Below are 265,322 nucleotides of genomic sequence, written 5' to 3' on the forward strand. Positions count from 1 at the left end.
TGCATGCTCCATCACACTCCAACGGCCAGGAGTGTTCTGCGCCTGCACAGTACTACCATGTAGGTGCAGAGCGCTTCTGGCCGTGGGAGCGTGATGGGGAGCACTCGCAACTGCACTGCGCCAGCCCTAACTGGCTGAAGTTACCATCCGGGAGCCATAGTGGAGGATCCAGGAGGCAGAGGACAGCTCCGAGGGAGCATCCCTAAGGGGCACGCATGTCATTTATTAGCCAACAGACTTGTATAGTAGAGACCTGAGGAAACAGTCAAGGCAACAGCGAAACTTGTTGTCAAGAATGCTTAATAAAATTCATGAATTCTATCGCTTGCAGTGTAGGATCATCTCTTGGGGGGATAGTCACTATCTACAGTGGGTTGCAAAAGTATTCGGCCCCCTTGAAGTTTTCTACATTTTGTCACATTACTGCCACAAACATGAATCAATTTTATTGGAATTCCACATGAAAGACCAACACAAAGTGGTGTACACATGAGAAGTGGAACGAAAATCATACATGATTCCAAACATTTTTTACAAATAAATAACTGCAAAGTGGTGTGTGCATAATTATTCGCCCCCCTTTGATCTGAGTGCAGTCAGTTGCCTATAGACATTGCCTGATGAGTGCTAATGACTAAATAGAGTGCGGCTGTGTGTAATCTAATGTCAGTACAAATACAGCTGCTCTGTGATGGCCTCTGGGGTTGTCTAAGAGAATATTGGGAGCAACAACACCTTGAAGTCCAAAGAACACACAAGACAGGTCAGGGATCAAGTTATTGAGAAATTTAAAGCAAGCTTAGGCTACAAAAAGATTTCCAAAGCCTTGAACATCCCACGGAGCAGTGTTCAAGCGATCATTCAGAAATGGAAGGAGTATGGCACAACTGGAAACCTACCAAGACGAGGCCATCCACCTAAACTCACAGGCCGAACAAGGAGAGCGCTGATCAGAAATGCAGTCAATAGGCCCATGGTGAGTCTGGACGAGCTGCAGAGATCTACAGCTCAGGTGGGAGACTCTGTCCATAGTACAACTATTAGTCATGCACTGTACAAAGTTGGCCTTTATGGAAGAGCGGCAAGAAGAAAGGCATTGTTAACAAAAAGCATAAGACGTCCCGTTTGCAGTTTGCCACAAGCTATGTGGGGGACACAGCAACCATGCGGAAGAAGGTGCTCTGGTCAGATGAGACCAAAATGGAACTTTTTTGCCAAAATGCAAAACGCTATGTGTGGCGGAAAACTAACACTGCACATCACTCTGAACACACCATCCCCACTATCAAATATGGTGGTGGCAGCATCATGCTCGGGGGGTGCATCTCTTCAGCAGGGACAGGGAAGCTGGTCAGAGTTGATGGGAAGATGTATGGAGCCAAATACAGGGCAAACTTGGAAGAAAACCTCTTGGAGACTGCAAAAGACTTGAGACTGGGGCGGAGGTTCACCTTCCAGCAGGACAATGACCCTAAACATAAAGCCAGGGCAACAATGGAATGGTTTAAAACAAAACATATCTATGTGTTAGAATGGCCCAGTCAAAGTCCAGATCTAAATCCAATCGAGAATCTGTGGCAAGATCTGAAAACTGCTGTTCACAAACACCGTCCATCTAATCTGACTGAGCTGGAGCTGTTTTGCAAAGAAGAATGGGCAAGGCTATCAGTCTCTAGATGTGCAAAGCTGGTAGAGACATACCCTAAAAGACTTTGTAAAAAATGTTTGGAATCATGTATGATTTTCGTTCCACTTCTCATGTGTACACCACTTTGTATTGGTCTTTCACGTGGAATTCCAATAAAATTGATGCATGTTTGTGGCAGTAATGTGACAAAATGCGGAAAACTTTAAGGGGGCCGAATACTTTTGCAACCCACTGTACATATCTATGTTTTTTTTATTTTATAATATAACCTATTCAGTAAAGTTGTATGTTTCACACCTCCTACAGGTTGGTACATCTGACGTTATGGGTGCCCCTACATGGTCCAATGTGTCCTTGCTCCTGCAGAATGGTCTTAAAGGGGAACTTCAGCCTAAACAAACATACTGTCATCAAGTCACATTAGTTATGTTAATTAGAATAGGTAGGCAATATAATCTCTTACCCACCCTGTTTTAAAAGAACAGGCAAATGTTTGTGATTCATGGGGGCTGCCATATTTGCCATGGGGGCAGCCATCTTTTTGGTTGAAAGGAGGTGACAAGGAGCAGGAGACACAGTTCCAACTGTCCTGTGTCCTGATTAACCCTCCCAGCTGCACACGCTAGGCTTCAAATGTCAAATTCAAAATGTCAAAAAAAAAAATTGCACCAAAACAGCAGAAAGAGAACAACAACATCAGAAATACCATCATGCTTTGCACAGCATCAGGGGAAAAAAGCCCGGGCAGATTTCTTCTGTGCAGCTAAAAATGAGGCTTGTATAAGAGAAACAAAGTTCTGATGCTGTGAAACTGTTAAAGAAACACCAGGCCTTTTCAGTGCTGCTGAGTCGATTTTTAGTCCGGAGGTTCACTTTAAGTGAACATGGAGCGAGGAACTCAAGCAAGATGTTCACCTATGTAGAGAGAAGGCTCTTGATAAAATAGAGCCTTTCTAGTCATGTTTATTTATTGTATTTATGAAGCACCAACATATTACACAGCGCTGGACATTAGTTAAGATTACAGACAATATTTAGGGGTGACATACGGCAATAAAACCAGGGTCGGTTTTACCATAAGGCACTGCAGGCACGTGCCTATAGGTGCCTGATGATGGAAAGACGGCTCAATCTCCTCCCCAAGCGCATCCCTCCCTCCTTCAAATGAGAAGTTACTCACCCAGCTCTCGGCATTCCACTAATAAGATCTCAATTCAGTTGGGGGCAATACTTAATACTTAGGGTACCTGTGGCTACCTAATACTAATGGGCACCTGTAGCTACCTATGACAGGCAAGGGAACTAAGGGAGAAGTGACAGCGGGGACAGCCAGCACACTTGCAGTGCGGTTTGGTGATTGTGTTTGTAGGTTCATGGAGGGCAACATAAGGTGCCAGGACATCTGTGCCTATAGGCTCCTGTGACGTAAATCTGGCCCTCAATAAAACAATACAGGAATACATGCAAACCAGAAGAAACACCACAGTATGAGCTTGGTCAGTCCCTGGATGGGAGCATGGAGATTTTGAAAGTTGAGTTCACTCAGATCCATAGGATGGGTGTACAGTAATAAAGGTGCATGAACAGGTAGGAGACACAAGTAGGAGGACCCTGTCGAAGGCTTATAATCTAGAGGGAGAGGTGTTTCTGTCACATCTTTCCACCGCTGTCCTCCATCAAGTTTGCATGTGATTTCTTAGCAGGCTTTAGAACACTCACATCCTCGAGTGCTTCTGGAGATAGTTGCATCCATACTGCACATGTGCAGTATGGATCCGCTTGTATTCAGAAGTACTTGGAGACATTAGTACTTATGAAGCCTGCAAGAGGAGTCCCAGAGAGTTAGTTGACCTGTAGGTTGAATGACTTAAATGGGGACAGTGGTGGAACAACGAGACAGAGAGAGGACCATGAAGGCTCTATGGGATCCAGAGCCTTCCCTCCACATAGGTGAGCATTTAACTTTTTTTCTGGTCGACTTCAGGATTACTTTCAGTCCATAATATTTCCAGAAGACCCAGTCTTACCTCTCTAGAAGATATAGACACCAGTTCAACTGGAAAAAAAAGTTTTTATTTAAATTTGAATAAAAAGCATTTTGCTTTTTGATAAAAAACGTTTTTCTCCAGTTGAAGTGGTGTCTATATCTTCTGGAGAGGTAAGCAATTATATTTTTTATATTTTAAATACTAAAATAGAACACACATTGGTCTCGATTCACAAAGCGGTGCTAACCCAGTTAGAGACTTTAGGCATGATAACCATTGCACCACTCTGGTGAAAAGCCAGTTTAGGTGTGATAAGTTTAGGCATGATAAGTTTAGGTGTGATAAGTTTAGGCATGCTAAGTTTAGATAAGTTTAGATCGCTTGCAAAGTCCTGCACGCAAAGCAGCGCCATTAAACTTTATATGAAGTGCACCATTCTTGCTAGCGTAAAACTTTTGATCAGCTGTGCACTGTGGTGCTAATGCAGTTGGTGCTTAAACTTATCACACCTAAACTTATCACACCTAAACTTATCATGCCTAAACTTATCACACCTAAACTTATCACACCTAAACTTATCATGCCTAAACTGAGTTTAGGCATGATAAAGGGCTTTTCACCAGGGTGCTAACTGTTAGCACCACTTTGTGAATCAGGCCCATTGGGCGTATAGGCAATCCAGCCTGGTTGGACCCTTTGAACTGTGTCACAAGCATTAAAGTGCTTATTAATCATATAGCCACAGGGTTGGTGAACTGAACACTTCTGAATAAAGCTTGTGTTGCAGAGTTAAAGGTGCTACAGGAAACTTTCAGCACTCAAAAGTACCAAAAAGTAGGTAAAAAGTGTACTGAAAATTATTCTGATTATTTTCTTGCTTGCTGGTGCTTTAACATGCATTGTTATTGTATTGATAAGTGGAAAAATATCACCTAGGAGAAAAAGTAAATTGGATCAGGCCCTATATCCTTTAGAGGTTATGTTTCTTCATACTTAGAAAGACAAATGCAAATAATATTGAAACAGAAGTGGAATAGTTGCTCAGAGCTGTCAGACAGTATGAAATCCATGTTTTGTTCACCAGCTGAAAATCAATTTGGATGAGTAACTGCTGTAAATTTGCTCTCATTATTTTTTGTGTATTATTATTATTTAGTATTTATATAGCACCAACATCTTCCACAGCGCTGTAAAGAGTATGTTGTCTTATCACTTAACTGTCCCTCAGTGGGGCTCGCAATCTAATCCCTTCCATAGTCAAATATCTATGTGTGTATCTATCATGTTGTGTATATATTGTAGTCTAGGGCCAATTTAGGGGGATGCCAATTAACTTAAAGTGAACTTGAGATGGGGAGATTTTAAAAATGTATACATACCTGGGGCTTCCTTCCGCCCCCTCCGGCCAGATTGCTTCCACGCCGCCCTCCTCCATTGCCTGTAGCCTCCGCAAATTGCCCCGAAAAGTCCTCCAGTCTGGGGCATACTGCGCAGGTGCAGGATAGCTGTGCGCATTCCTGTGGCCAGGATCCTTCTACATCTGTACAGAAGTAGAAGCCACGGGAGCAAGATAGGGGAGAGCGCATATCCCGACTGTGCCTGTGCTGACTGGCCCAGACTGGACAACTTACCAGTTGCGGAGTAGTAGGTAGAGGCAATCTGGCCAGAGGGGACTGGAAAAAGGTCCCAGGTATGTATACATTTTTATATCTCCTGTTTCAGGTATACCTTAACCATATGTTTGGGGATGCGTCAGGAGGAAACCAAAGTACCTGGAGGAAGCCCACACAGACTTGGGGAGAACATACCAACTCCATGCAGATAGTGGCCTAGCTGGGATTCAAACCGGGGACCCAGTGCTGCAGGGAGAGAGAGCTAACCACTACACCACCATACTGTTTACTGGCTGTTAGTACTCAAGCTGTCTGCCCAGCACTATCAGCCTAGTAAAATATTTGATAGATATACAATAAACTTTTACAAAAGTCTCTGGTTAGAAACATGTTTTTTGGATTAGTGATAAATAAAGACATGTTTACTTTATTCAAGTATTTGACATGATTTGTATTCCCAATAGTGCTAAACAGTATAAGCAAGCTTACAAAGGCAGCAGTGGCTGTCATTTTGTAACACAGAACTAGTGTTGGGCGAACACCTGGATGTTCGGGTTCGGGCCGAACAGGCTGAACATGGGCCAGATGTTCGGCATGTTCGGCCCGAACGCCGAACTCAATGGAAGTCAATGGGACCCCCGAACATGCCCATTTTGGGGGCCCTATGGGGTCGCAGGCATAAGGGGGGAGCATGCCCCGATCGCGGGGGGGGGGGTCGGAAATTCCCCCCACCCCCTCCGCTAGCGCTCCCCCCTCTGCCCGCTTCCCCATAAAAAAAGTTTAAGGCAAGTTAAATAGTACTTGGTGGCTGGCACTGGCAGTGGAGTGAGGAGGAGGAGGAGTCCGAGTAGCAGAGTGACGCGTTGAGGCCGGGCAGCGGGCGGTTCAGCGGTAGTACCCTTGTGGTACTTCCGCCCTTTCTCTGACCTCACGTCCTCTACGTGATGACGCATACGAGGGTACGCGTGACGCGTACCCTCGTATGCAGAGGACGTGAGGTCAGAGAAAGGGCGGAAGTACCACAAGGGTACTACCGCTGAACCGCCCGCTGCCCGGCCTCAACGCGTCACTCTGCTACTCGGACTCCTCCTCCTCCTCACTCCACTGCCAGTGCCAGCCACCAAGTACTATTTAACTTGCCTTAAACTTTTGTATGGGGAAGCGGGCAGAGGGGGGAGCGCTAGCGGAGGGGGTGAGGGGAATTTCCGACCCCCCCGCGATCGGGGCATGCTCCCCCCTTATGCCTGCGACCCCATAGGGGGGCCATATTGCGGCATGTTCGGGCGAACAGGGCCCTGTTCGGCCGAACAGGGGCCCTGTTCGGCCCTGTTCGGCGGCCATTCAGTAGTTCGGGGCGAACCCGAACTTAAAAGGCCGAACACCATCAGGTGTTCGGCCGAACTCGAACATCACCCGAACAGGGTGATGTTCTGCAGAACCCGAACAGTGGCGAACACTGTTCGCCCAACACTACACAGAACACAGACAGATTTTTTTATCTGTCCCACAGAAGATCTCACAATCCAATGCTAAAGATTCCATTTCTTTTTAGTTTCTTCTTCTTGAGTTGCCTCCTACACATTTTCACTCTTCTGTTTGTCTTTTCCAAGCTTCCCTTGGGCCTTGATTCTGATGGAGTTTCCACTCCTACCATCTGCTGTGCTGAGGCAAGCACAAAAAAAGACTGTTCAGCAAAATTCCAGATCTCCAATTTTTTATTGGTATGGAGTAGTCGTAACTTTGATCATATAGGGGTGATTATGAACTGTATTGATACAAGTCACTGCATACCTGTTCAGTGCACCTACGTGACTGCACGCAGTGTTATATTATGTACCAGTCACTGCATACCTGTTCACGGTGCCTGTGTGTGTCACAACTGCACATTTGTAATACCAGTCACTGCATACCTGTTCACTGCACCTGTGTGACTGCACGCTGTTTTATATACCAGTCCGTGCATACCTGTTCACTGCACCTGTGTAACCGCACATTGTATTACTCAAGTCAGTGCATACCTTTCACTTCACCCCCCCCCAATATGCACAGAAACAAGAGGCAGAGCCAGAGGCAGGCCACCTGGCAGGTCTGTTCGAGGTCACGCTGTCGTGATTTCATGCAGCCCTCAACCAAAGTGCAGTGTTCAGAAGAAAGCACGTGCCATCAACCCCTATTATTGTCAGGACGTAGTTGACTATTTAACACAGAACACCTCATCTTCCTCAGCTTCCGCACGAAAGCTTGACATATCTTCCTACTCCTGCTCTGATTCTGGTACCCCACTTAACACTCTGTCGGCAGCCATCACCAAAGTGCCATCATCCCAGGGCTCAGTGGTGTGGATATTTTTTTTGTGTGTCTGCCTCATATGAGAGCAAAGCCATTTGTACTCTCTGCCACCAAAAATTGAGCCGTGGAAAGACCAAGACCCGCATGTAACGATTGTGGAATTCTCTCTGGGATCAGCGCACAAGGCGTGCGCTGACACTGCGGAAATCCTCCACAAGCGTGTAATTTGAGGGAACCCAGCAAAAGGTGCAATGCACCTGTAGAGGGAAATTCCTGTCGGCAGGTGGGGCTGTGGAGTGCAGAGGAACAGCTCCTCTGCCCTGCCACACACGCCAGACAGGAATTGCACGAAGGGCAGAAACGCAGGGCAAGATAGCCCTGAAGGAGAGAGAGCAAAGCGACAGAAGGTATGTGTGTTCACCAAACTAGTCGCCACCCTGCGACGATGAACACACAACCAGGAAGACAAAGCGAGAAGGCAATCGGCGGAGATGGCGATTGCTAACAGCGACACAAGACCGAATAAGCACAGATGAGGAATGTATGTATGTCCATCTAGCTGCCAACCTGTGACGGCGGACACACCACAGAAGAAACCAAGTGAGAACGCAATCGCAAGAGAAGCGATTGCGTAAGAGAATGAGCACAGGGACAGATTGTATGTGTGTGCACCAAACTAGTCGCCAACCCGCGACGGTGCATACACAACAGCAGATATGAAGCAGGAACGCAATCGCAAGAGAGGTGATTGCCAGAGGTAACACAAGGCTACAGCAAGCAGAGCACGAGAGTAGCAAAGGCACAGTAAATCATACAATGAGGATAAGGAAAATAACAAACGCTAGCTAAACGCAAACACCGCACTCATTCGCAACAGTGCACGCGTTTATGCGCGGTCTCCGCGTGATAAGCACAACAGAGACAAGCATGCCTAACTAACCACTGACAGACAAACACGAAACAGAGGACGCGAGCGCTTGCTTAACGGTTACCTCACCAAACCTCCAGCAAGCATTCGTAGCAGACAAGACAGACACACGAAAACAGGAACAAGCGAGAGATAGGATCCACAGCACCAGCGAAAGAGGCTAGTGCGATCCAGGGAGACAGAACAGAAGGATCCACAGCACTAGCGCAAGAGGCTAGTGCGATCCAGGCAGACAGAACAGAAGGATCCACAGCACTAACGCAAGAAGCTAGTGCGATCCAAGAAGACAGATCAGAAGGGGCTACCAGTAACAACCGCTGTTCAGGTTAGCACCCAGACACATGGAACGATTTCCTGTCGACCACCGCTGGGACAGGACAATCGCAACAGACAAACAAAACAGATAAGCAATCCTAACTGCACTAGGGAAACCTGCCTAGTGCAGTCCCAGGAATTACTCTAAGCTAAACTTCAAACAATGAGCAAGGCTGATACTCCAGGCATGTTACACAGGACAAAATCCTTATGACCAGCAAAGGACTCTGGAAAACATAGCGCTTTATACTGCCAGTCATCAAAGGAGGCAGGTAGGGGATTTGCATAACGAGTGAACAGACCACAAACTTGTAATGGAAAGACAGATCTCTCTTGCAGAGACCTGCAGCCCACAGACTAGAGGAATGGTCAAACAGCTGTCTGCCAGTGCATCCAGCTGAGCGGAACATTACACTGCATAGGGACAACTACCTTCCGAAGGCACAAGATTACAAAGCACAAACTGCAATGGGATGACCACCTGAGGAAAAGCAGCACACAAAAGGAAAGCCACACACTGCAGTGTAAGATACCATCACGCAAGTTTGCGGTGCGTTACACAGTGAGTTTACTCTGTCATTGTGAAGCAGTGCACTAATTACACTACCTGATTGATGTATACACATGCAAGATGTTTTAAAGTACTTTAGGCCTCCAATTTAGCAATAAAATGTGATTTCTGCCCTTAAACGCTGCTGTGCGTAAAATCCAGATTTTCCCCCGGGACTTTTGGCGTCTCCCCCACTCCGCCATGCCCCCCTCCAGGTGTTAGACTCCTTGAAACATCTTTTCTATCACTTTTGTGGCCAGCATAAATGTTTGTAATTTTCAAAGTTCGCCTCCCCATTGAAGTCTGTTGCGGTTCGTGAAGTTCACGCGAAACCAAACTTTTGTGGAAATTCGCGTTCGAGGTTCGCAAACCTAAAATTGGAGGTTTGAGCCATCTCCAATAGATGATACATTTCTGATAAGCATAAATAGGTGTGTGCATCCATAAAATGTACATTTTTCCCAGAATAGTAAGCACCATAAACTTTTTATTTCCTATGACACTGTCAATTACAGCGGGTAATACAAATCTGACAAATCTGAAAAGTTTTGGACAAGACTGTCTCTGCCTGTAGCATTCTCAGAATTTCCTTTATTCAATACAAAAGCATGACCTGTAAAGGATCTATACAAAGTAGCCAGCACACTTTTTTGGCAGTTGGACTGATCCAAGGGAGAAAGAAAAGGAAATCTGAGAATCTCCCATGAATTCATGGACTAGTCTAAAATCCATCAGACCTATCAGATTTTTACTACCTTCTGTAAATGACTGTGGCATAGGAAAATAGTAATTTATAATTAACTAGTAAAAAAGCCTGCCCATTAAAAAATGGGAGGTAGGCTACAGGCGCCCCCCCCCCCCCCCCCGCCCGTCTCCAGCACAGATACGTCCCGCTCACCCATCCTCCACCGCTATCTGCAGTATATGTACATGGGGAGATGTTGTTTGCTTGGCAGTTGGAAAAAGCTGTTATTTCCCACAATGCAATGAGGTTCACAGACAGCAAAGTGTCAAGTCTGAAATCAGGGACACACACACAGGGACAGGGTGCAGAGACGCAGGGGTTTTATTATATAGGATTTACAGTAACTCTGGGACAAATGTACAGCTTATATGTATGCATACACATGGGTTTTACATTTTAGAATTTTTCATGATAGTGCTCCTTTAAAGAGAAACCATAACCAAGAATTGAACTTTATCCCAATCAGTAGCTAATACCCCCTTTTACATGAGAAATCTATACCTTTTCTCAAACGCATCATCAGGGGGCTCTGTATGGCTGATTTTGTGGTGAAACCCCTCCCACAGTGTGATGTCAGCGCCTCACAGCTCTGAGGTACTGACATCACACTGTGGGAGTCTTGCTGCATTGTGGGAAATAACAGCTGTTTCCAACTGACAAAAATGCAAGCAGCATCTCCTTTCACTGACATCACCTGCCAGCAGTAAAAATGTCACCATGTGATAAATGTCAGGACGTAAATTAGAGAGAAGAAAGCTTTTACAATGGGCAAACACTGACTAAATAATTTATACATACTTATTGTAAAAAAAAAATATTACATGATTTTCACTGGAGTTCCTCTTTAAGCTACAGTTCATCCACATGCTAGATGGAATTGGACCAAGGTGGTCATTCTGGGTCCATCTCGGTATCCCATAAGGTTGCATAAAGATCTTAAAGGGAACAACGAAGGAAAGAGGCGCCCTGGTATAATAAAAGCATCTGAAATCAGCTTAAGACCGATGGGTAATATGAGGTAGCTTACCTCAATGACAAAATCTCTGTAATTAATACAAAAGAAGGAGAACTGTAGTGAGAGGTATATGGAGGCTGCCATATTTATTTCCTTTTAAGCAATACCAGTTGCCTGGCAGCCCTGCTGATCTATTTGGCTGAAGTAGTGGCTGAATCACACCAGAAACTAGCATGCAGCTAATCTTGTCATATCTGTCAAAATTGTCAGAAAAACCTGATCTGCTGCATGCTTGTTCAGGGTCTATGGCTGAAAGTATTAGAGGCAGAGGATCAGCAGGATAACCAGGTAACTGGTATAGCTTAAATGGAAATAAATATGGCAGCCTCCATACACCACTCTCTACAGCTCTCCTTTAAAGGGAACCTAAGATAAAAAGGAAACAAAAAGTTGTGCATACCTGGGGCTTCCTCCAGTCCCCTCCGTCCTGATTGCTCCCTCAGCACTGTCCTACACCTTCTGTTTTCTCCATAAGGGCTCCCAGTAACTTGGCCAGTTGGGGCTTATTGCGCATGGGTGGCCTGGCTGCGCGCCCACCACGCCATGCTCCTGTCGCCAGGAGCTTTCTGTACCTGTGCAGTAGTACTCAGGCGCAGAACTCTCCTGGCCATGGGATCAAGATGGGGGAGCACGTGCAGCTGCACTGCACATGGAATGAGTGGCACTGACTGCCGAAGAGACCGGGAGCCCTTACAGAGAATACAGGAGGCGGAGGAGGGAGCCAAGAGAGCGATAAGGCCGATAGGGGCTGGATGAAGCCCCAGATATGTATGTTTTTCTTTTTCTTTTCATCTCTGGTATACTTTAAGATGTCAGTGATTTTAGATCCCATTGTTACCTACTTTACCTCACCCGCAGGAAGCTGATCCATTGCGTACGGCAATGTCGTCCCTCTTCTCCTTGCCTCCCGCAGTATCAAGCTCAATCCTGAGAAGTGACAATGATGGCATGTCCTTTTGACCTTTTACGCCATTGTTTGCTTGACACCCATCTGGTATATTGCAGCAATACTTTCTGGTATATTGCAGCAATAAATTCATTTTTTTTGTAAGTATACTATTTGTAAGGTCTTTTAATTTTGTACGCCCTTTAGTCATTCTGGAAGTAACTTGTTTATTTTTCAGTGTCTGCTAAAGTTTTTTTTTATCAGTAACTCATTACTTTTTTTTAAAAGTTTGCTCTTTGATTAACTTTATTGCTTCTTTGATTGCATCAGGTTCATTATTCAGCTGATCTAATCTGTTTCTTCCTCTTAATGAGTAATTTGAGTAATTCTAGCCCATATCTGTGAAGAAGTTTATCAAGTTTTTTATTGTTCTCTCTGTTACTTCTGCCCTAATTAGGTGTAAAATGCCCTCCTGAAGTGTTCGGGAATATTTGCGGCTTTAATATACTTATTGGGGCTAGTCAGGTCCCCCCACCTATTCATATTTAATCGTTATTATAAGTAGTGTAGAAAAAATGTACAAATAATTCCCAAGGACTTCCAAGGGGAAGGAAAAGCTAAATATATTCAAATGGTAAACATTTATTCATCCGGTAATAAAATGAAAACACGTGTCACATAGCCATAAAAACATTCTCTTTTACCTTTTCTACACAATAAAATATTCACAAAAAATGCTATATCACAACACCGATAGGCAATGGATGTCAGTATAAACAAGTGGGTATAACCCAGGTCCTTATAACGGTTTAGCCAATTGTATGTGGTCTGGTGTAAAGGCGTGTACACACGCACGATGAAAGTTGATTGAGGCAGTAAATAATGACCGCCTCAGCTGGTAATCTGGAGTGTGTACAGAGGCCTCAACCTACAGCATGGGTCCAGTGATTTTACCTGGGGGATCAAGTTCTGATCCCCAAAAGGCGCCATAAGTATACATTGTGTACACACCTTTAATCATGGAGAGAATTCATACACAGAACAACCATTTTATGACTAGCAGCACTAGGAAAAAATTGTGTTTTTATCATTAGACTAGCAGTAGGTCTTCCCCAAGAGGACCCGTCATCGCCGTGGGGAAGTCTAGTAGGGAATAATTTGTGCACATATTATTTATACTGAAGCTAACGTCCTTCTTTGCTGTACCTGTTTTGAATGCAAGTTGTGTATTTTAGTCCACATAGTGGAGCTCTGCACATCTATTGCAGGTAGTCAATTCGGGTGTAGCCTTTGTTTGGAAGTGCTGCACCACTACTGAATATGCAAATTATCTCTTTTTGCCCCTGTGAGCCAGGCTAGTATCCAGAACCACTGGTGTTTAGCAAGCCTATAGCTTTAAATGTTTCACAGCCACATCAACCCCACTTGTAGACAGCCTGTTTTGGACTTTTGGTCCTCATCAGTACATGGCAGGGGTTTATATGGTTGTATGAGATAGGGCTTGGACCAGTACAACAGAGTAAACCAAGCAGCTCGGGGTGACCCAAACCACTAGGAATGTATAGGGGGCTAAACGATACCAAAAAGCCATCCTACTACAAAGCAATGCTTGATACAGGCATGATACAGAATTTGATCTGATAATTCCTGAAGAAGAAACGTAAAGTCTTGAAAGCTTGCAAGGAAATCCTGTGCAGTTCATTAAAGGTGTTGCCTAAACACGTTTTGTCGTTGTGTCTGTAAGGGTCTAGTAGTAACTGTATCTACTCATTGGCCAACCAATCTGTTCCACTAAGAGTGAACAGTATACAATAAACCTGACGCTCGGAATTCATGTATCACAATTATTAGAGACTCAACTTGTTTTGTGAACAACATTCACTTCCTCAGAAATATACAGTTGTGACAACAAGAGAAAATTCACTCTGGACAAGTTTGGATTCATGACACCATTATTCCTCCATGGGCCTGTTTGTATTCCTTATATGGAGATTTTTTTTAAGCAGATTTAGTTTTTTTCCCCTAAGGAAGGAACCACTATTAACAAAAAAAGGTTGAGTATCTAACAATTATGATTCATGAATTTCAATTTTCAGAAAATCATAGTATATTCAGTTACTCTGAAGTGCTATCAGCAGCAGGACCAAATCTACATGGACTTTGAATTTGTGTAATCCATTTGTAATTTCATGTAATTAGGCACAATTTCATGTAATTTTATGCTGAGAAACCGTAACCAATCAGTAGCTGATACTCCTTTCCCATGAGAAATCTTTTCCTTTTCTCAAACGGATCTTCAGGGGGCTCTGTATGGCTGATTTTGTGGTCAAACTCCCCCCAAATTGATGTCAGCGCCTCACAGCACTGAGATACTGACATCACACTGTGGGAGCCTTGTTGCATTGTGGGAAAAAAAACAGCTGTTTACAACTGCCAAAAATGCAAGCAGCATCTCCTTCCACTGATATCACCTGCCAGCAGTAAAAATGTCACCATGTGATAAATGTCAGAATGTAAATCAGGGAGAGGAAAGATTTTACAATGGGCAAACACTGACTACATTATTTATACATAATTATTGTAAAAATTAAGCACTTTTTTATTACATTATTTTCACTGGTGTTCCTCTTTATGTGATTAACAGCAAAACTCCCATACATGCTATCATCACCAAAATTTTTATGTATGTTAAAAAAATAATTTTGAGAAAATCGGCTCTAAAAATTTAAAAGGAAAAATTTGTTTATAAACTGTTTTACCAAATTTAAAAATGAATTTTTAAAACTGCAAGGTCTTTTTTGAAAATAATATTTTTTTGACTAAATCCCACTATTTCACTTAACCTAGGAGCAATTTTCAGAAATATTGCATGTACATTATGTAAAAATGATGCACAATGACATGTAATTATGAGATTATGAATGAATTACGATTTTCACAACATTTTGCATTACAATTTCAAATCGCAATTGGAAATTACAATGAAAAATTATGATTATGCAAAATTCATTCTCATCACTAATTTTTACCCCTTTAGAACAAAAAAGCATCACTGCAAACCCAGACACTCAGGTAATAAAAAATGAAATGAATAATGAATTGTTTATGTGTAATACAGAAATCCTTGTGCATTCCTAATTATGCCACACTCCATATAACATGCATTAAAAAAGTAAAAACGTGAGAGCGTTAATTGATTTTTTACTGATGGCTGAGACCTATACTTGACATTCCGTGTCTAATTAAGATTTTTATTTGCAAGTTGTTTACATTGTGTATCTCTTTCTACATATTCCACTCCTGTTGGGTTCTGTTTGAAAATAATTTTCCCTGGAAAAAAAATCTATCTGTTCAGAATCATAAGCATGGCTGAGTTTGTAAGGTTGTTTATAGTGTTTATTATTACTGGGAATACAGACATTTGTATGCAAAGATCTGTGTATCTTTATCATTGAACAGAAAAGGGGATACAAGAGTTAAAGGGACTCCGAGCAGTGCAGAAACTATGGAAAGATGCATATCATTTTAAAGCTCTCCTTCTCCTCTTTCCAATGATATATAAACCGCCACCCTACGCCTTTTAGTTTTTGCTATTTTCGCGGCTGCAATTTCTATTGCGAAAATAGAGAAAACTAAAAGGCGTAGGGCGATGATTTAGGTGTCGCCAGAAAGAGGAGAAAGAGAGCTTTAAAATGATATCCATCTTTCCATAGTTACTTGTATTACACAGGCCGAAACTTTCCCCAGTGTCAGCAGCTCCATTCAGCAGAATAGAGCTGCTGACTTTAGGAAAAAGTCGCCCTGTGTAATACAATGTAACTCTATTTTCGCGATCGAAATTGCAGCCGCGGCAGATTCAATCGCGCAAATAGCAAAAACTAAAAGGCGTAGGGTGAAAATATATATATCATTGGAAAGAGGAGAAAGAGAGCTTTAAAATGATATGCATCTTTCCATAGTTTCTGCACTGCTCGGAGTCCCTTTAAACTCTGCTAAAATGATATTTAAAAGCATTTAACCTGGATGTTTCCACTGCTCACAATATATCTGATGAAGTAAAAATAGTAGAGTTGAGCTTAGAAGACATGTCTGTATACCTCCTATTAGGGACCTCCTCCTTTTGTTTCTTATTTTCTGTCATTTATGACATGAATGTGTACCAATTTTCGTGATATCTCAATCCACTTCTAGATGTCATGACTGTACAGTGTCTGGAACTTCTCAAGTAGTATACATGTTCCCCAATATTTGTTTTGTACCATGTACAACGCTACAGAAGATGTTGCCCCTATTAAATAAAAAAAGATAAAAATAATAAAATTCAAATTTCAAGCAAAAATGCCATTAAAAGTAATTTTCTAAAACGTTTTCGTGAATTTTTGCACTAAAATAAATTATTTTTGCATTTTTCGCAAATTCTTGTGCTAAAAATTACAGGGTTTTTTTTTGCATTTTTTGCATATTGCTTTGACCATATTGCTAAATTACAATGTATTTTTGTGAATATTTTCTCGAAATCAAAAATGACTTTGCTGAAAATTTGAAAACCACACTGATCACCTCTTTTATCCATTTTCTATGCACTACAATAATCCATCAAATGCCAAATGAAATATTGCATTATATATTTCCCTAAAATATCAAACAAAATGCAAAAAATAAAATAAAATTTTTGTGAATTGTTGTGCACTTTTTTGGTATATTACCAAACTATTTCCACTTCTCTGAAAATCTTAGTTAATTTTGAAAAAAAAAAAAAAAACGTTTAAAATACCAAGGCCCATATGCAATTAACTATTTCTTCTGAGTTCTCACCTAGGTGATATTTTCAAACGTGTCAATAAAATGCCTTTTATAGCACCAAGAAGCAAAAAAAAACACTCAAAATAAGTTTGATCGTACTTTTCAACCAGCTTTCTGGTGCGTTTTCCATTGCAAAGTGCTGAAAAGTTATTCTAAATCGAAGATGAAAAATTATCTCTTAGACGAAAGGGAAAAAAGTCAATTGCATATGGCTCCAAATGTGTTATTTGACTGACCCTTTACTTTTTACTGAACATTTCTTAGTGCATTGAAGCCATAGTGTATATGTCACTCAATGTCCCTCAGAGGAATTCACAGTCTAATCACTAGCATGTCAGTCATGGCCCATATGCAATTCACTTTTCTCTTGAGTTATCTCCTAGGTGATCATTTTCATCTTCTTTTTAAAATAACTGTTCAGCAGGAAAAAGTACCAAAAAGTGTTTTCTTACTTGCTGGGGGTTTAAAAGGTTTATGACAAGGTGCAAAAATATCACAAAGGAGAAAACCCAGGAGAAAAAGTGAATTGCATATGTGCCATAGTGCTAGGTTCCTATTGTAGTATAAGGCACATTTTATGGAGGGACCACTTGTTTTTGGGATATGGGAGGAAACCAGAGAATTCGGTAGAAATCCATACAGACATGGGAAGAGCATTCAAAAATGCAAATAGTGTCCTGGCCCAGATTAGAACTGGGGACCGTAGTGCGCATTTATGCGGAACCTCGCAATTGCGATCATTTTTCGTAATTATGATCATTTTCGTAGCAGAAATAGATCAGAATTTCGTATTTAATGTGGAAATTCAGCTGTTCTCGAAATTGTGTTCCAGTCCAGAGCCTCCTGATACATTTAAAGTGACAGCACATGCAGTTCCCAACAGGATTAATATCTTAGATCTCCTTATCACATACTGTATGCTTCATTTTAAACACACACAAAAAAAAACATCTTTAACCGAAGATTAAATAACTGACAGAGACAATAAAGAAAGGTAGAAAAAGAGTAAAGAAACAAAAACACTTGAGGATAGTTAAGCACCTTACCTGATGCCCTCACTCCAAGAGCTCCCTCGGAACCTTATATGTTGTTAATTAGGCTGGTAACTGTCACCACCTTTAATGAGGGATGAACATATTTGATCTATGGTCACGCATCTTCAGAAACTTCCCGTGGGTGTCTCCGAGTATACTTGTCAGCTTCTCTTTCACCATAAATCCATCCAAATGAGTTTTAACTCTCACAAAACTCACCTCTGGTTTTTTTTCCCCAGGTGCCTCTGTTACTGAGCTTCCAGTAGAAAAAATAAAAACGTCCTAATCTGATCAATGTCTAACTGTAACTTTGGCCAGTAAATGGCATGTATCTGCAACAAGGTCAATTAAAACAATGCCATTTACTGGCCAAAGTTACAGTTTGGACATTGATCAGATTAGGACATTTTTATTTTTTCTACTGGAAGCTCAGTAACAGAGGCACCTGGGGAAAAAAAACAGAGGTGAGTTTTGAGAGAGTTAAAACTCATTTGGATGGATTTATGGTGAAAGAGAAGCTGACAAGTGTGCTACGACTAGTGTTGACCATAATCGGTAATTTATTCATTCATTTTTGCTATCATGATTCTGATTGCAATTATAATTGTGACAGGCATCCAGTGGTAGGCCAAAATTTTGCATCGAAATTCACAATAATGCATCGTAATCGTACTGCAAAACTTCAGAGAAATTGATATTTCATAATTTCGCGTAGTTTTTTTGCATAATTTTCATGCAATTACACAAAATTTTGTACCAACTTTAGAGGTTAATAGCAAACCCCCCATACATGCTATTTCTACTAAATGTACTACATATGTTAAGGTGAATATTGGATACAAGTAAAAAAAAAATGAATTTTTCAAAAAGAAAAGGGATTTTAAATATGCAAAGAAAATGGTTTTTAAACATAATTTTTTTGTTTAAAAAAAATGTTTCTTTGCATTTTTAAAGTCTATTTTTTCAAAAACTACACAGTCTTTTTGAAAATTCTTTGTTTGACTTGTACCCAATATTTAACACATGTAGCAATTTTGGTGTCACTACCATGTATGGGGGCTTTGCTATTCACTGCCAAAGTTGGCAAAACGTTATGCAAAAATTATGCGAAATTTTAGGCTAAATTATGAATAACTACGAAATAAATTGAATTTACATATCGTAATTACGTATTAGCGTAAATGCGAACATTTCATGAAATTTTGCATAATCGTAATTAGCTGATTATGATCCTCACTGCAGGCATCTTGATTTTGCATCATTTTCACAAGTTACACAAAATTACATTCACAGAATATATGGAATCCACCCCAAGGGTTTCAGGGGCTAAAGTTATACCCTTGCTGCCTGTGAGTCTAGTAATGACAAACAGTCCCAGAAGTGTCTGGCTCTTCTACTGACCACATATGCTGTTGCTCCGTTGTTATTGCCTGATGAAGCGGGATCAAACCTGTGAAACGCGTTGCATATTTGGAGTTCATAAATAAAATATATTGACTGTCTTTACTACAGTCCTTGTGTGTCTACTTGGAGGAGGTAAGTCCACCACTACCTCCTCTATTTACCAAGAATTTGGTTTTTAAGCTCATTTAGCTTCCTTTTATCCTTTTGGCGCCTCTGTTCTCCTGCATAATATTGAGTCCACCCTGGGTGGAGGGTTGAACCCCCTTTTTTCTCATCTACAGAGAGCGACTTCTTATTCCTGAGTGGGGTCAGGAAAATCTCCCCACCTGCCTTTACAGTGGTTGCCTAATAGTAACCCTGGTTTGTGAGTATTAATATTTACTCTATCTAGTAACCATTTACCAGTACATATTACACTATTGGGGCTCTTGGTGTTTCTTGTTTTTATCTCGTTGCAAGCCCCAGTGGGTCATGTGGGAATATGATGCCCAGCAGGAAGAGGTATTGCTTGTGTCCATCACTGGATCCTAGGGAGGTGGCTTACATCACCCCCCCACTCCGCTACACTCTCTGCATGGACCCATTTCACCTCCAGTCTACTACTTCACTCTGATTCGTCCACCCTCGAAAACAGGCCTGGCCATAGTACTTGGTAGAGCTATGTGGGTCACAGAAAAGAATAGACAACATTTAAACAATACATATTTTTGGCAGGTGTGATCTTTTTACATAACCTGTATTTTTACTCCATATACCGTTGTGTACTAGGAGCCTTCTTGATTTTGCTTTAATTAATACCATGAAAATATAACACCCACCCATTTCAACCATATACATGTTTGTTTTTTTGTTTTTTTATATCAGTTACAGAGAAACAAATGTTACATTTGGATAGTAGGGAAATGAAAAATAACTTCTTTTGGGTTTGTATTCATGGCAAGAGAAATGCTCCACTCACTTTGTGCCCTGAGAGGAAGTGGGCAAGTGTCTCTCCAACAAAGACAAAGACAGCAACAAATGAATCCAGTGGTGTAGTAACAGGGCCATGGTCCCCAGGGCAAGTTCTACACTTCCCCTTTCCAGCACTATACGTATAATAATTACATGATAATGACTACCAAATCTCTCTTACCAAGGACAGTAGGAGGGGTAAGCATAGGAAAAGGAATGGTTTGTTAGCAATTACCAGTACAGTATTCAACACATGTGGAGTTGTTCAATACCACTAGAGCACTAGTAGACTGCTAATCCAGTAACTGGAGGAGGGCCCTGTTTAGGCCTCTCAGGCCCAAGGGCCATGGTGCGGTCACAACCTCTGAATCCACTTTGATGCTATGCCACTGATTTTGAAACCATTTGGTTGAGTGAGCAAGAGTTAAAGCCCCTGTCAAGTTTTCAATGCAGTATCCTATCATTAGGGACTATATTAAAGCCATATAGGCCATAGGGAGGGGCAGCAATAAAAAAAGAAGAATAAAAGTACATTTCTATGTCTTCTATATTGTTTCCATACTAATCGAAACTCAAATACTTTTTTTTCCCCTGAAGCTGAGTTTCATTTTTCTCCTCTTCTAACGTGTCCTTCTTTCTGTAGCCTCCAGAGTTTCCATAGTGACTTTGTATTGACTTCCGAAACATTGACACTTTTTGCAGGTGGCATCCAACTCCTTTGGATGGAAGCTGGAAATGGCCACAAGTGAGAAAGGCTTTTTCACACCTTTATTTACAATGTGAGTTTTCAAATGAGGTAACAAGTTTGCTGTGTATTACTTCATCATAACAGCAGTTTACAGAATCTAGCTGACAGTCCAGTGTAATATTTGGCAACATCTGTAGCTAAGTACCACATATATTACCTGCATTAAACAGAGTTGTAACTCCAAATATAAAAAATTGCTAACAATTATTTAGTGCCCCAAAATATATGCATGCAAATAATAGAAAGCTTCCTATTTTGGATAAGATAAGGACACTATCACGAGAAGGTAATTGAGCCCCCCTGGCTTTGAAGAGTTAACCTTCCTGGCGGTAACCCCGAACGTAGTTCGGGGTAAGCCGCGCAGGAGGTTTTCTCAGGCCCTGCTGGGTCGATTTGCATAATTTTTTTTTTTTGCTAGCTGCGTGAGCACACCGATCGCCGCCGCTCCGCGGATTCGCCGCTATCCGTCGCGCCGCCCCCCCCAGACCCCGTGCACTGCCTGGCCAATCAGTGCCAGGCAGCGCTGAGGGGTGGATCGGGACTCCCTTAGACGTCATCCCGCCCCGTCGCCATGGCGACGGGGGAAGTCTATTAAAATCCACTGCCTCCTTAATAGACCGCCAGGAGGGTTAACACAGTAATGTAAGCATGTTGTTTAAGTTATGTTTACCATGGGAGGGACAGCTGTAGGAAGAGTAAAATAACACCAAGCTGGGTTGAAAAATAAAAACAAGTGGGCAGAAGTGATGTAATTTTTTTGCATTGCAAAAAAAACAAAAAAAAACAAAAAACAGTAAAGATGGAAACCAGCAGAAATATTATTTTTTCACATTTCTCCTAAATCTGACAGTGAACACTAAAAACATAAGGACAGGTGAGCAAAATAAGTTTTTTCTTATTGGATGATTTTTTTCCCAGTTAATATGGAGATTCCTTTTACTTTAAGTTAATTCAGGTCAAAGTGTGTGTTCCCTGCAGATGTCTGATGCTTCACATGACCTTCAGAAGAAGGAAAATTGGTGGAAGACAATAAACATGCACAGAAAATGCACAGAACTGTTGCTAAACTCTTGTCAATCTGTTCCATCCAAGGCTGCCTAATCTAATCCTTCAGGTCTTCTGACCTGCCAGACTTCCAGTCAATCTGTTATTAACCAATTAGCCGCACAAATCACTCGGCAATATGGTAAGGTGTGTAATGTGCCCTGAAAACTTGGCAACTCCTGGTCAGTGAGGACCCCATTTGGACAGCTATGAATATGCGAGAGAAAATCGTCCAGGTCTCAATACGTCAGGATGAGCATTTCATTGCCACTCTATTTCCACACTTTGCAGATTTCTGAGAGTAAAAACAGGAACACTGTTTAGAATGTAATTTTTTTGGGCAACACATTCAGTCTTATCCATTCAGTGCTAAGGCAATGCTTTCGACAGCCTGGTGCTTTTTGAGACCACAAGAATTCAGGGATATATTAAACTATACAATTGAAAATCCTGTAAACAACTCAAAATCACATAGGGTCAATGTCACAAACTCATCGGCACCATCTAGAAAGAATATAATAGCTATCTTTTTTTATGTATCTTCCATTAAAATGTATTTTTGTAAAGAATCCCAATAGAATAGTATTTAATTTTTTTTAATTTTTTTTTAAAAAAAAGCAGTAGCTCAGTAATCCATTTCCAACAATAAAGTGTGATGTTTGAATTGAACCAGCATGCTTGAAGTAAAAAAAATAAAAGTATTTCCCGAATTGAATGTTGGGAATGGATCTCTTAACAGTTTTTGTCCCTTCTTTTAACTCAAAATTGTATTGATAGCAACACAACACATTTTTCGAAGGAAAATGGTAAAAAAAATGGCTATTTTTATTTTTGGTGCTGATCAATATGAAGAATTATCAGGTTGTGTGTTTTTAAGATAGCCTGTATTTGCTTATGGAGCCACAGGTGGGGTTGGTCCTACTCCGTGAAATATGTGCCAGTGCAGCTCAAGCACCAGTCCTCTATTCAAGAGAAACAGTCCACTGGTAAGGAGATCCCACCAACTTTGTTTGATTTACTGTGGGGTTGCTGTTTTATATTGCTGTTTATACTACATCTAAGTGTCATTTTTTAACACATATTTTTCCTTGTTTTTATTTCCCAACTTTAGTTCAGCAGATATTATTTGGGTGAGGTGGAATGGGGGGTGGTGGGATGATTTACTAGAACAGGTGGTATTTAGTCAGCAGCAAGACTAAGCTTGCTCAATAAGTGGCTTGAGACAAGTGGCATAAGCATTATAGTTAGGTGTTACACAGGCACAAAAGGGAGGAAGATAAGAGAAAAAGCAAAAAAGCAAAAGCTTTAGCGATATTGTAGTTGTGTGCATTGGTTATAATGTTCTGGCCATTCTGTGGTGTTGTGTCTCTCTATTTCTCTCTCTCTCTGTCTCTATCTATCTATCTATCTATCTATCTATCTATATATATATATATATATATATATATATATTACTCTTTGAATCCTGATAGATAATGGGTGCTGCAGTGGTGCACTCCCTCCTACATGTGCATGCCCACAAATTGCGCACCCACACACGCCAGTGACCCACACCTGATTCCGCCATGCAGCCCTGCGCCTCCACAATGTGGCGGTACACACACACACACGCGGCACCAGTAACCTGATACTTTCGCAAACGTATGAATGGACACAGGCACACTATTAATGATACCAAATCTAGACTCCCAGTTGCTACACACTTTCGGTCCAATGGACACAGCATGGATGATCTTCGTGTCACTGCCCTGAAGGGTGGCTTCAAAACGTCAAATGATCGATTAATAGCAGAAACAAAATTTATAAATTGGTTCAAAGCTGTGCAGAACGGTTTGAATAAGGACAACAACTTCTTATATTGGTATGAGACTGGTGATATTTGAACTTTCTCAGCTATTCTAGCTGAACTTGTGAACTAAGAATTTACGATACCTCTGGGTCAATCCTAATCCCAGGTCTGTGAGCAGGGAGTATACAAGGATCCTTATCTTAGCTAACAACTTGTAACCCCCATTTAGATGGTCTGTTTGAATGAAGGCATCTTAATGACATGTATTTATGCTTTGGAAAAAAATATCTGCTTTCCCTTTTGATGTTGCATGTATGAAGCTGTCTGTACCACCAGTTTGCAAACTAACAGGATATAAGCCTGATGAAGGCTGCAAGGCCGAAAGCTTGCTTATTTTTATTCATTTTTAGTTAGCCAATAAATGGTATCATCCTGATTTAAAACTTCTTACTTTTATTAAGTAGGATTCCCTTTCCTTCCTTCGGTCACACTCCCTGTCACTTCCTGTCACTTCCTCCTCCATCCACTCTATCTGTTCCCCCTCACTTCCATCCACTCCGGATTTCACTCTGTCTTATTCACGCCTTCTCTCTTCATCTCACTTCATTCCTCTTACTAATTTACCCCCTATAACATTTTACCACAATCATTAAATCCACAGAAGCTTTTATAAGTATATTAACTCCCCCTCCCCAAAAAAGAAGGTGGACTGCAGAGGATTAAGATAGTAACATATTGCAGAAGGATCTTGATAGGATGGTTATATGGGCAAGTACATGGCAGATGAAATTCGATGTTGAAAAATGTCCTAAGTCTTACTTTTACCAATGATCTAGCACCATAGAAGCTCAAGTTTTTTTACCCTCAGACATCTGGCACTTTTTGAGGGTTCTAGTATTGACCTGAGGAAGAGGGCAACATCCACGAAACAGGTGTTTATACAGGTGTATAATTCTACATTGAGATAATAGTTACATTACCTCTACAGGGAGAAAGCAAACTACAAAGTAGCAATCCAAAAGTGTATTCAGCACTAGCAAGCCAACGCATTTTGTGAGTACATCCACTAATCTGAGAAAGTGAGCCTCTGCCCATGAAATGCATTGACTAACTTGTGACTCACTTTTGGATGACTTCTTTGCAGTTTACATATAAATCTACGGAATCAACTTGTACATTCACAACCACTGCATGGCATTGGCTCCCATGGCTGTAGCAGAAGTGAGCTTTGGACAACCTTTTGGTTCCTTTACTCCCTTTTTACAAGAACTTGGTTGTTTATTGGATCCAAAACAACCAAGACTTCAGTATAGGAATTCAGTGTTTGAATGTATCACTCAAAAAAAAACCCTGAATAATAATAATAATAATAAAAACTGGATGAAATTGTAGCTGGAAGGATCAGAACTCAAGCCAAGGGTCAGTGATGCAAACATCCAAGTCAAACTGAAATCAAGACCGATATAAAACAGAAAAGAGGGCTCCATGGTGTATTACCAAACGATGATTTATTGACACATAGTAAGATCATACTTACAAGTTTAAAAGGAAAGCTTGCATTTCACAAAGCCAGGCATCGTCTCCCATCTATCTCGCAATCAAAAACCCCCAGGGTGTGGCCAGCAGCGTGGCATCCGGTTGTTGGGAAGGTTCGCTCACAAGGTGGGGGTTGTCCTAGTCAAATACGTGCCTCTAGCGTGATGGTGCGTTTCAGCAATCACTGCCTTTGTCAGATCACCCATCCTTTTTTGGATCCAAAACAGACAAGACTTTAGTGCAAGAATTCAGTGTTTGAATGTATCACACACAAAAAACTGAATAGAAATAGTAGCTGGAAGGATCAGAACTCAAGCCAAGGGTCAGCGAGGCAAACATCAAAGTCCAACTGTAATCAAGCCCGGGAGCTGAAACATTTCACATTCACGGGAGGCAGCAAAGCAGAAAGGTCAAGACAAGCTGAGTCAGAACAGAAGAATTCCAGTACATAGGACAGGAACAAGAGCAACAAAATCAAGGCAAGCCATGGCAACACATAGTATATTCAACATAAAGTGCATCCTTGAGTCAAAGGCTGAATTCAAACAATGGCCATATGAGTCCTAAGGGAGGGAATGACCATCAGGAGTGTCATTGTATGGCAGCACAATGACCTGTGCTCATGCACAATAATCTGTGCATTCCTTGGAGTCAGACTGGGGACTTATACATTTTCTTGATCTCCATCTAAGTATGATGAATAAAGAAAAGGTCCATGTCAGGAAAGGTATAATCTTACATTCTACATGTCGTGCTTGCACATAAAAGTTCAGAATAAAACATTGAATGCTTATGCCCCTCATTGATTATGGATGAGTCCACCAGTGTGCTCTAGGCAAGTGGGTTTTTCTTTTTTGTATTATGATATTAGCACAGTGGATTATTGACAATATGTGTATTAGGGGTTAATTTTTTGCTGACTGTTATTACTGTTACTAGGATTACTTCTAATTATCTAATTATTAGTAGTGGTATCATAATTATTAAGGGTATTTTACATTGTCTCATCATCTTCTATGGAGAGTAGAATACACACAGGCATTGGTAGAAAAATAATAGATAGATATATGATTTTCAAATAAAGTTGTAGCTCAGATAATAAAGAGAGAAATGTTAATTAGTAATGACAGTCTAAAAGAAATAGGAGATTTACGTTAAATTCACACGAAAACCTAAAAACAGTCCTTTCTACGGTGTGGAGATAAGTGGATGAGCAGACATAGACAAAGTCTAAAGTACCAATCAGTACAGTTGTGTTGCAGAGGTGGCACACCTTGCCCAAGATGTGGGTGCTATAACCTGTGGGTGCTGAGCCCAAGCATCCAAGGATTCAATGATCAAGCAAAGAGTCCAGGTTAGCACACCATTTCAAGATGCAAAATGCTTCAATTTATTGCTTTATAAGCATATGAACATGACAACTGTTTCGGGGCCACAGCGGATCCCCTTCTTCAGATAGTGCAAAAAAAAAAAAAAAAGTACTAATCAGTGATGAGCGAAAATGCTGATATTCATTTTGCATTCATTTTTGCGAAAAAAATGTTAAATCGACTTTTGAGCAAAAATGTCATTGAAAATCATTTTGCTATAAGTTTGTGATTTTTTCACAAATAAGCTTTACAATAAGCACCTTACACCCACAGTATACTGCAAAGGTAGAAGACTAGATCATACAGCATATGTCAAAGTTCCTCTTTTTCCTCAGAGAAAGACAGAAATAGACAGAGACCAAGATACTTTTTTTTTGTAGGCCGGAACACTCCAAGGGTCTTCTAAGCCTTTGCTATAATATTATTATTATTATTATTTTTGAGAAATATCAATAAAAATACCTCTTAAATCTAGTATACAGCCAAATATCAAAATACAATGCCAGATCGAAATAATAAATGTCTTGTTTTTCTTGGCTCACATCAATGTATGCCATTAACCAAAATAATATCAATTGAAGCTCATCCTACAAGAGAAGATCCTTAAAGGTACATACACACATCTGATTTTTCCAAACGACTGGTTCTTTTAGAACGGTCGTTTGGACGTCAAGTCAGATGTGTGTACAAATGATCGTTCAGCTGATAAGACTGGTTTTGACTGATCCGCCAAGCGGATCCATCAAAACTGGTCTTATCAGCGGAACGATCTTTTGTACACACGTCTGACTTGACGTCCAAACGACCGTTCTAAACGACCGGTCGTTTGGAAAAATCAGACATGTGCATGTACCTTTAAATTTTACTTCCATGCCCTTAAAGTGAACCCAAGGTGAAAATAAACTGATGAAATAAACAATTATATTTACTCTCCTTCTTCTAAAAATTATCTTTTTTATTTTATATTTAAACATTTAAAAGTAGATTTAATGTTTTACTGTGTCAGCTCAATGGCAATTTATTAATTATCCCCAAATACATGGACTATTGACCTTTTATCTCTCTCCTGCCCTCAGAAGTTGTATTCTGCCAGGACAACTTTACGACTGTAATTTGCTTATAAGTGAGGTTCACTATATTCCCGACAAGGTACCAACAAGACAGAAGCTGCCATTGAATGCCTGAAAATCAACGCTTACAGGCAGCAAAATGAAAAAAGAAAAACAGCCTAGTTAATATGTTTTTCACTGTACATACACATTTATCTCATTATTGCCCATATGCAAGCAAACTTTTCTCCTGACTAGATACATTTTCAACTTCTCTTTAAAATAACTTTTCGGCACTTTGGAATTGAGAATGTATCAAAAAAGTAGATAAAAAAAGTACTATCAAAATGATTTTGAGTATTTTCTTGCTCGCTGGTGGTTTAAAAGGCATTGTATTGACATAGGCATATCCCTTTTTCTCCTCAGTTTTCTTCTAGGTGGAATCTTTAAACTTGCCAATAAGATATCTTTTAAGCCACCAGCCAGCAAGAAAATACTCAAAATCATTTTGATAGTACTTTTCTGTTACCAATTTATGGTACTTTTTCAAGTGCAGAGTGCTGAAAAGTTATTTTAAACAGAGATGAAAAATTATCTCCTAGGAGAAAACTTGGGTGAAAAAGTTAATTGCATATGGGCCCATGTCACATGCAGCCTAGGGCACACTTTAATAGGGTTTTTGGGGGTAGGTGCAAAATCAGATATTTAAGAAAAAAAGTGAAGGGGTGGAGGTTTGTGCGGCTTACAGTGTTGCTGCCAGGATAGTCCCAAAATGACATGTAGTCATTCCTTGATAATGCTTCCTAGCCCCCCTCCCCCACTTTCCTCAACCAAAAATGTCTGTTTTTTACAAATGAATCCAAAATGTATCCTTTTTTGCAAGTAATATAGCATTGTCAATGCTAGAGTGATAAACTCACAAGCACACACATATGGGATTAGAATGCATTTAGTAAATCTTTATTATTTTATGTAAAGATGTCTTTGTTTTGTACAATACTTGTTTTTGTGTACCGGTACGTAAAATAGCATGGTAATAATGTACCGCACTCAGATTCAGATTAAGTGTTTATTGTTCTACCCAGAAATTCCTGTGTGTAACATGGGGGGAGGGGAGTTGGTTGGCAACTAACAGAGCAATGCGATTCTTGTGATTTTTAGGAGACATTGAAGTCTCTTTTTTGCCTTATTTTCCTATTCAGCTGTCCCTGTGCCAGAGCTAGTTTTTTATGGCCCAGAAATAGCCCTGCAATGTTCCAGTATCACATAATGTTTCTGCCTGGCAGAGGCAGAGCTGTGCGCAGTAGCTCTGCCTCATCTCCAGTTAATCTCCGCCTCTTCCCGACCCTCTCAATCTTCTTTCACTGACAGGGGCCGGGAGAGGCAGAGATTGGTGGAGATTGACTGGAGAAGAGGCAGAGCTACTGCGCACAGTTCTGCCTCTACAAGGCAGCAAAATATGCGACTTGCAAAGTTGTGGAACTTTGCTGGGCAAGTTCTGGTCCATAAATAACTTGTTCTGCCATGGGGATGCAGCGAATCAACTTATAATTTAATGCTGAAGATGGCTGAATAAGAAAATAAAGTAAAAATATAGACTGCAGTGTTTCTTCAAGCACCTACAGGATGAGCACAAAGCAATGCAAGCCTATTAAATTTGCTAAATGTTGCCCATGCCCTTGGAGTAAAACCTTTTAATTTGATTGAAATGTCTTAACAATAGTGATGCTCAAATACCACTTTTTAAAATTCGAGTTTGGTCGAATTCGAATAGTAAATTATTCGAGGTCAGTCGAATATTCGAGTCGAATAATTTTTACTATTCGATTCGACCTCGGACTTCGAGCTCACTATTCGAGTCGGTATTCGAGCTAACTATTCGAGCTGACTATTCGAATTGGCCTTAAATAGCCTTCCAACACTTTTTTTGAGGGTGAATGATGCAAGAAACCTCTTTTTTTCCAAGTAACAACAGCAAGTGATTATGTGGGGATGTTCCTTTAAAAAAAAATGTGGAAAGAGAAGTTGTGTCCTTAATTTTGTTCAGTAGTGTTACTGTATATACTTGTTCTTCTTCTTCTTTATCTTTCTTCTTCTTCTTCTCGATCTTCTTCTTCTATATCTTCTTCTTCTTCTTCTATATCTTCTTCTTCTTCTTCTATATCTTCTTCTTCTTCTTCTATATTGTCTTCTTCTTCTTCATCTTCATCTTCATCTTCATCTTCATCTTCATCTTCTTCTTCTTCTTCTTCTTCTTCTTCTTCTTCTTCTTCTTCTTCTTCTTCTTCTTCTTCTTCTTCTTCTTCTTCTTCTTCTTCTTCTTCTTCTTCTTCTTCTTCTTCTTCTTCTTCTTCTTCTTCTTCTTCTTCTTCTTCATCATCTTCTTCTTCTTCTTCTTCTTCTTCATCATCTTCTTCTTCTTCTTCTTCTTCATCATCATCTTCTTCTTCTTCTTCTTCTTCTTCATCTTCTTCATCTTCTTCATCATCTTCTTCATCTTCTTCTTCTTCTTCATCTTCTTCTATTTCATCTTCTTCATCTTCTTCTTCTTTTTCATCTTCTTCTTCATCATCTTCTTCATCTTCTTCTTCATCTTCTTCTTCTTCTTCATCTTCATCTTCTCCTTCCTTTTCAATATCGTCTTCTTCTTCTTCACGTATTTCTCTTTTCAATTTTTTTTTAAAGAAATGCAGCTATTTTTGAGCGTAACAAATAGCTGGTGGGCGCACGCATGTTGGAAGCACCATTGTATGTGCTCCCTGGCACTGGAAACACAAAGACAGCAGGAGGTAAATTCAGCAGCAGGAGGAGGAGGATGAGTGTGTGGCAGCAGGCAGTCAATGAGGCAGGCAGCTCGCCGTGACATAATAGCCCTGGTACCTAGCGGTGATACCAGGGCTGTAAATAAACACAACAGGAGGTCCCAGACAGCGGTCGTGCAGCCCACATTGTGTCCAATACACAACTGGGACAACACAGTTTTCAACCCGGGCACCTCAGAAAAATTAAACCTTTTTTTTTTTTTTAATGGTTTGTTTGGTTTTTGGTTTTGCAACCAATATAGCTATTGTTTGACGTAATAGCTGGTGGCAGAGTGGCAGCAGAAGGTAAATCATCTGTGTACCCTGGCAGTGGGAAACACAGACAGACAGCAGCAGCAGGAGGAGGAATGGAGGAGTAGGCGAGCAGCTACTGTTTGACGTAATAGCTGGTGGCAGAGTGGCAGCAGAAGGTAAATCATCTGTGTACCCTGGCAGTGGGAAACACAGACAGACAGCAGCAGCAGCAGCAGCAGGAGGAGGTATGGAGGAGCAGTGTGAGTGTGGCAGCAGGTAGGCAGCGTGACATAATAGCCCTGGTACCTAGCGGTGATACCAGGGCTGTAAATAAACACAACAGGAGGTCCCAGACAGCGGTCGTGCAGCCCACATTGTGTCCAATACACAACTGGGACAACACAGTTTTCAACCCGGGCACCTCAGAAAAATTAAACCTTTTTTTTTTTTTTTTAATGGTTTGTTTGGTTTTTGGTTTTGCAACCAATATAGCTATTGTTTGACGTAATAGCTGGTGGCAGAGTGGCAGCAGAAGGTAAATCATCTGTGTACCCTGGCAGTGGGAAACACAGACAGACAGCAGCAGCAGGAGGAGGAATGGAGGAGTAGGCGAGCAGCTACTGTTTGACGTAATAGCTGGTGGCAGAGTGGCAGCAGAAGGTAAATCATCTGTGTACCCTGGCAGTGGGAAACACAGACAGACAGCAGCAGCAGCAGCAGCAGGAGGAGGTATGGAGGAGCAGTGTGAGTGTGGCAGCAGGTAGGCAGCGTGACATAATAGCCCTGGTACCTAGCGGTGATACCAGGGCTGTAAATAAACACAACAGGAGGTCCCAGACAGCGGTCGTGCAGCCCACATTGTGTCCAATACACAACTGGGACAACACAGTTTTCAACCCGGGCACCTCAGAAAAATTAAACCTTTTTTTTTTTTTTTTAATGGTTTGTTTGGTTTTTGGTTTTGCAACCAATATAGCTATTGTTTGACGTAATAGCTGGTGGCAGAGTGGCAGCAGAAGGTAAATCATCTGTGTACCCTGGCAGTGGGAAACACAGACAGACAGCAGCAGCAGGAGGAGGAATGGAGGAGTAGGCGAGCAGCTACTGTTTGACGTAATAGCTGGTGGCAGAGTGGCAGCAGAAGGTAAATCATCTGTGTACCCTGGCAGTGGGAAACACAGACAGACAGCAGCAGCAGCAGCAGGAGGAGGTATGGAGGAGCAGTGTGAGTGTGGCAGCAGGTAGGCAGCGTGACATAATAGCCCTGGTACCTAGCGGTGATACCAGGGCTGTAAATAAACACAACAGGAGGTCCCAGACAGCGGTCGTGCAGCCCACATTGTGTCCAATACACAACTGGGACAACACAGTTTTCAACCCGGGCACCTCAGAATAATTAAACCTTTTTTTTTTTTTTTTTATGGTTTGTTTGGTTTTTGGTTTTGCAACCAATATAGCTATTGTTTGACGTAATAGCTGGTGGCAGAGTGGCAGCAGAAGGTAAATCATCTGTGTACCCTGGCAGTGGGAAACACAGACAGACAGCAGCAGCAGGAGGAGGAATGGAGGAGTAGGCGAGCAGCTACTGTTTGACGTAATAGCTGGTGGCAGAGTGGCAGCAGAAGGTAAATCATCTGTGTACCCTGGCAGTGGGAAACACAGACAGACAGCAGCAGCAGCAGCAGCAGGAGGAGGTATGGAGGAGCAGTGTGAGTGTGGCAGCAGGTAGGCAGCGTGACATAATAGCCCTGGTACCTAGCGGTGATACCAGGGCTGTAAATAAACACAACAGGAGGTCCCAGACAGCGGTCGTGCAGCCCACATTGTGTCCAATACACAACTGGGACAACACAGTTTTCAACCCGGGCACCTCAGAAAAATTAAACCTTTTTTTTTTTTTTTTAATGGTTTGTTTGGTTTTTGGTTTTGCAACCAATATAGCTATTGTTTGACGTAATAGCTGGTGGCAGAGTGGCAGCAGAAGAAGGTAATTCTGTGTACGCTGGCAGTGGGAAACACAGACAGACAGCAGAAGGGCAGTACACAGCAGCCCACTGTAGGTGTAAAATGTGTGGCTGCAGGCGACGTAATAGTCAAAGTGAACCAGGCTGGCTTAGTGAGCAGGAGCCAGGAGGTGGTAAAGGGTGGTAAGGCACATTAACGATGGTTCCGGCAGCCAGTTCATGTCCCCCTCTCGCCGACAACAGGGGCCAGGAACTCGCCTTCCACCCACGCCTGGTTCATCTTGAGAAACGTCAGTCTGTCAACAGACTTGTGAGACAGACGTGAGCGTTTCTCGGTGACCACGCCACCAGCTGCACTGAAGCAGCGCTCGGACAGCACGCTGGAAGGGGGGCAGGACAGCACTTCCAGGGCGTACTGCGCCAGCTCGCTCCAGATCTCCATGCGCTTGACCCAATACTCCATGGGATCAACAGGGGCATCGCTGTCAAGCCCGCTGTACGACCCCATGTAGTCAGCCACCATGCGGGTCAGGCGCTGGCTGTGACCGGAGGAGGATGCTGCTGCATGCATCTCCTCTCTAGTCACTGCTGCCGGAGCCTCTACAGTCCTGTAGAGCTCGTGGCTGAGAGACAGCAGGTCTGTGGGGCGCTTGCTGCTGCTGGATGCAGGCACCTGCTGCTGCCTCTGTGCTGGCTGCTGGACAGTGGGGATGGAAGGCTGGGGGAAGGCTTCCTCCAAGCGCTCAACAAGGGCCTGCTGCAAGCTCCTTATTTGTTGCGCTGGGTCTCCTCCTGCAGGCGGCAGGAACTGGCTCAACTTCCCCTTGAGGCGTGGGTCCAACATCATGCTGATCCAGATGTCCTCCCTCTGCTTCATCTGGATCACCCTGGGGTCCCTGCGCAGGCACGTCAGCATGTGCGCTGCCATTGGGAAGAGGCGGGCCACGTCTGCTGGCACATCGACGTCAGTGCTGTCCTCATCCTCCTCCTCTGCCGCCTCATCCTCTCTCCACCCCCGCACCAACTCAGCTGCGCTGTGCTGATCCCCCTCATCAGCAGCCAGGTCAGGGACCTCCACCAAGTCCTCCTCCTCCTCCCCCTCAGAGGTGGACTGCGCAGCTGGTTGCCGCTCCTGCTGGTCCAAGGCTGCCGCTCCCTGTTCCAGCAAAGCATCGAGGGCCCTGTTCAGCAGAGAAACCAGGGGCACCCACTCGCAGACCATAGCATGGTCCCTGCTCACCATGTTTGTGGCCTGCAGGAAGGGAGCCAGCACTAAGCACACCTGCTGCATGTGCCTCCAGTCATCATCGGGGACGATGGACGGGTAGTTGCTGGTCTTGTCCCTTCTCAGAGCTGCGGAAACAGTGGCCAGGGCAAGGTACTCTTTGACAGCGCGCCTCTGTTCAACCAGACGCTCCAACATCGCCAGGGTGGAGTTCCAGCGAGTCGGAACGTCAAGGATCAGCCGATGGCGTGGCAGATCCAGCTCCTTTTGCACGTCTTCCAGGCTCGCACAGGCTGCAGCCGAACGCCGGAAGTGACGCACAACATTCCTTGCCGTTTCCAGCAGTTCGCCCATCCCCTGGTAGGTGCGCAGGAACTTCTGCACCACCAGGTTCAGCACGTGGGCAAGACAGGGGATGTGGGTCAGGTTTCCCCTGTCTATTGCGGCAACCAGATTGGCCCCATTGTCGGCCACCACCTCTCCGACTCTGAGGCCTCTGGGGGTCAGCCAAATCCTCTCCTGCTCCTGGAGTTTGGCCAACACATGGGTTGCCGTCAGCTTGGTCTTCCCAAGGCTGACCAAGTGCAGCAGCGCTTGGCAGTGGCGGGCCTTCACGCTGCTGCTGAGGCGGGGGGTTTGGCCAGGTGTGCCGGAGGATGGCAGAGGATCGGAGGAACCTGCTGCAGTTCCCCTGAGCCTGCGGGGTGGCACCACCCACTGTGTTGCTGCTGCTGCTGTGCCCGCTGCTGCTCTCCCATCCTCACCCCCTTCCACCAAGCTGACCCAGTGGACAGTGAAGGACAGGTAGCGGCCTGTCCCGAAGCGGCTGCTCCAGGAGTCCATGGTGACGTGGACCCTTTCACCAACCGCGTGCTCCAGCCCTCGCTCCACATTGGCCATCACAAAGCGGTGCAGTGCAGGAATGGCCTTGCGGGAGAAAAAGTGTCTGCTGGGGAGCTGCCAATCTGGGGCTGCGCAAGCAAGCAGCGCACGAATGTCGCTCCCCTCCTGCACGAGCGTGTACGGCAGGAGTTGGGAGCACATGGCCCGTGCCAGCAAGCCGTTCAGCTGCCGCACGCGACGGCTGCTGGGAGGCAGAGCCCTAACCACCCCCTGGAAGGACTCGCTCAAAAGGCTCTGGCGTGGCCTTTTGCTGACACGGGAATCAGCAGACACAGCAGAGGAGGCCACTGAGGACTGGCTGCCAGAACAGGCCTCAGTGTCGGCGGCAGGAGTTGCAGAGGGGGGAGGAGCAGTGCGTTTCCGCACTCCTGCTGGTGCTGCTGGAGGAGCAGGAGGGCGGGTGGCTGCTGTTGCTGCTGCTGCTGCTGAAGGCTGTGCCGTGATGGGTGTGGTGCCACTGCCAGCAGCAGATGCCTTCAGCCTCTGGAACTCCTCATGCTGGTGGAAATGTTTAGCCGCAAGGTGGTTGATGAGCGAGCTGGTGCTGAACTTTAAGGGGTCTGCACCTCTGCTCAACTTCCGCTGACAGTGGTTGCAAGTGGCGTACTTGCTGTACACAGTGGGCATGGTGAAAAACCGCCAGATTGGTGACAGAAACTTCCCCCTACGGCATGGAAGCGCTGCTGCCTGTCTCCCTGTGGTGGTTGGGGGAGGGGCTTGGGTGCGGCTGGGGGTGGTACTGGCTGATGCTGCTGCTGCTGAGCCTGAGACACCAGCAGGCTGTGGGACGCTGCCAATGCTTGCAATGATGCGCCTCCTTGCAAGGCCCACAAGCGCATCCTCCTCCTCCTCCTCAGAGCTGCTGAGGACGACATCCCCTGGAGGTGGTGGCACCCAGTCTCTGTCTGTCACCGGGTCATCATCATCCTCCCCCTCCTGAAACATGTCCTGCTGGGATGAGGACCCCCCAAACTCCTCTCCTGATGCATGGATGGGCTGCTTGACTGTCGCCACAGTCTTGCTGTCCAATCCCTCATCCCCCAAAGTGCCCATCAGCATCTCCTCCTCAAGATCGCCAACAACAGCAGACAATTTACTCATGATGCCTGGGGTCAAAAGACTGCTGAATGACAGGTCGGCGAGTGACGGTGAACTGGCCTCCTCCCCAGACCCTGCTGGGCGGCTGCTGCGAACAGGGGTGGTGGTGGTGGTGAGGGTGGAGGCCTCGGATGCAGAGCTGATGGCGGGCTGCTCATCCTCCGTCATGAGTTGCACCACAGTGTCTGCATCCTTTTCCTCAATGGGACGTTTCCGACCCGGCTGGAGGAAAATGGGAGCAGGTGCTACACACTGCTGCTGCTGTGTCTCTGCAGCGTGAGTTGCAGATGCTCCTGCTGGGCGGCGCCCAAGGCGTCCACGGCCAGTGGCTATGGGAGGAATGTTAGCCACTGACGCTGCTGCTGCTGCTGCGGAACTGTGCATGGTGGCGCGCCCGCGGCCGCGGCTTGCCACAATGCTGCTCCCTCTCCTCCTGATTCCCTTGCTGCCCTTCCCCTTGCCCAAACCGCGCTGGCTGCCACTTCCAGACATCTTAAATGTTTTGGGCGTATAGACAAAAGTTTTGTAAAAGGGCGGGTGAAAAGTGGGGTACTTTAATGGAGTGGGTTGGTTGGTGAGGTGACTGAGTGAGTGTCCCCTAGTACAGTAAGTAAGTAGTAACAGTCAGGAAGTACAACTAGCAGTTACAATAATCAGTAGTAATCACAAGTAAATTTAGTGTGTGTACACTCAGACAGTGAGTGCACGCACGCAGGAGCTAGTAGCCTATGAACACAGTGACTGAGTGTCCTAGACTCCTAGTACAGTAAGAGTAAGTAGTAACAGTAAGTAGAACTAACTAATTACAATAATCAATCAGCGATCAGAAGGAAATGGAGTGTGGGTGTGTGTACACTCAGACAGTGAGTGCACGCACGCAGGAGCTAGTAGCCTATGAACACAGTGACTGAGTGTCCTAGACTCCTAGTACAGTAAGAGTAAGTAGTAACAGTAAGTAGAACTAACTAATTACAATAATCAATCAGCGATCAGAAGGAAATGGAGTGTGGGTGTGTGTACACTCAGACAGTGAGTGCACGCACGCAGGAGCTAGTAGCCTATGGACAGTGACTGAGTGTCCTAGACTCCTAGTACAGTAAGAGTAAGTAGTAACAGTAAGTACAACTAACTAATTACGATAATCAATCAGCGATCAGAAGGAAATGGAGTGTCGGTGTGTGTACACTCAGACAGTGAGTGCACGCACGCAGGAGCTAGTAGCCTATGAACACAGTGACTGAGTGTCCTAGACTCCTAGTACAGTAAGAGTAAGTAGTAACAGTAAGTAGAACTAACTAATTACAATAATCAATCAGCGATCAGAAGGAAATGGAGTGTGGGTGTGTGTACACTCAGACAGTGAGTGCACGCACGCAGGAGCTAGTAGCCTATGAACACAGTGACTGAGTGTCCTAGACTCCTAGTACAGTAAGAGTAAGTAGTAACAGTAAGTAGAACTAACTAATTACAATAATCAATCAGCGATCAGAAGGAAATAGAGTGTGGGTGGTGTGTGTACACTCAGACAGTGAGTGACCGCACGCAGGAGCTAGTAGCCTATGGACAGTGACTGAGTGTCCTAGACTCCTAGTACAGTAAGAGTAAGTAGTAACAGTAAGTACAACTAACTAATTACGATAATCAATCAGCGATCAGAAGGAAATGGAGTGTGGGTGTGTGTACACTCAGACAGTGAGTGCACGCACGCAGGAGCTAGTAGCCTATGAACACAGTGACTGAGTGTCCTAGACTCCTAGTACAGTAAGAGTAAGTAGTAACAGTAAGTAGAACTAACTAATTACAATAATCAATCAGCGATCAGAAGGAAATGGAGTGTGGGTGTGTGTACACTCAGACAGTGAGTGCACGCACGCAGGAGCTAGTAGCCTATGAACACAGTGACTGAGTGTCCTAGACTCCTAGTACAGTAAGAGTAAGTAGTAACAGTAAGTAGAACTAACTAATTACAATAATCAATCAGCGATCAGAAGGAAATGGAGTGTGGGTGTGTGTACACTCAGACAGTGAGTGCACGCACGCAGGAGCTAGTAGCCTATGAACACAGTGACTGAGTGTCCTAGACTCCTAGTACAGTAAGAGTAAGTAGTAACAGTAAGTAGAACTAACTAATTACAATAATCAATCAGCGATCAGAAGGAAATAGAGTGTGGGTGGTGTGTGTACACTCAGACAGTGAGTGCACGCACGCAGGAGCTAGTAGCCTATGGACAGTGACTGAGTGTCCTAGACTCCTAGTACAGTAAGAGTAAGTAGTAACAGTAAGTACAACTAACTAATTACGATAATCAATCAGCGATCAGAAGGAAATGGAGTGTGGGTGTGTGTACACTCAGACAGTGAGTGCACGCACGCAGGAGCTAGTAGCCTATGGACAGTGACTGAGTGTCCTAGACTCCTAGTACAGTAAGAGTAAGTAGTAACAGTAAGTACAACTAACTAATTACGATAATCAATCAGCGATCAGAAGGAAATAGAGTGTGTGTTGTGTGTGTACACTCAGACAGTGAGTGCAGTGCGCACACGCAGGAGCTAGTAGCCTATATGAACAGTGACAGTGAGTGTCCCTACGGGTACAGTAAGAGTAAGTAGTAAGTAAGTACAACTAACTAACAATAATCTATCAGTAATCAGAAGGAAATAGAGTGTGTGTACACACAGACAGTGAGTGAGTGCACACACGCAGGAGCTAGCTAGTAGCCTATAAACAGTGACAGTCAGTGAGTGTCCTACTCCTAGTACAGTATAACTACAATACTATTAGTAAAGGACAGCAGAAATACTGGTATAGATGAGAGAAATAAACAGAGGACAGCTGCCCACAGAGGCAAGGCCCCCCTGAGGCCTAAACCTGTAAGCTTGCAGCAGCTGCCTGTCTCTAATGTAACACACAAGCTACTAACTCAAATACAATGTCTATCTAACTAACAACAATATAGGTGTATATGGCAGGTGTAGGTGAGCAAAAACGCTAGGTAAATGATCACAATAGAGCACTTGCTAAGCCAAAGCACAAAGGAGCAACTCTCTCTCTGTACAAGTCTCAGGCAAGCATGGAGAAACGGAACATGGCGGCCGCTATTTATAGGGTAGGGGCTGGCCAGGGTCCCCCTCTGTGATTGGCTGCCGTCAGAGGGCCTGGGAGCCCTCTGATTGGCTCTAAGGACATCAATCTGGGCTATGACGCTATTCGAGCTCGGTACCGAGCTCGAATAGCGCCGGGTTGCTCGAATAGCTCGAATAGTGAATGGGCTATTCGAGTGTACTCGGATAGCCCATTCGAATAGCTCCAGCTATTCGGAGCTCGAATACCGAGCTCGAATAGCTGAAAAAGAGCTCGAATATTCGAGCTACTCGAATATTCGAGCTCTGCTGAGCACCACTGCTTAACAATGTTTTTAAGATATGTCCAGGTTCAGATACTTGAAAAATGGCAGAGGAGGGTAACATAGCAAAGTATAAGCTATCAATGCATAGTGTATCTGCCGGAACTGTCCAAAAATTAAGCCAAAGTGATTCCTTATTCCTTAACAGTAGCAGTATGGTTATTGGATCTGACTAAGCTGTAAAATGATGGCCTGGCATCTCTCCAATGTTGGCCTGAAATCCATATTAAATGCCAGTTTCAATGGATATAATGATTCCCCTCGCCCACTCTTTTTATCACAGTGTTGTGCGCATATGCAAATTCTTCCCATACCATTTGGTAGCATTTGGCCGCTGTACAAGCTTCTTGGAGACCAGAACACAATCCTATAGATTTCAGTGAGATTTGAATTTGGCTCGTAAATGAACCCGAGCAATGGGACCAATTTGGGTGAACTGTTGTTAAAGTAAACTGAGAGAGCTTCTGGCATCCAAAATGAATTCAAAACGATCCATACCTCCATGCTTATGAAGCAGGAAAAAGGGACACCTATAAACAAAAACTATTTAGCCAAAGAACCCACTCCTCACCACACCTCATATCATACAGTTCTACAAGAAATCATAAATAAAGAGGCCCTTTTTGCATCTTCTACTTAAATTCACCTAGAGGAGAATTTATTCTGAATCATGTGATCAATTTGATCATGTGATTGATTTAGAAATCTCTAATTAGCTGGTCACAATCTGGATCATATTCAGTTTTCTGTGTAGGCTAAGACAAGGAACAGAAGTGATACATCATCATGACCAGCCAGTAAAACACTTTGAAATTAGTTGCATAATCCAGATGATCACATGGTTCCCCAAAATTCATTTGGGAGAATCTGATCATCTCTGATCTTCAGATACTCACAGAAGTCACACCCTGAGTACAACTCTGAAAACACTGGATAATTCAATAGCATATACATTAATACAGGCTCATGTAAAAAACCTAAAAATTAGACCGCTAAAGAGTGAAAAAGGATGGCCACTGGCAGCACAAAAAGTATATGCCTCTATAGTGGTTTTAAGCCTTTACATGTGCCCCATGGACTTCTAGGAATTCAACTCACCTCGAAGAGTTTCAATAAAAGACATTGAGCCTTCTACAAGTTAGACGCCTTTATTGGTACCTCGTTTCTCACAGAGGAACACCAACTCTCTACAAAGAACTAGCATGGCTTTTTTTGCCTCCTACCAGCTACCAAAAAAATAATTACTTTGGTGCATCTGAAGTGGGACTAGTGTCTTACTGAGGCCAATAAATATTTAAAGAAGAAACCTTGAAATGGGAATAGTATTCCGGTAACGATGCGAGTAAATCGTGTCGAAAACCGGGAAAACACCTCCGTGTGGGTGGGTCACGTGATCAAACCGTAAATACAACTGGCAGCCTCGACGACCTTAAAGCGAGGTTCAGCCTGCTCTCTACAATGAATAATCTTTGTGATAAGAGCACTTCATTAATCATTTACTGCGGTATGGAATGTCTGCACTTACCGTAATTCTGCACAATTTAATTGTTCATGAAAATAAAACATGGTAAAGGCCCCCACGAGAACATGGATCCTGTCAGCTATTTATGACTTATGATAATTTCTCACTCTTAGAAGCCATTGGACTCATTTCCACATCTTAATCCTACTCCTCCTTTCAAATTAATTTTTCAGAAGGAGAAAAAGATTAATGTAACATATTATTGAATTTTCTTGATGGCGTGTAATGAAACTACACTCGTAAATATAATTATATGACACGATTCTTGTCTTGCTTGTAATTACAGTAAAAATTTGACTTTCTTCACTTTTTTCAATTTTTATTGTTTAAATATTTAAAGGATACATGAATAAAGAACGCAAATATAAGAACAAGATAACGGTAATTAAGGGTGAACTCTGTAAAGCTTAAATGGATTGGTTATGGTCACTAAATAATAATATTAATAATTTATTATTACAGTAATTTGAATATTATTGAATGTATATTTTAATATTATTCAGCTTCAAAAACGTACCAGCTGCAAAGATATTTATATTAAGGAGTTATAGTAAAAGTACATTTTTGCATTTTATTTACTATTCCTTTTTGTATTAAAGTTAACTTCAAGTATAAACCAGAATACCCCGAAAGGCAAAGGACTGCACTCCACAACACTTAAATTATGTAACACCAATGTCACCAGATAAAAATAGGGGATCCGCAGACTTCATCAGAACACATATATTCTCCAATAACGATCCAATTCAAATCAGAGGCCGTGATCACAATCCTTGCTTCCCAGTGAGGATATAGGATTTCCCTGTAAAAGATCTGTATATGGTGCAATATTGTTTCAATTGAACCACCCTGTGATTCACTCCACAAAGCTAGTGCAGAGAGAGACCTCTACCTGGAAACTTTAAGGAAGAGGAAGGTTTTTAGAGACCCCCTTAGTGAGTACACTCACCAGATCCTTTCTTGTATATTAAGCACATCAGCCCTCCATCCTGGGAAATGCCCCTGATGAGTCACATGACGAAACGCGTAGGTCGGAGCCTAGGAGTCACGCGATATGGAAGGAGGAAGTAATCCAAGCGGGGACTGTGGCGTGCAGCAGGATCCAACCGCAGCAGTGCTGGCACCAGCAGATAAGCGCTTGTGAACTGATATCTGGTACACAGATTATTTTATGCAGTTTTTGTAAAAGGTTTTTATGTTATGCGAGTCCCGCTCTTTGTATTTAAAGGTTGTTTTTAAGGGGCGTTGCCCAGGATGGAGGGTTAATGTACTTAATATACAAGAGAGGATCTGGTGAGTGTACTCACTAAGAGGTCTCTAACCCCCCCCCCCCCCCCCCCTCTTCCTTAAAGTTTTCAGGTAGAGGTCTCTCTCTGCACTAGCTTTGTGGAGTGAATCACAGGGTGGTTCAATTGAAACAATATTGCACCATATACATATCTTTTACAGGGAAATCCTATATCCTCATTGGGAAGCAAGGATTGTGATTGTGGCCTCTGATTTGAATTGGTAACTTCAAGTATAAGCCAACTTTCTAACATCTAACTTTCTTAAAGCGAACCTGAACTGAAAATAAGAAGTCAAAATAACCATACCCAGGTCGTAATTACCTCCTGTGTAGTCTACTCCTCAATCTCTTTCTCCTCTACTGCATCCTGTTTGTCCACTGTGATCAATGGAATTCTCCATCCTCCATTTTAAAAATGGCCATTTCCCTATAACAGCTTCCTGGTCAGCACATTGTTAAACTTTAATATCACCCACTTGATCCATAGGGAGACATGGACATTACCTCGCATATTCAGTTTTAACTGACAACTGCTGATATACAGTATAACTGACATCAACTGGTATATTTCAGTTGTGACAAAATATTGCTTCTGAGAGAAACTAACAGTGAGGTTAGTATGTCATATTTATTTGGAGCTATGTTATGTGTTTATTTTAAAGGGAACCTAAACTGAGAAGGATATGGATTTTTCATTTTAAAATAATACCAGTTGCCTGACTTTCCTGCAGATCCTGTGTCTGTAATACTGTCAGCCACGGCCCCTCAACAAGCATGCAGATCAGTTGCTCTGACTGAAGTCAGACTGGATTAGCTGCATGCTTGTTTCAGGTGTGTGATTCAGCCACTACTGCAGCTAAAGAGATCAGCAGGGCTGCCAGGCAACTGGTATTGTTTAAAAGGAAAATCCATATCACTCTCAGTTTAGGTTCCCTTTAAATAATTTTATTTTAAATAATTTTACTCACTTCAGGTTCCCTTTCAGATGGAAACTGAAAACCTGCCCTCCAAAAGAAGTATGGCCACACCCAACTCATTTTGACAGGTCCCCTTCATAACAACACACATAGGGACCCCTTGAAAACTAACTATTGTCTGGTGCTCCCTCCCCCCAAAACACATAAATATAAAAGTACTTCTAGGTTCTCCATTTGCAGCCCCACACTCTCCCCTGAGCCATATAATATCCGATAACAAGTTTTGACAGCTTTTTCCCATAGCTCATATTACCAGATACTCCCTTACAACAAGCCTCTCCAGGTCCCACCCCCCCACTACAAGTATTGTCCCCATTGCTAACCTTCATGCAGGTGTGGTAGCCAGAGACACCACAGCAGAGCTGGGACAAGGTCCTCCAGCACCCAAGGCTGAGACACCAAAGTGCGCCCCCCCCCCATCCCTGCCACCCCAGCTGTCACACACTGATTACTATTACACTAAGAGGTGCCACAGGGTCCACAACCTCCCCAACACCATAATATCTAGTTATGTGGCCTGCAGTCACTGCTATGTATCCCCTTTTCTTATTTCTTTCTGCTTCAAACACAATTAGGAATGGCAGCTGAATTAATTGTGTGCCCTCTCCTACACTGCGCCCTGAGGCTGGAGCCTCTCCAGCCTATGCCTCGGCCCGGCCCTGCACCACAGACCCGTACTCCCAGTTTTCATATCTGTCTACTAGGGATGGCTGGAAATGTCCATTTCCAATTCCCGTTTTCTCCAATTTCCAGATTTTTTCCTTTTTTTCTAATTTTTGACTTTCCGTTTTACTGATTTCCTATTTTCCGTTTTTTCAATTTCTGAGGAGTGATTTATTTGCCATTGGCACAATATAACATTTTGGACGATGGAAATCTTGTGATTTGTCTAAAATTACTGCAGTCATCCGATTTTTGCTGATTTTTTTTTATTAATCTTCCATTTTACTGATTATCAATTTTCCATTTTTCAGTTTCTGAGGAGTATTTTCTCATTGTTTGAATCAGACAATGCAAACAATTAAAAAAAAAAATCAGAAAATCAATAATTGGAAAAATGGAATCTTGTGATTGTGAAAAATTCTGCATTCTCTGATTGGTCCAATGCTTCCAAGTTCGATGATTGAGCTAAAATTACTAAGATGCTGTAAATCGGATTTCCATGGAATTCTTTTTTCTATTTTCTGAATTCTGATCGGAAAAGCAAATTTCTGATCGGATATGTGGAAATTTCAAATCTGCGGAATCCAAATGAGCATCCTTCCTGTCTACATTTCTTTCAGCTATCAGCTGATAGCACATGAGGTCCAATAGGAGATGGATCAGCTTACCTTAAAGGGTCACTTACGGCAAAAAGAGTTTTACTCACATGGGGCTTCTACCAGCCCCTTGCAGCTGTCCCGTGCCCACGCAGTCTCGCTTGGATCCTCCTGTCACCACCGGCAGCTACTTCCGGTTTCGGCGACAGGCCTAGGAAGGCAAGTGATTCTTCACGTTCCTGGCCGCAATAGCACCCTCTATACTGCTATTGCGGCCAGGAACGTGAAGAATCACTCGCCTTCTCGGGCCTGTTGGGCCTGTCGTCAAAAACCAGAAGTAACTGCCGCCTGCCAGCGGGGGACAGGAGGATCCAAGTGAGACTGCGTGGGCACAGGACAGCAGCAGGGGGCTCTTAGAAGCCCCAGGTGAGTAAAACTCTTTTTTTGCCTTAAGTGTCCCTTTAAAATAATCTAATGTTAAGAAAGAAGAAAGAAAGAAGAAAGAAAGAAAGAAAGAAAAAAAGAAAGAAAGAAAGAAAGAAAGAAAGAAAGAAAGATAGATAGATAGATAGATAGATAGATAGATAGATAGATAGATAGATAGATAGATATGTTTTACAATACTGACTCTTTCAAGAACAGGTGGTCTTTGCTGAATGGGAGAGATTGTGTTTACTACCTGACAAACTTGTGTGGGTGATGATGGGGTAGAGGGAGGGGACTGGACAGCTTTCTGACCAGTAAGAGCATACTGTTATCTAAAAAGGAAATGCAGCTACATAACACAGCCAGCTAGGGAACCTTAAACATATTGATTGTAAAAAGTGCATACCGTATGTGCAATATACCATGAGTGTAAGTATACAGGCAGGCACATGGATGACAATCTCATGTGGCAGCAAACACAAGTGACACAGGCTTCAGTAAGGCTAGGTCCACACTAGGCACGGTTGCAGGACGGACAATGCAGTCTGGGATCAGGGGAAGATCAGGGGAAGTACCACCAGACCGCAAACTGATCAAAGTGCATAAGTTTTGCATCAGTTTTGCATCAGTTTCCATTCAGTTTTTTACCCCAAAAAACGGACAGAAAACGTCTCTATCATTAGGAAGGTAGTGGGAGGATTTTTTTGGGCCAATAATAAAGTTCAAGCTATCCGTTTTCTCATCAGTTTTTGTTGCTATTTTGCCTGTGGAGATGGAGATGCGTTTTCTCATTGCTTTTCACTACCCATCCGTGTATCCGTGGTCCGTAAAAATGCAGCAATTCCGGACCTTCCGTTCAGGTTTTGAAAACGGGTCCCTGCAAACGCAGACTGATCAGTTTTTTTTCTTGGGTGAGGACGGTTGCTATTTTTAACATTAGTATCCGGGACTCAGTTTTTCATCAGGGGTGAAAAACGCAGCCACGGATACGTTTCCGGACCTAGTGTGGACTAGCTCTTAAGCCAGGGTGGACACTATGGATGGTCATAAATGCCGATTTCTGATTCTGGGGAAATTCCAATTCGCTGATGCCAGTTATCAAATCCGTGGATTTCCGTTTTCCAATTCCTATTTCTGATTGAGTCATCTTTTTGTCACTTTTCTTCATTCTTTGATTGGCCATATACTTACGAGTTGACTCTCCACTCTCTGATTGGGCCAATGCTTCTGAGTTCTGTGATTTGGCTAAAATTACAGAGTTGCAGTAATGTGGTAATTTTGCAGAAATTCGATTTCCGTATTCCGATCAGACAGAAATGTTGATTTCTGATCAGAAATGCACACATTTAATTTCCTTGAAATCTAAATGACAACCACTAGTGGACACACACTACAGGGATAGAGTAAGAGGTGTCCAAATACTGTCTGGCATCTGCCTGTAAGCTTGCACTCGTTGCAGGCAGTTTGGCCTCTTTTTCATGAGCCACTCTATATTTAAAGGATACCTTAGCGCAAAAAGAATATAAAAACAGGGAAAGCAGGCGTGTTTAATGGGCTCTCCTCATGTCTACCACTCCCCCCGTTCTCCTTTGCCCCTCCGAACGTACTTCCTGGTCAGGGTGGTCACAGATGACTACGCAAACACTGCCCGGCATGCGTCCTTTGATCACGTGACCGCGGCCGGGAGTGATCTGTGCATGCGCACTACGTCACAACTAATGCCTGTTCTTTCTGCGCTAAGGTATCCTTTAAAAAGCTAACAACATTTTATTAATAATATTTTCCCTTGTTGTACTATGCTGCACTTCACATATTTGTTTTAAATTTTCCCTAGTGAAAATGTTGGAGTCCTGCTTTTGTATTTCCACTGGCCAGAAAAATGTCAGTTGAAATGTATATAGGCCACAGTTTACAAAAGTATTTTCACCTCAGAACAGTCCCCTAGGCTTTAGATAAATGCTTCATATTTGTAAACAACAATGCAGCCCAAATATTGAAAAAAAATGTTCAACCAAAATACCAGTCTTATGAAACATGTTCAGTTTAAAAAGAGGTGCATGAACTGCTGTTAGGGAGTGTGACCTACTGTATGTTTAGACCCTTTGGTGCTGGTGTTATACATCCATAAGGGTGTCCATATATTACTCAATATTTTGGGCTGATCCATCTTCAAGGGATACTTAAGCCTTTAATAAAAAAAAATCAGTTTTACTCAACTGGGGCTTCTACCAGCCCCCTGCAGCCGTCACGTAGTGTTGGGCGAACACCTAGATGTTCGGGTTCGCGAACGTTCGCCGAACATCGCCGCGATGTTCGGGTGTTCGCGCCGAACTCCGAACATAATGGAAGTCAATGGGGACCTGAACTTTCGTGCTTTGTAAAGCTTCCTTACATGCTACATACCCCAAATTTGCAGGGTATGTGAACCTTGGGAGTGGGTACAAGAGGAAAAAAAATATTTGTAAAAGAGCTTATAGTTTTTGAGAAAATTGATTGTAAAGTTTCAAAGGAAAAACTGTCTTTTAAATGTGGAAAATGTCATGTTTCTTTGCACAGGTAACATGCTTTTTGTCGCCATGCAGTCATAAATGTAATACAGAGAAGAGGTTCCAGGAAAAGGGACCGGTAACGCTAACCCAGCACCAGCAGCAGCACACGTGATGGAACAGGAGGAGGCGCAGGAGGAGAAGGCCACGCTTTTTGAGACACAACAACCCAGGCCTTGCATGAGGACAAGAAGCGTGCGGATAGCATGCTTTGTACCTCCATGCAGTCATAAATGTAATAAAGATAAGAGGTTCCATAAATAGGGACCGGAAACGCTAACCCAGCAACAGCACATGTGATGGAACAGGAGGAGGCGCAGGAGGAGAAGGCCACGCTTTGAGACACAACAACCCAGGCCTTGCATGAGGACAAGAAGCGTGCGGATAGCATGCTTTTTACCGCCATGCAGTCATAAATGTAATAAAGATGAGAGGTTCCATAAACAGGGACCGGCAACGCTAACCCAGCAGCAGCAGACGTGATGGAACAGGAGGAGGCGCAGGAGGAGAAGGCCACGCTTTGAGACACAACAACCCAGGCCTTGCAGGAGGACAAGAAGCGTGCGGATAGCATGCTTTTTACCACCATGCAGTCATAAATGTAATAAAGATGAGAGGTTCCATAAACAGGGACCGGCAACGCTAACCCAGCAGCAGCAGCAGCACACGTGATGGAACAGGAGGAGGCGCAGGAGGAGAAGGCCACGCTTTGAGACACAACAACCCAGGCCTTGCATGAGGACAAGAAGCGTGCGGATAGCATGCTTTTTACCGCCATGCAGTCATAAATGTAATAAAGATGAGAGGTTCCATAAACAGGGACCGGCAACGCTAACCCAGCAGCAGCAGACGTGATGGAACAGGAGGAGGCGCAGGAGGAGAAGGCCACAGAATGCTATATAGTGTGGCTGAGCGAGGTACACAGAGTGGCAGTAAACAGAATGCTATATAGTGTGGCTGAGCGAGGTACACAGAGTGGCAGTAAACACAATGCTATATAATGTGGCTGAGCGAGCGGTGTACTACTATTCCCAGCAGCGACACAATGACTGGGGGGACCCTGGCTAGCGTGGCTGGAGCGCGAACTACCCTGCCTGCCTTCCCAAAGCTAAACCCACAGACAAATGGCGGAGATATGACGTGGTTCGGGTATTTATTTACCCGAACCACGTGACAGTTCGGCCAATCAGAGCGCGTTCGGGTCCGAACCACGTGACCCGTTCGGCCAATCACAGCGCTAGCCGAACGTTCGGGGAACGTTCGGCCATGCGCTCTTAGTTCGGCCATGTGGCCGAACGGTTTGGCCAAACACCATTAGGTGTTCGGCCGAACTCGAACATCACCCGAACAGGGTGATGTTCTGCAGAACCCGAACAGTGGCGAACACTGTTCGCCCAACACTACCGTCACGTGACCTCGCAGTCACCCACGGATCCTCCGGTCCCCCGCCGCCAGCTAGTTTCGCTTTCACCAACAGGCTTACTGTGCTGCGCAGGCCTGTCCACGCATCTCCTTCTTCGCTTTTTCGTCCGCAATAGTGTCCTGTGCAGGCACAAGACACTATTTCAGATGGGAAAGCGAAGAAGGCTACGCGTGGCCAGGCCTGGGGAATGACTGCGAGGGCATGGGACGGCTGCAGGGGGCTGGTAGAAGCCCCAGGTGAGTAAAACTGATTTTTTTATCGAAGGCTTAAGTATCCCTTTCAGATTTGATAATTACAATGTATCAAAGAGAAACGGTACCTCAACATGGCCATCCTTTTAATCTTCTCATCAATATCCACTCAAAATTGGTCAAATGGATTGATAGTGGATGGCAGAAAATGTAATTCGCAAGGGCTAGATAAGGGGTGCGCAGAAATGGTGTTTGATATCGGTGCTATAAATTAACCCATCTAGTCGGCATTTGTAATCAGATACACTACATAATATGTGTTTCTCTTACTTTTAGAAACATGCTTCTAGGTGCAACTAAGGTTTTCCCAGTAGCCAAAACTTCGCTGTAGTGCCCCTTTAAAGAGAAACTCCGACCAATAATTAAACTTTATCCCAATCAGTAGCTGATACCCCCTTTTACATGACAAATCTATTGCATTTCACAAACAGACCATCAGGGGGCGCTGTATGACTGATTTTGTGCTGAAACCCCTCCCACAAGAGGCTCTGGTACCGCGGTACTCTGGGCAAACTGCCACAATGTAACAATGTTCACAGACAGGAAATGGCTGTTTACAGCTGTCTAACAGCCAGAACAGCTAGAAACAGCTACATAAACTGTCCACAGTAAAAATGTCACCATGTAATACATGTCAGAATGTGAATCTGGGAGAGGAAAGATTTTACAATGAACAAACACTGACTAAATCATGTATACATAATTATTGTAAAAATGAAGCACTTTTTTTATTACATTATTAGTGGAGTTCCTCTTTAAGCAGCACAGGATTAAAATGTAAGCTGTGGTACTTACAGTGAGCAGTAGGCAGACCTGATCTATCGATGATCGATTATAGAGGTGTGAGTAATTTTGTTACTAGGTATAGAGAGAGGGGCAGGGGAAGCTGTGAAAACATCAAGCAGACCCCCAGCAGAGCTTTGATAAAGTGATCTACAGACAGGACAGAAATCAGGGTTAATCTAACTGCATTATTAATTAGGAGATAGTTTGGGGCTGCTACACTTATCCTTTGAGTTCCACATGTTCTTATTGGATGTTTCAGATAAGAACATGGACAGTTCTACGCTATTCTCTTACCGTATCTTCTTAAAAGAACGCCTTTTTAGATACACTTTAGTACTGTATACATCTGTGTGTATACTGTTTATATCATGACCGATATTTGTGAAGAATCCTCGCTAAACTCGCCAGCTCTTTCTGTGATGCATTTTATTGTCCACCTCTGACATAAAAAGACAAAAAGCACTTAAGCCAAAAAACACTTCATTTGAAAAAAAAAGAAAAAAAAATCTTTAAACGGTTCAATTTCCTTTGCTAACAAGCCAGGCATAAATCTAACCAGACCTCTGTCTAAATGGCCCCGTAATGGTCTACTTCCATCCGGACGGGAGGCTAGCAATCATTAACATTTATACTCCTTACTGGTAAAGAACAGATGACATAAATGCTGCAAAATGGTCTAGTAATTCAATTGCTGTCACATTAGGAATTTTAATATTAGAGCCCAGGCAATAAATTCCAATTTCATTTGCTGTCAGAAAGTAACAAATGCTAAGTTGTCTCTTTCTTTCGACGTAACACATCAAAACTAATTTTTGACATGTAACGATGTAGCCGTCCGCTGCTACCTCTCCCGCCTCCCCCTACCCACCACGGCTGGAACTGTAAAACCTGCTTGGTGGCGCCAGCACCAAAGTAGCCAGCAACAGGAGATTATGTTGCTTCTAAATAAATAAAGGTTAATCAGAGGTGCTGGGAAAACAGTACATAAAAAATCAGAGACGCGCCTGCTTTTGAAGTTTTTTTGTTAATGCATTAATCAGTATTTATGGTTAGAATATTGATCTCTTGCTAAAAAGTTTGTGTATGTAACTGTGTATAGATCAAATCATTAAATGTATGATTATTGGGCAGTCTGGGATCAGAATGCACTTAAAGGGTCACTGAAATGAAAATAAACTTATGAGATAATGATTGTATGTGTAGTACCAATAATTGATAGAGCATACTAGTAAAGAACAAGTACTAGAAGGTGCTGCTTGATAATAATTAAGATTCTACTTCCCACCTGCTGCTACCCAAATTGCGGTGGGTTAACCCTAGTGTTGGGCGAACATCTAGATGTTCGGGTTCGGGACGAACAGGCCGAACATGGCCGCGATGTTCGGGTGTGCGACCCGAACTTCGAACATAATGGAAGTCAATGGGGACCCGAACTTTCGTGCTTTGTAAAGCTTCCTTACATGCTACATACCCCAAATTAGCAGGGTATGTGCACCTTGGGAGTGGGTACAAGAGGAAAAAAAATATTTGAAAAAGAGCTTATAGTTTTTGAGAAAATTGATTGTAAAGTTTCAAAGGAAAAACTGTCTTTTAAATGTGGAAAATGTCATGTTTCTTTGCACAGGTAACATGCTTTTTGTCGCCATGCAGTCATAAATGTAATACAGAGAAGAGGTTCCAGGAAAAGGGACCGGTAACGGTAACCCAGCAGCAGCAGCACACGTGATGGAACAGGAGCAGGCGCAGGAGGAGAAGGCCATGCTTTTTGAGACACAACAACCCAGGCCTTGCATGAGGACAAGAAGCGTGCGGATAGCATGCTTTTTACCGCCATGCAGTCATAAATGTAATAAAGATAAGAGGTTCAATAAACAGGGACCGGGCGTCAACGCTAACCCAGCAGCAGCAGACGTGATGGAACAGGAGGAGGCGCAGGAGGAGAAGGCCACGCTTTCAGGTGCAACTCAGGCCTTGCATGAGGACAAAAAAATGTGTGCGCAAAGCAATGCAATGAGTAGTTTTCAGGACACAATGGGCTATTCGGAGGAGCTATTCCCACCCCCACAATCTTCTACCTGTGAAAGGCCAATGGAACAGCCACAAATGTTGTGCCCGGATTCACAACCTTTTTCTGTGGAAAATGCACCTCGCACTGAAATGCAAGGCGAGGCCGAGGATGAACATGACGTCAACAACTCAACATGACGCAAAATGGGGGCGGAACAGAAAGCTGCTTTCAATGTTTTGAAGGCCTTAATTGCCTCCGGTGGCCAGTTAGATGCATCATTCATCACACCCAAATCCCAGAGCAATGTGTGCAGGAATTTGAATCTCAGGAGGTGTACCGAGATCATCTGGACAAGTGACCAAGTGACAAAGTGACCAGTGACAAAGTGACAAAGTGACAAAATGACAAAGTGACAAAATGACAAAGTGACAAGTGACAAGTGACAAAATGACAAAGTGACAAGTGACAAAGTGAGAAGTGACAAGTGACAAAGTGACAAGTGACAAAATGACAAAGTGACAAGTGACAAAGTGAGAAGTGACAAGTGACAAAGTGACAAGTGACAAAATGACAAAGTGACAAGTGACAAAGTGAGAAGTGACAAGTGACAAAGTGACAAGTGACAAAATGACAAAGTGACAAGTGACAAAGTGACCAGTGACAAAGTGACAACTGACAAAGTGACAAAATGACAAAGTGACAAAGTGACAAAGTGACCAGTGACAAAGTGACAACTGAGAGGTTGTTCTGGGGAGCTCCACTGCACTCAGTCGCATATGAGGAGAGGTCTCGTCGGGACTGCTGATCCTCCTCAGCTTGCTCAAAGCCTTGAGGGTTCCTGAAGATCCTCTGCTTGGAGTTCGCCGGGGTTCAGCTTGGTGTCGGGGTCGGCGGCGTCCTCCTCACTCCAACGTGGCAGATCTTCTGTTGAAGAAAAAAAAAAAACATTGTTAAAAGTCCAGTACCGCTTCTGAAGGACTCACCAAGAGATGCAGGAGCGCTTCAATCTAGCGCACCATCGCTCGCTGGGTGATGTCCCTGCCTACGCGCTGGAATTCTACGCTGCACATGCTAGCACGCTTTTGCGCAGTGCCGAGGCGCATTCCAGCAGCTAGTAGCTACCAAGCTTCTGTGGATCTGATTGGGCCACCATGTTGGATCTCTGCCAAGTCCTCCAAAATTTTGAGCAATCCACGTTGCGTGACTGAGCAGTGACAACTCTACAGTCAGCATTACAATACCACTGCTGTGTTTACTGAAGAAATCAATGTTGAAGATGGAAACCGCTGGCATGATGCAAGTGGGGGATTCTGAAGATGAAAACGATCAGCGTGATGATACCAACATCAGGCAACCTGCCTCAGGAAACGCTGGTCCCAGCTATGACAAAGAACAGGACGAGGAACAGCTGGAGTTGGAGCAGGAATTGGATGCCCCCACTGCCGAGGGACAGAGCGGTGCACGTTGGACTTCCACAATTTAGCGGGAAAGGACAGCAGAAGAGGAAGAAAGTGATGCTGGTGACGAATATGGTGCATCACAACAATCACAACGCTTACAAGAACATGAAGATAGAGGAGTCTGGCAGGACTCTCTGGCACACATGGCTCAATTCATGCTAGACTGCATTGAACGCGGCCCGCGCATTATTCACTATTCATTATTATTCATTATTCTGGAATCTGGACAACACCAATTACTGGGTTTATACCCAGTTTATACAAACACAATGTTAAAAAACTGATTGAAGAAAGTGTCAGACAGGTCAAAAATGGAACAATTCCAGCAGGCCCTTGAGGATGGAGACTTTAGAGAGGAGATTGACATCTTCCTCCTTCTCTAGCCAGTTGTACGCCGACAGACTGACTTCAGCAAACCCAGGAGGACCAGGAGGGCAGCAAAGAACACAAGCTGCTGCTAGTGCCCAAAAGGGAATGGTATTGGCAGTGTCCTTGGAGTGGGAACATTTTCTGACACCCATGCAGCAGCCCACAGAACAGCAATCGGGCAGTGCCACGTCCTCCAACACCAATCGCCTAGAGAAGATGGTCAAGGTCCAGGACTACATGTCAGATGGCGTAGCTGTGTTGAACAATCCATCTGCAGACAGACGGTGAGTGTGACAGGCAGCACAGAAGGACCATGGCAACTCACTCATAGTACCACAGTTTGATAGTGCTGTCCAAAAAATTATATGGATCCGTGGACCCGGGCACTGCAGGCAGTACTGGGAAGTGGGAACGCAGATTTTAGTACCTAAACACACGATACAACATGTTTTCCGGGGTCGGACTCTGAGGCACATACAGATGGTCCCGATCATCATCCTCATCATACAACTCTTCTCCTGAGTCTGACCCACCAACCACCTCTGCCACCCCAACATCCCCAGACACAGACCCCTCATCGTCCTCAACATTAACTTGGGATGCTGGCCTGAGCCCGACCTCCTCCTCCACTTTAGGCCCCATCATCTCCTCAATGGCAGCCCTCATTAATCGTTCTGGCGACGGACCGATGGACACAACATTCTCCTCCGGAGAGGGCTGCTGCTGACCACTGGCTGCTGTAGTGGATGTTATAGCTTGCGTGGGGCGTTGGCTGTTGCTGTTGTTGGGAGTGCTGCTCACAGCGGAGGTCTCTGAGGAACTCATGGTGAGTTCATATAGTGGTTGGCGGTGAGTGGAGTATTAATGATCCCAGCAATATACACACTGACTGGCAGAGTACGCAATGCTATATAGTCTGGCTGAGCGGTGTACACAGAGTGGCAGTACACACAATGCTATATAGTCTGGCTGAGCCGTGTACACAGAGTGGCAGTACACACAATGCTATATATAGCGTGGCTGAGCGAGGTACACAGTGGCAGTACACACAATGCTATATAGTCAGGCTAAGCCGTGTACACAGAGTGTCAGAAAACACAATGCTATATATAGCGTGGCTGAGCGAGGTGCACAGTGGCAGTACACACAATGCTTTATAGTCAGGCTGAGCCGTGTACACAGAGTGTCAGTAAACAATGGTATATAGTCTGGCTGAGCGGTGTACACAGAGTGTCAGTAAACAACGGTATATAGTCTGGCTGAGCGGTGTACACAGAGTGGCAGTAAACACAATGCTATATATAGCGTGGCTGAGCGAGGTGCACAGTGGCAGTACACACAATGCTATAGAGCCAGGCTAAGCCGTGTACACAGAGTGTCAGAAAACACAATGCTATATATAGCGTGGCTGAGCGAGGTGCACAGTGGCAGTACACACAATGCTATATTAGTCAGGCTAAGCCGTGTACACAGAGTGTCAGAAAACAAAATGCTATATATAGCGTGGCTGAGTGAGGTGCACAGTGGCAGTACACACAATGCTATATATAGCGTGGCTGAGCGAGGTGCACAGTGGCAGTACACACAATGCTATATATAGCGTGGCTGAGCGAGGTGCACAGTGGCAGTACACACAATGCTATATTAGTCAGGCTAAGCCGTGTACACAGAGTGTCAGAAAACACAATGCTATATATAGCGTGGCTGAGCGAGGTGCACAGTGGCAGTACACACAATGCTATATATAGCGTGGCTGAGCGAGGTGCACAGTGGCAGTACACACAATGCTATATATAGCGTGGCTGAGCGAGGTGCACAGTGGCAGTAAACACAATGCTATATTAGTCAGGCTAAGCCGTGTACACAGAGTGTCAGAAAACACAATGCTATATATATAGCGTGGCTGAGCGAGGTACACAGTGGCAGTAAACAATGCTATATATAGTGTGGCTGAGCGAGCGGTGTACTACTGTTCCCAGCAGCGACACACAATGACTGGGGGGCACCCTGGCTAGCGTGGCTGGAGAGCGAACTACCCTGCCTGCCTACCCAAAGCTAAACCCACAGACAAATGGCGGAGATATGACGTGGTTCGGGTATTTATTTACCCGAACCACGTGACCGTTCGGCCAATCAGAGCGCGTTCGGGCCCGAACCACGTGACCCGTTCGGCCAATCACAGCGCTAGCCGAACGTTCGGGGAACGTTCGGCGATGCGCTCTTAGTTCGGCCATGTGGCCGAACGGTTTGGCCGAGCACCGTCAGGTGTTCGGCCGAACTCGAACATCACCCGAACAGGGTGATGTTCTGCAGAACCCGAACAGTGGCGAACACTGTTCGCCCAACACTAGTTAACCCCTACTACCCCCGACAGTATACTGTACACAAAATTAATATATGGGTGCGCAGGTGTATTTAATAAGATAAAATAAATATATTAACCACAGATGGGGTAAAATGAGATACATTTATTTTGATCAATTTTAATCAAAAATCATAAATAATCTCCATATGCTCTACCCACTCAGACACTCAATTCATGCATACATAGGAGTAATATGGTGTCCAATATATAAAAGATATGTGGATAAAATATATATATATATATATATATATATATATATATATATATATATATATATATATATATATATAATTCTTCAATTGATTAGTGCTACAAAATGCAATGAGTAGACCTTTCTATATAAAGGATAATGATTCCATCGTTTCCTGATACAGGCTATATTGGATATTATTACGTGTGGATACAGTCCCGTGATAGAAAGTCCGCAATTACCCTACGCTCACTGCAGTAAATGTAGATCAAAGAATGGATATCACCTATGGATGATCCTACTACGGTGTCCGGGCCCCAGGCGGGTTGTGACTATTCCGTCATGAACTTCAATCGGTGAAATCCTCTGTAACTCGGTGTGAGTCCTTACTGACGTCACCAGCGTGGTTCCCTTGAATTCTCGTGGGAACTTGCCGGCGTCTCTGATCACACCGCTCAGAGCGTACCTCCATATTGACGTCACATCTCTCTTGGAGGTTGCATCCTGCCCAACTATGCTCTGCGTTTCACCACATAACAGTGTCCGGATATGATGCATTCCATAGCACTTCCTGATTTATAAAAAGTGAGAAGGAACCGATAAGAACTATCCTTGAAAAATCCTTCCCGCTTTCACCCTAATCCAGGCAGGACATGAGGCAGCACAATGCTCTGGACTTCTTCTGTGCCACTGCTCAGGTGTTATGGAGGCCCAGGATGCTTCGATAGCGGCCTTAAGCTCATCCAGAGTGTTGGGTCTTGCGTCTCTCAACTTTCTCTTCACAATATCCCACAGATTCTCTGGGGTTCAGGTCAGGAGAGTTGGCAGGCCAATTGAGCACAGTAATAACATGGTCAATAAACCATTTACCAGTGGTTTTGGCACTGTGAGCAGGTGCCAGGTCGTGCTGAAAAATGAAATCTTCATCTCCATAAAGCTTTTCAGCAGATGGAAGCATGAAGTGCTCCAAAATCTCCTGATAGCTAGCTGCATTGACCCTGCCCTTGATAAAACACAGTGGACCAACACCAGCAGCTGACATAGCACCCCAGACCATCACTGACTGTGGGTACTTGACACTGGACTTCAGACATTTGGGCATTTCCCTCTCCCCAGTCTTCCTCCAGACTCTGGCACCTTGATTTCCGAATGACATGTAAAAGTTGCTTTCATCCGAAAAAAGTACTTTGGACCACTGAGCAACAGTCCAGTGCTGCTTCTCTGTAGCCCAGGTCAGGCGCTTCTGCAACTGTTTCTGGTTAAAAAGTGGGTTCATGCTTCCATCTGCTGAAAAGCTTTATGGAGATGAAGATTTCATTTTTCAGCACGGCCTGGCACCTGCTCACAGTGCCAAAACCACTGGTAAATGGTTTACTGACCATGGTATTACTGTGCTCAATTGGCCTGCCAACTCTCCTGACCTGAACCCCATAGAGAATCTGTGGGATATTGTGAAGAGAAAGTTGAGAGACGCAAGACCCAACACTCTGGATGAGCTTAAGGCCGCTATCAAAGCATCCTGGGCCTCCATAACACCTGAGCAGTGCCACAGGCTGATTGCCTCCATGCCACGCCGCATTGAAGCAGTCATTTCTGCAAAAGGATTCCCGACCAAGTATTGAGTGCATAACTGAACATAATTATTTGAAGGTTGACTTTTTTATTTTAAAAACACTTTTCTTTTATTGGTCGGATGAAATATGCTCATTTTTTTAGATAGGAAAATTGGGTTTTCATGAGCTGTATGCCAAAATCATCAATATTAAAACAAATAAAAGGCTTGAACTACTTCAGTTGTGTGTAATGAATCTGAAATATACGAACGTCTAATGTTTATCAGTACATTACAGAAAATAATGAACTTTATCACAATATGCTAAGTTTTTGAGAAGATCCTGTATATCTTTTTTATCCACATATCTTTTATATATTGGACACCATATTACTCCTATGTATGCATGAATTGAGTGTCTGAGTGGGTAGAGCATGTGGAGATTATTTATGATTTTTGATTAAAAATTAACAAAATAAATTTATCTCATTTTACCCCATCTGTGGTTAATATATTTATTTTATCTTATTAAATACACCCATACAAATTAATATATGGGTGCGCAGGTTACATATGTAACTATGTAACCTGCGCACCCATATATTAATTTTGTGCATAGAAGTAAAGAGTAGAGTCTAATATTTTTACTTTCAGTTATATAGATTTATTTATAACACTGCATCATTCTGTCATATTTGCAGTTTAGAAACCACACTCTGTATTTTAAGCTGTAAAACAGCGCAAAGCAAATGGCCCTTTTAACTTTCCTGCAGTAAAACTAAGGTGTCTCTCATTTAAGCTATTTTCTCATTTAAAGCGGAATATAACCCTGCATTTCAACTTTGCTCTAAAACATTATTTACAGCATATTATATGCAACCAGTATTTTTTTTTTACTAGACCAGCATTGGAAGGGTTTCACACAGAGGTTTAAAGCTCCATGGAGAGATATGCAGACGCATCTGAAGTTCAGATAGATACATTTAACTAAATAGAATGTAACAAGTGAGAAATGTTACACACTCTTTGGCTGTCCTCCAGCTCCTGCACAGTCAGAGAGAGTGAGTCACATTCCACACTTAGATACATTTAAGTAAACAAAATGTATCTATGTAAGCTTCGGATGCGTCTGCATTTCTCTCCAGGAACTTTAAAGCTCTGTGTGTAACCCTTCCAATGCTGGTCTAGTAAAAAAAAAAAATGCTGGTTGCATATAATATACTGTAAATAATGTTTTAGAGCAAAGTTGAAATGCAGGGTTATATTCCACTTTAAGCTATTTAGAAAACAGCACTGAGTTCGACCAAGTTGGATCGAAGAGCTCCGGAAAGCTATTTTGCATAGATAACAACTCAAGAATTTTAACTCTTCCTGTACTGGAAAACAACAGGAGACTTGTTTCTTTGACACCAATGTTCTATTTATTATCTGTACTACACATACAATTAATTTCCTTGTCGGCGGGAACCATTCGTTGGCGAACCCCTCACCCTGTACTACTTCCGGGTCGCTATGACCCGGAGTAGTACGGCTGCGCTGGGCCGGCTGTGCGCGTCCTTGATCGCGCGCCTGTTGCCGGGCACTTTCTGCGCATATGTGTGACATCACGGTCATGCGCAGAGAGTGCCCGACAACAGGCGCGTGATCAAAGACGCGCACCACCGGCACAGCGCAGCCGTACTACTCTGGGTCATAGCGACCCAGATGTAGTACTGGCCCAAAGGAATTTGCTGGCAAACGGTTCATCAACATCTCTACTCATAAGTTTATTTTGCCTTAAGATCTGCTTTAACCTCCCTGGCGGTATGATTCCTTCTGATTTTAGTGTCGAAAAGTGGTACAAATTTTATTCAAGTGCTTTTAGACCCTAAAAGCATGAAAAAAATCATACCAAGAGAGAGACTGCAGCAGCCCCAGCACTTACTCCCCTTTCCTGGGCTCCAGAGCTGCTGTTTTCCCTTCATCCTCATGGTGGCGATCTCACCAGGGGGCGATCTGGTGATCTCACCTGGTGGCGATCTCACCAGGGGGACGCAGAGCCTCAGAGGAGAGGGATCACCTTGGGTGAGTTGAAATGTACGCTGAGCGCATAGAACCTCCTGCAGCTACCCTGAGTGTGGGTCTGGGTTACCGCTTTGAGCTGTGGTTTTCCACCCCTACTGTAGCTTGGGGTTACTGCCAAGAAGCAAACTTGAAGTAACCTTAAAAAAAAGAGTTAGTTAGATTCTCACCTATAGAGAGGGAAGGGATGCCATAGAGCCTTCCTGGTCCTCTCTCCATGCCCTTGGTCAACTTCTTCATGAGTATTCTGGGACATGAGTACATCCAAAACCTTCAGAAGAACTTCCGCAGGCATATTCAACCAGCTAGTCCAATAATCTCACCGGGGCCAGTGGTGGAAACAGGGCATGGAGAGAGGACAGGGAAGGCCCTATGGGATCCAGACCCCTCCCTCTACATAAGTGATTATCTAACTTTTTTTAAGGTAGTTTAAGTTTTACTTTGGAGGAACTGTTCCTTTGTTAAAAAATGGGCTGAAGAGTTAAAGGACAACCGAGGTGACATGTGACATGATGATATATGTATGTATAGTGCCAAACACACAAATAACTAGGCCTTGTTCCTTTTTTTCATTCTCTGACTGAAAAAAGTTAAAAATCAGGTATGCAAGTGACAGTTTCTGTCCAGGTCAGGACCAGGTCAGACAGGGTCAAAATATAACATAACCCTAGTAATTACAGCCATAAAATACTTTCCTGTCAGTAGATGGCTTCTGAGAGCAGGAAAGAGATAAAGAAATAAAAACTACTGCGCCTGCGCAGTCCACTCCGGCCCACGTGGCGGTGATTGACAGCGCCGATCACGCAGGCGCAGTACAGAGCGACCTCCAGGTCGCTCAGACGTCATCGCCGGGGACCGGGTCGGAGCTCCGGCAAACGGCTGCGGGCAGAGCTGCGGCGAGGGAGGTCCTGGGAGCTTGGGGCTGGAGGAAGCCCCCGGTAAGTAGCGTTTATTTTATTATAATTTCCCTGACAACTCCTTTAACATAAGTAATGTAAATTAATGACAGTATGTTTGTTTAGGCTGAAGTTCCTCTTTAAAGGAATACTGTAGGGGGGTCGGGGGAAAATGAGTTGAACTTACCCGTGGCTTGTAATGGTCCCCCACAGACATCCTGTGCCCGCACAGCCACTCACCGATGCTCCGGCCCCGCCTCTGGCTCACTTCTAGAATTACCGACTTTAAAGTCAGAAAACCCCTGCGCCTGCGTCAGGGGTGCCTCTAGTCATTTTGTCACTCCAGGCGAGAAAACCAGTGGCGCCCCCCCAAGCCCCTCCCCCCCAGGAAAATAATCATAATGCAGCATCGTTTCACCAGAAAATAATCATAATGCGGCACTGTTTCATCAGAAAATAATAGTAATGATCGTAATTCACCAGAAAATAATCGTAATGTGGCAGTCTCTCACCAGAAAATACACTTATTGCAGCAGCAGTTCACCGGAAAATATTCGTAAGGTGGCAGCGTTTCACCAGAAAATACACTTATTGCAGCAGCATTTCACCAGAAATTAATCATAGGGCAGCAGCGTTTCACCAGGAAATAATCGTAATGGGGCAGCGTTGTCAGAAAATAATCGTAATGTGGAAGCGTTTCACCAGAAAATACACGTAAACAAACATAAAGCCGAGCATAAAATGGAAGAGAGTGCAGAGGAACAGAGAGAGGTAGAGACAGCATAAGATGGAAGAGAGTGCAGAGGAACAGAGAGAGGTAGAGACAGCATAAGATGGAAGAGGGGGCAGAGGAACAGAGAGGGGAGAGGGAGAGACAGCACAGCACTAAAGCACAGGTTTACAGCTTTACCAGCCTACAGCCTAACCAGCTTTCAAAGAAAACTCTAGTATCAAAAGAGCAGGGCACATTCTAGCAGTTATAACAGTACTGGGAGTCTGCACACAGGACAGGAAGTGTTCTTAGCAGCCTGCCTGCATACCTTCTCTTCTGCCTGTGCATGCAGCTTATCATCTCTGGAGTAGTGATGGGTCGTTCGCGAACGAGCCAGCTCTAAGAGCCGGCTGTTTGCTGCGAACGACAAGAGCCGGTTCTCAGTTTTGAAAGAGCCGATGCCTCAGCCGCCCCACAGAGCTCTGCTTTGCTCTGCAATAAAGGGCGCTGAGGCATGTTGGGAGATGTAGTCCTCCTCTTGCAGCTTGTGTATGGGGCGGAGCAGAGCAGTAGCAGGAGGGATTGCCGCAGTCAGAGAAGCAGTCTGGAATTGTCATGGAGACGGGGGCGGGGCTTTTACTCCGATTCTGAGCGGTGTTTAGTGATATTTAATGAAGAGCCGATTCAGAGCCGTAAGAGCCGGCTCTTTAATGGGAGCCGATTCAGAAGAGCCGATTCTCTGAAAAGAGCCGGAATTCCCATCACTACTCTGGAGCAGAAACTTCCCTTCTCCCGGGCTGTGTTGCTGTCTTGTGCAGGGGCGGGGCTCCAACACGGGCACATCACATTCTTCTCTCTGTGACTGCATCTGTCCCCTGGCTGTCTCGCTCCAGTGTCTGTGTGCAGCCAGTGACACAGGTGGGGGGTCAGACTGTCAGGGGCATAAGCTGGCTGGCCGCTGGCTCCTGGTTTGACTGGCGTGGGGCGGAGTTAAAGGCTGGGCCACACGAGGTAAACACACACCTGTGTGGCTACTGAGAAGAAGGGGCACGGCTTTAAAGAAGGAGCCTGGCAGAGAAGAGCAGTATTGATTGCTCTATTGGCTGGGGAGAAGTGGAGGTGGAGGCACTGCTGAGCACATGGTAGCGTGCCGAGCACCGGGGACTGAGTCGGGAGGTAATATAATATATATATATAAAAAAAAACAAAAAAAAAACATGGTCACGGTAGCAGTGGCGGGGGAATGCGCCTCACCACCTCATGGCGCCTCACCACCTCATGGCGCCCCAGGCAACCGCCTATACTTGCCTGGTGGGTGAGACGCCCCTGGCCTGCGTTGCCGTGTCCTCGTTCTCGCTGATGTCACCAGGAGTGTATAGCACAAGCCCAGTATGGTCTCTGCCTGCGCATTACGCTCCTGGTGACATCAGGGGAAGTGAGGACATGGCAACGCAGGCGCAGGGGTTTTCTGACTTTAAAGTCAGAAATTACAGAAGTGAACCGGAGGCGGGGCCGGAGCATCGGTGAGCGGCTGCGCGGGCACAGGATGCCTGCGGGGGACCATTAGAAGCCCCGGGTAAGTTCAACTCATTTTCCCCCGACCGCCCTACAGTATCCCTTTAAGTCTCAATTTACAACATATAGTAATATAAAATTCCCCAAGTATTATAATTAAATCATGTAAAACATATTTTTGGTGTATTGAAAATAGTAAAATCATACAGATACACTCAATTGTACATAAAAAAAGGAAACAACTGCTCTCCCTTTAAACATATTTTAATCTAGTCCATCTCCTTATGGGGGACTTTCAGGGTATTTTTTATTTTCAAAAGTAATGACTAAATAGCAGTTTTTCAGCCAATTGCCAAAATAGCGTGCAGATGAGAAGGGGTAAATCCTTTGTATAGATCTTTTCCAGGTAATGCTTTTGTTAAGAATAAGAAAAAAAACACAGAGAATTCCCCATGAGGAGATGATCTAGGCAAAATTCTGTCAGATCTGTCAAATGTTTACTACCTACTGTAAGCGACAGCACAGCAACACAAAAAGTCATTTATAGTGTTGAGCTCTGGGAGAAACAAACCTCTTTATTTCTGCATGCTATTACATGTATTTTAAACTGTACAGTCTTTTCAGCATGGTGGTATAGTGGTTAGCTTTCTCGCCTTGTATCGCTAGTTCCTCAGTTCGAGTCCCAGCCAGAACACTATCTGCATGGAGTTTGCACACATTATGGCCGCGTTGTGTTGCGTACAGTGAAGCATACAGCTAATGAAAATGATGCTTCACTGTACCTCTCAACACACACGTTTTTGATAAAGCACTGCATACAGTGCATTACCATACTGCACACTGTTGTATCGCAATGCACCCATCGCACTGTAAACATTGCATAGGGGGCCCACTACAGTTTAACCTTTTAATGGCCACTCCATGCCAATTGGCGTGGACACAGCGGCAGCCCCAGGACCACCTTAGGCCAATCAGCGTGCAGTCTTGGGGGCGTGTTTTGCAGGAGATTGCGCATGCTGATGCATGCGCATCTCCGCTTGATCAGTCTCCCAGTGGTGCTCGCCACTAGGAGACTGTTAGACGCCAAAAACGCCATCTATTTACAGTGTACAGTGCTGTGATCTACGGCAGGGCTGTACCCCTGGATCCTACAAGAGTGCTGATGCCTATGACAGCTGATCAAGGTGATTGGCTGGCCGGGATGGGGGGGAGGGAGGGCAGGCTGGCTGGGAAATTAAATATAAAAAAGTAAAATTTATTTAAAAAATAATAATAAATAAACAAATAAAAAAATAAATAAACATGCCACCGGGGATCAGACCCCACCAACAGAAAGCTCTGTTGGTGGGTAGAAGAGGGGGGGGGGAAGTCACTTTTGTGCTGAGTTGTGCGGCCTTGCAGTGAGCCTTTAAAGCTGCAGTGGCGTAATTTGTGAAAAATAGCCTGGTCACTGGGGGGGGGGGGGGGTAAACCTTGTGGTCCTTAAGTGGTTAAACAGAACCTGTAACAAAAAAAAGTTCACCCTACAGGTGCTCATCTCGGGAGGGGGAAGCCTCAGGGTCCAAATGAGGCTTTCCCCACCCCTGTAGCTGCAGGCAGTCCAGCGCAGGCTTCCCCAAAGTGTCCGGCAATCCTCCCTCAACAAGTGCTGATTTATTTACCTTTACTGGCTCCAGCGGGGGCGCTGTTGCGGCTCTTTGCACAGAGATAGCCGATGTCGGGTCCGCTTTACTGCGTAGGTGCAGGAGACTTGCGCCTGCACAGTAGAGCGGGCCAACAGCGATCGGCTATTTCCACCTATCTCCGAGTGGAGAGCCGATACTGCATCTGTGCTGGAGCTGGGAAGGTCAATATTTACATCCCCGTTGTTTGGGGAGCTTTATCGCCGCCACTGTAGGACCAAGGAGGATGGGGGAAGCCTCAATAGGATCCAGAAGCTTACCCCACCCCAGGTGAGTACCCCTCAGGAGAGGGTTTTTTTTTTTTTGTTACAGGTTTTCTTTAAAAGGGGCTGTTAAACCACACTGAAACGTATCACTGTGAACATGGAATTACAGTGAAACCAGCAGGTAGCAATAAACAATGCACTTATTTGTAATATTTTATATGTTTATTATAAACGACACTGAACACAATAAAGAATTTAGACAAACTTTTATTCCTTTTACAGCTTATGCCTGCTTATTCACGCAGAAAGGATGCTACAGCTGTATTTGACTTCTGTATCTCCTTATCTCAGATGTGATATCCTAGTGGTTTAAAAAATCAGTTTACCAAAAAAATAGAACTTCTATTTCAAAATGTGGCATTGAAAGGAAAAAGAAAGTATTGTCAGAATTCTGGGCCATTGTTGTGTAATGCACATTGTAGTTGTGTTATCTTCCCTGCTCAGTCACCGTTCCCATCAGATGCTGCCAACTTCCACCTGTCACACATAATCCACTTCTATTTTAATCCTTTCCTGGGCTTACTGGACAGCCAAGGTGACCTTTTCACAGATTTAATACTCTTTTTACATAATCATTTTTGTGCTGAAAAATAATGATCTTAGCGACAGCTCTCATTAGAGAGTCTGGTAATTTGAAGTGTGCACGCTTCATATGTTCCCATTATAAAGCTTTTTATTCTTCCCATTGGATGGATATTTAGTTGGTTTGCCTTTACTTTGTACTTATATGACAGTATCTGTAGCTACATGTTTCTAAAAGTGAGCGTAGATTATTATTATAATTGTAAGATCTATATATCTTGCTATATATTCACATCTATTTATATATGCACTGACATATTGGCCTCAGCATTTTACAGAAAATATAGTACCTAGGACATCATTTACCACCAAAGTGTGTCCACTTCGCATCTAGACCTTGTTTCCTCCTTATGGACCAGAGCATTTTAGCGTATTTACCGTATTTTTCGCACAATAAGACGCTCCGGACCATAAGACGCACCTAGGTTTAGAGGGCAAAAAACAGGGAAAAAATATATACTAAACCTGGTGTGTCCATGGTTCAGGGGTGTCTTGTGGACCTTTTTTTCCCAAGCTTTGCTGTCCAGCTAAAATAACCCCTGTTCCCTTGGTTAAAAAAAAACCCCACCCCTGTGGCACCCCCTCCCCAGGCTCCTGTATATCCCACAACTGCAAGGAAAAGTCTTTCTGTGGTGGCCCCTCTCTGCTTCCTGCATCACCTAGCAACTGCAGAAATAAAAAAAGCTGCTCCCTGGTCTATCCCCCACACCCTCCTGTCTCTCCCAGCACCTGCAGACTGCAGAGTAGTAAAAACATTTTCGGAGGCATCCCCTCCCCTCACTAAGCCTTCTGTCACCCTGCAAGCTGTAGAATAAAAAAATTAAGACTTTTCCCACGTGACAGCTTCTCCCTCCCTAGCAAAGCCTCTTGTTTCCCCGGCAAGTGTAGGATAAGCAAAGAGTTTTCCCGCAGCGACTCCATCTTTGCTATGCCACCACTATCCCCCCGAGCAATTGCAGAGTGAAGCGCTACCGCAGAAGCCATACCTGATCCAGCCGACATGATCCTCCTCCTGTGGTTCTCTCATGCGGACAGCATGCATGACCTGACGTAGGGGATCACGCAGATAATGGGTACCAGCGAGGCTGTCGGCATGAGAGAACCACAGGAGGAGGATTGTGCGAGACTGTCGGCATGAGAGGAACTACAGGAGGAGGATCAGGCCGACTGGATCAGGTATGGCTTCCGCTGTAGAGCTTTACTCTGCAATTGCTCGGAGGGATAGTGGTGGCTTAGCGGAGATGGAGCCGCTGCAGGAAAACTCTTTGCTTATCCTACACTTGCCACCGGCATACAGGAGGCTTAGGGGGGTAAGGGGGGGAACGATCATGTGGGAAAATGTTTTTCTTTTATTCTACACTTGCCGGGGAAACAAGAGGCTTGGGGAGGGAGGGTAATGGGGCTGCTGGTGTGTGTGCGGGTCGGGAGGGGAGCACCTGGCACAAGCAAAAAGTTACTATTCGGACCATAAGATCCACTTTTGGAGGAGAAAAAGTGCGTTTTATGGCCCGAAAAATATGGTAATCAGCAATATTTTTTTCTTTACTAATGCCACCTAAGTAAAATATATATTGTTTTTTTTTCAAGACAAACTAGACTTTCTTTGTATGGCATTTTTTTTCTAAAACAGTTTTGTTTTCTATGCATTTTAAAGGGAAATAGAGGAAAAACAAAACAACAACAAAAAAACATTATTTCTCAGTTTTATCAATTCCAGTTCAAAAATAAAAAGTGCTACTGTAGATAAAAACCACACATTTTGTTTGGCTATTTCTACCGCTTATCACAAAATTTAGATTATGTTCCTGTCACAATTTACGGCAGGGGTCTCAAACTCGCGGCCCGCGGGCCATTTGCGGCCCTCGATACAATATTTTGTGGCCCCAGAGCTTGTAGGGGCCCCCAGTGGCTACAAGAGGAAAAAAAAATTTCAAATCGGCCTTATAGTTTTTGAGAAAATCGATTTTAAAGTTGCAAAGGAAAAAAATACACATTTAAAAACCCGCCGACTTTAATGGTTAATAGCAAATCCACCTTAAATGCTAGAAACCCCAAATTTGCAGGATATGTTAAGGAGATCATTAGGATAAGAGGAAAAAACAATTTTTTAAAAAGACCTTATAGTTTTTGAGAAAATCGATTTTAAAGTTTCGAAGGAAAATAGTATACTTTTAAATGCGATAAATGTCACTTTTAGTAGCAAGCCTAACGGTAGTGTAATTTTACATGTATCAAAAGAAAGAGCAATACATTTCCTGACAGGGTTTCCAGGGGGTCCATACGCAGCCGCAGCGCTTTGGCCAGGGATCGCTATACAGCCGCAATATGGCTGTATGAAGATTCCTGGCATTCTATCCTATTTTCCCAATTTTTTTTTTTATGTTTAGAGTGTGGGAATTTTTTTTTTTTAAATTATGTGGGGTCCCCCCTCCTGAAACTTTTTAACCCCTTGTCCCCCATGCAGGCTGGGGTAGCTCCGACCGATTGGGGCTTCACACCCTGACTATACCAGCTGCAAAAAAGGTCCCTTAATACCGATTTCTGTTCCAGGGTATCTGTTGGGGCGGGGGAGGGCAGGTTTATTTTGCTCTGGCGCCCCATTGTTGCTTAAACCGGCCCTGCCTACCGGCAAAAGCAAAAGAGACACGGAAGCGAACTATATTTGCCCATTTTACCTTATAGTTCGCTTCAGTGCTCCCAAGTAATCCGCCGCATCCCCGCCGCTAAACAAGGGCTGCAGACCCCCAAATCCCCCGCGCAAACATCCACGACTGCGCTGAGGGGCAGAGCTTCCAGCTGTAGCTCTGCCCCTCCTGACGTCAATCGCCGAATGGATCGCCGCCTCTCCCCCGCCCCTCTCTGTGAAGGAAGAGTGAGAGGGGCGGGCAGAGGCGGCGATCCGCCGCGATTGACGTCAGGAGGGGCAGAGCTGAAGCTGAAAGCTCTGCCCCTTCCAGGAAATGCCGGCGGATTGCCACCCGGGGCGATTTGGGGGCTCTGCAGCCCTCGTTTTGCGGCGGGGACACGTGAACTCCCTTATGCGGCCCAGCCTTATCCTGACTTTGCCTCCTGCGGCCCCCGGGTAAATTGAGTTTGAGACCCCTGATTTACGGTGAAGATATTTGATTCTGAAATAATGCTACAGTGTGTATTTTTTTCTATGAACTGACAAGTAAAAGTATTTTAATGAAAAAAAATAATCTTATTGGCTTAGAGAACATACTGTAAATTTTACAGTCCAAGGCCACACCAAGGCCACACATGTGGCTTTCAGAGGAGGACAGCTGATGCAGAGATCTGAGCGGAATGACGGCAAAGGATCAATAAAAATACAAGAGGATCGTAGATGCCCTGAGTAAGTTAAACTGGGGAAATGTTTTAATTTTACATTTTCCTTAAAACAATCTACCATCATCTTTTGTAAAGGACCGCTATTGCAAAAAATTGTAAGGTATAGAATAAATGTCTGTAACAAGTACATTTCAACTTGATTAATATGCATGATACATGACTTTTCTCCTATATTTCTATCACTTACACTAGGTAGTAAAAAATATGACAGATCCGAGATCTGACACGTTTTTGACTAGTCTATTCCTTTACAGGGGAATCCTTTATTCTTTACAAAAGTGTTGCCTGAAAAGGATCTATTTATAATGCAGGCCAGTCTCTCTACTCATAGGGCTTGATTCACAAAAGAGTGCTAACTGTTAGCACGGCCGTTTTAGCGCAAATTTTCACGCAAAATGATAAAGTTTTTGCGCACAAACGCGGATTTTCGCGCCAAATCGATATCATTTTCTAAATTTTCGCATTGCTTGCGCTCGCGAATTTTCGCCCTACAACGCCCGTGCTAACAGTTAGCACTCTTTTGTGAATAAAGCCCATAGTGTCAACTGACACACTATTTTGTCAGTTATACATGAGCAATTGCCGTTCGGTAAGTGTTTTTGAAAATTTGAAAACTCCTGAGAATCCACCATGAACATACCCATGATACAGGTTTTGAGGTGCCTTTTTTTTTTGCAAGGGGCAACCTTTTTTTGCAACAAATGATCATTTTCATGAATTTGCAACTGTGGGTACATTTTTGCGGTAACATCATCATGTCTAGCAACATGTGAGGATTGTGATTGTCATGCCAGACCACTGATCTCTCAGATGCTTGCAAATTATCATGATTATTTGGGTAAATGTTTGTATCTATCATTTTTTCCTGTGGTGCGCAATTTGGAATGATGGATTGGGGAGTGTGCGTTCATTGCGCCACTGTCACTGTAGGTTCCTCAATCCATCTTCTAATGGGTTCTCAAAAACGCAGATCTGTCAGACTTTTGAAACCTACTGTATTAGACAGCAACAAAGGAAAAGGTTTATTAAATGTAATGTTTCTTATGGAAAAATGTAAATATATAAATAAATACAGAGGGGCTGCAGCACACAACAGGGAAACCAGTTACAGGGGCTCTTGGTTACGCTTTAACGAGCTTAAGCTCACCAACTGCGCCAAAGTGTCCCCATCTGGTGAGTCCTATTTTACCATGCAAAATGCAAGTTTTTATAAGCAGTCTAGTGGAAACTAATCCAAAAACCCAAGAGTCAACTAAATATGAGAAAAGGAAATTAAAAACACTTCACCTTTCACTAGCTACCGAATGAACTCTCTGAGCAATCCACTCATGTATATGCTTAACTGTGCTAGAGGTGGGCGTGGTTATGCACACTCACAGGGGAAAATTATAAATAAATACCAAGGGGTGAGCAGCACAAACCAAATTTTATGCAATTCTATGCAAAGCATGCACACAGCACTTGAGGTCCCCAGACTCCATAAGAAATATACAAATACAGAGGGGCTGCAGCACACAACTGGAAAACAGTGACAGGGGCTCTTGGTTACGCTTTAACGCGCTTAAGCTCACCAACTGCGCCATACTGTCCTCATCCTACTCTACCATGGAAAATGTCAGTTTTTATAAGCAGGGAGGAGGTGTTCTTAAAGGTAAAAAACGTTTTTAAAGCATTTTAAAAGGCACTTCCGGTTTGTCTAACCGGATTTCCGAATAGGTCGGATATCTGCGGATAATGCGTTCGGATATCCATATGCATATGTATTTAAAAAAATAACATTTTCTGATAATGGTCCTTTAAGGGAAAATACACTCAATGGGTACCTGAAGTAGCTCCAGCCTCCAGAGTAACTAAACCAAACATCACACTGGTTAAAAAAATAGTTATCACCTACATGTGCCTATTTTTAACCTCTTTATCTTGCCCAACTAGAAGCTAGGTGGTCCTATATTTTCCAGAAGCTGAATGTCTTCTCATCCTTCATTGCTTTTTCTGTCCTCCTGCACCTGCCGTGCTTGTTTGCCCCCCTACACATCTATCCCTGCCCCGTACTTGAACCACTCCTAGATTAAATCCCGAGCCACAGCTGTTAATGTGCACATTTGATCTAAGCAGGTGCGAGTGCATGGGCTTCGCATGCTCAGTAAAAATAAGTACTTATACCCGAAAGAAAACATAAGAAGACAGTTCACACAGCACCAACCTGGAAGTTATAACAGGTCATTTCTGTGTTCCCATCTAGAAGAATTTGCCTCACTTCCTTTCCTCAGTAAGTGGGTAAATCTCACGCATCAGTAAATAATTATTTTTTTCCATGTAGAGTGGGAGTCAAAATACTTCACGAAACAAGTTTGTATCCTTGATTCTGAACTAATTTAAAGTCATGAAGGTCCACAGAGGTCCACGGAACAGGAAGTGATGGACAAGCTATACAAATTGGGGACACAGCTGTAAAAATCCAACAGCAGTTAACTGCCAGTGGAGTACAATAGGTGATGCAGAGGTGGTGACTGCACCGGGGGCCTGTGAACCCACCAGAGGTCTTCGTTCAACCACTTTTTTAGCTTTTCATTGGTGCTATGCTGGTAAGGATCACCTCTATGCCTTAAAGTCAATGTCAACTAAAATTGAAAAAAAAAAAAGACCAGATATTTACCGTATTTTCCGCTTTATAAGATGCTCTGGAGTATAAGACGCACCTATGTTTACAGGGCAAAAACCAGGGGATAAAATATACTAAACATGGTGCTTCCATATTCCGGGAGCGTCTTGTACATGTTGTCCCCCAAATGGTGTCCTCCTGTGTGGCCCATGTGTCCTCCTGTGTGCCCTATGTCTCTCCATGTGTCACCCTGTGTGTGCCATGTATCCTTCTGTGTGCTCCATCTGTCCTCCTGTGTCCTACATGACTACCCATGTGTCCTCCTGTGTTCCATATATGTCCTTCTGCGTGCCCCATGCCTACTCCTGTGTGCCCCATGTGTCCCTTCTGTGTGCCCCATGTCTCCCTCATGTGTCCTTTTGTGTCCCCTGCATGCCTCCCCTCCCCCATACATGCCTCTACTATCCCCCTCTAATCTGATTGGCACCCTGTGTGCAGCGTCTCCTCTTGTGTCCCCCCCCCCGCACTTGCCTCTGCCCCACCCCCGCATGCGTCCGCTATCCACCTCTAATGTCCTCCTGACTCCCCTCCTTGTCTGCAGCGGCATCGGCTTACCCGATACATGCTGCTGTGAAGACTGCAGTCACCTGGCTACTCTATACACTTCTTCTTGTGCACGGCTTGTACTGATCGCATCATCAGAGCAAGTGTATGGAGTAGCCAGGTGTCTGCAGTCTTTGGCGTGTCTTGAATCAAGTAAGCCGCTGAAGACAAGTAGGTGGGCCAAGACATTAAAGGGGGATAGCGCAGGCATGCGGGGGTAGCGGAGCCATGCATGGGGGGGCACAAGAGGAGACGCTGCACCTACGGGGGATAGTAGAGGCATGTGGGGGGAGTGGAGAAAACAGGCAGAGAATCCCAGACGTGGTGGCGAGTCGCGGTTCGTATCTGCAGACATTCATAAGTCAGGGATTCCCTGTATTTGCCGTATAAGACGCAGGTATTTTTTCTCCCCATTTTTGAGGGAGAAAAAGTGTGACTTATACAACCAAAAATACGGTACCTATGGAGAAGGAAGATGCTGGGTCCTATAGAGCCTTCCCGTTCCTTTCATGGTCCCCTTGTTCCAGCGCCACGGGAGGCTTCAGGAGCTAAAATGCTCCCAAAGATGGATGGCTCCGTACTGCACCTGTGTGAGTGTGAGAGAAAGTGCACGCATGCAGGCGCATTATGGAGTTACCCATCCTCAGGAGCAGTCGAGCTCCTGAAACAGATCAGATCAGTATTCAACCAATTGGTCATCGATTGAATACTGCTAAAGGGGTTGGCGGTGCTGGACTGAGGGGACCGTGAGAGGAACAAAAAGGCTCTAACGGACCCAGAGCCTTCAATCTCCATAAGTAAGTATCTGGGTGTTTTTTTTTTTAATTTCACTTTAATAGTAATAATAATTATCAAACTCTTCCCCTCCCCTGCTTAAACAATCTCCTTAACTCCCCTGCATAAACCTTTTTGAAACGGTGCTTATCCATTGCTATTGTCAGGGCTCCATATCAATTGTTTTGTATAGAGTGCTTGAGGGAACCCATTGTAAAAGTTACACTGGGCCCATAGCTTCTTAGCTATGCCACTGTTAACTTCTAACCTGTTTCCATAGTTATTTTTCCTGCAGTGAGGATACATATATTAACAACTGTTTCTCTCAATAATGTATAAAACATTGTTGTGTCTGCAGCATCCATACTATAACCCACACGGATCCCAAGACAATTTCCTCGTACTAATATGATAATTACGATTCAGCGACCCTGTAGGCATTTTGTTCCTGCAAATTGCTGAGTTTCTCCTACCGTCTTGCCTTGAACGTGATATAAAAACATGGAGTCAAATCTGTGACAATAATGTGTTTATTCTGCTGACACTATTTTCAAGGCTCCAAAGTGGGAGATGTCAATGCCCAGCGAGAGGTTGAAATACAGGCAGGCAAGATCGGCCTAGTGGAGCAAACAAGACACAATGCCAGTTGACGAACTGTCAGTTCACATGTCAAAAAGCAATTGATATATATTAATATAAAGTCAGGCAATTGAAGGCTGGAGCAGAGCACACAGCAAATATCGTTTGTGATTCAGCCATGCTCAATTCGGCTCCAATGATAAGACCTGACATCTCCTAAATGAAAATGTACTCTGGGATAAAACTCGGAATAAAGGGGATGTTTTGGAGAGAATCGGTCGAGAGCCGGATGGAATGGAAATGCATATTGCTTGCTGCTCACTCAACAATAAAGTATGTCAGAGCTCCAGGAAATATATTTCCACATATAAACACTGTGTATCACTCCTCAGGTACCGTAATCAAAAAATATCCTGTCAATCACTCTAGGAAAATGAGATTAAAAAAAAAAAAAGACACATTTGGAAGCCGGAATAGTGGAATTGTTGTTGACATCTTCGAGGTGGTGACTCTTCTGGGAGGTTTTCTTAGTTATCACTATTTGTCAATTTTTTTAAAGTATTTATCTTTTACAGTTTTAGCAAAAGAAAGTTAGAAATGTCAAAAAGTGAAAGGTTCTTATTTTCAGCAATGGGGTAAAGAAAGCAATTCAGATCTTTAAGCCTGGTACACACCTTCCATTTTGATTGGCCGATGATAGGCCAATTTGACCACCTCCATCAAAGCCATGACAAGGTCCTCCAGCACCCAAGGCTGAGACACCAAAGTGCGCCACTCCACCATCCCTCCCACCCCAACCGTCACACTGATTGCTATTAGACTAAGAGGCGCCCCAAGGACCTCGACCCCCACAACATCTTAATCTCTAGTTATCTGGCTTGCAGTCACTGTAATGTATCCCCTTTTCTTATTTCTCTCTGCTTCAAACACAATAGGGGAATGATATAACTGAGTGAGTTGTGCGCCTCCCTCCTACACTGCGCCCAGAGGCTGGAGCCTCTCTTGCCTCGACCTCTGCCCTGACCACCTCCATATAGTATGTGAGGTTACCTTTGCAATCTGTTCAGAGTATTAAAATCTGTTGGCCCTCATATTACATGGTGGTGGTAAAATTGACCAGTCAATCAAAACTGAAGATGTGTACTAAACTTAAAGGGAACCTTAGGTGAGATATATGGAGGCTAACATGTTTATTTATTTTTAAACAATGCACATTGCCTGGCTGTCCTGCTGATCCACTGCCTCTTATACGTTTAGTCATAGTCCCTGAACAAGCATGCATGCAAAAACTCGACAAGATTAGCTGCATGCTTGTTTCAGGTGTGTGATTCAGACACTACTGACCAGAGAGGTCTGTTTTACACCTAAGATTGAAAGCACAGCATCGAACCACAGAAAACAGCCTTCAAATGACCCTGTGCAACTGTGCCGCGACTGAGTCATATGTATTACACCACCACCTGGCTAGGGAATCCCGTTGGTGTCATTCACATTTGCTGCGTCACCCATTGACTTGCATTACTGCATAATCCGTGTGGTAGGACTTTGTGTCAGGAATACGGCGGGTTGGATACTTTCGGCTCGCTGCATCACATCGTGTTAAGTGAGCAAGTCTCCATAGACTTTCATGGCCCATGTGGTATGGATTAGAATCCAGAGATTTCCAATAGAGCACTGGTGTCGAACTCCAGTCCTGGAGGGCCATATCCGTCCCAGTGTTTAGGATGGACTGAGAAATGGAGAAATAAGTTCTACTTAGTAAACCACATTTCTTCTAATTCAGTCCCATCAATTAATTTGAGCTGTGTTAAAAATGTGTGAGGACCTCAGCCCTTGCGGACTGGAGTTTGACATCCCCGCAATAGAGGGAAGCACTTATGCACATGTTTTTTTTTCCTTCCTACACAAGTGCTCCTCTCTATTGGGCATGCCCAGTACAGTTGTGCTTGTCCATGGCCACGCTCGCAACCACAGCAAAACAAACTGGCCCACTGGGATCTTGGAAGCCTCTGGGCTATCTGGAGGCTTCTCACGCCCGAGAAAAGATACCTACTTCTGAGGTAAGTATCTTGTTTTTTGTCTCAGAATTTCTTTAAAGTGTACCTGAGGTGATGGATACCTGTATAATCTTTGAGGTCACCAGACACTGTACTGCCCCTTATTTTGCCTGGACTCCCTTCTGTGCTGTCGCTGTAGATGGCAATGGAGTTGATGCACAAAGCTGCTGTAATATTGATGTGTGCAAACAGCGCAGTACAATAGAACTGTTATTATCGGGAGCAGTGTTCCATTAGTTATGCTATTAGTGTGACATACGGTACTCAAGTACCTCAATGGTTGCTGTAGCAATGCTCATTTTAACTCGAGTACCGTAGGTCGAACTTTTAGCCCAAGAGCTCTTGAAAAAAATAACACACAACTGGGCATAAATTATATGATTCTGAGGTTTTATTTTGCTGGGCTGGATTTACCATAATGCACTGTAGGCACGTGCCTTCAGGTGCCTGATGATGGAAAGGCGGCTCAATTCTCTACCCCAGTGCCTCCCTCCCTCCTTCCCTATACAGAGTCCTGAGCAGAGTATAAATGAGAAGTTAGGTTACTCACCCAGCTCTCTGCATTCCACTGAGATCTCCCTTCCATTAGGAGCACCACTAGCTACTTAATACTGAGGGTACCTCTGGCTACCTAATACTAAGGGACACCTGTAACTACCTATGTCGGGCAAGGGAAGTAAGGGAGAAGTGACAGCTGGGCCAGCCAGCACACTTGTGGTGCAGTTCGGTGGGGGTTGTAGGTCCATGGAGGGTGAAATCTAAGGTGCCAGGACATCTGTGCCTATAGGCTCCTGAGATGTAAATCTGGGCCTGTTTTATAGGTGCAATTTCTGAAGTTTTTGCCTTAGCTTTTAGGAGCTGCTGACAATATTGTTCCTGATTTCCAAATAAAAATGTTCTCTCGAGCATAATTTTAAAGGAAATGACAATACATCAAAATAAGAAAAATGATGCAGTATTTGTAGAACTTGAATCATTCAAAGAAAATAAATCCCCTGTTCGCTCTTAAATAAAATAGCAATAATGTTTTGACTAAACAATCTTCAGAAATCAGGATTTGGTGGAATAACTTTGATTTGCAAATGCAGCTTTCATGTGCTTTGTCATGCTCTCCACCAGTTTTTCACAGTGCCGCTGGGTAACATCATAATGCTCTTTCTGAAAAAAAAAAAAAAAGCAAACAAACAAACAAAAAAAAAATAGCTCAGCAATGCTTGATGTTTTGTGACTATCAATTGTCTTTTTTGATGAAGTTTTAATGCTTTTCAATAGGGTTCAAAGATTGAGTTGGCCAAGACAGACTTGACTCTTGGTTTGGTGGTCGTCCATCCAGACATTGATTCCCCTTGCTGTGTTTCATGGAGCATTGTCCTGCTGGAAAAAAATAATCCTCTGAGTTGAGGAACATAGTCTTAGCAGAAGGAAACCAATCATTATCTAGGATAACTTTATATGTGGCTTGATTCATGTGTCCTTCCCAAAGACATATCTGCCTGATTCCAGCCATGCTGAAGTATCCACAGATCATAACCAATCCTCCACCATATTTTACAATTGGTGCGAGGCACTGGGTTGTAGGCTTCTTCAGGTCTCCCGTCTAACCATAAAAAAAGCCATGTGCTGAGCAAACCTAAAAACTGGACTCATCAGAGAAGATGACCCTACTCCAATCCTCTGCAGTCCAATTCTTGTGGTCTTTAGCAAAGCTTAACCTGTTACCTGACTTTTCTTTGCTATTTAATGATGAAGGGCTTCTATCGGTCTTTGCATGAATTTAGTCCTGTAGGAGCCTGTTTCAATCTGCGCCGTGCAGTTCACCTCAGTCTTACTTTGCCATTGTGTTTGAAGGTCACTTGATGTCATGCTACAGTTCTTGAGTTACATTCAAATGAGTTTGCAGCTAGAAATGGCCCAGCCTTGGAAAACTCATGGAGGAGCATGTGATCAGTTTGATCAGCTGATAGATTTGTAAGGCTCTGATTTGCTGGTCATGATCTTGTGTTAAACCAGGAAGTCATCACAGCAAATCAGAGGCTTACAAATCTATCAGCTGATCAAACTGATCATGTGCTTCTCCATGAGTTCTCCAAGGCTGGGCCATCTCTATTTGCAGCAATTCCTCTCAGAACTGGTTCATTTCCATCCTCTGCCAGGTCATAGCTTTGTCATCCACAGTGCTTGTTGCTTGGCTCTTTTTGTGTACTGACGTCTTTGAATTTGAAGAGAAGCAACCCGACACTCACTGTATCCTTGTGCCACTAAAGACAGTTTTGCACCTTTCTTTTCCAAGCGTAAAACCTTTCTATCCACCTGTTTTGGCATGGTCAATAGTTATTTTTAATTTCCCAATGACCTTCGATGTATATCTAGGAGTGTTTTGCCATCCATATATATATAATATATTCTCATTAAAGTGACTCTGAGGTGAAAACAAAAATGATGATATAATGCATTGTATGTGTAGTGACTCTTTGAACTCTGCTGCAGTAAAACCTTATATGAAGCTGCCTCTCACTGTTTCTTTGATGTATACGTGCTTCAGAAAATAGGACTGGGTTGGAGAGCTCAGAGAAGCTTTTTTGCATAGATAACTGAAGCCTCTCAACTCTTCCTGTACTGGAAACAATATGAGACTCTTTTCTTTGCTACTTATGCTCTATTTCTTAGCTGTGCTACACATACAATTTAATATTTTATAAGTTTATTTTCACTTCACATTCCCTTTAAATAAGATTTGATTGAGGTGATCACTTAATCATTACCTTATAAAGCAGAATAAGGTGTGCTTGTGTAGGAGTTTTAGTAGACACTGGCAGTGAATGTATGTCCTACTTAGAGATGCTGATTTAAATACTCCTGATCTGGACCTGATGGTTCTGGCCTCTTAAAGAGGAACTCCAGCCTAAACAAACATACTGAGTCTGTCATTAAGTTACATTAGTTATGCTAATTAAAATAAATAGGTAAGATAATCTCTGACCCACATTGTTTCAAAGAACAGGCAAATGTTTGATTTCATGATGGCAGCCATCTTTTTGGTTGAAAGGAGGTGACAGGAAGTATGAGACACAGTTCCAACTGTCCTGTGTCCTGAGCACCTCTCCCAGTTGCTAGGCAACGTTAATAACAGCATAGGAAATCCCATCATGCTCTGCACAACATCAGGGGGAAAAAAGCCCGGGCTTTTTTTCTTTGATGGGTGGAGCTTAGCTAAAAATGCAGCTAAAAATGATGCTTTGGTAAGAAAAACAAAGTTCTGATGTTGTGAAACAGTTAAAGAAACACCAAGCCTTTTCAGTTCTGCTGAGTAGATTTTTAGTCCGGAGGTTCACTTTAACGACCAGAGCCATCCTTTCCCTATTTCAAACAGGGATTACTGTGATTGGCTCACAATTATCATGGGGCCAGGAGCCAATAAAATTGCATCCTGACCAACACATGAAGCTCTGCTGTCATAATGACAGCAGAGCAAGAGGGCTGCAGCAATAAGACAGTGGCACTAATGGCGGGAGGTATGTGACTGTACGGGGTGACTGATGAAATCTAGGCCCTGGCAGGGATGACAGCTGCTAAACAGGGTGTCGATTTCACTCAGTGCACTCCAGAATCGGTTAAAATAAATTGCAGTGGTCTCTTGTATTTTTCTCGGAAGGATATATTTTACAATGTATTCTGTTATGTTCTGTGAATTATGTTTGAACTATAAAAATATGTGCAATAAATAAATAACTATATAAATGTTGTAAAGCGTACTCAAACTTCTATATGCAGGAATTTGGGAATATACTTCCGAAAGCTCCTCAGATGTAACAGATCTTAACCTTCACACTGATCTCTCTTTGGACATCTAACAGTACAAAAATTTCAGCACTAGACACTTGTTTTTTTATTTTTTTTTCGAGCTTAACCCCACTGCAGAATTCAAAGCAAGATAAAGTTCACCGGGATCCTGTGCAGTTATATATCCTTTTTACCTTATTTTGCCTTTTATGCCGGTGATGTGCACCTGCTGCTTAGTTCTCTAGCTATTTACAAGTCCAATACTGTTTGTGAGGTGCTGCGCGGCCTGCTAACGCCTATTTTCCTCTTTTTAAAACAACAGCTTTACAGCCGAGAAAAAGATTTCACAATCTGTCAGTTCTTTGACAACATGAAGCCTTTACGGACTCCCCTCAGCAGCACATCTGCATGGCGGTCCAAAGTGAAGCTGTCACATCTATTCAATGCCGTGACTAGCCGGAGAGACGAAGCTGTTTTTCTTACATCATCAAGAACACAATCATTATTCACTTCCCACTCAGCGCTGGGACACGGCAAAAAGGCAGCTCTGGGATGAAAAAGGATTAATTAGATCCCACTCACTTTAAATGAAGAACAAGTGCATGTCACCGGGCTGTCAACATACAAAACAGCACTGTGTGTTAATCTTCGGCAACCTTCAGCAAATTGTGAGACGCAATTAGGCTGCAGCTGAAAATATCTGATGCGCAATGAGAACAGACAATAATTAGGCAACCTAGGTAAACTAATGTCGGGATCAGAGCCGGAGATATTGTTGTTTCTTTGTTTAGTTACATCTGTTACGGAAAGTATTAGCACAGTAATGTCAGAGGAGACTCTAAAGGGAAATGTCACAAATCCAGCCTAAGCATAAATTCTGTACAGTACCTCAATTTCTCTACTCCCCTTTCTTCTCCTTTTCTCCTTCCCTCTTTTTCTTTTCTCATTACCTTATTTTATCTTCACTTCTTTTCTCCTCTCACTCCCTTTTTTCCTTCTCATTCTCTTCTCAGCTCTTCTCCCCTTATTCAATTCTCATCCCTCCTTTTCTCCTGTCATTCCCTTTTGTTTTGTTTTCTAATTTTTATCTTTTCTCCTCTTATTTCCTTTTCGTTTTGACTCATGGGCCATATGCAAATCACTTTTCACCTGAGTTTTCTCCTAGGAGATAATTTTTCATCTTCGATTTAAAATAATTTTCCAGCACTTTTTCACTAAAAAAGTACCAAAAAGTAGGTAAAAGGGCACTATCAAAATTATTTTGAGCACGTTCTTGCCTTCCGGGGGCTTAAAAGGCATTTTATTGACAAGTTTAAAAATATCACCTAGGAGAAAACTCAGGTGAAAAAGTGAACTGCATATGGGCCATTGGCCCATATGCAATTCACTTTTTCTCTTGCGATATCTCCTAGGACTTGAAAAATGGGGGAGAAACCGAGAGCCCAATATGGTGCAGTATGTTAATATGGAGAGATCTGTTGTGAATAAATGAGATGATTATACTCACAAGGGTGGGTCGCCACAAAGGCAACCACTGGACAGGCTGGCGGGGAGAATTGTAATCTGACCCCGCTCAGGTTTAAAAAGTCGCTCTCTGTAGATAGGAGAAGATGGGGATACACCAATCCACCAAGGGTGGACTACATGTTTTTGAAATACGATAACAGAGGCGCCAAGTAGAATAAAATTAGTTAAAATTGTTAAAAAGGGGGAAGTGGGTGGACTCACCTCCCTTCTAAAAAAAAGGCCGGACAATGGACAGGTTAGTTACAGTCTAAAGTAACATTTATTAGTAACTACAAAAGTGCAACTAGGAGATAATTCTCATCTTCTCTTTAAAACAACTTCTAAGCATTAGTAGTATAAAAAGTACTGTAAAAAGTACTTGTGCATTTTCTTGCTTGCTGGGTGTTTAAAAGTAATTTTATTGACAATGTGTTAAAATTGTCAATAAAGAAGTACCCAAAGGTCGGGGCAAAAGTACTATCAAAATTATTTTGAGATTTTTTTTCCTTGCTTGCTGGTGGTTTAACCTCCTGGGCGATACAATAATATCGCCAGGGGTCGGCGCAGCACATTTTTTAATTTTTTTTTTTAATCATGTAGCTAGCCTAGCGCTAGCTACATGATAGCCGCTGTGCAGCGGCATCCCCCCATCCCCTCCGATCGCCTCCGGCAATCAAAGCAAACAGGAAATCCCATTCAGAACGGGATTTCCTGTTTGGCTTCCCCCGTCGCCATGGCGACGATCGGGATGACGTCATCGACGTCAACGACGTCGTGACGTCAGAGGGAGTCCCGATCCACCCCTCAGCGCTGCCTGGCACTGATTGGCCAGGCTGCGCACGGGGTCTTGGGGGGGGGAGCGGCGCGGCACGGCGGGTAGCGGCGAATCAGCGCGGAGCGGTGGCGATCGCTATATACACGCAGCTAGCAAAGTGCTAGCTGCGTGCAACAAAAAAAAAATAATGCAAATCGGCCCACCGTGGCCTGAGAAATCCTCTGTGGCGGCTTACCACGAGCTCAGCTCGGGATTATCGCCCAGAGGGTTAAAAAGCATTAAGACTATTGGCACGTATGCAATTCACTTGGCCCATATGCAGTTTTCTCCTAGGAGATCAATTTTCATCATCTGTTTTAAATAACTTTTCAGCACTTTGCATCTAAAAAAGTACCAAAATGTAGGTGAAAAAGTACTACTATTATTATTTTGAGTTTTTTCTTGTTTGTAAATGGTTTAAAAAACATTTTATTGATAAGGTTTGAAAATAACACCTGGGAGAAAACTCAAGAGAAAAAGTGAATTGCATATGGGTCAATGAGAGAAGAAAAGAAGGGGTTCAAGGGAAGTGAAGAGAAATGAATGACAAGAGAATGACCCTGATCCAATTCACTTTTTCTCCAGAGTTTTCTTCCAGGTGATATTTTTATTCCTTGACCCATATGTAATTGATTTTTTCTCCCGAGTTTTCCCCTGAGTGAAACTTTTTCACAACATGTCAATAAAACACCCTTTAAACCACCATCGGAGAAGATTATACTCAAAGTATTCTGTGACGTCCGGCCGTCCTCGCTCCTACCACTCTGCTGTACATCATGTGAGCGTGACCACACCACTGCCCACATGACATGAATGAAGTACAAGTCAGTCGCGCCCCCTCAGCAGAGGCAAGCAGCGATGAGGGACGCAAGATGTGACTTGTCATAAACCTGTGCTGACACTTTTTTTGAAGAGTAAGTTACAAAACTTACTTTTCAAAAAAAGTGTCAGCACAAGTACAGTATATGACAAGTATAATGGTATAATGAATTGTATGTGTAGTACAGCTAAGAAAAACAAAAGTTTACTTTCCTAAAACAGAAAGAATTTGCGATAATTCAGGTTGGAGTGAGCTCGAGATGTCTCCCAGGCTAAGTACAGTCTCCCTAGTACAGCTAAGAAATAGAACATAAGTAGCAAAGAAATGAGTCTCATTGTTTTCCAGTACAGGAAGAGTTAAATACTTCAGTTGTTATCTATGTAAAAGAGCTTCTCTGAGCTATTCGACCCACTGGGTTCAATACAGTCCTAAATTTCTGAAGCACTCAAACAGCCAAGAAACAGTGAGAGACAACTTGAGATAAAGTTTTACTGCAGGAAAGTTCAAAGGGTCATTATTTCTGCTTTATTTAATATCTTACAAAGTGTAGCTTTAAAACTGCACCTGCGAAAGTATTTATGTATTCTTATTTATTATAATAAAAACATAAGACTCTTTTCTTTGCTGCTAATGTTCTATTTATTATCCGTGCTACACATACAATTCATTATATCATAAGTTTTTGTTTTGCTTCAGGTTCTCTTTAAATAACCAGTAGAATTTATCTGACTCTGTTTTCTTAATACCACTTGTATTTTTAGTGTTTTTTTTTAAGTTTGCAGAAGTTCAGCGGTACCCCCTGGAGAACAAACTATTAAGCAGGGCAATTTGAAAGCTTCGTCTTACTCATATGAAACAATCTTGAACTCCGGATCGGAAGCAGCGGCAGTGACTGGACATAAATATGGGAAGATTAAGTTACAGAACTCCGAGGTCTCCCAGACATGCTGATTTCAATTGGGTTCAGAAGGTAACATTTCCTCCCTTGCATACTTATGCTTTATATCCTTACAATAATGCGCTTTGAGTTAAACAAAGGAGGTTATGACCGTTATTTGTGTTTAGCATTCAAAATTCGCTGCTTGTCAACACTATTTAATTTCCTCCCCAGTCTGTTACTGTGCTAATGCAATTTAAACTTTTAACCGCATTTGCTGACTGTAAGAATAAATGGTAGATTAATAGCGTCGTTGGTTAATTGACGTTGCTAAAATGTAATATAGTCTCCCAAGAAAAATAAAACGTTTGTACGAGTGCTGACACATCTGGGCCATGGAGTCGGGAAATTGATTCCAGCGGCTATTAAAATGGTTTTTTTTTAGAATTGAAGGGCGCTCCATAAGCCAAGAATGCTCCGATATTAGGAACACTCTTTCTTGCTCAAGAAAAAACCATTTCATTTGCTTTAAAAAAAAATCCTATACTGTACTAATACAAGTTAAAGAAGGACTTCAAAAAAAAAGTTTAACTTACCTGGGGCTTCCAATTGCCCCCTGCAGATGTCCTGTGCCCGCACCTGGACAAAGCGATCCTCCAGTCCCCCCGCCGCAGCTAACTTTCGATATCGCCGACTTGCAAGTCGCCGGCCAATGCGCCTGCGCGGCCTTGTCTGTGCACATTCTCGTTCATGCTCCTGACAACGGGTACGTCTTGCTCAGGCTCAGTACAAGAAAACCTCACACTGCACCTGTGCAGGACAGTCCCAGCTATGGGAGTGCAAATGAGGATGTGCGCGGCCAGCGAGAGGATCAGTTGCTGCAAACAAAATTGAGTTACGATGGGGGACCGGAGGATTTTTTTGTCCCAGTGCAGACACGGGACATCTGCAGGAGGCCGGTAGAAGCCCCAGGAAAGTTAAATTCTTTTTTTTAAGTCCTTACAGGTTTTCTTTAATAGAAAAATAATTTGTTATTGGGAGTAAAATTAATGTTTTCACTTTGGCGTGAAATTTTAGCAGCAATTTGCAGCAACGTGATTTGACGTGATCCACTGGGACATTAGAAGTTCATAGACTGCATTGCCTAATGTCCCCATCCATGCGTTGTGTTTTACCACAAAATCGCAATGCACAGTGGTCAAAGCATTACTGCAAAATACATTGTAATTTCCATTCTTCGTAATGAATGGAATCTTAATCACATCACTAAAAAACATATTGGAGCTCACGTTTCCCGATGCGCTTAAGTGGTGAAGAGGCCTTAGTCCAGTGCTCAATACAAAGCTTTGCATAAAGTTGTATGGTGAGAAAAGTACCTGTAACGATTGGTGTCAGCAACACAGATTTTTCTGATTATTGGTGATCTGCAGTATCACCAATAATACAGATGCTATACCTGATTATGTGGTGATTTGCAGAATCAACAATAATACAAGTATAGCTAGACACAGGACACCTAATGTGGTATTGTGTTTGGTGCAACAGTAATAAGAGAAGTTATCTCCCGAGGAGTGGGAGACACAGACAATATTGCAGCCAAGGATCCCCTGAGGGGCAGGGGATTCAGACTGCACTGCAGCCAGTGGCCGCCTGAGCAGCAGGGACCACTGACGGTGATAAGGAGAATGATCACCTGAAGGGCAGGTGACCCAGGTTAAACAATAGCCTAGGATTCCCTGAGGAGCAGGAAATACAGACTATACTGCAGCCAAGAATTCTCTGAGGAGCAGGGAATTCAGATAGTACTGCAGCCAGTGGACACCTGTGGGGCAGGGACCACTGACTGGGCTGCAAGTGAGGTCACAGGTGGAATGAGTGATTAAGACTGTACTACAGCCAAGGATTTCCTGTGGAGCAGGGAACCAGACTGTACTGCAACCAGTGGACCCTTGAGGAGCAGGGACCACTGACTGTGCTGCAAGATGATCTCCTGTGGGGCACGTGATCAACAGACACTATTTGCAGCTAACAGACACCTGAGGAACAGGTGTCACAGATAGTACTGTAAGACTGATCACCTAAGGGTTAGGTGACAGCCCTAAAGATTTCCCTTACTAGTGGTAGGCCCACAAGTGGGGATAGAAATGTCAGACAAGCAAGGTCAGCAACGAACAGACAGATACAGTACAGAGGCGGAAGACTGATTTGGTATCCAGGTACAGGCAGAGTCGGCAACAGTAGACAGATAGGCAGAAGTACTGAATCAGCAACCAAGAGAGTAGTCAGGAGAGTGAGAGATCATACAGATAATACAGTAGTAATATAGCAATCCTAGTCTAGGTGTGAAGTCCTTGGTTTTAACACCTGGGAACTAGACTAACAGATGTACAATAGCTATATAGCAATAACCTAGTCTAGGTGTGAAGTCCTTGGTTTCAACACCTGGGAACTAGACTAACAGATGTACAATAGCTATATAGCAATAACCTAGTCTAGGTGTGAAGTCCTTGGTTTCAACACCTGGGAACTAGACTAACAGAATGGTACAATAGCAATATAGCAATAATAAAAGATAACAACAGAATCTGACTAAGTATGAATTCCCAGCTCCGGCTGGCTCTAACACATTGTAAGATCTGACTAGGGTCTGAGCGCTCACACGTTAGCATTCGCAACAGCAGACAACCTGCAACTGACAGGCAAGCCCTATATACAGTATACCCAGAGCGCTGCACAGCGCCGCCCCAGTCACTCAGCCAATCCGGAGCATAGCTGGAGTCAGCTGATCGGCCTGATCAGCTGACTCCCCTTCTACTTGCATAAAGGTCCTGTCGCCTGGCGCGCACGCGCGTAGCTCTTAATCTGTGTGCACTAGAAGGACCAGGCGAACCAGCAGCATGTAGCTGTGCGGCAGAAGCCGCCCTTCCGCTTGCCCATGCGGCGGCATCTCCGCTATCCTTTACAGTACCCTACAAAGAAAACACAGAAACAACGCAAGTCCAAATGGTGCTGTACGTCACAAAGTATATAAATGAAAATTGTGGGAATGAATACTCACCATGGGAGGTTGCATACGGAGCAACCAACCACTAGAAGCAGGTGGAGATGCAGAAACCCGACTCCACTCAGGTATCCATAGAGGGTGGTGATGGTCGAACTCAAAAACAGCAGTAAGGTCCTGACAAGTAGCATCAGCCACATGGTTACCAAGTAAGGTCCTGACAAGTAGCATCAGCCACATAGTTACCAAACTTAGCCCTTTACAAAGAGACAACAAGGAGTATATAAAACTTAAAAACAAATAATAGAGAAAAAGAGGGAGGTGGCTTATAGGGATGGTCGGAAATGTTGATTTCCGATTTTGCAGAAATTCTGATTTCCGCCAATGTTGATTACCGATTTCATGGATTTCCGATCGGTTTCCAATTTCCGAGCTAGGATTTCCGATTAGTGTTTTTTTTGGGTCATTTTTTACATTCTCTGATTGGCGAAATACTTTCGAGTTGACTCTGCATTCTCTGATTGGTCCAATGTTTCCGATTCTGTGATTGGACTAAAATTACAGAGTTGTGGTAATGCAGTATTGCTACAGAAATCCGATTTCCGATCGGTTTCCAATTTCCGAGTAGTGGGTTGTTTTTTTACATTTTTTGCATTCTCTGATTGGCCGAATACTTTCGAGTTGTTTCTGCATTCTCTGATTGGTCTATTGATTTCGAGTTCTGTGATTGGGCTAAAATTACCGAATTGCAGTAATGCAGTATTTCTGCAGAAATCTGATTTCCGAGTTCCGATCGGAAATTCAGATTTCCGATTGGAAATTCTGGAAATTTCAATTCCGCGACATCCGAATGAGCATTCATAGTGGCTTACTTCAATAATGACAAATTCATACCTATCTATCTATCTATCTATTTATCTATCTATCTATCTATCTATCTATCTATCATGAATTTTAATAAGCACAGGCAATGCGTTTCTTGGGTCTCTACCCATTTCCTCAGGCCAAATAAAGTGCGAAAGGGTTTAAAAAGCCGGGTGCAGAGTGTTTCTCTATTGCATAAAATGTATCAGTGGGACACAAATATGTAAAATAGATATAAGTAGTAATAAAATTTGTATCTACTTAAAGGGACTCCGAGCTCTGAATAAAAACGAAATTGGTACTCACATGGGGCTTTCTGCAGCCCACCGTAGGCCGGGAGGTCCCACGACGTCCATCTGGCTCTTCTCCCTGGGCCTGTCCAGAAATGGCTGCCCGGCGGCTCCCGGCGACACTGGGCCCGAGTGTCGGGCTTCTCTTCCTTAAACGTCATGGCTGTCATCCCCACGGCGCCCGCCTCGCGTCATCACGGCGGCCGGCGTGACAGTACTGCACATGCATGGTTTAATCGCGCATGTGCAGTACTATCACGCCGACCGCCGTGATGAAGCGAGGCGGCCGGCATGGTGATGACAGCCATGACGTTTAAGGAAGAGGAGCCCGACACTCGGGCCCAGTGTTGCCGAGCAGCCATTTTAGGTCAGGCCCAGGAAAAAGAGCCAGATGGACGCCGGGGGACCTCCTGACCTACAGTGGGCTGCAGAAAGCCCCAGGTAAGTACCAATTTCGTTTTTATTCAGAGCTCGGAGTCCCTTTAATAATAGCGGTAGCGGTGGTTGTATTATATGTTAATTACATCTATCAAACTGTTGGCAATGCCGTCATTCTCCGAGTCCAGCTGCTCGCATCTATTATGCCCAATGTGAACCACAAGGTTAAAAATATTTGTACAGATTCTATATAATTCTTTAATGTGATATGCTCTGGACCTCTTGCATTTAGTGCCATTATTTCTCATTATCAGACCTTGCAGCTTTTCCGAGCCAGCTCCTTAATCTCCCATTCAAACAAGATAATCTCTGGGCCCTTCTCTGTATCATAGATCAGGGTGACTGTCCCACCGCTAGAATGCATGTATTCATTCTTGTACGAGATAATCATCATCGGAGGGCGCACAGAGAGAAAATTAATCATCCTATGAAATGTCATCACACTGGATTTTTTTTTTTAGCTTTTATGAGCAGTTTATTGCATGTAAAAATGATCTCCACCACTTACGAATTTTATGTGATGTGTACAACTTAAATGATGTTTATTTTAATTGATGCACATTACGGTGATTTTTAATTACGTGTCGGATGACTAATGAGAATATTGAATGCTGTGGCACTACCTTGTTTGCTTATCGTGGATGATATTGAAGGAGATTCTTGGTGAGTCTATTGTAGCGTTTCTCGTTTCATTGCCCAGAGAAATGTCAGCATCAAGGTGTCCTTTAAAGTGAACCTCTGTCAAAAATGTGCTTAGGAAGTCAAAATCATGCACAGATATCATGTTTGATCCTGAAAAATGCAATCAGTACATTTTCTTCTTCTTCTTTGAAATCTTTGACTTTTGCATCTGGTCATAGGAAGTGCCTGATGTCTCTGCAATTGTCTTCCTCAGCGTATATACTGTATATGGAAATGGTTGTTGGTTCCCTAACATGGCTTCTACTTCAAAGCCTCATAAGCAGAAATTATTTGTACCTGCTGCCCCAGCAACCACAAGAGGTGTATCTTGGGAAAACAGCGCCTATGGCTAACACTGAATTTGGCCCAGGGGAAGAGTCCACCCATGTAGCACTGCGCAAGTGCAGAACACTATTTTTGTAATGCTTACATTGGTTCTAGGGTTTACACCACTGACTGGCTGCCATCTTTGGATTGGCCATCAGTCAGGGAATGGATACCATATATATGTATTTTTTTTTTACTTTGACATCCCGAGCCAGCCACCGTTGTGATGACGGCTGCTGATTCGGCAATGTACAAAGAATTTTTGTTTTATTGTGCACTGACTGGCTCCCGTCTTGGGCGGCCACCAGTCAGTGACAAATGTTTCCTTTGTCATCCCGAACCAGCCACCATCTTGGTGCGGCCGCCGGTTCAGGAATGTGCAAAAGGGTTTTCATTTTTGTTATTTGTGCGCTGTGACTGGCCGCCGTATCTTGGCGGTCGCCACTCAGCGACGATTTTTGTAATTATATTTGTGGTTTAATTTACATCTCCCACTTGCCCTTTCATTTGGTGAGAGGTAATAGCCCACATCGTAGACTCGGGTTGTATTATGGCAATTTTTTAATATACCAGATTGGTCGTTTATTGATACGTCTATGTATATGATGATTGACGCTTCCGGGTATATATGCTTTCGCTTCTACGCGTGCGACATGTATGCATTGTTTTATGCATGCATATTTTTTGGCGTATTTTACGTCATGCGTCTCACACTTTTGGACTGTGGGCTATTCCTTTATGACCATTGGTCTGCGTTTTAATGTTTGCTTGATGGGGATTGGTGCTCCTGAACAGGAGCAGATCCCCATCAGTTCTTCCTGCAAGTGGGAGTGTTTTTGGAAGTAGACTTTGAAGGGATTGGCTGGCAACAGGGCGTCCTGGTCATTTTTGATTGGCTCCCCAGTGGAGCAGCCACTATATAAGGCTGCTGTGAGTGTCTATATTCAGAGGAAAAGTGGACTTGATAAAGAGAGGAGCTCCTCTTGAAATGTCGTCATTGCTTGCCCTACCTGCTGTATCCTGTTTTATGTAAAAGAGCTTAATACAAGCTTGAATGATGCCGGTGGGTGATGGGCTATGAACGCCTGATGGCCGTTTCATGCTAACAGCGATTCTACAGAGGCAGTTGAGCAGTTGAGTAGAAGCGCTCTCAGCTGGAAATGGCCATTGGGCGTTCATTGCCCAGCACCCACCGGCATCACACTATCCATTTGCACTGGCATGTTCATTTATGTATTTACTACATTTCACCATGATGTTATTCTGTCACAGTGCCTCACTAAGGAATAAATGCTATTTGCAGTGCCGATCTTTCTTCCTCTTCCTTCAATACATATGCTATAGTACCTCGATCAGAGCATGCAAGCGGCACCTAGATGAAAGAAGTGTGAACCCTCCACTATCAGCTGTCACACTGCTGTAGCCAACCTTTCCTTTATCCATCAAATATAGATAACTTATATGTGGTTACAGGCCCGCATTTACATCACAGGAGCCTATAGGCACACATGTCCTGGCACCCTAGACTCCGACCTCCATAAACCTGAAAACCCCCACCGAACTGCACCACAAGTGTGCTGGCTGGCCCAGCTGTCACTTTTCCCTTACTTCCCTTGCCCTTCATAGGCAGCTACAGGTGTCCCTTATCATTAGGTAGCCAGAGGAACCTCAGTATTAATTAGCTAGTGGTGCCCCTGACTGAAAGTAGATCTGATCAATGGAATGCAAAGAGCTGGGTGAGCAACCTCTCATTTGCACTCTGCTCGGGACTCTGCTTAGAGGAGGAGGAAGCGAGGCACTAAGGGAGGTGAGTGAGTCACCTGTCCATCATCAGACGCCTGTAGGCACATGCCTACAGTGCCTTATGGTAAATCTGACCCTGTGTACTACATGTGTGACCTTGTTTTGTGAGTATCCTGAATATATTACCAACTTCTACCCCTCCCCTTTGTTTATGTACTATAGTCAGGTACTCTGCATTGTTTGTTTTATTTTTATTTTATTTTTTTACAATTTAGATTGGAAGCCCAGTTTAGCTTTTACTGCACTTCAGGAGGCAAATCTGTAACTGTACTTATATGCGTAAGTATAGTTCTACCTTTATGTATACTTTAGATATAATAACTTAACACATTACATAATTAGCATTGCTGAACAACAATGACGCTCCCCAGCGTTTGTATTCCACCCCCACTCCGCCCTACACCCAACATTACCATGTTACAAACAGTAAATTAAAAAGGCTGCCTACCTGTATCTGTCTATTATGTACGACCCCCTACAGATTCTTTATAACCTGCTTGGGAAAGTGCACAGGGGAAATATCTCGGTGGGGAAAGAAAAAGAAAAAGATTGATAAAAATTCTCCGCGTGCCGTTTTACACCGAAGGAATTTCATCTCATCAGGAGCTAATAACATTCTATTTTTCTATTTTACTTTTTCCTTCATGGTCAACACATAGCACAGCTGAAGTATATTATAATCAACATCTTTGTCATGGCTCAATACACTTAATACTTTGCTTCATCACCAGATTGGATTAAAAGTCCCCCGACGCATTTCGCTGTGATTGTTCGAGACATTATATCAGTGTGGTAACCGTCGGAATTTCAGACACAACAGAAAAGCGGGGGGTCTCTCCGTTCTCGTTTAGCTGCGACATGACATAACAATTGAGCAGAATACGTTTCTTTGTGAAAAGTGACAATCAAATGAAAGCCTTAATGCGGCATATTAAGGCAGCACATAGGGTTTTAAAAAGATGAGAGCTTTCCGAGGCGGTGCCATTATACTCCTGTTATGTCTTCATAAGTGTTTCCTGCAATGGCATTGATTTTCCTGTACCGATTGCTGACGTGGTGATCTTTCACATTTAGCTGAAGTGTGTCTGTTTGCTTCTGTTGTAACCGGTCAGGAAAGATCAGGGGATTAACTGTAGCCAATCAGCTCTCATCACAGGGATTCAATTCCTGTCAGGTTCAGCCCACTCCAGGTGTTTTACAGAGGCATTTCATCATTCAAGTAATTATTAGGGAGGTTAATTCGGATTCTGCAGAAATAACATTTTCGATCGGAAAATGGAAATCCGATTTCTGCGGAAATACCTCATTACCGCCACTCGGGAATTTTAGCCCAGTCACAGAACCCAGAAGCAATGGACCAATTAGAGAATGCAAAGTCATCTTGGAAGTATTTAGCCAATCAGAGAATTCAAAAAATGATTAAAAAAAGATCCCTTGGAAATCAGAAATCGGGAAACAAAATAGGAAATTTGCAGAATCGGTAATTGGCATTGGCAGAAAACAGAATTTCTTTGGAATCAGAAATCGGCATTTCCAACCACCCCGAGTAGTTAAATTTTAAGTTAATGTTTTGTTTTCATTTATGTTTTATGAGTCTGCCAGGGTTAGTTGTAACATTATTCATTTTTAAAGCAGATCTCCCCCAAATATATTTTAAATCCTTTCTTTCTCTACCCCCTCTTCCCCCCCAATTTTCTCCTCCCTCCCACTCTCTATCTCTCCACACTCCCTTGCTTATCTTCCAACCTCCCCCCCCTCTCCATCACCCTCTCTCACTCCATTCTTCCTTCCTACTCTATTTATCTTTACTTCCTTCTCCTCTTTTCTTCTCTCTAGCTATCTTTTTTTCCCCCACCCTCTGAACCTCTTTTCCTCCTTCCCTCTCATTCTATCTCTCTCCACTTCATTCTCCTCTCTTCTTCCTTCCTACTTTCTTTTTCCCTCTGCCCCCTCTCCTTTCTCCCTCCGTTCCTCTCACTCTTTATTTCTCCACGTCCTTTTCCTCGCTTCCTCTCTCTCTTTATTGAGATACATATTGACACATGCATGCATATACAGGGAGTGCAGAATTATTAGGCAAATGCGTATTTTGACCACATCATCCTCTTTATGCATGTTGTCTTACTCCAAGCTGTATAGGCTCGAAAGCCTACTACCAATTAAGCATATTAGGTGATGTGCATCTCTGTAATGAGAAGGGGTGTGGTCTAATGACATCAACACCCTATATCAGGTGTGCATAATTAGTAGGCAACTTCCTTTCCTTTGGCAAAATGGGTCAAAAGAAGGACTTGACAGGCTCAGAAAAGTCAAACATAGTGAGATATCTTGCAAAGGGATGCAGCACTCTTAAAATTGCAAAGCTTCTGAAGCGTGATCATCGAACATTCAAGCTTTTCATTCAAAAGAGTCAACAGGGTAGCAAGAAGCGTGTGGAAAAACCAAGGTGTAAAATAACTGCCCATGAACTGAGAAAAGTCAAGCGTGCAGCTGCCAAGATGCCACTTGCCACCAGTTTGGCCATATTTCAGAGCTGCAACATCACTGGAGTGCCCAAAAGCAAAAGGTGTGCAATACTCAGAGACATGGCCAAGGTAAGAAAGGCTGAAAGACGACCACCACTGAACAAGACTTACCAAACACACAAAGGGAAATACTCACTCCCAAACAGTTCTCTGCTGCTTATATAAAGCCTGCAGGCTGCTTGTAAGCCAATAAGAAGTGCATACACACGTTACACCTAGTCTGCAGTTATCAATTAAGCAGAGGCTGAGCAATTCAGCTAGTCGTTGGAGAGGGCTTCAGTTGCATATAGACAATGGCTATATGGCCAGCAGGAGGCACCAGCGTGCAGGATATTCCCTCTCATCTGCCCCCCTCCTAACTAACCTGCATGGGAATCTACAATAAAATTAAAAACAATAGTGCACACGCCAGCCTGGGGCCCGGGAACTCTCACTGCCCGGGGCCCCAGAACCAGCATGTAACACTATATGTGAGCGCAGTCAAGCCCTGGAGCTGCCACCACCAGGAGCCTGTCCCCAACTGCTCTGAAACTTACCAAACACACAAAGGGAAATACTCACTCCCAAACAGTTCTCTGCTGCTTATATAAAGCCGGCAGGCTGCTTGTAAGCCAATAAGAAGTGCATACACACGTTACACCTAGTCTGCAGTAATCAATTAAGCAGAGGCTGAGCAATTCAGCCAGTCGTTGGAGAGGGCTTCAGTTGCATATAGACAATGGCTATATGGCCAGCAGGGGGCACCAGCTTAACCACTGAACAAGACACACAAGCTGAAACGTCAAGACTGGGCCAAGAAATATCTCAAGACTGATTTTTCTAAGGTTTTATGGACTGATGAAATGAGAGTGAGTCTTGATGGGCCAGATGGATGGAACCGTGGCTGGATTGGTAAAGGGCAGAGAGCTCCAGTCCGACTCAGACGCCAGCAAGGTGGAGGTGGAGTACTGGTTTGGGCTGGTATCATCAAAGATGAGCTTGTGGGGTCTTTTCGGGTTGAGGATGGAGTCAGCTCAACTCCCAGTCCTACTGCCAGTTTCTGGAAGACACCTTCTTCAAGCAGTGGTACAGGAAGAAGTCTGTTTCCTTCAAGAAAAACATGATTTTCATGCAGGACAATGCTCCATCACACACGTCCAAGTACTCCACAGCGTGACTGGCAAGAAAGGGTATAAAAGAAGAAAAACTAATGACATGGCCTCCTTGTTCACCTGATCTGAACCCCATTGAGAACCTGTGGTCCATCATAAAATGTGAGATTTACAAGGAGGGAAAACAGTACACCACTCTGAACAGTGTCTGGAAGGCTGTGGTTGCTGCTGCACGCAATGTTGATGGTGAACAGATCAAAACACTGACAGAATCCATGGATGGCAGGCTTTTGAGTGTCCTTGCAAAGAAAGGTGGCTATATTGGTCACTGATTTGTTTTTGTTTTGTTTTTGAATGTCAGAAATGTATATTTATGAATGTTAAGATGTTATATTGGTTTCACTGGTAAAAATAAATAATTGAAATGGGTATATATTTGTTTTTTGTTAAGTTGCCTAATAATTATGCACAGTAATAGTCACCTGCACACACAGATATCCCCCTAAAATAGCTAAAACTAAAAACTACTTTAAAAAATATTTTCAGCACAACAGCTTTCCTCTCCCATGGACTGTAGCACTGCTCTGGTCCCCGCCTACCCTTCTCACTGTATAGCCAGGATATTTATTTGTCACTCTCAGCAGTAGGTGCGGATTTTAGCAGTCGGGATGGCAACGCTTAGGGAAACTAATGGAGACGCATGTGATCAGTGTGATCAGCTGATAGATTTTGTAAGGTTCTGATTTGCTGGTCAAGATCATTAAACCAGGAAGTCATCGCAGCAAATCAGGATCATACAAATCTTTCAGCTGATCAAACAGATCACATGCTTCTCCATGAGCTCTCCTAAGCATTGCCATCCCTCTTCAGCAGAAAAGGGAGGAGAGAAGGACCATGAGTTCTGGTGAGCTGTGCCTGGAATGATCAAATAAATGTTCAAGGAAGGTGAGTCTGCAGCCTGCTCCCTCCTCTACCTTGTCACGCCTTAACAGTATGCAGGCAGTTGCAAGTTCATAAGTTCATCATGAAAGGGGGCAGTGTATTTTCATACCACACATAAGAAGACAGTGGGTGATGGAAAACGTGTGTGTATGTGTGTGTGTTGTGTGTGTTGTGTGTGTGTGTTGTGTGTGCATGAGTGCGGGGGAGGGGGGGGGGGTGAAATTAGAGTTGGAAATTATTTGAACTATTTAATAAGCACACTAGACCCAAAGCAAAGCTACCTAAGATGAGCACAGAGGTGTGTTAATGCTGGCTCTGCACAAAGGTGAGTACACCTCTCATATTTTTGTAAATATTTTATTATACCTTTTCTTGGGCCAACACTGAAGGTATGACAGTTTGATACAATGTAAAGTAGTCACTGTACAGCTTGTATAACAGTGTAAAATTGCTGTCCTAACAAAATAAATCAGCACACAGCCATTGGTGTCTGAACATCATAGCAATCCTTTCTTCACTCTTTCCATCTGAAGGTGTGACTTTAGCCAAAAGTCAAACTTTTAAGGAATGATTATGAGGGACGGGGTGGGGGGATTTGGAGCGGACAATGCACAGAGGTATGTGGATCCAGCATGAATATACCTCTTTGCTTAGCTTGGGTAGTTTTCCTTTAAGGACTTTTAAATCACATTCAGTGAAGATGTTGTAGACATTTTTATGTTTAGAAAAAGCACCCAATACATAAGCTAGAGCCTCTTTTATCACATTCAAGTGGGATTCAGAAAAACCTTTGTCATTCAGTGTTTCAGTCATGATTAGCCAGACCATCCCTTTCCTTGGTGATAAATGGACATTAAGGAGAATTTACAGATGAAGTAGCTCATTTCATCTCCATCATACCTTTTATATCAGAGGGGCAAGATGACTTCTCTCTCTCTCGTCCCTTCCATGTTGGCGGATGGCACTTTCAGGATCCATTTTGCCTGTAAACTTTACAAGTCAGTGTGTAGCCAGAGGACATCGTAATTAACTCTCATTGGAAACCATTCGCTACATTTCCAAACTATATAACTTGCCCTCCCAATATATAGCAAAATATAGGCAATACATAGTAAATAGGTTTGATGGGGAAACTGGGGTTCAAACTCTCCCCTGTCCTACAAAAGAAGATATTATCCTCAGGTTCGGATTTACTTCACAGGAGGAGCCTACAGACATAGATGCCCTATCCGAGCACCTTAGACTTTGTCCTCCCTGAACCTACAAACTCCACCACAAGTGTGCTGGTTGGCCCAGCTGTCACTTCTCCCTTACTTCCCTTGCCCGTCATAGGTAAATACAGGTGCCCCTTAGTATTAAGTAGCTAGCGGTACCCTCAGTATTAAGTTGCTAGAGGTGCCCCTGACTGGAGGTAGATCTCATTAGTGGAATTCTGAGAGCAGAGTGAGTAACCTCTCATTTACACTCTGTTCGGGACTCTGCACAGGGAAGGAGGCACTAGTGGAGGAGTGTGAGTCTCCTTTCCATCATCAGGCGCCTGTAGGCACGTGCCAACAGTGCCTTATGATAAACCCAGCCCTGATTATCCTGTTAGGACAGGAAATAAAGGAATTTCTACCAGACCCTTGGGCCACAGCTATAAAAGTCGAGAAATTCTCAAATGAAAATAGCAATAAGGGACTCTCAGAAAGTTCTGCTTAGTAATAGTTGTACAAACACTCCACAAGATCCGCACCATCAAACTTCCATCTTTATTAATCCATAAAAAAACAGGTTAAAAGCTGTGTGGGTAAGTATAAGATGATGCACAGGCGTTTCGGGCTGTTTCAGTCCTTTCTCAGAGGAAGACCTTACACCACTATGATTGGTCAGTGGTGCTAAGAGAGCACAGTGAGCCTTTTTTAGCGTTTGCCCGGTGTTTTTCACAGGGCTGTGACTGGTGAGTCATTCTTTATCTGATGGCGTGGATTCAGGCGATTTTTTGTGCCTTTATATACTAATAATATACATATATTTGCCGTGCACTCTTGCTGTACTGTTTGGCAGCTTCTGATTGGTGCATGGTATCTTATACATATGCATATATGGTAATGTTATAGTTCTCTATTTGGTCCACTTGTTTCCTATATAAATGTGTGTTTTAGCATGTGATGTTTAATGTGGGTCTGTGATGGTTTGAGAAAGGACTCAAACATCCCGAAATGCCTGTGCGTCACCTTAGCCTTACACACACAGCTTTTAACCAGTTTTTTATGGATTAATGAAGATGGAACTTTGATGGTGCAGATCTTGTGGAGTGTTTGCAAGCACTTGTTACTCCAGAGTTGATCGCTGCACGTCCAATCACCATTGGTGCAGAAGCATTTACTAGAAATAGTAATAGTTCTACAGACAGAGTTATTTATCTCCTAAGTCATTTTCACTTCAGGTTGCAAAAGCAGGTAATTTGGGTGCCGGCCGCACATAGGAAAAATGGGTGCCGCATATACTGGCATGCAGTGAGCAATTTGGATGCCAGAGGTGCCCAATAAATATCAGAATACACAGTATTAGATATTGGCAGAGGGTCAGTTTAGTGGTGAAGTGGGGACTGGATTGGCTGATATTGCAGCAAGGGGGAGGTTAGGGTTAGACCAGGCATGGGCAAACTTGGCCCTCCAGCTGTTAACCTTCCTGGCGGTAACCCCGGTAAGCCGCGCAGGAGGTTTTCTCAGGCCCTGCTGGGCCGATTTTCATAATTTTTTTTGCATCATGCAGCTAGCACTTTGCTATGTGCGTGAGCACACCGATCGCAGCCGCCCCCGCGCTCTATCGCCGCTATCCGCTGTGCCGCCCCCCCCCCCAGACCCAGTGCGCTGCCTGGCCAATCAGTGCCAGGCAGCGCTGAGGGGTGGATCGGGACTCCCAATGATGTCACGATGTCGCTGACATCAGTGACGTCATCCCGCCCCGTTGCCATGACGACGGGGGAAGCCCTCCAGGAAATCCCGTTCTTTGAACGGGATTTCCTGATCGGAGATCGCCTAAGGCGATCGAAGCGGGCGGGGGGATGCCGCTGCACAGCGGCTATCATGTAGCGAGCCCTGGGCTCGCTACATGATTTAAAAAAATAAAAAAGACTGCTGCGCTGCCTCCTGGCGGAATTTAATAGACCGCCAGGAGGGTTAAGGAACTACAAATACCACAATGCATTTGCCTTTATGAGTCATGACTGTGGCTGTCAGACTCCTGCAATGCATTGTGGGACTTGTAGTTCCTCAACAGCTGGAGAGCCAAGTTTGCCCATGCCTGGGTTAGACACTGGTACAAGGAGTGTAACTTTGAGAAAAGGGTTACATTTAGCAATAGTAAAATATCAGTAAGAATATTCTACTACCGTACTATTACCCATTAGCGATGCTCAATCGGATTCTGAGGAAATAAAATTTTTGCATTTCGGATCCAAAATCGGCATTCGGAAAACAGAAGTCAGATTTCTGGGGAAATACTGCATTACCACAACTCTGTCATTTTAGCCCGATCACAGAACTCAGAAGCATTGAACCAATCAGAGAACGCAGAGTCAACGCGGAAGTATTTGGCCAATTAGAGAATGCAAAAAAATTACTCAAAAAAAGACTCCTCAGAAATCGGAAAATGAAAATTAGAAATCCACAGAATCTGTAATCAGCATTGAAGTAAATCGGAATTTCAGCAGAATCGGAAAACAGCATTTACAACCATTCCTACCCATTGCCTTATAGTAGAATATCGGTTATTTTACCAATATTCTCCTAGCGGCTCTCCCTAGCGCCCAAATTACCGCGTCGCCCTTTTTCGATGTACGCAATATAATATCTGATGTAACTTTGGGAATACTTTTGTTTAGTCCATCACACAGCTCTTTTTAAATACAGACTGTCTATATTTTTGACCTAAATATGTGATAAAAATACGATTCTTTGTTTTCTTTTGTGCCTTATTAGGAACTGTATTTTGGTGACACTGAGGACAGTAGCCCTCTGGCTTTAGTCGAACTACTTCTCTAATGGCTGTCAGAGCAGGAGATTGACAAGGCCTGCTCACCCACAAGTGACTGGACTCCTGAGCCTGGCCTGGGTCATCTCAAACCTCGGGTAAATTAGAACACTTTCATGACTCAACATTCTATAGGTCGTCATGGAAACTCCACAATTCCTTTCCTCAGCTGCTACAGTTGAGAAGAGGTCATGGATTGCACTGACCATGTGCAGTATAGATGGAAATGCACACAATGCTTTAAGTCAAGAACTGCATTATCCACCTGAATTCTGAACGCCCTTTATCCTTTATTGAGTGGCGTATTGGTTATTACTGGATAATTATGAAACAGACAACATATAACTCTTACTGTATTCACCATCAAGATGAAGCCACTTCACTACTAAGTTCGGCCGTTATTAATTTCATCTGTCAAGCAGAATGAAGCTATTTTGCTTTGTAAAGCAGGCTGGTAAAGTCTCATTTCATCTGCGTGTTGCTGCTGATCACGTTTTCAGCAACGCGCAGTGTACACGATCCGCGGTACAGAAGAAGTGCATAAACTTCACTGTCTGATGTCCCCATCAGTGTTGCTTGCAAACTTTTGCCAAAGTCATTTTCACATTGAAAATCTTATTTGCGATTCAATAAAATTTTTGTGAAAAATAGTTTGTATTCTCAGGCTTTCGTAAAAAATCTATCTTTTCAACGCAAAGAATCTATTTTTTCGCAGCAAAAATCACAGAAACGTGGGAAAACGATATTTTTACCACAACTCTTTTTCAGTGAAAAACAAAAGTTGAGAAACCGAGAGCCCAATATAGTGTAGTATGTCAAAAACAATAGGAGAAAATGGTTAGTGAGATAGGTATACTCACATACATGGGTTACCTCTTTGGCAACCACTGTATGGGCAGGTGAGGAGATTAGACCTGTCCTCACTCAGGGTTAAGAAGTCGCTCTCTGTAGATCGGAAAGAAAGGGGTAGGTCACCCCTCCACCAGGGGTGGACACGGTAAAGCAGTAGGAGAACTAGAGGAGCCAGCAGGATAAAAGTTGATAAAATCTTTAAAATTTGCTGGGAGGAAGTGGTGGACTTACCTCCAGAAAGCAGACACGAAAGACTGCCTGATTAATTATAAACACATTTATTATATAGTACCCCAAGGATGCAACGCGTTTCGCAGGCAATGCCCGCTTCATCAGGCAATAAGGTGGGGACAAACAGAATTTCTGCAATAGCAAGTAGCGCTTTACTTGCTTTTGCCAAAATTCTTGCATCCTTGGGGTACTATATAATAAATGTGTTTATTATTAATCAGTCTTTTGAGTCTGCTTTCTGGAGGTGAGTCCACCGCTCCCAGCTAATTTTAAAGATTTTATCCACTTTTATCCTGCTGGCGCCTCTGTTCTCCTACTGCTATTTTTCAGTGAAAACTCAATATTTTTCCCGCTAAAATGTGCGACATATGCAAAAAAAAGTGAAAAATAAAAGTTATTTTCAATGGAAATTTCGCTCAAAAATTGAATTTTGCACTGGTCCCCAACCAGTGTATGTATTAGTATGCCACCGGTGAGTTGGGCGCAGGGTGAGTTGAAATGACGTCTCACCCTGCTGCCACTCAAATGCCCGCAGGCGCTAAACACTCCTCCTCCTCTGAGTGTAGCAACTCAAAGTAATTTGGGGTTTGGCGATCGCTGGATCACCAAATTACCCTTACGTGTTCTGCGCACTATAGCATTACTGCTATAGCGCAGCCCAGCTTATAATGCTCCTTCCATCCATGCATTGCGATTCAGAATCAGAATCAGAATCAGAATCAGTTTGGATTCACTATGGAAGTGAATGTTTGCATTCATTCCTGCACATTTGCACTGCAATCCCATTCAGTATAAATGAAGGGAGGGGGGAGGGGGGCAGTGCAGTGCAGAGTGAGAGAGAGAGGTACTATCCAGACCCCACTAAGAGGCAGAGGCCGAGAGGTGAAGCTGCACCGGATGGGACTTTTCCTCAGCTTCGGCCATGTGCACTGGCAGTGGGGTGGACCAAAGCATGCAGGCAGCAGCAAGCTGAACAGTGGGTGTGGTGTCATGCTTGTGCCATCATGCACACACATACTTTGTGAGTAGGTTGTCTGCGGGGGATGAATAAATATATGCAGGGCAGCATCTACACTTTTTCCCACCTGGAACAAGCGCTCCTGTCTCAGTAAGGCCCTGAGCGCACTGACACACTTCTGTCCTAAGAGGTGTGGCCAGATTCTGTTCCCTTCCTCCTCTTAGTATAAGGCATAACGGCTAGTCGACAGCTGTGGCAGATGGTACACACCACATGACTTCACTTTAAAGGGAACCTGAACTGAGCAAAATTATTTAAAATAAAGACATGATATAGCTGCAAATGAATCAGTGGGTTCAGGCCCTTAGTGTTTAGTCTGGAAAGCGCCTTTCTCTAAAGAGGCTGTTTGACAAGTGACTCTTGCACCAAACACTCTAAGATTTTACAATCGCATACATAAATATTTAATTTTTTTTTATGAATGTACTGTTTTATTGTGCCAATTAAAGGCTTTATTTAGAAAATTGTATATATTTTTCCATCCTATAAACTCTATTGATGGGAGTTTTCTAATTAGTCTGTGATTTACTGGAATGGGGTTCATTTGTATGGCAGCCTCACTGGGAGATGCTGTGAGGGAATGGAAGAAGGCGTGACCACCAACTCTCTAAAAGCAAGAATGTTTTACGTTTGTTGGTCTGAAACATTGAGGTGTGTTTTAATACAATGGCCTCAATGCATAAAGCATTACCGCATGCGGTAATGCTGAAAACAGCAGACTTTCCCGAGCACTTAGCAAAGTGTCAATTCATAAAGGCTGTTACCGACCGTATGAAAAACTGAAATTACCGAACAGTGAGGTAAATTACTGACTTGGCTGTAACTACCTCCAACACATGTCAGTAAATTGTCAGCAAATGTCAATTCATAAAGCCTTCAACAAACGGTAAAACCTCTGGTGAAGTCTTAACAATGCAAATTTACTATAAGTCTGTACTGGGAACCGAAGTCTGTGCGAGTCAGAGCAGGGAGCCGAAGTCTCTGTGGGTCTGTGCAGGGAGCCGAAGTCTCTGTGAGTCTGTGCAGGGAGCCGAAGTCCCTGTGAGTCTGTGCTGGGAGCCGAAGTCTCTGTGAGTCTGTGCTGGGAGCCGAAGTCCCTGTGAGTCTGTGCAGGGAGCCGAAGTCTCTGTGAGTCTGTGCAGGGAGCCGAAGTCTCTGTGAGTCTGTGCTGGGAGCTGAAGTCTCTGTGAGTCTGTGCAGGGAGCCGAAGTCTCTGTGAGTCTGTGCAGGAGCTGAAGTCTCTGTGAGTCTGTGCAGGGAGCCGAAGTCTCTGTGAGTCTGTGCAGGGAGCCGAAGTCTCTGTGAATCTATGCAGGGAGCCGAAGTCTATGTGAGTCTATGCAGGGAGACAAAGTCTCTGTGAGTCTGTGCAGGGAGCCGAAGTCTCTGTGAGTCTGTGCAGGGAGCCGAAGTCTCTGTGAGTCTGTGCAGGGAGCCGAAGTCTCTGTGAGTCTGTGCAGGGATCTGAAGTCTCTGTGAGTCTGTGCAGGGAGCCGAAATCTCTGTGAGTCTGTGCAGGGAGCCGAAGTCCCTGTGAGTCTGTGCTGGGAGCCGAAGTCCCTGTGAGTCTGTGCAGGGAGCCGAAGTCTGTGCGAGTCAGAGCAGGGAACCGAAGTCTCTGTGAGTCTGTGCAGAGAGCTGAAGTCTCTGTGAGTCTGTGCAGAGAGCCGAAGTCTCTGTGAGTCTGTGTAGGGAACCGAAGTCTCTGTGAGTCTATGCAGGGAGCCGAAGTCTATGTGAGTCTATGCAGGGAGCCGAAGTCTCTGTGAGTCTGTGCAGGGAGCCGAAGTCTCTGTGAGTCTGTGCAGGGAGCCGAAGTCTCTGTGAGTCTGTGCAGAGAGCCGAAGTCTCTGTGAGTCTGTGCAGGGAACCGAAGTCTCTGTGAGTCTGTGCAGGGAGCCGAAGTCTCTGTGAGTCTGTGCAGGGAGCCGAAGTCTCTGTGAGTCTGTGCAGGGAGCCGAAGTCCCTGTGAGTCTGTGCTGGGAGCCGAAGTCCATGTGAGTCTGTGCAGGGAGCCGAAGTCTCTGTGAGTCTGTGCAGGGAGCCGAAGTCTCTGTGAGTCTGTGCAGGGAGCCGAAGTCTCTGTAAATCTGTGCAGAGAGCTGAAGTCTCTGTGAGTCTGTGCAGGGAACCGAAGTCTCTGTGAGTCTGTGTAGGGAACCGAAGTCTCTGTGAGTCTATGCAGGGAGCCGAAGTCTCTGTGAGTCTGTGCAGGGAGCCGAAGTCTCTGTGAGTCTGTGTAGGGAACCGAAGTCTATGTGAGTCTATGCAGGGAGCCAAAGTCTATATGAGTCTATGCAGGGAGCCAAAGTCTCTGTGAGTCTGTGCAGGGAGCCAAAGTCTCTGTGAGTCTGTGCAGGGAGCCGAAGTCTCTGTGAGTCTGTGCAGAGAGCCGAAGTCTCTGTGAGTCTGTGCAGGGAACCGAAGTCTCTGTGAGTCTGTGTAGGGAACCGAAGTCTATGTGAGTCTATGCAGGGAGCCGAAGTCTCTGTGAGTCTGTGCAGGGAGCCGAAGTCTCTGTGAGTCTGTGCAGGGAACCGAAGTCTATGTGAGTCTATGCAGGGAGCCGAAGTCTCTGTGAGTCTATGCAGGGAGCCGAAGTCTCTGTGAGTCTGTGCAGGGAGCCGAAGTCTCTGTGAGTCTATGCAGGGAGCCGAAGTCTCTGTAAGTCTGTGCAGGGAACCAACCTCTCTGTGAGTCTGTGCAGGGAACCGTAATTACAGCTTGTAACAAAGAGAGATATCACCACACTTCTGCTGCTGTACCGCTCAATGGGCTGCGGTAATTTACTAAACTTCAAAGACAGCTGTGAAAATCTTTATGAATTAGCACACAAAGGTCTAAAATAGCGAATGCAGTATTTTCCCTCCTAGATTTTTTTACCGCAAAGACTTTTATGAATTGAGGCCAATGACAAGAAGGACGGACACCAGCAATGATCTTAGAGAAACAATTGCTGCTTCCCATCAATGTAGGAAGAGTTATAAGGCGATCTCCAAACAATTTCAAGTCTACTGTTCTCCAGACGGAAAGATTACTCACAAGTGGAAGTGATCCAAAACAAATTCACCCTAAAATTAGAATATGCAATGCGTACAAAAATTGCAAGAACCCAAGAGTCATAGTTAGCATTTTACATGTTAAATTAAGACATATGATACACATGTTGAAATGCTTGGCCAGGGCCGGATTTACGCCTCAGGAGCCTATAGGCACAGAAGTTGTGGCGCCCTAAACTCCGCCCAAAAACAAGGCCACACCCTACCCCTAAGTCACACCCCTTCTTTCTGGTGGGATTAAAGGGAACCTGAAACGAGAATTATATGGAGGTTGCCATGTTTATTTCCGTTAAAGTGGACCTGAACTCTTGCACAGGACAGAAGGAAAACAAAGAAATGCACCCTGCATGTATTTAGAGAATTTAGCCAGTAAAATTACCCCCTCATCTGTGTTTAATCACAAATTGTAATTTAATCTCTCCCCTGAGTCACCTGAATGCCACAGCAGATAAGGCAGTTAAGCTTATTTGAAAGCACAGGATGTGAACAATATGTCTGCTTACATGAAAGCAGGAAGAAGATGCGCTGCAGATTAATTGCAGGATTTGTATCAGCTGTAACAAAGAAAAGTTTTTCTTTGAATGTTATTGTACTGTTTCGTATCTTTTAGAGCAGAGAGGAAGTTCTGAGTTCAGGTCTGCTTTAAAGCAATATCAGTTGCCGTTTCTGACTGGATTAGCTGCATGCTTGTTTCAAGTGTGCAATTCAGACACTACTGAGGGTAAAGAGATCAGCAGGGCTGCCAGGCCACTGGTATGGTTTAAAAGGAAATAAATATGGCATCCTCCATACACTTCTCGCTTCAGGTTCGCATTTCACCACACATTTTTGAAACCCTGTGTACATAAGCACATGTATTTAACGTTTTACCTCCTCCAGCAGCAGAAGTAAGGGATTGGTTCACACTCAGCTTTTTAAGTTTAGTTTTTTATCACGAGCGCAGGCACGGCCACACTTTCTGAATCCTCTAAGGAGAAACAGAACTTTCAGAAACACATACTTACCTAAGAAGAAGCTTCCCACACTGTCCTCTGCCTGGGTCCCTCCAGCTGAGGGCATGCCGATAATCTGATCGGGGCGGCGCTCTTCACCTGGGACAAGTGCAGCCATACTCAGTAAGCTTGCTTGTGCATGAATGACTCTGGCCTACTGCGCAGGCACAGCTGTACTTGCACAGGTGAAGTATGGCTGCATTTGTGTCAGGTGAGGGGCGCGCCCCCCCAATCAGATTATTGAGGTGCCCTTGTTGGTAATCCTTGGAGGGTCCGTGAGCGGCAATGGAGGAAAGGACAGTGAGTGAAACCTTATTAGGTTCCAGAGGTCTTCCTCTCCTTAGACAAGTATGTCATTTTCTACCCAGGTGCACTGTAATAAAATATTTTGCTATTTTTTCTAAAAACATATTCTACCTCCACTCCCCTCCTGAGGTTCGAACCACCTGACAGGTCTGCCACAGCCACTTGGATGGACCACAAGACCTCCTGATCTCCTTATCTTGTCACGCTATGTGCATAATTGGATATATGAATCCCTCTCTGTCTAAATATCAGCTACTACACTACTGTCTAGGTTCTCTGCAGCTTCTACCTGCCAGTGCTGCAGAGTCCAGAAATGCTGCAGACAGGAAGTCCAGTAATGCTAAGCAGACAGGAATGCTAGGGGATGAATAGGAATCTCCTAGTTACAGCAGTCACTGAACCAGACATCATTCATGATGCTCGCTGGACAGTGCAAAGAAATCCTGTGCAGATACAAACCAGGCTGGGCCGGGATCTCAGCTGACAAGTTCAGTAAAGGTCAGAGGTGGCAAACATAAACATGCAACAGCCAGAAGCAGAGAAGCCTGACCCTCGTTCTCTGCAGACACAGCCTGTGTGTGTGCTGCTTATAAAGCCCAGTCTCTCACCTGCCATGTCTGGCTGCCCCACGATCCCTCCCTCAGGGCTCAGCTGAAGGACTTCTACAGTAAGCACTTGCCGGGGCTTTCTTCAATCAACCCCAGCGGCATTACAAACCACGTGTTGCCTAGGGAAAGAGCGGGGGCGGAGTTAAGTGGCCACAACTATTTCACTGAGCAGGGGGAGCGGAAAACATTAGAAGCTGATAACGGAGAGAAGCGTGGAAGAGGGGCCAGGGAGGCGGAATCTCAGCCACTGCCCTGTAATTTGCTCTGCCATAAGTAAACGTAGGAAAGGTCTGGGGTTGAATTAACATGGTCAGAGTCAGTAGCATTATTCGTCCTCCCCTACTTCAGTGGAACTGTCTCGACTCGATGGGGATACTGCAGGCGCCGCTCTAAACCTTTTCTGCATTTACCGGAAAGATGCGAATTACCGGCTGATCCAACCCGACATTCCCCGCCTGTCACATGCTTGCCGCCTGTAGGCACGTGCCTACAGTGCCTAGTGGTAAATCCGGCCCTGTGCTTGGCACTAATGCAATGCATAGCACCACATTTCGAGGTTATGTTTTGGCCTTGTTTTGCAGCCACTGTACCTGGACACGTTGCAGTCAACTATACATATATGCTTGAGAGACACAAAAGCGGGGGAGAATAAACCCGATCCTGTTAAAGCGGAATATAACCCTGCATTTCAACTTTGCTCTAAAACATTATTTACAGCATATTATATGCAAAAAGCATTTTTTTTTTTACTAGACCAGCATTGGAAGGGTAAACACAGAGGTTTAAAGTTCAGTGGAGAGATATGCAGAAGTTCAGATTGTTACATTCTATTTAGTTAAATGTATCTATTGAGAAATGTTACACACTCTTTGGCTGTCTTCCAGCTCCTTCTCAGTCAGAGATAGCGAGGCACATTCAACACTTAGATACATTTATGTAAACAAAATGTATCTCTGTGTAACCCTTCCAATGCTGGTCTAGTAAAAAAAAAATGCTGGTTGCATATAATATACTGTAAATAATGTTTTAGAGCAAAGTTGAAATGCAGGGTTATATTCCGCTTTAAGTCACTCTCTGTGGTAGCTGAGGAAATAGGGTAGCAACCCTCCACTAAAGGTGGACAACAACAAGACTGATATAAGTAAAACAGACGCACCAAAAAAAGGATAAACTCACTGCACAGGACAGAAAGAAACAGAGAGAAATGCACCCTGTATGTATTTAGACGGTTTTAGCCTGTTTAATTCCCCCTCATGTGTTTAATAACAAGCTGTAATTTGATCTCTCTCCTGTGTCACATGATGGCAGATAAGCTCATTTGAAGCATTGGATGCTAATAGTAGGTCTGCTTCCATGAATCAGGAAGTAGAAACAGTGCAGTTTTATGATTTGTATCAGCTGTAACAAAGAAATGTTTTCTGTTTAAAGGTCATTATGCTGTTGTGTATTTTTTAGAGCAGAGAGCACGTTCTGAGTTTAGGTTCGCTTTAAATACACTAAAAACAGTTGAAAAATGGAAAGTAGTGGTGGACTTGCCTCCCAACAAATGACACAATGACACAATAGGTCTGTATCGAGAAAGAAAAACACTTTATTGGAGAGCACTTCACTTTGCTGTAACGCATTTCCTGGGTCGAACCCACAGGCGCTTCCGGAGGCACCCAAGCGCAGAGATATATAGCACAAGCTACTCCCTTATTGCCTGAAGAAGCTTGTTAAGGCCCTGTTCACATCACAAACGCGGATGGCCATGCGTGCGGAACGCAACGCGTACGAACGCACGCCATCCGCGTTTGTGTGCGTTGCGTGGCTGATCCCATCACTGAAAAGTGATTGGACAGCCATGCGTTTTTACAAAAAATGTGTGCAGTCCGGAACGCATGCAGTGTGAACATCAGACAGTGCACTCTATGCACTGTCTGATGTCGTGCGTGTCGGCCACCTGCACGCGTTTCCAAAACGCGGCTGGAAATGCGTGCAGTGTGAACGGGGCCTAAACCTGTGAAACGCATCACATGTGTTTGCCTACAAATATATTTTAAGTTTTACAGTTTTTTGTAAGGCAATCCTTTAGACCTTTTGTGGCAAATTTATTTAGAGCCTTGCAAGTGCTCCAGGCCAATTTATTTTTTATTCCTTATGTGTTACATTTCCTTTCAGTACTGCTGTAATATGTATTTATGTCACAAGGGGCTAGTGTGAGTCAATAACAGGGGACTTCTGCTTTCAGTTTCTATATTTTCTGATAGCAGAGAGGCATCAAAGCATTCCAAGAATTTACAGCACAAGGAGTTCTGCTGACAGAGGTCAAAACCAGTGCACTTATCTTAAACAAAATAACTCTATTGAAGCTTCTAATAGGTTAAATACATGTGTTTTTTTCCCCAATTTCTATCATTGTCATTTTTTTTAAGATTTAGATTTTACCCAACCGAATAAATTAAATAGTAGGCCTGATCCAGTTGACATAAACTATAGGTAATGCATCTTATCCAAGACTATCACTTTTTGGAAAAAATAAATAAAATACAGAACTAATTCTTAGATTATGCCAAACTGAGTTATTAAATGACGGAGGTTGCATCCCATCTGTCCATTACAGAGCCGAATAAATATGAAACAGAATTATTTATAACATGATGTCTCCGCGTGGCCCAAAATCACCTGATGCTAATTATTTTACAAGAATCTGAGAATGACAAGCAAACTGCAGTGTATTATTAGTGGGTCTATGAGGATCCTAATTACCACTGATAGCTGCCACAGACAGCAACATTGTCAGGGATAAAGATAATGAGGCATTTATGATCAGAGTATAGACATTAGTACAGAATATGAAGTGAAGTCTCAAAATTTCATGTAATCATCCATAATGCCTATTCTTCTTTGTGAGCTACTGAGCCCAAAAATATTACAAAACTGCTTATTAAAGATGAATTTACATTGTCGGCGCGCGTTACAAAATATAATAATATTGAATTCCAGAATCAAATAATGGCACATCAGCCGGGTCACCTTGTGCCTCTTACTTTCTTTGTGTCATTCTTGTTATGGAGCTTACATATATCTGTCCAAGGTTAAAACCGTCATGTTTTTTCTATGCTTTGAAGTCTAGTGGGTTTCTATGAAACGAAGATTGGAGATGTAGATTTCCCTTGAAATGTAACAGTTTTTTGAATGCTTATTATTTATTAGTCAGGCCATTCCAAAGGTTGAGCAGAGCACCATGGGCTTGATTCACTAAGACAAATAGCATGCCTTATCAGAGTTAACATGCCTTATCAGAGTTAACACACATAGGGCTTGATTCACTAAACCCTGATAACTCATATCACAGCCGCTTGCGCTTTCGCGCACAATTTCACAGTTGTGCGCAAAGTCGAAAATTCGCAATTGCACTGTGAAATTGCGCGCAAAAAACGCTAGCGGGGCCGTGATATGAGTTATCATGGTTTAGTGAATCAAGTCCATTAACCGACTTAACACGCATTATCAAAGTTAATTACGTTAACGCCTTATCAAAGTGTTAACTGAGTTAGCACTTTGATTGGCCCAATAGGCTGCCTGTCACTTAACACGAAACAGGTATCCTATTGGGCCAATCAAAGTGCAGGGATAATGTTCTTTAAAGTGATTGGACCCGCAGGGGCTCAGGGCAGGATGAGTGGAGCTCTTGTTATCATTGCCAGGCATAAGTTCGTAGCACTCGCTACGCTAGGCTACTCTGATTACTCTGACTACTCTGTATTAAATCTGATAAGTCTATTTGTCTTAGTGAATCAAGCCCCATATGAGATAAATGGTACACAGCTGGAAACATCAGACTTGGATAAGGACTTGGGAATACTGGTTGATGATAATATGTCAAGCAACCATATTCAATGCCAAACAGCAGCAGCTAAAGCAAACACAATTCTGTGATGCATAAAATCTCACTAATATTATACTGTATGCTGTGTTCCTTTTATTCTTTCTCTGCATGAAAGAGTTAAAAATCAGGTATGCAAATAACAGTTTCTATGTGGATCAGGACCGAGTCGGACAATAGCTTACTGATAAGGAATCACCGCCATAAAACACTTCCCTGGCTGAAAATGGCTTCTGCAGGCATGGAAAATAAAAAATTGGTCAATAGTTCATAGATCTTAGTTCTGGCATACTTCAATGCATGTGTCATTGAGCAGAGACCATGAAACAGTAAAAACTTAAAAAGTAGATTTAGAAAGAAAATATCTAAAAAAAAAAAAAAAAAAAAAAAAAAAAAGGCAATTTTTAGGCCAAGGAGAACAGATGCAATTGTTTATCTAATCAGTTTATTTCCACCTTGTGTTTCCTTTAACCACTTCACCCCAAAGGCGTTTTTACCGGTTTTTAAGGGACAAGTGCGATTTTTACCTTTCAGTGCTCATCCCTTTCATTTGCCAATAGCTTTAAGGAATACTGTAGGGGGGTCAGGGGAAAATGACATTGCTGATGTCACCAGGAGCATACTGCGCAGGTCCTGTATGGTCTGTGCCTGCGCAGTACACTCCTGGTGACATCGACGGGAGCGAGGACACGGCAACACAGGCGCAGTGGTTTTAAAACTTTAAAGTCTGAAATTCCAGAAGTGAACTGGAGGCGGGGCCGGAGCATCGGTGAGTGGCTGCGCGGGCACAGGACGTCTGCAGGGGACCTTTAGAAGCCCCAGGTAAGTTCAACTCATTTTCCCCCGACCCCCCTACAGTATTCCTTTATTCACTACTAATCACAATGAAATGATCTATATCTAGGTTTTTTTCTCCACCAATTAGGCTTTTTGGGGGTTGATATTTGTCTTTTTTGTCATTTTTAAGGGAAAAGCAAGGAAAAAAATGAAAAAATACACTATTTCTCCAATTTGTCCCCTTTAGTTTTAATATAAACACTGCTACTGTACATAAAACCCACACATTTTATCTGCCTATTTCTCCTGGTTATTACAAGATTTGAATTATGTCCCTAGTACAAAGTATGGTGACAGTATATTATTTGGAAATAAAGGTGTATTTTTTCTGTTGTTTTTTTTTTTTACTGATCTCACGTGCACGGGAACGCTTGTGCATTGGAACACACGTACACGTGCGGGAGCACACATGTGCACACACAGGAGCGCGCCCGAGCGCACAGGAGCGTGCACACGCACAGCGGCCGCATCGCTGCTTAACTTATAAAACTGTCCTGGAGCCGTTAAGCGGCTCCAGCAGGAGGTTTTAATACGCCTGCTTGTCTTTAAGTGGTTAAAATGCAAGCTTTCACTCTAGGGGCTAAACCATGATAACTTATATCACGGCCACGGTAGCGTTTTGCGCGCATTATAACATGCATAATGTTTTTCATGTGCAAAATTTGCTATTGTGCGTGAAAAATGTTATGTGTGTTATAACGCGTGCAAAACACTACCGCGACCGTGATATCAGTTATCACGGTTTAGTAAATCAAGCCGCTAGGTCCGGATCCCTTGCCAGGCCTGATTTTACGTACTGCTAGAAACTCTCTTTCTTTCTCTTCTCTCTGCTATGTTTGTGTCTTAGAAGTCACTGCTCTTTCACTGTCTTATTTACAATTTACACCGTAAAGATTCCCTCATGTTTTCTTTACACTTAATGGAAAGCCTTCTAAGTGTGCGTTCTCCACTTAACTCCGAGATTAGGAAGGGAAAAAGCCAGTCAAGTCATTCTTCTCTTTGTAATTTTACTGTTACACACGAAAGCGGGGCCAAATTAGCTGACCACAGGCAGATGTCCATTGTAGCGCATAGCACCAAATCAGACGCCAACAGTTAGCTGTCAAGTGCCTTAATTTAACCTGAAGGCTGATGGGTTGTTAGCGCCTAGAGCCTGTACCTGAGACATTAATTAAAGCACAGTATAGTGTAGGTCTCGGTGGTTTTATACAATGAGCTTGGATGGAGTGATTCATTTCTTCCAGCTATTATTTATTTATAATAAAGGGAAAATGTACTGAGTTCTTCATTTGTATCTTATTTATTGGATTTAAATAAAAATAAAAAAGACACATTTATTTTATTAATTACAAATAAATGTTTTGTTCTCAGAGCTGCATCTGTTGGTTTGACTGGCAAGTTTTATTACTAACATAAATGGGGCAAAGTACAGTTTATCTGCTCTGAAAGATGCCTTTGCATTTTATTGCATAGCTGCTGTATTTATATACTAAAATCTAGTGATCACTTTTCAACTCTTTCTGTTTCTCAGCCTAGTGCTAATGCTTACTAAATGGATCTGACAAAGTAATGTACACAAAAGATAACCCTATCATCTCTTTGGATGTGGCCAGAAGCTTTCCACTGAAGCAAGGAGCTTCCCACTAGTGATGATCGTAATCGGCAAAATTGCGATTTCGCAAAATTTTGCATACATTTTCACAATTACGCCTATACATAATTATGATTTGCAAACTAAATTTATTTTATAGTCATTCGTAATTTTGCATAAAAATTTGCATAATTTTCGTGACATTTTGCGTAATTTTGTGCCGACTTTGGAGCTTGATAGCAAAGCCCCCATACATGCTATTGACACCAAAATTGCTACCTATGTTAAAGGGTATAGTGGGTACAAGGGTAAAAAAATAATTTTTCAAATAGACCATATCAGGGATGAGCAGAAACTACGCCATTTCAAATTTACGCATGGTAGTTCACATCTACGCATCGTAGTTCGTAGGCGAAGTTTCAAAACTATGCTTATGATTTTACGCATAGCGAAGTACCGTTATGCGTAGTTTACGCCCCTACGCGTAGTTCACATGTGTATTGCGAAGTAAACTATGAATGCGTTATTCGCGTCTATTTTTCTCCGTACGATTGTATGCTTACAAAATTACGCATTGGAAAGGCAAATGTACGCATAGAAGAGTTCCCGGTACAAGCATTTGCTAAGGAATTAATGCGTAATTTTTTCCGCATAATGGCATAAGCGACCGCAAACAATACGATTCGCACTACGCGTAATTGCATATTTTAACGCATAGTCTACGAAATGCATATGAAGAGAATATTTGATTTCGAAGCCGTAGTTTGACGAAGCGTAATTGCGTAAAACAATGCGTAGTTCCAGCGTAGCGAAGTTGGCTGACTACGACCATCCCTAGACCATATAGTTTTTGAGAAAATTGATTTAAAAAATGCAAAGAACAAATGGAACAACTTGGAAAAAAGACAGTTTAAAAACCATTTTTCTTTGCATTTTTAAAATCGAGTTTCTCAAAAACGACAAGGTCTTTTTGAAAAACTTTGCTCTAGTGTGACTTATACCCACTATTCTCCTTAACCCCCTTGCAGGTCCAATTCTGACGGCAAGGGGGCGGTGCAGCACTTTAAATTTTTTTTTTACATCATGTAGCGAGCCCAGGGCTTGCTACATGATAGCCACTGACAAGCGGCATCCCCCTACCTAGATCGATCGCCACCGGCGATCTTTGCAAGCAGGAAATCCCGTTCAGAACGGGATTTCCTGCAGGGCTTCCCTTGGCGCCATGGTCATGGACTTCGGGACGTCAGAGGGAATCCCGATCCACCCCTCAGCGCTGCATGGCACTGATTAGCCAGGCTGCGCAAGGGGTCTGGAGGGGGGGGGGGGCAGCGGGTAGCGGCGAATCATCGGCGAGTGGGATATGCACGCAGCTAGCAAAGTGCTAGCTGCGTGCAGTAAAAAAAAAGTGTGAAAATCGGCCCAGCGGGGCCGGAGAAATCCTCCTGCGCAGGTTACATCGAGCTAAGCTCTGGATAACCGGCAAGAAGGTTAACATATGTACTAATTTTGGTAGCAATAGCATGTATAGGGGCTTTGCTATTAACTGCCAAAGGCGGCACAAAATTTCACAAAATTGCGCGAAAATTACACAAAATTATTGAAATACTACTATTACATATGAAATCAATTACGATTTTCCCTGAAATTTCGCATTGCTATTATGATGCAAAATGCGAATTTCGATGCGAAATTTCGTACATGCGAAATTTCGGCCCATCACTGCTTCCCACTGAAGAACAAAGTGCTGTGTTTAACTGCTGGTATTCTTTTCTGCTACAATGTTGTTGTTGTTGTTGATTTCATGCTGTACATAATCTTTTTAGAACAAAGAGGAAATGTTGAGCTTCATACCACTTTAAAATATAGGTTAATATATGAGGGAAGAAATGAATTGTCCCTCAAAGTGGCTCACCACACAGGCTGTCATATAATGAGTAAGTACTGTAGTTGGCATCTAAATTCAAATGCCTCTGTAACATCAGGAGGAGTGAAATCCACCACCTTTGAGCCAACCTGTGAGATGAGCCGCTTTAAGTAGTGGGGAGATTCCTCCACAAGCACCCCTCTTTTCGAGCATTTGAAAAGGCGCTGCTTCCCGCTTCCGTGGCTCCGGTTACAGGATGACTTCGGCCTGAAGTCATCAGGCGCTGCTTCTGTGGATTGCGACATTGCGCCGACCGGCTACGCGTCATGACACTGTTCTCTAAGATTGATGCATGTATGAGCAGGACTGTCACGCCAGCCAGCGTGATGACGCGTAGCCGGGCGTCATAACACATCAATCCATGGAAGCGGGAAACAGACCTGATGACTTCAGGCCGAAGTCATCCTTTAACCGGAGCCAAGACTGGGACCAGGGAAGGATCCAGGAGGACTCCCGGGGACCTCGCAGCCTACGGTGGGCTGGAGGAAGCCCCATGTAAGTGTAAATTCTGTTTTTATCACTTGCTCAGGATCCCTTTAAAACCTGAGGTGTGAGATCTGTGGAAGCTGCCATATTTATTTCCTTTTAAACAATACCAGTTGCCTGGCTATCCTGCTGATCTTTCTGGTCAGTTGGGTCTAAATTACACACATACCTCCCCACCGGTCTGCTGTGGCCACCTGAAACTATCACCGGGCTAACAATAATCTGCTTGTCGCTAGCCGTCTGTTTACCTAAGGCTTGTCAATCAGCCTCCTCTGCATTGCCGTCTCCATGACAGGCTCCCCCCACCGCTCCTTGCCTTGCTAGCTTCCTCCAATCGGACGCCAAGCCACGACCCAGGAAGTACTCCTGGGTCACAGCTTGGCTTTTAATCTGTGGTGATAGTTTCAGGGGGGCACAACAGGCCGAGGGGGGGGAGGAGAGACTAGTGTCGGCAATAGAGAGACACAGAGGCATGTCATTGTGCACATGACATGCCTCTGGGTCCTATTAAGATTTAAATATTCCGCCTCGGGTTCACTTCAATTACTTCTTAAGTTCAGTTCTAGATAGATACCTAGCGTTACATCGTTTTATAAACAAATAACCTAGTAAGAATGGACATAATGCAATATGCAATAAACAATAATATGCAGCCAGTGAGTGCTTTCCCAGACACAAATACTGGCCAAGACCATGACCTGTTTTTTGTTGTTTCTGTTGGAGAGCTCTCAGGTTTCTACTTTAAAATGTCCTCTTTCAGCTCTTGAGCCCCATAAGTTTATACCCCCCTAGTGACCAGGCCATTTTTTACAATTTGACACTACATAACTTACCTGTCACTTGACAGGAAACTTGACAGGCAGCCTATGGGCCAATCAAAGTGCGGGGATAATGTCCCTTAAAGTGATTGGACCCACAGGGCCTCAGGGCAGGACGAGTGGAGCTCTCGTCATTGCCAATTAGCAGGCATAAGTTCATAGCGCTCGCTATGCTACTTTGATAAGGCACACTAACGCTGATAAAACACGTCGACTCTGATAAGGCAAGTTAACTCTGATAAGGCATGCTAACTCTGATAAGGCATGCTAACTCTGACACAGAGGTGCCAAGCAACTCATCGGATACATGTTGTGTATTGCTCCTGTCTTTTATTGCCTGAAGAAGCGGGTTCTCGCCCGTGAAACGCGCTGCGACTGTCATTAGGAGTAAACGAATAAATTGTATATTATTTGGATTATTACAAATACATGTGTCTATTTTTGGTTGGCTGGTCCACCACCACAACCGAAACAATTTTAAACTTTTTATTGGCTTTTATCCTACCGGCGCCTCTGTACACCTCCGCGCATCTGATAAGGCACACTATTTGTTATAGTGAATCAACCCTAGAGTTTGATTTGTTAACTGCAAATATGACAGAATGATGCAATGTTATAAAAACAAAAACAATATAACTGAAAATAAAAATATGAGACTCTTTTCCTTGCTTCTAATGTTCTATTAACTATCCGTACCACATATACAATTCATCATATCGTAGTTAGGTTTTTTGGGGTTTTTTTCGCTTCAGTGTTTACCTGACAGTATTTGACAACACTTGATGGACGGATGTCTTTTTTCAACCAAACTATGTTTCTATGCAACACAAAGTGAGGGAGGAGAACGTCTTTCCTTGAAGTCACACTGACAGGGGAAATGAGGACAGCTTGAGGGGGAAAAAAAATTCTTCAGTGTGAGTTGGTGTTGAGCATCTCTCAGCTCAGACATGTTTAACGCAATTTCATTGTACAATTTCTGAAAGTGAAACCGTTGGCAGCAGTTTGCTTTTCAGAGTAAACCTCAGGGACTAGTAAAGATCCAGGATAAGTGAGAAGCGCATTTAGGAAATAGAAAGTGCCTCCGAACGACGCCACAAATTAGGTGTAAGATGTTCTTAACTGACTTTGTGTGTACACGTTTCTGCAAATGTAACCGCGCATTGTACAGTAGCTTATTAACTCCGCGGAGGTTCAGATGTGGTGAATAAAATGCTGGCGCGCTATCCGGGGGATTTAAAGCATTTGCAGAAACAAGCACAGCAAATATTGCATAGCCCGAATGAAGCTAGATCTGTAAACCAACCAATTTATACACACGCCCCTGGAAAACTCACAAACTGTTACTGCTGCCTGCATGCAACACCCACACGCACACACAAACACACACATACACACACCATGCACACACACATACATGCAAACTACACACATACACACACACACCACAGTCACATACATACACACACACAATGCACACACCATGCACACATACATACATATAAACTACACACATACTTCGACACACACTCCACACATACATACACCATGCACACGCACAAACTACACACACACACACACCACACACCACAGTCACATACATACAAACACGCCATGCAGACACCATGCACTCATACATACAAACAAACTACACACATACATACACACAATCTCCACAGACACACACACATACACACACCATGCACACGCACATACATACAAACTACACACGTACATACACACACACATACATTCCACAGACACATACATACAAACATATAACACACATACACACACACACAACAACACAGATACACACATTGACAGATAACTCACAGACATATGACACATGCACACAAACACTCACACACATGCAAACAACACACAGACACAACACAAACACAGATACACAAAGACACACACAGACCGCTCACACATCACAGACACACAAACATACATACAACAAACATACACATGGTACAGGAAGATACACCACACACACACTCATACACAAACAACACACATACACATCACACACATAGCAACACACAACCAAAGGCAGTAGGGCACATACATGCACATACAAACAAATCACAAATACATACATATCTCAAAACATTTGTATTAATACTATGCACTGCACCCACATACACCTATCACCGCATTTACAATAACACTAAGCACTGCACCTGAATACACATTTCACAGCATTTACATCAATCACTTCAGCCTGCGGGTTGTTTTCAAGATGGCTACAATTTTACCCTGTATTGCTCCTCCCATTTATTCACCAATAACTTTATCTCTATGTATAACACCTAAATTATCTACTGTAGATCTTTTTTTTTTGTTTTGTTTTTTGCCACAAATTAGGCTTTTTGGAGGTGATACTTACTTTAAGAAATTACTTTATTTTCTTTGCATTTTATAGGGGAAAACAAGAAACAAAATGAAAAAAATTAAATAAAAAATTACGCAATTTCTATTTCCATCCTCTATAGTTTTAAAATAAACAATGCTACTATAGAAAAGACCCACATGTTCTATTTGTCCAGTTGTCCTGGCTTTCACAACATTTAAATGGTGTCCCTAGTACAATGTATGGTGATAATACATTATTTGGAAATAAACGTGTATTTTTCTGTTTCTACCATATCAATAATTACAAGCTCCTTATTTGCTAAAATAACAGTCATATACCCTCATTACATACATATTACTATTATAAAGTTCAGACCCTATTTAGGTTTTTTATTTTTTTATTAAACTGCCACTTTTTTAAACATGTTTTATTTTTTGGAGCTACGGGAAGGGGGAGGGGCAGTGGCACACCTAGGCCATTTGACACCCAATGCATGATGTTAAATGACCCCCACCCAATAAAAAAAGAAAAAGAGTGAGTGTGGCATGCTAAGCATGCACAGTGAGTAATGCCATGTATAGGTGCCTCCACAATAGGCAGCTTGGTACAGTTGCCCCTAGTGTAGGTAGCCTGGAATAGTTGCCCCCAGTACAAATAGTCTGGAATAGTTGCCCGCAGTATAGGTAGCCTGAAATAATTGCCCGCAGTATAAGTAGCCTGTAATAGTTGCCCACAGTACAGGTAACCTGGAATAGTTGCTACCAGTGCAGGCAGCCTGTAATAGTTGCCTCCAGTATAGGTAGTCAGGTAGATGCCAGTTGCCCTGCGTATAGCTTAGCCAGGTAGGTGTCCCCAGTATAGGTTAGCTTTGTAGATGCTCCCAGTATAGGTATCCCACCCACCCCCATCACTTCCCGGCCGCCACTCCATTACCTCCTGGAGTCAGTGGCCATCCTCCTCTATCACATTGTCCCTGACTTGCATGATCACTGTATCGCGGCTTGAATGGAAAGTTCTCAGCATGGTGATGTGCCTGCCCACAGACAGTCAGAGAGACGAGCAGTTCCTATGGTGGCAGCGCATATACAGGAGGTACTTCCTGTATACACACTGCTACTAGGAGGAGCCGCTCTACTCTCTGACTGTCTGCGGACATAAGCATCACCATGCTGAGGACGGGAAGGAAAACGGGAATCAGGCAAGTCTGGGACAATGTGATAGAGGAGGCAGGGCCAGTTCTCTCATGTAGCAAGGTGAAACATTTGCATCAGGCAGCAGAGATTACAGGGACAGCATGTTTGTAAAGTGTTTACACTAACAGCATGCAGTCAGAGAAGGAGTAGAAGCGAGAGGAGAGTGAGCGAGGCGAAGAGGTCATCATTAGGGAACAACAGCTTGTTGTGCTGTGTGAGGAGTCTGACAGTGAGTGAACAGGGGGGAGGCAGGAAATCAGCAGTGTTTCATTTGACTTGCACAGCAAAACAAAGGAGGTGGCACTGCTGTCCTGACTGAGGAGGAATGGAGGGGCTGAGGATGAACAGTTTGTTTGTTACAGACTTACAGCCCACAAGAGTGCCATTGTGTTGAGCTGCAGCATGTCATGTGAGAACATTAAATGAAAATAAAGTGTTGGGACCTATGTGATCATTCCAAATGGGGGGCACATCTTCACAAGTTTGCCTCAGGCAGCAAAAAGTCTAAAACCAGCCCTGAGAGGAGGATGCCGCCGACTCAAGGAGGTAAGGGAGCATTGGGCAGGAAGGGAGGGGGGTGGGCAGGATGCCACAGCATGCAGCACGGGACTTTGGGGTGAGGCACACCAGAGGTTTTCCCGCCCTCCTGGCAGCCCAGTCCAGCCCTGGCTCTGCTGGCCTTTTTGACACCCCCCATTTTGCCCGTCACCCAGAGTGACACGCCCCTTGTGCCATATTAACCATACCCCACTGGTAGGGGATTAATAAGGTTTTGTTAAATATTCAATTTATTTATTTTAATTTTTTTTTAACTTTACTTTTACTTTTTTGGTGCTTCACACTATCCTGGTAGTTACCAGAAAGTGCTCAATAATTTTTTATTTTCTTTTTACTGTGATTGAACTTTCATTTTATGAATCAACATCCTTTGTGATTCGAGGTATGTTGATCCATTCATAGGGGCTTCGGTAAGTCTAGGGAACACATGATCCCCTTTACCAATTGATCCACTGTAAGTGCTGCCAGGAATGAGTGATAGGATTAACTGGTGAAAGGAAAACTGAATTGAGAAGACTATGAAGGCTGCCAATCCTGCCATATTAATTTCCTTTTTAAGGGACACTATGGTGAAATATTGTAAAATTTAAAATATGTGCAAACATAAGCAAATAAGAAATACATTTTTTTCCAGAGTAAAATGAACCATAAATTACTTTTCTCCTATGTTGCTGTCACTTACAGAAGTTAGTAGAAATCTGACAGAAGCGACAGGTTTTGGACTAGTCCATCTCTTCATGGAGGATTTATTTATTTTCAAAAGCACTTAGTGAATGGCAGTTGCTCTGTCCAACTGCTAAAAAAACTGTGCAGCGAGCAGGGAGGCTGGCCAGCATCACTGTTTAAATCCTTTTTGGGGAATGTCTTTATAAAGATTAAAAGCCTTTCTCAAAATCCCCTACGAAGACATGGGCTAGTCCAAAACCTGTTGCTTCTGTCAGATTTCTAATACCTACTGTAAGTGACAGCAGCATAGGAGAAAAGTAATTTATGGCTCATTTTACTCTGGAAAAAATGTACTTCTTATTTGTCTATGTTTGCACATACTTGAAATTTTACAATTTTTGTGCCTTAGTGCCCCTTTAAGTAATACCAGTTTCCTGGCAGCCTCCGTATTCCTCTCCCTTCAGTTGTCCTCTTTTAATATAATGCACTGCACTCAAATATACATTTCTGATCATTTGCATTAGTACTATGCACTGCATTTGTATACACATCTCCCAACATTTACAATAATACTATACAGGTCCTTCTCAAAAAATTAGCATATTGTGATAAAGTTCATTATTTTCTGTAATGTACTGATAAACATTAGACTTTCATATATTTTAGATTAATTACACACAACTGAAGTAGTTCAAGCCTTTTATTGTTTTAATATTGATGATTTTGGCATACAGCTCATGAAAACCCCAAATTCCTATCTAAAAATAATTAGCATATTTCATCCGACCAATAAATGAAAAGTAATATATAGTAGCAAATATATCAAATATATCGGCGCCAAGGGACAATGGAACCGCAGCTGAGAAGAACAATGTCCAAAAGTTCAGAAGTCAGGCATGCATCAAAGGTCAGCGCAGGTTTAGAAAGTCATTGTATGTAGGGAATGGTAAATTCTTCACCACAATATATCAAATGCTCAGAGGTAGGTATCCGCCAAACATCAAAACTAGAAAAGGCTTACCAGCTCCCAACAACCCACATTATAAGGTTGTGAAATGGCTCAGGTCACAGATAACGTCCAGGGAACATCAGATGTCGTGAAGATCCAGTGGACATCCGTATGGAGGTAAAGTTTCAGGAATTTATATAGGAAAACAAAAAAGAAAAGTGTTTTTAAAACAGAAAAAGTCAACCTTCAAATAATTATGTTCAGTTATGCACTCAATACTTGGTCGGGAGTCCTTTTGCAGAAATGACTGCTTCAATGCGGCGTGGCATGGAGGCAATCAGCCTGTGGCACTGCTCAGGTGTTATGGAGGCCCAGGATGCTTCGATAGCAGCCTTAAGCTCATCCAGAGTGTTGGGTCTTGCGTCTCTCAACTTTCTCTTCACAATATCCCGCAGATTCTCTATGGGGTTCAAGTCAGGACAGTTGGCAGGCCAATTGAGCACAGTAATACCATGGTCAGTAAACCATTTACCAGTGGTTTTGGCACTGTGAGCAGGTGCCAGGTCATGCTGAAAAATGAAATCTTCATTTCCATAAAGCTTTTCAGAAGATGGAAGCATGAAGTGCTCCAAAATCTCCTGATAGCTGATTGACCCTGCCCTCGATAAAACACAGTGGACCAACACCAGCAGCTGACATGGCACCCCAGACCATCACTGACTGTGGGTACTTGACACCGGACTTCAGGCATTTTGACATTTCCCTCTCCCCAGTCTTCCTCCAGACTCTGGCACCTTGATTTCCGAATGACATGCAAAAGTTGCTTTCATCCGAAAAAAAAGTACTTTGGACCACTGAGCAACAGTCCAGTGCTGCTTCTCTGTAGCCCAGGTCAGGCGCTTCTGCCGCTGTTTCTGCTGCAAAAGTGGCTTGACCCGGGGAATGCGGCACCTGTAGCCCATTTCCTGCACACGCCTGTACACGGTGACTCTGGATGTTTCTACTGTAGACTCAGTCCACTGCTTCCACAGGTCCCCCAAGGTCTGGAATCGGTCCTTCTCCACAATATTCCTCAGAGTCCGGTCACCTCTTCTCGTTGTGCAGCGTTTTCTGCCACACGTTTTCCTTCCCACAGACTTCCCACTGAGGTGCCTGGATACAGCACTCTGGGAACAGCCTATTCATTCAGAAATTTCTTTCTGTGTCTTACCCTCTTGCTTGAGGGTGTCAATGATGGCCTTCTGGACAGCAGTCAGGTTGGCAGTCTTACCCATGATTGCGGTTTTGAGTAATGAACCAGGCTGGGAGTTTTTAAAAGCCTCAGGAATCTTTTGCAGGTGTTAAGAGTTAATTAGTTGATTCAGATGATTAGGTTAATAGCTAGTTTAAAGAACCTTTTCATGATATGCTAATTTTTTGAGATAGGAATTTTGGGTTTTCATGAGCTGTATGCCAAAATCATCAAAATGAAAACAACAAAAGGCTTGAACTACTTCAGTTGCGTGTAATGAATCTAAAATATATGAAAGTCTAATGTTTATCAGTACATTACAGAAAAGAATGAACTTTATCACAATATGCAATTTTTTTTAGAAGGACCTGTACATTGCACTCAAATACACCTTATAGAACAGTAATCCTATACACTGTGCTTGCATACACATTATACAACCTTTACATTAGTGGTGCTCAAATACCCCTTTTTAAAATTCGAGTTTGGTCGAATTCGAATAGTAAATTATTCGAGGTCAGTCGAATATTCGAGTCGAATAATTTTTACTATTCGATTCGACCTCGGACTTCGAGCTCACTATTCGAGTCGGTATTCGAGCTCACTATTCGAGCTGACTATTCGAATTGGCCTTAAATAGCTTCCAACACTTGTTTTGAGGGTGAATGATGCAAGAAACATCTTTTTTTCCAAGTAACAACAGCAAGTGATTATGTGGGGATGTTCCTTTAAAAAAAAATGTGGAAAGAGAAGTTGTGTCCTTAATTTTGTTCAGTAGTGTTACTGTATATACTTGTTGTTCTTCTTCTTTATCTTTCTTCTTCTTCTTCTAGATCTTCTTCTTCTATATCTTCTTCTTCTTCTTCTTCTATATTGTCTTCTTCTTCTTCTTCTTCTTCTTCTTCTTCATCATCATCATCTTCTTCTTCTTCTTCATCATCTTCTTCTTCTTCTTCTTCATGATCTTCTTCTTCTTCTTCATCATCTTCTTCTTCATCTTCATCTTCTTCATCTTCTTCTTCTTCATCATCTTCATCTTCTTCATCTTCTTCTTCTTCTTCATCTTCTTCTTCTTCTTCATCTTCTTCTTCTTCTTCTTCTTCATCTTCTTCTTCTTCTTCTTCATCTTCTTCTTCTTCTTCTTCATCTTCTTCATCATCTTCTTCATCTTCTTCTTCTTCATCTTCTTCTTCTTCATCTTCTTCTTCTTCATCTTCTTCATCTTCTTCATCTTCTTCTTCTTTTTCATCTTCTTCTTCATCATCTTCTTCATCTTCTTCTTCATCTTCTTCTTCATCTTCATCTTCTCCTTCTCCTTCTTTTTCAATATCGTCTTCTTCTTCTTCACGTATTTCTCTTTTCAATTTTTTTTTAAAGAAATGCAGCTATTTTTGAGCGTAACAAATAGCTGGTGGGCGCACGCATGTTGGAAGCGCCATTGTATGTGCTCCCTGGCAGTGGAAACACAAAGACAGCAGGAGGTAAATTCAGCAGCAGGAGGAGGAGGATGAGTGTGTGGCAGCAGGCAGTCAATGAGGCAGGCAGCTCGCCGTGACATAATAGCCCTGGTACCTAGCGGTGATACCAGGGCTGTAAATAAACACAACAGGAGGTCCCAGACAGCGGTCGTGCAGCCCACATTGTGTCCAATACACAACTGGGACAACACAGTTTTCAACCCGGGCACCTCAGAAAAATTAAACCTTTTTTTTTTTTTTAATGGTTTGTTTGGTTTTGGTTTTGCAACCAATATAGCTATTGTTTGACGTAATAGCTGGTGGCAGAGTGGCAGCAGAAGGTAATTCTGTGTACCCTGGCAGTGGGAAACACAGACAGACAGCAACAGCAGCAGGAGGAATGGAGGAGTAATGTGAGCAGCTATTGTTTGACGTAATAGCTGGTGGCAGAGTGGCAGCAGAAGGTAAATCATCTGTGTAGTGTACCCTGGCAGTGGGAAACACAGACAGACAGCAGCAGCAGCAGCAGGAGGAGGTATGGAGGAGGAGTGTGAGTGTGGCAGCAGGTAGGCAGCGTGACATAATAGCCCTGGTACCTAGCGGTGATACCAGGGCTGTAAATAAACACAACAGGAGGTCCCAGACAGCGGTCGTGCAGCCCACATTGTGTCCAATACACAACTGGGACAACACAGTTTTCAACCCGGGCACCTCAGAAAAATTAAACCTTTTTTTTTTTTTTTAATGGTTTGTTTGGTTTTGGTTTTGCAACCAATATAGCTATTGTTTGACGTAATAGCTGGTGGCAGAGTGGCAGCAGAAGAAGGTAATTCTGTGTACCCTGGCAGTGGGAAACACAGACAGACAGCAGCAGCAGGAGGAGGAATGGAGGAGTAGGCGAGCAGCTATTGTTTGACGTAATAGCTGGTGGCAGAGTGGCAGCAGAAGGTAAATCATCTGTGTACCCTGGCAGTGGGAAACACAGACAGACAGCAGCAGCAGCAGCAGGAGGAGGTATGGAGGAGCAGTGTGAGTGTGGCAGCAGGTAGGCAGCGTGACATAATAGCCCTGGTACCTAGCGGTGATACCAGGGCTGTAAATAAACACAACAGGAGGTCCCAGACAGCGGTCGTGCAGCCCACATTGTGTCCAATACACAACTGGGACAACACAGTTTTCAACCCGGGCACCTCAGAAAAATTAAACCTTTTTTTTTTTTTATGGTTTTTTGGTTTTTGGTTTTACAACCAATATAGCTATTGTTTGACGTAATAGCTGGTGGCAGAGTGGCAGCAGAAGAAGGTAATTCTGTGTACCCTGGCAGTGGGAAACACAGACAGACATCAGCAGCAGGAGGAGGAATGGAGGAGTAGGCGAGCAGCTATTGTTTGACGTAATAGCTGGTGGCAGAGTGGCAGCAGAAGGTAAATCATCTGTGTACCCTGGCAGTGGGAAACACAGACAGACAGCAGCAGCAGCAGCAGGAGGAGGTATGGAGGAGCAGTGTGAGTGTGGCAGCAGGTAGGCAGCGTGGCATAATAGCCCTGGTACCTAGCGGTGATACCAGGGCTATAAATAAACACAACAGGAGGTCCCAGACAGCGGTCGTGCAGCCCACATTGTGTCCAATACACAACTGGGACAACACAGTTTTCAACCCGGGCACCTCAGAAAAATTAAACCTTTTTTTTTTTTTTAATGGTTTGTTTGGTTTTGGTTTTGCAACCAATATAGCTATTGTTTGACGTAATAGCTGGTGGCAGAGTGGCAGCAGAAGGTAATTCTGTGTACCCTGGCAGTGGGAAACACAGACAGACAGCAACAGCAGCAGGAGGAATGGAGGAGTAATGTGAGCAGCTATTGTTTGACGTAATAGCTGGTGGTAGAGTGGCAGCAGAAGGTAAATCATCTGTGTAGTGTACCCTGGCAGTGGGAAACACAGACAGACAGCAGCAGCAGCAGCAGGAGGAGGTATGGAGGAGTAGTGTGAGTGTGGCAGCAGGTAGGCAGCGTGACATAATAGCCCTGGTACCTAGCGGTGATACCAGGGCTGTAAATAAACACAACAGGAGGTCCCAGACAGCGGTCGTGCAGCCCACATTGTGTCCAATACACAACTGGAACAACACAGTTTTCAACCCGGGCACCTCAGAAAAATTAAAGGTTTTTTTTTTTTAATGGTTTGTTTGGTTTTGGTTTTGCAACCAATATAGCTATTGTTTGACGTAATAGCTGGCAGTGGGAAACACAGACAGACAGCAGAAGGGCAGTACACAGCAGCCCACTGTAGGTGTAAAATGTGTGGCTGCAGGCGACGTAATAGTCAAAGTGAACCAGGCTGGCTTAGTGAGCAGGAGCCGGGAGGTGGTAAAGGGTGGTAAGGCACATTAACGATGGTTCCGGCAGCCAGTTCATGTCCCCCTCTCGCCGACAACAGGGGCCAGGAACTCGCCTTCCACCCACGCCTGGTTAATCTTGAGAAACGTCAGTCTGTCCACAGACTTGTGAGACAGACGTGAGCGTTTCTTGGTGACCACGCCACCAGCTGCACTGAAGCAGCGCTCGGACAGCACGCTGGAAGGGGGGCAGGACAGCACTTCCAGGGCGTACTGCGCCAGCTCGCTCCAGATCTCCATGCGCTTGACCCAATACTCCATGGGATCAACAGGGGCATCGCTGTCAAGCCCGCTGTACGACCCCATGTAGTCAGCCACCATGCGGGTCAGGCGCTGGCTGTGACCGGAGGAGGATGCTGCTGCATGCATCTCCTCTCTAGTCACTGCTGCCGGAGCCTCTACAGTCCTGTAGAGCTCGTGGCTGAGAGACAGCAGGTCTGTGGGGCGCTTGCTGCTGCTGGATGCAGGCACCTGCTGCTGCCTCTGTGCTGGCTGCTGGACAGTGGGGGTGGAAGGCTGGGGGAAGGCTTCCTCCAAGCGCTCAACAAGGGCCTGCTGCAAGCTCCTTATTTGTTGCGCTGGGTCTCCTCCTGCAGGCGGCAGGAACTGGCTCAACTTCCCCTTGAGGCGTGGGTCCAACATCATGCTGATCCAGATGTCCTCCCTCTGCTTCATCTGGATCACCCTGGGGTCCCTGCGCAGGCACGTCAGCATGTGCGCTGCCATTGGGAAGAGGCGGGCCACGTCTGCTGGCACATCGACGTCAGTGCTGTCCTCATCCTCCTCCTCTGCCGCCTCATCCTCTCTCCACCCCCGCACCAACTCAGCTGCGCTGTGCTGATCCCCCTCATCAGCAGCCAGGTCAGGGACCTCCACCAAGTCCTCCTCCTCCTCCCCCTCAGAGGTGGACTGCGCAGCTGGTTGCCGCTCCTGCTGGTCCAAGGCTGCTGCTCCCTGTTCCAGCAAAGCATCGAGGGCCCTGTTCAGCAGAGAAACCAGGGGCACCCACTCGCAGACCATAGCATGGTCCCTGCTCACCATGTTTGTGGCCTGCAGGAAGGGAGCCAGCACTAAGCACACCTGCTGCATGTGCCTCCAGTCATCATCGAAGACGATGGACGGGATGTTGCTGGTCTTGTCCCTTCTCTGAGCTGCGGAAACAGTGGCCAGGGCAAGGTACTGGTTGACAGCGTGCCTCTGTTCAACCAGACGCTCCAACATCGCCAGGGTGGAGTTCCAGCGAGTCGGAACGTCAAGGATCAGCCGATGGCGTGGCAGATCCAGCTCCTTTTGCACGTCTTCCAGGCTCGCACAGGCTGCAGCCGAGCGCCGGAAGTGACGCACAACATTCCTTGCCGTTTCCAGCAGTTCGCCCATCCCCTGGTAGGTGCGCAGGAACTTCTGCACCACCAGGTTCAGCACGTGGGCAAGACAGGGGATGTGGGTCAGGTTTCCCCTGTCTATTGCGGCAACCAGATTGGCCCCATTGTCGGCCACCACCTCTCCGACTCTGAGGCCTCTGGGGGTCAGCCAAATCCTCTCCTGCTCCTGGAGTTTGGCCAACACATGGGTTGCCGTCAGCTTGGTCTTCCCAAGGCTGACCAAGTGCAGCAGCGCTTGGCAGTGGCGGGCCTTCACGCTGCTGCTGAGGCGGGGGGTTTGGCCAGGTGTGCCGGAGGATGGCAGAGGATCGGAGGAACCTGCTGCAGTTCCCCTGACCCTGCGGGGTGGCACCACCCACTGTGTTGCTGCTGCTGCTGTGCCCGCTGCTGCTCTCCCATCCTCACCCCCTTCCACCAAGCTGACCCAGTGGACAGTGAAGGACAGGCAGCGGCCTGTCCCGAAGCGGCTGCTCCAGGAGTCCATGGTGACGTGGACCCTTTCACCAACCGCGTGCTCCAGCCCTCGCTCCACATTGGCCATCACAAAGCGGTGCAGTGCAGGAATGGCCTTGCGGGCAAAGAAGTGTCTGCTGGGGAGCTGCCAGTCTGGGGCTGCGCAAGCAAGCAGCGCACGAATGTCGCTCCCCTCCTGCACGAGCGTGTATGGCAGGAGTTGGGAGCACATGGCCCGTGCCAGCAAGCCGTTCAGCTGCCGCACGCGACGGCTGCTGGGAGGCAGAGCCCTAACCACCCCCTGGAAGGACTCGCTCAAAAGGCTCTGGCGTGGCCTTTTGCTGACACGGGAATCAGCAGACACAGCAGAGGAGGCCACTGAGGACTGGCTGCCAGAACAGGCCTCAGTGTCGGCGGCAGGAGTTGCAGAGGGGGGAGGAGCAGTGCGTTTCCGCACTCCTGCTGGTGCTGCTGGAGGAGCAGGAGGGCGGGTGGCTGCTGTTGCTGCTGCTGCTGCTGAAGGCTGTGCAGTGATGGGTGTGGTGCCACTGCCAGCACCAGATACCTTCAGCCTCTGGAACTCCTCATGCTGGTGGAAATGTTTAGCCGCAAGGTGGTTGATGAGCGAGCTGGTGCTGAACTTTAAGGGGTCTGCACCTCTGCTCAACTTCCGCTGACAGTGGTTGCAAGTGGCGTACTTGCTGTACACAGTGGGCATGGTGAAAAACCGCCAGATTGGTGACAGAAACATCCCCCTACGGCATGGAAGTGCTGCTGCCTGTCTCCCTGTGGTGGTTGGGGGGGGGGGGGGGCTTGGGTGCGGCTGGTGGTGGTACTGGCTGATGCTGCTGCTGCTGCTGCTGAGCCTGAGACACCAGCAGGCTGTGGGACGCTGCCAATGTTTGCAATGATGCGCCTCCTTGCAAGGCCCACAAGCGCCTCCTCCTCCTCAGAGCTGCTGAGGACGACATCCCCTGGAGGTGGTGGCACCCAGTCTCTGTCTGTCACCGGGTCATCATCATCATATCCCTCCTGAAACATGTCCTGCTGGGATGATGACCCCCCAAACTCCTCTCCTGATGCATGGATGGGACGCTTGACTGTCGCCACAGTCTTGCTGTCCAATCCCTCCTCCCCCAAAGTGCCCATCAGCATCTCCTCCTCAAAATCGCCAACAACAGCAGACAATACCCTGATGGTGCCTGGGGTAAAAAGACTGCTGAGTGACAGGTCGGCGACTGATGGTGAACTGGCCTCCTCCCCAGGCCCTGCTGGGCGGCTGCTGCGAACAGGGGTGGTGGTGGTGGTGGTGGTGGTGGTGGTGAGGGTGGAGGCCTCGGATGCAGAGCTGATGGCGGGCTGCTCATCCTCCGTCATGAGTTGCACCACAGTGTCTGCATCCTTTTCCTCAATGGGACGTTTCCGACCCGGCTGGAGGAAAATGGGAGCAGGTGCTACACGCTGCTGCTGCTGTGTCTCTGCAGCGTGAGTTGCAGATGCTCCTGCTGGGCGGCGCCCAAGGCGTCCACGGCCAGTGGCTATGGGAGGAATGTTAGCCACTGACGCTGCTGCTGCTGCTGCGGAACTGTGCATGGTGGCGCGCCCGCGGCCGTGGCTTGCCACAATGCTGCTCCCTCTCCTCCTGATTCCCTTGCTGCCCTTGCCCTTGCCCAAACCGCGCTGGCTGCCACTTCCAGACATCTTCAATGTTTTGGGCGTATAGACAAAAGTTTTTTAAAAGGGCGGGTGAAAAGTGGGGTACTTTAATGGAGTGGGTTGGTTGGTGAGGTGACTGAGTGAGTGTCCCCTAGTACAGTAAGTAAGTAGTAACAGGCAGGAAGTACAACTAGCAGTTACAATAATCAGTAGTAATCACAAGTAAATTTAGTGTGTGTACACTCAGACAGTGAGTGCACGCACGCAGGAGCTAGTAGCCTATGAACACAGTGACTGAGTGTCCTAGACTCCTAGTACAGTAAGAGTAAGTAGTAACAGTAAGTAGAACTAACTAATTACAATAATCAATCAGCGATCAGAAGGAAATGGAGTGTGGGTGTGTGTACACTCAGACAGTGAGTGCACGCACGCAGGAGCTAGTAGCCTATGAACACAGTGACTGAGTGTCCTAGACTCCTAGTACAGTAAGAGTAAGTAGTCACAGTAAGTAGAACTAACTAATTACAATAATCAATCAGCGATCAGAAGGAAATAGAGTGTGGGTGGTGTGTGTACACTCAGACAGTGAGTGCACGCACGCAGGAGCTAGTAGCCTATGGACAGTGACTGAGTGTCCTAGACTCCTAGTACAGTAAGAGTAAGTAGTAACAGTAAGTAGAACTAACTAATTACAATAATCAATCAGCGATCAGAAGGAAATAGAGTGTGGGTGGTGTGTGTACACTCAGACAGTGAGTGCACGCACGCAGGAGCTAGTAGCCTATGAACACAGTGACTGAGTGTCCTAGACTCCTAGTACAGTAAGAGTAAGTAGTAACAGTAAGTAGAACTAACTAATTACAATAATCAATCAGCGATCAGAAGGAAATAGAGTGTGGGTGGTGTGTGTACACTCAGACAGTGAGTGCACGCACGCAGGAGCTAGTAGCCTATGAACAGTGACTGAGTGTCCTAGACTCCTAGTACAGCAAGAGTAAGTAGTAACAGTAAGTAGAACTAACTAATTACAATAATCAATCAGCGATCAGAAGGAAATGGAGTGTGGGTGTGTGTACACTCAGACAGTGAGTGCACGCACGCAGGAGCTAGTAGCCTATGAACACAGTGACTGAGTGTCCTAGACTCCTAGTACAGTAAGAGTAAGTAGTAACAGTAAGTAGAACTAACTAATTACAATAATCAATCAGCGATCAGAAGGAAATAGAGTGTGGGTGGTGTGTGTACACTCAGACAGTGAGTGCACGCACGCAGGAGCTAGTAGCCTATGGACAGTGACTGAGTGTCCTAGACTCCTAGTACAGTAAGAGTAAGTAGTAACAGTAAGTACAACTAACTAATTACGATAATCAATCAGCGATCAGAAGGAAATGGAGTGTGGGTGTGTGTACACTCAGACAGTGAGTGCACGCACGCAGGAGCTAGTAGCCTATGAACACAGTGACTGAGTGTCCTAGACTCCTAGTACAGTAAGAGTAAGTAGTAACAGTAAGTAGAACTAACTAATTACAATAATCAATCAGCGATCAGAAGGAAATGGAGTGTGGGTGTGTGTACACTCAGACAGTGAGTGCACGCACGCAGGAGCTAGTAGCCTATGAACACAGTGACTGAGTGTCCTAGACTCCTAGTACAGTAAGAGTAAGTAGTAACAGTAAGTAGAACTAACTAATTACAATAATCAATCAGCGATCAGAAGGAAATAGAGTGTGGGTGGTGTGTGTACACTCAGACAGTGAGTGCACGCACGCAGGAGCTAGTAGCCTATGGACAGTGACTGAGTGTCCTAGACTCCTAGTACAGTAAGAGTAAGTAGTAACAGTAAGTACAACTAACTAATTACGATAATCAATCAGCGATCAGAAGGAAATAGAGTGTGTGTTGTGTGTGTACACTCAGACAGTGAGTGCACGCACGCAGGAGCTAGTAGCCTATGAACACAGTGACTGAGTGTCCTAGACTCCTAGTACAGTAAGAGTAAGTAGTAACAGTAAGTAGAACTAACTAATTACAATAATCAATCAGCGATCAGAAGGAAATGGAGTGTGGGTGTGTGTACACTCAGACAGTGAGTGCACGCACGCAGGAGCTAGTAGCCTATGAACACAGTGACTGAGTGTCCTAGACTCCTAATACAGTAAGAGTAAGTAGTAACAGTAAGTAGAACTAACTAATTACAATAATCAATCAGCGATCAGAAGGAAATGGAGTGTGGGTGTGTGTACACTCAGACAGTGAGTGCACGCACGCAGGAGCTAGTAGCCTATGAACACAGTGACTGAGTGTCCTAGACTCCTAGTACAGTAAGAGTAAGTAGTAACAGTAAGTAGAACTAACTAATTACAATAATCAATCAGCGATCAGAAGGAAATAGAGTGTGGGTGGTGTGTGTACACTCAGACAGTGAGTGCACGCACGCAGGAGCTAGTAGCCTATGGACAGTGACTGAGTGTCCTAGACTCCTAGTACAGTAAGAGTAAGTAGTAACAGTAAGTACAACTAACTAATTACGATAATCAATCAGCGATCAGAAGGAAATGGAGTGTGGGTGTGTGTACACTCAGACAGTGAGTGCACGCACGCAGGAGCTAGTAGCCTATGAACACAGTGACTGAGTGTCCTAGACTCCTAGTACAGTAAGAGTAAGTAGTAACAGTAAGTAGAACTAACTAATTACAATAATCAATCAGCGATCAGAAGGAAATGGAGTGTGGGTGTGTGTACACTCAGACAGTGAGTGCACGCACGCAGGAGCTAGTAGCCTATGAACACAGTGACTGAGTGTCCTAGACTCCTAGTACAGTAAGAGTAAGTAGTAACAGTAAGTAGAACTAACTAATTACAATAATCAATCAGCGATCAGAAGGAAATAGAGTGTGGGTGGTGTGTGTACACTCAGACAGTGAGTGCACGCACGCAGGAGCTAGTAGCCTATGGACAGTGACTGAGTGTCCTAGACTCCTAGTACAGTAAGAGTAAGTATTAACAGTAAGTACAACTAACTAATTACGATAATCAATCAGCGATCAGAAGGAAATGGAGTGTGGGTGTGTGTACACTCAGACAGTGAGTGCACGCACGCAGGAGCTAGTAGCCTATGAACACAGTGACTGAGTGTCCTAGACTCCTAGTACAGTAAGAGTAAGTAGTAACAGTAAGTAAGTAGAACTAACTAATTACGATAATCAATCAGCGATCAGAAGGAAATAGAGTGTGTGTTGTGTGTGTACACTCAGACAGTGAGTGCACGCACGCAGGAGCTAGTAGCCTATGGACAGTGACTGAGTGTCCTAGACTCCTAGTACAGTAAGAGTAAGTAGTAACAGTAAGTACAACTAACTAATTACGATAATCAATCAGCGATCAGAAGGAAATAGAGTGTGTGTTGTGTGTGTACACTCAGACAGTGAGTGCAGTGCGCACACGCAGGAGCTAGTAGCCTATATGAACAGTGACAGTGAGTGTCCCTACGGGTACAGTAAGAGTAAGTAGTAAGTAAGTACAACTAACTAACAATAATCTATCAGTAATCAGAAGGAAATAGAGTGTGTGTACACACAGACAGTGAGTGAGTGCACACACGCAGGAGCTAGCTAGTAGCCTATAAACAGTGACAGTCAGTGAGTGTCCTACTCCTAGTACAGTATAACTACAATACTATTAGTAAAGGACAGCAGAAATACTGGTATAGATGAGAGAAATAAACAGAGGACAGCTGCCCACAGAGGCAAGGCCCCCCTGAGGCCTAAACCTGTAAGCTTGCAGCAGCTGCCTGTCTCTAATGTAACACACAAGCTACTAACTAAAATACAATGTCTAAATAACTAACAACAATATAGGTGTGTATAGGAGGTGTATGTGAGCAAAAACGCTAGGTAAATGACCACAATAGAGCTCTTGCTAAGCCAAAGCACAAAGGAGCAACTCTCTCTCTGTACAAGTCTCAGGCAAGCACGGAGAAACGGAACATGGTGGCCGCTATTTATAGGGTAGGGGCTGGCCAGGGTCCCCCTCTGTGATTGGCTGCCGTCAGAGGGCCTGGGAGCCCTCTGATTGGCTCTAAGGACATCAATCTGGGCTATGACGCTATTCGAGCTCGGTACCGAGCTCGAATAGCGCCGGGTTGCTCGAATAGCTCGAATAGTGAATGGGCTATTCGAGTGTACTCGGATAGCCCATTCGAATAGCTCCAGCTATTCGGAGCTCGAATACCGAGCTCGAATAGCTGAAAAAGAGCTCGAATATTCGAGCTACTCGAATATTCGAGCTCTGCTGAGCACCACTGCTTTACATTAAAGAGAACCCGAGGTGAGTTTTAAAAATCCTAATTGCACACAGAGGCTGGGTCTGAATTTATTTACAGCCTCTGTTACTATATTGTTCTCCCGCAGGCCCCCCCCCCTGCGCTCTGCTGGTCCCCATAAATCAAACCGCCGTGCTAGCGACATTGCAGCGTGTTGCTAGAAAGCTGTTTACATCCACACTGTCACTCCCCCGCCTCCTCTATATCGCTACTCCCTGCCTGCGTCCCTTCCCTCCAATCAGCGGGTAGGGAAGGGACGCAGGCAGGGAGCGGCAATATGGAGGAGGCGGGGGAGCAGCAGAGAGTAACAGTGGCCATGTAAACAGCCTGCTAGTGACACGCTGTGTGTCGCTAGCACGGCAGTTTGATTTATGGGGGCAAGAAGAGCACAGGGGGGGTCTGGGGAGAACAATGTAGTAACAGAGGCTGGGCATTATATGCAGACCCAGCCTCTGTGTGCAATTGGGATTTTTAAAACCCATCTCGGGTCCTCTTTAAAACTATGCATACAAATGTCACAACATTTACCATAATACTGCATACTGCACACACATACTAGAACATTTACCAAAATACTATGCACTGCACCCCGTATACATACCAGATCCTTCACCTTAGTACTATACACTGCATGCACATACACACTGACTATAGGTCTGCCAGTCATGCCCTGCGTTCTGCCAAATCACAAAATTGCAAGGTAAATTTCTCTACTAATTTCCAGCCTCTTTACAGAAAATGATTTTTCTTCATCTCTTCCATGAAGAAGCATGAAGTGTTTTCTTGGGTTTCGTGAGGGGTAATGGAGAGTAAACCTACCGATTACTCACACACGTCCCTAAATGTCATTTTCTTTCTTTCTTATTTTTTCCTTGACGGCACTGCGTAGTCTGGAGAAGAAGAAGAGAGATTGTCTAATAAAGAAAGGGCATTTGGGCCAATTTCATACATCAGGTGTTTCATTCTCTCCCACCATGCCTGAATAATTTTACACAGTGCTGGGCTCCAGTCAGGGATTCCTGCTATCTGTTTAACTGTACACTTAATTGAGCTGTTCCACGCAGTTTTATGTGCTAATTCAACCAGCAAACACCTCCAACCTATATAAAGCTGAAGGAATTATGTCAAGTTCCATATTATTTCCCTTGTTGAAATGTCTCCGGCGGAGTCACCGACTCTACTCATGTGTCACTTTCCCTCAGACGAGAAACTTGGCTAATTGATAATTATGTCCAGGCGGTTTGTGGATAAAAGCTACTTTCTGAAATCGTTGTCACAAAGGGAGCCTCTGTCAGAGCTGCGGAATTTGATTCTGGGACATGAAAAGAGACGAAAGCTTTTTTTCTTTTTTAAAATAATTTTTGATGTGTTGTGGGTTCCCCCCCCCCCCCCCCCCCTAAGTTTGAAGAACGGCAGATAATCATAGAATTAATCATCAGGCTTTGTGCCATGTGGTGCCAAATTTCAGAAGAGGGGCAGTCCAACATTTATTATAAAGACTGTCGGGAATCGAGCCCCTTTGAGGCCACCATTTAAGATAACAAAAAAAAGGCCTACATTTGTGTTGTGTAAAGTTAAAGCAAACCTGAGGTGAAAATAAACTTATGAGATAATGAATTGTACTGTATGTGTAGTACAGCTACGAAACAGCACATAAGTAGCAAAGAAAAGAGCCTCATATTATTTTCCAGTACAGAAAGAGTTAAAAAAAAAAACTTCAGTTGTTACCTACTGTAGGCAAAAGAGCTTCTCTGGGTTATTGGACACGAATGGGTCAAATATAGTCCTGATATCTCTGAAGTACTTAACCACTTGATGACCACAGGCTTTAACACCCCCCCCCCCCCCTCCCTTAAAGACTAGACCATTTATTGTAAAATAGGCCCCTTCAGCTTTAAGGCCAAGCAAGCTGCAGGGCCGCACAACACAGCACACAGATGTCCCCCCCCCCCTCCTTTTCTCCCCAACAACAGAGCTTTCTGATGGTGGTTTCAGATCGCCCTCAGGTTTGTTTGTTTATTTTAAATACATACAATATTTATTGTGTTGTTTTTTATTAAATTTGCTTGTATTTTTAATTATTTAAATTCCCCTCCCCCCGCCTGCCTATCACAGCAATCGGCAGCCTATCACAGCGGATCGCTTCTGTGTCCCCAGAGGGACAGCCGTGTCACACGGCTGTCCCCAGTACAGCGCTGCTGTAGATCGCAGCGCTGTACATGCTAATTAGGCAGTGGTTTTGCTGTCTAACAGTCTCCAAGTGGCGATCGCCGCTGGGAGACTGAAGGCAGAGCTCCGCTCCACCTACCTAGCAGGAGATGCGCACACAGCCTGCACACGATCTCCTGCAAACTGCAGCCCCAGGACTTTACGCCGATTAACGTTAGGCGGTCCTGGGGCTGCCGCCACGGCCACGCCCATCAGCGTGACGTGGTCATTAGGTAGTTAAACAGCCAAGAGACAGTAAGAGACAGCTTGAGATAATGTTTTACTGCAGGAAAGTTCAAAGGGATAACAGGGGCGTACCTGCAAAACATGGGGTCCCCCAGTGAAACTTTTATGGGGACCCCAATATTCACATCCATAACAAGTGTAGCCACAAAAACCACTGATCTGAAGGATGAACAAAGGTATCAGAGGAAATGAAGCAGTAGTTGGGGCCCCATTACAGCTCTGGGCCTCCCTGCAGAAGCAGGGGTTGCTCCCCTCTAGTTACGCCCCCGGGGTAATAATTCCTCCTCCTCCAGCCCGAGTGTGGTTTTATACCTGCAACTGCGACAGAATGATACAATGTTTTAAACAAAAAACAACTATATAACGGAAAACAAAAATGGTGAATTTTTAATGGTGAAAAAATGATTTACTGATAACTCTGCTAACATATACATAACTGGAAACGCATTAGTTTTTCAGCAGAGGTTTCTGTTGATAAGTCTTGTAGAAGTGCTGATTTACAACATGTGACAGCTGCTCTCCCGTCAGTAAGGCTGCTTACTGACGTGGAGTCTCCTCCCCTCTTGGTTTGCTCTAACTTCCTTCTGTATCTCTCTTGTTTTTTGTTTTAAACTGTAATTTTTTTATTGAAAATGTAGCAAAATACAGCAGTTTAGAACAGTATAATATAAAGAAGATCAATGAAAGCCATTCAGATCATAATACAATACTGTGAGATATAAAACAAACATCTACTGACCATATTTTAAATCATAGCAACCTTTTGGCCTTGCCAAAGCACAGACATAATATCATAAGATCTCAGAAGATTAAATCAGTTCAAAAACATACTATACAGCATCACTATTAAACCAGTAGAACTCACTATATCAATATCTATTAACTCTACAAGCCCACCCTTATTAGAGCTAAAAGGTGGTCACACACGATACAATAAAATGATCCGATTTTACGGTAATTCGATAAAAATGATCGGATCCCCCGAAAAAATCGAAAGCTTTTTTTTCATTTGACTGAAAAATCCGATCGGATTTCCTGTTTTCTTCGATTTTAATCGATCCGTACTGCCAGATATTTTTCTTCAATCTTTCTAAAGATTGTATGGTGTGTGTTGGATTGTCAATTTATTAATATACACACCCTAGCAATTTTTTCAGAGTTTCCAATCATTTTTATCATAATTGAGGGAAAAATTGAACGTATATATACGTGTGTGGTACATTGGTCATATTTTTGAAATGTTGCAATCAGTCAGAAAAATTGATTGCAATTCTTAAATTGAACAGATATTTAAAAAATTGTATGGTGTGTGGCCACCTTAAGAGTAGACTAGAAATAAAAAAAAAGACAAAGGCAAATTAACCAAAGAACCTGTGGGAAATAGAAGTCTTGGTACTTAATCAATAATAAACTGAGTGAAGATTGGAGTTAGAAATAGTGCTGGTGTTAGGGTACGGACGTTAACAGGTTAGCTTAATCTGGGAGTTCCATAATATATCTATTTTCAGTTACGTTGTGTTTGTTCCTCAAAATATTCTCCAGTTCTAGGTTATTTAGTAGCCTATAATATTTGGGTGAGTGAGGGGACCTCCGGAGTTTTTCCAGTAACTACATATAAGATGTCTGGATGAAGCCAATATCTGAAATAATACCAATCTATACTTTAGGGGTATGAGGTCGCCTTTTGTATCTCTTTACCAAGCAGTGGCAGCCATTTGCCAAGTGAATTCCTCCCTGCACACAGGGCTCTGACAGTGTGCTATGCTGTGTATTTACTGGTGAAAACATTACATATTTGTGAATAAGCAGGCAGCTAAATTAAGATTTCTCTGTATTTGAACTCACAACCTTTATTTTTGGCCCCTGCAGAGTTTTTGGGAACATTAGAACCATATTAAATACTGGAGAACAGGTTATTTAATGTGCATTTACCCCTTTAGGAGGAGCAAAGGGTGCCAATATCCTTAACAACAAAACAAGGGAACCAATTTCTCACAATGCTTCATAATTTATTGATTCAGTATACAAACCCCGCAATAAACAACCCCTACCCCCCCTAAAAACAATGCCTATATTGGATTGGAGCGCTCCCCATTCACACCAATACATGCACATGCAAATTATGGCCTGGTCAGCACAAAAAATGCTCAGTTTGAATAGCAATTCAAGATCTATCTAGTTTTCTTTGCAGCATCGCATTTATCAATGGAATTCTGTTTGAGATCTAGTCAGTATAATTTCCGCATCACAGTTCCTCTACAATGGGCTGCACTCACACAGCATGGTTAGGGCTCCCTTGAGCTTTCTTAATTACGCATAGTCCTTATATGATGCTTGTTCCAATGCTGCTCAGCAGCACTCACCACCTCATGTCACGTCTCGTCTCTTATAAGATCATCTCAGCGCTTGTAGACTTGTGTCCGCGGCGTCCCGCGGCTTCCTCTGCCATCACTGAATGATACTCCACGAGTTGAGGGGTAGTCTTCTCTGACCGGCCAGACTTGCTAAATCTATGTACGGGTGGAGGGGTACGTAGCGTCACACTCTCTCTTCCAGCGGCATGTACCACGCCTCGCATACGCGTTATGCCCACTAGTCGTCACGTGGGCTTTCTCAGTGCATCTGCTGTGGATTGTGATTTTTAGGGGGGTAGGGGTTGTTTATTGCGGGGTTTGTATACTGAATTAATAAATAAAACTGCTTATGGGGGAGGGAGGTTAATTTTGCCCCGGGACCCATTGTGACTGGTCCTGTACAGTACACCTCTAATTGCTGCATATTGGTGCTATGCTGGCAATGATCACTTCTATATGTGCTTTGGCGTAATCATTCAACAGAACATTCCTCTCCATCTGTTCACACCATTAACTGACTCATCATTGCATGCCAATGGATCTGGAGGTGTAGTTAGCTTACAGGGACAACAATGGGTGATTTGCATATTTCAGAAGTGATGCATCATGGGGGACATCTCCGGAGCTCACTACAACCTGAATTATTGCAAATACTTTCTGTTTTAAGAAAGCAAACTTTTGTTTTCCATAGCATTTTAGTAAGAGGGCTTTTTGGTCCATTGTAGCCCCTTACACAGCTCTAGGATTTCTGGTTCACCATGAGCTTGCTGGGTACTTTGTAACTCACACCCAGGGCCAGTTCTCTCATGAAGCAAGGTGAAATATTTGCATCAGGCGCAGAGATTACAGGGGCAGCATGCAGTCAGAGTAGGAGGAGAAGCAAAAGGAAAGCAAGGTGAAGAGGTCAGTAATGGGGAACAGCAGCTTATTGTGCTGTGTCAGAAGCCTGGCAGCGAGTCAGGCGGGGGGAGACAGGAGCAGGGGCATAGCTAGAAGTCACTGAGCCCCCCTGCAAGAATTTGAATGCCCCCCCCCCCCCAGGTACCTGCTCAGGGCCGTTTTTTTTTTGGGGGGGGGGGCAGGAGGGGTCGCAGCATGAGCCAAACATTAGCGGGGAGGGGGGACAGCCCCCCTCACCTTGGGCTCTCCTCTCAGCGTTCCCCTCCTGCATCTATCAATGTCAGCGGCGGCAGGCAGGACACATACCTCCATCCACCACGGAGGTTCTGATCTCTAAGTGCTTCACACTACTTCCTATTTAAGTGTGTCACACTACTTCCTGTTTAAACAGGAAATAGTGTGAAACACTTGGAGATTGGAACCTCCGGCGGTAGATTGAGGTATGTGTCCTGCCTGCCGTGTCTGTCAGTGATAGATGCAGGAGGAGAGCGCCGAGAGAAGAGCCTGAGGTGAGGGAGGGGGGGGGACTGTCCCCCCTCCCCGCCGATGTGCAATGCTCTCCCCTCATGCTGCGACCCCTCCTGTCCCCCAAAACAGCCCTGAGCGGGCCCCAGAGACTTGCACAGCAGAAGGGAGTAGGTAGCACTGTTGTCCTGACCGCATCCTCACAAGTTTTCATCAGGCAGCAAAAAGTCTATAACCGGCCCTGTTTACACAACTCACACAGAGAAACGGACCATTCCTCTCCTTTGGCTGAAACCTCTCACACTGAGGCAGTCCTTGTAAAGCCTGTTTGGTTGTCAATATTATGTAGAGTACTTAGAGGAACTGGGAAGCAGTGTAAAATGTGAACTTTGCAGCTACACCAATGCATATACATCTAAGGAACAGAAGAACATTCAAATAGGAGCTTCCTGTAGCGGTATGGGCTGTTGAATACCCTCAGTACAGCTCTGCAGATAAACCGTCAGAGTCATATGAATGCACAATACTAATAATACTAATTACGCACATCCCATTATATGGGAAACAAAACAATAACACCATACACTTTCATAATTAACAGGACTTTCTGTGAAGGAAAGACGTAAAAATGCAGCTAATAGTTGTAAAACAAACAAGAGGTTTAGTTGGTTACTTTACAACCCGTGCAACAATCCTTTTCTTTTTCTCTCTCGTTAATTAAAGATGTGGTAGTATCAGAGCACCAGGTGCTGTTTAATAGTTATTAAAAATCTCATTAGCTGCGGAGATGTTAAAAAAAAAAATCACGATGCGAAAAGGCAGCACAAGCCAAAATTATTATCAATAAGAATTTCATTGCTGATAACAGGATCTCTTAAATACCATCTGGAAATTCTTCTTTGTCTCGTACTTGCTTGCAAATCGCGATATAAAGCCCAAATCGACAACGCCGTAGGAAGATTAAAAAAAGCAAAAAACGTTTTACCCATATGGGTTGTTTATAGTTTTAAAAGGAAAAAGCTAAAAATGCCAAAAAAATGAAATAAATAAAATGTAAATACACAAAAGTAAAAAGAAAAGATTGCCAATCGATTTTTTTTCTCCAGCGCTTATTGCAGTACATAAAGGAACGTGGCAGGAGGAATTTGCAAAGCGCGGTTTCATTGAAAATCATCTGCGTTAAACCGAGGAAGACAGAAAAAAAAACCAATTAGTTCATGAGGTGCTTAGCGGAGAGACTACGTGAGATCAATAGGCTTACCGATTTCTGCAGGGAGTTTGTTTGTGTATGTACATAAGACAATAATAAATGGATAAAGTTTTGCAAATTAAAAAAAGTAACATTCAAGGGGCTGTAATGGTTATTAACTTTTTTTTTTCTAAATGTCTTTTCTCAACGAGAACAGAGTGTGCCAGATTGTTCAGATCAATTCATTTTCTAAATCCCACACAAGAATCTATTATCAGGTAAACATCTGATTTTGTATTATTTTTCTGTTAAGTAGGCTCTATCCCAAAAGGGTATTGGTAAGAACTGTGAAATGTAATCCTAAATGGGTATCACAGTAATGTTTTCTCAGTGTGGCAAAGCTTTTTCTCTGTGTATGTCTTATTTTGGGGCAGTGAGTGCCATGACCCTCTGTATTAAAGCGCACCTGAACTCAGAATTTCCTCCCTGCTCTAAGGCTGCTTTTACAGTGGGAAGTTACAGGCGCACGTTAGTGCAGCCTGTAACGCAGCCCACCGCACAGCAATGAAAAATCAATGGGCTGTTCACAGTGCCCACGTTGCGTTACATTGTAACGCAGTAAGTTAAAAGAAAGTGCTGCATGCTGTGCGTTATACGTGGCTAAGCCACGTTAGACTGTGCGCACATGCTCAGTGATGTTGGAGGAGGAGGTCTCCCCTCCTCCTCTGCGGCCAGCCACATGGCTAATTAATATTCACTGCACGGTGTGACGTGTGTTAGAATGTAAGTATACTTGAATTCTAGGCCTCAGGTACTGAAGTCTAAAGACTTGAAATACAGGGTCTCTTTAAGCAGAGTTTCTCGGAGAGAAATGATACAGTCATGTACTGGGAATATGTTCCTTTGTAGAAGGCCACAGGTCTAATTGTCCCCGACAGGCAGACCACGGGAACATTACACATAGGCCATATTTATCAACATGGGATTCTTTGCGACTAGGGGAAAGGGGCTCATAGAATATTAATCAGATAGGTGTGTAGCATGACACCATAAGGGGTCTGAGCCAATTGTCAGTGTGGAGGTATGGCTCAGATGATGTCAGAATTTAACTCTTTGATGTTCATATAAAGAGGGAGCACGGAGGGGAAAGGGTACTGTACTCTACTTTCCAGCTATCCGGCTCTCTATGCTTCCTAGTTAGAATACTAGCTTCCTGTATGTATGCTGTAAATATATGTGATGTACATAGGACATAGGAAAGACTATTTATACTTTGAAGAAATCAAACTGTAACACAAGATGCTTAATAAACCCCTTTGAAAGGTGAAGAAGGCTGTCTCCGCTCTATCTCCTGTATGCTGTCGCTGTGAGTTGCAGCTCTGATGAGTTGCAGGTGCCGGAGCTAAAGGTGATTTCTTACAACGTGCAGTGTTTACTTCCTGGAGCGCCGCTCTATGCGGCGATTGGCTGGCGGGACCACGTGATGCGGATCACGTGGTCTCCGCATCGCACAGCACAAAAAAGGCGCACCAAGAGCTGCATAACGCAGCTCTTGGTAGCGTCCTCCTCCAGCACCACCAGGCGTTGCGTTAGGGGCACGTTATGCGACCTATAACGTCCCCTAAAACGCAACGTCTTGGTGGGAAAGAAGCCTAAAAGTTAAGCAACAGCATAATAACCTTTTACAGAAAACATTTTTTTGTTACAGATACAAATCCTGCAATAAATCTACAATGGATCTACTTCCTGCTTTCATGGAAGCAAACATAGGGTTAACATCCTGTGTTTACAAATTACCTGCTCTACCGAGGCAGAGGAGATTCTTTAGCTGACACAGCTGAGAGATCAAATTACACTCCTCATTAGACACAGATGAGGGGGAGTTAGACAGGCTAAACTCTCTAAATATTTTTCCATGTTTTCCCTCTGTTCTGATCAAGAGTTCAGGTCCACTTTAAGTGGCATGTTGAGAGGTATCTAAATCAGTTGACTAAGGGTCATATGCACAAAAGTATGGTAAAATGTTACCATTGCATACATTGACAAGGTAGCAGACATTGGGCAATTACCGCAATCCATGTTACCTAGGTAACGCAAGCATTGTTAGTGTAATGCTTGCTCACTACGCCAGTAGCCTAGCATGTTTTACCCTTGCAATTCTAACTTTACCATACTTTTGTGCTTCTGTTATATTCATGCAGGGATGACCGCTTCGGGGCCCAAAACGGGCCCTCTAAAACCATTGTACTTGAAGATGTGCTGTTGTCTGGAGGTGTCTGAGGAGTGAGGACTTCCTAAGAATTCAAGTGAAAAAACACAGAGACACCAGGATCCCCTGGTGTGGTAGGTTAGGATCAGGTCTTGTGATAGGAGAGAGTAGTAAAGGTACTCACAAGTGTTGGTTTCAAGACCAGCAACCACATTACAATAGCAGGTGAGGAAATCCCGTCCCTACTCGAGTTCTTTGATATTCAAATGTGTGGGTCGCGTTCAAAGATAAAAAAAAAAATAATTGTTCAGTTCTCGTGAAACGAACAAATGACCCCCTCCCCCCCAAAAAAACAGTTGTGGACTGTAGAGAGTATAACTGGAAGGGAGAAGGAGCCCCCCAAAATAATAATGAATGTTATAGTGAATAAAACCACTGGCTTAGCTCTGAAAAGAAGGGGCAATAACCTGACACTTAGATGATTAATTGCCTTCTCCCTCCCAGCTATGACCACTGTACTAAGTCTTCATTGGTCCTATGCTGGGAATGGTCACCTTTATACTGCATGTGCTTTAAAGAGGAACTCCAGTGAAAATAATTTAATAAAAAAAAATAATTATGTATAAATGATTTAGTCAGTGTTTGCTCATTGTAAAATCTTTCCTCTCCCAGATTCACATTCTGACATGTATTACATGGTGACATTGTTTCTGTGGGCAAGTTATGTAGCGGTTTCTAGCTGTTCTGGCTGTTACAGACAGCTTTAAACAGCCATTTCCTGTCTGTGAACATTGTTACATTGTGGCAGTTTGCCCAGAGTACCACGGTATTCAGAGCCTCTTGTGGGAGGGGTTTCAGCACAAAATTAGTCGCACAGCGCCCCCTGATGGTCTGTTTGTGAAAATCATTCTATTTCTCATGTAAAAGGGGGTATCAGCTACTGATTGGGATAAAGTTCAATTCTTGGTTGGAGTTTCTCTTTAAATAGTGATAATCTTTAACAAACTGTTTCACTGCCCTGATTAAAGGATACCCGAACTGACATGTGACATGACGAGATAGGCATGTGTATGTACAGTGCCTAGCACATTAATAACTATGCTGTGTTCCTTTTTTTCTTTCTATGTCTGAAAGAGTTAAACAACAGGTGTCTAAGTAGCTGACTCAGTCCTGACTCAGACAGGAAGTGACTACAGTGTGACCCTCACTGATAAGAAATTCCAACTATAAAACACTTTCCTAGCAGAAAATGGCTTCTGAGAGCAGGAAAGAGATAAAAAGGGGGATTTCTTATCAGTGAGGGTCACACTGTAGTCACTTCCTGTCTTAGTCAGGACTTACATACCTGATATTTAAAGGGGTTCTGTTAGGGGTTTCTGAGGAGAAAAACAGACCCTTACCTTGGGCTTCTATCAGCCCTGTGCAGCGGTAATGTCCCACGCCGTCCTCTTCCCATCTGCTGTTCTCCGCCGCCGGCCCCGGTCTAAGCGGCATGGGATCGAACTGCGGCTGCGCTGCAGTCGCCGCGCACCCGCTCGCTTCCTCCTGCGTCATCGGAAGCTTACTGCGCAAGCGCAGTACAAGGCTCCGTTGTACTGCGCCTGCGCAGTAAGCCTCAGATGACGCGAGCGGAGGCACGGCAACGCGCATTATTCGTCTGTGTGACAGACGAATAATAGCCCGGTGCCGGCTGCGGGGAACGGCAGATGGGAGCAGGACGGCGTGGGACATTACCACTGCAGGGGGCTGATAGAAGCCCCAGGTAAGTGGCAGTTTTTCTCCTCAGGAAGCCCCACAAAACCCCTTTAACTCTTCCAGGCAGAGAAAGTAAAAAAAGAACACAGCATAGTTATTTGTGTGCTAGGCACTGCACATACACATGTCTATCTCATCATGTCACATGTCCCTTCAGGTATCCTTTAAGGTGCCCGACCAATGCACATATACCTAGCTTTGTATGGGCTTATTGACCAAAAGATAAATCTCTCCTTGATCATATCTGATTGGAGAGAGATATGTTGCCTGCTCATACACCACAGGTCCATTCACAATAGATTTCAGCAGGATACTGACGCCACCTGCCTGGCTGCTACCTGCCTGACCACCGCCTGCCTGGCAGCTGCCTGCCTGGCCACTGCATGCCAGGCCACCCCCAAAATGTAACTGCCCCACAGCAGTGTAAAATCTCACCTGTCCTGCTGACTAGAGATGTCGCGAACATCGAATTTTCTGTTCGCGAACGCAAACTTCCGTAAATGTTCACGATCACGAACAGGCGAATCTGCAAACTGCCATAGACTTCAATGGGCAGGTTAATTTTAAAACCCACAAAGACTTTTTCTGGCCACAAAAGTGACGCAAGTCGGGTTGACGCAAAGTCAGGTTTTAATCCTTAAAGGGCAGGAATCACATTATGCACAGTGGGTGTCGGTGGGCTGTGGAGTGTCTCACACAGAGAAAGGCAATAGTACTATCAGAATACAGTGAAATAAAAATGCACTGGAGTGGTTCTGTGCCTGCAACTTAATAAAACAATAGCAGTAGTGTGCACACAGCTCTGGGTGTCAGTGGGCTGTGGAGTGTCACACACAAAAAAACCACAGGAGACCGATGTGCTAGCTCTCAAAAGGGCCCTTTGAGGTGCTTTCACAGCTAGTAAGGAACAAGAACACAGGCCTAGCTAATGCTTTCCCTACCTATCTGCAGCAAGTCTGACCCTACTATCACTAAAAACAGCCAGCAGCCAGCAGAGAATTAATCCAATATGGCCACCGCTACTGCTTTTTGATAGGGGGTTGGGCGTCCAGAAAGGAGTGCTAGCTGATTGGCTGCCAAGTGTCTGCTGACTGTGAGGTAAGGGGTCAAAGTTTAGCTCAATGATAATGTATAGGGGCGAATCGAACACGCCAAATGTTAGCTGCAAATTTGAACAGCTGATGTTTGCAGAATACTGCTCGCCGGTGAACAATTCGGGGCCATCTCTAGTGCTGACTCCTGGCCTCCTTTGCTGTCACTCCCAAGCTCACCAGTGCCTTAACAAAGAGGACCACTGGTGGCCTCGAAATGATCATCGGATAACAAGGTCAGGTGGCATGTTGTGTGTGTGATGGAACAATAAACCTGTGAGTTCCTGCAAATGGTGTCCAAACCCTACTTTGGAGTACTGTATTGGATGGCTACTGGGTCCAACGCCTCCAAACAAATCTTGCTTCCTCCGCTCTCTGGGTTCAGTTACAAGACTACATGCCCAGCAGCCCAGAATCTCCGCATTACAGTAAAAAGCATTCATCTATTTAAAGAGGCAGACTTTGTAGGCATCTATGCAAAAGAGGTGCAAGGAAAAATGGACATGAATTGGTAGTTATAGAATATCAGTATTTTCACGGATATTCTACTATTATCATCTGTACCCTAATTCTCACTTAAATTTCCCTGTATTTATGCCTAACTCTAACCACCCCCCCATCTACTTCTAGCGCTAACCACCCAGCACCCACCCATATCCAATGTCTGGGGAACTACTGCTCCAAGCATACCCATGGTTTCTATAGAGTTCCACTACTATGTGTAACGATTGGTGTCAGCAACACAGATTTTTCTGATTATTGGTGATCTGCAGTATCACCAATAATACAGATGCTATACTTGATTATGTGGTGATCTGCAGAATCACCAATAATACTAGTATAGCTAGACACAGGACACCCAATGTGGTATAGTGTTTGGTGCAACAGTAATCGGAGAGGTTATCTCCTGAGAAGCAGGAGATACAGACACTACTGCAGCCAAGGATTACCTGAGGAGCAGGGAATCAGACTGCACTGCAGCCAGTGGACCTCTGAGAGGCAGAGTCCCACTGACTGTGCTGCCAGGTAATGGAATGAGTGATTCAGATAGACCTGCAGCCGAGGCTTTCCTGAGGAGCAGGAAATCAGACTGTACTGCAGCCACCTGAGGAGCAGGGATCACTGACTGGATTAATGTGATGAGGATTGGTCTGCAGCTAGGGATTCCCTGAGGAGCAGGGAATCAGACTGTATTGCAGCCAAGGATTCCCTGAGAGGCAGGGAATCAGACTGCACTGTAGCCAGTGGACCTTAGAGAGGTAGAGACCCACTGACTGTGCTGCAATATGGTCTCCAGAGGAGCCGGTGACCATAGGCCTGATCTTGCAGCTAGTAACCACCTGAAGAGCAAGTGTCACAGATGTACAGTAAGGCTGATCACCCAAGGGCTAGGTGACAGCCAGAAAGGTCAGACAAGCCAGGTCGGCAACACACAGACAGATAAAGTACAGAGGCTGAAGACTGATTCGGTATCCAGGTACAGGCAACGTTGGCAACAGATAATCAGATGGGCAGAAGTACCGAATCAGAGAACAGGAGAGTAGTCAGGAAAGCCAAAGGTCATAACAGGTAACAGTAACGTATCTCAGTCCTAGTCTTAGGTGTGAGGTCCTTGGTCTCAACACCTGGGATCTAGTCTAACAGATAAACAGTAGCGATGTAGCAATCTCCTAGTCTTAGGTGTGAGGTCCTTGGTCTCAACACCTGGGAACTAGTCTAATGCATAAACAGTAGCAATGTAGCAATCTCCTAGTCTTAGGTGTGAGGTCCTTGGTCTCAACACCTGGGAACTAGTCTAACACATAAACAGTAGCAAGCAATAGTACTTTAAAGCTATCAACGGAATCTGACTCAGTGTGAATTCCCAGCTCCGGCTGGTTCTAACACACTGTGGGATCTGACTCAGGTCTGAGCGCTCACACGTAAATGTTCGCAACAGCAGACAACTTGCAACTGACATATATAGGACTTACCATCCTATATATAACAAAAGCGCTCCACAGCGCCGCCCCAGTCACTCAGCCAATCCGGAGCATAGCTGGAGTCAGCTGATCGGCCTGATCAGCTGACTCCCCTTCTACTAGCATAAAGGTCCTGTCACCTGGCGCGCGCGTAGCTCTCCATCTGTGTGCACTAGAAGGACCAGGCAACCCAACATCATGCCGCTGCGCGGCAGAAGCCGCCGGCTGGGACGCGGAGCTAGCCGCCATGCCGCTTGCCAATACGGCGGCATCTCCGCTATTCATTACACTATGTAGCAGAACTATGCTGCTGCTTTTTTTCATGGCCATCTCTGGCACCCACTATATTATCGAGTACCCACCCTGCCCAAATTTCCAGCTATAGTTATTTTTCTCTGTTGTAACATTTCCCAGACGCCACTTGCACCTAATTATTTGTTTTTTCTTTGTAGATCGCAGGAAGAAGGTTTAAGATCGCATCTCTGATAACAGGAAATAAAAGGTCCTAGAGGTCTTAAAAACAAATACAAAAACATTTTTGAGTGTGTTTATAATTTATAATACTCAATGTGATTCCTTTCGAAATTGGCTTTGCTCAGTTTTTGGTTTGGCTGGGTTTTAGGACATCACAAAAAAGCCATTGTAAAGCTGTTAAAACTCTTTTATTAGATCACTTTCAGAGTAGAGAATTTATACAGTAAAGACTGAACTTCATCCCAATCAGTAGCAGACACCGCCTTTCCTACGAGAACTATTTACCTTTTCTTTAATAGATCATCAGGGGAGTCTGTATGGCGAATATTGTGGTGAAACTCCTCCCACAGTGTGATGTCATGACCATGCTCCTGACAGATTGCTATCTGAGAACCTTGTTGCATTGTGGAAAATAACTTCTTTTTCCAACTACCCAGCAAGCAGTATCTCCCTCTGTGCATAAATCTCTCACTAACAAGCATTCGGTACAGATCACCTGGCAGGACTAAAGATGTAGCAACCTGTGACAGCTGAGAGATCAAATTACACTTTAAGTCCTCTTGCACGCTACATGCGATTCCGATTTTTTTGTACGTTTTAAAAACGTAGCAGCATGCAGTATGTTTTTTAATGGGAATCAAAAATCAGATCAGATAAAAAAAATTGGAATCGCATGCAGTGTGCAAGAGGCCTTAAAGAGACTCTGAAGCGAGAATAAATCTCGCTTCAGAGCTTATATTCAGCAGGGGCATGTGTGCCCCTGCTAAAACGCCGCTATCCCGCGGCTGAATGGGGGTCCCTCACCCCCCAAATCCCCCCCTGCAAAATCAACGACCAACTTGGTCATAGATTTTGCTGCTGTTGAGGCAGGGCTAACGGCTGCAGCCCTGCCTCTCAGCGCCGTCTATCAGCGGCGCATCACCGCCTCTCCGCCGCCCCTCTCAGCGAAGGAAGACAGAGAGGGGCGGGGGAGAGGCGGAGATACGCGATGATAGACGTGTGTGAGGCAGGGCTGCGTGCATTAGCCCTGCCTCAAACAGGAAGAGATCCCCGTGAGTAGACGAGGGGATTTGGGGGGTAAAGGACCCCCGTTTAGCCGCGGGATAGCGGCGTTTTAGCAGGGGCTCACATGCCCCTGTTGAATATAAGAGCTGCAGCGAGTTTTATACTCGCTTCTGTCTCTCTTTAATTACATGGAGATGGGCAAACACTGACATATTATATTACATTCAATATTGTAAGCAATAAGCAATTGTATTCATTATGTTATTTTCACTACAGTTCCTCTGTAACTATTCCATCCTAATCAGCTATATAGGCAGTACATGGTATCGTGCAACATCCTTTAGAATTTTTTGGCTGCTTTTTACTGTGTTCCTAGCAAGACATACTTAATGGGAGGATCTGCCTGCTGTAATCACCCAGTCAGAGAACTTGACATCCCTTTGGGTACATTTTTAGCCTTTAATGTTGTTAAGCTAAGGATGGAGTCTGAGAGCACTATCATCATTTTCCTTCACGCTGTGTGCATATTTCTGCAGAAAGCAAAAGGCCAGATTTATGAGTGGTGGGTTGAGAATTCTGGTATACATCAGTAGACTGTAGCCATGGTTACAGAAAGTTAAAATGTAAGATTCGGGCAATTTTAGGAAAAAGAAGCCGATTTTTCTTTGAGATATATGTACATACAGTATATGAATATTAAATGTAGATTTTAACTTTAAATGAGATTTCACCACTTGAGTTTATTTGGTTAATGAAGCACTGGGGGAAGAAGACATGTTTTGGTTTTCGTACAATGTGTGGAAGGGGACCTTTATATCTTCATGGCCGTTTGGCTTTAAAGGGCAATTGAATTGAGTGGGATATGGAGGCTGCCATATTTATTTCATTTTAAGCTTTACCAGTTGTCTGGCTGCCCTGCTGATCCTCTGCCTCTAACCCTTTATATCACAGACCCTGAACAAGCATGCAGCAAACCAGGCGTTTCTGACAATATTGTCAGACCTGACAAGATTAGCTGCATGCTTGTTTCTGGTGTGATTAAGACACTTCTGCAGCCAAATAGACTAGAAGGGATGCCAGGCAACTGATATTGTTTGAAAGGAAATAAATACGGCAGCCCCGATATTCTTTTCACTTCAGTTGGCCTTTAAAGAGAACCTGAGGCCTCAAAAATGTAAAAGATCAATAAATAAATAAACAAAAAAAAATACTTACCTAAGGGGAGGGAAGCCTCTGGACCCCCGAGACGCTTCCCACGCTGTCCTTCATAGCTGCCCTATTAAACATCGGGGCTGCGTTCCTCTACTGGCATGAGTAAAGCCATGCTGCAGTTGCTCAAGCTCAACCACCCCTGTGCAGTAGTATAGAGCTGCTTGTGTACAAGAGGCCTGGATTACTACAGAGGCGTGGCCATACTTGTGCAGGTTCAGTATGGCCACACCCCTGCACAGCACAGCCCCGACTGGATTACTGCAAAGCCCTTGTCAGGAATCTTTGGAGGGTCGGCAAGCTGGGATCGGAGGATGCCATGGGAAGCCTCATTAGGATCCAGAGGATCCAGGTGATTAGGATCCTCGTCTTAGGTACCGTATTTTCCGGCGTATAGGACGACTGGGCGTATAAAACGACCCCCCCAACTTTTCCAGTTAAAATATAGCGTTTGGGAAATACGTGCCTCACCCCTCCTCTGGAATGCCCTTCCACAACACATCCGCCACTCTCCCACCTTTGAAATCTTTAAACGCTCCCTCAAAACCCACCTTTTCCGACAAGCATATTCTCTAGCTTAGGCCATGCACCCACTAAGTAACCTAATTAAGCACTGCCTGTACATATACAGTATACTTCCCCACCTCTTGTTTCCACCCCATTCCTTTAGATTGTAAGCTCGCAAGAGCACGGCTCTCACCCTTTTGTGTCATGGAATGTTATTAATTTAATTGCTTGCACACTGTTGGACATTTATACATTTTAGTCATCATGTTAAATTTGCTATTGTAATCAGCAGTTCTGTATTTTGTATCAGTGCTCATATTTGATGTATATCATTGTCTGTATCATTATGTATCCCTTGTTTGTTTTCTTACATCGTACAGCACCACGGAATATGTTGGCACTTTATAAATAAATAATAATAATAAATACTCGCCGAGTAAGACTACCCCTCTTCCAACGCACACCAAATAAAAATTAAAAAAAGCATCATATACCGGTGCTCTACTATGTATTAACAGATACTGGTGCAGTACTGTATGTGGTTCCCAGTATATAACTGTATAATAGTATATAGGCGATTGACTGGTTGGATTGGTCAACTCTCCCTCTCCCTAAGCGGATTGGTCAGGTCTCTGTTTATCAGAGCAGTATGGAAGAATAGATCGTGCTGTGCCCATAAAAAATGCCTCTTTCACCCTTCTGGCCCGCCCTTGTATCCTATTTACCTCCTTCTCTGCCTCTCAGATCTCGCACATGTGCGCCTGCGCCGCTTCACTACAGTCCTCAGCAGCAAGATCTGAGAGGCGGAACCAGGATAGGGCGTGCCAGACGGGTGGAAGAGGCGTGTTTTATGTGCACATCCTGGGCATCCCAGACCTTGCAGCGTGAGTGGTGAGTTCCCCCCAGCATATGCGGCGTCTGCCGAATCTCCAGCACCTGGTAATTAAACATCAGCATGTCGCGTACGCACATCGTGTATCACCCGGCATACAAGAGGACCCCTGACTTTTCAGAAAATTTTCAAGAGTTAAAAAGTAGTCTTATACACCAGAATACACAGTAAGTATGTGATTTTGCACCCAAGCTTCAGCTCGGGGACACTTTAATGTGATCTTTGGAGGGATCAGGGGGCATAAATAAGGTGCAGCAATATGAGCTTGACTAGGTTGTCTTTGGTGCGCTGTCTTATCCCATCTGGAAGAATTTACCCATTTCCTGACAGGAATAGAAATGAAAAATCTCCTATTTTTGGACACGGATAATAATGTAGTTGTTCAGCAGTACAATTCAATTAGTTATGGGGAGAATGTTTATAAGCTCATTCCAGCTTTATACTTTTTTTTCTTCTTTAAAGCAATTTTTTTTGTAGCTTTCCTTCCATGTGCAGCCCTCCCTCCTCCAGTATATTGAAATTGCCCCTTGTGTGTTCAGCAATCAGCAACCCCCTCCTATTTTATGTCCAACCCACTTCTCTATACGAAAAATCTGTGTGCAGCACTCCTTCGCTTTAATGTACAGACTCTATGCTGGCAGCTTCACTCCTCCATGTGTTTATCCCCATCTACAGCCTCCTCTTCCACATACAGTAATCTCCTCTTCCATGACCAGCCACTCCTTTAGGGCAACACCTGCCCCAAGCCATGACCTGTATGGCCTCTGCAGAAACTGACTCTCAGAGTGCTATGTGCATCCTCCTGCACTGCATCTTCTCCACTCACTTGAAAAGACTTTTGAGCTTGATTGTAACCTCCTCCCATGAGTAGAAATCCTAATATATATATATATATATATATATGTGGGGCAGCACGGTGGCGAAGTGGTTAGCTCTCACGCCTTGCAGCGCTGGGTCCCTGGTTCGAATCCCAGCCAGGGCACTATCTGCAAAGAGTTTGTATGTTCTCTCCGTGTCTGCGTGGGTTTCCTCCGGGCACTCCGGTTTCCTCCCGCATTCCAAAAACATACAGATAAGTTAATTGGCTCCCCCTAAAAAAAAAAAAAATTGGCCCTAGACTACAGTACTTACACTACATAATATAGACATATGGCAATGGTAGGGATTAGACTGTGAGCTCCTTTGAGGGACAGTTAGTGACAAGATATATATATACACTGTACAGCGCTGCGTAATATGTCAGCGCTATATAAATACTAAATAATAATAATAATAATATACTGTGGCTTGCAAAAGTATTTGGCCCCCTTGAAGTTTTCTACATTTTGTCATATTACTGCCACAAACATATATCAATTTTATTGGAATTCCACATGAAAGACCAACACAAAGTGGTGTACACGTGAGAAGTGGAATGATCATACATGTTTCCAAACATTTTTTTACAAATAAATAACTGCAAAGTGGTGTGTGCATAAATATTTGGCCCCCTTTAATCCGAGTGCAGTCAGTTGCCTATAGATATTGCCTGATGAGTGCTAATTACTAAATAGAGTGCACCTGTGTGTAATCTAATGTCAGTACAAATACAGCTGCTCTGTGAGGGCCTCAGAGGTTGTCTAAGAGAATATTGGGAGCAACAACACCGTGAAGTCCAAAGAACACACAAGACAGGCCAGGGATCAAGTTATTGAGAAATTTAAAGCAGGCTTAGGCTACAAAAAGATTTCCAAAGCCTTGAACATCCCATGGAGCACTGTTCAAGTGATCATTCAGAAATGGAAGGAGTATGGCACAACTGTACACCTACCAAGACAAGGCTGTGTACCTAAACTCACAGGCCGAACAAGGAGAGCGCTGATCAGAAATGCATTCAAGAGGCCCATGGTGAATCTGGATGAGCTGCAGAGATCTACAGCTCAGGTGGGAGACTCTGTCCATAGGACAACTATTATTCATGCACTGTACAAAGTTGGCCTTTATGGAAGAGTGGCAAGAAGAAAGGCACTTTTAACAGGAAGCATAAGAAGTTCAGTTTGCAGTTTGCCACAAGCCATGTGGGGGACACAGCAAACATGTGGAAGAAAGTACTCTGGTCAGATGAGAACAAAATTGAACTTTTTGGCCAAAATGCCAAACGCTATGTGTGGCAGAAAACGAACACTGCACATCACTCTGAACACACCATCCCCACTGTCAAATATGGTGGTGGCAGTATCATGCTCGGCGGGTGCATCTCTTCAGCAGGGACAGGGAAGCTGGTCAGAGTTGATGGGAAGATGGATGGAGCCAAATACAGGGCAACCTTGGAAGAAAACCTCTTGGAGACTGCAAAAGACTTGAGACTGGGGCGGAGGTTCACCTTCCAGCAGGACAATGACCCTAAACATAAAGCTAGGGCAACAATGGAATGGTTTAAAACAAAACATATCTATGTGTTAGAATGGCCCAGTCAAAGTCCAGATCTAAATTCAATTGAGAATCTGTGGCAAGATCTGAAAACTTCTGTTCACAAACACTGTCCATCTAATCTGACTGAGCTGGAGCTGTTTTTCAAAGAAGAATGGGCAAGGATTTCAGTCTCTAGATGTGCAAAGCTGGTAGAGACATACCCTAAAAGACTGGCAGCTGTAATTGCAGCAAACGGTGGTTCTACAAAGTATTGACTCAGGGGGCTGAATAATTACGCACACCCCACTTTGCAGTTATTTATTTGTAAAAAAATTGTTGGAATCATGTATGATTTCCGTTCCACTTCTCACGAGTACACCACTTTATATTGGTCTTTCACAGGGAATTCCAATAAAATTGATGCATGCTTGTGGCAGTAATGTGACAAAATGTGGAAAACTTCAAGGGGGCCGAATACTTTTGCAACCCACTGTATATACTGTATATATAGGCCTACGTGAAAAATACTGTACATGCATACAGATTTCTTTCTTAGAATTTCATAAAGTTTAATGGATATTACTTTGCACTTCAGTTGTCCTTTCAGTTATAACTGACAGCAATTGATATTTCACTGACAGCAACTGATCTACAACTGACAGCAACTGCTATATATCTGTTCTGATAAAATGGTGTCAGAACTGGAAGGAATCATTGCAAGAAGAAAATAGTGAGCTTGAATGGAATTGACGATGAGGCAAGTATGTAATATTCATTGGCAAGTACATTATGTGTTTATTTTAAATAATGTTTCTCGGTTAAGGTTCACTTTAAAGAGGAACTACTGACGGCCTACTGACATTTAAATCCCTGAATAATTTAGGCCCTGGATACATGAAAGATATGTTGCAGCTGCGTAGCAATCCCCGCATTCTCAGATCAACAGGTTCTAATAATCTAGTCATACCCAGAGTCCACTTGGAAACTTTTGGTCCCAGAGCCTTCTGTCATGCTGCCCCTACGTTTTGGAACTCCTTACCTCAACAGATCAGGACAGCTCCATCCCTGGACGTGTTTAAATCCAGACTGAAAACCCACCTGTTCAGTTTGGCATTTGCAGAAATATAACTTTTGTTGTGTGAATACTTCATCCTACTAATTACTGAATCTGAGAGAGCCTAAGCGCTTTGAGTCCTATGGGAGAAAAGCGCTATAGAAATGTTATTGTATTGTATTATATTGTATTGTAGTTAAATTAAAATAATGAATAATACTGCTCATTTTTACTATATTCATTTATAGATTTTGTTGTAGTCAGTTTTTGCCCATTGTAAAATCTTTCCTCTCCCTGATTTACATGTTGAAATTTACCACTAGTGGTGACATCTTTAGTTCTGCCAGGTGATCTGTACGGAATGTTTGTTTACTGAGAGTTCTATGCACAGAGGAAGATATTGCTTGCTTGGCGTTTGGAAAAAAAACGTTACTTCCCATAATGCAAGGAGGTTCACGGACATCAAACTGTCAGGAACATAGTCATGACATCACATTGTGGGAGGGGTTTCACCACAATATCAGCCACACAGATAAGCTATTTGAGAAAAGGGGATTTCTCATGGGAAAGAGGGTATCAACTACTGATTGGGATGAAGTTCAGTCTTGTGTTAAAGAGGAGCTGTCAGCCATACTATCTAAGAAAAAAAAAGAATAAAACATATATATAGATAGATAAATACTTACTCTACTTACATAACATATGTATTGCACTGTCCACATTTTGAATGCAGTTTTATGCTCCGCCCACTTTTCCTGGATTTGTAACCTCGGTCACCAAGTGACCAACTGTGCCATGTGTGGGGACTCTGGCTTGATTACTGTGAGAATGGCAGCCTTTTACATTTTTTCCATTGACTTGAATGGGTGAAATCTGATTTGCTGTTTGTAGCTCCACCCACGTGTGTAGGGGGGCTGCGAGACCCCCAGAACATATCATCCCAGGTAGTAAGGGATCTGTGTACCAAGTTTCGTTCAAATCGGTCAAGCCGTTTTTGCATGATCGCGGCACATACATACACACACACACACATACATACACACATCCGATTTTATATATATATGGATTTACCAGATAAAAATAAAGAATTGATTTTTGATTTTATGCCCGACAGTTACACTTTAACCACTTAAGCCCAACTGGATGAACATTCTCGTCCAGTTGGGCTGCGCGCACTCCGGTGGGCTGCACGCGCTCCCATGGGGTCTCCCATGCGCACTCCTGCCGCCGGCCATTAGCCCAGCGATCATTGAAAGGGATTATAGATCCCTTTCATTGATTGAAGCCCCCCGCAGAGTTCAAAAAGTTCCCCGTCATCATTCTTCTTCCTGGGAGCGAGATCGATCGCTCCCAGGACTTTTTGACTGCGGCCATCTTGTGGCCAAATAGTAAAACTACACCCACATCCACTTTTTATTAAATTAAAAACATTTTTAACGTTTAAAAGTAGCTGTTTACCTCCCACACCAAAAATTACCCACATACAATTTTTAATAAAAAAAAATTACAATAATAAAAAAAAACAACACATACATAGTTCCCTAAGGGTCTGAACTTTTTAAATATGCATGTCAAAGGAGTGTATTAATATATTTTTTTTTAAAAATTATGGGCTTGTAAATAGTGATGGACGCAAATTGAAAAAATGCACCTTTATTTCCAAAGAAAATATCGGCAACATACATTGTGATAGGAACATAATTTAAATGGTGTAATAAGCGGGACAAATGGGCAAATAAAATACATGGATTTTAAATATGGTAGCATGTATTAATTTCAAACTATAATGGCCAAAAGCTGAGAAATATTTTTTTTCCATTTCTTTCTTAATATTCCTATTAAAATGGATTCAGAATAAATTAATTCTCAGCAAAATGTATCACCCAAAGAAAGCCTAATTGGTGGCGGAAAAAACAAGATATAGATCAATTCATTGTGACGAGTAGTGATAAAGTTATTGGCAAATGAATGGGAGGTGAAAGTTGCTCAGATGCAAAAAATAAACAACCCTTCGGGCTTAAGTGGTTAAAGAAGTTCCTCTTTAAGCATTCTATAGGATATTGCCTAGGCAATGTATAAAATGTGAATCATTTCATACTTTACCTGAAATGATATGTGCATTGTATAGAATGCAGGGCACATGCACACACACACCCATCTGTGACATCAGTCTGCTCTCTACAATCCTTTGTGCCTGTGACATGTCACCCGTATACACAGAATGACACATAGCAATGCATTCTCTCTCTGGTCCTTTCATGATTCATGGCAGTGGGTAGATGAAGGTATACTGGGTAATGCTTTATGCATTCAACGTACAGTAACATTTCTCGGCTGATCATCCTATGAGATAGAGTTAAATGAGCAGAAAAATATGAGCACACAGACTATTAATTACCTTCTCGAACGAGATCCTCGTTAGATAGTCACTTAACTTTGCAGCAATCAGTCCTAATAGCTGTTTACGTGTTTCTTTGAAAGAGCGGGCTGAGGCTGTGCAGCTGCAAGGTCTGCTGCTCCTATTTCAGAACAACTTTTTGTCTACCTGTCACAGTACAGGTGACCTGCTCCCTATCCTTGGGGTCATGTGACTGATTGGGAGCACCGCCTCCTCCTGATAGAGAGGTTATAATTTATGCAGTATACTTAACGTGCAGACAGCACAGGTTGAAAGACAACTGAAAAGAGAGGTATATGGAGGCTGCCATGTTTATTTCCTTTTAAGCAATACCAGTTGCCTGGTAACCCTGCTAACCCTCTGCCGCTAATACTTTCAGCCATAGACCCTGAACAAGCATGCAACAAATAAGGTGTTTCTCACATTAAGGCCCAGTGCACACCGAGCGGTTTTTGATGCAATCCGCCGGCCGCATCTGCCTGTCAAACCGCTCGGTTGATGTATCTCAAATCTCAATGGTATGGTGCACACCCACACCGGCGGTTTGAGGATTGAAGCAAACCGCAAACGTGCCTCCTGCTGCACATTTGCGGTTTGCAGAAGCGTTTCTGCCTCAATGTAAAGTACATGAAAAACGCAAACCGCTCTGAAAAACGCTACTTCAGAGCGGTTTGCCAGGCGTTTTTGTTACAAAAGCTGTTCAGTACAGCTTTTACTGTAACAATTCGTGTACTCTGCTACACAAAAACGCAGCCAAAACCGCTAGGCATGTTTAGAAATCCGCTCTAAACATGCCTCAAATCGCTCTGAAATCTGCTACCAAAACCGCTAGCGTTTTGCTGATCTGCTAGAGGTTTTGGTGTGCACTGGGACTAACAGATTAGCTGTATGTTTGCTTTTGGTTTTACTCAGACACTAAAATTATAGAGCCATAAAAGTCCACCTGACCGAACATCAGTCAACAGGATTTAGCTTTTAAAAGTCTCCCTCAGGCTCCATCACAGGACTTATTTCACCCCTGTTTGGTAATATTTAATAGACTCTGAGGAATGTTATCAGAATTGCTCAGCCGATGGAACTCTCGTCCATATATATTTTTTGGTCTTGTCCGAAAGTCTCCAGGATTTGGTCTAAAATTAACACTCTTCTCACTAGAGTGTTCAAAAAGGCTATCACAAGGGATCCTAAAACTCTACTGCTGGGTTATAGGCCTCCTGGGTTTAAGCACCCGGAACATAGTTTAACTCAACATATTGTCAATTCCGCTAAGGTTCACATTGCTACTTCGTGGCATTCCTGTTTCCTATCCTTCTCAACAGTCCTTTGGAATATTGACTATGATATCTGAGCATATCCATGCTAAAATAGCTGAACGTTTAGATGTATTTGAGAAAACCTGGGATCCTTGGATCTCATTCAGGGGTCTGGCAGCCTCAGGTTCTGGATTATGACCTGACTATTACATTTCTTATCCCCTATTTGATCATTATATTCTGTGTCTTACATAGTTCATGTATGTGCCTCTATTATGGACTTCTGACCTTTTTGAATGATGAATACCACCTTTGAATGCCTATATATTTGTTGTCTTATTATGAGAATTTAATGACTCAAGATGTCATGGTTCACCCATGTTTGGGTTCTATTGTTATATTTGAGCTTTAATTATTTTATGTACTTTATGACTTAACTTTTTTGTTTAATAAAGAGATTTTGAAACATAAAAAAAGCTATATAACTGAAAATAAAAATATAAGACTCAGAAGTTTTATTTCGCTTCTGTGTCACTTTAAGAAATGACAGATGGGTTGGTTTCACTAATCGTCGAAAGCTTAATTACAAAGCCAGAAAGAGAGCCCACATTCCGAACATCAGATATTTTAATCTCCCGGGACTGTTTTCTGAAACACTTAAGTCAATAACCAAAACCACCATGTCCTATTTGAAAAGTGTCTGGAGATGAATGTTCTTACGTAATTAGATCAAGACTCAAACAATTTGCTTTGGGCCCTGAATTCAGCTCATCCTTCATATGTCAATTCCACATCTCTTCCTTTAAATTAGAATATAATGAGCTTGGTGGCATTATTAATAATACGGGAAAAAAGCTTAGCCCAATACAGCATGCTTTTATTTCATTTGCTGGATCTAGGAAATCTAACTTGAGTCCCGCGCGGACTACGACTCTCTTAAAACCGCATAACTTTTAATCATAAAAGCCATTTATTACGGCCCATTTCATGGAAAGTGAAATTACGTCTATAAGCTTTCAGGCAAAGTGTGATTAATACTTTTAAACATCGATGTTTCCATTAAGTTATTTAAAGGGTAGTCTCTTCACATGTTAAAATGATATGACCAAATTCAAACTCTGCACAGCTCTCTCTCTTTTTTTTTTTTTTACTGTTCTATATATATTTATTTATTCATTTCTTTCTGGAAGATAAATAATACACACAGCAAGAGATACAAACTATCAAGTAGCAATGGGCAATAAATAGTTAATACAGTGTCAAAAACACTAAAAGCCAACTCAAGATATAAAACGGAGTTACTAATGAGTCACTCAAACCATCATCGGAGGCTACATAACTAAAAAGTGCAAGTGCACTGACAGTGGCATAACTATAAATCTTGGGGCCCCCCAGCAAACTTTGATGAGGCCACCCAACCAGTTAATGAACAAGTGCACTAACAGGCGTCACAACAAATCTTGGGGCCCCCCAGCAAAATGTTGATGAGGCCAGCTAACCACTTAATGAACAAGTGCACTAACGGGTCGTAACTACAAATCTTGGTGGTCCCCAGCAAATCTTTGATGGGGCCACTTAACCATTTAATGACAACTGGACAGATATATTTGTCCACTGTGGTTGTGGAGAGTGCACCCCCAGTTTGTTACTAAATGAGACACACGTGGTATCATTTAACCGTGTCAAGTTGTAGAATATATTTTGGTATGTTTTAAAGCTTAGACCCACACACATAAAAAATAGGTAGGGACAAACTCAATCAAACATAAAAAGTCATTTTCAAAATGATGATAAAACTTGGGAACGCAAAACTATAAGAGACATATGTGGTAACATTTCAACCGTGACAAGAAGTAAAATAGAGTTTAGAGAGTTTTAGGGTTGAGGCCCATGTCTTGTGTATTCTTTTTTTTTTTTTTTTTACATTTTTGCATATTCTGTACCAAAATAAACGACTTTTAAAATGAAAACAAAGTGACAGAATATTAAGAAAAAACATATACTGTATTGTTACCTTAGGAACTTGGATTTTTAAATATGTATGCCATTAGGTTATATTACTATTATTTTTGCAAATAAGAACTTAAAATCATTAATATTGTACAATGAGCTAGCAAAAAACAGAAAAAAGACACTGTTATTTCCAAATACAATATAGTCACCATACATTGTACTACGAACGTAATCTAAAAGTGGTAATAACCAGGATGGATAAGCAATAAGCAAATAACATTTGTGGGTTTAACGCATAGTTAGCACTGTTTATTGTAAAGCTTTAATGGCTGTAAATAGAGAAATACTGTGCTTTTTCTATTTCTCTCTTATTTTTCCACACCTCTGGGCCACCCAGAGTCGCAGGAGCTGCTGACCCTCCCCAGTTACGACTCTGTTCATTGAATACAAAATACCAAGGGACTAGAGTACGCTGTGGGAGTTGGGTAGTATGGCATCTCCTCAAGGTGCATAGCATATAGCAAACATTGGCATAGCTAAGGAGCTGTGGGCCCTGATGCAAGTTTTACAATGGGGCCCACCAAGCACTCTATAAATAACAATTGATACATACTTTTTCTCGAATAGATCATCAAGCGCATCTGTGTAACTGATATTGTGGTGAAATCCCTCCCACAGTGTGATGTCGTCACCATGGTCGTGACAGTTAGCTTTCTGTTAATCTTGTTGCATTGTGGGAAATAACAGCTGTTTCCAACTGCCAAGCAACCAGTATACCTAGCCTATTACATTGTTAGTGGGTGTGGTTATAGATAATAGCAGTTGGTGCTGTCTAGTTTTTTCTTGTCTACCAGTAGTAAAGATGATGATCTGCAGGCTGACTGTGCACCGGACAACATGAACGAATTACACGGCAAGTAGCAATCATTTCTATTCTCTTCTAACTTCTCACTTTGCAATGTATTGATGTTCCCCCTTACTGCTATTTTTCAGTAAAGTTCCTCGAAAGTACTAAAGTTTTTAATACTTACAGTGAAGGTAATTTCACACCAGAAATTGCCAAATGCAAGTGATTTAACAGCAATTTTTACACTGGGACAAATCTACATTTTATATATACGTATTATAATTTTTTGTGATAGTGGCCCTTTAATCTCACTTTATGAGGGCTAGTTCATAGTGTTGGGCGAACAGTGTTCACCACTCTTCGGGTTCTGCAGAACATCACCCTGTTCGAGTAATGTTCAAGTTCGGCCGAACACCTCATGGTGTTCGGCCTTTTTAGTTCGGGTTCGCCCGAACAGCTCAATGCCCAGCCGAACAGGCTGAACAGGGCCCCTGTTCGCGCCGAACAGGGCCCTGTTCGGCCGAATACTGCCCCCCTATGGGGTCGCAGGCATAAGGGGGGAGCATGCCCCGGTCGCGGGGGGGTCGGAAATTCCCGAAACCCCCTCCGCTAGCGCTCCCCCCTCTGCCCGCTTCCCCATACAAAAATTTTCCGTAAAGTTCAATAGTATCTTCAGTGGCTGGCTGGCACTGTGGTGTGAGTGAGTAGGAGGAGTCCGAGTAGGACGTGTTGAGGCCGGGCAGCGGGCGGTTCAGCGGTAGTACCCTTGTGGTACTTCCGCCCTTTCTCTGACCTCACGTCCTCTATGTGATGATGCATACGAGGGTACGCGTGACGCGTACCCTCGTATGCAGAGGACGTGAGGTCAGAGAAAGGGCGGAAGTACCACAAGGGTACTACCGCTGAACCGCCCGCTGCCCGGCCTCAACGCGTCCTACTCGGACTCCTCCTACTCACTCACACCACAGTGCCAGCAAGGTACTATTGAACTTTACGCAAATTTTTTGTATGGGGAAGCGGGCAGAGGGGGGAGTGCTAGCGGAGGGGGTGAGGGGAATTTCCGACCCCCCCCCCCCCCCCGCGACCAGGGCATGCTCCCCCCTTATGCCTGCGACCCCATAGGGCCCCCAAAAAAGGGATGTTCGGGGGAGTTCGGGGTTCGGGCCGAGCATGCCGAACATCTGGCCCATGTTTGGCGAACGGACCCGAACCCGAACCCGAACATCCAGGTGTTCGCCCAACACTACTAGTTCACACTGCAATGCTTTTTAAGAGATGTTCTGCACCTGGCTGATCACCGGTGATTGGTTAAAGGGGCACTGTGGTGAAAAATTGTAAAATTTAAAATATGTGCAAACATAGACAAATAAGAAGTATGTTTTTTCCAGAGTAAAATGTGCAGGGATGGTCGAGGTCAGCCAACTTCGCCTACGATGGAACTTCGCGTAGTTTTACGCAATTACGCTTTGCAAAATTACGGCTTAAAAATCAAATATTCGCTTTGTATGCATTTCGTAGACTACGTGTTAAAATACACAATTATGCGTAGTGTGAAGCGTAGTGTATGTGGATGCTTATGCCCGTATGCAGTAAACTTTACGCATTAATTCCTCCGTAAATGCTTACACCGGGAACTCTATGCGTACATTCTCCTTTCCAATGCGTAAATTTGTAAGCATACAATCGCACGCGGAAAATTAGACGCGAGTAACGCATTCGTAGTTTAGTACGCAATACACATGTTAACTATGCATAGTGGGCATAAGCTACGTGTAGCGGTACTTCATTACGCATAAATTCGTAAGTGTAGTTTTGAAACTTCACCTACGAACTACGATGCGTAGATGCGAACTACGATGCGTAAATTCGCACTGGCGTAGTTTCTGCTCATCCCTGAAAATGAGCCATAAATTACTTTTCTCCTATGTTGCTGTCACTTACAGTAGGTAGTAGAAATCTGACATAAGCGGCAGGTTTTGGACTAGTCCATCTCTTCATAGGGGATTCTCAGCAAGGCTTTTAATCTTTATTATGACACTAGTAGACCTAAGCCTGTTTAAAAACGGGCTCTAGGTCTATCTCACCACCGCCACCGCCGCACGTGGGCACCTGTCCACCCCTCCTCCTGCCCCAACGGCTACAGTAGCCACAATACACGGGACGTAGGGACAGGTAGGGTTTTATTATATAGGATTCCCTAAAAACAAATCCTAGAACAATAATGCTGGCCAGCTTCCCTGCTCGCTATACAGTTTTTTGGCAGTTAGGCTGAGCAACTGCCATTCATTAAGTGCTTTTGAAAATAAATAAATCCATGAGAATCCCCCGTGAAGAGATAAACTAGTCCAAAACCTGTTGGTTCTGTCAGATTTCTACTACTTACTGTAAGTGACAGCAACAAAGGAGAAAAGTAATTTATGGCTCATTTTACTCTGGAAAAAATGTACTTATTTGTATATGTTTGCACATATTTTAAATGTTACAATTTTTCGCCATAGTGCTGTGATAATGTCATACAATGGAATTGCTCTCACTGCAGTGTTGCAATTTGTATGAAATCACAACAATTGCACTACATGCAGCATTTTCTGAGCGGCTGCACTTGACGGAATACTAAAAAACACACATTCCATCAAAATTGCTTGGAAAATTGCTTTGCAGGGGAAACAGAGGAAACAAAATAGAAACATTAAGAAGCCCAGAAACTGATAAAGAGATTAGTAAGCAATGGGTGATAAGTGATGTGTGGTACTGATGAAAGCCAGCCAAAACAATATAAATTGCCAACCAACACCTTAAAACTGACCTGCACTCAGAACTTCCTATCTGCACTAAAAGATAAGCAACGGCACGATAACCTTTAACCACTTTACCACCACGGGTGCGTATATCTACGCTCCTTTTAACACCCTTTGCCCACCAGGTGCGTAGATATACGTACCTCCTGCCGCTACCGCCGCTGTCCTCGCTCTTGCGCGCGCTCGTGCACGCCGCCGGCCGCTCGCCCGGAGATCAATGAACGGGAAAAACCGTTCCCGCTCGTTGATCTCAGCCCCACAGCAATGATCGGCTGCTTCTATGAGAAGCAGCGCGATCATTGTGGAAAAAAAAAAAAAGTTTCCCAGCCTCATTGAACTTCCTGGAAGCGTACTTTCTACGCTTACAGGACTCATTTACAAAAAATGACTGTGGCCATCTTGTGGCCAAATAGTAAAACTACATCCAAAACATTTTCATATACAAATACATACTTTTACACTATAAATTAACGCATTACCTCCCACACTCCCCAATGTATTTATTTTTTGTAATAAAAAGAAAAAAAAATACAATAAAAAAAACATAAATAGTTACCTTAGGGACTGAACTCTTTAAATATTTATGTCAAGAGGGTACAACACTGTTACTTTATAAACTATGGGCTTGTAATTAGGGATGGACGCAAAACTGAAAAAAATGCACCTTTATTTCCAAATAAAATATTGGCTCCAAACATTGTGATGGGGACATAATTTAAACTGTGTAATAACTGGGACAAATGGACAAATACATTTCATGGATTTTAATTACAGTAGCATGCATTATTTAAAAACTATAATGGCCGAAAACTGAAAAATAATGATTTTTTTCCCACATTTTCTCCTATTTTCCCATTAAAACACATTTAGAATAAAATCATTCTTGGCATAATGTCCCATCTAAAGAAAGCCCAATTGGTGGCGAAAAAAACAAGATATAGTTAATTTCATTGCGATAAGTAATAATAAAGTTACAGATGAATGAATGGAAGGAGCGCTGGAAGGTGAAAATTGCTCTGGTGCTCAAGGGGTAAAACCCCTCAGTGGTCAAGTGGTTAAAGGTCTTTGTTACAACTGAATAGAACTGCAATAAATCTGATATATGTCTACTTCCTGCTTTTCATGGAAACAGACAAAGGGTTAACATCCTGGTTTTACATATTAGCTGTGTCTGCCAAGGACTGCTGAGTTTCTGTGCTGCCACAGCTGAGAGCTCAAATTACATATGTCATTACTTACAGATGGGGGAATGTAGACAGGTTATTCTCTTTAAATACGCACAGGGTGCATTTCTCTGTTTTCCTTGTGTCCTGTGCAAGAGATCAGGTCCACGATAAGCACGTTTCACACACAACAGATTTCATGTGCATGTTTTCCATTTGTGAATTCCCATTCGCTGCACATCTAGGGCTTCATTCACTAAACCGTGATAACTCATATCATAGCCGATTAGTTTAACAGCTGTTAAACTGCGGCAAAGAAGAAAGTTATTTTAAAGAGAACCCGAGGTGGATTCTTAGAATCCTATTAGCACACAGAGGCTGGGTCTGCATATAATACCTGCCCAGCCTCTGTTGCTATACTGTCTCCCCCAGTCTCCCCCCCTGCGCTCTGCTATGCCCCCCCAAACTAAACCGCTGTGCTAGCGACACACAGCGTGTCGCCAGCAGGCTGTTTACATGTGCAGCGTCACTCTCGCCGCTCCCCCGCCTCCTGTATTGCGCCGCTCCCCTCCCACGTCCCTTCCCTCCAATCAGCGGGGAGGGAAGGGACGTGGGCGAGTAGAGGCGCAATACAGGAGGCGGGGGGGCAACAGAGGCTGGGCATTTTATGCAGACCCAGCCTCTCTGTGCTAATAGGATTCTAAGAACCCACCTCGGGTTCTCTTTAACACCTGCAATGGAATTAGGCTCAAAGAAGCTAACATGCTTGTTTTGTTTGTGCACCAATTTAAAGCGGGATTGTCAGTCATAAAATCAAATTCCACTTACCCACTGCTTTGTGTTTATTATGCAGCCTCCAACCCGACCTTGCATTGCAAGCATTCCAATATATTTAGAAATGTTTCTGTTGTAATGCATCTTATCTCAGTCTGAGTCAGTCTGGCTCTATTTGGCACCTTGCCGATGAGAAGGAAGCCTTTCATCTCCCTTCCCACATTCATGCTCCTCACTGATTGGCTGAGGGCAGTTTAGTGCGACACAAGGCTGAGAAGCTGCTGAAATACAATCTATGCTGTGCACACATCTGTTTACAAAGCAAGCTAGATATGACAGTGCAGTTTCTAGGAGAGGGAAAAAAAAGTAAGGGAGGAAATGACATCAGGATTGGCTTCTGTCAGAGGCAGCAAAAATGGAAAATGCCTGAAACAGTTTTCTTTTTGTGTTCTATGTAATATTCACTGAAATGACTATGAAATGACAAAATGTGGACAGTACAATACGTGCTTGATTCACAAAAGAGTGCTAACTGTTAGCACGGCCGATTTCGTGTGAATTTTCGCGTTTGTGCATGATCGTGAATTTTCGCGTGCAATTAAACGGTTTTGCGCACAAACGCGAATTTTTCACGCAAAATTGTTGTCCTTTTCGCGCGCATACGCGAATTTTCGAGTGAAACGTGCAAATTTGCACGAAAAAGGCCAGGCTAACAGTTAGCACTCTTTTGTGAATCAAGCCCTACATATGTTGTGCAAGTAGAGCAAGTAATTATCTACTTATATATGTGTGTTTTTTTCCTGGGATAATATGCACTGTAACTTGTTAAAGTGGACCTGAACTCAGTAGAGTTGGGCCGAACGGTTCGCCGGCGAACGTGGTTCGCGCGAACTTAGGTGGTTCGCGTGCGGGTACCGCACGCGAACCTTTTGCGGAAGAAGTTCGGTTCGCCCCATAATGCACTGAGGGTCAACTTTGACCCTCTACATCACAGTCAGCAGGCCCAGTGTAGCCAATTAGGCTACACTAGCCCCTGGAGCCCCACCCCCCCTTATATAAGGCAGGCAGCGGCGGCCATTACGGCCACTCGTGTGCCTGCATTAGTGAGAGTAGGGCGAGCTGCTGCAGTCTCTCATATAGGGAAAGATTAGTTAGGCTTAACTTCTTCCTGGCTGCATACCTGTTCTGTTCAGTGAGCCCTCAGCCCACTGCATACCTGTACTGTGATCCTGCCACTGCATACCTGTTCAGTGATCCTGCCACTGCATACCTATTCTGTTCAGTGAGCCCTCAGCCCACTGCATACCTGTACTGTGATCCTGCCACTCCATACCTGTTCAGTGATCCTGCCACTGCATACCTGTTCTGTTCAGTGAGCCCTCAGCCCACTGCATACCTGTACTGTGATCCTGCCACTGCATACCTGTTCAGTGATCCTGCCACTGCATACCTGTTCAGTGATCCTGCCACTGCATACCTGTTCTGTTCAGTGAGCCCTCAGCCCACTGCATACCTGTACTGTGATCCTGCCACTCCATACCTGTTCAGTGATCCTGCCACTGCATACCTGTTCTGTTCAGTGAGCCCTCAGCCCACTGCATACCTGTACTGTGATCCTGCCACTCCATACCTGTTCAGTGATCCTGCCACTGCATACCTGTTCAGTGATCCTGCCACTGCATACCTGTTTTGTGAACCCGCCACTGTATACCTGTTCTGTTCAGTGGACCCGCCACTGTATACCTGTTCTGTGAACCCGCCACTGTATACCTGTTCTGTTCAGTGGACCCGCCACTGTATACCTGTTCTGTTCAGTGGACCCGCCACTGTATACCTGTTTAGTGAACACGCCACTGCATACCTATTGTGTTCAGTGATCCTGCCACTGCATACCTGTTCTATGAACCCGCCACTGTATACCTGTTCTGTTCAGTGGACCCGCTACTGTATACCTGTTCTGTGAACCCGCCACTGTATACCTGTTCTGTTCAGTGGACCCGCCACTGTATACCTGTTCTGTTCAGTGGACCCGCCACTGTATACCTGTTTAGTGAACACGCCACTGCATACCTATTGTGTTCAGTGATCCTGCCACTGCATACCTGTTCTGTGAACCCGCCACTGTATACCTGTTCTGTTCAGTGGACCCGCCACTGTATACCTGTTCTGTTCAGTGGACCCGCCACTGTATACCTGTTCTGTTCAGTGGACCCGCCACTGTATACCTGTTCTGTTCAGTGGACCCGCCACTGTATACCTGTTTAGTGAACACGCCACTGCATACCTATTGTGTTCAGTGATCCTGCCACTGCATACCTGTTCTGTGAACCCGCCACTGTATACCTGTTCTGTTCAGTGGACCCGCCACTGTATACCTGTTCTGTGAACCCGCCACTGTATACCTGTTCTGTTCAGTGGACCCGCCACTGTATACCTGTTCTGTTCAGTGGACCCGCCACTGTATACCTGTTTAGTGAACACGCCACTGCATACCTATTGTGTTCAGTGATCCTGCCACTGCATACCTGTTCTGTGAACCCGCCACTGTATACCTGTTCTGTTTAGTGGACCCGCCACTGTATACCTGTTCTGTTCAGTGGACCCGCCACTGTATACCTGTTCTGTTCAGTGGACCCGCCACTGTATACCTGTTCTGTTCAGTGGACCCGCCACTGTATACCTGTTCTGTTCAGTGGACCCGCCACTGTATACCTGTTTAGTGAACACGCCACTGCATACCTATTGTGTTCAGTGATCCTGCCACTGCATACCTGTTCTGTGAACCCGCCACTGTATACCTGTTCTGTTCAGTGAACCCACCGCATCAGTGCGCATACCTGTGCAGTTAAGTGAACCCACCTACCTACGTGAGTGCACGCAGTGTGATATACCACTCCGTGCATACCCAATATGGACAAAACAGGTAGAGGAAGAGGAAGAGGTAGTGGCAGAGGCAGAGGAAGGCCACCCGGCAGGTCTGCGCGAGGTCGTGTAAATGTAATTTCGTGTGGACCTGGCCCACAGTACAGTGCTCGGAAGAAGGCACGTCCCATCACCTCCCAAGATTGTCAGGACGTGGTTGAGTATTTAGCGACACAGAACACCTCATCTTGCTCAGCCACCAGCGCTACTACTAGCACCACTTCCGCTGCATTTGACACTTCGCAAGAATTATTTAGTGTTGAAATCACTGATGCACAGCCATTGTTGTTACAGCCAGATGAATTTTCACCAGCTAATATGTCTGAGTTACGCGGCAACACTATGGATGTAACGTGTCAGGAGGATGAAGGACCTACTGATGGTGCAAGTTTGGATTTGTCTGAGGCAAGCGAAGCTGGGCAGGATGACTACGATGATGACGGTAATAGGGATCCTCTGTATGTTCCCAATAGAGGAGATGAAGAGGGGGACAGTTCAGAGGGGGAGTCAGAGAGTAGTAGGAGGAGAGAAGTTGCTGAAAGAAGCTGGGGCAGCTCTTCGTCAGAAACAGCTGGTGGCAGAGTCCGGCACCATGTATCGCTACCTATGTACAGCCAGCCAACTTGCCCTTCAGCATCAGCTGCTGAGGTCCCCATAGTGCCCACATCCCAGGGTGGCTCAGCGGTGTGGAAATGTTTTAATGTGTGTGCCTCAGATCGGACCAAAGCCATCTGTTCGCTCTGCCAACAAAAATTGAGCCGTGGAAAGGCCAACACTCACGTAGGGACAAGTGCCTTACGAAGGCACCTGGAGAAAAGGCACAAACAGCAATGGGATGGCCACCTGAGCAAAAGCAGCAGCAGCACACAAAAGAAAAGTCACCCTCCTTCTCCTCTTCCTCCTTCAGGTGCATCATCTGCTTCTGCCGCTTTCTCCTTTGCACCTTCACAGGCACCCTCCTCCACTCCGCCTCTGCCCTTGAGCGGTTCCTGCTCCTCTGCCCACAGCAGCAGTCAGGTGTCCGTGAAGGAAATGTTTGAGCGGAAGAAGCCACTTTTGGCCAGTCACCCCCTTGCCCGGCGTCTGACAGCTGGCGTGGCGGAACTGTTAGCTCGCCAGCTGTTACCATACCGGCTGGTGGACTCTGAGGCCTTCCGTAAATTTGTGGCCATCGGAACACCGCAGTGGAAGATGCCAGGCCGCACTTATTTTTCGAGAAAGGCCATACCCCAACTGCACCGTGAAGTTGAGAGGCAAGTGGTGTCATCTCTTGCGAAGAGCGTTGGGTCAAGGGTACACCTGACCACGGATGGCTGGTCTGCCAAGCACGGGCAGGGCCGCTACATTACCTACACAGCCCATTGGGTGAACCTGGTGGTGAACGATGGCAAGCAGAAAGCGGCGGACCAAATTGTGACACCTCCACGGCTTGCAGACAGGCCTCCTGCCACCTCCTCTCCTCCTGCTACATGCTCTTCGCTGTCCTCCTCCTCCTCCTTGGCTGAGTGGCAGTTCTCCTCTCCAGCTACACAGCCCCAGCTCCGCAGGGCCTATGCTGCATGCCAGGTACGACGGTGTCACGCCATCTTAGACATGGCTTGTCTCAAAGCGGAGAGTCACACTGGAGCAGCTCTCCTGGCTGCTCTTAAGAAACAGGTGGATGAGTGGCTGACCCCGCACCACCTGGAGATAGGCAACGTGGTGTGCGACAACGGCAGCAATCTGCTTGCCGCTTTGCATATGGGGAAGCTGACACACATACCCTGCATGGCACATGTCATGAATCTAGTGGTTCAAAGATTTGTGGCAAAGTACCCTGGCTTAGCGGATGTCCTGAAGCAGGCCAGGAAGTTCTGTGGGCATTTGAGGCGCTCTTACACAGCCATGGCACGATTTGCAGAAATTCAGCGTAAAAACAACATGCCGGTGAGACGCCTCATTTGCGATAGCCCCACTCGCTGGAACTCGACCCTGCTCATGTTCTCCCGCCTGCTAGAACAGAAGAAAGCCGTCACCCAGTACCTCTACAACTGGAGTAGAACGAAACAGTCTGGGAAGATGGGGATGTTCTGGCCCGACAACTGGACACTGATGAAAAATGCATGCAGGCTCATGCGGCCGTTTGAGGAGGTGACCAACCTGGTGAGCCGCAGTGAGGGCACCATCAGCGACTTAATTCCCTACGCGTACTTCTTGGAGCGTGCTGTGCGTAGAGTGGCGGATGAAGCTGCGAATGAGCGTGACCAGGAACCGTTACGGCAGGAACAGGCATGGGACCAATTTTCATCAGACCCAGCTGTTTCCTCAACACCTGCGGCAGCACAGAGGGGGGAGGAGGAGGAAGAAGAGAGGTCGTGTGCAGAAGACGAGTCAGACTCAGAGGATGATGAGCAAGGTGTTTCTTTGGAGGAGGAGGAGGAGGGGACAGCGGCAGGAGAACAACCGCAGCAGGCGTCGCAGGGGGCTTGTGCTGCTCAACCTTCTCGTGGTATTGTTCGCGGCTGGGGGGAGGAGGTTGACTTACCTGACGTCACTGAGGAAGAGCAAGAGGAGATGGAGGGTACTGGATCCGACTTTGTGCAGATGTCGTCTTTTATGCTGTCCTGCCTGTTGAGGGACCCCCGTATAAAAAACCTCAAGGGGAATGAGCTGTACTGGGTGGCCACACTACTAGACCCTCGGTACAGGCACAAAGTGGCGGACCTGTTACCAACTCACCGGAAGGTGGAAAGGATGCAGCACATGCAGAACCAGCTGTCAACTATGCTTTACAATGCCTTTAAGGGTGATGTGACGGCACAACGCCAGCAAGGTACCACTGCCACTAATCCTCCTCCCGTGTCCACGCAGTCAAAAACAGGACGCTCCAGCGATCTCATGGTGATGTCGGACATGCGGACGTTCTTTAGTCCAACGCCTCGCCGTAGCCCTTCCGGATCCACCCTCCACCAACACCTCGACCGGCAGGTAGCCGACTACCTGGCCTTAAGTGTGGATGTAGACACTGCTGTGAACAGCGATGAGGAACCCTTGAACTACTGGGTGCGCAGGCTTGACCTGTGGCCAGAGCTGTCCCAATTTGCCATCCAACTTCTCTCCTGCCCTGCCGCAAGCGTCCTCTCAGAAAGGACCTTCAGCGCAGCTGGAGGCATTGTCACAGAGAAGAGAAGTCGCCTAAGTCACAAAAGTGTTAAGTACCTCACCTTTATCAAAATGAATGAGGCATGGATCCCGGAGGGCTGCTGCCCGCCCCAAGACTAAGTCAGTCCCCGCACACACAGCATCTCTGCCTGCACGCCGTGTGACTGGCTGCCTGGCCTGCCCCAAAAAGACTAAGTCGCTCCCAGTCCCTCCACACAGCATGTCTGCCTGCAGGCCGCTTCACTACCTTCTCCGCCACCACCAACAGGGTCCGGGACTCCAGGCGGATTGCTGAATTTTTTAGGCCGCTGCTAGCAGCGGCCGCTGTAATAATTTTTATGGTGCGTGTACATGACTGCCTAATTTTTCTGGCTGCACTGAGGGCAGCTGCAACAACAAAAGAAAAGGCATGTACATGCGCCCATTCCCCTTCGTGATCATTACCTTGCCGTGGTGAAGGGGCTTGCGTATCACAATGAAGCAATGACCGGCGCCTAGATGAGTGTCTCGGGGGGCACACAAAAGATAATAAGGTCGTTGCTTCATTGTGGTCAGACCAAATTTGATCAGCTGGACAGTCACTGTTCTGTCATTCAGCTACATCAGCCAGGCCGACCATATGGGCTGTAAAGCCACCAAAACCTGCACTCTCGCCATGGTGCGCACCAGTCCAGCACAGCCGTCACTAGTACAAACAGCTGTTTGCGGTGCGTTACACGGTGAGTTTGGTGTGTCAGTGTGAAGCAGTACCTTAATTACACTACCTGATTGATGTATACACATGCAAGATGTTTTAAAGCACTTTAGGCCTGTCATTTAGCATTCAATGTGATTTCTGCCCTTAAAACGCTGCTTTGCGTCAAATCCAGATTTTTCCCGGGGACTTTTGGCGTGTATCCCACTCCGCCATGCCCCCCCTCCAGGTGTTAGACCCCTTGAAACATCTTTTCCATCACTTTTGTGGCCAGCATAATTTTTTTTTTTTTTCAAAGTTCGCATCCCCATTGAAGTCTATTGCGGTTCGCGAACTTTAACGCGAACCGAACCTTCCGCGGAAGTTCGCGAACCCGGTTCGCGAACCTAAAATCGGAGGTTCGGCCCAACTCTAGAACTCAGAGCTTCCTCTCTGCTCTTAAAGATACACAACAGCATAATAAACTTTAAAGAAAAACATTTCTTTGTTGCAGCTGATACAAATCCTGTAATACATTTGCAGTTTGTCTACTGCCTGCTCTCATGGAAGCAGACATATTGTTAACATCCTGTGCTTTCAAATGATCTTATCTGCCATGGCAATTAGGTGACACAGGGGGGAGTTCTAATTACAACTTGTGATTAGACACAGATGAGGGGGAATTAGACATGCTAAGCTCTCTAAATACACACAGGGTGCATTTCTCTCGGTTTTCCTTCTGCCTTGTGCAAAGAGTTCAGGTCCACTTTAAATAGAATTCACACCCAAGAAATCCCTTTTCCCTTAGATAACCTCCGGTTCTTGTTTTCTCCGCACCAGCACAACAGCTTATGAGCACCTCACTGTGACTTTTTGATTATATGATGCTATATTAATAAGAAGTTCCTTGCTCCGGTCCAGTAATAAACCCACACTACTAAAAATGCCACACTCGTTTGCAATAAACTGTAATGTTTCCAAAATTGTTTCATGGCCCTTAATAACCCTGTTGCTTATAAAGCACTCTGCACTCCTCAGTAATAAAGTACTTTCATCTAATGCTTTTTAATATTGCTTTTCATTGCTTTTTATGCTGTAAGCATGGTCAGTAACAAACTCATGGCTAGGATGAGGAAAGCTAAATGGATGAGGGGAGAGGAGCCGGTCACCCATGGAGAGGTAAGTAGGTTCTTTCCATCCATCCATCCATCCATCCATCCATCCATCAATCCATGCATCCATCTATCCATTCTTCCATCTATCCACCTAATCTTCCTTCCTACTAGTGTTGGGCGAACATCTAGATGTTCGGGTTCGGGCCGAACAGGTCGAACATGGCCGCGATGTTCGGGTGTTCGACCCGAACTCCGAACATAATGGAAGTCAATGGGGACCCGAACTTTTGTGCTTTGTAAAGCCTCCTTACATGCTACATACCCCAAATTTACAGGGTATGTGCACCTTGGGAGTGGGTACAAGAGGAAAAAAATTAGCAAAAAGAGCTTATAGTTTTTGAGAAAATCGATTTTAAAGTTTCAAAGGGAAAACTGTCTTTTAAATGCGGGAAATGTCTGTTTTCTTTGCACAGGTAACATGCTTTTTGTCGGCATGCAGTCATAAATGTAATACATATAAGAGGTTCCAGGAAAAGGGACCGGTAACGCTAACCCAGCAGCAGCACACGTGATGGAACAGGAGGAGGGTGGCGCAGGAGGAGAAGAAGGCCACGCTTTGTGAGACACAACAACCCCGGCCTTGCATGAGGACAAGAAGCGTGCGGATAGCAATTTGCATTTTGTCGCCTTGCAGTCATAAATGTAATACAGATGAGAGGTTCAATAAACAGGGACCGGAAACGCTAACCCATCACAGATGTTCATTGTTCATGTTACTTGGTTGGGGTCCGGGAGTGTTGCGTAGTCGTTTCCAATCCAGGATTGATTCATTTTAATTTGAGTCAGACGGTCTGCATTTTCTGTGGAGAGGCGGATACGCCGCCGATCTGTGACGATGCCTCCGGCAGCACTGAAACAGCGTTCCGACATAACGCTGGCTGCCGGGCAAGCCAGCACCTCTATTGCGTACATTGCCAGTTTGTGCCAGGTGTCTAGCTTCGATACCCAATAGTTGAAGGGTGCAGATGGATTGTTCAACACAGCTACGCCATCTGACATGTAGTCCTTGACCATCTTCTCCAGGCGATCGGTGTTGGAGGTGGATCTGCACGCTTGCTGTTCTGTGTGCTGCTGCTGTCAGAAAATTTTCCCACTCCAAGGACACTGCCGATACCATTCCCTTTTGGGCACTAGCTGCGGCTTGTGTTGTTTGCTGCCCTCCTGGTCGTCCTGGGTTTGCGGAAGTCAGTCTGTCGGCGTACAACTGGCTAGAGGAGGGGGAGGATGTCAATCTCCTCTCTAAAGTCTCTACAAGGGCCTGCTGGTATTCTTCCATTTTGACCTGTCTGGCTCTTTCTTCAAGCAGTTTTGGAACATTGTGTTTGTACCGTGGATCCAGAAGGGTATAAACCCAGTAATTGGTGTTGTCCAGAATGCGCACAATGCGTGGGTCGCATTCAATGCAGTCCTAGGCCGAAGAGGTCATAGCCTAGGGTCACAAAACCTGTTTATTTGGGCAATTTCAATGGTGGCGAGTTTGACGTACATAAATCGCAGCAATGGCCGTTAGCAACGTCTGAATCTCACGAAATGTCTCATGCAGGTAGAAGACATATTGTTAGACTTGGGCTCCAAAGATGGGTTCCCTACATCTCTGCAAACCAAAGTTACAGGGCTCCAAATTTGGTAAAATCACCCATAGGCTTTCATTGGGCCTCCTATTTACAGTTCCAAAATCTCACATCTTTTCAAAGGGCAATTACTCAGCAATGGCAAATTTTCTAGCATTGTAGGGACCCTTAGGGGGAACATGACTGGTGAGTTTCGGGCCCCTAGGCCAAAGAGGTCATAGCCTAGGGTCACAAAAACCTGTTTATTTGGGCTATTTCAATGGTAGTGATGGTGACGTACATAAATCGCAGCAATGGCCGTTAGCAACGTCTGAATCTCACGAAATGTCTCATGCAGGTAGAAGACATATTGTTAGACTTGGATTCCAAAGATGGGGTCCCTACATCTCTGCAAACCAGAGTTACAGGGGTCCAAAATTGGTAAAATCCCCCATAGGATTTCATTGCCTCCCTATTTCACTTTCCAAAATCTCACATCTTTTCAAAGGGCAATGGCTCAGCAGTACCAAATTTTCTAGCATTGTAGGGACCCTTAGGGGGAACATGACTGGTGAGTTTCGGGCCCCTAGGCCGAAGAGGTCATAGCCTAGGGTCACAAAAACCTGTTTATTTGGGCTATTTCAATGGTAGTGATGGTGGCGTACATAAATCGCAACAATGGCCGTTAGCAAAGTCTGAATCTCACGAAATGTCTCATGCAGGTAGAAGACATATTGTTAGACTTGGATTCCAAAGATGGGGTCCCTACATCTCTGCAAACCAGAGTTACAGGGGTCCAAAATTGGTAAAATCCCCCATAGGATTTCATTGCCTCCCTATTTCACTTTCCAAAATCTCACATCTTTTCAAAGGGCAATGGCTCAGCAGTACCACTTTTTTTAGCATTGTAGGGACCCTTAGGGGGAACATGACTGGTGAGTTTCGGGCCCCTAGGCCGAAGAGGTCATAGCCTAGGGTCACAAAAACCTGTTTATTTGGGCTATTTCAATGGTAGTGATGGTGACGTACATAAATCGCAGCAATGGCCGTTAGCAAAGTCTGAATCTCACGAAATGTCTCATGCAGGTAGAAGACATATTGTTAGACTTGGATTCCAAAGATGGGGTCCCTACATCTCTGCAAACCAGAGTTACAGGGGTCCAAAATTGGTAAAATCCCCCATAGGATTTCATTGCCTCCCTATTTCACTTTCCAAAATCTCACATCTTTTCAAAGGGCAATGGCTCAGCAGTACCAAATTTTCTAGCATTGTAGGGACCCTTAGGGGGAACATGACTGGTGAGTTCCGGGCCCCAAGGCCGAAGAGGTCATAGCCTAGGGTCACAAAAACCTGTTTATTTGGGCTATTTCAATGGTAGTGATGGTGACGTACATAAATCGCAGCAATGGCCGTTAGCAAAGTCTGAATCTCACGAAATGTCTCATGCAGGTAGAAGACATATTGTTAGACTTGGATTCCAAAGATGGGGTCCCTACATCTCTGCAAACCAGAGTTACAGGGGTCCAAAATTGGTAAAATCCCCCATAGGATTTCATTGCCTCCCTATTTCACTTTCCAAAATCTCACATCTTTTCAAAGGGCAATGGCTCAGCAGTACCAAATTTTCTAGCATTGTAGGGACCCTTAGGGGGAACATGACTGGTGAGTTTCAGGCCCCTAGGCCGAAGAGGTCATAGCCTAGGGTCACAAAAACCTGTTTATTTGGGCTATTTCAATGGTAGTGATGGTGGCGTACATAAATCTCAGCCATGGCCGTTAGCAACGTCTGAATCTCACGAAATGTCTCATGCAGGTAGAAGACATATTGTTAGACTTGGATTCCAAAGATGGGGTCCCTACATCTCTGCAAACCAGAGTTACAGGGGTCCAAAATTGGTAAAATCCCCCATAGGCTTTCATTGGGCCTCCTATTTACCGTTCCAAAATCTCACACCATTTCAAAGGGCAATGGCTCAGCAGTGGCAAAACTCACCAGTCATGATCCCCCTAAGGGTCCCTACAATGCTAGAAAATTTGGTACTGCTGAGCCATTGCCCTTTGAAAAGATGTGAGATTTTGGAAAGTGAAATAGGGAGGCAATGAAATCCTATGGGGGATTTTACCAATTTTGGACCCCTGTAACTCTGGTTTGCAGAGATGTAGGGACCCCATCTTTGGAATCCAAGTCTAACAATATGTCTTCTACCTGCATGAGACATTTCGTGAGATTCAGACGTTGCTAACGGCCATTGCTGCGATTTATGTACGTCACCATCACTACCATTGAAATAGCTCAAATAAACAGGTTTTTGTGACCCTAGGCTATGACCTCTTCGGCCTAGGGGCCCGAAACTCACCAGTCATGTTCCCCCTAAGGGTCCCTACAATGCTAGAAAATTTGGTACTGCTGAGCCATTGCCCTTTGAAAAGATGTGAGATTTTGGAAAGTGAAATAGGGAGGCAATGAAATCCTATGGGGGGATTTTACCAATTTTGGACCCCTGTAACTCTGGTTTGCAGAGATGTAGGGACCCCATCTTTGGAATCCAAGTCTAACAATATGTCTTCTACCTGCATGAGACATTTCGTGAGATTCAGACGTTGCTAACGGCCATTGCTGCGATTTATGTACGCCACCATCACTACCATTGAAATAGCCCAAATAAACAGGTTTTTGTGACCCTAGGCTATGACTTCTTCGGCCTAGGGACCCGAAACTCACCAGTCATGTTCCCCCTAAGGGTCCCTACAATGCTAGAAAATGTGGTACTGCTGAGCCATTGCCCTTTGAAAAGATGTGAGATTTTGGAAAGTGAAATAGGGAGGCAATGAAATCCTATGGGGGATTTTACCAATTTTGCACCCCTGTAACTCTGGTTTGCAGAGATGTAGGGACCCCATCTTTGGAATCCAAGTCTAACAATATGTCTTCAACCTGCATGAGACATTTCGTGAGATTCAGAAGTTGCTAACGGCCATTGCTGCGATTTATGTACGCCACCATCACTACCATTGAAATAGCCCAAATAAACAGGTTTTTGTGACCCTAGGCTATGACCTCTTCGGCCTAGGGGCCCGAAACTCACCAGTCATGTTCCCCCTAAGGGTCCCTACAATGCTAGAAAATTTGGTACTGCTGAGCCATTGCCCTTTGAAAAGATGTGAGATTTTGGAAAGTGAAATAGGGAGGCAATGAAATCCTATGGGGGATTTTACCAATTTTGGACCCCTGTAACTCTGGTTTGCAGAGATGTAGGGACCCCATCTTTGGAATCCAAGTCTAACAATATGTCTTCTACCTGCATGAGACATTTCGTGAGATTCAGACTTTGCTAACGGCCATTGCTGCGATTTATGTACGTCACCATCACTACCATTGAAATAGCCCAAATAAACAGGTTTTTGTGACCCTAGGCTATGACCTCTTCGGCCTAGGGGCCCGAAACTCACCAGTCATGTTCCCCCTAAGGGTCCCTACAATGCTAGAAAATTTGCCACTGCTGAGTAATTGCCCTTTGAAAAGATGTGAGATTTTGGAACTGTAAATAGGAGGCCCAATAAAAGCCTATGGGTGATTTTACCAAATTTGGAGCCCTGTAACTCTGGTTTGCAGAGATGTAGGGAACCCATCTTTGGAGCCCAAGTCTAACAATATGTCTTCTACCTGCATGAGACATTTCGTGAGATTCAGACGTTGCTAACGGCCATTGCTGCGATTTATGTACGTCAGACTCGCCACCATTGAAATTGCCCAAATAAACAGGTTTTGTGACCCTAGGCTATGACCTCTTCGGCCTAGGACTGCATTGCACGCGACCCATGCATTGTGCGCATTCTGGACAACACCAATTACTGGGTTTATACCCTTCTGGATCCACGGTACAAACACAATGTTCCAAAACTGCTTGAAGAAAGAGCCAGACAGGTCAAAATGGAAGAATACCAGCAGGCCCTTGTGGAGACTTTAGAGAGGAGATTGACATCCTCCCCCTCCTCTAGCCAGTTGTACGCCGACAGACTGACTTCCGCAAACCCAGGACGACCAGGAGGGCAGCAAACAACACAAGCCGCAGCTAGTGCCCAAAAGGGAATGGTATCGGCAGTGTCCTTGGAGTGGGAAAATTTTCTGACACCCATGCAGCAGCACACAGAACAGCAAGCGTGCAGATCCACCTCCAACACCGATCGCCTGGAGAAGATGGTCAAGGACTACATGTCAGATGGCGTAGCTGTGTTGAACAATCCATCTGCACCCTTCAACTATTGGGTATCGAAGCTAGACACCTGGCACAAACTGGCAATGTATGCAATAGAGGTGCTGGCTTGCCCGGCAGCCAGCGTTATGTCGGAACGCTGTTTCAGTGCTGCCGGAGGCATCGTCACAGATCGGCGGCGTATCCGCCTCTCCACAGAAAATGCAGACCGTCTGACTCAAATTAAAATGAATCAATCCTGGATTGGAAACGACTACGCAACACTCCCGGACCCCAACCAAGTAACATGAACAATGAACATCTGTGATGGGTTAGCGTTTCCGGTCCCTGTTTATTGAACCTCTCATCTGTATTACATTTATGACTGCATGGCGACAAAATGCAAATTGCTATCCGCACGCTTCTTGTCCTCATGCAAGGCCTGGGTTGTTGTGTCTCAAAGCGTGGCCTTCTCCTCCTGCGCCACCCTCCTCCTGTTCCATCACGTGTGCTGCTGCTGGGTTAGCGTTACCGGTCCCTTTTCCTGGAACCTCTTATATGTATTACATTTATGACTGCATGCCGACAAAAAGCATGTTACCTGTGCAAAGAAAACAGACATTTCCCGCATTTAAAAGACAGTTTTCCCTTTGAAACTTTAAAATCGATTTTCTCAAAAACTATAAGCTCTTTTTGCTAAATTTTTTTTTCCTCTTGTACCCACTCCCAAGGTGCACATACCCTGTAAATTTGGGGTATGTAGCATATAAGGAGGCTTTACAAAGCACGAAAGTTCGGGTCCCCATTGACTTCCATTATGTTCGGAGTTTGGCCATGTTCGGCCCGAACCCGAACATCTAGATGTTCGCCCAACACTACACGTGACCCGTTCGGCCAATCACAGCGCTAGCCGAACGTTCGGGTAACGTTCGGCCATGCGCTCTTAGTTCGGCCATATGGCCGAACAGTTTGGCCGAACACCATCAGGTGTTCGGCCGAACCCGAACATCACCCGAACAGGGTGATGTTCTGCAGAACCCGAACAGTGGCGAACACTGTTCGCCCAACACTACTTCCTACCTCCCTTCCTTTTTCACTATTCAGCAAAAACATTAAGAACTACCTAAAAATGTGTAGGTTACCCCAGGGATGGATACAGGTAAAACGTGGCCCCTTGCAAAAATTAATGTGAGGCCTCATACATGTTCATACTGTACTGATGGTCTATACAGTTCCTGACTTGTGCAGCACCTAAGCAGGTTGGGGCTCTGGGCACTTGCCCAGTTTATCCCTATGGAAGTATCGGCCCTGGGCCACCCATGCTCCACCAAAACATCTCTAACCTGTCATGGAATGGCCTCCATAAACCTCTGAAGGTGCCCTATTGCATTTGACACTAAGACATTAGCGCCAGATCCTTTAAGGCCTGTACATTTTTAGGTAGGGCCTCCATGGATCGGAGCTGTTTTTCCAACACATGCCGCAGCGTATGATTGGAATGAGAGCTGGGAAATATGGGTACTAAAAAAATCATAATCCATCAGACCAGGCTCATTTTTTCCATTGCTCAAAGGTCCAAACAAGCTGATGCTCACCTGCGTATTGACTTGATTTTTACTCTGCTAGCACCTCTGTATCTTATTGTCCAAGTGATAATTATCCACCTGGAGGATGGGTGTGACCTCCCCTCTTTATTGTTCTATGGAGAGCAACTTCTTAGCCGGAGTGGGGGCAGGCCTATTCTCCCCTCTTGCTTTTTGAGTGGTTGCCTGGTCTTGGCAACCCACACTTGTAAGTATTATTCACTACATACCATATTTACGTTGTATTATCAATAATACACGATTAGGAGCTCTCGATTGTCTACCTTCTTGTTTTACATATCTACAACTTTGTCTCATGGACAGCTTTAAGCGATTCATCAATTTGCGCTATGGTAGCTCTTCTGAGGAATCAGAACAGACAGGTAAGCCTTCCCTCCGAACAAGCATCACTGAACCTCAGGCCTCTATGACTTTGTTGCTGGTTGATGTCCTTCCTTGGCACACTTTTGGTAAGTCCTCACTATGGCACACTGGAATCACCTCTGCCACGTTGGATAGGTTCTCACTAAGTCATCTAATCACAGTTTGGCTCCATTCAGCCACCGAAATCCTTAAACTTGCCCCATTTTTCTACTTCTGTTCTGATACATCTCCTTCCTCACTGCCTAATATAGCCTGCCCATTGACAATGGCCATTGGAATGAGATAATCAATGCTATTCACTTCATCTGTGAGTGGTTTTAATGTTGCAGTTGATTGATTTATTATGCAGCTCTTTATTTGGATCATTTACATTACATCAATCACTGTTCTCCGAAACAAAAATGTCCTTATCCCAAACAAGGGTCAGTTTTTTTTACTGGACAGATTCGACATGATCTATCCTATGTTTCTGGGTTGTAAATTAATGCTTGAGCAACCAAAATAACCCATGAAAACATGAAGGGAACATGTATAGATGTAGATAGTGACTTTGGCAGTAACTCTAGCTAAGGAAGGCAAGACTGAAAATTTGCAGCAATCATGTTGACCTTTTGTCCTTCTTTTAATGCTTTGTCTCTCCCTTTCTTTACTCTATTTTCTTTCAGGGCAGAAGCTCCATAAGACACATAATTTACACTTGCAAGGGGCCCCAGAAAGCCTCTAACGTGTCCCTTTTATAGGGTGTAAACATTTTTAATATATTTTTATGACATCTATGTCCCCAACCTGTTCTTACTCAGCTACAGCTGCTCTGATTTGATCACTTAAAGTGGACCTGAACAAAGCGTCTGCTGTTGGTAGCTGCAGTTCCTATAGTGGGTGGGCTCCCATTTTTGGCCGCTGGGGGTTATTTATTGTTAGGGATGGGGTGGGTTATTAGTTGTGGGTGGTTATTAGTTGCCCGGGGCAGGGTTATTAGTTGCTTGGGAGGAGGGTTATTAGTTGCCCGGGGGGAGGATTATTAGTTGCCCAGGGGGGAGGGTTGGTTTATTAGTAGCCCGAGGGGAGGTTTATAAGTTGCCCGGGGGAGGGTTCTGTGTGAGAGTAGGAGGGGTTAGGTCATAATGACATATCGGTAAATATTACCAATACTTCATTATATGAATCAGGTTGTAGAATTTCAGTAAATTTACCAACATTCTACTACCACAATAAAATGTTTATTTTCTGTGGGTTTTTTTTTCTTCATTTAAAGCCGCTCTTAAACTAGCACGTGACTTTTTCAAAGGTATGCCTCTGTAGATGTCCAAGCAATGCATTGCAATAGGTTCCATAATAGAGCTACTGTACAGTAATTAGAGTCTACAGTAAAACAGGGCATCCCTGACACCCTCATAGCCATGCAATCTTCTTTCCTGTCCAATGAATATAGATTTGCCAGCGATCCCCCATGTACACTTGTCCTAATTTCAGGTGTATCCAACCTCCTTAGCTCAGCAGTTGCTAAAAATGACACCAGCCCGGTCATTAAACAGCAGAAGCTACGTTACACTGTGGACAGAGTTATGAGAAAAATGACATTTTATTGCCCAAGTAGGTGCTGGTGCTTGGTTTGAAAGATGGCTTCGGCTGACTGTTTGACTGCCCGTTCCATCTCCATCTTATATAACACTGCACGGGGCTTAAAAAATTGCTTGCAGATAGAATACTCTAAGATCCCCGGGAACGCTATCCATGCTGCATAACATACATTTTAAAAAGTTGTGGGCTAATTTAGGCGCAAACGGTAAACAACAATTAAATTGCAGTAGTAGAATATCTGTAGATTTACCGATATTCTACAACCTGAATCATATTATTAAATAATGGCAATTTTTTACCGGTATTGGTATAGCCTAACCTCTCCCTACTGTCACACAGAGCCATCCCCTGGTGGTCCCTAACCCTAAGACTTCCCCTGGTGGTTCATAACCCTAAGACTTACCCTGGTAGTTCACAACCCTAAGACCCTTCCTAGTGGTGCCTAACCCTGAGAACGCCTGGTAGTGCCTAACCCTAAACCCCCCTCCTGGTGGTGCCTAACTCTAAGACCCCCCTCGTGGTGCCTAACCCTAAGACTCCCATGATAGTGACTAACTCTAAGATCCCCCTGGTGGTGGTTTACCCTAAGAACCCAATTAAATGATAAATAACAATGTAATCAGAGGTGGTCACTTTAAATAAAATGTAAATGAGCAATTCAATCTGAGCCCAGGCCCCAGCGCCTGCTATTTAACTGGCACCCATTTTTGGCCACGCTTTTATTAACTGCTCCGCATACATGGGGTGAATCGACAAGCTAGGGACAGGCTTATAATTAGTGGGATGACCTGTCACGCACCGAGCCTTCTCATTGTATGCCATTGTTCCACTTTGAAAGATGAGAAAGAAACATTCGAGGAGGATAAAAGGAGCTTTTAATGACTTGCAGAGAACAATCTTTCTAACATGGTGAATTTTAAGTGAGCGAGTTTTTAGCATTCTTGGCAAGCTGTAATTGGAAATGGGACATGGCACAGTCATGTAATGCTCTGTTCATTTGATGCTCTTTTTTTGTTCGTTTTTTTCTAAATAAAAAAAAAAAAGAAAGAAAAGAAGAACTCTAGTAAGCACTATCTACGTAGAACTAAACACTCACGGAAGAGAGTAGGACGACAAGTGGCAAAGAAGCTTTAATGAGGTCTTTTTACTTTCTATGTATTCATAAATCGACGTAACGACATACAGCTGTATGACAGGTATGACAAGTCCTCTTTATAATTGGTCAAGAAGAGAAACCATGCAAGTGCATGTTGTAACTGGCATGATAGAGAGGGAGGTCCATAATACTGCTTGTTCTAAATATAGCTCGTGTGTCTGAGGTTAGCAGGAGGAAACAAGCATGAGGTGAGCAGCAAATGTAAACTGAAAGTATAAAATGTTTTAAGCCCCATGCACAGATTCCAGATAAACATGCATTAACCTTCCACTACGTTCACAAATTTGAGCACAAATTTCACATAATCTTATTTTCGCATTATAATTCACAAACACAATGCAAAATCATAATGCAACGTTCCAGGAAATATCATAATAAGAACAATAATCAGCGCACCGCTATAAAGAGTAGCTTGTTATTGAATGGACATGCAATAAAAAGTACACGTGAGAGGTGGGCTTGTTATCAGGAAAAATCTTAAAGGAGTACTGTAGGGGGTAAGAGAAAAAGAGTTGAGCTTACCTGGGGCTTCTAATGGTCCCCGGCAGACGTCTTGTGCCGACGTAGCCACTCACTGATGCTCCTGTACCCACCTCTGATTCACTTCTGGAATTTCCGACTTTAAAGTCGGAAAACCACTGCGCCTACACGGCCGCGCCCTTGCTCCCGCTGACGTCACCAGGAGTGTATTGTGCAGGCCCAGTACGGCTATGCAGTTTTGTGAATTACGATTTTATTAATCAACTGAATGTCCAAATCTTAATTACTTAAATTTTATATAATTGTAATTAGAAGATTATAAACATCACTATTAGGAAAACCTTTGTAGCTCCTTGTAAAGCGAATGCTCTACAGTCTACGCATGCAGCCGAATAAGACACTGTACTGTAGACCTGAGGAATTGGGGCAGAGCCCACAAAACACGTCATCCTTTCCTATGTCCAATAAAATTATCTTTAATCCTCCCACCTGATGTAAGATTGTCTCATTACCCAAGTTTACCCATTGCATACTATATTGGGGCGCCTCCTCCCATTTTGCGTGTGTGTCTATTCACACTCGAACTCTCCCTCCCTCTGTCTAACACTTACCGACCCCCTGGTACAATTTCCCCTGGTATCTGCACCGCAATGCCACTAAAACCCCTTTCGCTGATAGTGCCGCCTAAAAACAGTATTTATTGGGTGCCGCAGAAGCTCAAATTTTCCCCAGGACGCTGCTATAGCTGCAATTAATATGTTCTTCAAAAAGCAATAGACAGGGTACACAAATGAGAATAGCCATAACACGTTTCACACACTCAACAGTAAGCACCAGTAACGAATGAGCAAAAATGCTGATATTCTTTTTGCAATCATTTTCACGAAAATAATGTTCAAGCAAAAATTCCATTATTTTCTATTAAGTTTGTGATTTTCCACATTTTTTTGCGAATTTTCACTCTATATTAAACAATCTTTTGTGTTTCCGTGCTAAAATAAAACATTTTTCGCATTTTGCAGTAAAACTGTGAGAGATCGCGGAAAAGCCGCCACATGTGCTACTGAGCAGGCGGCTGATTCCGCATCCAGTGCGGCGGTTTGCACGCGGAAGCGTGTGTTTGGTAGCAGGGCAGAACGCGGAAAAGCCACCGCATGCAACAACAGTAAGGCGGCCGGTTCCGCGTCCAGCGCGGCGGTTTGCACGCGGCAGCGTGTGTCTGGTGTGGCTGAGTCTGTTAGTGCACATAGACTTAGGGATACACGCGCGCGCGCTGAGAGGCAGAATTCTTATACTAAGCAGGAAGAGTCAGCTGACCACACCGATCAGCTGACTCCTGAGCGGGATACTATTGGTTGAGCAATTAGGGGTGGTACTGGAGAGCACTACTCCATATATAGTTCCTGCTGGTCACTTGCAAGTTGTCTGCCGTTGCGATCACTACGTGGAAGCACTTAGACCTAGTCAGATCCTCAGTGTGTTTGAACCAGGTGGACCTGGGAATACACACTTAGCCAGATTATTTGAATTGTATTCTGTTTATGCTTAAGCTAGTTCCAGGGTGTAGAGACCAAGGACCTCACACCCAGCTTAGGGAACTATGTTATCATCTGTGTTATACTTCAGACTAGTTCCAGGGTGCTGAGACTACGGACCTCGCACCCAGTCTAGGGAATACTGTATTATCATCGGTGTATTCTTTAGACTAGTACCGAGGTGCTGAGACCAAGGACCTCGCACCCAGAATAGGCATTGTTTGATATATGTTATGACTTATAGCTTTTCTGACTACTCCTCTGTCTTCTGATTCGGTACCTCGTATATCTGATATTCCGTTGCCAGACCCTGCTTGACTTGGATACTGAATCAGCCTTCTGTCTTTGTACTTTATCTGTCAGTGTGTTGCCGACCCGGCGTGCCCGACCTCGAGAGCTATCTCTTCCCTTAAAAGAGATAGGGCTTGATTCACAAAAGCGTGCTAACTGTTAGCACGGGCGTTTTCGCGCGAATTTTCGCATTGCGCACGCTCGCAAATTTTCGCGCGAATCAATATCGTTTCCACGCGGATACGCGAATTTTCGCACGAAAACGATATCAATTTTGCATGAAAATTTGCGTTTGCACGCGAAAACGATATCGATTCGTGCGAAAATTCGTGATCGCGCGCAATGCAAAAATTCGCGCAAAAAGGGCCGTGCTAACAGTTAGCACTCTTTTGTGAATCAAGCCCATAGTCTCCAAATCAGATAGTGACATCCTTCTTAGGTGTCACTCACTCCTAGGTCCTTCCCTGCCTGACTCCTCCCCCCAGAGAGCCTCAGGCTGCTGGAAGGTTCCTGTTCTCCCAGAGCTGTGTCTCTATATTGTATACCACCTGCTCAGCAGGTACATTACTCAAAGTATTACTGTTACACCAAACACTCACTTATCCATAGGTGTCCAGAGGTTAGCAATATCTGATTATCGGTGATACTGCAGATCATCAATAATTGGGTATATATCTGCATTCTTGGTGATACTGATCAGATTCTCTCTGCGTGCTGACACCAATCGTTACAAAAACAAAGATTTTTTGCATTTTTGCGAATTTTCACTTTATATTAAACTATCTTTTGTGTTTCCATGCTAAAATAAACCATTTTTCACATTTTGCAGTAAAACAAAGATGTTTTTCATTTTTGCAAATTTTCACCATATTGCGAAAATACAATGTATTTTTGTGAAAATTTTCTCAACATAAAAAAATGCCATTTTTGATGCAAAAATGACTTTGGTGAAAGTTTGTGAGCAACACTGGTAAGCACCTGTTGGGGGTGTGAAACGCGTTAGTGATATTCACATTTGTGTATTCTGCCTTGATTTTGAATACAATATTTCAGCGAGCTACAGACAGTTGTGCGTGAACATCTCTAACACCTTACACACCCCGAACAGTAAGCGCCTGTTGAGGGTATGAAACGCGTGATATTCACTTTGGTGTATTCTGCCTATTGATTTTGAATAAAATCTTTGAGTGAGCAACGGACAGTTGTGCAAATCCTTGTTTGATGTCCATCTTAGTGGACCAGCCTACAATTAGCACTATGCAGTGATTCACTGTATGGATGCTCTAAACTTGGTCTGGGTTGACTATTACAGTTAACGTAAGTGGCTTCAAACAGAAATAGACAGATCACAAAGTGAATTAACTCTCTGCCTGGTCACAGGTCTGTAATAGACAATGGCCTCAATTCACTAAGATCATGTTGAAGATAATAAGGAAAGAGAAAACTTACCTCCACACAGTGAGCGTTATTTTATCTCTTCATTCCTTAAGTTACCTCATCTGTATTTAAGTTACCTCATCTGTAGTTAATTTACCTCCTCTGTAGTTAATTTACCTCCTCTGTAGTTAATTTACCTCATTACCTTATTTTCACACGCAGTTAATGAACAGCCTGTCTTTAACTCTGGAGTTATTTTAAGGATTAAAGAGTTAACTTAAAGACAGAAGAGTTAACTTTAGGTTTGCCTGAGGTAAAATGTTTCCTGAATACTACATGCCTTATCACCATGGTAACAACTCTAGAAGAGTTATTAAAGACAGGAGATAAGCTTAGTGAATTGAGGCCAATGTAACAGACAACCTTTTGTAGCTCACCGATGTAAAGAGACGTTCTTTATTTCCTCATTAAGCTGTTGTTTTCTCTGTAATAAAAAGTCAACCTGTAAATGAATAGCCTGCTCTTCTACCTTTTGTTGTGATTATAAAAAACCATGGAAGCATAGAAAGGCAAAGTTCGGTGGACAGTACAGACAGGTCAGACCTGGTGGGGAGATAAATCGTAAATCATTGCGCACTCTCTGATTGGAGCAGTCGGAAAATCATATATCAGCTAAGACTGTGACAGTGTCTGTTCATCATTATCCTCAATTCCTATGAGATCACCAAGCAGCATCCAAAAACAGAGCAGAGAAAATAAATTAAGGACAACGATACTCACCTGTCTCTGCTCCTCCAGTAACAAATCCTGAAGGTGCTTTCTCAACTGACTGTGTGCTCAGCCTGTGCAGGAAGAGCTGAAAGAGGTGGGGAAGCGTGAAGTCATGATGCAGGCAGGGTCGGTTTTAGCAACAATGGGGCCCCAGGGCAAAATAAACCTCGGGGGGCCCCAACAGATACAAACAAACAAAAATCGGCATTAAGGGACCTTTTTTGCAGCTGGTATAGTCAGGGTGTGAAGCCCCAATCGGTCGGAGTTCCACACTCTGGCTATTCCAGCCTGCATGGGGGACAAGGGGTTAAAATGTTTCAGGAGGTGGGACCCCACATAATTTAAAAAAAAAAATTCACTCTCTAAACATAAAAAAAAAAATTGAGAAAATAGGAAAAAATGCCAGGGATCTTCATACAGCCATATTGTGGCTGTATAGCAATCCCTGGCCAAAGCGCTGCAGCTGCGGAGGGGTTTCCAGGAGGTCCATACGTGCTGCGTATGGACCCCCTGGAAACCACGTCAGGAAATTAATTGCTCTTTCTTTGGATACATGTAAAATTACACTAATGTTACGTTTGCTACTAAAAGTGACATTTACTGCATTTAAAAGTATACTTTTTTTAAAAATATACTTTTTTCATTCGAAAATTTGAAATCAATTTTCTCAAAAACTATAAGGTCTTTTTGAAAAAATTTTTTTCCTTTTATTCCCAATGATCTTCTTTATATATCCTGCAAATTTAGGGTTTCTAGCATTTAAGGTGGATTTGCTATTAACCGTTAGAGTCGGCGGGTTTTTAAATGTGTATTTTTTTTCCTTTGATACTTTAAAATCGATTTTCTCAAAAACTATAAGGTCTTTTTGAAAACATTTTTTCCTCTTGTAGCCACTGGGGGCCCCTACAGGCTCAGGGGCCCTGGGGCAATTGCCTCCTTTGCCTCTATGGTAGCACCGGCCCTGGATGCAGGAGGCAGCAGGAAAAGCCTTTTTTTGCCATCTTAAAAAAAGGTATTTAGAGATATTTAGCTTCTTCTGAGCTAGAAGATAACCCATTTTTGTTTCCTGGTCAGTGAGGGAATTTTTTTTTTTTGCATTGGCATGCGGCAGGAGCATCGTACCGCAACGCAAAAATCAAGTGTGAAACCGGCCTGAAGGACGGTTCAGTTTTGCTTTAAATGCAAAAATCAACACTGCTTTAATTAAGTTTCATACCATTTATTGCACATGCACGGCAAAGAGAATTTAAATGGAAAAATAGAAAAAAATCAAGCTGGAAGGTAAGCTCAGGACAATCGCACAAAGCACAAATATTCATATGGATAATGGGTAAATGGCACGTAAAGTACAGCATACCAATTGACTATAAATGAAATTTAGGGCCGGAAGGAAACAATTGGAGCGAGTGTTATACGGGAACTGCGGAGAGCCTTCTTGACTTGGAGGTGGCAGATGGAGGTATTTTAAGAAAGCTCTGTGTGTTTTTGTTTTGTTTTTTTGCAGTTATTAATGTGACTTCCTCGGTTTGCAAGCATTTTCCCCAGCAGCAAAACGCACAAGTCATTGGTAAATAGAGTCACACAAGTGGTTCCAGCTTACTGCGCAGGCATGGCTGTCCTAGTGCAGACACAGAGTGATCAGTTGATCGATGTGTGTGTGTGTGTGTGTGTGTGTGTGTGTGTGTGTGTGTGTGTGTGTGTGTGTGTGTGTGTGTGTGTGTGTGTGTGTGTGTGTGTGTGTGTGCGCGTGTGCGTGTGCGTGTACGTGGTTGTAGGAACTGGTTTCTGTGAATAAAAAAAAACATGATGTCTCAGTTATCACGTGTAAAGGCTTTGCACGTGCAGCGTATCATTATCACATGCTAAGTATCATTATCACTTGAAGTCACTAAAGATCATGTGAACGGAATGTAGAGTAGATCATGAATTATTACTGTATACAAAACATGTGCTTACATTAACATGTGAGTTAATGTAATACGGCATGCACAAAGTTTAACGCGCGCCACTTTATGTCCTGTATACAGTAATAATTCATGATCTACATTCCGTTCGCGTGATCTGAAATGTCTTCACGTGATAATGATACTGAGCACGTGATAATGATACTTAGCACATGATATCACGTGCAAAGCGGCTTATCACTGCCATGCTAAGTGTTAGCATGCTTTAGTGAATCAAGAAAATACAAAGGATGGTCGAAATGCTAATTTCTGATTCTGAACAAATTCTAATCTCCGGCAATGTCGATTACCGATTCCATGGATTTCTGATTTCTGAGAAGTCTTTTGTTGACTTTTTTTTTGCACTCACTGGTAATTGAAATACCAAGGAGATTTTAGGCCAATCACAAGACTCGGAAATACTCAGTGGTATCCAAATCTTATGATTGGTCTAAAATCACCCCAGTAGTCCGATTTTCGTTTAAAAATTCTCTGATTGGTTTATTGCTTCTGAATCCTGTGGCTGAGTTAAAATTACAGAGTTGCGATAATGCAGCATTTTCGTTTTCCAATCTGAAATGCTGGTTTCCGGTGGTAATGTGAAAATGTGCTGTCGTGCATCTGAATAAGCATCCCTGGGAGCGCTCCCATAGAGCAAGTGGCTTCTTTTGATTTTAAAGGGTCGGATCACCTATTGTGAGAATAATGCAGCTGTGACAAAATAAAGATTCATTACTATAACTGTGAGGTGAGTATAACCCTGTAAGTGTTAAGTGGCTCTGATAATGACTGCCAAGCTACTCTGTCGCTCCAATCGCTCCTGCATGGCTTATTCTCTAAGTTGCAGTTTTTGACAACACAACCTTCCCAGCTCCACCTCCCCTTAAACAGTTGTCCAATCACTAAGAAGGAAGTTGTGTTCTCAGGAGTTGCTACTTGCCAGAGAGGAAGCCACATGGGTGTGATTTGCTAAATGAGTGACAATGTGGTCCTATTAGCATATGCAGATGGCCACCAAGCAGCTCCCCTTACAGAAGAGAGAGAGGCCAAGTGTGAAAATGCCTCCCTTTTTCTGAGACCAGTCCACTCCGGCATTCTGCATTGTGGTTTACTGTGTCAAGGGTGAGGTGAAAAATCTGCTGGCCATTGATGATAGGTACTGGGCTCTCCCTTATTTAACCCATTCAGGTTCCGTGGTTTTCACGAGAGAAATGTTCACCTCCCATTCATTAGCCTATAACTTTATCACTACTTATCACAATGAACTGATCTATATCTTGTTTTTTCCACCACCAATTAGGCTTTCTTTGGGGGGTACATTTTGCTAAGAGCCACTTTACTGTAAACGCATTTAACAGGAAGAATAAGAAAAAAAATGGAAAAATTCATTATTTCTCAGATTCAGCCATTATAGTTTTAAAATAATACATGCCTCCATAATTAAAACTCACGTATTGTATATGCCCATATGTCCCGGTTATTACACCGTTAAAATTATGTCCCTATCACAATGTATGGCGACAATATTTTATTTGGAAATAAAGGTGCATTTTTTCCATTTTGCATCTATCACTATTAACAAGTTTAAAATAAAAAAAAATATAGAAATATTTCATCTTTACATTGATATTTAAAAAGTTTAGACCCTTAGGTAAATATTTACATGTTTTTTTTTTTTAATTGTAATGGTTTTTTTTATTTATAGTAAACATTTTATTTGGGTAGTTTTGGGAGGGTGGGGGGTAAACAATAGATTTATAATGTAAATGTGTGTTGATTTTAATTTATTTTCATTTTCAGGTGTAGTTTTACTTTTTGGCCACAAGATGGCGGCCATGAGTTTGTTTACATGGCGTCACTCTAAGCGTAACACACGCTTAGAGTGGCGCATCAGGAAGGGAACGGCCAGAAAAGGCACAGCTTCCGAGAGAAGCTGTCGCTTTTTCAGCGGGGGAGAGGAATCAGTAATCGGGCTTCATAGCCCGATATATTGATTCCCTGACTACCGAATCCACGGCCGGGAGTGCGCGTGCACGCGCGCGATCGGCCGCGGGGGCGCGCGGTAGCGCACATGGTTTCTGGACGTAGTTTCTACGTCCAAAAACCAAAATAGGTTAAGGTGACAAAGATAGTCGCCCTGTTCACAAAAATAGTTAGTCCGTCTTAAATTCCTTTTATTAGTTTGCCAAACTCTCACCCAACCTAACTAGCCCCATAAAAGGGGTTCCACCTCACCTCTTGCCATTATACTCACTTAGAACCCTAAAAGTTTCACCGATGTCATCACACTGGGGCTTTCATCCATGGCCCCATAAGCTTCATGAGGCAGACCACTGCATTATTTCAATTATCTAGGCTCCCATGGTGACATTTGTAGTTTACACCAGTAATGAGTGAAATTCTTTTTTCTCATTAATTTTCCTGAAAATAATCTGAAATTTGATTTTCGAGTGAAAATGCCATTGAAAATAAGTTTTGTGATTTTTCCCATACAGAGTTTCCACAGTAAAAATGTTCACGGTAAAAATATTGGTTTCCGCATCTTCGCGCTTTTTGCTTTAAAATATAGAATTTTTTGTGCATTTTTTTTTTTTTTTTTTTTTTTTTGCATTTTCGCCAAAAAATGCAGACACGCAAAAATACAAGGTGTTTTTGTAAAAACATTTTTGAAATTGAAAATAGCATTTGCCATGCAAAAATTTGCAAGCAACACTGGTTTGCACTCATTTCCCTCTTTCGCTAATGATTGTGTAATAGATTGCGGAAAAGCCACCGCGCGGACCGGCAGCGAGGCAGCTGGTTCCGCGTCCAGCTCGGCGGTTTGCACGCGGCAGCGTGCGTCTGATGTGGCTGGGCCTGTTAGTGCACACAGATTGAGGAATACGTGCACGTGCGCTGAGAGGCAGAAACTTTATGACAAACGAGGAGGGATCAGCTGACCAGGTTGGTCAGCTGATCTCAGAGCGAGTGGCTATTGGTTGATCAGCGATGGGTGGCGCCGGGGAGCGCCGCTCTATATATAGTTATTGCTGGTCAGTCTCAAGTTGTCTGCCATTGCAAACACTTACATGAAAGCACTCAGACCATAGTCAGATGATCCCACAGTGTGTTAGAACCATGAGGACCTGGAAATTCACACTGAGCCAGATTACTTCTGTGTTACTATTGTGTTATACTTCAGACTAGTTCCAGGGTGTTGAGACCACGGACCTCACACCCAAGACTAGGGATACTGTGTTACCAATGTGTTATACTTCAGACTAGTTCCAGGGTGTTGAGACCACGGACCTCACACCCAAGACTAGGGATACTGTGTTACCATTGTGTTATACTTCAGACTAGTTCCAGGGTGTTGAGACCACGGACCTCACACCCAAGACTAGGGATACTGTGTTACCATTGTGTTATACTTCAGACTAGTTCCACTGTGTTGAGAGTTGAGACCACGGACCTCACACCCAAGACTAGGGATACTGTGTTACCATTGTGTTATACTTCAGACTAGTTCCAGGGTGTTGAGACCACGGACCTCACACCCAAGACTAGGCATTGTTTGATATCTGTTATGACCTATTGCATTCCTGACTATCCTTCTGCTTTCTGATTCGGTACCTATGCATTTCTGATTACTTGTTGCCAACCCTGCCTGTCCCTGGTTACCGAATCAGCCTTCTGTCTCTGTACCTTATCTGCCCGTGTGTTGCCGACCTAGCCTGCCCGACCTTGCGAGCTATCCCTCTCCATTGAGAGATTAGTCTCCAGTCCTGCTTGTGACACCCACCTTGTAGGTGTCACTTAGCCACAGGGCCTTCCTGCTATTCAGCCTGGGGCTCCACCCCTTTGGAAGTCTCAGGCTGTTGGAAGGTCTTCGCACTTCCCAGAGGGAGGTATTTCTCATACTGCCAAGGACCACCTGCTCCTCAGGTGGTCCCACTTAAAGTCATTACTGTTGCACCAAACACTTACACTATATAGGTGTCCAGAGGTTAGTTATACTTGTATTATTGGTGATTCTGCAGATCATCAATAATCAGCTATATATCTGTATTCTTGGTGATACTGCAGATCACCAATAATCAGATTCTCTCTGCGTGCTGACACCAATCGTTACAGATTGAAGGACTTTTATGTCATAGGCCACTCCAGTATATTGAGGTGACCCATGGTCTAACCAGACATATGGTGGGATGAAAATTCTATTAGGTAAACTGAAGAGAGAATAAAGTTTAAAAAAAATAAAGTGAGATTAGGCCTTAAAAAAGAAATACTTTCATAGTGAATTAAAAATCCTCTATTCAAAGTAAACACACAAAAAAGTCCTTTCAGTGAACAAAAGAAGCTCAGAAACAAGCAATTATTTTCAAAAATAAACTGCATTAAAGTCCCTCAAAGTAATCTAGATCTAAATCCTTTCAATTATTCATCTGTTCTTCCGTCTCCAGCAGTTTACTTCAAAAACATGCCAATTAAAGTTGGAAAGATGTGGTTCCCAGGATCCCCTAGAAATTACAGGTAATGTTTTAAATAAAATTCCTCTTCTGTTGATAAATAAGCAATCACTTCTGTTCCGCTCTACACATTAAGGTTAATGCCACATATTATTTTAGACTGCTGCTCACCCTATATAAATTAATGCAAATGGTTCAGGCACTACACAATGCTCGTAACAGACTCTCAGGAGTAAAAGTGTTTCCAGACACTCACTCAGTTTATGCAGCTGTGGGAAAACAAGCAACATTTAGTTAGCTGCAAATTGAAGTAGCTAGCTAACTTTAATAATAGTATATTGCAAAAAAAATTTGTGAAGTACAGAGACATGTTAATAGCAATTTTCACCAGGAAACCCAACTAAAGGCATCTTCAGGTTTAGAGCTGTTGCTAGTTACTTTGTTTGTGCCTGTGTGGAAAATAGGTAAAAAGACTCCCACCCTGTGCAAATAATTACTCACTCAGGAAGAAGAATTATCTTGGCTTTTCTGTATTGAAAACTAGTGTAAGGGCTTGTTCACATCTAGGGCGCTTTTGCCATTTTTTCAAAATCGCCCTAAAAGCAGGGCCGGATTTGTACTTTTTACTGCCCAAGGCCAACTATACTGTCTGTTTGGTTTTTATATCTGTGTGCCCCAATGAGAATTCTACTTACTTTCCATCATTGGATGTCACAGACAATAACTATTTTAGTAATATGCGTATAGACTTTGTTATGTTTTCCTTAAGAACTTTTATGTTATGCTTGCCATCTCGTTAATGATGGAACCATTGTGTCACCATTAGAGTTAGGCTGATGTGTACCTGCATGATAGAGCTTACAGGTCTTGCAGGGACGTCACGAGTACAGGACAGAGGGTTCAAAGTGTAAATCTGTCCTTGTAGATAGGGATGACTGCATAGAACAGCTTTACTGCCCCTCACTGAGCCGCCCCTAAATTTATGGTGCCCTAGGCCATGGCCTATGTGGCCTTGCCAGAAATCCGGCCCTGCCTAAAAGCGCTTGTGCAATGATTCCCTATGAAAGAGTTCACATCTGAGCAGTTCATTTCCGATCTGCTCAGCAAAGCAGTGCCTGTACCATTTTTGAGGCTATTTTGCCTCAATGGAAGGTATAGGAAAAATGCAAAACGCGCACAAAATTGCTTTGTGCAGTGATTATGTTCGTATTTTTAAGAATAAATACTATGGCCTCAATTCACTAAGATCATGGTGGAGATAATAAGGCAAGAGAAAACTTACCTCCACACAGTAAGAGAGTTATCTTATCTCTTCATTCCTTAAGTTACCTCCTCTGTAGTTATTTTCACACTCAGTTGATTAACAGCCTGTCTTTAACTTTACAATTCTGGAGTTATTTTAAGGATTGAAGAGTTAACTTAAAGATAGAAGAGTTAACTTTAGGTTTGCCTGAGGTAAAATGTTTCCTGAATACGACATGCCTTATCACCATGGTGACCACTCTAGAAACATTATTAAAGACAGGAGATAAGCTTAGTGAATTGAGGCCATTGTATTTATTCTTTTCCGGGTCAAAGAGTTCACTTCCTGACTTGTGTCAGGGAGTGAGTTAAAAAATCGCTCTGAAAAAGCGCTTAGAAGAGCGCTTTTAAAAAAAATGTAGCACACAGTGGAGCGCCGGGAGGTGCTAAAAAAATTGCGCACAAAATCGCAAAACGCTTGCCATTGCAATTTCGATTTTAGATGTGAATAAGGACTCATACAAGTTTATGATTTTTAAACTAAAACAGTATTGCATCTTGCTATTGTAGTCAGTTTTGAAAATTCTTATCTGTCTATAATTTGATTGAAGTCATTTTTAATAGTATAAAAAGTATGGTCATATTTAATTATTTTTTTTTATCTGGTTGCAGATTGAACCCTGGCAATGTATGCATTACCTAGGCAACGCGGGTTGTGCTAATTGCGCAATCAGTTAACCTTTTTCACACTTACATACAAATGCTTTCATGCAAATCAAACATCCAGGAACCACTACTATATCTACAGCTAAGTTAAAAGCTGATGGTCTTTGTTAGAAAAGAATATATTCTCTTGCGTATTCACATATGCTGCATAGAGTCTCCCCAGAGCTTGTATATGTCCAAAATCTGGCATTATAACATAAATAGCGCAAGCATACAAGCATTCAGTGCAACAGCCTATCTAAAGATTAGGAGCACCTATCCTGACCTCTTCTCTTGGGGCAGTACTTTTCCCTCAAGGGAGCTACAATATACATCCATGTGCACCATACAAACGTCAGCATAGGCTGTGTGAATGCTGAAATGGGTTACAGAAAGAGGTAGAGCACTGGATGTAACCCTAAACATAAGGTGTATAATTGTAACAAAAAACACAGAATACAGGCTCATTACCTCAAGTGAGGACACTTAATCTTCCTGGCGGTATGATTCCTTCCTGATTTTAGGGTTTAAAAGTGGTACAATTTTTTCATGTGCTTTTAGACTCTAACAGCAAGGAAAAAAATCATACCACGAGAGAGCCTGGAGCAGCCCCTGCACTTACTTACCTCCCTGAGATCCAGTGCTGCAGTTCTCCCTCCGTCCTCCGGGTGGCGCTGTAACCCTATAGTGAGTGACAGTCAGTGATCTCACCAGGGGGATGCAAAGCCTCCGTGGACATGAAGAGGAATGGCCAGCAGCGTCTGGATTGTCCGGAAGGTGAGTGAAATCGCCCACTGTCTGAGCGCAATGCTCTGCATGGACCTCCCAGGGGCTACCACGCGTGTAGCTCGAGGTTACCGCTCTGAGCTGCTGTTTTCCACCCTGAGTCTAGCTTGTGGTTGCTGCTAAGGAGGTTGAATAAGGTGTAATGGAAGTGCCAAAGGGGATGTGGTCCAGTGGCATATCTAGAGGGGTGCAGGGCACGCATAGCTTGTGCCATGGGTGCCATAGCACCATGGACTCCTTGCTTAACCCTGTGCAGCATCGCCATGCCTGCCCCTGTGCCCCACCATCACTTAATCACTCATACCTCAGATCAGAATAATTCTGTTATCTGGGGAATATGGCTACTTAATATAAGTATGTAGGCCACACTTGGCTATTTAATTGTCTTTCTTGATGTACCTGGCTATTTATTGTGTTTATCGTTATGCTGTATTAGTGAGGGGAAAGTTTAGTGTTGGGAGTGGAGAGACGGGAGGCTAGTGTTAGGAGTCAAGAGGGGAAGGTTAGGATCGGAGTGAGAGGTAAGTGTTAGGTGTTACAAGAGGGAAAGGTTAGTGTTAAAATAAAGTACAGAGATGGAATAACATGGTGGTGTCATGTATGTAACTCTACATGACAAAAAAAGTAATTTTTCCATCTCTAACCAAAAACCACAGGCAACTGTAACAATTATAGTTGAGAATGGATGCAGTACTTAGAGGGGAAGGGGTCTCTCACTAGGGGGTGATTTCAGTGTTTACCGTAGGCCCTATGCAACCTAGATATGTCCCTGTGCCCCCCCCCCCCTTTTGCACCACGATTATGCCTTTTTTAAAGGGGAACTTTTAAAGGGGTATATGGAGGCTGCCATGTTTATTTCCTTTTAAGCAATACCAGTTGTGCTGAGCCTCTGCCTCTAATACTATTAGCCATAGCCCCTGAACAAGCATGCAGCAGATCAGGTGTTTCAGACTTTAAACTCAGATCTGACAAGACTAGCTGCATGCTTGTTTCTGGTGTTATTCAGATACTACTGCAGAGAAATAGACCAGCAGGGCTGCCAGGCAACTGGTATTGATTAAAAGGAAATAAACATGGAAGCCTCCGTATACCTCTTACTTCAGTTCCCCTTTAAGTGTCCTAAGTTGAGGAGATGAGTCTGAATCCTGTCTTTTTTTCTTGCACTAATTGCACAAATGCGCACTACCTAGCTGTCAGAAGTACTGGTAACTTTGCTGTGTGCTTCCTTCACATTCAGCGTATTCACCCCATTCAATTGAAGAAGAAAAAAAGACAGTCCTGGTCTATGCTACTCGCGATTTTACAAGGAAAGTGAATTTTCCGTTCAATGCATGTTTAAAAAAATATGATGGTATATGTGCTTTTAAGTAACATACCATGCTTAACATATGTTTCCACAGTGTAACTTCTCAGCCGCAGGGGATTTCTGCTGATTACTGCTTATAGACGTGTGAGCTGCCATTTCAGGTGACAAAACTATGTGCAGAGCTTTAGGCTAGATCCATACATGTAAAATAACGATAAAACGCTGCACTGACAAAACATAGGGTATAAGAACTGGTGGTGCACCTCACGTTATGTTCATAAGAAAGCTGCATGCATCATGAAGTTCCTGTTGGGCAAGATTTCCAGGCCACTTTCTGTCAGTAAAAAAAATGCAAAAACAGATATTTCTGTAGGCAGCCTGCTGTCTTATTTGAACAGTGAACCTTTTATTTAACAGATAATCCAGCCCTGTTAGTTTTTAGATGAGTCTCTGCCGATGACCTTAGACATCGCCACCACACAAACAGCTTGCTAAATGTTTTTGACAAGTAACATCCGCTAGGTGTTTATGAGTCCTAGACGAAGCAGAGACGTCTAAAATCCTCAGTTGTCTTTGCACGGTTTTGATACACAAAGCCGGTAATTACCGCTGCCACATCAGCGAGACGATAAGCGGGGAATCCAACTGTTACAATTAGGGAAAAGAAAAGCCATTGTTCGTTAGACTGTAAATGCTGCAACATTATTTGAAAACCCCAGAACTGTATCAATAATTGTCCTTGTTTTGCTTCTGCTGAGCAAATTAGTGAAATTGCTAAATCTATTCGACTTCAATTTCAGATAAAGCGCGTCCGTAAATTATCTCCAGCCAAATACGTTTCAGAAAGAAATAAAAAAAAATAAAAAAATACCATTTTTAGCACTTAACTCCCATTTCTTCAGGTTCACATTACTAAAATCGAGTTTTTCAGGGGTTTTCTGCACGAGATCCAGAAGTTCATAATAATATTTATTCTGGGTTCACAGGGCATCTTCATTCCTCGCGTTTTACGGCGTTTCTGGGAAATGCAAGCCGCCTAATAAAATCTCATCATCATAAGCATAAAAACCTCTGCACAGCCTCGTCTATGGGTGGTGTGATTAGGCAGTGTAATCATGTGCATTGTTCTTTACGAGACACTGATAAAACCATTATTTCAGGCAGGCCATTACGTTCTACCGCAGCGCTACATGAATTCCTGTAGAGGATTTGCAAGTACAAGATCGCCATTGACAAAAGCAGTCTATGCAGTGTCATGACTAGAGATGGCCCGAACGGTTCGACCGCGAACGATTCATGCGAACATCGCTGGTTCGCGTTCGTGGTGAACTGCGAACTATATGTGAGTTTGACCCGCCCCCTTTACTACATCATTAGGCTCAACTTTGACCCTCTACATCACAGTCACCAGACCCAGGGCAGCCAATCAGGCTACACTCCCTCCTGGAGGCCCCCGCCCCATAAAACGCAGGCAGCGTCAGCCATTTCACTCACTCGTGTGGCTGCAGTAATTAGAGAAGGGAGAGGTGCTGCAGAGACATTAGGGAAAGCTTAGTTAGGCTCTTGTTAGGCTTGTTAGCTTGCTCCTTGCTGATTATTATTGCTAAAAAGCACCCCACAACAGCTCTTTTGAGAGCTAGGGGTTGATTCACAAAACCGTGCTAACTGTTAGCACGCTGTGAAAAGTTTTTGTAATATCAATTATAGCGCGCAAAAATGAACGGTTGCGTTCGTGCACTAAATTCACGTTATCGCGTTAATGCGACCACTAACAATTTGCGTTACCGCACGAATAATCGTTTTTCACCCAAAAATCGTTTTTACGCGTGAAAAGCCATGCTAATGGCCGTTTTGCGAATCAAGCCCCTAATGTTGTTCTTGTCATCTGTTTGTTTTTTTTAGTGTGACCCACTGACACTTGCATATACAGCCCTGTCAGTCAGTCGCAGCTGGCCCTTGGTAATTCTTACTGTGCCACTGCCAGGCCCAGCACATTCAGTGCCTACCTTTTCACTGCACATGTGTGACAGCTGCACATTTGTAATACCAGTCACTTGCATACCTGTGACAGCACGCAGTGTTATATACCAGTCACTGCATACCTGTTCAGGGTACCTGTGTGTGTGACAGGCAGCTTCTCCTGGTATTGATACCAGTCACTTCATACCTGTTCAGTGCACCTGCGTGACAGCACGAAGTGTTATATTATATACCAGTTACTGCATACCTTTTCATGGTACCTGTGTGTGTGACAGCTGCACATTCATAATACTAGTCACTGCATACCTGTTCACGGTACCTGTGTGTGTGACAGCTGCACATTTGTAATACTAGTCATTGCATATTTGTTCACAGTACCTGTGTGTGTGACAGCTGCACATTTGTAATACTAGTCACTGCATACCTGTTCAAGGTACCTGTGTGTGTGACAGCTGCACATTGTATTGATACCAGTCACTGCATACCTGTTTAGAGCACCTACGTGACCGCACTCAGTGTTATATTATATACCAGTCACTGCATAACTGTTCACTGCGCCTGTGTGTGTGTGTGAAAGCTGCACATTTGTAATACCAGTCACCGCATACCTGTTCACTGCAACTGTGTGACCACACACTGTTTTATATACCAGTCCGTGCATACCTGTTAACTGCACCTGTGTGACAGCTGCACATTGTATTGTAATAGCAGTGTAATGATCCACTCAGCTGTCTGCACAGACAGACAGCTGTTTGACCATTCCTTAAGCCTGAGGGCTGCAGGTCTCTGGAAAAGAGACCTGTCTTTGCTTTGAAAGTTTCAGACCTGCTCTGCTGCTGAGGAATTTACATACATTTGTTATGCACATTGCCTAGCTGCCTCCTTTAAAGGCTGGCAGTATACATACCATGTTCTCCCAGAATCCTTTGCTGGTCATTTTCATGATTTGTTACTGATAAACTCTCCTAGTGTATCAGCCCTATTTGTTTGTTCAAGTTCATCTGTTTTGCCTGTGTTATCTCTGCTGCGATTGTCCTGTTGCCAGCGGCGGTCGACAGGAAATCGTTCTGTCTGGGAGTGTAGGCCACTGGGCCAGAGCTGCGGTTGCTACTGGCTGCTCCATCTGTCTGGATTGCACTTGCCCTAGTGGTAGTGGCAGTGCCTCCTTCTGTATCTCTGCCTTTGGGGTGCTAACCAGAGCAGCGGTTGCTACTGGTAGCCCCTTCTGTTTATCTGTCTGGATCGCACTTGCCCTAGTGGTAGTGGCAGTGCCTCCTTCTGTATCTCTGCCTTTGGGGTGTTAACCAGAGCAGCGGTTGCTACTGGTAGCCCCTTCTGTTAATCTGTCTGGATCGCACTTGCCCTTGTGGTAGTGGCTGTGCCTCCTTCTGTATCTCTGCCTTAGGGGTGCTAGCCAGAGCAGCAGTTGCTACAGGCAGCCCCACCTGTCTGTCTGTCTTGTCTGATACGAACGCTTGCTGTAGGCTCGGTGAGGTAACCGTTTAGCAAGCGTTTGCGTTCTCTATTTAGTATTTGTCTGTCATTGGTTAGTTAGGGTGGCACGCTTATCAGTGGGCGCCTAACGCGCGGTGATCGTGCAGAAATGCATTCGCTGTTGCGAATAAGTGCGGTGTTCGCGTTTAGATAGCGTTTGTTATTTTCCTTTATCTTCTCATTGTTGTTTGCTGTGCCTTTGCTACTCTCGTGCTCTGTTCTGTTCAGCCTTGTGTCACTTCTGGCAATCGCCTCTCTCCTGCGATTGCATTCCCGCTTTGTTTCTGCGGATGTGTGTTCACCGTCGCTGGGTGGCGACTAGATTGGGGAACACACATTTAGTCTGTCTCTGTGCTCTCTCTCTTTTGGAGGGCTATCGTGCCCTACTTTGTCTTTATCTGTACAATTCCCATCTGGCATCTGTGGCCGTGCAGAGGCTGTGCTCGTCTGCACTCCACAGCTCTATCTGCTGGTGGGAATTGCCCTCTACTGGTGCATTGCACCTAACCTGGGTTCTCCCAATTACACGTTTGTGTAGGATTTCCGCCGTGTCAGCGCACGTCTGGTGCGCTGACCACGGAAACGATTTCGCAAATGTTACAACCAGTCACTGCATACCTTTCACTGCACCTGTGTGACTGCACAGTGTATTAGTCAAGTCAGTGCATACCTTTCACTTCATCCCCCTCCCCCGATATGGACGAAACACGCAGAGGCAGGGGCAGACCCAGAGGCAGGCCACCCGGCAGGTCTGTTCGAGGCCATGCTGACGTGATTTCGTGCAGCCCTGAACCAAAGTACAGTGCTCAGAAGATGGTGCGTGACATCAACTCCCAAGATTGTCAGTTCGTAGTTGACTATTTAACACAGAATACCTCATCTTCCGCAGCCACCAGCACTACTATAAGCACCCCATCCGCTACATTTGACACTTCGCAGGAGTTATTTGGTGGGGAAATCACTGATGCACAGCCATTATTGTTACAACAAGATAAAGGCGCTAAGTAAGTTACACCACCTCATATGTCTGAGTTAGGCGACACTATGGATGTAAGGTGCGAGGAGGAGGATGATGAAGTACCTGCTGTTGGTACAGTTTTGGAGGTGTCTGATACAAGCAAAGCTGGGGAGGATGATTATGATGATGATGATACTGCCATGGATGCCACGTGGGATCCTAATAGACAAGATGACCAAGGGGACAGTTCAGAGGGGGAGTCAGAGAGGAGTAGAAGGAGACGAGTTGCTGAAAGAAGCAGGGGGAGATCGTCGTGAGAAACAGCTGGTGGCAGTGTCCGGCACCATGTATCACCACCTATGGACAGCCAGCCAACATGCCCTTCAATGTCAGCTGCTGACGCCACCATAGTGCCATCACCCCAGGGGTCAGCGATGTGGAATTTTTTTGTGTGTCTGCCTCAGATGAGGGCAATGCCATCTGTTCTCTTTGCCACCAAAAATTGAGCCGTGGAAAAACCAACACCCGCGTAGGGACAACTGCCTTACGAAGGCACATGGAGAAAAAGCACAAACTGCAATGGGAAGACCACCTGGGAAAAAGCAGCACACAAAAGCAAAGCCACCCTCCTTCTCCTCTTCCTCCTTCAGGTGCATTATCTTCAGCCACTTTCTCTCTTGCACCTTCACAGCCACCCTCCTCCACTCCGCCTCTCACCTTGAGCGGTTCCTGCTCCTCTGCCCACAGCAGCAGCCAGGTGTCCGTGAGGGAAATCTTTGAGCAGAAGAGGCCAATGTCTGCTAGTCACCCCCGTGCCTGGCATCTGACAGATGGCTTGGCGAAACTGTTAGCTCGCCAGCTGTTACCATACCAGCTGGTGGACTCTGAGGCTTTCTGAAAATTTGTGGCCATTGGGACACTGCAGTGGAAGATACCATGCTGTAATTATTTCTCAAAAAAGGTGATACCCAAACTGTACCATGAAGTTGAAAGGCAAGTGGTGTCCAGTGGTGCTCAGCAGAGCTCGAATATTCGAGTAGCTCGAATATTCGAGCTCTTTTTCAGCTATTCGAGCTCGGTATTCGAGCTCCGAATAGCTGTAGCTATTCGAATGGGCTATTCGAGTACACTCGAATAGCCCATTCACTATTCGAGCTATTCGAGCAAACCGGCGCTATTCGAGCTCGGTACCGAGCTCGAATAGCGTCATAGCCAGAGTGATGTCCTTAGAGCCAATCAGAGGGCTCCCAGGCCCTCTGATGGCAGCCAATCACAGAGGGGGACCCTGGCCAGCCCCTACCCTATAAATAGCGGCCGCCATGTTAGGTTTCTCCGTGCTTGCCTGAGACTTGTACAGAGAGAGAGTTGCTCCTTTGTGCTTTGGCTTAGCAAGAGCTCTATTGTGGTCATTTACCTAGCGTTTTTGCTCACATACACCTCCTATACACACCTATATTGTTGTTAGTTAGTTAGACATTGTATTTTAGTTAGTAGCTTTTGTGTTACATAGAGAGAGACTCAGACAGCTGCTGCACGCTTACAGCTTTAGGCCTCAGGGCCTGCCTGTGTGGGCAGCTGTTCTCTCCTGTCCTCTGTTTATTTCTCTCATCTATACCAGTATTTCTGCTGTCCTTTACTACTGATTGTATTAGTATTGTAGTTATATACTGTAACTGTACTAGGACACTCACTGTCACTGTTCATAGGCTACTAGCTGCTCCTGCGTGTGTGCACTCACTGTCTGTGTAGTGTGTACACACTACACACACTCTATTTCCTTCTGATAACTGATTGCTTATTGTAATTAGTTAGTTGTACTTACTGTTACTACTTACTGTACTAGGAGTCTAGGACACTCAGTCACTGTTCATAGGCTACTAGCTCCTGCGTGTGTGCACTCACTGTCTGTGTACACACACTACACACACTCTATTTCCTTCTGATAACTGATTGATTATTGTAATTAGTTAGTTGTACTTACTGTTACTACTTACTCTTACTGTACTAGGAGTCTAGGACACTCAGTCACTGTTCATAGGCTACTAGCTCCTGCGTGTGTGCACTCGCTGTCTGTGTACACACACTACACACACTCTATTTCCTTCTGATAACTGATTGATTATTGTAATTAGTTAGTTGTACTTACTGTTACTACTTACTCTTACTGTACTAGGAGTCTAGGACACTCAGTCACTGTTCATAGGCTACTAGCTCCTGCGTGTGTGCACTCACTGTCTGTGTACACACACTACACACACTCTATTTCCTTCTGATAACTGATTGATTATTGTAATTAGTTAGTTGTACTTACTGTTACTACTTACTCTTACTGTACTAGGAGTCTAGGACACTCAGTCACTGTTCATAGGCTACCAGCTCCTGCGTGTGTGCACTCACTGTCTGTGTACACACACTACACACACTCTATTTCCTTCTGATAACTGATTGATTATTGTAATTAGTTAGTTGTACTTACTGACTGTTACTACTTACTTACTGTACTAGGGACACTCACTCAGTCACTGTTCATAGGCTAGCTCCTGCGCGTGTTTGCGCGTGCGTGCACTCACTGTCTGTAGTGTACACACACTAAATTTACTTGTGATTACTACTGATTATTGTAACTGCTAGTTGTACTTCCTGACTGTTACTACTTACTTACTGTACTAGGGACACTCACTCAGTCACCTCACCCACCAACCCACTCCATTAAAGTACCCCACTTTTCACCCGCCCTTTTAAAAAACTTTTGTCTATACGCCCAAAACATCGAAGATGTCTGGAAGTGGCAGCCAGCGTGGTTTGGGCAAGGGGAAGGGCAGCAAGGGAATCAGGAGGAGAGGGAGCAGCATTGTGGCAGGCCGCGGCCGCGCCACCATGCACAGTTCCGCAGCAGCAGCATCAGTGGCTAACATTCCTCCCATAGCCACTGACCGTGGACGCCTTGGGCGCTGCCCAGCAGGAGCATCTGCAACTCACGCTGCAGAGACACAGCAGCAGCAGCGTGTAGCACCTGCTCCGATTTTCCTCCAGCCGGGTCGGAAACGTCCCATTGAGGAAAAGCATGCAGACACTGTGGTGCAACTGATGACGGAGGATAAGCAGCCCGCCATCAGCTCTGCATCCGAGGCCTCCACCCTCACCACCACCACCACCACCACCACCACCCCTGTTCGCAGCAGCCGCCCAGCAGGGCCTGGGGAGGAGGCCAGTTCACCGTCAGTCGCCGACCTGTCACTCAGCAGTCTTTTTACCCCAGGCACCATCAGGGTATTGTCTGCTGTTGTTGGTGATTTTGAGGAGGAGATGCTGATGGGCACTTTGGGGGATGAGGGATTGGACAGCAAGACTGTGGCGACAGTCAAGCAGCCCATCCATGCATCAGGAGAGGAGTTTGGGGGGTCATCATCCCAGCAGGACATGTTTCAGGAGGGGGAGGATGATGATGACCCGGTGACAGACAGAGACTGGGTGCCACCACCTCCAGAGGATGTCGTCCTCAGCAGCTCTGAGGAGGAGGAGGAGGATGCTCTTGTGGGCCTTGCAAGGAGGCGCATCATTGCAAGCATTGGCAGCAGTAGGCAGGTCCCACAGCCTGCTGGTGTCTCAGGCTCAGCAGCAGCAGCAGCAGCATCTGCCAGTACCACCACCAGCCGCACCCAAGGCCCCCCCCCCCCCAACCACCACAGGGAGACAGGCAGCAGCGCTTCCATGCCGTAGGGGGATGTTTCTGTCACCAATCTGGCGATATTTCACCATGCCCACTGTGTACAGCAAGTACGCCACTTGCAACCACTGTCAGCGGAAGTTGAGCAGAGGTGCAGACCCCTTGAAGTTCAGCACCAGCTCGCTCATCAACCACCTTGCTGCGAAACATTTCCACCAGCATGAGGAGTTCCAGAGGCTGAAGGCATCTGGTGCTGGCAGTGGCACCACACCCATCACTGCACAGCCTTCAGCAGCAGCAGCAGCAGCAACAGCAGCCACCCGCCCTCCTGCTCCTCCAGCAGCACCAGCAGGAGTGCGGAAACGCACTGCTCCTCCCCCCTCTGCAACTCCTGCCGCCGACACTGAGGCCTGTTCTGGCAGCCAGTCCTCAGTGGCCTCCTCCGCTGTGTCTGCTGATTCCCGTGCCAGCAAAAGGCCACGCCAGAGCCTTTTGAGCGAGTCCTTCCAGGGGGTGGTTAGGGCTCTGCCTCCCAGCAGCCGTCGCGTGCGGCAGCTGAACGGCTTGCTGGCACGGGCCATGTGCTCCCAACTCCTGCCGTACACGCTCGTGCAGGAGGGGAGCGACATTCGTGCGCTGCTTGCTTGCGCAGCCCCAGACTGGCAGCTCCCCAGCAGACACTTTTTCTCCCGCAAGGCCATTCCTGCACTGCACCGCTTTGTGATGGCCAATGTGGAGCGAGGGCTGGAGCACGCGGTTGGTGAAAGGGTCCACGTCACCATGGACTCCTGGAGCAGCCGCTTCGGGACAGGCCGCTACCTGTCCTTCACTGTCCACTGGGTCAGCTTGGTGGAAGGGGGTGAGGATGGGAGAGCAGCAGCGGGCACAGCAGCAGCAGCAACACAGTGGGTGGTGCCACCCCGCAGGGTCAGGGGAACTGCAGCAGGTTCCTCCGATCCTCTGCCATCCTCCGGCACACCTGGCCAAACCCCCCGCCTCAGCAGCAGCGTGAAGGCCCGCCACTGCCAAGCGCTGCTGCACTTGGTCAGCCTTGGGAAGACCAAGCTGACGGCAACCCATGTGTTGGCCAAACTCCAGGAGCAGGAGAGGATTTGGCTGACCCCCAGAGGCCTCAGATTCGGAGAGGTGGTGGCCGACAATGGGGCCAATCTGGTTGCCGCAATAGACAGGGGAAACCTGACCCACATCCCCTGTCTTGCCCACGTGCTGAACCTGGTGGTGCAAAAGTTCTTCCACACCTACCAGGGGATGGGCGAACTGCTGGAAACGGCAAGGAACGTTGTGCGTCACTTCCGGCGCTCGGCTGCAGCCTGTGCGAGCCTGGAAGACGTGCAAAAGGAGCTGGAGCTGCCACGCCATCGGCTGATCCTTGACGTTCCGACTCGCTGGGACTCCACCCTGGCGATGTTGGAGCGTCTGGTTGAACAGAAGCACGCTGTCAACCAGTACCTTGCCCTGGCCACTGTTTCCGCCGCTCAGAGAAGGGACAAGACCAGCAACATCCCGTCCATCGTCCCCGATGATGACTGGAGGCACATGCAGCAGGTGTGCTTAGTGCTGGCTCCCTTTCTGCAGGCCACTAACATGGTGAGCAGGGACCATGCTATGGTCTGCGAGTGGGTGCCCCTGGTTTGTCTGCTGAACAGGGCCCTCGATGCTTTGCTGGAACCGGGAGCGGCAGCCTTGGACCAGCAGGAGCGGCAAGCAGCTGCACAGTCCACCTCTGAGGGGGAGGAGGAGGAGGACTTGGTGGAGGTCCCTGACCTTGCTGCTGATGAGGGGGAGCAGCACAGTGCAGCTGAGTTGGTGCGGGGGTGGAGAGAGGATGAGGCTGACGAGGCAGAGGAGGAGGAGGAGGATGAGGACAGCAGCACTGCCGTCGATGTGCCAGCAGACGTGGCCCGCCTCTTCCCAATGGCAGCGCACATGCTGAGGTACCTGCGCAGGGACCCCAGGGTGATCCAGATGAAGCAGAGGGAGGACATCTGGATCAGCATGATGTTGGACCCACGCCTCAAGGGGAAGTTGAGCCAGTTCCTGCCGCCTGCAGGAGGAGACCCAGCGCAACAAATAAGGAGCTTGCAGCAGGCCCTTGTTGAGCGCTTGGAGGAAGCCTTCCTCCAGCCTTCCACCCCCACTGTCCAGCAGCCAGCACAGAGGCAGCAGCAGGTGCCTGCATCCAGCAGCAAGCGCCCCACAGACCTGCTGTCTCTCAGCCACGAGCTCTACAGGACTGTAGAGGCTCCGGCAGCAGTGACTAGAGAGGAGGTGCATGCAGCAGCATCCTCCTCCGGTCACAGCCAGCGCCTGACCCGCATGGTGGCTGACTACATGGGGTCCTACAGCGGGCTTGACAGCGATGCCCCTGTTGATCACATGGAGTATTGGGTCAAGCGCCTGGAGATCTGGAGCGAGCTGGCGCAGTACGCCCTGGAAGTGCTGTCCTGCCCCCCTTCCAGCATGCTGTCCGAGCGCTGCTTCAGTGCAGCTGGTGGCGTGGTCACCGAGAAACGCTCACGTCTGTCTCACAAGTCTGTGGACAGACTGACGTTTCTCAAGATGAACCAGGCGTGGGTGGAAGGCGAGTTCCTGGCCCCTGTTGTCGGCGAGAGGGGGACATGAACTGGCTGCCGGAACTTAGAACCATCGTTAGTGTGCCTTACCACCCTTTACCACCTCCTGGCTCCTGCTCACTAAGCCAGCCTGGTTCACTTTGACTATTACGTCGCCTGCAGCCACACATTTTACACCTACAGTGGGCTGCTGTGTACTGCCCTTCTGCTGTCTGTCTGTGTTTCCCACTGCCAGGGTACACAGAATTACCTTCTGCTGCCACTCTGCCACCAGCTATTACGTCAAACAATAGCTATATTGGTTGTAAAACCAAAACTAAAAAAACCATTAAAAAAAAAAAGGTTTAATTTTTCTAAGGTGCCCGGGTTGAAAACTGTGTTGTCCCAGTTGTGTATTGGACACGATGTGGGCTGCACGACCGCTGTCTGGGACCTCCTGTTGTGTTTATTTACAGCCCTGGTATCACCGCTAGGTACCAGGGCTATTATGTCACGCTGCCTACCTGCTGCCACACTCACACTGCTCCTCCTCCATTCCTCCTCCTGCTGCTGCTGCTGTCTGTCTGTGTTTCCCACTGCCAGGGTACACAGAATTACCTTCTGCTGCCACTCTGCCACCAGCTATTACGTCAAACAATAGCTATATTGGTTGTAAAACCAAAACTAAAAAAACCATTAAAAAAAAAAAGGTTTAATTTTTCTGAGGTGCCCGGGTTGAAAACTGTGTTGTCCCAGTTGTGTATTGGACACGATGTGGGCTGCACGACCGCTGTCTGGGACCTCCTGTTGTGTTTATTTACAGCCCTGGTATCACCGCTAGGTACCAGGGCTATTATGTCACGCTGTCTACCTGCTGCCACACTCACACTGCTCCTCCTCCATTCCTCCTCCTGCTGCTGCTGCTGTCTGTCTGTGTTTCCCACTGCCAGGGTACACAGAATTACCTTCTGCTGCCACTCTGCCACCAGCTATTACGTCAAACAATAGCTATATTGGTTGTAAAACCAAAACTAAAAAAACCATTAAAAAAAAAAAAGGTTTAATTTTTCTGAGGTGCCCGGGTTGAAAACTGTGTTGTCCCAGTTGTGTATTGGACACGATGTGGGCTGCACGACCGCTGTCTGGGACCTCCTGTTGTGTTTATTTACAGCCCTGGTATCACCGCTAGGTACCAGGGCTATTATGTCACGCTGCCTACCCGCTGCCACACTCACACTGCTCCTCCTCCATTCCTCCTCCTGCTGCTGCTGCTGTCTGTCTGTGTTTCCCACTGCCAGGGTACACAGAATTACCTTCTGCTGCCACTCTGCCACCAGCTATTACGTCAAACAATAGCTATATTGGTTGTAAAACCAAAACTAAAAAAACCATTAAAAAAAAAAAGGTTTAATTTTTCTGAGGTGCCCGGGTTGAAAACTGTGTTGTCCCAGTTGTGTATTGGACACGATGTGGGCTGCACGACCGCTGGTTGGGACCTCCTGTTGTGTTTATTTACAGCCCTGGTATCACCGCTAGGTACCAGGGCTATTATGTCACGCTGCCTACCTGCTGCCACACTCACACTGCTCCTCCTCCATTCCTCCTCCTGCTGCTGCTGCTGTCTGTCTGTGTTTCCCACTGCCAGGGTACACAGAATTACCTTCTGCTGCCACTATGCCACCAGCTATTACGTCAAACAATAGCTGCTCACATAATTACTCCTCCATTCCTCCTGCTGCTGCTGCTGCTGTCTGTCTGTGTTTCCCACTGCCAGGGTACACAGAATTACCTTCTGCTGCCACTCTGCCACCAGCTATTACGTCAAATAATAGCTATATCTGTGTAATTGGTTGTAAAACCAAAACCAAAAAACCATTAAAAAAAAAAAGGTTTAATTTTTCTGAGGTGCCCGGGTTGAAAAATGTGTTGTCCCAGTTGTGTATTGGACACGATGTGGGCTGCACGACCGCTGTCTGGGACCTCCTGTTGTGTTTATTTACAGCCCTGGTATCACCGCTAGGTACCAGGGCTATTATGTCACGCTGCCTGCCTCATTGACTGCCTGCTGCCACACACTCATCCTCCTTCTCCTGCTGCTGAATTTACCTCCTGCTGTCTGTGTGTTTCCACTGCCAGGGAGCACATACAATGGCGCTTCCAACATGCGTGCGCCCACCAGCTATTTGTTACGCTCAAAAATAGTTGCATTTCTTTAAAAAAAAAATGGAAAGAGAAATAAGTGAAGAAGAAGAAGACGATATAGAAAAAGGAGAAGGAGAAGAAGAAGAAGAAGATGAAGAAGATGAAGAAGATGAAGAAGAAGAAGAAGATGAAGATGAAGAAGAAGATGAAGAAGAAGATGAAGAAGAAGATGAAGATGAAGAAGAAGATGAAGAAGAAGATGAAGAAGAAGATGAAGAAGAAGATGAAGAAGAAGAAGATGATGAAGAAGAAGAAGATGAAGAAGAAGAAGATGAAGAAGATGAAGAAGAAGAAGAAGAAGATGAAGAAGATGAAGAAGAAGAAGATGAAGAAGATGAAGAAGATGAAGAAGAAGAAGATGAAGAAGAAGAAGAAGATGAAGAAGAAGAAGAAGAAGAAGATAAAGAAGAAGAAGAAGATGAAGAAGAAGAAGAAGAAGATGAAGAAGATGAAGAAGAAAAAGAAGAAGAAGAAGATGAAGAAGATGAAGAAGAAGATGAAGAAGATGAAGAAGAAGAAGAAGATGAAGATTAGAAGATGAAGAAGAAGAAGATGAAGAAGAAGAAAAAGAAGAAGACAATATAGAAGAAGAAGGAGAAGATATAGAAGAAGATATATAAGAAGAAGATATAGAAGATAAAGAAGAAGAAGAAGAAGAAGAAGAAGCATATACAGTACTGAACAAAATTCTGGACACAACTTCTCTTTCCACCTTTTTTTTTAAAGGAACATCCCCACATAATCACTTGCTGTTGTTACTTGGAAAAAAAGACGTTTCTTGCATCATTCACCCTCAAAACAAGTGTTGGAAGCTATTTAAGGCCAATTCGAATAGTCAGCTCGAATAATGAGCTTGAATACCGACTCGAATAGTCAGCTCGAAGTCCGAGGTCGAATCGAATAGTAAAAATTATTCGACTCGAATATTCGACTGACCTCGAATAATTTACTATTCGAATTCGACCAAACTCGAATTTTAAAATGGGGTATTTGAGCACCACTGGTGGTGTCATCTCTGGCACACAGCACTGGGTCAAGGCCCAGGGTCCATCTGACCACGGATGCCTGGCCTGCAAAGCACAGTCAGGGCAGGCAAGGTACATTACTTACAAAGCCCATTGTGTCAACCTGGTGACCGCTGGCAAGCAGGGAGTATGTAACTGTGCAGCGGACCTAGTTGTGACACCTCCACGGCTTGCAGGCAGGCCTCCTGCCACCTCCTCTACTTCTTCTCCTCCTACTCCTCCTGCTACATCCTCTTCGCTGTCGTCCTCCTCCTTGGCTGAGTGGCAGTGGTACTCTGCTGGTGCTGCGATCTCCTGTTCAGCTACACAGTCCCAGCTCCCCAAGGCCTATGCTGCATGCCAGGTACGACGGTGTCACACCATCCTAAACATGTCTTGCCTCAAAGCGGACAGTCACACTGGAGCAGATCTTCTGGCTGCTCTTAACAAACAGGTGGATCAGTGGCTGATCCCACAGAATCGGCAATGTGGTGTGTGACAACGGCAGCAATCTCATTTCGGATTTGAATTTGGGAAAGTTGACACATGTACCCTGCATGGCACATGTACTGAATCTAATAATTCAGAGATTTGAGTGTAAGTACCCAGGCTTACAGGACATCCTGAAGCAGTCCAGGAAGGTGTGTGGGCATTTCAGGCGGTCTTACAAAGCCATGGCAGGCTTGGCCGATATTCAACGGAGAAACAAATTGCCGGTGAGGCGCTTGATTTGCGATAGCCCGACTCACTGGAATTCAACGTTCCTGATGTTTAACTGCCTGCCACAACAGGAGAAAGCCGACAACCAGTATCTCTACAACTACAGTAAAAGGACATACTCTGTGGAGATGGGTATGTTCTGGCCAAAGTACTAGACACTCATGCAAAATGCCTGCAGGCTCATGCAGCTGTTTGAGGAGGTGACAAACATGGTGAGTCGCATTGAAGGTACCATCAGTGACTTGATCCCATATGCTTTCTTCCTGGAGCGTGCCGGTACGTAGAGTGGTGGATCAAGCTGTGGAAGAGCGTTAACAAGAACAGGAGGAAGCATTGTGGGATAAATTCTCAGCAGAACCAGATGTTTCCTCAACACCTGCGGCAGCACAGAGGGGAGGAGGAGGAGGAGGAGGAAGAGTTGTGTGGGGAAGAGGAGTCAGATGATGAGGAAGGTGGGTTTTTTTTTAGGAGAACAACCGCAGTAGGCGTCGCAGGGGGCTTGTGCTGCTCAACTTTCCCGTGGTATTGTTCATGGCTGGGGGGAGGAGGAGAACTTACCTGACATCACTGAGGAAGAGCTAGAGGAGATGGATAGTACGTCTGCATCCAGATTTGTGCAGATGGCATCTTTCATACTGTCCAGCCTGTTGAGGGACCCCCGATAAAAAAACTTAAGGGAAATGACCTGTACTGGGTGGCCACGCTACTACACCCTCGGTATAAGCACAAAGTGACAGAGATGTTACCAAGTAACCTGAAGGCAGAAAGGATGCAGCACTTGCAGAACAAGCTGGCAACTATGCTTGACAGTGCGTCTAAGGGTGATGTCACAGCACAGCGGAATAAAGGTACCACTGCCAGTAATCCTTCACCCATGTCCATGCAGGCAAGGACAGGACACTCTAGCGATCTCATGGTGATGTCGGACATGCAGACATTCTTTATTCCAACGCCTCGCCGTAGCCCTTCCGGAACCACCCTCCACCAATGGCTCGACCGGCAGGTAGCTGACTACCTGGCCTTAGTTGTGGATGTAGACACTATGAGCAGCGATGAACCCCTGGACTACTGGGTGAGCAGAGTTGTCACAATTTGCCATCCAACTTCTGTCTTGCCCTGCCTCAAGCGTCCTGTTAGAAAGGACCTTCAGCGCAGCTGGAGGCACTGTCATTGAGAAGAGAAGTCACCTCGGTCAAAAAGTGTTCAGTACCTCACCTTTATCAAAATGAATGAGGCATGGATCCCGGAGGGCTTTTGTCCGCCCGAAGACTAAGTCAGTCCCCACACACAGCATCTCTACCTGCACGCCATGGGACTGCCTGCCCCAAGACTAAGTCACTCCCCACACAGCATTTCTGTCCGCAGGCCACTTGAATGCCTTCTCCGCCACCACCAACAGGGTCCAGGACTCCAGGCAGATTCCTGAATTTTTAAGGCCGCTGCTAGCAGCGTCCGCTAACAAATCCAATAGCAATTTTTTTCTGGTTTGTGTACATGCCTGCCTAATGTTTCTGGCTGCGCTGCAGCTGCAACAACAAAACAAAAGGCATGTACATGTGTCAATTCCCCTTCGTGATTGTTACCTTGCCGCGGTGAAGGGGCTTGCGTATCACAATGAAGCAATGACTGCCAGCTATATGATTGTCTTGGGGGGGGGGGGCGGCACACCCAAGATAATAAGGTCGCTGCTTCATTGTGGACAGACCAAATTTGATTAGCTGGACAGTCACTGTTGTTCTGTCATTGAGCTACCTCAGCCCGACCATATGGGCTGGAAACCTGCCATCACCTGCACTCTCGTCATGGCGCGCACCAGTCCAACATGACTATAACTACAGAAACAGCTGCTTGCAGTCACTGCATACCTTTCACTGCATCTGTGACTGCACATTATATTATAACTGGCATCAGTGCATACCTTTCACTTGAATGGATGGCAGACTTGCCCTCCATAACAGATTGTCGTTAAAGGATTTAAAGTTTATTCATCTCATATACAGCAGGGCCTCGAAAGAGTTCTCCTGTATTGTTATTTTTCATCACTACATCCCTGAGTCGGGACTTGCATGCCGTGCCTGCTGTCTTCCTTGGATGTGTGGTGGTAGCCATTCCTGCTCCTTTGCCCACACAGCAGCAGCCAGGTGTCTGTGAAGGAAATCTTTGAGCGGAAGAAGCCAATGTCTGCCGGTCACCCCCTTGCCCGGCGTCTGACAGCTGGCTTGGCGGAACTGTTAGCTCGACAGCTGTTACCATCAGGGGTGCTCGGATACCACTTTTTAAAAAACTGAATTGATCCGGATCCGGATACCCAGATATCCGGATCGGATATCCGAATCCGAACATTTAGATATCCGCGTTCATGCGGATATCCGAACACATTATCCGGGCTATCCAGGCGGATTCGGATATCCGGATAGAAAAACCGGAAGTGCCCTTTAAATTGCTTTAAAAACGTTTTTAAGGGTAAATGAGGCATGTAGCATCATTATTTTTTAAAGCGGAACACTAATTGATGATGTGGGGACTTAAAATTCCCCCCCCCAAAAAAAAATGGCTGTCAATTAACATTAGGCCTAGGTTCCAGACAGCGGTCGTGCAGCCCACATTGTGTCCAAAGTCCAACCGCACAACTGGGACATGACAGTTTTCAGCCAAGACACCTCCAAAAAATTACACAGCAATTGTGTTTTGGGTTTAATATAGGTGGTATCAGTGGCCTGTGGCACCCTGGCCTGGTGGTGGGAGCTGCACAGGCAGCAGGAGCAGGGCAATGCAGCAGCAGGTATAAAGTGTGCCAGGAGCATGCAGGACGTGGCACGTGGCTATTGGCACTTGGCACGTGTCACTTGGCATGTGTCACATGGCACTTGGCACGTGTCACGTGGCACTTGGCACGTGTCACGTGGCACTCGACACGTGTCACGTGTCACTTGGCATGTGTCACTTGCCAAATGTCACATGGCACTTGCCAAGTGTCATGTGGCAGTTGGCAAGTGCCACGTGACACATAGCAAGTGCCACGTGACAAGACAAGACAAGACAAATAACATTTATATTGCGCTTTTCTCCTTGCGGACTCAAAGCGCCAGAGCAGAGCAGCAGCCACTAGGGCGCGCTCTATTGGCAGTAGCAGTGTAAGGGAGACTTGCCAAAGGTCTCCTACTGAATTAGTGCTGGCTTACTGAACAGGCAGAGCTGAGATTCGAACCCTGGTCTCATGTTTCAGAGGCAGAGCCCTTAACCATTACACCATCAGCCAACTGATTAGTGCCACGTGGCAAGTGCCACATGACACGTGAAATGTGCCACGTGGCACGTTACATGTGCCAAGTGCCACGTGCCAAGTGCCACGTGACACATGCCAAGTGCCGAGTGAAAGTTAGACAGCAGAAGGAGAAGACACTAGTGAACACTAACTGTCACACTGGCACTGCTCACAGCACAGCAGTTCTGTAGAAAGCTAACACAGTAGTACTACTACTTTAAAAAACATAAAAAATACACTGCACTGGCAGGATTAATTTGATATCTGCAATACAGGTGGCGCGCGTTTCTCAATACAAAATACAAAGTTTACTCAATTATACAAACAAGATCGTGCTACTGCTTTGAGTGAGTCATTGCTACCATATATATGAAACAATTGTCCATAAGACCTGTCCAGCAAGTCTAATATATTCCTTCAAGCTAGACAGTGGGCGTTGAATACAGCTTAGGCTTCTGTGTATATACACCTCCACCACACCCTTAAGACTGGGCACTCACCCTTATCCACAGACCCTCTGCCAGATGGGTCTATTGCGCCTTGGGATACTCTTAGGCGATCCCCAGCCTTTACGATCCACACTTGAAAAGGTAAGCAATTTCTTCACAAAGCAAGCACCTCAAAACAAAAGCACAAGGCCTCTCATAGCGTAAAACCGTTCAACTTGTTTATTAAAATGTTAAAAATGCACACTCACATGTCCATATGATAAAACAGCGCGTAGAGTTTTATAAATGGGCTCCTCCCCATATGGTGGCTGCCAGGCAGGGCTAGAAGTGGAGCCGAACCTCGGAACGTCTCATCCCCCTCGCCGCTTGTCCACCACGCCAGTTCACTTCCTCATTCATGTCTCCGTCCTACTAGTTTCGTCGATAACGACTCATCAGGAGCTGACCAATGAGGTAAGTCATGGTATCCATATACGCAAGTCTAATCCCTCCCTCCCGCGCGTCACCTCTGTCTTCCCCAATGAAGGCGCAACTCACTGAGCAAAGTCCAAGGGACGCCGCCCGCTGCCTCCTTCTATGCCGGGACGCTAGGCCCAACCCTACGACGTCACGTGCTCTCTGCTCCGAATGCCAACCGCGCCCCCATCATGACGCCATATGCTTCTATCTCTGCAAGTGCGCATGACGCACTATTACTATGGCAACGTATTTGCCATTCTCCAACTTCGTAAATGGCACCCGCATGACGTCCAGACATGTGGGATGGACCCTTCTTCAAGCTACATGCCAGCTTGTATATCTATACACGATTATCTATATGTTACAGATGAAAAGGTATCAACAATACATGCCTCAGTAGTGTATCGACAATACGTGCCTCAAACGTTCTGCGCAACTCTATGGGTATGTAACTGCAGTGCCGTAACTACACCATACCACATCAAATTTATATTATGAATAATGAATAATTAACCATATATACATATATACCCTCTTTAACCCCTATAAACCTTTTGTAAGGATCCGCTCAGCTGGCTGCACAGGCAGACAGCTGTTTGACCATTCCTTGTATCTGAGGGATGCAGGTCTCTGGATAAGAGACCTGGCTTTGTCTTGCAAGTTCCAGGCCTGTTCTGCTGCTGAGGGATTTGCATACATTGGTTATACAAATCACCTACCTGCCTCCTGTGATGACTGGCACTATAAAAAGCTATGTTTCCCAGAGTCCTTTGCTGGTCATTCCTTCTGGGTTTGTTGAAACACTCCTAGAGTGTCAGCCATGCTATTTCTTGTCGAAGTTATCTTAGAGTAATTCCTGGGACTGCACTAGGCAGCTTCCCTAGTGCAGTTAGATTGCGTATCTGTTTTGTCTGTCTGTTGCGATTGTCCTGTCCCAGTGGTGGTCGACAGGAAATCGTTCTGTTTGTCTGGGTGCTAACCGGGGCAGCGGTTGCTACCGGTAGTCCCTTCTAATCTGTCTTGCTTGGATTGCACTAGTCTTGCGCTAGCGCTGTGGATCCTTCTGTTCTGTGTTGCCTGGATTGCACTAGTCTTGCGCTAGTGCTGTGGATCCTTCTGTTCTGTTTTCCTGGATCGCACTAGCCTCTAGCGGTAGTGCTGTGGATCCTTCTGATCTGTCTTGCCTGGATCGCACTAGCCTTGCGCTAGTGCTGTGGATCCTTCTGTTCTGTTTTCCTGGAGTATAGCTGGAGCAGCGGTTGCTACCAGCTATCTCATCTGCCTGGAGCAATGAGACACAGCGCAAAATCAAAGAGTGGTGTGCAGCTACAAGGTGGGGGCGAGTCCCAAGCCCCAAAAGTAAAAATAAATAAAAGCAACAATGTACCTAAGCGCACTAATGGACAGTGGATGGCTATTCCTGCAGGGGCAGTGATGTCTCAACAAGACAGGTCAGCCGATATAGTGAGCATAAGGAGCAATACAGTACCTCTTCCAACCGTGTGTGTGGTGGATGGTACCTCTTTCTGTGCATAAATCTTGCTGTAATCCCGATTTCCAGGGACACGCTGGTGCTCTGCTCAGCGTGGATGGAAACTGACCACGTGATCTCCTGGTCAGCTGATACCCAGACTTCCTGTTCCTGGCTTCTCTGCACTCCACCAGTGGCTCCAATCCCAGTAGCAGTGAAGGCAAACAGCAGCACTTCCTGGTTGAGGGAAAATGAGCAGAAATAGTGTACACTGTGCGCTTAAAGAAGCCACGCAGGGGGTTATCACTTACTAGATAAGAGCTTGTTTATTTGCACATAAAAAAATCTGCAGCCTCACTACCCGACTCGAGTTTCGGCATTATGCCTTCGTCAGGGGGTGGGGCTACAGTCCCAGTGAGCAGATTAAGTACATAAAGCTCCTCCTCCTCAAAGGGCAGTTAACCCTTGCTGAACAAATGCGGAGGGAGGGGAGCAACACAGATCTTCAATGAATAATAGTAAAACAGTGATAAGCAACAGCTTACAGTAAAATAGTACAAAATAATAAAATAATAAAAACATCAAAAACCAACAATCAATTGCATGAAATATCCACAATTAAAGAAGATTACTCATCCCTAAAAACAATTATTCATCCCTAATAAAACAATTCAAGTCAATATTAGCGTTTAAACCATTTGGTGCTAGAGTCTGAAGCTGGAAAATCCAGCGAGTTTCCAATTGGGACAGAGTTTTTATCACATTGCCCCCACGCCAATGAGGCGTGATGGTGTCAATGGCATAGCATCTAATCCCTGTAGGGTCACGATTATGAAATTTCAGGAAATGTTCAGGTACACTATGTTTTTTCTTTTCAGGGTTCATAATGTTATATACATGTTCCGAGCATCTTTTTTTCGCACGTCTACCAGTTCTTCCTACCTACTGTTTGCCACACGGGCACTCCAATACATATATGACGTTGATTGTATTGCAGGTGATGAATTGGTCTATTTTAAAGCTTCTCCCATTGGCTGTGGAGGTGAAAGTGGTCACCTTCTGCCCCCCAAACTCACAAATTCTACATATCTTCGGTTTCTTGCATGGGAAAAAACCTTTCAAGAACGGGAACATACGTGGTTTTAGTTCACGGATACAGTTTTTTACCAGTCTATTCCCCAGATTTCTGGGTCTCCTAAACACAACTTTTGGTTTTTCTGGAAGTGTGGGCCCTAATACAGGATCTTCTTTCAAGATATCCCAATTTTCTGACAGCAACTTCTTGAATCTCTTGTGATCACGAGAGTAAGTGGTAACAAAAGCAAACTCTGACCCACCAGAGCTGCTCTTGGTGGCGGTGGTTCTGCTGGTTTTATTGATAAGCCTCACTTCTCTTCCCTCTTTAAGAACCTTCAATCTCTCCTCATATATGAGCATTTCATCATATCCCTTTTCCACAAAACGATCTTGTAAGATCTGGGATTGTGACCAATAATCGGAGTCCTTCGTGCAATTTCTGCGAATTCTGCAGAATTGTCCTCGTGGTACATTCTGCAGCCGGGGGCATGGTGACAGCTATTGGCTTCTATGTAAGAATTCCTATCGCTTTCTTTAAAAAAACATTTAGTATTTAAACGTCCATTTTCCACAAAGATGTTCAGATCAAGGAAGTTTACCTCCTTCCTACTGTAGTCGACAGAGAACTCCAAGTTCCAATCATTGGTATTAATATACTCAATGAATAATTTGAGGGAGGATTCATCCCCTTGCCATACAAAAATGCAATCATCGATGAAACGTTTCCAAAAAAGTAGGGATTTATTCAAATAGGCAGGTAGGAAGGTGTCTTCCCACGCTGCCATGTACAGATTAGCTACACTCGGAGCTTGCTTGGCCCCCATCGCCACACCTTTTCTCTGTAAATAGAAACTCCCATCGAACCAGAAATAGTTACACACTGTAGAAAAATGAAAAAGTTCACAAATGAAGTCCACCTGGCTGATTGCCAAGTGGTTCATATCCTGTAGGGCCAATCTGATCACCCCTGCTGCTTTTTCAGTGGGTATACACGTGTATAAGGACTTCACATCTGCCGTGCATAAGTAACAGTCATCCCATTCCTTTATACTATTCTGAAGATTATTGAGGTAAGTTAAAGTATCAAGAGTATCTTTTAAATATGAGGAAGTTTTCTGTACCATGGGTTGTAAAAAGAAATCGATATACTCCCCCACCCGGTAGGTGATGGAATGAATCCCTGATACTATTGGTTTCCGGGGTGGGGCCACTGGGTCCTTATGGACCTTTGGTAGGACGTAAAGGACCAGTTTTCGTGGGTATTTAATATTCAAATAATCAAATTCCTGTTGATCCAGAATGTTCCGCTCCAAACCTCTTTTTAGAATCATCTCTAAGTCATTCTGGAATGCTGTAGTAGGATCTTGTTTAAGTAAAAGATAAGTTTCTGTATCCTTCAGCTGTTTATGTATTTCTCCCAGATAACAATCTTTCTCCCATACCACAAGCCCCCCCCCCCCCCCCCCTTTATCTGCCTGTTTAACAGTCCAGGATTTCTGTTTCTCCATTTCTTTCATGGTTTTACGTTCTTCTACAGTGAAATTTGATCTTGAGGGGTGGATGGGATTAATGGTCATGTCCTGCAATTTCTCGCACATCGATTTTTTGAAAACATCAATGAATTTGTTATTTGTTAAATTAGGATTGAAGACTGATGGTTTCTTAAAACCCGTATGTAAAAACTGGTCAGTGGTTGCTTTAACATTCTTTACTGGTGCTGTATTTAAAATGAAATTCTTTTTAAGGTTTAATTTCCTGACAAACTTGTGGATGTCTATATATGTGTGAAATTTATCCAGGCCCACATCTGGAATAAACTTGAGTCCCTTATCCAGTATCTCTTTATGGGATTCTGGTAATTCTACATCGCCTACTTCAAAGAGACCCTGATGGTTGGAGGGTTTCACTCCCTCACTCTTTTTGTTCCTGGAGTGTAATCTCTTTCCTCCTCGCTTTCCTCGTTTTCTCTGAGTCTTTTTCTGTCCCAAAGTATTTCCCTTTGCTCCTCGTTTCTTAATTGTCCCACTCGATGTGATGGCAGCATGTAAGACTCTGGTGTGTTGTTGTAAACTCGGGGTGGTCTCGGTTTGCGGGATGGGGGTTTTTGAAAGGGAATGCCCCCATACGGATTCCTCCGCGGTGGACGGGGTGGTCTCCAGTCCCGAAAATCCCCAGGGGTTCTCGGTGCTAATGGTTCAAAGCGATTGTGCGTTGGAAAATAATTGTTAGGTTTCTGATACCCAAAATGTTTAGGTGGTCTATCTCTTGGTGCTCTTTGATAGGGCACCCTGGGTGAGTAATAGCACTATTGCTATGGCAACGTATTCGCCATTCTCCACTCTCGTAAATGGCACCCGCATGACGTGACGTCCAGACATGTGGGATGGACCCTTCTTAAAGCTACATGCCAGCTTGTATATCTATACACGATTATCTATATGTTACAGATGAAAAGGTATCAACAATACATGCCTCAGTAGTGTATCGACAATACGTGCCTCAAATGTTCTGCGCAACTCTATGGGTATGTAACTGCAGTGCCGTAACTACACCATACCACATCAAATTTATATTATGAATAATGAATAATTAACCATATATACATATATACCCTCTTTAACCCCTATAAACCTTTTGTAAGGATCCGCTCAGCTGGCTGCACAGGCAGACAGCTGTTTGACCATTCCTTGTATCTGAGGGATGCAGGTCTCTGGATAAGAGACCTGGCTTTGTCTTGCAAGTTCCAGGCCTGTTCTGCTGCTGAGGGATTTGCATACATTGGTTATACAAATCACCTACCTGCCTCCTGTGATGACTGGCACTATAAAAAGCTATGTTTCCCAGAGTCCTTTGCTGGTCATTCCTTCTGGGTTTGTTGAAACACTCCTAGAGTGTCAGCCATGCTATTTCTTGTCGAAGTTATCTTAGAGTAATTCCTTGGACTGCACTAGGCAGCTTCCCTAGTGCAGTTAGATTGCGTATCTGTTTTGTCTGTCTGTTGCGATTGTCCTGTCCCAGTGGTGGTCGACAGGAAATCGTTCTGTTTGTCTGGGTGCTAACCGGGGCAGCGGTTGCTACCGGTAGTCCCTTCTAATCTGTCTTGCTTGGATCGCACTAGTCTTGCGCTAGCGCTGTGGATCCTTCTGTTCTGTGTTGCCTGGATTGCACTAGTCTTGCGCTAGTGCTGTGGATCCTTCTGTTCTGTTTTCCTGGAGTATAGCTGGAGCAGCGGTTGCTACCAGCTATCTCATCTGCCTGTCTTGCTTGGATCGCACTAGCCCCTAGCGGTAGCGGCTGTGGATCCTTCCTAGCTTATTCCTGTTTTCCGTTTGTCTGATATGAATGCTTGCTGTAGGCTCGGTGAGGTAACCGTTAAGCAAGCGCTCGTGTTCTCTGTTTCGTGTTTGTCTGTCGGTGGTTAGTTAGGCGTGCTTGTCTCTGTTGTGCTTAACACACGGAGACCGCGCTGTAAACACGTTCGCTGTTGCGAATGAGTGCGGTGTTCGCGTTTAGTTAGCGTTTGTTATTTTCGTTACTTCTCATTGTCGTTTGCTGTGCCTTTGCTCCTCTCGTGCCCTGTCCTTTTTCTGTCTGGTGTCTCTTGGCAATCGCCATTCTCTGCGATTGCGTTCTTGCTTTGGTTTCTGCTGATGTGTGTTCACCGTTGCTGGGTCGCGACTAGATTGGTGGATACACATTCATCCTATATCTGTGCTCTTTCTCTTTTAGAGCTGTTCAGCCCTGAGTGTCTTAGATCTGTACAATCCCCATCTGTGGCCGTGCAGCGATTGTGCTCGTCTGCACTCCACAACGCCATCTACCGGTGGGAATTGCCCTCTGCTGGTGGCATAGCCTGGGTTCCCCCCTTCATACGCTTGTGGAGGATTTCCGCCGTGTCAGCGCATGCCTTGTGCGCTGATCACGGAGATTATTCCGCATTCGTTACACCTTTCCCTCCATTCTAAATTTTTTCTCATGTGCCCAGAATACCATCACCTTTGTGTACAATAACCCAAGTCGCGCAGATAGCATGAGGCATTACATCTTAATCATATTATCTTACACCTAAAAACATAAGAAAGGCTTTCCTCCTTTTACCTAAGTATCATTACTCACTTTTTAGGGACACTAGCCAATTCTATGTACATTATGTAAGTACTCAATTAAAATTAACCCTCTAGTCATTACTCAAAAAACATACCAGGTCAATATCAGCATTCAACCCTCTAGGTCTCAACGACCCCATGTGGTGTATCCACCATGTTTCCCTCTTGGATATCTCCCTCACTATATTCCCCCCTCTCCAATGCTGCTTCACTTTTTCCAGTCCACAAAAGGATAATAATGCTGGATTGGACTGGTGTACTTCTCTAAAGTGGGCTGACACTGTATGTCCCACCAGGCCCTTCGCCACATTACGCTGATGTTCATCAATGCGTTCTTTGAGGGGCCTGGTGGTCCTTCCTACGTACTGTAACCCAATTGGGCACCATAAAAGATATACCACATTCTTATCATTGCAAGAAATGAACTGTCTAATTCTCGTTGTTCTCCCATTGGCATAACTCACCACCTGGGTGGTCCTTGTTGTGGAGGCTTCCCTGCATCCTTTACACCGTCTGCAGGGATAAAATCCTGGCTGTTGCCACCCCTGGAGGGTGGGACCTCTATTGGGTCCACCCACACAGCTTGGTGCCAGTATGTTCCTTAAATTAGGACTTTTTCTATAGATGAATTTAGGTACATCAGGCAATATAGTTTTTAATTCATTATCCGCTCTCAATATATGCCAATACTTGGATACTATTTTCTGCATCGATTGATACTGATTGCTATAGTCAGATATAAATGCCATTTCAAAATTGCCATTTTTTTTTGCCTATCACCACTGTGACCCACGATCAATGTGTTTCTATCCATATTTCTAACTTTATTCAACTCTTCTTCTAAAAAAATGCCCATCATACTCTTTTTCCTTAAATCTGTCTATAAGAGTGCCAGATTGTGATTCAAATTCCCCTATATTCGTGCAATTACGTCTCAAACATGTGAACTGTCCTCGAGGCACACTCCTGATCCAATTAGGGTGATGACCGCTTTTGACTGAAATATATCCATTACGGTCCGTACTCTTAAAGTGATTTTTAGTGACCAACCCCCCCCCCCTCCCCCTCCACTTTAACCGTGAGATCCAAAAAGCTCACCTCGTATTCATTGGCCTCAAAGGTCAATCTGATATTTGAATCATTCCTATTCAAAAATTCTAAAAAATGTTCAAACTTTCCCTAGTGACCCCCCAAATAATAAATAAATCATCAATATATCTTTTCCATGTTACTACACCCCGTTCTTCCCTACTTGCCAAAACTTCTTCTTCCCATAGACCCAAGAACAGGTTCGCCAAGCTTGGGGCGAAGCCCGCCCCCATGGCACATCCCCTGTGCTGTCTATAAAAATCCCCTGCGTGCCAAAAATAGTTTCTTTCCATGGCATACTGTAAAACCTTCATAAGAAAATTAATCTGAATTTCTGATATTACTCCTTCCTTTTTCATAAAATATTCCACTGCCTTAATACCTTTATCCTGTGGTATATTTGTATACAGTGAAGATACATCGGCCGTCACTAGGGATGGTCAGAAACGCCAATTTCCGATTCTGCAATAAATCCGCATTCCGCCATTGTCAAATACCGATTCCACTTTCCGCTACCAATTTCCGCATTCCGATGCGGAATTTCCGACGGAAATCGCGGAAATTCCGTCCGACTTTAGCATTGATTTTCTCAAAAACTATAAGGTCTTTTTGAAAACTTTTTCTTGCATCTTGTTCAGGAGATTCTGTTTAACAAACCCTGAAAATTTGGTGTTTCTAGGACTTACGGGGGCTTTGCTATTAACCTCTAAAGTCGGCGGATTTTTACTGTAATGTAAATGCAGAAAATAGGCAGATGCAGATTTTCTGCATTTTACATTATAGTAAAAATCCGGCGACTTTAGCGGTTAATAGCAAAGCCCCCGTAAGTCCTAGAAACACCAAATTTTCAGGGTTTATTAAACAGAATTTCCTGAACAAGATGCAAAAAAGGTTTTTAAAAAGACCTTATAGTTTTTGAGAAAATCGATGTTAAAGTCGGGCGGAATTTCCACGATTTCCGGCGGAAATTCCGCGATTTCCGGCGGAAATTCTGCGATTTCCGGCGGAAATCCGCCTAATGCATTTGCATTACCGATTTCCGCATTCCGATGCGGAAGTGCAATTTCCGATCGGAATTTTGGAAATTGCATTTCCGCGGAATCCGAATGAGTATCCCTAGCCATCACCAGTATCATTTGTTTATTCACCACCATTCCCTCCAAGACCTGTATGGTGTGTTTGGTATCCTGCAGAATACAAGGTAACTTGACAACCAAGGGCTGGAGGAATTTATCCAAGTATTGGCCCAGTCTATGAGTTACAGATTCAATACCACTGATTATGGGCCTACCAGGCGGTTTATTCATATCCTTATGAATCTTTGGAATCTGGTAGATGACCGGGATGCGGGGGGCTGAAGGCACGAGGAACCTAAATTCGGCGTCGCCCAGGAGCCCCGCATCCAGGCCACCCCTAAGCAGAGACCTTAATTCACCAAGGTATGTTCTGGTGGGATCACCACGCAGTTTGGTATAGGTTTCCCCATCACTGACCATATTATACTATTTGTATAATTGTTTGTATAATTGAGTACTACTACTTTAACAACTACTAGCACACTGACTGCAGTACTACAGTACTAACTACACAATAACACAGTAATCTTATCCCCTAATCCCTAACCTAACCTATACCTAAGGCTAATAGCTGGCCAGCAGGCAGCAGCTAGCCTGGTCTGTGCACAGCACACACACAGACACATAGCAGCTGCCTGCAGCACACACTCTGATTGTCACGCAAATGACATCAAGCTAATTAATGATTTAACAATAGTGTAGTGATAGTGAAGGGGTTAATCACTGAACAGCTTATCACTGTGTACAGCCCTTGGCCCAGCAGCACTGGAGCACACACTCTGTCTGTCACACTATGACATCAATCAAGCTAATTAACGATTTAACAATAGTGTAGTGATAGTAGTGAAGGGGTTAATCACTGAACAGCTTTAGGTTTATAACTGTGTACAGTCCTGTGTACAGCCCTTGCTAGGCCACCAGCACTGGAGCATGTCTCTCAGTGAGCATTAAGCAAGCTAAGACGATATGTCTCATCATGGCTGCCCTCCTTATAATACAGGTGGGCTGGCCAGTGTTCCTTTCTGTGATTGGGTGCCAGGGTTTAGGCTGGGAGCCCTTTGATTGGCTCAATGAGGTCAGGTGGGACTGGCCAGGGTTTCACTCTGTGATTGGTTGCTAGGGCTTCTGCTGGGAGCCCTCTGATTGGCTCCAGGATGTCATCTCCTTAGTTACAGTATTTCGGATCCGGATATCCAAATATCCGCAGTTAGCTAACCAGATTTCTAGAGAAATCCGGAATCCGATCCAGATAGCGTAAAAAAGTTTGGATATCCGGGTTACCCGGATATCCAGAATCCTGATGAGCAGCCCTGCTGGCCTTCATTTATAGATGTATGGGTCCATTATACACAACTAAACGTTTCATTAAAAGGGACCTGAAGTGACATATTGCATGATGGATAGAGGTGACACGAACATAGAATTTCCTGTTCGTGAACAGCAGATGCGAACTTCTGAAAATGTCCGCAAACATGCGAATCTGGCGAACCACCACAGCCTTCTATGGACAGGCGAATTGTAAAACCTGCAAAGACTGTTTCTGGCCACAAAAGTGATCGAAAAGTTGTTTCAAGGGGTCTAACACCTGGAAGGGGCATGCCAGAGGTGGATCCATGGCAAAAGTCTCATAAAAAATTACAGAGTTAATGCAAAATCTGTTTTTAATCCCTAAGGAGCAGAAATCACATTATGAACAGCTCTGAGTGTCAGTGGGCTGTGGAGTGTCTAACACAGAGAAATGCAATAGTACTATCAGAATACAGTGAAATAATAATTCAAAATACAACATTTTTAGCCTTATTTCTTCTATACTATAAGTTCCTATACATGTTCTAAAGTGGTCTGTCTTACTGCAGCCTTTCCTAGTTGCACAGTGGCTGTATTATCTCTGTTATATAATCTAATCTTCTTTCCTCTGACGGCTTTGTCGGGCTCAGGCAAGAATGTGCAGCTCTGCTTGTGATAGGATAGAAGCTATACACACCCTCTCCCCGCTCCCTGCAGGCTCTGTGTGAGTCACAGACTGAGCTCCTCTCAGCCTATCACATGCCATGTCTTTTTTAAAAAAAAACCTGCCTAAAACTGGCAATTACAAGCCAGGATTGCAGCAGGGAGTGGCAGAAACAGCACAGAGGGGCCCAGGAAAACATAATGAATAGAATGGTATGCTTTTTATTGTAAGAATTTTAGAGTACAGATTCTCTTTAATGTGGCAACAGCAATAGTGTGCACACAGCTCTGGGTGTCAGTGGGCTGTGGAGTGTCACACACACACACACAAAAAAAACACAGGAGACCAATGCGCTAGCCCTCAAAAGAGCCGTTTGTGGTGCTTTTACTGCTAGTGAGGTATAATAACACAGGCCTAGAAAATACTTTCATTACCTATCTGCAGCAAGTCTGACCCTGCTTTTACTAACAGTCATCAGCCAGCAGTGAATTGATTCAGTATGACCACTGCAACTGCTATTTGATAGAGGGGTGGGGGAGCAGGAAGGGTTGCTAGCTGATTGGCTGCCATGTGTCTGCTGACTGCGGTAAGGGGTCAACGTTTAGCTCAATAATAATCCTCCCCTCACCTTCTTCACTCCTATTACCACTGAGGAAGTCAACCACCTACTGCAGACTTCCCATACCACTACCTCCCCCCTTGACACTATCCCTTCTGATCTACTTCAGCCTTACTTCTCGGATCTGGCCCAAGTCCTCACTACCCTGTTTAACCTCTCCCTATCCACAGGCACCTTCCCCACAGACTTCAAGCAGGCCACAGTACTGCCCCTGCTCAAGAAACTCTCCCTCGACCCCTCGCTACCCTCCAACTACCGCCCGATCTCCCTCCTCCCCTTCGCCTCAAAACTCCTCGAGCATCTGGTTCACAAATGCCTGACCCAGTACCTAAATGCCAACTCAATACTAGACCTAGTGTTGGGCGAACAGTGTTCGCCACTGTTCGGGTTCTGCAGAACATCACCCTGTTCGGGTGATGTTCGAGTTCGGCCAAACCGTTCGGCCACATGGCCGAACTAAGAGCGCATGGCCGAACGTTACCCGAAAGTTCGGCTAGCGCTGTGATTGGCCGAACGGGTCACGTGTAGTGTTGGGCGAACATCTAGATGTTCGGGTTCAGGCCGAACATGGCCGCGATGTTCGGGTGTTCGAGCCGAACTCCGAACATAATGGAAGTCAATGGGGACCCGAACTTTCGTGCTTTGTAAAGCCTCCTTACATGCTACATACCCCAAATTTACAGGGTATGTGCACATTGGGAGTGGGTACAAGAGGAAAAAAAATTTAGCAAAAAGAGCTTATAGTTTTTGAGAAAATCGATTTTAAAGTTTCAAAGGGAAAACTGTCTTTTAAATGCGGGAAATGTCTGTTTTCTTTGCACAGGTAACATGCTTTTTGTCGGCATGCAGTCATAAATGTAATACATATAAGAGGTTCCAGGAAAAGGGACCGGTAACGCTAACCCAGCAGCAGCACACGTGATGGAACAGGAGGAAGGTGGTGCAGGAGGAGAAGGCCACGCTTTGAGACACAACAACCCAGGCCTTGCATGAGGACAAGAAGCGTGCGGATAGCAATTTGCATTTTGTCGCCATGCAGTCAGAAATGTAATACAGATGAGAGGTTCAATAAACAGGGACCGGAAACGCTAACCCATCACAGATGTTCATTGTTCATGTTACTTGGTTGGGGTCCGGGAGTGTTGCGTAGTCGTTTCCAATCCAGGATTGATTCATTTTAATTTGAGTCAGACGGTCTGCATTTTCTGTGGAGAGGCGGATACGCCGATCTGTGACGATGCCTCCGGCAGCACTGAAACAGCGTTCCGACATAACGCTGGCTGCCGGGCAAGCCAGCACCTCTATTGCGTACATTGCCAGTTCGTGCCAGGTGTCTAGCTTCGATACCCAATAGTTGAAGGGTGCAGATGGATTGTTCAACACAGCTATGCCATCTGACATGTAGTCCTTGACCATCTTCTCCAGGCGATCGGTGTTGGATCTGCACGCTTGCTGTTCTGTGTGCTGCTGCATGGGTGTCAGAAAATTTTCCCACTCCAAGGACACTGCCGATACCATTCCCTTTTGGGCACTAGCTGCGGCTTGTGTTGTTTGCTGCCCTCTTGGTCGTCCTGGGTTTGCGGAAGTCAGTCTGTCGGCGTACAACTGGCTAGAGGAGGGGGAGGATGTCAATCTCCTCTCTAAAGTCTCCACAAGGGCCTGCTGGTATTCTTCCATTTTGACCTGTCTGACTCTTTCTTCAAGCAGTTTTGGAACATTGTGCTTGTACCGTGGATCCAGAAGGGTATAAACCCAGTAATTGGTGTTGTCCAGAATGCGCACAATGCATGGGTCGCGTTCAATGCAGTCCTAGGCCGAAGAGGTCATAGCCTAGGGTCACAAAAACCTGTTTATTTGGGCTATTTCAATGGTAGTGATGCTGACGTACATAAATCTCAGCCATGGCCGTTAGCAACGTCTGAATTTCACGAAATGTCTCATGCAGGTAGAAGACATATTGTTAGACTTGGATTCCAAAGATGGGGTCCCTACATCTCTGCAAACCACAGTTACAGGGGTCCAAAATTGGTAAAATCCCCCATAGGCTTTCATTGCCTCCCTATTTCACTTTCCAAAATCTCACATCTTTTCAAAGGGCAATTGCTCAGCAGTGGAAAATTTTCTAGCATTGTAGGGACCCTTAGGGGGAACATGACTGGTGAGTTTCGGGCCCCTAGGCCGAAGAGGTCATAGCCTAGGGTCACAAAAACCTGTTTATTTGGGCTATTTCAATGGTAGTGATGCTGACGTACATAAATCTCAGCCATGGCCGTTAGCAACGTCTGAATTTCACGAAATGTCTCATGCAGGTAGAAGACATATTGTTAGACTTGGATTCCAAAGATGGGGTCCCTACATCTCTGCAAACCAGAGTTACAGGGGTCCAAAATTGGTAAAATCCCCCATAGGCTTTCATTGCCTCCCTATTTCACTTTCCAAAATCTCACATCTTTTCAAAGGGCAATTGCTCAGCAGTGGCAAATTTTCTAGCATTGTTGGGACCGTTAGGGGGAACATGACTGGTGAGTTTCGGGCCCCTAGGCCAAAGAGGTCATAGCCTAGGGTCACAAAAACCTGTTTATTTGGGCAATTTCAATGGTAGTGATGCTGACGTACATAAATCTCAGCCATGGCCGTTAGCAACGTCTGAATTTCACGAAATGTCTCATGCAGGTAGAAGACATATTGTTAGACTTGAATTCCAAAGATGGGGTCCCTACATCTCTGACTTTTGCCCAAATTGAAAGAAACGTTGGCTCACACTTTTCCTTTTTGTTCACAGGATCCAACCGAAGGGTTCCATCCTGGAGATGTGGTAGTAGTCCAGAGGCTGACCAGAGGGAGAAAGGCTGACCATTTTCCCCTATGGGCCACTCACCAAGGTTGTGGCTGTGACAGCTGTCCTGATGGAGGAGACCCCCACTTGGGTCCATGTGAGCAGAGTGAAGGTTCCAATCAGAGGTTGAGGAGATCAACGGCAAAGGTGGTAGCCAGGCCACGAACAATCACAGAGGTTGAGGAGATCAACGGCAAAGGTGGTAGCCAGGCCATGAACAAAGGAGGTGAATCAGTTATAAAGTCCTTGAAGACCGGCTACCTAGAGCCTGAAGAAACCAGGAGGAGGATATTCCCGGGCCCCTGTTTGCTTTTCTTATTAATAATTAGTTCTTATGACCTGCGATCAACTATCATTGATAATAGCAAGTTGTCATTATGATTTAGGACCCTTAGAGTTAGTTGAGGTTTTGAGGTAGTTGAGGTTTTGTGTTACAGACACCCCCTTTTCTCCTACAGTACCAACACTTAACATTTGTATATTTCTATACCTGATGACATTCAAGCATTTCACATGACAGAAACACGTAGAAATGACCTGATAAGGGCCCGGAGTTTAATTCCTTTCACGGCATAGTAAATCCTCAGAGGAATTGGTACAAGAGGGGCAAAACTAAAGCTGAACTCTGGTGTAGACTCTTCCTGGTTAAACTTCTTTAGTTTCCACCGGCTGACCGGGTGGGTTAAAACTGTTGATATTTATTCTATGTATCATAGCTTTGATTTTACTTATTTACCTGGGATATAGACTGCTCCTGTGCTGTATTCAAAGGTGTACAGCACCCACACCTACTCCTACCCACATTTACGTGCAGTATTTAGCCCTTAGGGCTCAAGAGCATCTCACTATTAGCAAAGAGGGAGGACCTACAGGGTTCTAATGAGAAGTTCACCTATAGAGGTCTGATTGGATGTCCAGTTATTGGCATAACTGGAAAGAGGGGAATGTGGGGGGGGCCTGGGACCCTTATTACTCATTTATTATACCTAATATATCTAACACATATTCCTTTGCTTGCTCATACGTATAACCATATAATAAGATAGACAGGAACATATACTCATATAAACATAGTGTTAGGATTTGCTTAGTTCTGTAACCTGCAAGGCATATCATAAGGCTTTGCAGTGCTTAGCAACTGTTCAGACGCCATGTTGTTCAGAGGCGTCCATATTGGTTATATTAGTCACATATAAGGACATATATTGACAATACTATATGATCACGGCCTATCCGATAGTAACACACCCAACAATAAAACCCCTACCACCCCATGCATCCTGCATAATAGTCAATAGAACACATATATAAGAAACTATGATATCTGCTTTATTAGTTGAAACTGTTAGTTAAGGTAATTGGCACTGAGGCTTAGCAAAGGGTGCTTCATAGTCCTAGGGACACCGTATTGTCCAGTCTAGGTTAATCATATATATTTTGTATCTCCATATGATAGGATGGGATGTAATAGTATGAGTTAGCCATTATATTAAATGTCGCTAAACAGATACATTCTTTTGAAGCCTAAACCACAAGCTTATATCCGTTGTCACACCTATGCTACATTTCCCCTAATGGCCCACCACATGTTCTGGGTGCACAGCCAAACAGTTTCACACTTGTTGATTTCCTGTAACAAAAGGTTTAGAGATTTTTTATAAGTTTCCCTATAAGATGTATACTGTAGCTTCTGCGCATGTTTCAAATTTGTGGTTTGAGAAACTTTATATATACCACTCCCAGTTCTATTAAATTTCATTCTGGCTATTGGTACCTGACCGCTCTTGTCTGTGTATTAATTCATATAGTCAGAATCACTTGGCATGCCATGCGCTGACCAAATTATCTGACTAATCAAATTTAAAGTTAGTTTATAATTGTTTTATATTTGTTTAAGATAAGTTTTAAGCCTACACATGCCGACAAGAAGCATGTTACCTGTGCAAAGAAAACAGACATTTCCCGCATTTAAAAGACAGTTTTCCCTTTGAAACTTTAAAATCGATTTTCTCAAAAACTATAAGCTCTTTTTGCTATTTTTTTTCCCTCTTGTACCCACTCCCAAGGTGCACATACCCTGCAAATTTGGGGTATGTAGCATGTAAGGAAGCTTTACAAAGCACGAAAGTTCGGGTCCCCATTGACTTCCATTATGTTCGGAGTTCGGGTCGAACACCCAAACATCGCGGCGATGTTCGGCGAACGTTCGCGAACCCGAACATCTATGTGTTCGCCCAACACTAACTAGACCCACTGCAATCTGGATTTCGGCCTGCCTACTCAACCGAAACGGCTCTTACCAAAGTGGTCAATGACCTTGCCTTAGCTAAAGCTGAAGGTAAATACTCCATTCTCCTCCTCCTTGACCTTTCAGCAGCTTTTGATACAGTAGATCATCCCCTACTCCTCTAGTCCCTCCAATCCATGGGCATTCACGATCTCGCCCTGACCTGGCTTTCATCCTACCTCTCCAACCGCTCTTTCACGACCGCCTTCAATGAGTCCTCGTCCACCCCCAAACACATCTCAGTGGGAGTCCCCCAAGGCTCGGTCCTTGGCCCTCTACTGTTCTCCCTATACACATCCTCCATTGGCAAGGTTATCTCCTCCATGGGTTTTAACTATCATCTGTATGCAGATGACACCCAAATCTACCTCCACACCCCTGACATATCCACCACTACCATGGACAAGTTCTCCTCCTGCCTATCTGCCATCTCCTCCTGGATGTCCGCTAGGTTCCTGAAATTGAATCTAGACAAAACGGAATTTATGATCTTCCCACCCCGGTCATCCCCGGACCTCCCAGATGTGCAGGTCACTGTTAACCACACTACCATTCACCCTACCTCTCAAGCCCGCTGTCTGGGTGTAACCCTGGACTCCGCACTCTCCTTCACTCCCCACATCCAAAACCTCACAAAGTCCTGCAACTTCCACCTTCGTAACATCTGTAAGATTCGCCCTTTCCTGACCCCTGCCACCACCAAACTCCTCATCCATGCCCTCATAATTTCCCGCCTCAACTACTGCAATGCCCTTCTGTCTGGTCTCCCTAAGACCCGAATAGCCCCACTGCAGTCCATCATGAATGCGGCAGCCAGAATTATCCACTCCTCCCATCACTCCACCAGGGCGGCTCCCTTCCGTGAATCCCTCCACTGGCTTCCTATCCAGTCCAGAATCAGATTCAAGATATTGTGTCTGACCTACACATCCGTCCACAAAACCTGTCCAACCTACATTTCTGATCTTACTCAGAGATACACACCAAGCCGCTCACTCCGCTCCTCCAATGAACTTCGCCTGATCGTCCCCCGCATCACCCAGTCCCATGCACGCCTCCAAGACTTCTCAAGAGCCGCTCCAGCACTATGGAACTCCCTACCTCCACCCATTAGGGCAGCCCCCTCCTTCAACACCTTCAAGAAGGCCCTTAACTCTTGTCCCCTACCTCTCGTGTCCTTACCTCTCCCTCTCGATTGTAAGCCTTTGGGCAGGGTCCTCCTCCTTTTGTGTCCTACCTGATCATGCACCTCCATTATGGTGCACCCATGCTATGCATTTGAGTGAACCTAACTTGCCTAATCTCCATGTTCCCCTCCAGTGACTGACTAAGCATTACCTTGTACTCATACTGTGCTGTGTAATCTGGTTTTCTTGTATTCCTGTATTGTCATATTGCTGTTTGTCACCCCTAAATATTGTCTGTAACCTAAATTAATGTCCAGCGCTGCGTAATATGTTGGCACTTTATAAATACAATAAATAATAAATAATAATAAAAATAGGGGTGAATCGAACACGCCAAATGTTCGCTATTTGCCACAAATGTGAACAACGGATGTTCACAGTATACTGCTCGTCGGCAAACAGTTCAGGCCATCTCTAATGATGGAATAAACATAGGTACCTTTAGCAATAGCCTTACTGAGAAATTGTCTGAACTTCCTTTCTTTTTTTCAGTACAGCAAGTGTCAAGAAAAATAAAAATAAGCAGATGTTATCTAATCAAATGAGCTTGTTAACCCTCCTGGCGGTTTGCAAAAAAATCGCCAGGGGGCAGCAAATCTTTTTTTTTAAATTGTTTTTTTTTTTTTCATGTAGCGAGACAAAGTCTCGCTACATGATAGCGGCATCCCCCCAGCCCCTCCGATCGCCGCCGGCGATCGGAGATCCGGAGATCCTGTTCAAAGAACGGGATCTCCCGGAGGGCTTCCCCCGTCGCCATGGCGACGGGGCGGGATGACGTCACCGACGTCATCGACGTCGTGACGTCAAAGGGGATTCCGATCCACCCCATAGAGCTGCCTGGCACTGATTGGCCAGGCAGCGCACGGGGTCTGGGGGGGGGGGCGGCTGCGCCGCGACGGATAGCGGCGGATCGGCGGGTAGCGGCAGCGATCGGGCACTGCACGCAGCTAGCAAAGTGCTAGCTGCGTGCAGCAAAAAAAAAATTATGCAAATCGGCCCAGCGGGGCCTGAGCGGTGCCTTCCGGCGGCTTACCCCGAGCTCAGCTCGGGCTTACCGCCAGGAAGGTTAAATGTAGTCCTCTTCGAAGCAAATGAATGCCAAAAGAGAAAGTTCTCAATGAGAAATAGCTTCTGATAAGGTTTTAGTGCTGGAAAGTCATTGCTTCTTTTTATTTTTCGGCTCAGCAAGGCAGATTTTTCATGGCTGCTATTTGGAATCCAGTTTTAAAATCAGTCCTTAAAGTAAGAAAAAAAATTAGAGACCAGGGTAACTCGGGTGGCACTAATAGAAAGCGGTAGTGCTCCACTGGCGTTTGAACAGGTACATTTACCTGTGCACAGCAAGATTACTGTCCTTTTATGCATCAGACTCTTTGATACCAGTTCTTGTGTATACCACTTGTACATTGAGTACTTTATTGTTGTTGTTGTTCTGTTTTATATATTACAGTATAAGAATTGTTCTTCTTGCTCATAATCTTGTTTCAATTAGTCTAAGGACCTTGTGCATCTTACGTCAGTCACTTCAAAATGTTAAGCTATATTGAGTATAACGATTGTAAATACTCATTATTTTGCTTGTTGAGCTCTATTAATTCACCTTGAATTTCTTTCATATGTTTACTTTAGTATGCAGTTTTAATATTATCTCTGTTAATATGTATAATTGGATGCTCTTTGACTATGAAACCATTGCCTCAGTTGCAATTGAATTGGACTTTATTTGTTGTGACTATGGCTTCAATTTACTAAACACAGTTCGTTAAAAAGTAGAAGTCTACAGTGGCAGGGAACCTGTGTGTGTAACTGTTTACTTACGGATTTGTGAATAAGAGCCTGTGTCTCACTGATGCCGGCTCTCATTCATCACGGGCACTTCGATTGGGTTTGTTTTCCATTCACCAATCACAGATCGGCGGGATTGCGATGAATATGAACAGAAACGTGCAGCGATAGTGAATGGCAGGGGTAAATAAACAATATGTATACCTACGCCCCTGATCCGCAAGTAAAGTATACAGGAGCCAGAGCCACATTTTCAGTTTAGGAGCCTGTAAGTGCAGGCATTCTGGCACCCTAAACTCCACCCCTCCATTTAGGCCACACACCCATATTAGGTAGACTTCCCTCCTCCCCAGACTAGGTAGTAAGATTTTCAACAGTATCTTGCAACTCTATTAATCTAGGTAGTAGATGTGCCCCCTCACCTCATGTATAGCCAGATGTGCTACCATCACAGTATTCAGTAGCCCCTCATTCAATAGGTAAGGGGACATTATCCTGCATAATGCGCCTGTAGGCATGAGCCTACAGTGCCTTATGGTAAATCTGAGCATAAATATACATAGCAAAGAAGTGGTTAAGGTTAAAAATAGCTAAGGTGAGATCAGTGGCGGAACTACAATTCATGGGTCACCCCAACAAAATGTTGATGGAGCCCACCAATATTCACACCCCTTGCCTCCCCTTGGTGCCCTTCCTGGCCTTGGGGCCCATCCCACAAGGGTCATAAAACTAGCGTGGCCATCATGATCTTCACACCCGTAACAAGTGTAGCCACAAAAATACCTGATCTGAAGTATAGTCCCCTGTCTCGGAGTTGCTCCCCTCTATTTAAACCTTTGGGTGAGATAATTCAATAGAAAAACTTTGCAGATCAACCCTTACTAACAGACGTTGCCTCAATCTTAGCAACAAAGTTGTCACCTGTTCCCTAAATATGTGAATATCTCAAGCAGAATTTACTTTTTTTCTGTGTTTCTAGGTCTTCAAATTACAAATTTCCACATAAAAAATTCCGTAGCTCCTTCCAGACAGAAGTAAACTGGAGAAAAGTTAATAAGGTGGCATTAGCATAAACAAGATGTAAAAAGTAGGCCTGCCAACCTTTAATAGTTTCCAAATGGGGACAGCTTGGCATTCACCCTGTCCATCTGTGGGGTTAGCAGCTCCTAATGTTTATAATAAATCACGTTTGCATGTCCCCTTCAGCGCCGTTTATTCATATGTGTATAAGTCATTTTAATGTTGTTATTACACAGATGAGGCCCCTGTTTATGGTGACAAGCCTTGAGGAAGTCTTCATTGATTTTCACAGCCTCCTCGGTGGTTTTAAAATTCATACTCAATTCCCTTCGTAATCAATCAAAAATCAAGCATTTATGTTTCTTATTTCGGCGTCAAATAACACGCCACAAATCATTCTGCATCATAAACTGGAGCTGAGCCATAAGTCACTGCTTTTGACATAAACTGCATAGCAAACTTGATTGGGTTTCAGAGTTGCGTCTCTGTTACTGGAAGGCTTTTTAAAATCGAGTAGGATGAGTGCCAAGATATGATTTGTCATGTGTGCAAGATCCCAGACATCTTTTTAATATCCATCTTGGTACTTACTATCTGACTGTTTTCCCTATTTTTAGGAGAACTTTGTGATTTCTCACATGCTGCACCCTGCCTCTGGAACTCCCTTGTCATTCATTTCTTGAAGTCACTGAGTCTTCTGATCTGGAACCCAAGGTGAGAGACAGATGAAGGTAACTATATTTATTTCCTTTTAAACAATACCAGTTGCCTGGCAGTCCTGCTGATCTTTCTGCTCTGTAGAGTCTGAATCCCAGCCCTGAAGAAAGCATGCAGCTCATCCTGTCAGATTTTTGTCAAAAATCTGTAATCTGCAAGGCGATGACGTCCTGGAGCCAATCAGAGGGCTCCCAGCAGAAGCCCTAGCAACCAATCACAGAGGGGAACCCTGGCCAGTCCCACCTGACCTCATTGAGCCAATCAGAGGGCTCCCAGCCTAAACCCTGGCACCCAATCACAGAAAGGAACACTGGCCAGCCATCCTGTATAATAAGGAGGGCTGCCATGATGAGACATATCGTCTTAGCTTGCTGAACGTTCACTGAGAGACATGCTCCAGTGCTGGTGGCCTAGCAAGGGCTGTACACAGTTATAAACCTAAAGCAGTTCAGTGATTAACCCCTTCACTACTATCACTTCACTATTGTTAAATCGTTAATTAGCTTGATTGATGTCATAGTGTGACAGTCAGAGTGTGTGCTCCAGTGCTGCTGGGCCTAGTAGCAAGGGCTGTACACAGTGATAAGCTGTTCAGTGATTAACCCCTTCACTACTATCACTACACTATTGTTACATCGTTAATTAGCTTGATTGATGTCATTGTATGACAGTCAGAGTGTGTGCTCCAGTGCTGCTGGCCTAGCAGTGATAAACCGAAAGCTGTTCCGTTATTAACCCCTTCACTATCGCTACACTATTGTTAAATCATTAATTAGCTTAACCCCTTCACTATCACTACACTATTGTTAAATCATTAAATCATCTGTGTGACAGTCAGCTTGTGTGCTGCAGGCAGCTGCTATGTGTCTGTGTGCCAGTCAGCGTGTGTGCTGCAGGCAGCTGCTATGTGTCTGTGTGTGTGCTGTGCACAGACCAGGCCAGCTGCTGCCTGCTGGCCAGCTATTAGCCTTAGGTATAAGTTAGGTTAGGGATTAGGGGATAGGATTACTGTGTTATTGTGTAGTTAGTACTGTAGTACTGCAGTCATTGCTAGTAGTTGTTAGAGTAGTAGTACTACTGTTGTGTTAGCTTTCTACAGAACTGCTGTGCTGTGAGCAGTGGCAGTGTGACAGTTAGTGTGCACTAGTGTCTTCTCCTCTGATGTCTGACTGTCACGTGGCACTTGGTACGTGTCACGTGGCACTTGGCATGTGTGACGTGGCACTTGCCACGTGTTACGTGGCACTTGGCACGTGACACGTGGCAAGTGACACATGACAAGTGACACGTGACACGTGGCAAGTGACACGTGACACGTGGCAAGTGCCATGTGACACTTGGCAAGTGCCACATGACACATGCCAAGTGACACGTGGCAAGTGTCACGTGACACGTGGCAAGTGCCACGTGACACTTGGCAAGTGCCACATGACACGTGCCAAGTGCCACGTAACACGTGGCAAGTTCCACGTGACACGTGGCAAGTGCCACGTGACACTTGGCAAGTGATACGTGACACGTGACTAGTGCCACGTGACACTTGGCAAGTGCCATGTGACACGTGCCAACAAGTGCCAAGTGACACGTGCCAAGTGCAATGTGACACGTGCCAAGTGCAATGTGACACGTGCCAAATGCCACTTGACACGTGACACATGTCAAATGCCACGGGGCACGTGCTAAGTGCCAATCGCAACGTGCCACGTCCGTCATGCTCCTGGCACACATTACACCTGCTGCTGCTGCATTGTCCTGCTCCTGATGCCTGTGCAGCTCCCACCGCCAGGCTAGGGTGCTACAGGCCTCTGATACCACCTATATTTAACCCAAAACACAATTGCTGCATAATTTTTTGGAGGTGTTTTGGCTGAAAACTGTCATGTCCCAGTTGTGCGGTTGGACTTTGGACACAATGTGGGCTGCATGACCGCTATCTGGAACCTAGGCCTAATGTTAATTGACAGCCATTTTTTTTGGGGGGGGGGGGGGGGTTTAAGTCGTATCACAATGATCTGATCTATATCTTGTTTTTTCCACCACCAATTAGGCTTTCTTTGGGTGGTACATTTTGCTAAGAGTTACCTTACTGTAAATACATTTTAACAGTAAGAATAAGAAAAAAAAGCTGAAAAAAAATCCTTATTTCTCAGTTTTCAGCCATTATAGTTTTAAAATAATACATGCCTCCATGATTAAAACCCATGTATTGTATTTGCCCATTTGTCCAGGTTTTTTCACCATTTAAATTATGTCCCTATCACAATGCATGGCGACAATATTTTATTTGGAAATAAAAGAGCATTTTTTCCGTTTTGCATCCATCACTATTTACAAGCTTATAAAAAATAAAAAAAATAGAAATATTTCATCTTTACATAGAGATTTAAAAAGTTTAGACCCTTGGGTAAATATTTATGTGTTTTGTTTTTTTATTGTAAAGTTTTTTTTTCATTATTACATATTTTATGTGGGTATTTTTGGGAGGGTGGGATGTAAATAGTATTTGTTTGGGGTAAATGTATGTGTAGTTTTTTTGTTTTTTTTTACGTTTAGATGTAGTTTTACTTTTTGGCCACAAGATGGCAACCTTGAGTTTGTTTACATGATGTCGCTCTAAGCATACAATGTATGCTTAGAGGGACATACGAGGCAGAAAAAGCGAAGCTTCCGAGAGAAGCTGTCGCTTTTTCTGCGGGGGAGAGGAATCAGTGATCGGGCACCATGGCCTGATTCATTGATTCCTGGGCTAACGATCCACGGCTGGGAGCATGCGTGCACACACGCAATCGGAAGCACGTGGGAGCGCGCGGGAGCGCACATGTCCTCCTTGATGTAGAACTACGTCAAGGAGGACAAAGTGGTTAAAGGTATCACCTAAACAGCTTTTGTTGTTATATCTTCGGATTATTTCCATGACTAATACCAGACCACAAGCAACTAACAGACCCAGCAAATTTAGTGGCTATAGCATGTATGGAGGCTTTGCTATTAACTGCTGAATTCGGGGCCATTGACTTCAATGCAATTTCCGACAGTGTTTTGGTGAAAATGTGTGGAACCACCCGAGGTTTGATGCTGACTTCAAACAAATAAAAAAAAATATGAGCTAAATAAAAAAAAAATATTACATGTAAAAAACAATATTAAAGCAACATCACACACAAACTATAACTGCACCCCTACAGAACTTTGTTTCACAACTGCATTTTTATGTTTGCATAGCCTCATAGTTTTTTTTATATAAACAATTACAGCAAGCCTTGAATACCTGGAGGCACCTCTCCCACCATAATGTAAAGTGTGCAGAAGTGTGTACACTTTAGGCAGCCATAGACTAAAATGGCCAACAGATAGATCTCTCTCTGATCATTACCTATTTAGAGAGGGATCTGTTTGCTTGACTCTCTCCACACACTACACACAGATTTGCAATAGATTTCAGTATAAAATCTATGGAAAATCTGTGCGTGCCTGTCGGGTCTCCCTGCTGACTTTTTTTTTTAATGGGTGGCTTCCCTTAGCGACGGCTTCTGCTGATGACACGATGAGCAAAAGCCATCACTAGGGGGAGCCATGCAGAAGAGGAGAGTTCTGCTGATTGCTGCTGGAACTGTGGATTTGGTGAGCCGTGTTGCACATGGGGAGTGGAGGAGACATGTGGGGGGGGGGGGGGGGGGTGAGGATGGCACAAGGGGACAGAAGTGGACAAAGAAGGACACAGGGGAGGCAGAGTGGGTTCAAGGAGGACAGAAGGGAACATGAGGTGACAGAAGGGCAAAGGAGGACACACAGGGGGACCAAGGAGGACATAGGGGGACAGAAGGAGACACACGGGGGTCAGCAAAGGAGGAAACAGGGGGACAGAAGAAAACACAAGGGTACCCCTTCTGTCCCCATGTGTCCTCTTGTGTCTCTCTCCACACAAGAGGACACATGGGGACAGAAGGGGACACAGGAGGACACAATAATTAGGGAAGAACATCTTCAAGAGGCTCCTGGACCATGGACGGCGCACCAGGTTTAGTATATATATTTTTTTCCTCGGTTTTTGCCCTCTAAACCTAAGTGCATCTTATAATCCAGAGCATCTTATAGTCAGAAAAATACAGTCATTAAAATCTCTTTTAGCATTAAACTTAACAAAGATATAAATAAAAAAATAAAAAAGCAAATAGATACATAGATTGAAATTGAAATGATAAACAAAACAAAACTGGAAAAAAGTAAAACAAAAGACAAAAAAATAAGCAAACTAGATTTGAGAAAGATCAGGATTTTTTTCCACTAGACTGTGCAGATGGCTATGTTTCATCCTTTATAACACATATCAGAATTCACATTGGGTGCAAAAACTCCATTTCTGTAGATTTAAGTCTCCTCCTGAGTTTTCATCTTATGTTTCAAATTGAATTTCCGACAAAACAATTTCTGTAAAATAATCTGTAACGGTATATAAATGAAATAGCTTATATGGTGATTTTGTTCCACCGTTACAGCAAACAATCGGCAGACAATGTTCCTGAAATACTACTGAAATCTGTTCATTTTCCTACACGTATTGTGAAAGCAGACAGTCAGGCTCATACCGTATCTTTTCAGACGACAGAGGGGAAAAAAAAAGAAAGGAATGATGATATTGCTTTATATTTGACGCTAGCTAAATGAAGATATGAGATCAAAGATAGGTTTGAGAGACATTGTTTATTATCTGGAGCTTATGAACTGTTTCAGGAAACTGTGATCTAGGTTTTCGTGCCATGTTCTCTCCTTTTCCAGGACGATAACATTATATAACTTACTACTATTAAAGGGTCACAACTAGAGGGGGCCAAAAACTGCGGGGGTCCCCATCTACTTAAAGGGCACTTTAAAGAGAAACCGCAACCAAGAATTGAACGTTATTGTAGTAAGTAGCTGATATCCCTTTTCCCTTGAGAAATGTTTTCCTTTTCTCAGACGGATCATCACAGGGCTCTGTATGGCTGATTTTGTGGTGAAACCCCTCCCACAGTGTGATGTCAGTGCCTCACAGCACTGAGGTCCTGCCATCACACTGCGAGTGCCTTGTTGCATTGTGGGAAATAACAGCTGTTTACAGCTGCCAAAAAAGGAAGCAGCATCTCATTGCAGTGACATCACCTGCCAGCAGTAACATTGTCACCCTATGATAAATGTCTGAATGTAAATCAGGGAGAGGAAAGATTTTACAATGGGCAAACACTGAATAAATCATTAATACATAATTATTGTAAAAATGAAGCACTTTTTTTTATTACAATATTTTCACTGGAGTTCCTCTTTAAGTGTCATGTGACAGGATGTGATAGACACGTGTATGTACAGTGACAAGCATACAAATGCTTAGTATGAGGTAAGGCTTGTTTTTATCTCATTTACAATTCACCCCTCTGGGGTGCCTCCTTCCACCTATTTCTTCTACTGAGACAACTTACTTATTGCTACTAGTACTTCTTTTACATATTAACAATACTTCTACTTTAACATTACAACTACCACTACTACACAATTTTTCTTTTTTCTTGTTATTTTTTATTTTGCGGCAAAAAAGTAGAAGGTTGTCTATTTTTTTACCACGGAGAAATGGATGTAAAAAAAAATGCACAATTTAAACAAGTGTGTTCCTTGCCTTATTCTATTTGTTTAAAGAGAAACCGTAACCGAGGATTGAAATTCATCCCAATCAGTAGCTGATACCCCCTTTCCCATGAGAAGTCTTTACCTTTTCTCAAATAGATCATCAGGGGGTCTATATGGCTGATATTGTGTTGAAACCCCTCCCACAGTGTGATGTCAGGACATAAGTCCTGACAGTTTCCTGTCTGTGAGCCTCGATGCATTGTGGGAAATAATAGCTGTTTCCAACTGCCAAAGCAACCAGTATCTCCCTCTGTGCATATGTACAGTATATCTATTAAAAAAAAACAAAAAAAACCTTTTAGACTATCCCATTGTTAGGGTGTGTGGTTATAGATAATGGCAGTTGGTGCTGTTCGTTTTTTTTCCTTGTCTGCCAGTAGTAGATAATTACATGCAGGCTAATGGTGGCTCAAACAATATGAACAAATTACATGATGAATATCAATCACTCCTTGATCCCTCTTCTATTTTTTTTTTTCACCGTGCAATGTATTGATTTATTTTTATTTTTTTTTTGCCACTTTTCACTAAAGTTCCTCTTTAAGTTTATAACTGAGGTAGACGTTTATTGAAAAAAAAAATAAGAGAAAGGAAGAGAGAACCTCTTTTTTCCCCAAGAATAAAATTTTAGGGCAATTCTGGTTACAAGTAGGCCAAGGATTGCGTAAAGGGAGTCAGAGCAGAATGTAATAAAAAGATTCATACATACCTGGGGCCTCCTCCAGCCCCATCCACTCCAATCACTCCCACGCCGCTGTCCTCTTCTGTCCGCAGCTATGGGAAGCGGGTCATCCGTCAGTCGACTCCAGTCCGACATAAGAAAAGTAGAGATGGCCCGAATGGTTCGCTGGCGAACGGTTCCCGGCGAACTTCCGGGGGTTAGCGATCGCGGAGAACCGCAAACTTTACCTGAAGTTCGGTTCGCCCCATAATGAACCATTAGGGTCAACTTTGACCCTCTACATCACAGTCAGCAGGTACATTGTAGCCAATCAGGCTACACTCCCTCCTGGAGCAACCCCCCCCCTTATGAAAGGCAGGCATCGCTGCCATTTTACTCACTTGTGTGCCTGCAGTAGATAGAGAAGGGACAGCTGCTGCTGTTGCTGCTGCAGACTCTCATAGGGAAAGATTAGTTAGGCCCTTGTAGGCTTGTTAGCTTGCTCCTTGCTGATTCTTATTGCTAAAATAGCACCCCACAGCAGCTCTTTTGAGAGCTAATCTTGTTCTTGTGATCTATTTTTTTTTTCTGTGTGTCCCACTGACACTTGTGTTGCATAGACAGCCTTGATAATTCATACTGTGTGTGTGCTACTGCCAGGTCCAGCACATTCAGTGACTACCTGTGTGTGTGACAGGTGCACATTGTAATACCCATTACTGCATATACCTACCTACCTGTTGTTCACAGTGCACCCACCTACCTACGTGAGCTGAGCGCACACAGTGTCACTGTGCCTGTCCACTACCTGTCTGTGTGTGACAGGAGCACATTGTAATACCCATCACTGCATATACCTACCTACCTGTTTTTCACAGTGCACCCACCTACCTACGTGAGTTTAGAGCACACAGTGTCACTGTGCCTGTCCGCTACCTGTCTGTGTGTGACAGGTGCACATTGTAATACCCATTACTGCATATATCTACCTACCTGTTGTTCACAGTGCACCCACCTACCTACGTGAGCTGAGCGCACGCAGTGTCACTGTGCCTGTCCACTACCTGTTCAAGGTCACGCTGTCGTGGTGTCGTGCGGCCCTCGACCGCATGACACCACGTACACAGTACAGTGTTCAGAAGAAGGCACGTGCCATCAACCCCCAATATTGTCAGGACATAGTTGACTATTTAACACAGAAAACCTCACCTTTCTCAGCGTCCGCTCGGAGGCGTGACATATCTTCCTCCTCCTGCTCTGATTCTGGCACCCCACTTAACACTCAGTCAGCCGCCACCACCAAAGTGCCATCACCCCAGGGCTGTGGAAATTTTTTTGTGTGTCTGCCTCAGATGAGAACAATGCCATCTGTACTCTCTGCCACCGAAAACTGAGCCGTGGAAAGAGCAAGACCCGCGTAGGGACAACTGCCTTACAAAGGCACATTATTACAAAGCAGAAACTGCAATGGGATGACCACCTGAAGAAAAGCAGCACACAAAAGCAAAGCCACACACCGCAGTGGAAGATACCAGGCCGCAATTTTTTCTCAAATAAGGCGATACCTAAACTGTACCATGATGTTGAAAGGCAAGTGGTGACATCTCTGGCACACAGCGTTGGGTCAAGGGTCCATCTGACCACGGATGCCTGGTCTGCAAAGCACGCTCAGGCCTGCCCCAAGACTAAGTCGCTCCCCACACAGCATATCTGCCCGCAGGCCGCTTGACTGCCTTTTCCGCCACCACCAACAGGGTCCAGGACTCCAGGCGGATTCCTGAATTTTTAAGGCCGCTGCTAGCAGCGGCTGCTAAAGTAATTTTTCTGGTGCGTGTACATGTCTGCCTAATTTTTCTGGATGCAGTGCAGCTGCAACAACAAAACAAAAGGCATGTACATGTGCCCATTCCCCTTCATGATCATTACCTTGCCGCGGTGAAGGGGCTTGCGTATCACAATGAAGCAATGACCGCCGGCTATATGAGTGTCTCGGGGGGTGGCACACCAAAGATAATAAAGTGCTTCATTGTGGACAGACCAAATTTGATCAGCTGGACAGTCACTGTTGTTCTATCATTGAGCTACCACAGCCTGGCGACCATATGGGTTTAAAAACCGCCAAGGCCTGCACTCTGGCCATGGTGCGTACCGGTCCAGCACGGCCGTTACTACGCAAACAGCTGTTTGCGGTGTGTTACACAGTGAGTTTGGTGTGTCAGTGTGAAGCAGTACTCTAATTACATTCCCTGATTGATGTATACACATGCAAGACGTTTTAAAGCACTTTAGGCCTGCAATTTAGCATTCAATGTGATTTCTGCCCTTAAAACGCTGCTTTGCGTCCAATCCGGATTTTTCCCAGGGACTTTTGGTGTGTATCCCACTCCGCCATGCCCCCTTTTCCATCACTTTTGTGGCCAGCATAAATTTTTCTAGTTTTCAAAGTTCGCCTCCCCATTGAAGTCTATTTTGGTTGGCGAAAGTTTGCGCAAACCGAACTTTCGCGGGAGGAAAATCGGAGGTTTGGGCCGTCTCTAAAGAAAGCTGCTGGCGAGATACAAAGAGGGCACACTTCTTCTGCGTAGACTGGAGCCGACTGAAAGAAGTGCGGGGAGTTCCGGTAGCTGCGGACAGCGGAGGAAAGCGGCGTGGGAGCGATCTGAGCGGATGGGGCTGGAGAAAGCCCCAGGTAAATCTTTTTATTACATTCAGCTCTGGTACACTTTAAATCTGCTGTTGAAAATAAAAATATTCTTTGTTCTAAATAAAGAGCTTTGCACATTCCAACCTCCTTCTCTTTTTCTCTCTCTCTATTTTAATTGATTCAAATTTGTGGCTAATATTAAACACAGGTAAATAAAACAGACTATAACAATTTAATTTTTTTTTTGCAAAATGAAAATAATAATTATCTTCTCTCATGCTTTCTGTCTCTCCTTCTTTTTCTATAATTAATTTAAATTTGTTTTGAAAATGAAACATAATTAAATAAATCAAATGAGCTAGTAAAATAAATAAGCTATGAAAGCTGAAGGTTTCTTGTTTTTCTTCTCCCTTAAAAATTACATTGAATAAGGGACAGTTCACACTGGGCCTAAAAACGCTGCGATCCAGCGGAGCAGAAGTGGATGTCTACACGGATCCCATATTAAAGGACAACTATCAAAGCTGATGATTTTGGCAGAAGCCCTTTAATAGAGTGGAGAGACTTGGGATTGATAAATAGTTGTATGCTGATTGTTGCTTTTGCATGTGCCCCCGAACTGCACCACTCAAAGGGAACTGCATCGCTCAAAGGGCATACCATATAAAAAGAGTGGGCACTGGAATGTAGCAGAATGTCATCGGGAACGGCCATTATGTGCAGAATCTGTAGTGTGGCAGAGTCTGAAGAGTCATTCCACACATAACGGGCGACCCCTATGATGAATGGCCTCTGCTACATTTGAACGGTGCAGTTTGGGGATAGAGATGTCGTGAACATAGAATTTTCCATTTGCAACCGCGAACTTCCGCAAAATGTTTGCAAACAGGTGAATCTGGCGACTTCAATGGGCAGGCAAATTTTAAAACCTACAAAGACTTTTTCTGGCCACAAAAGTGATGAAAAAGTTCTTTCAAGGGGTTTAACACCTGGATAGGGGCACGCCAGAACGGTATCCATGCCAAAAGCCTCACCAAAAATGACAGAGTTGACGCAGTTGGGGTTTAAACCCTAATGCTGGGAATACACGGTTCGTTTCAGGCGCTCAATTCTCAGCTCGATCGTTTTGTTGCTTGATTCTGCAGTCGTTTGTCTTATCTTCCTCTCATTTTTCCTATCTTTTTCCACTCACTTCTATTAAAAATCAAACGGCAAAACACTCGAAAGGGAGATCAGCCATGTCGGAAATTATCTATCGAGCCATCTAAATGGCTCAAAAACAAACTTTGTATTCTCAGAATTACTGTATGGGCAGAAATCACATTATGCACAGCTCTAGGTGTCAGTGGGCTGTGGACTATCACACACAGAGAAATACAATAGTACTATCAGATTACAGTGAAATAATAATGCATTGGAGTCTTTCTGTGCCTGTAGCTTAATGAGGCAACAACAGTAGTGTGCAGTGTGCACACAGCTCTGGGTGTCAGTGGGCTGTGGAGTGTCACACACCAAAAAACACAGGAGACCGATGTGCTACCCCTTGCAGAGGCCGTTTGGGGTGCTTTCATGGCAAGTAAGGAACAAGAACACAGGACTAGCTAATGCTTTCCCTACCTATCTGCAGCAAGTCTGACCCTGCTCTCACTAACAGTCAGCAGCCAGCAGAGAATTGATCCTATATGGCCACCACAACTGCTTTTTTGATAGGGGGTTGTGGGGTCCAGGAAGGGATGCTAGCTGATTGGCTGCCATGTGTCTGCTGACTGTGAGGTAAGGGGTCAAAGTTTAGCTCAATGACGATGTATAGGAGGTGACTCGAACATGCCAAACAGCAGATGATTGCAGAATACTGCTCGCCTGCGAATTGTTTGGGCCATCTCTATTTGGAGACACATTACAAAGAAAAATGCTTACAACTATCATTTCCAAGTCTCTCCTTTCTTTTTCACGGCGTCTGCCAAAATCTTCAACTTTGATAGTTGTCCTTTAAAGCGCACCTGAAGTGTCCATTTATTTCAGTAATTCAACTTAAAATGGAACTGAAAGTGTGCAAAAAATATATAAATAAGAGTTTCATTTCCCTGGGGCTTCTGCCAGCTCCTGCAGCCGACCTGTGCCCATGTCATCCTGGACCGAGTCTCCGTTCCCCTGCCGCGGCTCACTTTTCTTCACGCAGTGGAATCCGACTTCTAAGTCGATGATCACTGCACCCTGGCCACGCGTATCCTCATACGCATTCCCGTAGCCAGGAGTGTTCTGTGCAGGTGCAGTACTAGAAAATCTTTACTGCGCCTGCAGTGAACGAGGACTGCCAGGGCTGCGCAGGCGCAGTTCCCTCCAACTGCTTGAAGTGAAAGTGAGCCATGGCGTGGAAACGGAGCATTGTATGGAAACTTCACGGGCACAGATCAGCTTCAGGGAGCTGGCAGAAGCCCCAGGTAAGTGAAACTCTTATTTTGTTAGCACACTTTCAGTTCCACTTTAAGTTGAATTACTGAAATAAATAGACTATTGCTCCATACTCTAATTTTTTGAGTTTCACAAAATTCTTTTATATTTATTTATTATCATAGGAAAAAAAGGAAAGGTAGTGGAAGTAGTAGAGCAGCAGAAGAGGAAGTGTGACAAATAAATAAATACAAAATAATAAGAAAAATAAGATAGTGTGTGAAAAAATGAGATCTTAACATTGCAGTTTCCATCCCTGGGAATGCTGTGTAAGGTCAGTGTAATAAACTGAAATTGAATAAAAGGAGAGAAAAAAAATCACCTATTTACATAAGGAGAAGTGGAGAACAGGTTTTACATGAAGCCCCCCTAGGCTGCAGCCTCCTGTACAACTCCCAGCACAGCGCATGGAAATGAGGAACACATAGAAGAGACGACATATATGAATAACAAGCAGCTGCTAATTTTACATGCAGAGGAAAGGTCGCATGCTCCCAGATGGCTGCTGTGCATTTGTCGCTTCTCTCATAGGAGCGCCTAAAGGGTGAAACCGCATGTATCGACACAGGACGTATGTAAATCTCACTACTGCTGCGAGGCTGAAGCACGGGGTCGGTCAGAGGCCGAGGGCCGCAGACGAGCCAAGCAAGCACACTTGTTAGTGTTAACCTTTACAGATTATCCTCACCGCTGCAACATTCATATGAGCATTGTTTCCAAATCAACCATTTTCACTTTAAAAACATTTTTTTTTACATTTATGTATGATTTGAAGTGATAGATAGATATCGAATAAAATTAATAGAATGAAATAGGAACTTTATCGAAAGATAGTAGTAGTAAGGGATATGCTGGTTTGGCAATGCCGATAGGCAGATGGCTTCAGGTCTGAGGCATGGCCGGATTTAAGGCAAGACCACAAAGGCCATGGCCTAGGGCGCCAGGAAAGCAAGGGGTGGGCTGGGGCAGCAGTGTGGCAGTAGCATTTAGCCTGCCGAACATTCGTCCTGCTACACAGAGTTTGTATAAAGCGGTGGGCAGCTACCGACAGCCAACTCTTGCAACCGGGGGATGTAGGGGCAGCTGACAAGCACTTACAGTGATCTCTGAGCCGCCTGTCACTCACTCATATGGCGCTCGTCAAGGAGCTTACAATTTGACCCCTGCCATCATGTCACTAACTGTCCTCAGGGCCGGCGCTGCCATAGAGGCAAAGAGGACAATTGTCCTGGAGCACTGACCTCTGCAGGGGCCCCACACCACCCTCCCTGTCAAATGCAGCTTTCTGTGTCCCAGCGAGTATGCTTCCTGTAATTATCTCGGCGGGCAGGCAGGAAGCAGCTGCACATACCGTGCACTCCGAGGCTGGCATACTGTCTCCCTCCCACTCTATGACTTGGTGCGTGTTTACACATTACGCGCCGGGTCATAGAGAAGGAAGAAGACAGCATGCCAGCCTCAGAGCAGAGGGCACGGAATGTGCAGCCACTTCCTGCCCGTCCGCTGAGATAGGTAATTACAGGAAGCATACTCGCAGGGACCCGGGCAGCAATCGGGTGACAGCACTGGGAGGGGGGGTATGACATCTCGGACAGGGGGGCCTCACGCTTAAGTGTGCCCCAGGGCACTGGGGCCCCTTAAACTGGCCCTGACTGTCCTTATAGCTGCCTACCATCCCTGTTGGGGGAAAGTTTACTATGCTGTCGGTCTGGAGGCAGCTGGTGATAGTGGGCCTTGGGCGGAAAAAAGTACAAATCCAGCCTTGGTCAGAAGTAGTGATGATCATAATCAGCTGATTACGATTACAAGAAATTTTACGTACATTTTTGCGATTACACCTATCGGTAATTACGATTTGTACATTTAATTGATTTTGTATAATAATTTGTAATTTCATGTAATTTCTTGCCGACTTTAGCGGTAAATAGCACAGCCCCCATACATGCTATTGCCATCAAAATTGCTACATACATTAGGTAGAATATTTCAAAAACACCTTGTAGTTTTTGAGAAAATCGATTGAAAATGCAAAGGAGATGCAAAGGAAAAATGTTTTTTAAATTCTAAAAATTTCAATTAAAAAATATTTTTTCCTTTGCATTTTTAAAATTGGATGTCTCAAAAACTACAAGGTCTTTTTAAAAAATATTTTTTGACTTGTACCTACTATTCTCATTAATATATGTATATGTAGACATTTTAGCATTGTAGCAGTAGCATGTATGGGGGTTTTGCTATAGTCAGCAAAAAATTACTAGAAAATATGTGAAAATTCAGCAAAATTATGAATAACAGACAAATTTAATTAGGCTTATGCTCAAAATTTCACATTATGATTTTGCATTGTAATTGCACATTTCGAGGCAAAATTACATCTATACGAAATCTGAGCTCATCACTAGTCAGAGGTCATGCTGGCCATTATGGGATGAAGTTTGACAATGACAAACTATGCTGCTGTAAACTACCATGCTTAGGTAAGAGTTCAATTGGAAGTAATAACTACCTAAAGACCAGGTCACGCCAAGTCCTGGAGCTGGCTACTGCAGGAGATTCCGCACAGTTAGAGTTGAGCTGAAATTTTCGTAATTTCGCATTACTATAATTACGCATGCGAAATTTGCGATTACGATGCGAAATTAGCGTAGCGAAATTGCCATTAAAATCGTAATTGAAAATACCGTAAGGGTAATTTTCAACGCGAAATTTCGCGTTTCGTTCATATCGTAATTTCGCATTAAACGCTACCGTAATTTCGCGTTAAACCGTAACGCTCCGTATAATATAAAAAAGCCGCCGACTTTAAGGGTTAATAGCAAAGCCCCCTTAAATGCTAAGAGCCTCAAATTTGGAGAATATATTTAGGAGATCAGGAGGAATAAGAGGGAAAAAATTTTTTTCAAAAAGACCTTATAGTTTTTGAGAAAATCGATGTTAAAGTTTCAAAGGAAAAATGTAAACATTTAAAAACCCGCCGACTTTAACGGTTAATAGCAAAGCCTGCTTAAAGTTTAGGAACACCAAATTCCCAGGGTATATTAAGGGGATCAGTGGGAATAAGAGGAAAAATTTTTTTTCAAAAAGACCTTATAGTTTTTGAGAAAATCGATTTTTAAGTTTCAATGGCGAAAATGTCTTTTAAATGCGGAAAATGTCAGTTTTTTTTGCACAGGTAACAATAGTGTATTATTTTCATAGATTCCCCCAAGTGGGAAGAGTTTTACTTACTTCGTTCTGAGTGTGGGAAATATAAAAAAAAAACGACGTGGGGTCCCCCCTCCCAGACCTCTTTAACCCCTTGTCCCCCATGCAGGCTGGGATAGCCAGAATGCGGAGCACCGGCCGCGTGGGGCTCCGCACCCTGACTATACCAGCCCGCATGGTCCATGGATTGGGGGGTCTCGGAAGGGGAGGGGCAGCCAAGCTTTCCCCTCCCCCTCCGAGCCCTTGTCCAATCCAAGGACAAGGGGCTCTTCTCCACCTCCGATGGGCGGTGGAGGTGGAGGCCGCGATTTCCTGGGTGGGGGGGTTCATGGTGGAATCTGGGAGTCCCCTTTAAAAAGGGGTCCCCCAGATGCCCACCCCCCTCCCAGGAGAAATGAGTATAGAGGTACTTGTAGTACCCCTTACCCATTTCCTTTAAGAGTTAAAAGTAAATAAACACACAAACACATAGAAAAAGTATTTTAATTGAACAAAAAACATAACCACGAAAAAAGTCCTTTAATATTCTTAATTAACCATTAATACTTACCTGTCCCTTTAAATAAATGATCCCACGCAATATCCTCGGAAATGTTCTATCAGTTACAATGTAACAAAGTTATTATGTAACAACTTTGTTACATTGTAACTACGCCGCACCCGACGTCACTCGCCGCTCAGCCGCCGCATACGCGTCCGTGCAGGACACTAAGTCCCCGCAGCTCCCGCTGTCCACCCCGCCCACATCTGTCACCCACATGTCACCCACATGTGGGTGACATGTGGGTGACATGTGGGAGAGGCGGGGAGGGCAGCGGAGCCGGCGGGGACTTAGCGTCCTGCACGGACCCGACAGAGCTCTGAGCTATATAGCTCAGAGCTCTGAGAAGCATCTTTGTATTTGGGCTCCAAGGAGCCCCATTGGTCCTTAGCAGACCAATGGGGTTCCTTCAAATCAGAAGGAACCCCATTGGTCTGCTAAGGACCAATGGGGCTCCTTGGAGCCCAAATACAAAGATGCTTTTGAGAGCTCTGAGCTATAGCTCAGAGCTCTGTCGGGTCCTGCAGCGCAGACGCGGCGGCGGCGGCGGCGGTGAGTGACGTCGGGTGCGGCGTAGTTACAATGTAACAAAGTTGTTATATTGTAATAACTTTGTTACATTGTAACTGATAGAACATTTCCGAGGATATTGCGTGGGATCATTTATTTAAAGGGACAGGTAAGTATTAATGGTTAATTAAGAATATTAAAGGACTTTTTTCGTGGTTATGTTTTTTGTTCAATTAAAATACTTTTTCTATGTGTTTGTATGTTTATTTACTTTTAACTCTTAAAGGAAATGGGTAAGGGGTACTACAAGTACCTCTATACTCATTTCTCCTGGGAGGGGGGTGGGCATCTGGGGGACCCCTTTTTAAAGGGGACTCCCAGATTCCACCATGAACCCCCCACCCAGGAAATCGCGGCCTCCACCTCCACCGCCCATCGGAGGTGGAGAAGAGCCCCTTGTCCTTGGATTGGACAAGGGCTCGGAGGGGGAGGGGAAAGCTTGGCTGCCCCTCCCCTTCCGAGACCCCCCAATCCATGGACCATGCGGGCTGGTATAGTCAGGGTGCGGAGCCCCACGCGGCCGGTGCTCCGCATTCTGGCTATCCCAGCCTGCATGGGGGACAAGGGGTTAAAGAGGTCTGGGAGGGGGGACCCCACGTCGTTTTTTTTTTATATTTCCCACACTCAGAACGAAGTAAGTAAAACTCTTCCCACTTGGGGGAATCTATGAAAATAATACACTATTGTTACCTGTGCAAAAAAAACTGACATTTTCCGCATTTAAAAGACATTTTCGCCCTTGAAACTTAAAAATCGATTTTCTCAAAAACTATAAGGTCTTTTTGAAAAAAAATTTTCTCCTCTTATTCCTCCTGATCTCCTTAATATATTCTCCAAATTTGAGGCTCCTAGCATTTAAGGGGGCTTTGCTATTAACCCTTAAAGTCGGCGGCTTTTTTATATTATACGGAGCGTTACGGTTTAACGCGAAATTACGGTAGCGTTTAATGCGAAATTACGGCATGATACGACTGTAATGCGAAAATTACGCGAAAATTACGCTTACGCGAAATTTCGCGAAATCCTTCTTCATTACGATTATGTACTTACGGCCATAATCGTAATTACACTAATTACGCGAAATTTCGCAAAATCGTAATTAGGTCATTACGCTCATCTCTACGCACAGTCTGCGTGAACATCTCCTGCCTGGTAGGCGGAGCTCCTTCAGTCTCCCAGCAGCGATCACCGCTCGGGAGACTGATAGACCGCCATCTTTTTACTTGGTAAAGTGCTGCGATCTGCTCTGTTGCTATGGAAGTGATCCGCTGTCATAGGCTGAAGCCTATGACAGACAATTACGCTGATTGGCTGGCGGGGGGAGGGAGGGAGGAGGGTTATAAAATAAATTAAAAAATAGTACAAAATATTATTACAATAAAGAAATAAATATTTATATATATAAAAAAACACCTGGGGGCGATCAGACCCCACCAACAAAGAGCCCCCATGAGGCTGCAGGTCGTCACCTTCACTGCTGGCAGACGATAAAAAAACACAGCACCAACTGTCATGATCTATTAGCTCACCCACTAACAATGTGATAGGTTAAAAGGTTACAAAAAGCCATTATTTCCCACAATGCAATAAGGTTCACAGAGAGGAACCTACAACAAGGTTCACAGGTAGGTAAGTGTGTTGACATCACACTGTGGGAGGGATTTCACTACAATATCAACCATACAGGTGATCTATTTGAGAAAAGGTAGAGATTTCTCATGGAAAAGGGGGTATCAGATAATAAATCAGAAGACAATCAATTTTAAATATGTAATTTTTATGAGTTTTGCATTTTTAAAATCGACTTTTCCAAAAACTACAAGGTGTTTTTGAAAAACAATTTTTTGACTTATACCCAATATTCTTCTTAACTAGGGATGCTCATTCGGATTCCGCGTAAATGCAATTTCCGATATTCCGATCGGAAATTGCATTTCCGCATCGGAATGTGGAAATTGGTAATTCAAGTGCGGTAGGCGGATTTCCGCCGGAAATCGCGGAAATTTCCGCCGGAAATCGCGGAAATTCCACCCGACTTTAACATCGATTTTCTCAAAAACAATAAGGCATTTTTGAAAACTTTTTTTGCATCTTGTTCAGAAGATTCAGTTTAATAAACCCTAAAAATTTGGTGTTTCTAGGACTTAAGGGGGCTTTGCTATTAACCGCTAAAGTCGGTGGATTTTTACTGTAATTTAAAATGCAGAAAATCCGCATCTGCCTATTTTCTGCATTTTACATTACTGTAAAAATTTGCCGACTTTAACGGTTATTAGCAAAGCCCCCGTAAGTCCTAGAAACACCAAATTTTCAGGGTTTATTAAACAGAATCTTCTGAACAAGATGCAAAAAAAGTTTTCAAAAAGACCTTATAGTTTTTGAGAAAATCGATGTTAAAGTCGGGCAGAATTTCTGCGATTTCTGGCAGAAATTCCGCATAGGAATGCGGAAATTGGTAGCGGAAAGCGGAATCGGTAATTTGGCAATGGCGGAATGCGGATTTACCGCGGAATCGGAAATTGGCATTCCGACCATCCCTACATATGTAGCAATTTTCTGTGTCAATAGCATGTATGGGGTCTTTGCTATTCACTGCTAAAGTCTGCACATAATTACGCAACATTTTAAGTTAAATTACAAATGACTATACGAAATCAATTGAATTTACAAATCGTAATTACGTATAGGCGTAATTGCGACAATGTACATGAAATCTGGTGCACTTGTGTCATGAGCCTGAACAGAGAAACTGAGATTGATTGCAGTTTGCAGCAACACAGACACTGAGACAGGAATATACTATGCAGGAAGGTTTATTTACAATTGTGCATACAGTATTATGCAATTTCAATGCAGCAGCATGCATAACAACTATGTACAGCAATCAGAGAATATGGTGGCAACTATATACAAGAACGCAACCACCACATGCATACACACCATACAACCAAAGCAAGGTGCAAAACCCCCAAAACCCTATCTATCTAACTAAATATATACAGGATATATATACACATATACACAGGACAAATATATACAATATATACACCAATCGCAGTACAAGAAGGCAGGCACAAAATCACAGTCAGAACAAAGCATAAGTCGGCAACAATCGAGCAATCACGGTACAAAAGGAGCAGGCAGTAAACGAGGTCAGACAGAATCAAGGTTCAGTAACAGGATAACAGATACAGAAATACAGAATACCAGAGAACCAGGGTTGTCCAGATACTCCAGCTAGCGAGCACAAAGTTCTGGCAAAGGTTGCTCCTTGCAGGGCTCTTAAATAAGGAGGACACACCTGCAGCATGATTGGCAAGCAAAGTCCATAGAGAGCACCCCTTGCAGTGGCAGAGCTGTCTCCAGCCAGCATAGAGCCACCCAGTGGTGGAACAAGGAAAGTTCAGGTCCTGCAAAGTCTCTAGAGCCATCTGCTGGTGGAATAAAGGAAGTTCAGAGTTCAACACGATGCTGCCACCAGCAGGCAGGAAGTGGCATGACCATATTCCTAACATAACCCCCCCCTTAAGGAGCGGCCTCAGGACGCTCCAACAAGACCATATACCACTACCGCCAGGATCCCAAGAGGCGGCAGAAAGGAAATCATACAGGAAGGTTGACAATTTCTGCCAACACTGGGTGGGCAGGGAGGGAAACAGAAAATTTAATTTTTCACTTTGTATCTCAGGATGCTGAATTAGGAACTGGAGACAAAAGACATCAAGAAGAACACCAGGCTGGTAGGCATCAGACAGCATGGTAAACTGGCATATATCAGACAAAGCACCAAGCAGAGCAGTGGTCTGGTAAACATCAGGTAGGAAAGTGCCCTGCCAGGCAATAGGCAGGTCCTCACTCAAGCACATATCAGGCTGGTAGACCTTAGGCATGGCAGTGAAGTGGCAAGCATTAGCCGTAGACTGGGTGCCATCAAGAGGAAGAGCAGGTTCAGGAGGTAGCTTGGCAGTGGACTGGCAGACATCAGGCTGGAAAGAAGACAGGAAACCATCAATCGGGGCAATGGACAGGAAACCATCTGGAGGAAGATCGGCAACAGATTGAGGTAACTGGACAGCAGCAGCAGTAGGAGTTGGTAGTGGCTGGACCAACACAGCAGCAGGAGTCTGTAATGGCTGGACCACAACAGCAGCAGCAGGAAGAGTCTGTGGTGGCTGAGCAGCAGCAGTCTGTGGTGGCTGAGCAGCAGCAGTCTGTGGTGGCTGAGCAGCAGCAGTCTGTGGTGGCTGAGCAGCAGCAGTCTGTGGTGGCTGAGCAGCAGCAGTCTGTGGTGGCTGAGCAGCAGCAGTCTGTGGTGGCTGAGCAGCAGCAGTCTGTGGTGGCTGAGCAGCAGAAGTCTGTGGTGGCTGAGCAGCAGAAGTCTGTGGTGGCTGAGCAGCAGAAGTCTGTGGTGGCTGAGCAGCAGCAGCAGCAGCAGTCTGTGGTGGCTGAGCAGCAGCAGCAGCAGCAGTCTGTGGTGGCTGAGCAGCAGCAGCAGCAGCAGTCTGTGGTGGCTGAGCAGCAGCAGCAGCAGTCTGTGGTGGCTGAGCAGCAGCAGCAGCAGTCTGTGGTGGCTGAGCAGCAGCAGCAGCAGCAGCAGCAGTCTGTGGTGGCTGAGCAGCAGCAGCAGCAGCAGTCTGTGGTGGCTGAGCAGCAGCAGCAGCAGCAGTCTGTGGTGGCTGAGCAGCAGCAGCAGCAGCAGTCTGTGGTGGCTGAGCAGCAGCAGCAGCAGCAGCAGTCTGTGGTGGCTGAGCAGCAGCAGCAGCAGCAGTCTGTGGTGGCTGAGCAGCAGCAGCAGCAGCAGTCTGTGGTGGCTGAGCAGCAGCAGCAGCAGCAGTCTGTGGTGGCTGAGCAGCAGCAGCAGCAGCAGTCTGTGGTGGCTGAGCAGCAGCAGCAGCAGCAGTCTGTGGTGGCTGAGCAGCAGCAGCAGCAGCAGTCTGTGGTGGCTGAGCAGCAGCAGCAGCAGCAGGAGTCTGTGGTGGCTGAGCAGCAGCAGGAGCAGGAACTGCAGACTTGGAGGCAACAGCAGAGTCGCCAGACTTGGGAGCAACAGCAGAGTCGCCAGACTTGGGAGCAACAGCAGAGTCGCCAGACTTGGAAGCAACAGCAGAGTCGCCAGACTTGGAAGCAACAGCAGAGTCGCCAGACTTGGAAGCAACAGCAGAGTCGCCAGACTTGGAAGCAACAGCAGAGTCGCCAGACTTGGAAGCAACAGCAGAGTCGCCAGACTTGGAAGCAACAGCAGAGTCGCCAGACTTGGAAGCAACAGCAGAGTCGCCAGACTTGGAAGCAACAGCAGAGTCGCCAGACTTGGAAGCAACAGCAGAGTCGCCAGACTTGGAAGCAACAGCAGAGTCGCCAGACTTGGAAGCAACAGCAGAGTCGCCAGACTTGGAAGCAACAGCAGAGTCGCCAGACTTGGAAGCAACAGCAGAGTCGCCAGACTTGGAAGCAACAGCAGAGTCGCCAGACTTGGAAGCAACAGCAGAGTCGCCAGACTTGGAAGCAACAGCAGAGGTCTGTGACATCTGAGCAGTAAACTGGAAAACTTCAGGTAGTGCTGCAGGCATACTAGCAACAGACTGAATAGTCTCAGACAAGGTAGCAACAGGCTGGATGGTAAACTGGGTGCCCTCAAGTAGTCCAGCAGGCCAGGCACTACCAGGAGAAGCAAGAACAGTAGCAGGCCGGGCACCATCAGGAACATCAGCAACAAAAGTCTGTGAAGGCTGGGCAGCAGCTTGCATAACCTCATGGATCTGGGCCGTTGGCTGAGCGCTTGGCTGGACCGTTGGCTGAGCGCTTGGCTGGACCGTTGGCTGAGCGCTTGGCTGGACCGTTGGCTGAGCGCTTGGCTGGACCGTTGGCTGAGATCCCAATACAGTCTGTGCGGGCAAGGAGCAAAGTTCTGCAGGCAAGGAGCAAAGTTCTGCAGGCAAGGAGCAAAGTTCTGCAGGCAAGGAGCAAAGTTCTGCAGGCAAGGAGCAAAGTTCTGCAGGCAAGGAGCAAAGTTCTGCAGGCAAGGAGCAAAGTTCTGCAGGCAAGGAGCAAAGTTCTGCAGGCAAGGAGCAAAGTTCTGCGGGCTGGATGCAACACTCTGCGGGCTGGATGCAACACTCTGCGGGCTGGATGCAACACTCTGCGGGCTGGATGCAACACTCTGCGGGCTGGATGCAACACTCTGCGGGCTGGATGCAACACTCTGCGGGCTGGATGCAACACTCTGCGGGCTGGATGCAACACTCTGCGGGCTGGATTGCAGGACTGGATACTGCAGGATGAACATGCTGGGGCTCTGCAGGCCTGTCGGGCAGACCCATAGTCAGCAAATCTAGTCCATGAAAAAGTCCACAAGAAAAGGCGAGGAACTGCTCAGGACAAAAATCAACTGGAGTCTGTATGGAGCTGCATGGAGTCTGCACCGACTTGGATGGAGTCTGCACCGACTTGGATGGAGTCTGCACACGACTGGAATCGGCTGGAGGCTGTACAGGAGATGAAGTGACTGGAGGCTGCACAGGAGATGAGGCGGATGGAGGCTGCACAGGAGATGAGGCGGATGGAGGCTGCACAGGAGATGAGGCGGATGGAGGCTGCACAGGAGCAATAGAGGCTGTAGGGAAGTATTTGCGTTTTGGTTTCCTCAACACTGGGACAGACTTTAATGCAGATACTGGCAACTGTGAGGACCAAGGTGTAGATCTGATGGCCGTTTGCTTAGTAGCGCATTTCTTCTGGTTAGTAGAGACAGGCAAGTCATAATACACAGATTTAGTTATTACTGGTAATGTAGGTACAAATTGTTTAACTGTTGCAGGCTGTGAGTATTGGACATGGTTCGAGGTATATGAAGGGTTAACAGAAGGAAGGGAGTGAAAATGAGAGGACAGAATCTCAGACCAGGCATCAAGTAGCTTTGCAGCTGATTCACACTTGCAGAGTTTTTGCACATTCAGAGACTGAGTCGCACACATACAGGCCCTTATAAATTCCTCTTCTTGATTGGCATAATATTCAACAAACCTCTGCCTATCCTTCCTCAAATAATCAAATAAATGTTCAATTTGATCAGAATTAAATTTAAATTCAAATTTATTTCTTACAGGCAGGGCATGAGATATGGAGCTGGGAGATAACACTTTCTGCCAAGCAGACAATAGAAGTGAAGCTTTTCCAGATTTGCATAGGCCTTGATTGATCAAGGATTGCAGAGAGTTAATGCATGTTTGCACAGTTTGTTTATCCTTGTTATTAAAATAATCAAAAAAACCCACTTGATCATCTTCTAACAAATTAATTAAGGCTTCAATTTTATGCAAATTGTAAGGTGGTAAATACCCATCAGAAACTGTAGGGAACGCAAGATCATACCAGATTTTGATTATGCATTCAAAATCCTGTGAGTCAAACGATCCATCCTTAACAAGTCCATAAACCTGACTAATTAACTTCAGCAGATCTTCCCTAGGATAATCAGCAAAGAAAGTGCGGCATTCTTGCTCAGATTCCTCAGCCAAAAATGCATAGTAATCAAGATCTTGTAGATTCATTCTGACAGATAACTCAGTATACAGTGTAGCTGCAGCAATCAGTAATTGGCCAGAACTTCTGTCATGAGCCTGAACAGAGAAACTGAGATTGATTGCAGTTTGCAGCAACACAGACACTGAGACAGGAATATACTATGCAGGAAGGTTTATTTACAATTGTGCATACAGTATTATGCAATTTCAATGCAGCAGCATGCATAACAACTATGTACAGCAATCAGAGAATATGGTGGCAACTATATACAAGAACGCAACCACCACATGCATACACACCATACAACCAAAGCAAGGTGCAAAACCCCCAAAACCCTATCTATCTAACTAAATATATACAGGATATATATACACATATACACAGGACAAATATATACAATATATACACCAATCGCAGTACAAGAAGGCAGGCACAAAATCACAGTCAGAACAAAGCATAAGTCGGCAACAATCGAGCAATCACGGTACAAAAGGAGCAGGCAGTAAACGAGGTCAGACAGAATCAAGGTTCAGTAACAGGATAACAGATACAGAAATACAGAATACCAGAGAACCAGGGTTGTCCAGATACTCCAGCTAGCGAGCACAAAGTTCTGGCAAAGGTTGCTCCTTGCAGGGCTCTTAAATGAGGAGGACACACCTGCAGCATGATTGGCAAGCAAAGTCCATAGAGAGCACCCCTTGCAGTGGCAGAGCTGTCTCCAGCCAGCATAGAGCCACCCAGTGGTGGAACAAGGAAAGTTCAGGTCCTGCAAAGTCTCTAGAGCCATCTGCTGGTGGAATAAAGGAAGTTCAGAGTTCAACACGATGCTGCCACCAGCAGGCAGGAAGTGGCATGACCATATTCCTAACAACTTGTAACTATCTGATTACACTTATCACTAGTAGTCATCCTGTATGTAGCTGGGGTATTGAAGAAGCTCAGAAAGATCTGTAACAAACATCATATCTCGGCTATTTTTAAACCCTCTCTGACCTGAAGCCTGCGAAGGTTTAATCAGAAGTCTAGAGCTGCAAATGTCTTCTGATTTATTATCTGGTGAAGGTTAAACTCCAAGTAGACAGCTAAATGCACAGATGATATGCTGTTAATCTGCAATGTCTTACATGCTGAAATACTTTCAATGATGTCCAACTAGTCTTTGTAATTTAAAAAATAACTTTAAAAAAACAGCATATGTGATACTACTTTGCAGTAGTATGTACAATGCCTCTTCTATCTACGGAAAGGACAGCACAGGTCTGCAGTAGGGATGGTCAAAAATGTGAGTTTCCAA

The 265,322-nt window shown here is 44.6% G+C and overlaps 1 long non-coding RNA gene across 1 annotated transcript; it reads right to left on the bottom strand.

The window, feature by feature from the left end:
* Positions 1 to 16,022: 16,022 nt before the first annotated feature.
* LOC137522419 (uncharacterized) lies at positions 16,023 to 221,126 on the bottom strand. Its single transcript, XR_011022289.1, has 3 exons — positions 221,044 to 221,126; positions 25,288 to 25,493; positions 16,023 to 16,265 (listed from the first exon to the last, which is right to left on the bottom strand). It is a non-coding gene; the product is annotated as an uncharacterized lncRNA (long non-coding RNA).
* Between the last annotated feature and the right edge of the window lie 44,196 nt (positions 221,127 to 265,322).

This window comes from Hyperolius riggenbachi, chromosome 6 (assembly GCF_040937935.1).
Source record: "Hyperolius riggenbachi isolate aHypRig1 chromosome 6, aHypRig1.pri, whole genome shotgun sequence".
Taxonomy (NCBI): Eukaryota; Metazoa; Chordata; class Amphibia; order Anura; family Hyperoliidae; genus Hyperolius; species Hyperolius riggenbachi.